At 43.4% G+C, this 288,358-nt stretch overlaps 1 protein-coding gene across 3 annotated transcripts; it reads left to right on the forward strand.

Moving 5' to 3' along the window:
* The first annotated feature begins 11,704 nt into the window (after positions 1–11,704).
* On the forward strand, positions 11,705–232,104 carry PREX1 (phosphatidylinositol-3,4,5-trisphosphate dependent Rac exchange factor 1). Of its 3 annotated transcripts, none has more exons than XM_034786896.1 (40): positions 11,705–12,117; positions 99,601–99,672; positions 105,199–105,321; positions 116,285–116,389; positions 120,912–121,013; positions 135,247–135,408; positions 140,716–140,849; positions 144,595–144,710; positions 146,226–146,375; positions 150,609–150,756; positions 157,698–157,798; positions 161,952–162,055; positions 163,173–163,222; positions 167,117–167,192; positions 174,994–175,066; positions 178,174–178,316; positions 185,604–185,696; positions 192,796–192,944; positions 195,656–195,741; positions 199,775–199,911; positions 200,607–200,778; positions 203,469–203,635; positions 204,498–204,659; positions 205,279–205,489; positions 206,815–207,091; positions 208,819–209,019; positions 213,894–213,982; positions 214,482–214,564; positions 215,290–215,380; positions 217,116–217,244; positions 218,660–218,701; positions 221,260–221,477; positions 222,302–222,401; positions 223,602–223,745; positions 224,513–224,627; positions 225,168–225,234; positions 225,897–226,084; positions 226,671–226,773; positions 227,439–227,506; positions 229,797–232,104. In XM_034786896.1, the coding sequence occupies exons 1-40, from the start codon at positions 11,965–11,967 to the stop codon at positions 229,837–229,839; spliced, it is 4,947 nt and encodes a 1,648-aa protein (XP_034642787.1). In that variant the 5' UTR covers positions 11,705–11,964; the 3' UTR covers positions 229,840–232,104. The 3 variants fall into 3 exon arrangements, with proteins under 3 accessions (XP_034642787.1, XP_034642788.1, XP_034642786.1); XM_034786897.1 differs by having other exon boundaries at positions 146,229–146,375; positions 206,812–207,091; XM_034786895.1 differs by having other exon boundaries at positions 11,706–12,117; positions 206,812–207,091.
* The last annotated feature ends 56,254 nt before the right edge of the window (positions 232,105–288,358 follow it).

Here is a 288,358-nt window from a genome sequence, read left to right on the forward strand (position 1 = left end):
GTGCCACTCTGGAAGGCATCCAGCATCATCATCATCTGAACTAGACAGAGAGGAAAGAAAGAGGCAGAAGAGAGGGGTAGAGAGAAGAGAAAGATGGAGGGTGTATGTTTTATTTGTCTACTAAAACAGTGTTTGTCTGATCTCTAATTCTCTATTCTATCGGCGAGAATTGGTTTTTCTGGTTCTATTTAAAGAAACCACAGAGTTTAGAAGTAGCTGCATAATTATATATACACAACATCTTCATAGGTCATGCTGACACCAAGGAAAGGGGTTTCTAGTAAAATGAATCGACCAGTGGAAAAAACACTCAAGACACATGCAGCTACAAGGGAGCTATTTACAAACAAAAATAACCACAATCGCTACTGCTCATTATTGCTTCATTTACTTAAAAGTGAAAACATGCAAGAGTGGCCTTTTGCTTAGTTGTTTTACAGGTCTGTACTTGGAAAAGGACCCCTTTTAATGAGAGCATTTCATGAGAATGGGACCAATTTCAAATCTGCAATGAGTAGGGTGACCAGATGTCCCGTTTTTATAGGGACGTTCCCGTTTTTTGGGACTTTTTCTTATATAGGTGCCTATTACCCTCCCACCCCCATCCTGTTTTTTTCACGATTGCTATCTGGTTACCCTAGCAATGAGATACAAAAATCCTCCTGTTTCAAGCATCTTGAATGTTGTTTCCTCAGCTCTCATTATTATGCTTCAGATAGTAATGATCTGACCCTGATGTTATTCAAACCAAAGGGGGTTTTGACCATTGCCTTTAACAAGAGAAGGATCAAGTCCAACACATGGTATCATATAATGCTACATAAATTAAGGCAGGGATAAAATCTGCGGTTTCTTTTATGTGAAAGTGCTTTTTGCACTAAACAGGTTTAAAAAACACAACACATTGAACTGAGCAAGGCCTTTTGATTAAACCCAAAATCTCTGAGTTCAAGAGCCCAAGGAGAGCTCTTAATCACATCATCAAAACTATTATGCCAGGAAAGAGCATCATAAAAATCCAATCATGCCCTTTTTGGAACGTGATGAGTTTTACATAAGAAGCTGTTAATTAGGGAAGAGCAAAAGAAGGGGAACATGCAACAAATGGGCTGAATCTGGTGCAAGAAGGACAAGACATGGCAGAGAAGTATATAATGAGAGATTACAAAGCCAAGAAACATATTTTTAGGAACTAGATTCTAGAAACTAGAAATTTTTAATCACGCCTGCAGCTGCACTTGCCCATGTTCCAGTCTCTGCTTCCAGTCCTTGCTCCTTTTCTGTTCCAATCCCTGCCCCAGCCTGCTTCCAGTCACTGCTCCTGCTCTGCTCCAGGGTTTGTTCCCCTCTGGCTTTTGACCTCTGGCTTCTGTTCCTCCAGTACTGACTCGTTCCTGGACTCTGCCCATCCCTTGTTCCAGTCCCTGCTCTTGTTCTATTCCAGCCATGCTTCTGCTCTGGTCCAGTCCCTGCTCCTGCTCTGCCCAGAGCCCTGTTACCCTCCAGCTTCTGAGTTCTGGCTTCGATCCCCATCTGTCTCAGGCTTATGATGGTGGTTGACCCTCTGGCTTTGGCATTTGGTTTCTGTCCCTCCAGTACTGACCCTCCTGGACTCTGCCCACCCTGGACCTCTTACCGGTAGGACATACTCTTGTTTCAACCAGTAGGCCTGACCACCTACAGCCCGGTCAGCTACACCCACATGCAGATGCACAGTCTGGGTGCATCAGTCCTTTGCTAAACCAACTTGTAATGTAGCATTTTACATAATGTCCTGTACAGCAGAGAGACACATTGAAATGCTACTTATCTCAGATCCTGAAGTGCTGAAGCCCCTATGACATAAGGTTGTGTTGACACTAGGACTTTTCCCCTAATGCACTGGTGGTAGCACCAGTTGGAGCGTTAGCATAGTTTGGGCACCAAGCAGCAGTCAGTGTTTTAATCACCGTGTCATTATCATGCTCAGAAAGTCTGGACGTCAGGATAGTTAAAATACCAGTAGCACCTGGAACCCTGTCTACGTAAGTGTTACCACCAATTGAGTTGAACAGGAGGTGGGCACAATGTGAAGCTCTTTGACAACAGATCCTCTTTTGAGTGTTGGTTAAAGGAGGGGACTGAGGGTCAGTACTCAAGAATTCTACTCTTGACTTATTGTGTGACCTTGGACAAGTCACTTCATCTCTCTGTGCCATAGTTCCCCCATCTTTAAAAATGGGCATGATAAAACTTATCTCCCTTGCAGAAGTGTTGTGGGTCTATATTAATTAAGTGCTTTATGTCCTCATGTGAAAGGTGCAAGTTATTTTTATTCTAGACGGAGAGATTTTTTTTACCCAGTCCTAACCAGCAAGTCTGGTTTTTTGCACTCTATATTTGTTCACATTCATTTTGCAGTCTAGGAACTCGAAAACTTTTTCTTTGTAAAGAATGTTTTATGCTGATGCTGAAAAAGGAAATGCAAATGCTCTGTTGTCAGCTATGGTTCCTGGAGAGTGAGAACTTGAGAAATGATTTCTGCACAGCTCATTGAAAACTAACACAATTTATCTTGGTTGCAGAGAATTCATTTGTAGGACACCAAGGCCTGTGAAGGGCCTGATTATGAGCTGCTTACCAGGGAATAAATCAGGAGTGACGCCACTGAAGTCAATGAATTGGAGTGAATTACACAGGGGTAAATTTAAGAAGATTTATGTCAACTATATGTGGGCCAGATTCTGATCTCTGTTATACTGGTGAAAATCTGGAGTAACTCCATTATCTTCAGTGGACTTACTCTGAATTTACACCAATGTAATGAAGATCAGAAACGGGGCATCTTTGACTCAGTGAATTTGCCCACTCTACCTACCAGCTCGCCTTTTATCAGACATCTTATGCCCTGAAAATCCTAAAATGTAATGATCTATTAGGAGCAAAGTGTTATTTTTAGGTAAGTAAAGAAAAAGTATATTAGGTGAATTCTTTTCTCACTTATACAGGTATAAATCCACTAACTTCAAAGGAGTTATTCTGGATTTAGAACACACTTGGTTACTGAATTTGGCCGTATATGTGAGAAATCTGTTTTCATTTCCTATTTCTTTTAAGTGGTGTGCACTGTATTGGGGTGCATGTGTAGGGAGCCAGGGTGGCTTCCCTCCGAACCTGAGGGTAAAGTGCCTTTCCCTCAGCCTGAGTGGGCGGGGCCAGCCCAAGCTCGCTCCACCCCCCCGGAAGGGGAGGGGTGGAACAGGAAGTATAAAGGGCGGGGCCCTTAGCTCAGTTAGAGCAGCACCAGGGAGGGAGCCAGACACAGACTGTGGGCTGCTCCCTTCAGAGCCTGCTGCCACACCAGGGGAGGCCCTGGACCTGTGGAAACCTCACCTGGAGGACGGACTGGGGCTGCCAGGACTGCCCGCTGCCGAGTACCCAGAGGAACTGGAGGAGTCGGAGGGGGAGCGGGAGCTGCCAGCAGCCGAGTATCCAGAGGAACTGGAGGAGCCTGAGCCTGAGGGGGAGCCGGAGCTGCCAGCAGCAGACTACCCCGACGCACTCACGGGACCAGAGGGATTCGGGCGAGCAATCGGGTAGGAAGTAGCCCAGGGACAGAGCTGCACAGCGGTGAGTCTATGTAGCGGGACGACCCCGCTGACCCAGTGGTGGGACCCTCGTTCTGCCACTGTCAGGGCCCTGGGCTGGAGCGCAGTGGTGTAGGGTGGGCCTGCGCTCCCCTACCCGGCAGAGCCACGCCGGGACCTTTGCCGGCGCTCCCCTGCCTGAGGGGCGCGCTACTGACCTTTGCCGGCGCTCCCCTGCCTGAGGGGCGCGCTACAGACTCTGGCTGGCGGCCGCCCCGCCGCTAATTCCCCGCTGACGGAGGCGTGACCCAGGCCGGCCAGTGACCTCATAGCTCCCCACCGCCCCCTAGCGGGTAGGTGGGCCAACGCCGATCACAGCATGTTATACCAAAGTGCAGGGAAGATGGTATAATTATGCCTGCTCCATTAGGTCAGTAATACCATTATTAAAGTTGCACAAGGGCATCCGTTACCAACCCTGGTTTTAACATCTCATCTGTTTCCAGTCTCACTAGGAAGAAACCTTGTACACAAATTGTCAATCAGTTGAGGTTTTTGTTAAGGATCAATGTAGATTGTTCATGCCTCTTAAAATATATAGTGCCTTGCTGTGCCATGCCCCAATATAAAAAAATACATATTTTTAAAGGTTACATAATTTAGAAGCTTTTCTGATCAATTCAATCTAAAAAAAAGTTTAATTTTAAAAAGTATTTGCTATTCAGGCAACATGTGCCATATTGTCAGATGCCAACAGGAAGACGTTGAAGAAAAGAAAGAAGATTGAAATTAGCCAAAATATTTAAGTTAAGAAAATAATATCACCAGATGAGACCAACAAGGGGAACAATTACAATGTATATTATGGAAGTGAAAGAATTTCAGCAGAATTCAGTATAAAACAAAATGATGGCAACACAATTTCTCCTGGGGTAAAAAGGAAAACAAATAAATAAACGGAGGAAATGAAAGACCAAAAAACTAGGTTACAGTTGGTATGGTGATGCCTTAAACCCAAAGGAGCAAGTGAATTTAGTTTGAAGACCTCACTCTGCCTAGCTAGTGAAGCACCTTGAACATGGCTCTCCTGCTGCTTATCTTTGAAATTTTTACATATACAAATATATATATTTTTACATGTTGCCGTACCTAAGCCCAAGAGAAATGTTTAAAGGGTGTGTGACTGCCCAAATTATAACATTATTTGACTGAGATATGCTACTTATCTAATATTCTTTGTACAGTATGCTATTGTAACATGACTCAGAATTCATAAACATTTGCAACATTCCACCAGACAAAAGCCTCTGGCTGGATTCTCATCTCACTTTTGGTGGTTTTAGACTAGTGTAATTCCATTAACTTCAGTGGGTTTACTCTTGATCTATATCAGTGTGGGGGTCAGATTCTAGCCCTCTATTTCTCTTATTTTACCATCAGAGTGAAGCCTCATCTGGCTAGAACCATCAACTATGTCTTTGTTAAAAGGTTTCTAACAGCAGATAATACCAGCAAAGTAACTTATAGTCTGTATGGGTCAATTGGTGCTGCTGAAAACTGCTAAGGAGGTAATCCCTAGTCAGGGACCTGGCACTATTGAACATCATCTGTGGAGTGGTCCCCACTGGAATATATGGACTCTTGAAGCTCTGTCAATGGGTAGCAGCAGAATCTGCTGGTCCAATATGTAAGTATTGTGCACCTCAATTCAAGAATGAGTGGCATTGTCACATAGGCTGGCTTTAGGCAAATGCATGTTAAAGTCAACAGTGTCCAGATGAAGACTTCCTGTGGCCTATATTCACAATGAGAAGCTACAAAGCCATCTTATATAGTAAAATACAGGTAGACACTATTTAGCTGCTTTTCTGACACAGCCACACACACACAAAAAAGCACCAGTCATGACACAGGGGAGAAACTCACTCCCCCCATCCCCCCACATCCCCATTGCAAAGGAATGCAGAGTTATATTGCTCCTATACTCATGCTGTCTCCTACACTTTCTTTGCTTGTCCGGATACTTTAAATCACAAAGAGATTCAATAAACTGCAAAACTGTGGTGCAGTAAATTCCACTGAAAAGCTGTATCAACATTTTCATAAATCAAGGCATGTGAGGCTGGTGTTTATTTGGCACCACAATAAATAAATAAATAGATAAATAAATGTAGGGGATTGCTTCATATAAATCACATATGCAATGTGTGAACGGATTACGGGTCATGACAGATTGGTAATGTGGTGAACATCTGCCCTCATCCCCAAACCACCACCAAACTAGACCCAAGTGGTGAATTTTTGCTCAGCCAGGAATAGGGGCCTGATCCAAAGTCCACTGAAGTCAATGGAAAGAATCCCATTGGCTTCTATGGACTTTAGGTTGTTCCCTAGAACAGCAGGCAATACTATAGAATAGTGTGCTTTTGGGAAGACCTTCAAGGAATCACTCTGATTCTGCTGAACAGACATTCTCCCAAAATTGGATAATCCAAGTCTGTTAAACAGAGAGAAAGAAGCAGAGAGAGGCAGGTAGACAGCTTGTGGGCTCTGGTTGTCTCTTGAAGTACCTACTTCCTTCATAAGTCTAAAGGATGAGTCTATTATGAATAAACACAACAAGTTCCCCACATATCACCTAATGCTTATTCCTCAGCATCTAGATGCCAATCCAAACCTCATTGAAGTCTGTGGGAGGCTTTCTATTGACTACAAGATGCGCTGGATGAAACCCTTACTGCATAACATTCTACAACAATAGAACTTTACCCTGGTCGTAGACTAGGGTCAATAAGGACATAGACATGCAATGGATTATTACTATTATTTGTCATTCATACTGTGGTAGCACCTAGGGCCCTTAACTCCATTGTGCCATTATGGTAGGCAAACAGCTTACAATCTAATGTAAATTAATAGCATCTTTATGAAAGACAGGGAATTTCATGGCATCTAATACTTTGACCCAGTGATAATCCTTAACATGGTGGATGTTTTGCAAAGTGGCCAGTTGCATTTTCTTTCAGGTTGTCTTGTCAATCTTTGGTTGGAAAAACATGTTGGCAACAAAATTGTCTTTTAAAATTAAACAGCAATTGTGTCAAGCTACAAAATTTTCATCTTTGAAATATACAAAGGGGAAAACAAAGAAACAGAAAACAGGACAGAAACAACTCAATTTTTAGTTGAGATACTATCCTGGTAACACACAGTGTCCCTTTAAATATGAAAATTCCTTCTGACAAACTACAAATTTTCCCTTTTAAAATGAAATTCCATGCTGGCAAGCTATAAAATTTCCAGTCTAAAGCAAGGATCATGGGGATTCTAAAGTAAATGCACTGTTTTAAGAGCAAAGGAAGACACTTTTTATAAAGGAATATTGATTTGCTAGGAGAAAATAGGAATTAAAAAAACCTTCACCCTACCAAAATTAAAGTTCTGTACAAAGACTAATGAAAATCTTTTTAGAAAGTATAAAAAAAATGATCCCCAATGTTTTGAAGATGTAAAAACTTTTTATTTTGAAAAGAAAGTTATCAAAAAGACATCTTACTTTTTCTTCTCAGATCCCAATTCAGCAAAGCACCTAAGGGTGTGATTTAGTTTTAAGTACCTGTGGAAGACAATAGGACTACTCACTATTTGAAGTTAAGCATATGCTTAAGTGCTTTGCTAAGCAGTAATGGGATTACTGGGCCTCAGTCATTGTCTCTTCCATATTTGGGGTGATTTACTAGAAATCCTTTTATCTGTTCTCTTCTGGGTCTATATGGCTTCTTGGGGTGCTGCGACTCAGATGAGCAGTTAGGATGAAGAAGACATCCAATAAGCCAGACTTGTGTAAAGAGCCCATGTCCATAGACAAACAGACACTAAAATTACCAGTCAGTAAAAAGCCCTGGATCTTCAACTCAAAAATCACCAGCCTATCTATGCTACTTGCATGAAAGGACTAACTCAGGCCTTCTCTACTTTAAATACATCAATTGCTTATGTTCCTCTGTTGATTAAGATGCACCTTAACATACGTCCGTTGACTAATAGGGAAGCCAGGATGGAGTTGAAGTACCCGATAACTTGTAGAGATAATTGATGGAAGCTCAATAGACAGAACACGCTGACACAATCTGTTCAGTGAACTCCGACAATTGTCATCTGCTTGATACCAGTGGTCGCAGCAGTGTACATATCTTCATGACATAGCAGTAAAAACACCTGGGCCATGGCTACACTAGCACTTTCACCATTCCTGTCAGTTGCACCCAGTGGTGAAAAAAGGGCACCAAATTTGCTAGCATAGAGTGTGTCAGTAAGTCAGTGGCAGAACCTGGAACACAATCCGGGTCTCCTGAATCCCAATTCCTGGTTCTAACGACTAGATCATATTCCTTCCCTGTGAGCCATTCAGTCCCTACAGCGCAGCTGACCATATGAAATGTAACTCTCTCCCAAAACTTTAACATGAACATCTCAAAAAAATACTCTAGAAGTGACTAAAAATTCCAGAATGAAAGCATTTTATTAGCACTTTGAGTTTTTCGGACACAGGTAACATCCCTTTAGCAACTGTAATAGCTTTGTAAGGACACAGTCACAGCACTGCTCCCCATGTTAGCATCGAAATCAGGAAAGTCTTTGAAGCTGGGTAGTTCATCAGCAGCATCAACAAAAAAGGGTAGCCACATTAAATAGTAGTTTAAATATTGCACAGATAGCATTGCATCGATAGCGTGATTTTCTCCTGCATCAGCATTTGCTAAAGGGAAATGAAATTCACTTTTGAGGTGAACACAGGAGACAAAGTTGGCAAACTACCAACTTTCAAGTTACCAACTTTCTGGTTCAGCCACAGGGTGGGGGCGCAGCTTTGGGGATTTTAGCTCCCAGGCAGAGGAAGCAGAGGGAAGCATTGTGATTGTAATTATGTGTGGAATAGGAGGCTGGGTCCTGGCATTTGCCTGGAACAGAAAAAGTATCTGAGGGTATTTAATTTATGGCAACAGGAAAATAAATAAATAAATGTAGCAGTGACTTTGAGACAGAAACATAAGGTTAAATTAAATCAAACTTGAAGGAAAGAGCAATTAACTTGAGGGTCTTATCAGATCCGTTCTACGGTGCTTGCTCTACACCTCCACATTCAGGCCTGCAGTGCAGCTGTTCTCCCATCTCCCACTGTGCTCTTCTTGACAATGGCTCAGACCTGCATTGCAGTGTTACAGTACTTCCGTTGCTCTCCCATCTCCCCTACTGCTCTTCTCTCAGACCGCCTGCCTATAGAGTTATAGGAGCTCTACATCTTTCTTCCCACACTGAGCACTGACACTTGGGGGCGATGCACTTCAGAAAAGCCTGGTCTCTTAATATTACAATTATGGAGGCAGATTGTGGTGTCGCAGTGTATCAAGACATAAAACGTGTCTGTCTGTCTGCCTGCCTATAGACATTCTAAAGCAGGTTGGCAAAATCCTGACAAAACATTTTTGGTAGAAAATGTTTTGTGGAAACAGTTCTTTTTCAGTGGTCTTCTGGTGGACGCCAGTCAGAGTTCCGTAGAACCTGACTGGTTTCTTGCCAGCTTGCCTACCTGGTTTCTTGGCAGCCCGCTGAGCCAGGAACCTTTCATTTGGGAGCTGGCACTTCCAAGGCTTTCACCGCTGCCAAACACTTAAGAGCAGTCATGAAACTGACCAGATTGTTGTTAACTTGATAATGAGAGTCTCCACAGTTTCATGGCTGCTATTCAGTGGTGGGCTGTGGTGAAAACATCAAGGGTCATGTCAGTTCCAGTCAGTAGCTGCCACAGCTTCCAGGGTCCCTGGCTCCACTGCAGGCCACCAGGAGGGCAGCTGAGGGGTCCAAGGGAGCTCAAAATCCCCAAAGCTGCACCCCTACCCTGCTGCTGTTCAGAAACTGCATGTCCAAAATGAAATATTGTAGGATTTCAGTGTTGCAAACATTTTTGAGTTTTTGGCCTTTTGTTAGGATTCAGGATGAAAAATATGTCTGAATACGTGAATATTTTCACAGAATTAAAATTCAGTTTTCTGGCTAACTCTAATGCACACTCTGGGCTCCATTTTCTGTTGCACCAGAGCACTGCTCGTACACCTGAGGAAGAGCATGGGACACTCATAACTTTTTGCCACTTTTCTGCCTCCCCCAATCCCAGGACAGCCATGTGTCAGATTGGCTGCTGGAACAAGTTGCAGGGCTGCTCCAACTTACACCAGGAATAAAGGCCCCTGTAGGAGCCATTACACGTGCCCAGGATTACCAAAGTACAGAAGGACTCTAGACAAACCTCCTCCACCTTCTGGGACAGCCCCTATGGTGGTGGACTATGAGCAGGTGGTGTAGTCCTCAGGGCTCACTTTACTTTGCTTGGGGATTTGCTTTGCTGTTAGCGCAGCCTTAAATCCACTTGTGGCACCATGATGGCACAAGGGGGCTTACAGCATTTAAGGATCTGGCCTTCTGTTGCGTGCACTTGTGCATGTGTGTGTTTGATATTAAACTAAAACAAATGTTTTCATACTGTGCAGGCAACCTCTCAAACCAACATATCCCCCCTATTCCCCCTGAACAATCCCTACCTCCTTAAAATGGACATTGTCATCCAGCTAGGAATGAAAACATCCTAGATCTCTCAGTTATACCAGAAATCTGCAGCCAACTTCAACTGTGTCTTTATTGAATAGATTTGTTTATTTCATGTAATATGATATGGACCCTAAAGCAACCTCAGGATGACAAGGTGTATCTTTCATTGGCATCATTTTTTTGCTTCTAAACAGAAAATGTTCCTAAAGGTTTGACTAAAGGAGCTCTAGAAAGAACAAAAGCTTACTGTTAAAATTAAGAAGGTAATGACCATTTTGGTTGGCTTGTAGATAAGCTAGATGGATCCTAAATATGTATCTAATAAGTTTTCCTCCATTCTTCTGGTGGTAATATAAATAAAATCATAAATAATAAGTCATAATTAATTATTAATAGCTCACATTAACATTTCTTCATTCTTTCATAATTTTTCCCTGGAGATGTTAAAATATTTTTAAAAGGGAAATAAATATGTATTAACACTGGCAGCCTGGAGACTGCAGGGCTGTTACGCTGCTTTGTTATGGTTCAATAGCCATTTGAGACATTGAATCAACACAACTCCCTTAAAGTCAATGGGAACGATGCCAATTTGCACCCGCTCAGGGTCTGTCCCATTTGTGTGTGCTATGACTTGAGTCACCTGCCCAGTTCCACTCTGCACATACACTTACCTGACCAACTGTTTTTTCTAAAGCGTCACGTTTTGTTTGGTTCACATTAAGAAAGTATTTTCCCTGTGTACTGTGCTCTGCGATGGGAAAAGTGTGTGACCAAACCACAAACACGTCAAACGTCACAATTTTAAATGGATCATCTCTCCATGTGTGTATGTTTGTATATATGTGTATCTGTTTGCATATAGATATGGGAACGGGGTAGTTGTGTCTATCAGTGTGTCAGCTCAGCGTCATCTCTTTTCAAGCATGTGTATGTGGCCGTGTACGCCAAGTGCTGCCTTTTGTATTTATGTGTTTGTGTATGTGTGTATTTGCTTGTCTGTGTGTATTTTTGTTGTAATCTGTGTGTATGCATATATTTATCCCTTTCTTCATATTTGTGTGCCTCTCGGTGTGTATATTTCTTTGTGTGTGTTTTTATCTCGGTGTGTGTTTGTCTGTACAGATTTCTTTGTGTGTGTGTAGCGTGTGTGTATATTTTTCTGAGTGCGCACACATTCCTTTACCTATGTGTATTTCTCTGTGTAGCTGCGTGTGTGTGTCCGTGTATTTGTGTGTATTTCTCTGTTTGCGTGTTTATTTCGCTGTAGGTCTCTGTGGATATACTGGCTAGTCTGTGTGTGTGTTTCGCTCCATGTGTATCTATGGGGACACTGACTGTCTGTGGCTCTAGTTGTGTGTATTTCAGTCTCTCTGTGTGTGTCTGTCTCCCTCTCCCTGCACTTGTACCACTGGCTGCGCCTTGCCCTCTCTCTCCCCCCTCCTGCTTGCAGCCCTCGCCTCGGGAGCCGGGCTCAGGCCCCCTCCCTCTCCCCCGCCCGCCTCCTTCCCTCCCTCCCTCGGCGCTGGGGCTTCCCTTTCCCCGCTCCATTCAGTGCTGGCCGCGCCGCGCGCTGCTGCCGCTGTCCCCGCCATGTCCCGGAGCCGAGCTCCCCCGGGCAGCCGGACTTTGTAGCCGGACGGAGCGCTCCCTTCCCGGGGCGGCTCCACTGGAGGCTCCGTGCCCAGCAGCGCCAGGCACCGCACGGGGATGGAGGGAGCCTGAGCCGGCCACGGAGCAGGAAGAGCAGGCGGCACCAGCGCTCGCAGCCGGCTAGGGAAGCGACAGCACCATGGAAGCGCAGCCAGCGCGGGGCCCCACGGCCCCGGACCCCTCCGGCTGCCCTAAGGACTCGGACCGCCAGCTGCGCCTCCGCCTCTGCGTCCTCGTAGAGATCCTGAGCACGGAGCGGGACTATGTGGGCACCCTGCGCTTCCTGCAGTCGGTGAGTGCTGGGGTGCAGGGCGCGGGGGGGGGGCGGTCTCCAATGGGCACCGGCGGGGGGTAGCTGGAGCGCACGGCGCGTCCAGCCTGGGGGTCCCCAAGGCACCGGCGCGGGGCAGCTGGGAGGACACAGTAAGTTTCAAGCTGGGGTCTGCCATGGGGCACGTGGGTGGGCGCCTCCTATGCAGCCCTGCTGTGCGGTGCCCACGAGGTAGGCGCTCTCCCCCGGGGGGCAGCGAGTGGGTCCCAGGGACAGGGGGGCACTTGGCGCAAGTGCGCCCAGTGGTCGCTGCAGCTTTGCCGGTGTGGTTTTTACAGGATGCCTATCGTGATAGTTACGCAGAGGCGTGTTCACAATACTTGAGCGGGTTGTGCAGTTAAGTGTGTGTGTTGGGGCAGAGGTTTGGGGGGACACGAGTGTGTGTGTGTGTGTGGTTCATGTGCTTGTTGGGGGCGGCGAGGTGTGTGTGTGTGTGGTGGGGGCGTGTGTGTGTGGTGGGGGCGGCGGTGGGGGGGGGAGGAGTGTGTGTGGGGGTGGGGGGTGGGCGTGTGTGGTGGGGGGAAGGCATGCGAGCGCTTTGGAAAGAGCATTGCTAGTAGAAGCAGAATTTGATTTAAACTAAGAAAACCCTTTAATGCAAAGTGATCTAAATGCCTCCCTCTGTAGCCCCGAGTCACAGTCCCAGTGAACTCTGCTCTCCTGCCCGGAGTAGAGCGGGAAGGGGATTCATGTCTGGTGTCTTGTATGATAATGACGGGGACCTGTAAAAAAATGAGTCGCGTCCCTTTCTGGGGAGGTTCGCTTTTGCTTTAGTTTCGCTGTTGTTGAGAAGTGACTGTCTATTACACCCAGATAGAAACTCTCCCCCTCGTTGCCTGTTTTTGACTTTAACGCTAAACATAAGTATGGGATTGGGTCAGGGTGTGTCTGTCCATGCGGGGACAATTACACCATTCCCCTGAAATTATCCTCGGACAAGTTCAGAAGTAAAAACTCCCATTTCCTTCTTTCTGAGTGTAGAAGTGGACTTGGAATTCATCAGCATGCCACCACACTCCTGTGTAACTTTGTTAAAAGGCTTAATCGTTCATGTAAATAACCAGAGGAGCCTGCACTAAAAGTCACTAGATAACGGATGTAATTAAAAGAGAGAGAGAGAGAGAGACTAAATACACTGATTGCAGTAGCTCAAGATGCAAAGCTGGAGGAGGAATCCCTGAAGAGACCTCTAACAGATTGGAGAGGGCTGAAATTTTCTTTCTGGTGGATTGCTAGCCAGGTCTTCAATTCTGGACTCATCTAACTGGCTTATACCCTGAACCCTTTCTCAGTTGTCCTTTCTGGCAGGTTTGTCTGTTGGTTTTTTTTTTTTTTTTATTAGTTTGGCTGAAGGGTTTTTCAGCATCTCCTAAGTGGCAAATTGCCTAACATAAAAGATAAATGAAAAGACTGTGGTTGCTTTATGAGCTGGGACCTACTTAAATCCTCCTTTTCTCTCACAAATGGTTGAACACAGGAAGAGTCTGTACATTTTGAAAGCTCCCAAATACATTCAGTTTGATTAATTCAAAAACACAATTCTATTTCAGTTTGACAGGCTTCTCTAAAATGCTACAAGTTGCAAAACGGCCCCCAGCCCCAGACATAACAAAACAAAAAACTCAGAGGAAAAACTCCTCTGTCCTAAGTACTGAATTTGCAATTTTGTCATCTGCAGGCTGGAATGTCAGTCACTGGCAAGATCCCGCTGAGTGTATTTTAGCTTCAGCATCTACAGTTCAATGCCTGTTCAGTCTCATTAGTGGGATTTTCATTTATTTCAAAAAGTAGCAAATTTATTTATTGTCATTTGTTTTCAAGACAGCAGTAGCGATTACTATGCCTTATGTAATGGAAGGGGGAAAACATTGACAGAGGCATTTTATTCCATTTCCACATTTCAGAACAGAGCAGCAGGCAGTCTCTGTCTTTCACCATCATTCTGTGCTGCACTGGCTGCTGCTGGTTGTTGATTGGCTTGGGTATTATCTTGGGAGGTTTGGTTGTTACAATATAATCTTACCCCACTGAAAAGTTTGAGTTGCAGTAATGATATTTGAATCCAGGCCTGGAGGATGGATTAGATGACCTAACAGGTCTTTTCCACTTGTAGGTCCTGATTCAGGAAAGCACTTAAGCATGTGCTTAACTTTAAGCATGTGTTTAAGTGCTTAAGTTCTGTCCCTAATAAGAATGATTTTCTGAGTTATGGGCCTAGTTTTTATGGGTCAGATTCTGCCCTGGCTACTCCCTACGCAGCCCCCTACAAATATTTGAATGGCATGAGCACCTATAAGGGAGAAGAATTATGTAGTGTGGAGCATGAGGGTAAAACTAGGAGTAATGGGGTGAAACATTAAGATGATGATTAGGAATGAATATCCTATTAGCCTGTGGAATATCCTCTCCAGGGAAGTTGTAGAAGTTCCATGACTTGGTACTTTCAATACTTGACTGCACAAAGCACTAAAAAATGAGAGCTGTAATATTTTGGTCTAATTCTGGTTGTGGGGCTTGGAGTGGAGGTGAGTGGGCAGTGTTTAGTGGCCTGTGATATGCAAGAGGTCAGACTAGATGATCTGATGTTCCTTTCTGAGCTTAATCTCTGTGACTGTGACTCTAGTGCAGGGAACAATCTGCACTGGTTCCCAGGGGATGGAGGAGTGACCCATTTGGTCTTTTCCATCTTTAACATCTAGGATAATACGCTCTGTGGAGCCAATGGGATTGCATGGGGTTGTAGGGCAAGGATTTTGCCCTATGGCTCTATTAAAAACAAGAGATGACCCTGTGCTCCCAAGTACAAATGCCTTTATTCCTTTTTCCTTTTTTTTCTCTTGGTTCTTTGATAGTATTGCTTAAGAACTGCTACTTCCCACCTGTCGGTCTGATCCTCCACTGCCCGGCACTGTGTGTGACCAGTCATTTACCCCTGTGTAAAGTGAGCATAAACTGCTGCCATTCTGAGGGACATACCCAGTTAACATTCAAGTATTGTTGAGGAACATGTTAGGCTTCACTGGATGCTGTGAATTTTATTGTCATCAAGTGGATTTCTATATGCATTAGAAGTTATTGGCCCAATTGGAGCAAAAGTCTGTGCAGTATTCTCACTGTGCAAACCCACAGAAACTCATTTTCCTTGTCTGAGGCCAACTTGTTCCCGTCAGTGCTTAACAGGAGAGACACAAGGGCCGGGGGAGCACAGTTTTCTTGGTTACTATCATTAAATATGAATTTGATAAATACAAGAGGGCTAAATCCTGCCATCTTTATTCAGGCAAAATTATCAGTGGGAGTTTTTCCTAAATAAGGACAACACAGATGGGCCTAGAAGGAAGTTAGGCAGAGGGAGTCTGTGCCCCCTGTTAAACATTCACCATTCAAGCCCTAGTTCTCATTTAGTATTCTCTATAAACAATGTTTTAAAAAGCAAACAACACAATTCTATGGGTTTATTCACAGTGTTGACATAGCCATCTACCAGCAACCTCCTTGTCTTCCCTGGTAATGTAAAGGAATCTCATGGGTATTTGATGTTATGGATTTGCCAATAAATCAAAGTAACTAAGAGCATTTTTATCTCTTTTAGAAAGACTTGTATGTGGTCATGTAGCAGTAAGGGAAAGAATTTTTGGTTTTTTTGGTGCTTAGAGACCTTTCCCCCCTAAGCTAGGTGGGGGTCCCTATACACACAGAGGCCCAGCCTTTATTTGCTTTGTATAAAAGATTCTATGGCCATTATTTTGCTTCCATGGCTCAGTCAAGTGGATATCAAGGAAGTTATAGAATGGAGCGGCTTTTAGGTTCCCAACAAAAACGGTGACAGTCACCATGGAAAACTGTTGGATTTTTTTCTCCTGGGGAATAAGAAGATGTACTTGAAAGGGGCATTTGATCTAAGGTGTCAAGCCTCAACTATTTATGTATCTAAATAAAATATATTTCATTTTAAAAGTAACTAACCCAAAATAATCATATACGTGAAATGCCAATGTTCTGTGTTATTGATAATACTTTAGAATCTAAAATTATTCAATCTGGCAAGATATAAAATATTTAATGAATTTTTCACCAATTAGCCGTTGGTTAACTTTTTGCATTTCATTGAGTTTTGGACAATGAAAAGAGTCTCCAGCCAGTTTTGTCCCTGTCTTGTCTTGTTTCTGGAACTCCTGTAGAAGGTAGCATTATGTTATGTTTCAGAATCCTGGACGGGGAGATTTATATAAAACCAACAACTTATCATCACATTTTTTTCAAGTTCTCACAAAAATGCTCCTATTCACTTTAATTGCAGGAATTTTATTTTAACAAAATCTAGAATTTCAACCTATCCTAAATCAATAGCACCCCTTGAATGTCCTTTTAACTATCCTTCTGAGCCTGCAAAGCCTATAATTTCCTTAAACTTAGGGCTACCACCCTGAATAAAAAGTCAAAGTTTTCTTTTGGGCTGTCCCCCACCATTGAACTATGGCTACGGATTTGATCATGAATGTGGATGTGTATTGTACCACCTTTCTTATCTGCCTATCTGCTCCATACTCCTAAGCAGGCATGGTACTGCAATGTACAAGAATCCTGCTATGTAAGGCTACATCTGCACTACAAGCTAGAGGTGTGATTCCCAGTTCACCTAGACAGATTTGTGCTAGCGCTCACCAGGGCTAGCTAGCATACTGAAAGTAGTAGTGTAGCTGGATAGCCTGGGCAGTGGTAGCAGCAGCAACAATACACGCTGCATGCATACCCAAGGAGTTCAGGCAGGTTTGTACTCAGTAGAGCTAGTCCCATGCTGCTTCTGCTCATGCCAGTGCAGCTACAGTGCTATTTTTAGTGTGCTAGCTCCGAGTAGAGCTAGCATGATTATGTCTACATGAGCTGGGAATCACATTAGTTCATAGTGTAGACATAGCCATAGCGTAAAGCATTAGACGATCAGGACCCTACTCTGCAAATACCTACACACATGAGTAACTTAACTTTACTCACACTAGTATAAGTTTATTAAAGCCATTTGTGGTATAGATGGGACCAAAAGTTTCCATCAACAACTCTTTAAACCATCAGTGAGGCATTTGAGAGGGAGAAAGTGAAAATCTGAGGATGCCAATGTAGTTAAAGGAATATTGATCAAACAGGAGATAAAATGGAAAACATGTCAAAGGCTAATGGAACTTTACTGAAAGTTGCCGGTGGCATAAGATGGGCTTCAGAGAGAGAGTTTTATCCTTGGTGTCTGCTGAGATCGTAAACCATAAGAATTTTCAGAGTCTCCAGAACCTAAAAAGATTCAATTAATTCGTTCCCTCACTGCTGCCTGATTTAACTTTCTTCACTGTGATTTGGAAAGGCTTCTCTAGGTCCTGTGCTCTGTGTGACAAAATAAAAAGCTGTGATCAAAGGTTTATGTGAAAATCCAATGATAATCTCAATCCAGTGCCCAGCTGGGTACACTCCAAACCCACCTTCTCAGTTGGTACTATGGCAGGCTTGCTGGTATTCCCATCAGAGAGGCCAAGAATGGAATAGATCATTGAGACTGGGCTATTGTCTTTGAGGCTGAGGCATGTTGGCTGGGCACTGCTATTGCTCATAGAATCATGGGACTGGAAGGAACCTCGAGAGGTCATCTAGTCCAGTCCTCTGCACTCATGGGCAGGATTAAGTATTATCTAGACCATCCCTGACAAATGTTTGTCTAACCTGCTCTTAAAAATCTCCAATGATGGAGATTCCACAACCTCCCTAGGCAAGTTATTCCAGTGCTTAACCATCCTGACAGGAAGTTTTTCCTAATGTCCAACCTAAACCTCCCTTGCTGCAATTTAAGTCCCTTGCTTCTTGTCCTATCCTCAGAGGTTAAGAAGAACAATTTTTCTCCCTCCTCCTTGTAAAAACAACCTTTTATGTACTTGAAAACTGTGATCAGTCTTTTCTTTTCCAGACTAAATAAACCCATTTTTTTCAATCTTCCTTCATAGGTCATGTTTTCTAGCCCTTTAATAATGTTTGTTGCTCTTCTCTGGACGTTCTCCAATTTGTCCACATCTTTCCTGTAATGTGGCACCCAGAACTGGACACAATATTCCAGTTGAGACCTAAGCAGCACGAAATAGAGCAAAAGAATTACTTCTCATGTCTTGCTTACAACACTCCTGCTAATACATCCCAGAATGATGTTCACTTTTTTTGCAACAGTGTTACACTGTTGACTGATATGCAGCTTGTGATCCACTGTGATCCCCAGATCCCTTTCTGCTGTACTCCATCATAGGCAGTCATTTCCCATTTTGTATGTGTGCAACTGATTGTTCATGCTGTACCTAGTCTGTGCATAAAGAGAAGTCTTCATTCGCCAGCATTGTCCATCTTACAGCAGCACTAAAATTCACTACCAAATTCAAAGAAAACAAGAAAGCTGTGTTTGTTAGAGTTCTGTATATTCATTTCCAAAAATCCCTAATCAAAGCTGCAGCATTGCAATTATGAAGGGCCAGATATTTGGTAAGGGAGACCTGAAAGCCATCTTAGAAACACATTTGCAATTCCATCCATGCATGCTCATTTACTATGACTCCAAGAGCAAACCAAATATTGGTGCCCACAAATAGTTAGATAGAAATCGTTATTTACGTGTTCATTCGGCCAGTTTGCCAGTGTAAACATCTGATCTGCATGTGGAACTGTCGTAACTGCATGAACCCCATCTCCCACTGCAAATGTTATGTAGGTAACCTATTGTACTATACACATTTCTGTACACACCTTGGACTTCACTAAACATTGAGCCCTCACTTATGCTTGTAGCTAGCACAATTGTGCCTGAAATCAGGAAATTGCAAGGATATATGGCTAAGTTGTGCCCAGCTTGTATGAAAATCAGGCTCAAGATTTCACCTTTGTAAAGTCAAATCACTAACTTGTAACATTTGACAGAATATATTTTCTGGTCACTATGAGCAACTGTTGTGTGTATTGTGGTGGCATGAGAATAATTTTTAAGTTAGACTGTCCCTATCTAAGGCAGGTTTCATGTAGGGTAAGTATTTGCACCTGACCTATTTTTAGATCAAAGTATTATACAATCTTTTTTGATAGAATCTAGACGTCTTTCTCCATCTTATCATTTGTGTAAATGTGATATGTTAGGACACATGCCATCGCATAAATTAGCCCACATTCTACAGACTCAACATATTTTTGTTCTGTACCCTGTAGGATTTTCTGTTATTTGCTTTGCGTTGTAATCAATCTGGTATCTCTGAATTCTGCACTCCACCCATCTCAAGAGGTAACAGGCAGAGGTGTTTTTCATATTTTCACCAGCTTGTTTGCATTCAGGATCAGTGCTTTGGGGTTCAGAGTCAAGAAAACACATTTGTCTCAGAGGTGTGGTATGGTTTCCTGTCCTGCCCTGTTCTACGCCTGTTTCAGGTTCAGTAGATGCAGATAAGCTCTGCCTGCAGGAAGGCGTACCCTGTGGTTTAGGTAACTGTTGTTTCTTTGCTCTAAGGCAGCTGAAGGGAGTGGGGAAAGGAACTCACTGGGAAAAGATCTAAATTAGCATTGCTGTCCTCTGGTTTCTGGGGATCAGCGCCACGTGCCTATGTATTGCTACAGTGTATGTGAGAGGCACTCAGATTTATTTGTTTTCCTTTTGAAAATCATTACCATTCTCAATGTTGCTAACTCTTACAATTTTTTTTTTTTGAGTCTCATATTCAGCATTGTTTTTAAAGCTCCAGCTCATGGAGTTGTATAAATACATGGGAATCTCTGCTTTCATTTAAAAAAAAAAAAAAGTTTCTAGCCCTCCAGGTTCTGGAGAAGAGCTTGAAAATGTGAAGCAATAGCCCTCTTCCAGAAGGCAAAAGAAAAAACTCCCAATGTATTATTCTTTTTTAAATCCCATGATTTTTTTTAGGGGCCTGACTCATGGTGCTTGAACGTTTGGGGTTGGCAATACTTCATTCTGTTAGTTAAAGAGATTTCCCTTCTCAGAAGAGTCCTCCCTTCCAGTCTGGATAAGTTCCCAGCAAAACTGACTGTTAAGGACTAGGGCTTAAAATGCTACAGTGGTGCCACTGTAGTGGTTCAGTGTAGACACTGTAGACAGTATAATCCACTTTCCTGAAAGGCGGTAGCTAGGTTGATGGAAGAATTCTTCCATCGATTTAGCATTGTCTACACAAGAACTTAGGTCAGCTCAGTGATGCCACTTGGGGTGTGGATTTTTCACCCCCTCTGACTGATGCAGTTAAACCAACAGATAGAGAATGAGGGAGAGATTCAGGGCTGGTCTATACTGAAAACTTGGGGCGTGAGAAATCCACATCTTTGACAGGCATAGCTGTGTAGATCTAGCCCCCGGTGTAGACAATGCTAGTTACCACCTCTCGGGGAGGTGGATTAACTACAGCAATGGGAGAATCCCTCCTGTTGCTGTAGGTAGCACTGCAGCTGTGCTGCTGTAGTGTTTTTAGAGGTAAATCCTCAAATCACTCTGGGTACTGTAGGCAGTGGCTGAGCCATTGGAGGCCGTCTGTATTTTCCACTGCAGAAAGCAACCGGAATGTAGGGAATGAAACAAAAGCAATTAAAAACAGACAAGCCAACCCACCCCAGTGCCAACACCTGTTTCTTCTTCAGTCAGTATCTCAGCTGATATAAATCAGGGTCGCTCAGTTGAAGTCCGTGGAGCTCCACTAGTTTTCTCCTGCTGAGGCGCTGGCTCATAATGTCCTAGCAGCAATGAAAGGGTTATTAGGAAAAAAGGATAGGATAAAACATTCCCCTTACCTCTCCCTCTCCCCTCTCCTTCCTGCTGAATTGATGTACCAAGGATAAAAGAGGTGTACTTCTGAAGTGTGCACTAGCATGTCTGAAAGGGAGGAGAAAGAGAATGGAAGGGATTAGCTTTTTCCCATGGTATCTTCATGCCTTTCAGATGTTTCCAGTGCCTCCTATGGAACTCATCTTTTGTAGTTCAGAGCATGGTACTCCAGAGGCTGAATCATGTTGATGTTAATGACACTGAGGTCTCTATGTGTCATGGAGCTGAGAGATCCCTACAATTTTTACTTGTTTCGATGTGCCAATAAGTGGCTTCCTCTCACCCTCCTTCTATAGCATAGCTTGGAAGGCAACAGCGTATAGTCTAAAGGAGGGGTAGTCCTTTTTTTTTTTGTCAAGACTCAAATTTCTTGGTCAAGGTATAGACAAAGGGCAGACTCCAGAGAAACATTTTCCACACAGCAATAGCAATAATGATAATAGGTAAATAAGTAAAAAGATTTTGCGGTCCGTTCAAAAGCATCTGGGTCCAGATTTGGCCCGCAGTCTGCCTACTGAGTGCCCCTGGTCTAAAGGGTTAGAACAGGAGATTGTGAACCAGGAATCCAGGGTTCTTTTTTTGATTCTGCTAATGACTTGATCTGAGATCTTGGTAAGTGTTTCTCCGTCTGCAAAATGGGGTGAATAATACCTACCTTGCGGGGTGCTGTGAGACTTTGTTAATTAAGATGTGTAAAGGTGCTGCAGATGTCTTGGATGAAGGGAGTTGTGTAATTACTATGTATTATTATTGCTTTCTAATAAAGTCTCCTTTACGGCATAGACATGATGGATAGAATAGCAGAGCCCCGCCTACCGCAGAGCCTAGATTTGACTAGATACATCCTACCCTGTTTACTACAATCTGCCCAGAAGTGATCTCAGACTGCTCAGCTCATGACATTGGGGACTGCGGATTGGTCCAAAAGGAGCCAAAAAGTCAGCCAAAGGGACATTTAAACTGTGATTATATTTGTATGTGGGATGGGGGTTATTTCACAGAATGCAGCTTGGAAAACTCTCTTTTTTTTATTTGCTGTTATAAACAGTAGATGGCACATGGATGGAGCCCTAAAATCTCACTCAGGGTCTGATTTGTAGGAGCATTAAGCACCCAGAACTCCAGTTGAAGGCAAGATGAACTATAAGTGCTCAGGTTTCAGAGTAGCAGCCGTGTTAGTCTGTATCCGCAAAAAGAACAGGAGTACTTGTGGCACCTTAGAGACTTAACAAATTTATGCTCTAATAAATTTGTTAGTCTCTAAGGTGCCACAAGTACTCCTGTTCTTTTTATAGGTGCTCAGCACCTCTGAAGAGCAGGCCATCACCTCTTAATCTGAGTGACCAAACAGAGCAGACCCTGCCCTTGAGATGCCATCTCAAGTGTGATGTAAGGGGGTGTGCCCAGCTCACCCTGCCCTACCACACCTTCCTGCATGAACAGGACTCAAGGAAAGAGAACTGGAACCCCTAATTCTACTGAGCTGCATATAGCCCATGGGACCGTTGCATGCTAAAAACACCCCTGAACTAATTGTTGTGTACAGTCCATTTGTCACCAGTTCACTACCAGATATGCCAATTTGGTGGGGATTAACCTGTCATTTCTCTTGTTCTCCTTGGTTCATTCCAGCCCAATGCACTCCTGACCCTTGTTGTGGTTTATCTCAACCCCACTGTCCTTGTGCTCGCCACCTCCACAGATCAAGGTGTCTAAGCTGAATATAGTTCTGCTATGTGCCTGAAGACCATTATTTATCCCTCCCCTGAATTGCAGTAACCAGCAATCTGCCCTTTTGCCATTCAATCCTTCCCCTCACTACAAGGATGCCAGTGGTTTGATCATGTGTCATTATAAGGGGGCAGGGAGCAGAGAATAGTTCTATGGTTTCCCCGCCACTCTGGTGCCTGTGCAACTAATCTCCTTTGCAGAAGCAGCACAGCAGCTGGGTGAGTGCAAGTGTGGGGCAGAGACCCTGGGCTCTGACAGGAAAGGACATGTGGATAGAAAAATAAAACAAACCACTAATAGTGAAGATGCTTCTGGCTTCCTTCCCTGGCACATGATTTGAGTGAACACCTCTGCCTATATGGCTGAAGGCAGGGAACATCCAATTCCTGGCTTCGCATGATGGGAAACTGTTGTTATCCATTAAGAATATTTTGCTTTCTATAGATAACGAGAGGGATCACATTTTTCCTATGCTTTCAAATGGGCTTATTATTCTTCATCTCCTGCCCTAAACTGGTTACGGTTGCTGTGTTGCATGAGCAGAGGTGATGCATATTGGGTGGGCTATGTGATCCTGTAATTTTTATATATATCATAGCAAATCAGTCATGTTTTTAAAAGGCCTACTCTATTTTTGTGGGCACAGATTTTGCACCTACAATTTTAAGACAGTTTATTGCTTGTGCCAGTGCTAGCATTGTAGATGTGTGAGTGTCTGATTTGCAGCAGCATTCTAGTACTTAGACATACAGGGTGAGATTCTGTGTTGTGCTGCTAGGCACAACATAGATCTCACAGCCTAGGGGGAAGGGGATAAGGCAACTTTAAGCCACTTCTGTTCTCTCCTGATCCAGAGGCTGAAGGGACCCTGGTGTAACTTAGTCTGGGGGTTGTCCATATTACAGCAGCCTCCTGGGTCTGCCCTATGGGCTATCACCCAGTGCAGAATGTGTGCAGCACTATGGGGCTGTAGCCCCGCCCCAGCACACCTCCTGTACCAGGGCTTGCAGAGGGGTCGTCAGAGGAACCCACAGGGCCTGTGACGGAGGAATTGTCCCCTGACTTTTAAGGCCTTTTTCTGCTTCCATCTGGCATGAAGGGGCCAGAGTGGGGAGGAAGATTTCACCCTGAAATGGGAGAATTTGCAGCCACAGTTAAATGTAGTCAGAAAAGCACATCTGCAAAAGTTGGGTTCCCTTTTCAAGGTCGTCTCCTTAAACTGTACTTGTCTTTGTCTCACCTGCCCTCAGTACTATTTGCAAAACCTAATATTTGATGTTTTAAGGAGCAGAGTGCTCCCCAGTGAAGTGTGTCTGTACTCATCCAAATGAGTCTGGGTGACAGGTGAAACCTGTCAAAGTAGCAGCTAAAAAATAAATAATTTCTGGTGCCTGCCTGTTGTTTCCCTTCAGGCAATTGGAAGAAAATACAAGAAAACTAAAAACAAGGGTAGTTTCTGAAATTCCCTGTCCCTACTGACATCTTGGGTTTTTCTCTTCATCCTCGGAGCTAGGTTCTTTATCTGAGCTGGGTTTTTTGCTGGCAGGTGCCTCACAGCAGCCGTCACAACCATTTTTCAAATATGAGATATAACTGCTGTGGCTCTTGGAATCTGTTGTCCAGTGTCAGAAGGTCTATGTGGGTTGCCAGTGGAGAAATCAGCTGAAACGCATTGATGGCTCAGATATGTTCTGCTACTCTCCATAGCTTTGACCTCCATCAAGGACCATCACCACCTTCCCCATCACAAAAATTAAATCCAGTAACGGAGAAGAGCAGAAGTTTTGCAGAGACCTCATTTGACCTCTGAATTCTTGCCTGCGCCTTCTAGAGATTAGCAGATAAAACCACAGGTGCCGGCTTCCAACTTTCCCCGGGGGTGCTCAACCTCTGCTCAGTCCCAGGCCCTGCCCCCACTCCACCCTTTCCCCCAAACCCTCACCCCGCCATGCCTCTTCCCATCCAGTTCCGCCCCCCCCCCCCGAGCGCACCCCATTCCCGCTCCTCCTCCCTCTCAGCGTCTCCTGCATGCCGCGGAACAGCTGATCTGCGACGGGCAGGAGGCACTGGGGGGGGGGGAGGGGCGGGGAGAAATTGATCAGTGGTGCCGCCAGTGAGCGGGAGGTACAGGGAGGAGCTTGGCTGCCAGTGGGTCCCACACACGCTACTATTTTGGAGAGACTTTTGATTTGCTAGTAACAGTTTTCATGATAGCAAAAAAATCTGTCTTGTCAGTGAAATCTCTGTAATCGTCACAGACGGTTCTCTCTCTTCCCCCCTCTCTGGCTACATGACATGATGGTTCCTCCTCAGCCGACTTTCAGCTGTGAAAAAGCCAGAGCCTTTTGTTTTGTGCTTTGGATGACAGGAAAGAATGTGCAGTTCATTAGTGCTGCCCGCTTACTCCCAACCTCTTTGTATTGTGGTGGGACACTTAATCCGTGTTTACACAGCAGTATTTCTGTTAAATGCCCTGAATTGACAGAATTGTTAAATGCCTTCATTAATATAATCAGTTAGGTGGTGCTGTTTTAGGGCACATGAAGGCCAGTTGGATTAAAGAGCTAAAAAGCAGTGGCAGGGCACAGTCATCATCTTGGATTTTAACTGTTGTTTTCTTCCTTTGGGGCTGGGGTGGTTCCTGTCTATCCATTTCCAGTTTTTCCCTGTAATTTACTTTCTGTGCTCCAGCTCACACTAAAGCAACCATCCTTCTGTCCCCAGAGCATGGGCTAGGACTACAATTCCCTCCTGGAGCTCCCTTAGTATCACTCCTTATTTATTTGCAAGGGTTGCCTTTTAGTATCTGAAGTGTTCCTGGGGATGAGTGCAACATTCCCAGCCCCTACCAGTCAGAGACTGGGGCAGAGGATTGAAATGCCCAACAATGTCAGTTCTTAATCACCCACAAAGCAAGAAGCAGTGCTTTTATGTAGGGGCTGCGTTTGCTGCCTCTGCAGCTCTCCCATTCCGTTCTGGACCATAAATTGAGGCCTGGTCTCACGAGTGCATCCAACACTGTAGTTGTGACCTGAACAGAATCGTGAACTTTCATCTAGCTGCAGATCAAAGGCCTGACTGGGACCTCAGCCTTGCCTCCTGTGGATGTGAGTGAGTCAGGTTGCTAGGGAGAGTCAGACCTGGTGGCAGAACTGGATGGCGAAAGAACCCCCGGGAGATGTCATTGTCCAAAATGCCTTGCTGATGATCACTCCCTCCTTCCCCCACTGTAGAAGCCACTTTCTTGGTGAGGCCTCAGGAACCTTTTGAACTGCAGATGCCAACAAACCAGAGTGAGAGAAAACAGCCCTGTGGCTGTGCTCCTTCCCTCTTCCGCAGGGAAATGCAGAGCCCTCCTCATTAGGAGAATAACCCCCTGCTTACACAGCTGATAGCCAGATGTCAGGCCATAAGATAGTGATTGCCAGCGGCTGACTGGCAGCTCTGATAGGCCACTGGAAGTCTGATGACAGAAAGACAGGGTCTGACCCCTCTTCCCCAGCACCACTCTGCAGCTCAGGGACTTATGAACTGGTTGGCAGCCTGACTCTACAATGCAGAGAATAGCTCCAGCCCGCCACTTCCTTTATTGCTTTGATTGTGGAAAAGGCAGTCGATTTCTGCACCTCAGTCATTTTGGGGTTAGGCCGGGTTTCCCAAGGCGATGTTGGAGAGGGCGTGGAGTGTTGAGCTGTGGAATCATTTATGTTCATGTAAGCCTTTGGTTGCTTAGTGGACTGGAGCTTATCGACTTCCTGCAGCAGGTCATTACTGAGGGACCATATCAACTACACAGAGGAGCCTGATTCATCCTTGCTGTAACTCCATTGACTTCAGTGGCCCAGAGGGTGAAATTTCACCCTGTCTCAAGCTGGCCTCCATTTTTGCACTCCCAGTTTTGCACTTGCAGATCCCTGATCTTTGCAGACAAGTTGGATTGTGCTTCACAAAGTGTCTGGTTTGCCTATGTAAAATGGATGCACATCCACTTTTTCAGGCACCGTCATTTATCCCTGCAAAAACAGAGGCTAATTGCTGTTCAGCTGGCCCCAAAAGCTGAATTCGACAAAGAGAGGGCTATGCTTTACATCCAGACAATTGGAACTTTTTTTTCCCCTGTGAGTCATCAGTTGTTCAGTTGCCAGTGTTTAGGGACACATTTTCCAAGGCTCCATATAGCCCATGTTAGGTGCACAGTTAACTGATTTGGGCATGCAATTGGATGCATGTGTAAATGTTTTGCTTGCACTAATCAGAGTGCTGGAGGAAATGTGTGGTGTGGCATCCTGGGTGTGGTGTTCTGTCCCGTCTAGTGGCACCGAGACCACTTAGAGAGAGCGATAAAATGAGTCTGCTCTACAGCCTTAGCTAGTAAGCGGGTGGCTTTTAGCTCACGCAGTAGAGGCTCATGCACTAAGATCAAGAGGCCCCTGGTTCAATCCCACCTACTGGCGACCGGGGCCTGTTGGCATTACAGAAGCACTTGATATTGCAGGACTATATGGGTTGAGTGGCACAGGCCCACCTCCTTCCAGTTGCTATACCCTGCACACGTCTGCCATAAGTGCTACTACTGACAGCTCTGAGAGTGTTCTGCCAGTGTGCCTCAGGCCTGCCCAGGAGGGACGACTTCTACAGAGAAGACGATAGCTCGGTCTTTATGTCTGTTGATCCTCACTGCTGAGACTGCCAACATGATGTGGACATGAAACAGACTGAAACCAAACCCATTTTACATAGGGGCCACTGCATGGCCAACAGATGTTAACTATGGAACTGGGCTGGGTTTGAAGCAGGGCCCAGAGATAAACTCTAAATCCCCTGAGACATCAAGTTGTCCACGATAAATCATTCTAAGGCTAGCGCTGTCATCCTGGCCGTTTTGTGTGGCTGCTGTTAAAGGCCCACTAGCATTGCTTTAGGAAACTCTTGTGGTAACTCTTGGTGACCCCTGATAGGATAAAGGAGGGAAATGCTTGTCTGGAAAGACAGAGAGTGGCCAAGTTGTGCTGTGGCTTTTCCAGCAGCCTGGATAAGGTAACTCCAAGGGTCTCCAGAATGGGTTGTGAGGGTGAGGGGAGTGGATAATGATGGGAGTTCCCTGCTCTTGAGAGGGGACTCTAATTGATAGGGGCTCAAGTCCTAGGAATGGAGTGCTAATAAGGGGTCTGCACTTTACTGCGTTCTTATCTCAGCTAGGTGGGTGAGTTTCAGTGATGCCGCAAAGAGCCTCTGGCCCTATGGGATTCGCTGCCTAACCTGACTACTTTGAATTCATCACCTCACTGGAGCCATTTGCTCCGAGTGTTGTTTCTGGGTGGTGAGGGTAGCCCCTCTCCTTTCCTTTGAAGGGGCAGATACAGAAGGTTGTAAAACTTTTGATCTTGCAAAAATGCTGCGCTCTCCTCTCCGGTAGCTAGCAAAAATCTAGTCAAAGTTGTTGGTGGCATTCACGGAGCAGCTGCAGACAGTGGAGTGCTGCTTCTCGGACATCAGTTGGACATAATTTTGGAGTTGAAAAATCCACAGTGGGCCAGGCTGTCTTAACACAGGTGTGCAGGGCCATTAATTGTCTCCTGCCAGGCAGGACTGAGGTGGAGCGACTGTCTGCTGCGTTTTAAGCCAGGCACAAGGGCTATTAGAAGAGCTCAATATGGAGCTCTGCAGCCAGTGGCCACAGTAATGTGGTGTAGTGGGCTGTGCTCTTCCCGGACCTGAAGTTATGGAGCCTGCTAGGAATTGTGTGTTGGTTGTTTAGTTGCATGAAACAAGCATTGGGCAATGGCACTGAATGCTGGCACTGCTTTCCACAGGTTGTGGTGGTTTTGGCTGAAATCTCACTCTTGAGGGTAACAAAGGCACAGAGTGCACAGATGCTGCTGGCATCCGAAAGCCACCCAGGCCCGTATGCCACTAACCTGTTTACTGCAATGGTGCCTGCCAAAGTGATCCCATAGTGGCATGGGAAAGTGTCCAACCGCGGCGGAAAAAATAAGGCAGCCCTCCCCAGAAACCTTTGGCAGTGGATTGCAGAGTACTTCCATGAATGTTTCATCGAGATCTCTCAGGAGGATTCAAGGGACATCCCTGTGTACATAAACAAGATACACAGCATACCCCCCCGCCTAACTCTACACGGGAATGGAAAGCAGATAACGGCTCAACCTCACTTTGTTGTACGCCCTACCTCTTCTAGTACGAGTACATTACTGAAAAGTCAATAGAAAAAGGAAAGAACAACAGGGGAACATTTCCCAGGAAAGCTTCAGAGTTGCGTCCGCTGTAAGCTTGCAACTGACGGAGGCGTGATCCTTCAAGAGAAACAGAAAAGGGGTGGATCAGAAATCACAGAACTTGGCCCCTATGCTGCCTCCAGATATAAACAAGGCACTCACTGCATGTGCAAACATTCCTATAGTGCACACACAGCTCCCTGTCCGTGCCTGTGCATGGCTATTAGCCAAATGAAGCTGAGAGGCCAAGTGGCCCGAACAGTTGAACTGAGCTGAACAGAGCAAATCAGTGTTGCAGGCCATTTGGGCAGGAAGGTGCTCTCTTCTCTTGAACCTTTGCCTGGATGGTGAAATACACCGCAGGGCACAGGGTTTGTACAAAGTCCCTTTGGACCATTTAAGTCCTATTAAGCCCTTAATGTGGTTCTTCAGTGGTGCATAGAGCCTTGTGCAGGCCCTGTACACAGGGCTGAATTTCTGCCTTGGGGTACAGATTAAGCACAGATAACCTTTATATTTAGAATCTTCACAAGCTGTGTTCCGGGGGAAATAGCAGCAGGTGTCATCAGTCACTGCAGCCTGGAGGATGAGGTGAACTGTGCTGATACTGCACTGCAGGACACAAAACCAAATGCAGAATTTCATGTCACAGGCTCTGGTTTAAAATGCAGCTGGGCTTTTAACTGGGCCGGGCCTGCTGCTTTCTCTTTAGGCTGAGAATCTGAGCTTTCCAGTGCACCCAAACTCCAGACTTACCCTTGCCTGTCCAGTGGCCTGCAAAGCCTTTGCACAAGCTCTGAAGGAAGAAAGTCCGATCCCACACATTTTTTACATCTTCTCACATTCCTCCTTTTCTATGCTCGCCATCAGTACCGACACTATACGCAGGACATTCCGAAGTAACCATCATTCCGAGATAGAGGGCAGGGGAAGAGAGATTTTGAAAGAAAAATGAACCGATGAAGCTGCAACAGAGGAGAAAGCTCTTGTACTAAAAGTAACCAGAAAGGAGGTTGATTCTGGATGAATGGAAGGAGTAGGAAGGGAGAGAGGAGATCTGTGAGATTACTGGAGTAAGCAGATGGATGGCTATGGAAGCATTTAATAAAGCCTTTTGCTATTCACTAATTATTATGGTGCCCTATAAAAACTCAGCTGTGAGCAAGTCTAGGTATTACAATCTTAGAAGTTGCATATGGTTTTTCTATTCTATTACTTTATTTTTTGTACGTTTGCCAAGCAGGATATAGCTCTGTATAGTTTTACACAGTGAACAAAACATTCCCCGAAGAAAGACAATTTTTTTCAGCTGTCAAATATTTAAAGGAAGAAAATGTTAACATGATCAGCTGCAAGTTGATTCTGAGCTGGCGAGCAGCTCGGGTTGACAAAGCTTTGCCTTGTGGGACGGTCTGTGTTGGAATGAAGGGTCTCAGAAATCTACAGAAGCTACATTAAGAGCAGCAAAAAACAAACAAACAAAAAACCAAACAATGTTTTGGATAAAATCCATCTCTGAGACCAGCATGGTAGAACTTCCTTCCAATATTCTGGTCTCCCTATGGGCTCAATCCTGAGCAGTGTGAAAGCTAGTGTGAGTTGAGGGAGCTCAGCGCCTGGCAAGAGGTGCCTACCACCCTGCACGATCATGCGTGTAGATGGCAAGCACTGTAATCTGCAAGGCACATCAGACACTTTTGCTTTGAACTCTGTTTCCTTCCTCCATTTAAAAACAGCTTAATAAGTATTTTGACATAAAAGACAGCCAGAAGCAACAACTGTTTGTCTGACTGTGCCTGTTGTGTGTGTCATGGAGGGTTTCTTTTGCACAACACAGGAACACTACATCTTTCGTAAGCGATTGCACAAGAAAAAAGCCACAATATTTGGAAAGTAAAGTATGAATCAAATTTTTACTTCAGTACAGCCAGAGGAACTGAAATTTGCAACCGGGCAGCAAGAATTAAACTGCAGTGGCTATGTCCAAGTGGTGTGTGTTTGGAGGCAGTGCTTTATGACGTTGGTTCTCCTTTAATGTGGTTCTGGGTGTGCTGTCAGGCAGAGTGATACCAGGAAACAGTTTAGCCCAGTGGAAAAAAAATCCCAGAAAAGACACTTAGAGAAGAACATTTGGCTTTGAAGTACATTAAAGACAGAATATTGCTACTTTGCATTTACGCAGCACTTTTTCATCTGTACCCTCTCCATGTTGCAAAAGTATTGAGGAACAGATGGCAAGACTGAGGCCCAGACAGGTGAAGGGATTTGCCCAAGAGCCACGCAGGCAGGCAGTGGCAGAGTTGGGAAGAGAATCCAAGTCTCCTGGCCCCTTGTGCCTGGCTTTACAGGAAAGTAAGCAGAACAAACAGCAGAACACAAACATTTGCCCCATTAATTGAAAAAGGGTGAAGAAGGAACTTTAACTCACTCTTCTGACAATCATCTGACAACTCTGGAAACCCATGCAGAATGAGCTGGTGTTCCCAGAGGAAGTGTCTGCATCACAGTTGGCCTTAATTGTCCAGTTTATTGACATTCTCAGTAAAGACACCAATAATTGATGGGGCCAGAGAGATTAACTCCTTTCTCACTTTGAGGAATTGTCTGCCCTGGTAGAGTTAAGGCACCTTGCTAGGGTGAAGAAGTGGAAAGCTTACCCTGCTGCAACCCTATGGAGTACTCATTGGGTGGTTAAAGGAGGACTTCATTCTTCAGGGCTGTCAGTCGCTGCCGCCTTATTGCTCTTAAGTGAATAATAAAATAAAGTTATGTCTCACATTAGCAGAATTGCTTGATCACTGTTGTGTGAGCAATTGTTGTGATTAAACTGAAATCTCAGCAAATGCTCACACAACCAAGCAGTTGGACATCTGGGTTCTTTACCTGTTTGCGTATTCACACATGTTGCTGAAACAATCTCACCTCACTACTAGAGGGAATTGCTTATTCTTACTAAGAGGTGAGCACACTCCTGAAGTCTGTAACCAAGTCTGACTTGCACAATGCCAGTTGCAAACTGCACATGTCAGTGGCTTGCCTTGTCAGGAGATCTGACCAGGATGCCCTCTGTGTCCCCTGGGGATGGGCAGAGCTGTTCTAGTAAAATACGAGCTGACTTGGACCTGAACTGAGCCTTCTGTGAAAAAAATGTGGGGAGATTTAAACTTAAAAATAGAGAATGCTTCATTTGTGTGGCTTCCTCTGCACTTCCTGGTTTTGGTTAGTGATGTAAATGCTGAGATGCCGCAAAACAGAAGCCTCTTCTGAGGAGATTTTCAGCCTAGATGTACAGGCTTGGGAAGCTTGGATGAAGAATGGATAATTAGTTGAGCTTTTCAGAAACAAACACTGGACTCTGCTGTGAGTCTCTCATGTCCGGTGTGTTTATGAATTTCTCTCAACTTCTCTGTTCCTCACAAGGGTGCATCCTGTTCCTGTTCTCTTTTGCATTGTTCTAAGGGTATGTCTTCACTTCAGAGTTCATTCAAGCTCTGACTCAGGTGTTACCCCTAACCCACCTCCTGTCCACACACATACCTCTCTTAACCAAGTTTGTTGGCGTTTTCAACCTGTCTGACCTGGCTGGACTCAGGTCCACTTTCACTTGAGGCTGGTAACTCACTTTGCAGTGAAGGTGTACTCAAGTGTCGATAGTCCTCCAGTGCCATCCCACAATTCCCCTCATGTGCCCAGGACACACAAGTTCTCCCAGAATTCACTGTGAAAGAATCAGAGTGGCTCAGCTTACTGCGGCACATCGGCTATGCCTCCAGACTTGGGTGCTGGTCACCTGGGCTAACTCTGCAGTGCAGATGTACCCTGGTACAGTGCTTGCTTTCTGGGAGCCAAGCCCTTAGCTTTTTCTTTTTTCAAAGGTGAGTGCAGAAGATACTTGAGAGATGGCTTCAAAAGAAATAAATATGGGCGGGGGGGGGGAGGGAGGGAGAGAGAAATCTTGCTGCCTTCTTTTACTTCTGTTTTATGGGCTCATGATGACATTGGTTATGTTTGCTGTGTAAACAGCAGCTCCAGCTGAACTGATGAAATATGGTCAAATGGTTGAGACTTTAACAAGAAACAGGAACAAATGCCCCAGGGTTGTAAATGTGAAGCAGGATTTGGGGGTGGGCATATTCTCTCTCTGACCATAATGAGACTCAAATGTATACCAGCCCTAGCAGTGGTGAGACGGGGGTCTCTCGGTTTCTTCATTGCAAACCTTCTTCTTTAGGGATTGATAACCCAGCCATTTTCATAGGCGTTAATCTTAAATTGCACAAAGTGAATCATTTCCAACCTCCCTCCTCCTTGGACAAAGCTGTCTTTTGCTTTTATATTTTTTCAAAGGGGAAAGGTCTCCTGTGCATTGAAAGAGGCCTCTTTCCCCCAGCGTTTTACACATCAATCAATTGTCTTGAGCCTTTTACAGTTCTCCTAATCCTGTTATCTCCCTTGATGTTATCTTCCTCTCAACCTTTCCTGCCCCTCCCTGGATACATCTGAGGATGCCCTTTGAGACTGTTGGGTAGTTTGCATAATGACATCCATCAAGACCATCCCTAGGCCTAGAACCCATGGAGCCCTGATATTGTTATCAACTCACATCTCATTTGAAGTTCTAGGAGAGCTGCAAAGAATCTCGGGTGCATCCGTGCAAGAATGGCTGACTTTAGCATGGCAGGAAGAAAAAGGATTGAGACCCCCGATATACTGACTTGCCTAATATGGCTCCTTCTGAAGATGAGGCCTCTGTTTGTTTGGGCATGATGAATCAGTGCTGGTTCTTTACTCTCTTTGTCCTTGTTGATGGAGATTGATGGGTTTTTTTCTTTCTTTCTTTTAGAGCAGGGGAGAAGGAGAAGCTGTATATCAGTTTCAGGTTAGTTTTAAATGTGGACTCCAAGTTGTGACAAGGAGCGAAATCCTATAGCAAGGTCTCTCGCCACATCTTTCTTTAATCAGCACTGAAATGAGATCTACATTAGGTGTGCAACATTCTGCATACCATGGAAGAGGCTCTCATTGGTTTCAAGAAGAACATATTTCAGTCGAGAGACTGTGAAGCTGGAAAATGCCAGTTTCGCCACATGTTTTCATTTCTTGTTCTGGAAGAGTGTGGGGGTTTTAGTCTGAGACATTAAAACATGCAACTATTTCAGCTTATAAACTGACCCCTTTGTAGAGCAGACAAGTTTTCATAGGGTCAGAAATGGAAGCAAATAACTGTTTGAAGATCCACTGGTTTCATGGGGAACTCAAAAAAACAGCCCATTTGGAGGCAAATTCTGCTGATACATAAAATGGGAATTTTTCTGCCTCTGTGTTATTGTTTTTTCTTATTGCTAGAGATATCAGCATGAAAGCAGGTTCCTTATTCCTGACTTCATTTGCTTCTTCTGCTTATTCCCTAGCAGCAACCAGAATCCTGTATGTGTTGACACGTGTTTCGGAGGGGTGGATAGGGGAGCAGGTGATCTGGCAATCACTGTGGTGCCATGCAGGGTTTTAACCTCCGGGGAGGTAGACAGGAGAAGCAGATGAACTGCTAGGAAATAGAAGACCCCCCAACCCATGTAAACGTCCCCAGCGATACAAAAGAAAGTAAATACAGTAAATACTCTAGAAAATAAGGGACCTGGGGATAGAGTGGATTCTAAAACAAATAGGTTTCAGATGTTTTTATGTGGCTTCAGCTCCAGTTGGAGGATACATTTGTGTTCATATTAACCAAGGGATACAAAAGCAGGAGTGATACATTTCTAAAACGTTTCTCACATGGATTTTCTATGTAATATAGAGCATATGCAGATTACACAAGAGATATAAAAGGATTAGGGCTAAAATCTGACTCCGTCTGTGCACCAACACAGGGAAGGAAGACTGTCCCACAGACACCTGCCACTGGACTGCCTGGACTTTAGGTCCAGGCACAAAGATGTAAGGGGTGCTGCATGCCTGCTTACTCCTCTGTACCAGAGACAGGTGCATGGGGATGGGTGAGGAATGGGCAGAGCTGAGCCAGAGAGGATAGGGAGGTGTAATTTGCTCCTGGTATAGGGCAGCAACAAATGATCACCTTCATGAATAAGAGGGGAGCAGAGAAGAAATTGGGTGTAACATCTCATATGCATGCCACAAAAGCTTATGTAACACACCACACCAGCGTCTATTTCATAGTTTGTTATGTTTACTTGGTATTTCTAAATGCATTCTAATACATCAGTAACTTTGAATATTCTTTCTATCTATCTATCCTTACCTCCTCAACCATGACAGATGTATGGTATTCATCATCGTGCTGGACAGTGAATGCTCAGACATTACTGAAGATTAATGTGGAGCTCTGATGAGTTTACATAGCAGTCATAACTCCAAATGCATAATCTATTGATGTGTGGCACCAACTGTTAAAGCATGCGCCAGCTGCAAATCTAAGCAGAGTCTGGAATGAGTTATGAAGAGCATTCATGCATGGAGTGTGTGAAGTTAGTATTATATGCTGCTGCTCCTGCCCAGTGGTTCACATGGGCTTGCCAGGTCTCCAGCTGTTTGCTTGGGCAATGGCTGGTTTTTAAACAACACCACCACCACCAAATGCATTTTGATTCGTAATAGAATTTTGTTTCATTGATTAAGAAGTCAGAGGGAGATAAGTTACTGCTGTTTCCCTTCTCTATCCTCTAGGAGCTTGGATTAAGAATTAATTTTCTTATGGTCTCTTTAAAACGAACAATGAAGCAGTGATGGTGGAGCCTGGTTTGGATTTTATTAAGGAAAAATGAAAGATACAGATGCAATGGTGGAAACTGAGGCAATGATCTTGCAGAGGCACGAGTAATTACAACAGGGCAGCGTGCTCAGGCCTGGGGGAAGGACGAGGAAGCCCCTCCTCTCATGTCTGAGTGACCAGCACACATGTCCCTTGGCTGGAGAGCAGCTTGGCCTGAAGCACAGCCTACAGCAGGGAGAGTCAAGCACAGCAATGTCACTGGACTGCCTCGCCCCTGAAAGAAAGTGGGAAGAAAGGATTTACGGAAGAGAGAACAAAGAGTAAACGCTCCAATCCCAGGAACGGAGAATTGAGGGTTGGTTTTTTAAGGCAAGTAATCAAAGGGCTGAAGAAGAAATGTCAATTGGCCAACACATTTCCTGCTGCCCCATCCCATTGCTGCCCTGGTCCTGAACACTCACTTCAGCATGAAGCAAACTCAAGGCTCCCCATCTGGGCACCTAACTGGAACGCACCGATTCGGGGCTGTGCCTGCAGGTGAAAGCTGCTCTCTTTTTTGCTTGGAGAAGCATGAAAGGAGATGACCCCCACTGGGCACAGTGATCCCTTGAGTGAACAGGTGAATGGCTCTGTCTGGTTTTCATTTGGCTGGATCGGGGACAGAAGTAGTCAGTCACTATTTAAGGGTCTGGCTACGCTGCGATTAGACACTTGCGGCTGGCCTGTGCCCGCTGACTTTGGCTTGGGCTGTGGGCTGTTTTATTGCAGCATAGAGCTGCAGCCCCAACTCTGGGACCCTCCCCTCCTCACAGGGTCCTAAAGCCTGGGTCCATCTGAGCCCGAATGTCTACGCCACAACTAAACAGCCCCTTAGCCCGAGTCAGCTGGCACGGGCCAGCCATGGGTCTTTAATTGCAGTGTAGACATACCCTAAGAGGACAACACAGACAGAGCACGCTGCCGGGAGACAGACAGCACAAACGAGTGGAGAAAAGCCCTCTGGGTCATAAAGCAAGCAAGACTAATATATAAGACCTCTTATGAATTAATGGGACAGGCAGTGCCTGCTTATAAATCACACACCATTAATAAAACAAATTCCCTCATCTGTGTGCAGCTAATATGCTATTAAAAGTGAAAGAGTTTGAAAGTCTGACTTGCGTTTCTTCATTGAAGCTCTTAGTTTATAAACTTCACTCAGTATGGACAATGGAGCTAGATTCATCCGTTTCTCCATTCCTTCTAGGCAGCTTCCCTTTCTGGTTACCTGATCTGATCTGATCTTATCTTATCCCTGTAGTCTCACTGAATGTCAATGTCAGGGACTTAGGCTCCTGAAAATGGGACTTAGGTGCTTTCAGAAATTTTACCTTGTCTTTTCTAAATCAAAAAAGCCTATTTTAAAAAAATACCCAAATGTAGAAAGACTTGGCCTTTTGATGTTGGGAAATCTCAGGGTAAAGCAAGTGGAATGAAGGAAAGTTTTTAACTGGAAGTTTCCCTTAAGTTTGTGTCAGATGTTGGACTGCGGTTTTAAAAATACCACCGCTAGCCACAGGTGCAGAAACAATCTTGTGTGTCACATGCTGTGACACTAGAAGGATATTTCCACATCTTGAGGCGATTACCTGGGTAAATATTTTGCCCAAGTTTTCCTGGAGAGTGAGTGTTTTCTGCTAGGGAAATTCTTTTTTTCCAGAACTGATACCCACCTAGATAAATTGCAGGTATTTCCTGCAAATACTATGTCTTAATAATTCATTAGCAACCCCTATGTGAGTCTGTTGGGTTCAGGGAACCCTTGGCTCTTAGATACATTTCGTTGGCATTGGTTATTATTATGACACTTAGTTTTTAAAAATGTGAATGCCCCAGAAAATTCTCTCCCTTTCTATCTTGGTCATACTGACAGGGTGGACAACTTTAAACTGTCGTTGTCCCAAACACATCAGCATGAAAGATGTGTGCAGGGCAAGTATCAATATCACATGAGGAGCAGGTTTGGAGCTTAGATGCTTGGTTTACAGCATCACCAGATGTCTGCTTTTTATCAATGAATTTGTTGCTGTTGTTTGGGTGAGGCACGGGGAAAGCTTGCCCCCCACAGCTCTGCTAGTGCACTTTAATCTAGACCCTGCTGTTCTGTGTCTGGGATCCTCCACGTAGCTCTGCCAGTTCACGTCAGTTGAGTGCTACACTACAGCTGCCCCAGCTGTTCCAGCCTTCCTCGTAGCTCTGCCAATGCATTTAAACCCCAATCTCTAACTTGCTACTCCAGCCCTGGGCTTCTCTTCAGCAGAGACTGGGAGTGAATTTGCCATTTGTAACAAATTGTGCGGTGTTATTGTATAGTCTAGTTACTAGACAGCAAGTGCCTATATCACAATTAGCACTCCTTCCCCCTAGCATATTAGAGGTTTCCCATGTTGCAACTGCAAATGCTTTAGCTATTCTGTGCACAAACAGAGGAGTTGCCCTACCTCCAGCACCTTCAATGAGAACTAAGTTCACTTTGGGCCAGACTCTGCCGCTCTTATGCTGAGTAATTCCCCCTCCAAGTCGTCTCATTAAAGTGTAAGGTGCCGCTCGGTGCAGGGGTTCTGGCATTATGGGTGCTGGTGTGCAGCAGCATCCCCAGGCTTGAAGTAATAATAGCAACTGACTGCATGGCTACCATCATCTACAGGGCTTACAGTTTGGTTCAATGGCTTTCAGCACCCTCCACTGTAAAAATTTCCCAGCACCCTGACTAAATGTGAGTAAGGATGCCAGAATCAGGCCCTTAGAGAATATAAGTTATTTTAAAGAATGATCTGACAGTCCATGCCAGTGAACTTCTGGCTCTTGTTCCCTGGGATGGTTAAATGCCCATGTCTGTCTCCGACCCATTCATCCTCCCACCCATCCAGCTTCCTGAACACTTGTCATTCAGTTCCCTTTCACTTCTTTGCCTGGGAAAGATCATAGCAGAGAGAAAACTCTTTAGAAAAGTGTTCAGAACAGTTTCCTTAGGCTGTCAGATATTGTTTAAGGAAAAATTCAACGTGCTGCTGAAAGGTGACTCCACATTCGGAATCGATACTCCAGAGAGGTAGCTGCGGCACTGGTACCGGAGAGAATCAAACAGCAAGGGGACTATTGGAGGTCAAAGCCTGATATCATTCACTCAGGATCAGATGAGGTGAGATCAGAGAGGTGTCCTGGTATGACTGTCTATGATTCTAAAGAATTTCCAATGAAATTGGAAATGTCCTGGTATGACTGTCTATGATTCTAAAGAATTTCCAATGAAATTGGAAATGTCCTGGTATGACTGTCTATGATTCTAAAGAATTTCCAATGAAATTGGAAACGTGCTATAGATTATATATGCCTTGTGATAGGGATTTGCCACTTGGAGTGTTTTTGTACAGCATCTTGTACAGCCGTGATACTAAATACATTAATAATTACAAATCATTCATGGTAATCTTCAGGTTGGTTTGTGAAGATTTCCTTCCTTCCTGGAATTCTGTGAACCATTACTATGCTTGGAACATTTCCATGGGCCGTAATACCTCCCAAATTCAACATGGTTTCTGACTTGGATTTTCAAAATTGCGCATTCATCTAAACTGGTCATTGGCATGTGCAGGGATGGTAATTCCATGCACAAATTAGCCTTGAGGGTCTGAAAAGTTGGGCTCTGGTTTACAACGTTGTGCCCGTTTACTGAACTGTTCACAGTGTCTTTGGAATCAGTGTAATGGTTACTTAGTCTACAGTCAGTGGCCCAGCCTTTGTTAAAAGTCTGTTTGGGTCAGGGTGCCACCATGAATGATTTCTCCTTGGGGATAAAAGAATGATTCAGGCTGTTGCACATTGTGGTGCAAGGCTGGGGGTGATGTCATTGTGCTGGATCATGAAGAAGTTCAAGCACACTTTGGTGTGTAGCTGGCCTGGTTTAAAGGTTGTGGAAATGTCCCATCAGAACTGGGACAATCTTACAAAAGTTGGGACAGGTGGCAAAGTGACAGCCTGTGCTCAGTAAACAAATCAGTGAACGGCTCAGAGTTTTATTACATCAGGCAAAACTAAGCAATTTCCAGCCCTCTACATCTGCTAAACTGATGAGGCCAGAAACATACCGAAGTTAGACTGGAATCCTCTTTGACACTCACCCTGCAGCCATTTTTGCTAAGGCTGGGATCTAATTTAGAAAAGCATTACAAGCCCAACTCCTCATGGCAGAGCTGGACTCTTCTATTGTGCTCTCCCTACATGCTTGGCTCTCTGAGATCTGCACATGTAGGAGGAGCAGCAGATCAGAGTGGAGCTTTGCTGGGCAAATCCCAGAGAATTTTGCCCATAGTTTGTAAGTCACTTTGGATCCAGAACTTGGGTTTTGTCTTTGCTCAGTGTTCTTGGCATCCCTCTGCAGCATTTCCAGTATTCTTTATCCTGATCAGTATCACTACTCTTTGGAAGTGGCTTCCCCACTCAATGGTATAGTTGTATTTTTCACTCCTGTAGACAGTATTTTTTTCCCCTTAGTGCTCTTCCTCCTCAGCCGGGTATTCCCACACTTTATAAATACACTTGCAGAAGTGCCATAAGCCAACCCTCCTTATTTATGGACAGAGTTGCAAATTCAATCCAGATGGTGCTGTTTTCCAAAGTCTGCTTCTGAAATCTGTTTGCAAGATATGATCTGCACGAGCATATGCCCAATCGGCTGCTTTCAGGAGATCTCATTTCAGGTTTCATGGTTAATGGTACAGTATCAAAATCACCCTTCCATAAATGCCCAGAGTAGGTGGGATTGGATCCTTTTTGGTTGCCACAGCAGCTCAGTGTCTAAAAGTTGCTTAGACTCAATTGTTATTTTAAAAAGAGCTCTGGTGATGACGTACTCGACATAATCATTTCCAGGAAATTCTCGAGCCTTTTATCTTGATAAGAATAAAATGTTTTTAATGCTAAAACAGCAATTAATGACACCATTAATAATAATCATTAGCTTTGCATCAAGAAGCATATGATTCTAGTGCACGCTAGAGACACACAGGGGATGTGGTTTCTCAAAATGCCAGCCATAAAGAGACAGTCACATTTATTTAACAGTGCATGTTCTGGAGAGCTTGTGTTCATACTACTCACAGATTTCATGTTCTGGACTCAGTGCCTGCTATCAGTTCACAGCATATCCATTTCAGTTTCCCAGGCCGATCTCTCTTCATATTCATCTCCCTCTCTCATAAGAACATAAGAATGGCCATATTGTGTCAGACCAATGATCCACCTAGCCCAGTGTCCTGTCTTCCAACAGTGGCTAGAGACAGATGCTTCAGAGGGAGTGAACAGAACAGGGCAATTTATTGAGTGATACACTCATTGTCCAGTCCCAGCTCCTAGCAGTCACAGGTTTAGGGACACCCAAAGCATGGAGTTGCATCCCTGACCTTTTTGGCTAATAGCCATTAAGGGACCTATCCTCCATGAACTTATCTAATTCTTTTTTGAACCCAGTTATACTTTTGGCCTTTACAGCAATGAGTTCCACGGGTTAAGTGTTCATTGTGTAAAGATGTTCTTCCTTATGATTGTTTTAAACCTGCTGCTTATTAATTTCATTGTGTGACCCCTGGTTCCAGTTATATGAAGGAATAAATAAAACTTCCGTATTCACTTTTTCCACACTATTCATGATTTTATAGAATCTATCATATCTGCCCTCATTTGTCTCTTTTCCAAACTGAACAGTCAAAGTCTTTTAAATATCTCCTCATATGGAAGCTGTTCCTTACCCTTAATCATTTTTGTTGCCCTTCTCTGTACTTTTTCCAGTATCTTTTTTGACATGGGGCAACCAGAACTGCACGCAGTATTCAAAGTGAGGGCATGCAATGGATTTATATAGTGGCATGGTGCTATTTTCAATCTTATTATCTATCCCTTTTCTAATGGTTCCTAACATTCCGTGGGCTTTTTTGAGCTGCTGCACATATTGAGATATTTTCAGAGAACTATCCACGATGACTCCAAGATCTCTTTCTTGTTGGTAACAGCTAATTTAGACCCTATCATTTTGTATGTATAGTTGGGATTATGTGCATTACTTTGTGTTTATCAACATTGAATTTCATCTTGCCCAGTCATGCAGTTTTGTGAGATCCCTTTGTAACTCTTTGCAGTCTGCTTTGGATGGAACTATCTTGAGTAATTTAGTTCTGTCTGCAAACTTTGCCACCTCACAGTTTATCCCCTTTCCAAGACCATTTATGAATATGTTGAATAGCACTGGTCCCAGTACAGATCCACGGGGGGCCCTGCTATTTACCTCTCCCCACTGTGAAAACTGACAGTTTATTCCTTCCCTTTGTTTCCTATCTTTTAACCAGTTACTGATCCATGAGAGGACCTTCCCTCTTATTCCATTACTGCTGACTTTGCTTAAGAGCCTTTGGTGAGGGTCCTTATCAAAGGCTTGCTGAATGTCTCTTGACCACATATTTGTAGATTTGTGAAGCATGATTTTCCTTTACAAAAGTAGTGTTGACTCTTCTCTAACATATCGTGTTCATCTGTGTGACTGATAATTCAATTCTTTACTTAGTTTGAAGTATTTTGCCTAGTATTGAAGTTAAGCTTACCAGTCTGGAATTGACTGGATCACCTCTGAACCCCCTTTTAAAAATTGGTGTCACATTAGCTATCTGCTAGTCATCTGGTACAGAAGCTGATTTAAGTGGTAGGTTACATACCACAATTAGTAGTTCTGCTATTTCACATTTAAGTTCCTTCAGAACTCTTGGGTGAATACCATCTGCTCCTGGTGACTTATTACTGTTTAATCAATTTGTTCCAAAATCTTCTCTATTGACACCTCAGTCTGGGATAATTCCTCAGATTTTTCACCTAAAAAGAATGGCTTAGGTGGGAATCACCCTCACATCCTCTGCAGTGAAGACCAAAGCAAAGAATTCATTTAGCTTCTCTGCACTAGCCTTGCCTTCCTTGAGTGCTCCTGTAGCGCCATCATACAATAGCCACATTGATTGTTTGGCAGGCTTGCTGTTAGTTTTTGTGTCTTTTGCTAGTTGCTTTTCAAATTCTTTTTGGGCCTGCCAAGTTATACTTTTACACTTGACTTGCCATAATTTATGCGCCTTTCTATTTTCCGCAGTAGGATTTGACTTCCAATTTTTAAAAGATGTCTGTTTTGTCTCTAACCGTCTCTATTATTCTGTTGTTTAGCTATGGTGGCATTTTTTTGGTCCTCTTACTATTTTTTTTAATTTGAAGAATACATTTAGTTTGAGCCTCTTTATGGTATTTTAAAAACGTTTCCATGAAGGTCGCAGGCATTTCACAATTGTAACTGTGCCTTTTAATTTCCATTTAACTGGCCGCCTCATTTTTGTGTAGTTCCCCTTTTTGAAATTAAATGCTATTGTGGTGGCATTCTTTGGTATTCCCCCCCCCCCACGAGAATGTTACGTTTAATTACTTTATGGTCACTATTACTGACCAGTTCATCTATATTCACCTCTTGGACCAGATCTTATGCACCACTTAGGAGTAAATCAAGAATTGCCTTCTCCCTTGTGGGTTCCAGGACTAGCTAGTCCAAGAAGCAGTCATTAATAGTATCTAGAACTTTTATCTCTACATCCTGTCCTGAGGTGACATGTTCCCAGTCAATACTGAAATCCCCCATTATTATTGGGTTTTCTGTTTTTGTAGCCTCTCTAATATCCCTGAGCATCCATCTCTCTCTCCTTGCTCCGTCCCTCCTTCAGTCTCCAAACTAGATAAGCACCATCATCAGGAATTAGCAGTTTTTGCCAGGCCTGCAACCATGCCAGAGGACCTAAAGGGGTTCTTGAATGGTTTAAGTTTCAGAAAGTCATAATCTCCAGAAGGCATGGTCAGGAAAACGTACAGAGCAGCAGCACAGGTGTGTGGGTAAGTCTGCCGCAGCCCATGCTTCACAATATGATTCAGACAGGCTCGTGGGGATGAAGGTCTTAGTATCAGTGATGACAACTCTTGCAATTTTATGGTGCGTCTCACCATATTTGATGTTTTCCTTAAAGCCCCAGCTCACATGATTACAGGAAAATCTCAGCTTTCCTTTCTAGGCCTCATGCTACAGAGAAAAGCTTGAAAATGGCACTGGGATGCTTGAGATGTCCCAGTGCCATTAATGGTAGCTTGGGAGGCATTGCCTCTACAGCTGTAAACCTGAACTGAGGCCTTCCCAAAGGTCAAGGGACCCATAGCTCTGTCTTGTCCAGACGTGGGTGGCTGTGACTGGACAGCAAATAACTTGTGATCATTAGGAAAAATCTATGAGAAGCCTTCAAGCCTAGTGTTCATCTGGCACTGGCTACATTTCCAAAGCTCCGCAAAGGGCTGCAGAACTGCGATTTCCCTTTACACTTCTTGGTCCCCCACATTCAGGGTGGGAAACCTGGCAAAAGCTGGTTTTGACCATCGGTACCAAACTGATCGGAGTCTGACCTCAAAGTCTATGTTGGACAACAACCTCCCTAAAAATCCTGCTTTTTTTCAGGGAACTCCCAGTGGTTGCTATTTACATCTGCCGAACAAAAACATGCTTTGATGTGATGAACTATTGAGGTGATCTGGCTTCCCTGCTCCAGTACCTACAAAACCTTCATACTGCATTTAACAGGTGTGGGAAGAAAGAGAGTGGGCAGAGAGGTGTGTGAGCTGACTAACATAGGCAAAGAGCAGGAGAGATTCTACGGTCTTCTGCTAGTGCCACAGACTTTTGACAGTTCTAAGACATGTTTAACTTGCCCTTAGCCATTTGCTCCAAGCTGGAGATTTGCATAGATCTTCTCAGGCAACTAGGGAATAAGAGCAGCTTCTGAAAGAGGTGGTGGAATCAAAATTATTTGAAAGGTTTGAATCCCAGCTTGAGGGTCAATTACTGGAATTGGTGCAGGGCAATGACACGCAACCTTCAACAACGGCAAAAACTACCTGTGCCTCAAGAAGTCCCACAGTGAGTCACAGTCCCTACTCTGTCTGCAACAATGCACGTAACAAGCTGGTGAGAGTTCACTCATCAAAACTGCACAATAAAGGTCACAGAGTTATTTAGGGCTCAGGGAGAGATTTAGCATTCACAGCCTGTCATCAGAGGAGTTTGGCTTTCTCATTGTTATGACCCCATATATGTGTCTCTGTGTGTGCATCTCTGTGTCTGTCTGCCAGTCTCTGTGTTTTGGTTCTAAATAGCCATTGTGTGGACTGACTCAGCCCGGAGAATGGAGCCACATGCTGAGCTATGAAGGATCACATGCACCTCATGAGTATTCCCGGCCTAGAGATATGAAAGGGTTGTGGAAATAGCAGCAGGATAGACTGGATCTCCTCTTCTTTCTGCCTGCAGTTCTGCCTATGATCTGGAGGCTTTCTCCAAAAAAAAAAAAAAATGTGGAACTCTGAGGCGGGTAGGTCAGAATGTGGACTTGGGCTTCCTTTTGTGAGTCTGTGTCAATGTAAAACAAACAAATGGTGAGCACACAAATCTTTTCACTATTTGAAAAAATGCACATTTGTACAATGGCTTTGGGCCTTGCATTTCCATAAGAGGGAGAGTGAACTCACTCCATGGTAGCCGTGGCTTGTAAACAAAGAGATCCACCATGACAAAATATGGCAAGCTCTGTTTTCACACAATGGGTCATTCTGTGCCATGTTGACTATTGGACACATTTGAAAGGAGGAATTTTCTCCCGTTGCTTTTATTTTGCATAATCATAATGCAGCCAATAATTGAATACATAAAATGAATAAATTAAGAAAATTCTTTTTTTATGCCGTTTCCTGAATTCAGATGATTATCCAGGCAGTTAATGCTCACTGCCCCTAGCACTTTTTTTCTGCTGTCTTCCTGGAAGTCACCACGAGCTTCCAAATGTGAGGCCCCCTTTGCTGAATGAACCTTCCGGGGGGAAGGGCTGAGTTTGATTTAAACAGTGGGGTCTAGAAGATAGGAATCCAAAACAGGTGCATATTATTTAATCTGCTAATGCTTTGGCTGGTTTAATCGAGTAACCTAATTCCAGTAACATAAATTCTGTTGAAACCCCCATGCAGGTCCTGGACCAGATTGAAAGGAAATAGCATTGTATTTCTCCCCCCCCCCCCCTTTCTAATATACAGATTTGCCTTTTGGCAAAGATCTATCCGTCTATCTTACTAGGTGCTTATATTGGCATCTGTCAACAAGGTGTCTAAAATCAAGCATTGTCTCAAAGCTTGGTTGGAAAACCAAAATTTTTCCTGCAAAATATTTTGCAAGAAAAATCCCTTTTTTGAAATTTTTCAACCAAAACATTTGGGGAATTTTTGAAACAAAATGTGTTCCGTCTCAAAATGTTGATTCCAAGCAAAATCTTTTGTTTCAGACTTCCTAGTTGAAAAATCAAAACATTTTCATCAATATTGACATTTTCTGTGGAAAATTTCAGCTTTCCAACAGGACATTTTTTTTGGTCCAAACCTTTCAATCAGCTCTGTGTGATATGTCCTCTGTCAGGTGGCCACCTGTGACCCTGGCAGGGGGAGGGGTGAGTAGGTCCTTTTCCTCCCTAATTCTGTCATGGAGCAGACATTGGCTAGTGCAGGGGATTGGGATTCCAAAGACTGAAGGGGAAATCCTGGTCCCATTGAAGTTAATGGGAGTTTTTGCCATTGTCTTGAACAGGGCCAATATTTCACTGTAGGATTCTGTTCCCAGCGCTTGCAGGGACTTGGTGCATGACCTGGACAAGTCAGCTTACCTCTCTGTGCCTGTTTCTATAAAAAGGAGATAATTATAGCTAGCATACGCAAGGAATTTGGAGCTTAATTCATTAATGTCTGTAGAACGCTTTGATGCCATTGGAAGGTGCTGGAGGATGGTAAGTATTTATCTTAGTATTATCATCCTATAACAAATAACACAAGTTGTGAGCCAGGAACTCAGTGAGCAGAGATCATTGTGTTCAGCGTGCCTGCAGAATAGGGCAGTAACGATACATGGAGTCAGCCTTTTAGGTTTTTAAATATGAGTTTTGTTTGCACCATAAATTTGGCTATATGAGCCCAGCCGGTGGAATCATGACTACATGGATGACTGCAGACAGGGGAAGAGGAAGATCGATGTGAGGTTTTTGGTTAACATATGTCACAATTAGCTCTGGGATTCTATGCCCCAGGTGTCAGCCCCCCCTTCCGTGGGCTCAGGCTGCTGTTTCGCTGTGGCTTTTGGTTTTGGCACCAGCTCTTTACTTTTCCCTGTCTGAGACAGTAGCCGAAGTGTGCTGAGTCCAGCACACACTCCAGCTCCTTCCAGTCAGGCACCTGTTGCCCTGTTCATTCCTTTGGTTTACAGTGGAGACTCCACAAAGTCAGTTTGTCCCAGTGGGCGAGGGACCCTAAGTCAGATCCTCACCATGGTCGGTATCGTGAGCGTGACTGGAAACACTCAGTGCTGCTGGGGTTTTACACTTTAAATCTCTGTGGGTTGGTATGTAACTTGCCATATGTACGTATGTGGGTGAGTGCGTATTTGTCCTTTCAGGGTTTGGTCTATACTCAGGATGTAACCCCACCTCTGCAGATGGACATGCCTCTTGCTGACCTCAGTTGCTTGTCATCTAGCCATTCACATCTGTTAAACCAAAGTAGCTGATTTAGCATAAGTTAGACCAGTTTTTGTTTGGTTACAAACATTGATGCAGACTGGAAATTCCAGCAGAAATCTGGGAACAGGCAATTCAGGAGACAGGTGGTTGGCATTCTGAGAGTCCCATCCTCCCCCCACCTTCAGATTCAGCTTCCTTTTGAGCAGTGTGAATTAGACTTGTAGGGAGAGTCAGAGGAAGAAAGGGAGAACAGGGAAAGGATTGGGGGAGAGAGAAAGAATTGGAGAGGAGGGACAGACAAGGGGAAAAGTAAGCAGAGAAAGGGAAAGGAGACAGAAGAGAGGGAGGGAAGGAGAACAGAGAAAGAGCTGTTTCTTGTCTTTTTTTTTTTTTGAGGAAAGGGAGCCTTCAAATCAAGATGACTTCGTTCAGCTGTACAGGCCACTTAATACCCATGAACTTGCAATTAAAGGCGGAAGTGGCAGACAAGAGACGAGCTAAAAGAAGATATTGTTAAATGCTCAGCCGTGAAGGATGTAGGGAGAAACTCGGAAAACCCGACAGAGCCCAAGTCATGAATAAACACTCAGTTTCCTGGGATCTGCTGTGGGTGGGAGGGGTGCTGGAGGCCTCTGTCATTCAGAAACGCTGCAGTGGTAGAGGCCCTTTGTCCTTCTCTGCTGGACGCTGCCACAAAGGGAGGTTTTATTCAGTTTCACAGCGCTGAACCGCCAGGCCCCTTTCTAGCAGAAGGGATTCTTCCTTAGGCCAAGCTCTCAGAGAGCTTTGCAGAGAAGCTCTGTGAGCCTCGATTGATGTTTGCCTTGGAAATGCATTGTTTGCAGCTTGAATTTTTCTTGATCTTTTGCCCAGATAACCTCAACTGGTTCCTATTTTGCTATGGGAAATGACACATACCCAGTGAGGGTTTTTTTTTCTGGATTATTTTACAGAACGGAGACACCAGAAAGAATCAGGATCGTTACTTTGTGGGTTTGCCTCAGGGCTCCTGGAGTGCCCTTGTTTTTGTTCAGGTCAGAGGGTGAAAGCTCAGCTTCTCTCCTAGTGATAGTCTGCTCATAATTGTGTGTGTCCATAGTAACCTTTGCTGGCTGGTGAGAGAGAACACCCCCGCCCATTGCTCTAAGCCTGCTGCCCACCTCGCAGTCTCTAGCCGGACTGGATTCTCTCATAGTTTGGACATCAGTTAAAGTTTCTACTTTATCGTACTAGAATTCTTTGGAGTGAAAGATCCTGTATGTGTCTCAGATCATTCTCAGCAGAGTCCCATCTTTCCTGAAAACCTGGACTGATTATATACAACCTTGCGCCGCAGAGAGCCCTGGCATGTTTTACATGTGCCTTTCATAATTATGACCATTTGCAGTCACAGTTACCAGATTTGCATGTGAAGTTGTGGTAACTGCATTCACAAATTACATGCACAATCATGCATGAATTTTGCCCAGGCAATTATGCACCCAATTTTTATGAAAATCTGGGTCTAGAGAGGAGGTGTTTACTAGTGGCTAGAGTGGGGTCTAGGAGACAAGACTTCAGACTCCTATTCCCGACTTCACTATTTATTTTCAATACAACCTACAAGTCATTCTTCTTCTCTGTCCTTCAGTTTGTCCATCTGTAATGCTATAATTTTACCACTGTGAGAGCCTACTTCTGATGTCTCTACCAAGGCTCTCTACACACAAACATTACACTGGTATAGCATTTATTGGTATAGTGCAATTTAGGCTAGGTATTCCAGTATCGTTTTCACTGCTGCAGGCTCACTGTCTTGTTGGGAATGTTTGCAGTGTGTTATGGGGTACCTGCTGGCATTGTGGGAGCTGGGGGTCAAATGCCCAGATTTCTCTTTGATCTGTCCTAAAATCCATCACTCACCCACATGGCATTCCGAACTGCTTACCACCAACATGGATGAGGCATAGAGGAATGTAGCGCTCTTGTCCATCATTGGGACAGGGTGCACGATCCTAGAAAGGACCCTGTGGGCAGATGGACTCAACAAGATAACTCGCACATGAAGGCGGTGGATGCACTCCTGTTTGATCTGGTTGCGGAGCAACTGCACTCGATGCAGTGATGTTTAGGGTTGTGTCCAACAAGCACTGAGTAGTGGGACCTGATTGTTTTACAAACCCGGGAGGACAAGCATTCATTCTAGACCTTCAAGATGCAGACGGCCATGTTCCTGGAGCTGTGTGCTGAGCTAGCCTCTGCTCTGCCAGTGCAGAAACCACCAGGATGAGCAAGCTGCCTTTAATGTGGGGAAGAGAGTGATGATTCAATATAGAAGGTTGCACGCACAGATTGAGGAACCACTTCAGCATGGGAAAACTGATGGGCAGTTGTCATGGAGGCCTGCAAGGCAATAAAGCGTGTACTGCGGCACAGCGTGGTCAGGCTGGGCAATGTGCAGGAAATAACAGATGGGGGTCTAAGCAGTTAGCTGTATTCACTGTGATGGAGCTATAGATAGGATGAATATGCCAATTTTATGACCCCCTCCCCTAGACTTGGAGTAATTGAACTGAAAGGGGCATTTCTTGATGATTCTGCAGGCCTTTGTACATCACGAGGGACGCTGACCATAACAGTAAAAGCCCACGACAGCAGCATATACAGAAATTCAGGACCCTTTTGCAGGCTGAAAGCAGGACTTCTCCCCCAGACCATCCGTCCTCACTCTGGAAAAACTCACTGAAATCAGTGGAAATTTTGCTGGCATAAGAATTCAGCGGAAACTGACTAAGGTCTGCAGGACCTGGCTCTCTGACATTGATCTGTGAAAAGTTTTCTGAAATGCATGTGCGTTAAACTTGCCCAGTAAACTAGCTGTTTTTTATTACTCTGATTAGAGCTGGGGCTGGGTTCAGAGTAGGGCACATCTAGTTAAACTGAAGTGATTCCATTAATAAAGGGACTAAGATGTGCCCCTGCTTCTGCATCCAGGCTCCCCTGTGCTGTTACAACTCAGCACCAGGCTGCCTCCACATATGAACATTGGAGGGAATAGTGGAGGCTATTCCACTAGCCTCTTAGGCTGATACACTGATTTGATGCTCCCAATCTTCCTTAACCAACTTTATGATCCTGTTTCCTTTCCTAGTTTCTTCTTAAATGAAGCACTTTAGCAGCAGAGATTCAGACTAACACGACTACCCCTCTGATACTTGACACTTTAGCAGGTTACATTAGTTCTTCTGTATGTGTTTGCAGTTGTGTCTCAGGGGATGATCTGAGCTGGTGCTGTGTGGTGGCAGAGGTAACAAATGCCCCATCCTGCTATCATTGAGCAGGGAGGAGACCCAGAAAGCTGCTGCAAAGCCAAAGGTTTTTTGTTATTACAACCCTGTGTGAATTAGTCATCGTTTAAAGGAGACATTTGGCTGCCTGATAGCAATTGTCTGCAAATTATCTCCACAGTGTAAATGTAGATGTTAAATAACTCTCTGACATGCATTTGTAACTTTGAGCGGAGTCAGCTATACAAGCTCTGGGTAACTTACTTCTCTAGTCACCATCCAACCAAACATTCCTAATGATTAAAAAATATATAGGGGCAGGCTTTTAAATGGGTCTCTGACTAACACCCACAAACATCAGGCTAGTGCGCACCGTGTATGTGGACACGCTGGGAAACTATGCATGAATTTACCCACAATAACAGGTGCTGAGGTGCGCCCAGAAATTTTCCAGGTGCATTTTGGGGTGGTCTGGTGGAAATTTGACCTGCTGTGTCAACATAAGGCTCTGCTTTGATCACTGGCCTTGGAGTGGTTGGAGGTCTGGGGATCACACAGAGGCCAACGGGGTCTTTAATGAGTGGATTCCATGATGCAGAGTGTTTTCTGAGGAAAGCTTACTACAGTCTGCCACTTTCCCTGCCTCTGTGATTCGCCAGAATTGCCATCTCTCATGATTTTATCATGAGTCGAGCTGTGCGACATGTTTTTGGCAAATAGCAAATTTAACAAGGATGTTTTTGGGGTGGGGGCACCAAAACCATTCAATGAGAAAAACCTCCCCAAAAAATTAGTTTTGGTTTAAAATGAATTTCAGATTTTTTGATTCAGCTACTGAACTTAAAAATCAGTTATTTGCTCAGGTCTCAACATGAGTCTCGTGATACTTGGTGTTTCTTATAGCCCCAGCTCCTGGAGTCATGTGACTATGGGAGACTCAGCTTTCATTTTAAAATGTCCCTACATTTCTAGCCTTCATGGTTGCGGAGAAAAGCTTGAAAATGTGAACCCTAAAGGTTAAAAAGCCAATCAAACAGAAGGAAGCCAGAATGTGTTACTTTTAAGCCAATTTCATGATATTTTGGGACCTGAATCATGATTTTTGAACACTTGGGATTGGCAGTAGATAACTCAGAAGCATGGCACTGTATGCATCAGTGGATCTAGGTGGGAATCGGTGCTCTGGCCTTTGTAAATTGCAGCTCTGTGTTGGTTGGCCCACTTTGGAAGGGGCTCATTGAAGTTACCCCAGGGATGGATTTGGCCCACAGTCTGGTAGGTGCCAGGTATGTGGAGAGCTAGAGGGCCCAGTTCAAAGTGGAGCCCTGGTGACTAGACACTGCTTAAGGTTTTGTTTTAAAAGTCTTGGGTGACTTGGTTGTGCTCTACACTGCTTTGGAATATTAGGTCTTGGCAGTATAGCCCGTCACTTTTTCATGAATAAGAGCCACATCTTGTTCTACTTTGCCTGGGCGTGTGGAAAGGAAGGTGGCCAGAATGCTGCTTCTCTCACCCCAGCGAGTCTGTGCAGCAGATGGGTAGGATACCTACCTAGCACTCAAGAGAACACTCCTGGGGGGCAGTCATTGTGCCCTTTGGCACAGAACCTCTTCAGTGACTATGGTCTGCTGGTTAGCGGTGCATGAAGACACTCAGGCAACTGGATTGTGCAGCACGCAGAGCTGGGACTGTAGGATGTTTCTTTTAAAAGGAGCACTGTGCATCCTATCATGCAAGTCTCATTCACATCCTTGAGTCACCTTGCACAGATAGGATAGCTCCAGTGCCTTCCCAGCATAGCTTCTGCAGGTCAGGGCAGCATTCAGCCATGAATGGCTAAGATTTAGTGCTGGGTTACTGTCAGAAGGTTGCGAAGTTTCATTTGGTTGAGAGAAGAGCTATAAATGCTTCTCTGAACCCCCTGAAACGCTTCGGTCTGCAAAAAAACCCTGCCCTGGAAATCTGTTGAGAAGAGGATGGGTCAGAAATACCCCCCCACAAAGCTCTTCTTGGTGTATTTTGCTGCTTGTTGCCAGCACCAGGGAGCTCAGAGGGACTCAAAAGTTAAAAAAACAAACAAACAATCCTGAACTGCTTGTGAGTCTCCAAAAAGTTTCCATTTGTGTTTGAGCAAAGAGTTGTTGGGCATTTTACCTAAAGCAGCTCATCCCATTGCTGCTCCGGCCATTCCTCTGGCTGCTTCCGGCTGGTGTTTTGGCCTCAGGCAAAGCTTGCTGCTCAAAGGGAGGTTTTTCTCTGTTTATAATTTTTATTCCTTTCCTCCTTGTTTATGGGGACATGCTTTTCCTTCTGCATGAAAACAGTGTGGAAGAGGTTTGCTCTGTACAGCCATCTCCGGGCCTTAATCACAAAATAACGGGGGCTGTGTTGTGCTTTGCCTGGCTGAGCCTTTTATCTCGCAAGGCCTGCAGGTGGCTGCAGGAATTGTCTTTGCAGCCTAAAACAAACCTCTGGAGCAGATTATTACCCTGTGGCAGCCAGCCATTGGAGAGTTAGCTTTTTTTAAAGTACCCAATCCTAATGGCTGTGTGTTAAAAGTGTCACATAAACTCAGGGCTCCAGCACTGTCTTTCTATGGCTTTTGTAAGTGTAGGACAAGTCTGGTTCCCCTTTACTAAATGACCACAGTGCTAGTATGCTGCATAGCCATGCTTACAGCCAGACTAGGGCTGGCCCCTATGTGGTGGCATTAGGGGCAGGTGAGAGGGCACAAGGAGCCCCGCTCTTTGCAGTCCCTGTTCAGTTGCAGTTTCTATGCTCCCCTAAGTGCAAGCACAAGGTTAGCACCCTAACAGGAGCGAGGAGGAGGCAAGGCTAGGAAGTGGCTGACTGGCCATGGAAAGGAGCATCCACTGCACTCCTTTAAGAAGTGTGGCAGTGGGCACATCCCCCTGTGAGCTGCAGTGAGCGTTTTGCATCTTCGAGATCCTGTGTCTCGCAAAGTTCCTGCTGGGATGGGGTGGCTCGGTTCTGCACCCTCCCTCCCCAGTGTTTCATATACTGCGGGCTGGGTAACAACACAATGGTACTCCATGCTTATAATACTAAACTGGACCATTATTAAGAGAACTATTTACAGTGGTGCAGCCTGCAACTGTTGTTAGTATTCTAACCATGTGCCCACAGATTGACTTCATGATGCCTCCCCCAAACTCTTCCCTCCTGCAACCTGTGCTCCTTCATCCAAGTTCCACGCAGGTTGCTACACCCAATCGCAGCTGAGCCCACAATTGGAACTGGTACCAGGGATTAGAATCAGTGAAATCCACATAAGTGACTCTACACTGGAGATGTGGCATCCCAAGCTTGTGTAAGTAGTGTGTAGCCTATTCAGAGCTGTGAACTAGTGTTCCCAAGTATCCATTTTCCACTGGGCAGCCCCTTGTCACTTTATACTGTCTGCTTTTCTGCTTTTTGTGGCTGTTCCATGAATTGGTTTTATCTTACTCTAGGGCCATATCTTCAGGCAAAACTCCCATCAAACTCAGTGCATGAGGATGATGATGAGTGGTAGGTTGGTCCCTATTTATTGAACAGTTTACTTTACACTGTGCTAATGTTTAAAGTAAAATTGAATGTCTCACAGCTCATTGCCTCCTTCTCGGTTTCCAACTATCGAGATACCCCTTAGGTGTTTTTGCCAGGCTCTGAATTGGGCCTCTGGGGTGCCTAATTCAGGCCACACAGAGAAGCCATCCTCTCTCTCCGCAAGAGCAGAATGTCCTTCTGCAGAATTTTTACCTGTAATCCTTATGCCCAGCTTTGGAAAAGACGTCTATAAACCTGAGCTAAATTCAGCCCTGGTGGTGCTCCTTTGAATCTGACAGAGTTACACCAGGGATAGATTTGGCACGTTGCATCCAGACAGTGACAGGTGGCTGTGAAACCTCAGGAACAAAGATGCTATCATTTTACCTTCACTGGTGGTTTTCAGTTCAGAAACTGCTAATCAGACATCACATCACTCCGGTGTTGAATGGATTAGTGGTTTGTGCATATTGGTAGGGTTGGGGCAATTAGCAGAGTCTCCTGGATGCAATCACCATCCCTATTCAAGGGGCAATAGTCGCAGGTTGTTCCAAGCTGTCCTATGTGAGGTTAAGTTGCTGTCACAGAAGGCAGCGATCTCAGTGTTACCTCTACTGCCAAAGGCTGCTCTCAAGTGCTAATTACCTTGTTCAGCTTTTAGAAGCCACCGGAACAATTGTTGTTTATAAGACAAGTCCTCCTCAGAGGGTGGGGGGAAATGAGGGATTTCTATAATCTATTTCTTTGCAGATTAGAAAATGAAATAAATGAGATGAATGTTCAGTGACTTACCTCTGGGTATTGCCAATGCCCAGCGGGTGCCCTGTAGTGCTCTGCTTGGGCACAAACTGAGACCAATGGGGAGGGGTGCAGTTTATTGACATGGGGATGAGGCTTTAGATTCACATGGGAATCGAATAGGGGCAGGGGAAAAACAGATTGATTGCATGTTAACAGCTGGAATTGACATACATCAAAGGCCACCTTTATGGCTTTCCCACGCCAGCAGCCATATGGTGGTACCAAAGAGGAGTGACATGTCAGACACACTCCAGCTGGGCTCTCATCCTCTTCCCCCTTGTCCAACCAGATGCTCCTTTCCCCTCTTTTTCACATTTTATTCAGATTTTGAAATAAACAGTGGGGTGACCCCTCCTGGCTTGGGTAGATTCTTAGTTTCTTGTAGAACATGAAGGTGGTAGGGACTCAATGGGAATAAATAATTACACAATAACAATTTGTATATTAACAGCTCCTTGCCACTGGCTGTGGCTTGCACAAATGCAAACAACTACACCACCACAAAAACCTAATGCCCTCCTCCCATGCCACCATCACCACTGAAAATACCAATGCACCAAAACAAAGGAGGGGGCAATTTATAAAAGAAAGACCCAGGGTGGAAAGACAAACTGATTAATATGGCCCAACACCATGGAGAAAGTTAGGGGGAAGTGTTAAAGTTGGAAGGGATAAAATCAGCCGGTGTAAACTGTCATCGCTCTCTCTATTGGCTTCAATGGAGCCAACTGAGTGGCCCAGGGATTTCAGGAGGGAGCAAGTTCTGCACTGTGAGAACAAAGCATAGTCACCTGGTGGAAGCCATAAACAGCATGTGATATGTGAGTGGAGATACATGGCACTACAGGATCGGGTATCCAGGTTAGCCAGGGGCAATGATGTTGGAGGGAAGATGCTGTCTGCTCACTGAACATAGTGTAAGGGGCATGCTTGCCTCTTGGGTTGGGTATCTCAGAGCCTGTATAAGGCATGTATTGGGCTTTGCACTTTGCTCAGATGTGGATTTGTTGGGGGTGAGTGGAACCATGAGTCTGTGTGCATGTTATACATTTCGCGTGTTACTCATGTTTCATGTCCAGCAAGTTCTCCATACTTTTTCCTGGCATCCAGGGGTTTTGCATCCATTTGGGTTTATAAGGGAGATGAAGTACCAAATAGGGTACACTGATGAAAACTATCAGCCCAGGTCATTAGTGGTCGATAGCTGTTATCATCTGATACCTGCTCAAGCGGCCCATGTGTAGCATTGAGCTTAGTTGTTTTAGTCCAGTTCCCTGGGAAGAGGGAGCCATCTTATCAAACCTCTATCATAAATGGCCCTGACTGACTCCCTTGTTTGCAGTTGCACCAGAGAGGCCGGGCATGTTGTGGGCATGGAAACGAGTAGCCTCCCTTCATCCTGAAGTTCTGATCAGGGTTGCTGCAGATTGGCTGGGCAATCTGGGGGGTGCATGCCATGGGATGCTTGTAGCAATGCTACCCATGCTATATAGCCCCTGTTATATGGGCAGTTAGAAGACATAATCTCCAGAGTTGTGAATCCAGCTCCTTTCAGCAACACTAGAATTCACTCAAGAAAAAATAATTGGTGAAAACTGTCTGTGCAGCGGCTGACTTGACAACGTACAAAACAACAGAGCAGAGAGTGGACCATGAAAGCAGGTCCTGAAATCAGGGAAGTTACTCTGGACTTTTGCTGGGGTAGTGGGAGCAGAACTTGGCTCGGTGAATTAGCTCTGTTCCAGTCCTGTCTGAGCCATATGACATTCTTGGCTTTTATGACACATGCTTTTTTTTTAAAATGATCCGAGCCTTTCATGTCTAAATCTGTGTAGTTCTAATATCTCAAATCCACTTCTGAAAACTGAAGTAAGGGCTCACTTAGCCACTGTCAGATGGAGCTCCCCTGGCACCCACTGTCACTCATCTGTTATCAAATGTTATTCAGTGGCAGCGCAGGGAGATGCTTTCATAGAAATTTCCTGGAATAAAATGGGAGCAAATCTCCAGGAGAGAGTTCTGGCAGATAGTCAGTTCTCTCTACATGGACCAGGTGCACTGCAGAGCTGCTAAAAGGCTTGGACTCTCCTCAGGTTTCTTTTGTCACCATGCATTCAGGAACACACGGGGGGATTTTTTTGAGGAACTTGTTCTATAGCAGGCCTGAGCAACACACACAAAGCTGGAAGCTGTGTTGGCAAAGATATTATTGTTTATTATTATTATTATTACTATTACTGACTTCAATGGGAACAGTAACAAGTTTGAAGGTGATACATACAATGAAATCCTAGAATTGAAACCAGTCTATTTCTGTTGTCATTTATTTCTGTACTTATATATTTCCGTTTCTCTTTATTTTACACACACACACTCTGTCAATGTGCGTCAGGCTCCATGGCTTATTCAGTACTTAGCCGCTCTGAAGGAGCTTTGGTCACTATCAAAGTAGGCTTTGGTCCTTAATAGAAAAAGGAAGATTACAGCTGAGTGCACTGAGTGACCTAATCTAACACCCACTGAAATCAGTGGGAATCTTTCTATTACACTGAGTTGGGCCTGACCTTAAATATGTCCCAACTTCTCTTTAGACTGTGAGTTAGGGCAGGGAATGATGACGATGTAACTGGCAGATGGACACACAGAACTAACCTAACGTCATTGTCATTTGCTTACAAAACCTCTTTGATTTTTACACTTAAAAATTGCTTTCAGTGGGAGAAAAATGGGACAATCACATTTCCCTCCTCATTAACCCACCAGTTCACCGACTATCATGTCACTGTTTTACTAGGGTTAAATGAAATCCCTCATAAATGGGAGGTTGCCCATACATCCTAAAGAGCCCTCTTTCCCCCTTTTGCTCATCCTGTTGCTCATGTACATGGATGATGGATCCCATGTTTTCATGAGCAGTTTCAGCCTGACCAGTACAAAGAAGGTGTTTTGGATTCCAAGTAGCCGTGCTGCCTGCAGGATGAATTTGTAGATAGCCTCAATTCCAAGCGTGCTGACATTCAGCACTTCTCTGGCTAGTGTTTGTCGATGGTAGGAATGAATAATAAATATTCCTTGGTATCATGGAGCTGTACTGGCCAGGACACTGCGGGAGGGACAAGGTAACCTATTAGACCTTTCCCTTCTATAATCTCTATGATAAAGCCACTAGATAGTGAGAAAGGCGTGGGGGCTTTTGGCTAATTTAGTGAGGCTGGCAGCCCAAACTCCCTGGTTCTGTTCCCAACTCTGCCAGGGAATCACTAAAGACATCTTGAGGCCAGTTATGGCCCCTCACCATGCCTCGGTTTCCCCTTCTGTGTAGGGAGGACAATAATGCCCCCACCCACCGAAGGAGCATTTGAGAATTCATCAATCAGTGTGTCTAGAGGAAAGTGCTTTGAGCTCTCTATGAGGAAAAGCAAGCTAGATGTGCAAAGGATAATTTTACAGCCCTCGGTGTTTAACCCCTTTTGGTTAAACATTTATTTTCTCCTCTTTTGCCTCCTTATTGGAGCAGCCTGTCCATCCTGCTGAGGAGGTTTGGATATGGCTCCCTAAGAAGCCTGTAAATGGGGCTTAGAGCATTGAGCTGTCTAAGGCCCGTCTGGCACTCTCTTTCTCCACACTGTATTTTTCTCTCCCCCTCTCACCTCTGATGATGAACCTAGTGTCCCTGGAAAGGAGCTGCCAAAGGTATGCTGCTCCTCATTGGCATTGTAGATTTCCCACTGAGCCTCCTAGATCAGAGTTCACAAGGGGGTGGGGTAAGATACACATGGCCGCCATCAGATGGCTCAGCACCTTATCAAGCAGGCCAGAGTGGCCTGATTGCTGAAGCAGATGTGGTGGGTGGTGCTGTCCTCAAAGTGCCCATGCTTTAGACTCACATATGCATATTTAATGCCACATCACAAGCTGTGATAGAAATAGAAGGGGTTCTGGTGCCAGAGCATCCTAGGCAGCTAACCCTAAATTAGAGATGTGGTTCCTAAGGGCTGCAAAGCAGTTCCCATGGGGAGAGAGTGCAGGAGGGAAGCGGGGACATCAGCAGTGCTTACCCAACTGATTAACCCTGGACATGCTGGTGAAGTTTGTTTTGTTCGAGTAAATTAGGGACGGAAGGGATGCTTGTCAGCTTTACTTTTGAGGGGGGTTAAAAAGACATTGATGAGTGGCCTATAGGCCCTCGATATCAAACTCTTGTCTACATAAAACCCTTGAGAGAGAGGATCAGGGACAATCCTGAGCTAGTGCGGAGGGAGAAATCAGCAGGCCATACAACCTCTTCTCTCTATAGGATGGGAACCTTTGAAAGGTGTTCAGGGAATAAACTACTCTTTATGTTTTGGTTGTAGAGGCTAAATTTTAAAGAGTCAGATTTAGTTCTCAGTTGTAATTGGAATTACTCAGATTTACTCCAGCATAGGTGAGAGCAGAATCTGGCTCAAAACATGTAGCCCAACCAGCGTTTGTCCTTTTGTGTTTGGAAAACACATATTCCTTTCCCTCTCTGTATTTCTAATGGAGCAAAAGCTGATGTGGCTGCTTTATATTTACTGTTAGGTTGTCAGTGATCATGGTCTGCATGGGGAACAGACATGCAAGGCGTGACTGGTCACGGCATTACTCCAGTGCGACTCCCGTGGGGTCAGTAGACCCTGGTGTAAACTGGAGCAACCTGGTGAGGAATCAAGCTGACTGGATTTTTGAGTAGTACATGACAGTGGAGGTGATTTTTGACTTGCTTGGCTGCTGCAAAGCATGCTGAAAGCAGAGGTGAGACAAGGGGAGTTGTGTTGCAGTGTGTGCATGGTTGCTATTCACTCCGGCAATGTTTCTCCACTCCGTGCTGTCTGCTCCTGCACTTAGGGCTGTGACGCCCGGTGGGCTGAACGCCTGGCTTGGTTTTTACAGGTGTCACTAGAGTGACAGCTTTTCCAGAAGTGTTAAATTCCACAAAATATTGTAATTCTAGCTGGGCCTGGAAACTTACCTCTACAGCACCATTAAGGATCAGCATGAGCTTCCTTCCTTCTGTTTGCATATGGCTTGAAAGCAAACACATTGCTGAAATTGCAGTGGCATTAAGAGCTGTAGTATTAACTGCTGGAGTTAGGCAATTCTTTAATAACTCTCCAGGAGTGTGTCAGGCCCAGCTCAGAAAACATCTCCCAGAACAGACAGTTGTTGCTGCCTTCACCATTTAAGATCCCTGTATTCAGTGTGGGTGGGGGTGATGGATTGACAGCCTTGGAGATGGAGGTCCTCTATCCCCACACCAAGCACAGCAGAGACAGTTTAGCAGAACAAGCTTCCCCTCACCCTACCGGACCAATATACCCGAACTCTGACCTCCAGGGATGATCTCTAAGGATGACTCACTTTCCATGGCTCATCCAATCCTTGGTCTCTCTGCTGACACTACCAACACAGTTGCTAATTCGTGCCAACTGCAATGGTGGCTTTGGAGGAACTGGGTTGAGACCCACTACTCTCTTGTCACACAGGACACCAATCAGCTGTCAGATGATAATAAGTTTCGGGCACTACCAGTCTAAGCTGGATTCAAATGGGTGACCGGTTGTAGAGTTGTCTACCATCACCAGTCCCCTGAACCATCCAGGCCCCTCTTTCCTGTACTCTAATTGATTCACAGATGTAGCAACATACTTTGTATGAATGGTAAATAGCAGGATGTATCCACCTGTATCTGTTACGTGCATCATGTGTGTGGCCTCAGATGAGTATTATAACTGTCCTGCAGATAAGAATGAAACCTGACAGAAAATACACCAACCAACCCTTGTTTCAGAACAATGGATGCCTCAAAGAACAATATGTGAAGGTGAGACGCTATAAAACATCACTGAATGTTCAGCCAATCAGAGCAGTTCCAAACTGATCAGCTAGTCATTCTGATATGATACTCCTTGTCTTCGCCTGCGGAATGAGCCCTCTTTGGAGAGCTGAGCATTATCTGTGTCTCTGTCTGATCAGAAAGAGCTGCTCTTCACTCCACCTCCCGCTCATTCTGGTCTTGCTCTTGGTGAAATTCTAATCCAAAATGAGGCACCTGACATTGTCTCATTCCCTTATCTCCATGTAATGGGGCTCTCTCATGTGTTCTTAGAGCAACAGGAGCATGAAGCAAAGCTGGGCACTTTTGTGTGCAGATCCCTGTCAAGCATGCGATTATGTGTGATATCGCATGCGGGTAGATCCTTTCTGAGGACTGCATCTTAACCCGCAGTGGGTTTCAGATGCTTTCCGATTTCATCTGGAAATGAGTTCCCAGGAGTTGAGTCTGATTTTCCTAGAGCAGTGGGAATGTTCACAATAGACAGTGATTTGAATGAGACTGTTTGTATGGGTGCAACATGAACAAAGCAAAATGATAAAGTGACATGAGTACATCTGGCTTCTTCAAAGGATAATTCGCAATCTTAATTACTAACTGATTTGGAGGCTATATATATTGCCGCCAAGTTAAAGAAGTATGGGCTGGATGAATGGACTGTAAGGTGGATAGAAAGCTGGCTAGATCGTCGGGCTCAACGAGTAGTGATCAATGGCTCCATGTCTAGTTGGCAGCCGGTTTCAAGCAGAGTGCCCCAAGGGTCGGTCCTGGGGCCAGTTTTGTTTAATATCTTTATTAATGATCTGGAGGATGGTGTGGACTGCACTCTCAGCAAGTTTGCAGATGACACTAAACTAGGAGGCGTGGTAGATACACTAGAGGGTAGGGATCGGATACAGAGGGACCTAGACAAATTAGAGGATTGGGCCAAAAAAAACATGATGAGGTTCAACAAGGACAAGTGCAGAGTCCTGCACTTAGGACGGAAGAATCCTATGCACTGCTACAGACTAGGGACCAAATGGCTAGGTGGCAGTTCTGCAGAAAAGGACCTAGGGGTCACAGTGGACGAGAAGCTGGATATGAGTCAACAGTGTGCTCTTGTTGCCAAGAAGGCTAACAGCATTTTGGGCTGTATAAGTAGGGGCATTGCCAGCAGATCGAGGAACGTGATCATTCCCCTTTATTCAACATTGGTGAGGCCTCATCTGGAGTACTGTGTCCAGTTTGGGGCCCCACACTACAAGAAGGATGTGGAAATATTGGAAAGAGTCCAGCGGAGGGCAACAAAAATGATTAAGGGTCTGGAGCACAAGACTTATGAGGAGAGGCTGAGGGAACTGGGATTGTTTAGTCTCCAGAAGAGAAGAATGAGGGGGGATTTGATAGCTGGTTTCAACTACCTGAAGGGGGGTTCCAAAGACGATGGAGCTCGGCTGTTCTCAGTGGTGGCAGATGACAGAACAAGGAGCAGTGGTCTCAAGTTGCAGTGGGGGAGGTCTAGGTTGGATATTAGGAAACATTATTTCACTAGGAGGGTGGTGAAGCACTGGAATGCGTTACCTAGGGAGGTGGTGGTTACCTTCCGTGGAGGTTTTTAAGGCCCGGCTTGACAAAGCCCTGGCTGGGATGATTTAGTTGGGAATTGGTCCTGCTTTGAGCAGGGGGTTGGACTAGATGACCTCCTGAGGTCCCTTCCAACCCTGATATTCTATGATTCTATGATATGACATCGGTATTGTGTGTCCAGAAGCCCTTTCTGGCAAGTCACAAGAACAGAGCTTGGAAGAATACCATCACTCTTTTACTCTTATGTTCTGCCCTTGCTAGGCAGCGTATGAAAGGGATACTGCAGGTAAAAAATCCAGAACCTTATTCTGACCTCACCTACACTAGCATAAATCAGAAATATCTGCGGAAGTCAGTGGAGTTATACAATGTAAACCCAGTATAAGCGAGACCAGAATCAGGTCCCATGTTTAAAAAAACCCAGCCACGATTTAAATCCATATTTGGGTACCTGCCTGATCTTCAGAAGTGCCCAACACCCATCAGCTCCCATACTGAGTTGCTGGTTGCTCAGTACATTTGAAAATCAGGTAGGTGTTTAAATATGGTCTTAGCAACCTTAAGTTAGGCTTCTGTTTTTGAAAGTCTTCACACCACTTTCTATCCTATGTAATTATTATTTGCTTAATTGTTAATTAAATGTTGATTATTAAAACTTTAATACTATTAAAAATATAATGTACCTGTCACTATTTATACTTATTGTTTATTTTTAGCATTTCCCTGATCTTTGCAATAAGGTTAGCACATTGAAAATAACCTAGTCAGTTTTACTCTCTGGCTGTCATGCACTTGGAAAACAATTAATAAATAACAATAATGACAATAATAATAATAATAATAATAATAAATTGAACATTGGGATTGTATTGCTTTCCAGTCTGGTACAGACTTAAACTATTTTCAACTAAATAAAAAAAATATGGAAAAGTTTCTACTGGTCTTAGATTTAGTAAAAACTTGGGTTTTTCTCTTTAAAAAACCTACCTGTTTTGAGGCCTGACAATGGTTCTTTAAACATGGAAGTCTTCTCTTGCAGATATGTTGAGCATGCAATCATGCAGAGCACTACAAGGCAGCTGTCTTCCTCTGCTTGTTTTACAGAATTCAAGTTTCATTCCAGACTAACCTCATTAACCTCACTATACAAGCCTCTCCTCTCCCACAGAGACCTGTCGGCCATTGTCAAGGGCAGCTGCATTTGCTTATTACAAAAGCCTCAGTCATTAGTAACATCAATACAAAACTCTCAACAGAACCCCAGATTACAATTATAAATCAATCTAAATCTCTTTTCAAGCACAGTTACAATATATATTGCCAGTGATTATTCACCTGAAGGGCTGCTGCAAGTTCCAGTCAATGCATACATTTTTAACAGAGATATTTTTACCAACAGATCTCTTGGACACTAAACTCAATTGGTCTCCACCATTCGGTGGCAGGTTGAAGAATGGGCAGTATTTCATGTCTTGACAAACCCTGTATCCAACAGCCTTGCAGGTTTCCCTGAACGAATGAACAAATCTTAGAGCCACATCTCTTTATAGTCCACAAACGTGCAATAAAGTATTGTGATTGTGCAGACTGAGGGGCTTTCCCCTTCGGCGGGACATTCCGACAGTTCAAAATTTCCTTTTGTCCCAAACCAGAAAGAAATGTCAAAATGACCTTATCAAAACACGTCTTTCTGGTAAGGTTGATGTACTTTGTTTCTATATTATATTATATCAGAATAAGGTCAAAATGAAATACTTTGACTTTATTGAAACAATTCAATAAAGTTTCATCAAAAATGGTGACAAAATCAATATGTTCGCATGAAATGTTTTGATTTAGTTGAATCACCATTTTCTGATGAAAAAACTTTTTGTTGGAAAATTTCCAACCGGCTCTGCTTATGAGCCTGGAGAGATTTGGATTCTAACTACAATGGTGAGTCACAACTCCTTTTTGCTCAGTGTGGGGATAGTGTCCCTGACCTCAGGGCTCTGCGGGGGCAGGCATGGGACACAATGGCCTTTGCATCATAATTCTATGTCTGTTTTTAGGGCACAGTTCTGTTTTTATTTGTTTTTATTTTTCACAAAGCCAGATCTATTGCCCTAGATAACTGGTATGCAATATAAATATGTTTTGGGGCAGACGGAGTGACTACAACAGCTGAGTTTCAGAAACAAGCAGTGCAATATAGACAGTTGGCCTAACTCCTGGACTGTGAATTATCGTGCTAAGGGAAATATGTGGTTATTACACCATCAGTCTGGGCCGAAGGGGCTTAGCTTCTTGCCCATTGTGGCTAGCGGTGGCATGGTTTCTTCCACCCACATCCCTCAAGTCTTTCCATGGATTTATATTCCTAGCATTGTGATTGAATTTTCGATAGCCAAGCAAATCTCAATTCCCTGGAGATGGAGTCTCCCCCTCCCTCTCAGGACTGGTTACAAGCCTTCTAGGCAAGCTTCCAGTGCTTGAGAGTCCCTGAATGCTTTGGGAAGGATTCAGAGCTGACATCTCTCAGGGAGATGTTAATGAAAGGAAGCGGAGGAAGGGGTGGTTTCCTTAGGAACAAAGACCTTGATCACTGCAATTCTGAAATCTTTGCATCAGCTGCCTGTAACATTTCAGATTGATTTCAAGGTTTTTTTAATTACACCAGGCTGCAATGACTAAGAGCCTCATATGCATCTGACAAGCATTTTTTTTTAGCTGATGTACCTTCTTGTGCATTGTGATTAGAATCACCAGGTTGTTCTGTAGTAGGTTATAACCTTGGGACATTTTGTAACCATGCCTCTTGAGAGCAGAAATTCAGTTCCCAGTGACATCCGTGCTGTCCAACTTTTTGTCCCATTTAAAATGAAATTTAAATATACATAATACATTTGTTTCTGCTTTTAACTGCTCTGATCTGCTGCTAACTTTGCTTGTGTTTAATTGTCAGACATCCTGTGGTTTTTATGTCAGGGCTGATCTGTAAGTACATTTTGGTTGATATGCCTTTAAAAATAAAGAGAAGCATGCGAGCCGTCAAAATAAGTTTCCTTTGTGCAGATACGCTGCTAAGAATAACACCTGCACTAGGAGATTGGCCTGGCCGTTCTATAGTTACTGTAATGTAAAATTGATGCTTCTGGGTCAGTGAAAGCTAATGTTGCTGGAGGACACTTTGGTAATGGAGCTTTTCTTTCTTTGTGAAGGAGACTTACAACTGCTGGTGTTCCCTTCAGCTGGTGAATACTTCTCAGGAGGGCATTGGGGTACTAAGCTCTGATAGCATTGGTTAATGTGGCAGCTTCTTTAGAAGCGATAAGAAATCCCAGAGTACCAGTCTGATCTTGTCATTATTTCTCCATCTGCAGGAAGAGAGAGATACAATGTCTTTAAGAGCATCCAAACTGGCAAGGCCCCCTCTTAAAACAGATTTGGGGAGTTTGATTCCAGATACAAGCCCAAGGTCCAACCCTGTATCTCTGGCAATATTATTCTGCAAGTGAAATGAATGAGAACAAAGCTCTGGGTGCCCTATAGATTCCAGGATTGAGTCAAACTTGCACTTCATTGCTCACAAGAGGATGGATCCTGAGCTGGTGTAAGTGGAGCGACATCTGGCCCTAAATGAATAACAAAAGAGCACTGGGAAGAAAGGAGGAAACAGAACTGTATTTTTACTGAGAGGGTTTGTGGGTCGCGTCAATTAGGGTGCTGCTATTCAAGAGCAAGGACTTGTGTTGCTCTGCTACATTGACGTTGCTTTTGACACTGAAGCATTAAAATCACGTACCCTGGTGGTTTAAACTACCTTGCCAGATTTCACCCCATGCACAGAGCAAGCTAGTGTCTGAGTCAGTGCCCTTTAGGAGTCAGTGTCAATGCAATCAGTACCCGAGAATAGGTTAATGCAATCATTGAAAGGGGGCCTAAAGCAGGATCCCGAATCAAAAGAGCTGTAGGTAATGTTATGCTAATGTCAGAGAGTCTAACAAAGGTTCAAAGGAGCTGGCACTCTGACTGAGACTTGCAGCACAGATTGACAGGATGAGCTGGGGGCAGATCTAGGCTGGTTTTTTGCTCATTCCTATGACCGGGAAAGAAAATGGTATAAATTTCCCTCCTGAATTGTTTCCCTCTTCCCTATCTCACAGCCTCTGGGTCACTGTTGATTCCCTCTCTACCTCCTCACACATTCACAGAGTTGCACTGGTCTAACCGTAGGTGTGAATTTAACCAGAATCAGTTAAACTGGTGCAATCCCCTTTGTGGACATTCTGAGTGCAGGTCTACGCTAGAAGTGCTACAGCAGCGTGAAGACGCTCTATGCCGACAGGAGAGCGTCTCCTGCCAGCATAATCATTCCACCTCCGCAGGTGTCCCTTAGGTTAAACGGGTGCAACTTTCCTGGGTAGACCAGGCCTAACTAAAAAGTTAAAAAATCCACTTTAACTGTACTATAATTAAAACAGTACATAATAATATAGTTAAAGCAGGATAATCTCCTACAGTCAGGGTTTTAAGTCCAGAAGGGACCACCAGATCATCTAGGCTGACCTGTACGTGACAGGCCACTAAACCCAACCCAGTTACTCCTGTAACGCTTTTCTGGCTAGAAATTGTATGAAATCTGTTATTTCTTGTGGTATTGCCACATCCTTTCACTTCTGTTTGGAACCCCAAAGAGCAGAGATGCGTGAACATGAAAAATAATGAGAAAAAAATTAACTAAATGCAGTACAGAAGAAAGTTTCAGCTCAGGTTTTGGCCAAAGGATCAGGTTGTTGGTGGTGTGGTTTTATTTTTTCTAAGCCCTAGTTTCAGTGTTTCTCTGTTTTGCTCACTGACAAATTTGCACTGTAGCTGTAGCTAATACTTGGCAAAGAAGCAGTTATAAGCAAAGTTTGCTTTCCTGACATGCTGGTCTCTTCTTGGCATTATTAAAGTTAAATCAGACTCTTCTGAGATTATCAAATGGATTGTAAACCTTTAAATGCTTCTCACAAAGCTGTTCCAACAAGGCACTGGAGCCCTTTGTAAAGGCTGTAATTTTTTTTTTAAAGCAGCATCTTTTTGGAAAGTTTAATACTCTGGGACCTATTTATCCCTCAGACCACCCTGTAAAAGTGTTGGACTTGAAATCTACCCAGCAGGTAAATTACTCTCTGCATTTATCTTTGCAAAAGAATAACCAACAGCTTTCAGTAACTTTCACCTCTCCTATAAAACTTTTCCTTGGCAGTCTAAGCATCTGCTCGAGTATTATATGGGGACTAATTGGCTATGCAGCTGTTGGTTTTGGAAGATGGCAGTTGACTGCATTGTGTGAGTGTTCACTCCACAAATGAAACCAACAAAAATATTGAAGTTTCCACACACTCACACTCACACTTCTCCGTTACACTAAATAGTGAAGAGAAACGATTTAGAATTTGACTCTCTCCATCTTTCTACTGTTTTTCCACTTTTACAAATATCTAAGGAAGGATTTTGGTTTTGGTTTTTGTTTTAAAGGGAGAACTTGAGAACACTAAGTGAGGCAAAGGGATGGGAAGCTAGAATGTAAACATAAATGTCAGACCAACTTCCGAATAATTATCAAATCAGGAGTCTCCCAGCTTATTGAGAAGGAAGAGGCCTGTCTCTTTTAGAAAAAGCCCTTCACTGTCAGGCTGTGTCTTCATGAGGAATTAGGGGGGTAAATCCCAACTCGCATAGATGTACTGATGTTAGTTCTTGTCGAGCTAATGCGCTAAAAATAGTAGTGTAGCCAGGATAGCATGGGAAATGATGAGTGGCAGCACAGGCTACTGCTCTGAGACCAAACCCACCTGGACCCTGAGGCCGTGGCTACACTCGAAACTTCAAAGTGCTGCCGCAGGAGCGCTCCTGCGGCAGTGCTTTGAAGTGCGAGCGTGGTCGTGCGCCAGCACTGGGAGAGAGCTCTCCCAGCGCTGCAGGTACTGTACCTCCACGAGGGGATTAGCTTACAGCGCTGGGAGCATGGCTCCCCATGCTCCCAGCACTGGGGCACTGTTTACACTGGCGCTTTACAGCACTGTAATTTGCTGCGCGCAGGGGGGTGTTTTTTTCACACCTCTGAGCGAGAAAGTTGCAGCGCTGTAAAGCGCCAGGGTAGCCATAGCCTGAGGGTATGTACTTGAGGCAGCTAGCCCATGCCGCTACTCAATACTTCCCAGGCTGCTGTGGCTATCCTACTATTTTTACCGTTCTAGCTTGATAAGAACTAGTGAAAGTATGTCTAAGCAAGCGGGGAATCACAACCCTAACTTCAAGTGTAGACGTAGCCCCAGAGGAGTACGCTGTCTTTTAACCCATTCTCTCCCAAGATGTTAGTTTGCGGTGGAAATTCTCCGGCTGGAGAAAAGCATACAAATGTATCTGTTACAGACCTGATTTAGCTCACAATAACTTGCAACCACAGAGCCCTCTTGCAGAAAGAAAGGCATGTGGAATAACTCAGAATCAAACTGCAGAAGAGTTGATAACTGTTCTTTAGACCAGTGGTTCTCAACTAGGAGTCCGGGATTCCCCATGGGGGCCGCGAGCAGATTTCAGGGGGCCACCAAGCAGTGCTGGCATTAGACTTGCTGGGGCCCAGGGCAGAAAGCCAAAGCCCCACCACATAAGGCTGAAGCCCAGGGCCCTGAACTGCACCACCTGAAGCAGAAGCCTGAGCAACTTAGCTTTGTGGGGTCCTGTGTAGCAGGAGCCCAGGCAATTGCCTTGCTTGAAAAACAATTGTTGTGGCACAGGTGGGTAGTGGAGTTTTTATAGCTTGTTGCGGGGGGCTCAGAAAGAAAAAGGTTGAGAAGCCCTGCTTTCGACAGCACTAAGGTGCTTTCAACTGTGCAGGCCAAAAGGTTTGAGTCCAAGTTTTCTAAGATTTTTGTAATCATTAATATTATCAGCATTTTTCTGCACTGGGATCTGTTGATGTACCTGGAGAATATTGAAAGAGCATGTTAACAGGAGTCTTCCCTAATGGTGATATCAGGGGACAGAGAGATGAGACTCCTGGGTTCAATGTTTAGCTTTGTCACTGACTTGGTGTGTTGCTTTGGGCAAGTTGCTTAACTTTTCTGTACCTCATTTCAATAGTATCAGTTACCTATTATTGCTATTTATATTCTAGTAGCATCAGTCCTGGACCAGGTTTTCACTGTGCTGGGTGCTGTACAAACAGAGTTGGAGCTAAATCACAGAATGGTTGTGAGATTTAATTAAATGCTTGTGAGATGCTGTGATGAAAGGTGTAATATAAATGCCACTTTTTTTTTGTACTGCCATCAAATTTACAATCTCCTCTAGAAGTGTCAGCACAGGGTACAAAGGCCCAGTAGCTGGTATCACCTCTGAGTCATCATTCCTATCTTGTTCCCTCCACATCCACTTAGTCTGCAGTCAAGATATTTCCATCTTCATTACAGTGCAACAGGATGTGAACTAAGTTCAATAGGACATTCCCCTCCCACTGACAAACCTTTAGCAGAAGAAGACACAGTTGGCTCATCCTTTCAGTAGTCAATGAATTGAAGGTCATAGTATGAACAATGGGCCAGAGGGTGAATATGGAACCGGTGATTGTAATAGCTTTTGCTCGACATGGTGAGAGGAGCCATAAATCTCTACCATCTTTGATGACATTGTCTAATTATTTTTTTCTGTTCCTGGAATGCAACTTGCCAAGTCCCTGACAGCAGAGCCAGCTCAGAAGCATGGCAGCAGTTCTCAGTATTGGGGGTTAGTTCATGTGGGCCAACTGCTGAGCAGTTCCTATCAAAATGGTGAGAAAGATCAGCGGTTAGAGAATGGGGTCTGGGTAGAATATCAGGCTTCACATACACGCAGCAAGACACCCAGAGCCTCTTTTTTAGAACCTCTTTTAATCAGGACAGAACATTTTGAGATGGCTGAAGATTCATGCAATGAGAGTCTGAGTGCTTAGCAGGCCACTGGCATGACTGGTTGGCATTGCCTGGCATAAACATGTTCATGATTAGCGGTCAACTGGCCTTGGGACACAGGGTACCTCTCTTATTACCTTGGTTGGGATTACACCCTAGAACTCCAGAATAAACTTAAGTCCTTCCTCCTGTCAAGACAGATATCCATGCTGTTTACTCCATGGGGGTGGAATGGGATTGCGGCAAAACGTTCCCTCAGTGAAGGGGTTTGCCTTTAGTGTCCTTGGACAAAATTTCCACATGTGTTAGTGGTGGATCATCAGCCTTCCATTGGTTGGCTGCTGCCTCCTGCCCTAAAAGTAGCTGCATAAACAGCCCTCTATGTATACGGCGTGTGAGGTTGGTTCAGGTTTTAAGGCATAAAGGAAATTCAAATGATTATTTATTACGAATTCTTAGTCCCCTCACTTTACTGAGAACCACATTCACGGGTGAAAAAGAAGGAAAGGAGCAAAGAGCTGTTTCAAGTTCAATCCAGAGCAAAACCTGCTCCTCATGCCATGAGTAAGCAGCTTTCTCCAAAGACATCTGTTTTCGGAAGGGCTAGTCATGCTTCTCAGTTAAAAGTATGTAGTAAATCCCAAGAATGGAAGGATCCTCATGCCCAAGCATTTGTATCTCCACCAGCAGTCAGCTGGCAATTGAGGGATGTATCTGTCTATTTCTAGGGATCTCTGAGTTAAAAGGACTTGTGCTCCCCCCTAGCACTTTGCCTTGATTCAGTGCCCATTTGATAACATTTGCAACACGTTTCTCTCATCTTTAGCAGGTAACAGTAGGTACGATAGCCTCTGTTTACATATGACAGCCCCATTTTCTCTCATCCCAGATACTTCCTTTACTTTCCCCATACGGAGTTCCCTTTCATGCCAGCAGAAATGAGTTATTGAATATACAGGATTTGTAGTTTTAGTTTATTGCCAAAGCAAAACCCTTCACCATCCAGTCTCTCAAGAATACAAGCCATTAGAGCAGGGAGGGCGACCTAGTGATTGGAGCAGGCTTCTAATTAGAACTCGCAGGTTCTTATCCTGGCTCTGGCGCTGGCTTGTTGTTTGACTTTGGACACGTTAAATGGGCCCACATTTACAAAAGTGGCCTTTACGTTTGGGTGCCTCCATTTTTAGTTGTCCAACGTTAGATAAACAGGACTTGATTTTCAGAGATGATGAGTCTCTGTTGCTTCAGTTCAAGTCAATCTGAATTTTGCCCAAGGAAGGACTGCAGGATTGGGCCCACCCTTGGTCTGCTCAGCATATGCTGTCAGTCAGAATGTAAAAGCAACATTGTTTGAGGATATTTTCTGCTTAGGATTCATTTTTGGCATACCATGCTCTCTCCAGCTTTGAAGGCCTCAGATGGCTCACATACTGTTACATTAATTATATTAGTCTGTTTGACCAGTAATGTAAACGACCCCACCCTCAAAGCTGTCTGAAATGTAAACATTTCTCAACTTACATCCAAATATTTATATATCATTTTAAAATTCATAAAATGCATCTAATGTGGATACTCAATGTGCTTGTGTAGTAGGTGGAAAAACTACTAAAAATTTGATATGTTCACTAGAAAGAAAAAGGCATTGAAACAAAGTGGAAAAATCAATCGGTGTTATAGTCAATTGCACAAAGGGGGCATGGTCAGACCTTGGGCTACCTGTTTAATGCTCAATAACACTGAAGTGGTGAAATCTTGGCCCCATCTAAGTCAATGGCAAAACTCCCACTCACTTCAGTGGAGCCAGGATTTCACCCAGAACTTTGCTCTCAAAATCAACTAATGCATCTTCACAGTGAAGACACTATTGTTCCCATTTTACAGACGGAGAAGTAAAGACTGAGAAGTTATGTGACTTGCTCCAGATTACTGATAATGTCTTTATAAGGATAGAATTAGATCTCAGGAGTTTCTGGCTCTTCATCCTGGGTTTAAGGCAAGCAAAAATAAAATAGATTTTGACTGGAGAACAATGAAAGCTAATCCTTGACATAAAAAAAGAATGATTTCTAATCAAACCAAAAATACTTCTCCCTAAACAATTCTTTGTGCCCTGACCCAGAGTGAGTAATTGCCATGGTGGGCTGGGTGTGTTATTTTATGTAGCTGTAGGAGACGGTCTCTGGAAACAATATACAAAAGAGACAGAGTGTAAAAATAAGCAGGGTTCTCTAGAGAGAGGCAGGGGAGAGAAAAGTCTCCTGACATTTCCTGTGCAATTCTTTTCCCAAAGCAAAACAGTTGTATTGGGTTGGACAACTGAAGAGAGGGGAAGCCTGGGTGGATTATTGTGTATAGTGTACGTGTGTGTGTGTGTGTGCGCACACACGAGCAGATGTGGGTGATTAAGGTACATAACAAGTAACAATCCAGAAGACCCTTCCTTATCAGCCATAGGACATCTTTACTTAGATGAACAATGTTCCCTGCCAGCCTTTTGGGTTGCTATTGATTGACATATCTGACCTACCTGTGCTGTTTCCAAATACATTGGCTTCAACCTGTAGTTAACTAAAAAAAACCCTCAGCTGATCCAAGCCAAGCTTGGCTGTGACCGTTTCTTAGGAAGCCATGTGACCACTGATCACATGGGTCAATGCTGGATCATTCCAGGAGCTTCACTGATGGCCTCTAGAGTGAGCTACATCCAGCCTCCCTTGCTAATGGGGAGCCCATGTAATGTGGGCCTTTGGAGAAGAAAGTATCAAGGGGGAAGCTGGGAGGCTCCTCCAAGCTCTGGATGGTCATCAAAGAACCTATGGGTGTTGGGGAGAAGGGAAAGTGCAAGGGGATCCTGCCAAAATTTGAACCTGTGGCTCCAGAGAATCTAGTATTATTATAGTAGACAGAAAAGGCACCTGAAGTGTCAAATACTAGAAACACAGGCATCTCAGTAATGCGGACATTCAAATTCCGATCCTGAAGGACTTCTGAGGCAAGGATGTGCCTGGGAGCAATGCAAAGCAAAGGGGTACAGCAGTCAAATGCCTGAGCTGCCTGCAGAGACCTCCCTGAACTGACTGTGTGGAAATGGTCTGGGGTGCTCTCTGTGTGAGGCCTGTGGAGAGATTCCCAGCAGGAAAGCAATTTGCTCCTGACTTCCCAGTGCCTTGTTAACACTACCAGATCCAGGAGCCGTATATGCCGGCTTCTCCCCACCATACAGCAGGGGGCTAAGATCATACCACACAGTCGGAATATAAAAGTGATACCTTTCAGAACTGGGACAATCAAAGAGAGAGATGATGACGATGAAATACAGAAATCTTGGCAAAGATGTGCAATTGTGTATTCCACACAGTACAGTCCGTATTGCTGTAGTACCTTTCAGACCATGACCAAGTTATCACTTAGCCCGGATTTAGGAAAACGTCCCTCTACAGGACAGTACTTAAACATATACTTAACTTTAAGCAACTGCTTAACTACTATTGAAGTTAATGAGCTTTATGCTTAAAGTTATGCATGTGCTTTAGTGCCTTTCTGAACCTGGGCCTACATAATATTGGAAGCCATTCCTCCTTCTTCCCCTACCTTGTCCTCCTACCCCTTCTGCTATTCCTGGAGGAGGCAGAGGAATGTCACAATAGATCTTATATCACCTTGCTTGGCTGTTGACAGACCATTTTGAAAAGTTGGGTTGTCTCCAGAGTAAGCCATTTAAGTGGGAACATTTAGGTAGGATATGATCAGACCAATTTTTGGTGGGGGGTGGGTAATGGGCTACAGCCTCCCTTACAGTCCTCTCCCTTTGTTCTGCCAACTATCTGTACAGTGATCTGTAACTTAGTTTGCTAACAATGTATGGATGCATTGCAATAGATTTTCTGATCAAAGTCACACTTCAAAATTGAACTAACTGCAGACCTGTTTAATATGAACCATAATGGTAAACATTTGGTTTACAATGGGGCTTGGAAATATTCTAGCATTATTTAGATAGGTTGCTCAAGCCAATCAAACCCCTTCACATCTAGCAGGATTGGAGACATTTTTCCCTCCTATGTTGCAGAATTATTAAGGGTTATTTATGAAAGGTTTGCAAGAAAAATAACAAACCCAAGAAGCACTAGAGACTGGTTTTCCCCAAATCACAATGTGGTTATTTCTGTAGCTTCAGTGTTGAGATCTCAAAAATGAATTGGCCAAACAAAATGAAAACGATTATTATATAAAGTACAATAATGAAATCTTTAATCATTTCCCATGGAGGAAGAAGGATCTTTCTTTGAAGGAGCCGATTAATTAATGCCATATGGTAAGAAAAATTGTGGTCTATTTTCTTTTAATTAAAAAAACAAAGCAAAAAAACTTAGCCCCTTTTTAAAACAAGTGAATATAGTGATAATGGGAAGAGATTCTAGGTACACACAGTGTAATTAATTACCCAGGCTGAAATTTGGCTAGACAGCAGGATTAGCACACAGACTCTTGCAGAATGTGCTAGGGGATCTGTAAGTAATAACAACAAATAATCAGGACCGTGAATTCTGTCTCATCAGATTTCTGACATTCCTCGCTTCCTGGTGTATGCCTTTAAGAATTCTGCCCTAAAGAAGTTTGGTTCGTGACAATCCCTGTGTAATTAGAAGCATTGCTGACAGCTCCAGCATAAGGGATACAATGAAGGAGAGGTACCAGTCTGTCTGAACGTTCAATAATTGACAGGGCATCAGAAGCAGCATGATTAACACTGTGTAAATTAACACTATGATAATGAGCCTCTGACACTGTCAAAGGCAATGGAGCTGTCACCTTAGGGATGGAGAGCTGCATTTTTTAAATCTTTAAAATTATCCCAGTTCAATCAACATGCACATTTCAAATAAAGATCGATCATCTACTGTATAAAGTATGGAGTCAAGGAGGGGAAAAACAGCAGATAGCAGGTCTAGTGTAATTAATGTAGGTTAGGGTGATTAGCTGGGATTGTACTGCTGGTTTGTTACTGTCCCTGATATGTTAACTCAGCCCAAACTACCTGGCTTTTACAGATAAATAATATTTTAGATTTCTGTGACACCCCTTCTCTCTAAAGGGGCCCCACAAATATGTGTGTGCGCCACTGACATGCAGAAACACCTGAGGAAGGAGAACATCAGTGAGGTTGACAGTTAGCACCCCGCACATCTCACATCCGGTAGAGAAGGGAAACGCTGGCTGGGGAATCTGGGAGAAGAGCCTGCTCTGATGAAAGGTGCAAAGGGATCTCTGTCATCCATACATCACAGACAGGACCTCATTTTTTTACATTATCTGAAAGACACGCCCAAGCAGTAAGCAATGCAGAACTCCCGTTTATCTATCTCTAAATGCTGAAGGGCTAAGAAACCTTGGTGAGATTAGAAACTGGGAGTTTGCAGATTCTACACCTCAGAAAATATCGATCAGGTGTCCTCATGTTCCTCCAAAGAGTTCTCCTGCTCTGATGGATTTCAACAAAGTTAAAAGGTGTGTCCCTATTTTTCTCCCCTGGTCTCCTTATTTATTACTTCCAGATGTTGGTAGGATAGACTAAGCTCTCCCCTTCAGGTCATCCACTGCAGGTCCCTAATGGGAGCCAGTCCACCCGCACTGACCTTTAAAGCATTTCATAGCTTAGCAGACTCAAGGTTTTTTAATAAATAAAGAGGTACTGTAGAGTGTACCTGCATCTGGCAAACAGTAGCAAAATGCGTTGCCTTTTCAAGTGTTCTTTCTGCTCCAGTTGCTAAAATTCATACAGTGAGAGGTTTCACAGGGACTTCTCCTATGCGCTATTGCTTTTTTCCTACATCTTGCTTTTAAACACAGCAAAGCTGACCAGCAAGCCTTTTGGATTCCTTGGTGGAAAAGACCCAAGATCCATTGGTAAATCGGTAGAGCAGTCATTAGCCATTATCTGTGGAGTGCCTTTTAGCAGGTTAGTGCCTAGTATGGTATTGTAGGATGCCAACGCTGATCAGTCCATCATCTTCTGCTCCTCCCAGCCCTCTTTCTCTATTGAAGTATCTGGTCCCAGAGCTATTTCTCTGGACACCCCCAATCCATTCCTCCTCCAGCATACCAACTGTCAGGCCTGTCTCCCTGGAGTCTTGCTCCTTTATCCAGGCCCATCAGAGGGATTCACACTCTTCTCCTGTAACCCTTCTAAGTCTTTCCTGCTCTTGCCAGACCTCCCTTCCCAGGAGAGGATCCCCAAGGCCTGTTCCCCCCCCACACACACCTCCTTCACACCCCTGAGCAAGAAAGTTGCAGTGCTATAAATTGCCAGTGTAGACAAGCCCTTATGCACACTTGCCATTCAGTTAACACTTTTTCCCTGCAGACACCAGCAGTGGTGTTAGCCGCAGGATGTCACAGTAAAACCATTAAGCCTCTGCATTTATATTACAGTCTAAAGGCTGGTCTACACCACAGTAAACAAGTGTAGACAAACCATGAGGCCATATCTATATGGGTCGGTCAAATCATTTTACCTTATCCAGACTAGGATTTAAAGGTGTGATGTTATCTAATTACCACCTTCTAAGCTCTAGTCAAGACAAAAACAACGAGGAGTCCTTGTGGCACCTCAGAGACTAACAAATTCTAAACTCCTCCCTGCCCTTTAAATTTGAATAGTTTAATATATTCTAAAGTAGAATTACTTTGTATTAACTTGTGTTTTAGAAGGTGTTAGAATAACTAATTCAATCTACTGTCACTCTTTTAATCCTAATCTAGACAAGGCTTTAGAACTGTATTTAGTTGCAGCAGTTGTAAAAGCAGGTTGAAACAGAAGTAGGTTTCTCACCACATCAGACAAGTGGGGAAGGAGTTGGAGGGAAGCACTGCTTCTCCATGCAAGAGAGAGGAAGAGAAATGTCCCTCAGCTTTTAGCATAGGAGGGGGAGCTCTGGGCACACCCCACATTTGTTTTCTTTATTCTCTACCTGCCATGATGTGAAAATTGTATTTACACATGATTTCTTACCTTGGTACCTGGCTCAGTGTAGAAAGGGCCTTAAGTTTAAAAGTTCTGGACACCTTGTGCAGGTAGAAGAAATTAGAATAGTTTATATGAGGCTAATGTCAGAAAGAAAATCTTCCCAAACACCTACAACACTGATCTGGAAGCAACCTTCGGTTTCCCATTCATCACAGTGCAGAACAAGTCCCCTCAATCTTACTATCTGGATTCCAAGCAGAACTCAGAGGGTATGAACCACACAAGGTAAAATTCTCTTATCCAGTAGTCTATGAGTACAGGGAAACCCAAGGTCTAGGCTGAGTGAAATCTAATTAGAAACTGGCTGCTGGGCAAGATGCTGCCCTGCCCCTAAACTCTTGGGTGAATTGGCTGAGTGGTGCGTCCCACCTAAGGCTGAAAATGAGAAATGGCATCCTGCCTTTGTTTCCTTGTGAGCACCACTGAAGGATTCCAGAAATGGATCGTTTTCCCTCCTGGCCCAAGATGTTTCTAAACCCTTCCATTTGCTCAGTCAGCTGCATCTCAGGTTGAGAGGAGAGTGGACATTATTAATTATGCTGGCTACAAAAAAAGTGGGGACAACCATGTATTCTTATTAGACAAAGGAATTTGAGGTCTAGGTTGCTCTTGGACAGGTGACCTTGAAAAATATTTTCCTAGCCTGATTTTATTATTTATTGCAGTAGCCCCTCAGGACCCCAGTCGTAGATCTGGGTGCCATTGTGTTAGCTGCTGCACAAACACAGAACAAAAAAGCAGCCCCTGCCCCGACAAGCTTACAGTGTATGTGGCATGGTATGAAGCTCTGCAAACTGAAACAAACCAAGAAAGCTAGCATGAACCCCTTTGAAGCAAACTTGCCAGACTTTACATGGCTCCAGCACCTTATCTGAGCTTAATTGTCAAAACTTCCTCCAGTAATGATGCCATCTGCATTCCAGTTAATCCTATCCTTATGGAAAAGTCCTATTGGATTTTAATAAAGGGTAACTTTTATATAAGTATTTTTACTAGCCTATACAATGCCCAGAATTCTATGCCTGTTATCTATTTGTATAGGATGGTTTAAAATCCCCACACACAATTGAAAAGAACTTACTCTATTCATTCTATAGACTTTTAGAGTAATTTGTATAAACCCATATTAAATGTCTATAAACCCTATTGCTTTAATCTCTGTCGTGTTCTATAGGACTTTCCCATGGAAATAGAACAGTTAGGGCAAGGTTTACAAAACCAGAGGCCCAAGGTCTGCATGCATTTCTGAGGGCACATTTTTGCCCTTAAATTGGCTTGCATGATAATTGTGGTTGGACAGGCAAATTGGGGGTGTGCACAAACAACTAGCTAGTCTGCACCCAATAGCAGAATCTATTTCTTACAAACCAGGACCTCACACTTAACGGCCAGTCTAATTTATTTTATTGTATTGTATTTTTTAAAGTAAAATTGGCTACTGTTTCAATTCGAAATGCTGACTTAAAAAAGGAGAATTAATTAAACTCGCAGGACTTGAAAGTCCAGATTTATATAGGGAATTCTGAGCATCTCAGCAGATGCACCACAAGTCACTGGCAATCTCTGAGTGTTGCTTTTATTAAATTCTGGGGTATTTTTTCCACTCTCAATATTTTATTGCAAATAAAGTCTCTGCTCTGTGTGAGCCCTCAGTGACTGGCACTCAGCTGAATTCACAGATGCGGTTAGGACTCTTGCAAAGACTAAATTCAATCCAGTGTGTAAACTTGGTGGGTGAAGTGTTAAATGAGCTATTTGCCTTGGCCCAGGACACTGTGATAGGAGACCTGGGCTTTGGCAGCACATTCACGAGTTTGTTCTGTGGGCCGGTAGGGAAGGAGCATGTGGGGAATGCAGTGCAGGCAGCCTTTGGGGTGGCTGAGGATGCTGATAGTCTTGGATGGAGAGCTCCCACACTGACAGAGAGGATGAATGGCAGGGGTGTCAGCTCCAAAGGGAACTCCTTGTGTGCATTTCTTGGCCAGAAATTAGGTGCTACTATTCAGCAGCTAATGAAAGGGCAGCTGAGGGGGGAAAATGGCAGCCTGAATGAATGGGCTGCTTAGTACAGCCAGTCAGTGCATTGGCACATAGGCTGAATGGTCAATGTGCCTTTCTTAGCAGGGGCCATTCTTAAGGCTTCATGTTTTGGGGTGCCAAAGCCCTGGATAATCCTAGTTTCAAATCTAGGGTTGTCAAATAGCCTGTTTTCATAGTGGCTGTCCCAATTTCCAGAGGCCCGTCCTGGCAATAGGTGCCTTGAACTGCTGCTGAGCTATTTCTACCAGCAACGCGGCTAGTACAGAGGAGGATAAAGCCTGCACCGCTGCTGGGAAGAGCACTGGCTGCAGAAATGCTAGCCCAGGGAGGAATCTCAGGCCCTGATTCTCACCTGACACTGGTGAAACTCAGTTGCCATCACATGAAGGAAAGATAACCTGGTGTGACTGAGATCAGAATCTGCCCCTGGGGCTTTACTGAAATATTTTGTGAGTAGCATGCAATGTAATATAAATATAGAAAATGAGGTTCTAGGGAAGGGGGGGAAAGAAGTCACTCTGGAATGGAGGAGGGCCTGGAGATAATAGGGAAACCCCTCTTCCCCCATCCCTCCTGGGACCTGATCATATTCTGATTCACATCAGAGCATAGCCCCCATGCCAAGAACAGTGGAGGAAAATGCCCATGATGGGGCACTAAACAGAAAAGGCCCTTAATCACCCTGACTGAACAATAAATAACCACCATCAGAGCCAGCTAAATTTGCTTCATAGAGCTGGTTGAAAACTGAAAACTGCCAATTATTTTGCACAGGACATACTTTAAAAACATTTCCCCCCCAAAATATCCTGTGAAAATTTGTTAGTTTGCCAATGAAAGACTAAAATTGAAAACCGAAAATATTTCACTTTTCAAAAATGATTTTGGTTTCTTCTGTTCAGAATATTTTGACACAAATAAAAATGTTCTGGGAAAATTTTCATTTTTGGTCAAAAAGCCATTTTTTGTCAATCAAATTTGACCAGCTCTTTTTATATATCTATTAATAAGAACATAAGAACAGCCGTATCGGGTCAGACCAAAGGTCCATTTAGCCCAGTATCCTGTCTACTGACAGTGGCCAATGCCAGGTGCCCCAGAAGGAGTGGACCTAACAGGCAATGATCAAGTGATCTCTCTCCTGCCATCCATCTCCATCCTTTGACAAACAGAGGCTAGGGACACCATTCCTTACTCATCCTGGTTAATAGCCATTAATGGACTTAACCACCATGAATTCATCCAGTTCTCTTTTAAATGCTGTTATAGTCCTAGCCTTCACAACCTCCTCAGGTAAGGAGTTCCACAAGTTGACTGTGCTCTGCGTGAAGAAGAACTTCCTTGTATTTGTTTTAAACCTGCTGCCTATTAATTTCATTTGGTGACCCCTAGTTCTTGTATTATGGGAATAAGTAAATAACTTTTCCTTATCCACTTTCTCCACATCACTCATGATTTTATATACCTCTATCGTATCCCCCCTTAGTCTCCTCTTTTCCAAGCTGAAGAGTCTTTAATCTCTCCTCATATGGGACCCGTTCCAAACCCCTAATCATTTTAGTTGCCCTTTTCTGAACCTTTTCTAGTGCCAGTATATCTTTTTTGAGATGAGGAGACCACATCTGTACACAGTATTCGAGATGTGGGCGTACCATCGATTTATATAAGGGCAATAATATATTCTCTTTCTATATTGATCTCTTTCTATTCCCAATACAGAAAATACATACAAATACCTCGGGGGCATGGTTGGAGCTGCATTTGAGGGTGCATTTACTGCAGTGGCAAGCTGCATGTGTAGCATGTTCTTATAAATTAGGCACATAAATGCTTGCACATTTTTAACACATGCCTATGCATACACAGCACAAGGCCTTTAAGCCCTGGGTTCTAGACTGCTTGTGGTGAGGGTGACCTCTTCATACCATCTGTGTAATGGCAGATGGAACCCCAAACATCCTAAGGGATACCAAGGGTGGAACTAATATGCCCTACTAAATGTTTGAATGCAGTCTGAGGTGATGGGAATGCTGGGGAGGGTAGCTGACTTGCTGGAGCATTTCAGGTGGTGGTGTGCATTGCATGCATTGAATGCCCATGCAAGCCCTGAATATGACTTCCTGACTGGCTGTGCCTTCAGGACAATTCTGTCTGGTTCCCAAATGCACATGTAGAACAGCATGCCTTATTACAAGTGTCCCGGCCCGCCACTGCTTTCAGGTCAGGTTACGCTAGCAGGCTTCTCGACTTCCCCATTATGTTTAAAACATAATGGTGTGATTCTTTGCCCTGATTCAGAGGAAGCGGGTATTGGAGGCTGTGTGTGATACGATTGTGTTCTGCAAGAACATGTGTGCAGGGAAGAAATGCTGCAGTGAGACGGAGTCATCAAGACAAAACAAATGTATGTAAAGGGGAACTATGAAACCTAGCTTTTTGTGTGTTTGGGGGAATGGGGCAGTAGATATATTTAGATTGTGCTCTTGTCTAGCTCTCTGATCAGGCAAAATGATGCATCATTTCCTGTTTGTTTTGGGAGGCACGGGACAGCTTTCTGAATTTGGGTCTTGGTAAGCACCCCAAATTGTAGATGCTTCTCTGAACAATCCAGACTTCTTAAATCTGTAAAACTGGGCAGGAAATCTCACAGGAACAAGCTTTCTTGTGAGATATTCTGGTGTGTTCTGGGAGCTGGAGAACCCTGTAGATGAGCTTGTCTCACAGCATTTTGATGCTTGCTCTTTTATATGGAATTTAAGGATGCAAAAGCAGCTGTGAAAAGAGGAAAAAACAATCTGCCCAATTCACCCCCAGGAAGATTTTTGGATTGGTTCAGAATTTGGGGCCACATTTCACAGCGTTGTGAGGATTTTATGCTGCCTGTTTGTCCAACTCTGCATTATTTTCATTGACCACATTATCCTTGTGGAAGTGCAGGCTGCTGACGTGCACAGGCATCTTCCAGTCTGTGGTGCAGGGACCTTGTGCCAAGAGGTAAATAAAGGGCTGACTTTTGTGATAGTGATTTCCACATTACTGTGCCCCATGGCACTCAAATGGCTAACTGTTCCCCGGGAGGTGAGAGCCTAGACACCGCTGTGCTGGGCTTAATAAAGAATGCAGCTCAGTTCAGTGACTGCACTAGCATCAAGCAGTTTTTCATTAGTGAACTGTTTATTCCTGCTAATGACATCAAATGTGGCTATGTGGCTTGCTCGGCTTGCTCTTTTAATTCCTTTTTTTAAAACCTGCATATAAAAGAAACTTATTTGCTGGAAAACTAAACCACTTCCAGGCCAGATTTTGAGAGGTGCAATTTTGTGTGTGGCCTGAGTCGCATGCATGCAAGCCCCAGGATCTGCATACACAACCCTCAACTTGGGTGCGAGTTTCGGAAGTTATGAGCATGCAAAGCTGAGCCTTTCAAAATCTGGCCCTTTATTTTCTAACTCTGAAACTATAAAGAGATTATGTTTCTTCTGACGATGATTTGCATTAACAGCTTTATTGACAATTGAGTTTTAGTTAAACACAGACTTCCTGTCTTCATTCTCTAGAAATGGAAGTACCAGTCCTGAACCCTGCCTCCGTTGCAATCAATGGCAAAACTCCCAATTGACTTCAGAGGAGCCAGGATTTCACTGAGAGTGTGTTGGAATAGTGAGTGGAGTGAGGAGGCATCGGTGTTTGAAGAAGGGAAAGGGCTTGTTTAACTCTACCTAGGTTTTTACCTTATTTAGAGACAAAGATGTGATTTGATGGTCTTATCACAAGCCTGGGAATCAGAAACTTCCTATCTCTGGTACTGACTCCATGTGTGGCCTTGAGCAAGTCTATTAAGCTCTCTTCTGCTTTCCTCGTCTGCAAAAACGGAGATTATTACTACTTGCCTCACAGGGGTGTTGTAGGGCTTACTGAAGTCAATATTTGTAAAGCGCTCCATTATGTATATCTGTCCTTGGCTTTTACAAGCTTTGATTATTTGTCAATGGCCTACCTATCACAGCTTGTAATTCAGGGTTGATCTTCCCTAGAGGAAAAGAAACAATCCCCCATAAATATATCGATAATTTCAGGTAAACACACATACCATAATGTGCACAAGCAAGGCTGGACATTTCTATGACAGGATATACTATATGCTATTTCTAGACGTAGCTTAGAAATCAGTTCTATATTGACTGGTGACATCTGATCACAGAAATGGATGGGTGAGACCCTGTGCTGTTTGTGAGCACCTCCTGCTGGTTAGATGTTGGGACAAGAACAACAAATGAGTGCTGTCCTTAGTCTCCAAGCCTCAGTGCCAGGCCCAGGAGGAATGGCGGGGAACTTCAGCTGAAGTTTGCCGCAGTAATTGCCATGAAAGTGAGCAAATCTGTGTTGGGATTGAGAACCGAGAACCCTGCCACAGGGACCAGTGGTTTGCAAAATAAATATGAAAAAGCAAATAAAACAGAAATATTTCACTGTACATTGAAATCTTTCAGACTAGCTGTTTGACTTGGCCAAAGTTGCTCCTTAAGGGAAAAAAAAATACATGGTTAACTCTTTCTGTCCTCGTTTCCTGCCAAATAAAGGGAGGGGGAAGCAGGAACTTGGAGACAAATTGTTGCATTTGTAAGCAAGCTGTAAAAGGGAGTATTAATTTAAATTCAGACACTCCTCCCTCCCTGAAAAGCCAAACTAGGGATCCAATGTTGGGTTCACCGAGTTCAGTGGGAGCAGGATCAGCCCCTATATTCTTAGCTCTTGGGGGGATTTTGATACGTGTCTTCCTCTGGATTCAGTTTCTTTTCCATATATCCTGAGCAGGTTAGCTGACAGACACACATGCTCTAACTGCTTGTTTTATGAGGCGGAAGAATCCACAGCAGGGAAAGCTCAACATGCATTTTGCTTTTTGAAAGCAGCCCAAAGTGTATTAACTGAACACTCTCCGGGGCATAGCAGGGGAGAGGGGAGAGTTTATCTCCCAGATGCCAGGGGAGGCAGCCTATCCTGCCTTCCATATAGATAGTTTGGGACTGTTCTAATCCCACCACACCTCCTGGGACTCTGTGGCATCAATCCCGCATTTGCCCTTTCACCAGATCACAGATTTTTCCATGTGTCTGCACTTCTTGGAAATTGCTCACAGGCCGCAGAGAAACAGCCTCTCGTGTTAGGCTCTGATGGTGAGAATCCCAGCCTGTCATAGCCCTTTGTGGGGTTTGTGCTGCCTCCACAGAAAGCTGAGCTCCCCGTTGTCACATCACAGCCGCTTAGCACACTTCTTCCGGCGGGATATTTGAAGCGCCAAAGACCAGAAGTTATAACATGTGTGTTCAGTACTGGAGCTCCAGTTGCCAGCTTTGAAGGGACTTTTCAAATACACCGGAAGTCTTTATAACCCTTGGTACTGAACTGACAGATGCTGTGCCACGCTGACATGATTCTGAGGAGAACTAACTAGAGGGGCCGCTGTTACTGAAGAGATTTATGTTAGGATGGTCTAGTTCAGAAATATTAACTCCACCAATGTAAGTCCCATAGGTACATTCCTGCACCACTGTTCAGAATGTATAAGGGGAGCAGAGGGTTGTTGACTGCAGTCATTAACACTTGCTATATTAACTCTGGTGCCCCATATACCTTCACTGGAATTCAGCAAATTGTTTAAAGTGGATTCATGGCAACTGTTGCCAAATTCTAAGACCAGCTCTCTGGATGTGAAGGGCACGTACAGACTCTGAGGTTATCCTCTCTATATCAACACTAAAGTTTGGCTAACAAGAACCCCTTGCATGGGTAATTGTGTCCTGGGGAAAATCCCTCCAGATGGGAATGTCTGCCCCAGTTTAAAATTTTACTTGGTTCCTTTTTTAGCTTTGTAATACAGCAGCTCAAAAAATACAACAGAAACACCACCCTGTGTTCCATCATTTTATCTTCCTAGGTCCTTTTAAAAATCTAGTACAAAGATCAAAGTACAGAATTGGTGGCCTGATTTTTCTGTACCATAAAGGTGACCTTAGAACAGTACAGTAGTTGCACATGCAAAGTAGATGCACAGATGCAGACTTATAAATGTTACCTTTTGGGCTTGCAAATGATACAGCACACAAAACTGTGAATGCAGCTCATTACACATTTGCATACTCACAAATAGAGACCAGGATGAGGCCTCCTTGAAAATATGGTTCATAGAGAGTATGCCCCACAGCAACATCTCAATATTAAGGTCCAGTTTGGAACCTAAGCTACTTCAAGGACCCTCTAACCATATGACAATTAGATCTGAGCAAAATGTTCCTAATGAAATACAAAACCAGGTGAATGTGCTCCGTTTAGGATTTTGTTACATGGTTAAAACATAGACCTGGTTTGTGGGTCTCCCAGGTTTATGAGACTCTGAAGCAAGCCTCGATTGAACAATGACTGTGCATGGAAATTGTGTAAACTTGGTGGTAAAACTGGTGGAAACGTGCTGAATCTCACCTGTTTCAACTAACTCTGAGCTTTCCTCTATACTTGAAAATCAAAGTGAAACTCGGTGTGAGAATCTGAAGACAGAAGGCTAGAGTCTCAGCTGTGTAATTTGGTTTTGCTGACGTGGGGCTACAGTTAATTCCCTCAGCTGAGCATCTGGCCCTTATGTTTGCATGAACCCCTGAAAAGAGAAATTGCTAACTTCTCTTCAGCTTTGAAATGATCATAGAGTGCTTCTTGGAGCCAGAGCACAATGTCTGCAAGGATAGGCTGGGCTCTTTCACGGATTTCTGCATGTTTTCATCTGGCCCATTGGTTTATTTCTGTTCAGCTTGTGGGAAGACCCAGGAGGGTGAAATCCTGGCCCTACTGAAATCAGTGTGAAAACCCCATTGACTTCAATGAGATAGGATTTTTACCCTAAAAAAATTTCAGACTTCCCTGTGAAGTATTTGATATTCTGTCCAAGAAAAAATCACTAGGAAGAGAAAGAGCAGAGGGCGAGAGAGAAAGAGAGAGAGATGTTGGAGACAGTCATCTCCCCATCATCTCAGTTCTTTAGTTAGGTCAGAAGTCAGCAACATCTTTGCAATCAGAACATAAACTCAAAGGGTCCAACAGTTTGGTATGCGTCAGTTTAACATCTGGACACTGGTGTGTGTGTGTGTGTCCTCCTCCAAACCTGATTTTGGCATCTTTTGATGTTTGTAGACACTCTGATGCTTGAACCTCCCCCGGAGAATGGAGTAATGTAACATATACTGGAAAATGGTTCAAAATGTCTTGGTACCGATGGGTTCTGTTTAACTGAACAAACTTCATTGGGCTAGAATTGGCTTTAGTCTGCAGTCCTCTTTCAGGTATGGGTTCAGTGAGAGTTTAGGTAATATGGGTCACCTCCTGAGATCTTTATGCGGTGTTTACTCAGCGCTTACTCCTCAGGCAAACTCCCACTGAAGTCAGAGTAAAGGCTGAATAAACACAGAGTAAGGCCCTCAGGATTTGGCCCTATTGTTTCATAAACCACCTAAAAGAGGGGTAGAATACAATGCATCTTTCATGTAAACTGCACCCTAAAGCACTTTGCAGAGTTAAGTGGTTCAGCAAAAAGATCAAAATAAACCAATGATAGAAGCATAGAGAGAGAGAAATTAAGAGGCCTTGGAAAGGGACAGCAGTTGTATGGAATTTTCAAAGGAGCCTAGGGATGTTAGGCACACAGCCTCCTTTGAAAATACCAGCTGGCATGTTTTGATGTGAGTTCAGAAATGAGCTGGAGTAGCAATGAGATGGAGATATCTAACCCAGATGGCAGGAGAAGGAGAAGACTCTTTCCCCAAAGTGCCGAGATTGGGGTTTGAGTGAGTGATGTTAGATTGGTGGGGAGGGGAGGGTTATGAGGTATGCTGGAGCATGCCCATGAAGGTGACAATTTTCAAAATGAATGGAAAACCCTTAGTGCTGCCTGAGGATGGGATCGCTCTGGCCTTGCTTCCTTGTACTTTGAAGAATGTGGGCAGCAGCAGCATTCTACAGACACTGCAGCTTGTGGAGCTGGGACTTGGAGAAGCCAGGTGAAAGCTGCAGTGCAAAGGCAGGAGGTGGTGACAGCCAGGAGGAGGATTTCAGTAGAGGTCACGACAAAGGTACAGAAGTGGCAATAGGCGGGTTTGCAGCAACAACTGTCTGTCACTTCAAGAAGTAGTCTTTATCATTTAAATGAAAACAAACTCTCCATAAGAAAGGAATCTCTCCCTCGCTGCAGTGTCAGACAGGCCACATGTTGCTCTCACTCCCCATTGGTCTCACCTTTCTTTGCTATCAAGCCATGAATGGCTTTTGTTCTCTTTTTGCAGATTTCAGGTGTAAACAGTATAATGGAAATGTAGACACAAGCTGGGTCCTTTCCAAACCTGCTCTGTAAATGATTTTCCCCAGGAAGCTATGCTAGGTGAGGTCACAAAATTCACATGTCCTGGATCCAGAGCAGGGCTCTACTGAGAATGTCCATGCATATGCATATTCATGTTGCAGGCATCACACTCCCAGTTGCTGCTTGCAGAGCCACAGTGCTGTCACCCATACATGCTGAGAGACACTGTCACTGGCTCATGGGTTGAGCTGATTCTCTTACATTTCACTAGTTGCCCTGGAATTTTGTACTTGCACAAACTGTGAGATTGGTACCATCCAGGCAAGCCAGCATTGGTACATAATGACTTGCTGACACAATCCAGACACGTCAGCTGAGATTTACAATTGAGCCTAAGGGAGTAAAATAGGATTTGAGTGCCTAAGTCCCTTGGGCTCCACTGAAAATCCCAGCCCTATGCAATACCTATATTTTGCAATCCTTTTTATTACCTTCTGTGTTATACAGCATGATACCCACTTACAGGACGGCCGTTAGACACGTCAGTCGTGCGTTTTAATGTACGGGTGGTCCTTTTGATGCAGGATTAGTTAAGGGAAAGGATAAATGCCATGCTATCAAGGATTTGGCTTGTGTAAGCAGCAGCCACTTCTCACTTCCAAAATATAAAGAAATAATCCTTCAGTTTATTCATACACTTCTGGATTTTAAACAGCTGTTCTTTTCCACAGTGCACTCAGCCCTCATTGGGATTCCCCATATATTGTGTTAAAAAGTGGAAGCAAAAGGTTTTTTGTAGCCAGTGTCTGGGCTTAATTCATATTTATCAGATTGCTGGTACCAGTGTGTGTTTTGTAATACATATAGACATAATTATTATTTACCTATCTGAGGAGGTAAAAAATAATCTCTTGAATGTGGTATCTGTAAGCCTGGCTTGACGGGTCTCCGGGGAACCCTAGCAGTATTCACTGTGCTTCTCCCTGTGTTTGTTTGGAGAGGCAGCTGTTGCCTCTGGATTTTGCAACTGAAGTGGTGTTTGTTTTCTAGTGGCCTATCCAGTTCCACTGAGGGCTACCTTTTAAAAATGTTCACACAGCCTTTCATAGGAGCAGATGATTTGTTCCTTATGTTGCTTTTAGGGTTGCCAACTTTCTACTCAACACAAAACCGAACACCCTTGCCCTGCCCCCTCCCCGCCTCTTCTCCAAGGCCCCGCCCTCTGCCCTGCCCCTTCTCTGAGGCCCTGCCATTACTCACTCCATCCCCCTTCCCTCTTGCTCGCTCTCCCCACCCTCACTCGCTCATTTTCACTGGGCTGGCTCAGGGGGTTGGGATGCAGTAGGTGGTGAGGGCTCCAGCTGGGGGTGCAGACTCTGGGGTGGGGCCAGAAATGAGAAGTTCAGGTTGCGGGAAGGGGCTGTGGGCTGAGGCAGTGGTTTGGGATGTGGGAGGGACTACGGGCTCTGGGCTGGGGGTGTGGGCTCTGGTGTGAGGCTGGGGATGAGGGATTTGAAGTGCAGGAGGGGGCTCTGGGCTGGGGCCGAGAGGTTCAGAGTGCAGGAGGGGGCTCCGGGCTGGGGCAGGGGGTTGGGATGCGGGGGGAAGGTGATGACTCCAGATGGGGGTGCAGACTCTGGGATGGGGCTGGGGATGAGAGGTTTGGGGTGCAGGAGGGTGCTCTGGGCTGGGATCAAGAGGGTGGGAGGGGGATCAGGGCTGGGGCAGGGGGTTGGGGCACAGGAGGGGGTCAGAGGTGCAGACTCTGGGTGACGCTTACCTCAAGCAGCTCCCTAAAGCAGCGGCATGTCCCCCCTCCAGCTCCTACGTGAAGGCGCAGCCAGGCGGCACCACTAGCTGCCCCATCCGCAGGTACTGCCCCTGCAGCTCCCATTGACCACGGTATAGAAGTCAGAGGGGAGACATGCCGCTGCTTCCGGGAACCGCGCGGAGCCATGGCAGGCAGGGAGCCTGCCTTAGCCCCGCTGCGCCACCGACCAGACTTTTAACTGCTGACCAGAGCTGCCAGGGTCTCTTTTCGACCGGACACCTGGTAACCCTATTTGCTGTAACATCCATGTTCTTAAAATGTGCAATAGGTTCATAATCCTTAAGAATGAGGACATGGAATGAAAAAAAAATAGTTTCTTAGAGGAGACAAAGAGTGTATGTTAGCAAGAAAGAGACAATGTCCGTCTGGGTAGAATTCTGCACAAATCACAGAGATCTTCATACATGCCTGCAAAGGATGGTGAAATGTACAGCACAAATGATTATTACTATTAATCCACCTCGTCACATGTCTAACATAGCCCAGTGTTATGTAGGTGCTTTTACATTTGAAGAAAAGTGCCCATTTGAAAACACTGTATAGAAAGGCTGATTTGATATTCTGCTGAGAAAAAAGCAGTAATACATCATACAGGTCTTCAGTTCAGAGATCCAGGCACTGACTGGGCTATTGCAGGTTTTTTTGTTTGTTTGTTTGTTTTTTGTTGACTCTCCAGTGTATAGTACATAGCTTTCATTCTACTTCTTCTTCTTGATCATTTCCAGGTCATTAGCATTTCAGTTCCTCTTCAGAGATTAGGTCAAAATATAAATATGTGCCGGTGAGCTTTGAGACTCTGAAGCCTACGTAATACACAGGAAGCACAAAATTAGGGCAATAAAGAACACTGTGATGCTATTTCCTGCCACTAAACACCTCTGCCTATGAGGCAAGTCCCTGTTCAGCTGTTTGCAGATGAATTAATTAGATCTGAACCCTTTCTTAAAGCTTCATTCTTCCTCTCAGCTGTGACTCTTCATTGTTTCAAAAAGAGATGGAAAATGCTCTTTGTATGGCAAATATTGCACATAAGTATTTCTGGACAATTTGCTTGTATGATGGGACTTAAGTTCTTTTCTACCTTTACCAGAAATTGCTCATTTTAAATTTCTCATGATGAGAGCCTACATATCAGCAGTCAGTAATTCTGCAATTAACACAATAAATCGCTGCAGTATAATCTGCAATATAAGAGGCATAATAGCAAATTATAATAATAAATAGTTTTGATCTCACACCAGTTTTACATTGGTGTAATTTCGTTGACACCAGTTGCTCCTGATTTACACTGGTGTAAATGGAGTTGCACCCATGTAAAACCTGTATATGTGAAAATTGAATCAAGCCCAGTATCTGGCTTTCATCCTGAAGTAGCCCAAATAGTTTTACAAACCATACCGTCTATATATAGACAGGAATCACTTCATTCATTACTAAATTCCAGCTTCCTCTGCGGTGGAACTCAGTAGCTTTTTAACAGCACACAACACTACGGAACAGGTTAGAAGTGACGAAGAGGAGAACAATTCCATCTCCAATTGAAATTACTTGATTCCTGATTGAATACAGGGCCGCCCAGAGGATTCGGGGGACCTGGGGTCTTCAGCGGCGGGGGTCCTTCCGCTCTGGGTCTTCGGGGCACTTCAGCGGCGGGTTCCGGAGTGAGTGAAGGATCCGCCGCCGAAGACCCGGAGCGGAAGAAGCCCTTGCCGCCGAATTGCTGCCGAAGACCCGGAGCGGAAGAAGCTCCGGGTCTTCGGCAGCGGGTCCTTCACTCATTCCAGGTGTGTTCAGCAGCACTGAAGGACCTGCTGCTGAAGACCCAGCGAAAACTCTCGTGGGGGCCCCTGCGGGGCCTGGGGCAAATTGCCTCACTTACCCCCCACCCCCACCCTCTGGGTGGCCCTGATTGAATATGACTGGGAACTGTAGCAGAGTTTCATAACAGTTCTTCGTTTAGGTGGTTTTCAATTTGCTTAGAAAGAAGTACCCAAAGACATGGTTTTCCTCAGACCTATATATTTAGTTTGAATGTGTTAATACGAAAATATGTCCCATATCAGATTGAAGTGTTTGGAAATAGCCCCAGCGCTGTCATTGTTTAAATTATCCTGAGATTATTTACTATGTTGTGGTTGAGACTTAAGCGCAGATCTGTAGCTCAGAGAGTGTTTGTCACATGGAGGATGAAGGATGTTCATGTTTCCTGTAATTTCTGCAAGGTGATTGGTTATGATTTGTGCATCTACTCCACACTAGAAGAACATGAGCACTCTGCTGAGGCTGAGGGCTAGCAGTTAAGCAACTTGAACTAGGATGCACCTGCATTCAAAACCCAGATTTCACCAAATGTTCATTTGAAACCGTCCCAATATTTTAATATATCCATGTTCCCAACAGGGCTGGCTCCAGGGTTTTTGCCGCGCCAAGCAGCAAAAAAAGTCGCGATCTGCGGCACTTTGGCAGCAGTAACTTCATTCTTCGGTGGCAATTCGGTGGCTTTGCTCCGAGAGGGACTGAGGGACCCGCCGCCGAATTGCCACCGAAGAGCCGGACGTGCCACCCCTCTCTGTTGGCTGCCCCAAGCACCTGCTTGCTGAGCTGGTGCCTGGAGCCGGCCCTGGTTCCCAAAGAGGTTGTGAGCAACTGCATTGAAAACAATTGAGTTATACCAGTGTCAATTTGGTGTCCCAATTGATCCGAAGCGCAGACCCAAAGGCAGTGGCAGTGCTCACCGAAGCAATGAGAAGAGAAAGGGGGTGTTGTACATTCAAATGCAGGGTTTTTATGGGAATGAGGAGTTATTCCCAGCATTGCCAGGGCCAGATTAAGGTATAGAAACTGCAGGTCTGTGATGAGGGCCCCACTTTCTCAAGGCACATGATGAGATCAGAATCTCAGCTTTCATTTGAAAAATGTGTTTCTGTTTCCTCATAGAGGCAAAGAAAAGCTTGAAATATGACCTGCGCCAGAGGGGATACGTGGAGGGGAGGGGCAGGCAGGGTCACGCCCCCCCCCTTCTGATTTGCTGCTTCACTTGTAATGAGCATGCTCACACAGACTGAGCATGCTCAGTAACACTGCTGAAGCCGGCTGCCCTCACTCCGTTCCACCCCTCCCCCACTATCGGCAGGGCACGGGTTGCCCCTGCCTGAGTGTAACTGATGCAGTCTGAGTTTGCAGAAGGCTTGAAACAATAGCTCCAGGAAGGGTGAACTAGCTCCTTTATCTTAACTCTGAAATTTGCTCATCTCCCCCGACCTAGCTGGAGTGGGGCCATGAGGGGGCATAAGGAGTTGGCTAGGGTGCTGGGTTGCTTTAATTCAAACCTGAGTATTACCAAAGTTAAAAAATAGTCTGTCAAATATCAATCAAAGCCAATACATGGCATTAGCTACCTGTCTAGGGAACAAGCTTCATAATACTGCACTTTGAGATACTGTTTATTGCTGATTTGGTAGTGGGCTGTCCCATGCTGTTTGGCTGTTTCTGTTCCCTTTTTCATTTCTCCCTGAGTTATGCACAGCTTCTCTTCCTTGTATTTACTTGGAAATCTCTTTCTATTCCTGAACATTTGAGGAAGTATGCTTTGTATTTTGGGTAGGGAAGTTGAGCATGAGTCTCGTTGCAATCTCTGCTCTGTTGTTTTGGTTACAGAGCCATTCCCACTTTGTTTTCTACTGTGTCATCCACTCCTTGTTTTTATTGCTAGTTTGCGATCTCTGATTTTAGAGTTGGTGAGAGCCTGTCCTTGCTTTGTATATTTCATGTGGTCATGTAACGCTTGTTGTCACTGCATTATTAGCTAGAGCTATAACTCAAGTTTGGCCTCTAACCTGACTCCCATCCACACACACAAATCTGTAGGGTCATGATTACACTACAGAGCCTATGTCGGCATAGCTGTGTAGTTGTGTCTACCCTAGGGATTCTGCCGGCATAACTATGTCTCCTGTGGGGGTGTGAATTTTTTACCTCCCTAGCCAACATAGCTATGCTGGCAGAACTTTGTAGTGTAGACCAGTCCTAGCTCGAGGGAAGTGGTGCTTTAAACTGGAGCTAGTTGGCCCATCAGGTGCGGAGGAGGGGTTGACATTCGAGTGCAGCGGACACTTGAGCTGCTAATGCAAAGGATGCAGCTACTGCTAATCCAGGCACTCTGCTAACCCAAACACCAGTGCTGTTCTTTTTAGGGATAGGGCTAGTTTCTTAAGTGTTACTCAGTTTTGAATGTGGTTGCAATGATCATGTGTCTGGAAGTTAGTATTGTTGAGGGCTGGGAGTGAAAAGTTCTTGGAGTGTGGTTTTAACAAGCCTTCTTAGTGGTTTGTGGATGGGGAGCTAGGAAGATAGCTGAGTATAAGGGCATGTTTATACTAGGAAAATAAGCGTCCTTTTACCACGTTAGCTAACACCTTGTAACTAAACACTAAGGTATGTTTAACTTGACCTACTAATACACGTTAAAACTACAACAGCCTTGTCCACACTAAAATTTTACCATGTGTTAGTTAACACATTCGCTAACAAGTGGTAAAAACACACCTTGTTTCCTCGTGGAGACAAAGCCTAAGTATTTGAGATGCAACAAGAACCCCTCAGAACCCATTTCAGAGGGAATCCAATGTGATTATCCATCTGTGAAAGACTCCTTCTGCAAATCATGCCTTAAACTGAATGCCACATGCAGTGGAGGTTCTGAGTTGCACAATTCAAACTAAATGACTTGCAGTTGTGATAGTGGACTGCCAGTGTAATAGACTGAATGGCATAAGACTTGCATGCAAAGGGAGGCATTAAAAAAATCTGGCCTGACGAAAAGAAAATATCCGTGTAACTATTGTTTGCATATTCCAAGAGTGTGTGTGCGTTTCCCTGTGAGTCTGTGTAAGGATGGAGATGATTTTATTTTTCCTATCCTTATAAAGATGCATGATGCAGCTTGCCCTGCGGCGTGGTACAGAAAGGAAACATTTCACGTCATAGTCTCTTCTGCTTAATATAGGTTTGCTTGAATCCTGCGAGGCATTTGCACCTTGAGTAAACATGCGTGATATGTGGTGAATCAGACATGGCCTACTGTGTTTGGAAAGCCAGCAGACCTTTAAGGCAACGAGTCACAGACTCACAGTGCACAAATAAATATTGTGTTGATGCAGCAGCAGAGTTTTAAACAAAAACAAATCCTCCAGGGGCTGTTTTTCTGCAATGGACTGCTTTCCGAGCGATTAGCACGCACACAGGGAAGAAGGAACCTTGAGCTTCAAGAAAAGTAGGAGGGGAAGGAAAATCTGCCCTACTGATCTGGCTTGTGGCATTGACTCGAGTGATTCCCCATTTGCTTCTAGACGTTGTGTAGTCCTAGTACTCTGAGCTAGGCTCTGCCTCTCTGTGCTGGTGTGCTACTATTTCCTCCCTCTTTTCTGTTGTGCATGCAGTAATCCGCCACTGAGTTTAAGCTGCAGTAAAACCCAGCCTAATGACTGACTGCACAAGACTAAGGTATATTTAGGTAGATAGAATAGGAAAAGTATCTATCTACTGTCTGTCCATCCATCCATCCCAGGCTCACTGCCATGGTACCTCAGCGCCTTCAGAGTTTAACTTTTGATTATACCTAGGGTCGCAGATTTGTCACAGAATTGTTTAATCAAAAATCACAGAGCAGTCATGGGAAATTTAGTAGAAGTGATTTTTGATTTAAAAAATGCCATAACAAATGAGAAGGAGGGGCCTGGGTCAGGGGAGGGCTGGATAATGTTCTCACCCTACATGTAGGATGACCAGATAGCAAGTGTGAAAAATCGGGATGGGGGTGAGGGGTAATAGGAGCCCATATAATAAAAAGCCCCAAATATCGGGACTGTCCCTATAAAATCGGGACATCTGGTCACCCTACCTACATGCAACCTGCAGTGATTGTTCCTGCAGCTCCTGTCCTGGAGGGTTGGGCCCAGATCCCCACTCTAGGTGTTGCAACCTGGCACATGGGGTCACAGTGCCGCTCAGATTTGGCCTAGCCAACCCTCCCTCATGACAGTGGAGAGGCAGCCAGGCCAAACCTGAGCAGCACTGTGACCTCACACACCAGTGGCAATGCCCAGAGCAGGGAGTCAAGGCCATGGGACAAAAACCACAAGAGCTGTTGCTGCAGGGTGAGTTTATTAAAATCACAGACGCAAAGATGAGTCATGGACGAATGAGAAAATCACATTATCTGTTACATGTTTCCCACCATGACAAATCTGCAGTCCTACTTATAACTTTCTTATACTGTATGTCTTACGCTGATCTCCCTTCCCCCACTATCCCATAGTTTTCTTTATAATTTGGGGAAGGCTAAAACAAGTCAAATAAGTGAGTTTTGCCTTTGATTCTGAAGGGGTGAGTTTCCTGGCCATCCTGGTGTGAATGAATTCCATCACCATGGAAAGCTCAGTTCCCTATGTTTATGAGTCTCACCCTTGTGATTGATGGTTCTGTTATCCCAGAGAATCACAGCTATTATAGATGAACATGACTGTGCAGAGGGAGACAGTTCCTCTGACAACCTGACTAAGGCATCAGGACCAAACCCTTGAATTCACGGTATAGCCAGTGAAGAGTGCGGAGCCGGGACTCTTTGCAGCCTTGGATTCTGAGTAACCAGTGGCTGACTTCAGAACCAACTGAAGCTTTTTTAATTAAGTGAAGGGATCCCTAATGTATGGCTTTGTGGCCAAATCAGAGTTGGATGGGATACAGACTTCTGGACAGTCAGAGATGGAAGAGGCCATTTTTTGCATCCCCAGATCTTTAGGTATCTAGAAGATATCACAGCAGAAGTCTGTTTGAATGCTAAGAGAGCTGATGCCCTTAATGGAGGGTGAGGTTATGGACATGGCAGGTTGTTCAAAGTGCTCCCTTCTTCCCACCAGCATCACCTTTGTCATTCCGGGGCTCAACTTCAGCCAGTTATTCTTCATCTCCAGGTACCAGGGTGATGGTACTGTTGATGATGTTGGATGGTAAAGAAGATATGTATTGTGGGCACTTGAGCCTATGCCAACTGCTGAATGAGAGACGATGCTGGTGCAGATGTGATCTAAGCCAGGTAGAGTTACCTGCAAAGGATGGGATGCGTTGACTCAAAGCATTTAACAAAATGTCTCTAGAGAAGGACTTATTTTCCCAAGCATATTTGGGAGCAGGTTGGAAGGAAGGCAGCATTGTCATGTGAACACAGCATGATATGTTAGCTGTGGGCTGTTCTTTAACCACTTGAATCGTTTTCTTTAGTGACTTGAGTGACTGTTGCAAAAGACTTTGATTTCAGAAGAAAAGGGATTTAAAACCAGGGAACAGATAGTTTTGTGTCCAGTAAGTCCAGTTTTTTATGGTTACATTTTGAAAAGTTGGCTATTAGGTTTCTAGGACAAAAAACAACAACAACAATCTCATTTAACAACTGTCTTGTTTCAGTGACACTGGAGAGATTGTTGTTTATACACATCAAGATGATCAGAAGGTTGGAACAGACTAGACAGTCTGTCTACAAAGCTGATTCTCTCTCTTCCCCCTGGCATGTCTTTCCCTCTTTCTTTTCTCTCTCTCTCTCCTTCTGCGTCTCGCTATTTTTTCATCTCACTTTCTCTGTGTGTGCCCCTCGCTCTCTCAGTCTCACACACATATTAAATGATCTTTTCAGACAGGCGTCACAGAAAAGCTGTTTTTTAAATTAACACAGGCGCTCTGCTTTTTATTGACTAGACCGTAACAGCTAATGTGATTTGCACCTTCTTCTTACCAGCTTTCTATTATTAGAAATAAACATTGCTGGGACTTAGATGCTGGTAAATATTAGTCACCAGTGGAGCTCGCTAATTGTGTAGATTAATTAATTATTCCAATTGGATTTGTTATTTCCAAACAGCGAGAGGAACCTGTATTAAAGCAAGCCAAGAGTCCCTGCTTGGTTTATCGTTTTAGAATTAGGGAAACAGCTTTTCTGTCTCATATAAATCTGGCTCCTATTAATTAGTGCACAGCTATCACACCCAGTGCTGGAGCTGGGGGGGGGAGGGGCATCATATTCTCCCCCTCCCCACATACTTCCTGTCTATCCTGGTGCCATTGCTCATCATGTTAAACAGTTCATCTCAAACAATCCCAGTGGCTTCCCCAGTTGCTGCCAGGACATTTGGAAGCACATGAACATTGTGGGTGACTTCGGCAAACTTACTGGTTAAGGTTATTGGCTGAGTTCTTATAAACTGGCTCCTGGGTCATCAGAAAAATGTTCTGTCCCCTAAAAATAGTGGTTCTCAAACTTTTCCATCCTGGGACTCTGCTCCCAACTCCCCATAGCTAGCTGGGATCTAGTCAGGATCCTCTTCCCATATAGCCATATGGGAAAAGCAAGGTGGTTGTGACCCCAGATGTTTGTGAACCCTAGGTTGAGAATCCATACTCTGGAAATTATATATATACACGACGGGTCTAATCTGTCTCTCCATCCATCCAGCTGTCAACTGTGTACTGGCATCCATCCCTGTAGTGTCTGAACACCTTCTGATTCTCTTCTCCCTTCTGGTCCAATAGTAACAAATGAGAGAGGGCCAGGGCTGACCAGGAATATAGTGGTGCCCATGCAGTACTGAAGGGCAAATAAATGGCTCATGCTTACACTCTTCAAGCCAAGAAACTAGAGGCAGAGACAGTCACAGGCCACAGGTTTGATTCAGCAACACAGCTCCCTGTGGTGTTATGGGCAGTTGCCCAGCTCCACATGAAGCCGAATCAAAAATTAGCTGGATCTGCGTCAGCTGACATAGACACTGCTCAGAAAGAGTCCAGCTTTTAAAGGGTTTTTATTATCGTTCAGTAACAGGACAGCTTTGTAGCATACATACAAAGGAATGACACAAATCCCCCTCTGTCTCAGGTGGGTAAGAAAAGCCCCTTCTTGCCCTGCTTGCAACACTCCCCAGGGCTCAGCCCTTTGCGTAGGAGGTGCGTATAGAAACCACTAACAAGGACAGACAGGAAAAACTCTCTCCCCTTTTATGTTGGTACCACTTTAATTGATCCCAGCAGATTCCCTCCTCTGGGTTCCCACTCAGTCAGCCTCCCCTTCAAGTGTTTGTCTGTGTCTGCCAAGATGCCTTGGAGGGGAAGGGTAAAATTCTCTTCTCCTCATCTCAAGGGAGGCTTTTAACCCCATCACTGCATCGCCAATGTCCTCTGCTAAATCCTTACAACTGGATCAAACATGTTGTGGTCGGATATATTCAGTGTAAATGCAGACAGTCCCTCACTAGCAGTAACCTGAACAGAAATCTAAAGATGGGTATTGGAATCACTGTCCATTTGTATCAGGACCTGAGCTTTTTATTGGATTGACTTTCACAACCAGAGATGTATTGAATGAGGGAGCCTGGGCAGGGGTGAAAAGTTCTGACATTGTTTTGACTGCACCTTTAAACTAGTCCAAGTAAAATGAAATGGAAATGAAAATGCAACCCAGGCATCATTTGCAGGTTTCCATTTCCCTTCCCCAAATTCTGGGTATACTGAGATTGTCTATAGCCCCAGTTCCTAGCTCTGACATGCCCTCAGCTTCTGCAACATGAACATCCTTTGTTGTTCCTTGCAGTCCTTTTCCTTGACATATATCTTGATGGGAGACAGGCATTTTGCCTCCCAAAGTCAAGTCAGAGGAGAGAGAGGAAGCCTTCAAGAGAATAAACAAACAGTTCCTCACATTGGTCTGCCGGTGCTAACAGATATTTAAGTCAAAAAGAGTCAGTGGAGCTTCTGAGGAAAGACATTTGTAACAAGGCAAAAACCAAACATCTTTAAGGAAATGCCTTTTATGTACCTGGAATGCTAAGCTCAGTCTAACAGTCCTAGTAATGACATGAGGTAGGTTTAGAATCAAGTCTCAGAAATGATCGGTCCGTTGTGTTATAACGTCGTACTTGTGTGGCTGGATGCTAGGGAAAAGCCAGAAGGCACAAGCAGTGAACTCAAGCAGTATTAAGCCATTTGAAAATAATCCCTTTTTCTCTTCCTTCAGGCATTTCTGCACAGAATCAGACAGAATGCTGTGGACAAAGCCGAGAAATACATAACAGAGGAGAATATCAAGGTACTTCTTCCAGCTTTCTCATTTTATTTGCAGTTTTATTAGTTTATGTGAAGAACTCATAATTAGTGGCACAGAATCCTGGGGGAAATTATTCATGAATATTTCAGTGAATGAGAAATCAAACACCCATAGGTCATATTCACACTTGTTTTTCATTTGTTCTTCATGAACACGTTGCGAATGACATTTGTCTTGTAGGAATTCTAGTTAAAAACAATTTTTGGGACCTGTAGCCAAGTGAAATTTGTGGCAGGAAGAAATGGAAGTTCTAGAGCTTCAGCCATTAATTTAAGGCTTATAAGCTGAACTGGGGCTTGCTCCTGTAGCAATGACATCAACGGAAGCTTTGCCATGAGCTTTAATGAGCAGAGGATCTGACAGTAATAGACCAAGGTGACAGCAGCAGCATCCTCATCATGACATGAACAAGGAGGTTAACACCCCTTGTTTTCCCCAGAGTTGGTTCCTCCCTTTCATATGTTAGTATTACTGTAATGTCTAGAGATCCTAATCAATTATTAGGACCCTGTTGTGCTATTCGGTGTGCGGTCAGTAACAGTAGGCCTTGCTGCAGACAACTCACTAACTACATGTCAGACAGGACAGACGGGTGGCACAAACCAAGCCAGACGATGTGGGGGTGGGTTGGCAAGATGAGATAACAATAAAATGAACAGAGTTTAGCCAAAAAGTAGAAGTCACAGCTCACCACTTAGTCTACCTGTGCCACATGGGAATGATTGGGAGGCAACAGGATGGGTTAGAAGGAGGGATTTTAAAGAAAAAGGGTACAGATTTTACCAGGGAGTTTTTCCTGTGCATGGGGAAGGGGGAGTTGGGAAAAGCATGGAGAGGCTTGAGACAGAAGTGGACAGGTGGGCAACTGAGGCTGCCACGGTTGGCAGAGTGAAGGCAAGAGTCCCTAAGCATTCCTTGTGCAGTCTAGCCTGGCCTGTTAGCAAGGCAGAAGTGTTACCCATCAGCAGAGAGCATGTGTTCAGGGGAATAACACATGCAGTGACTAGTGACTACAGATCCTGCGTGCTGCAAAATATGTAAAAAATAAACTAATAAACCCACACACCAATTTGCAGATCTGACGAATGAACAAAGGTGTTGCTGAATGTTATTCTTGCTGCTATTATTCATTTGGTATTAAAACATGTGCTAATTATGACTGTTTCATAGTCAAATGCAACAACCACCAGCCCATCCAGAAAACTCCTCATTTTCTCTGATGATTAAATGGATTTGTGCTTGAAGTTCCATTGCACCTCTCTGGGGATGCACCATTATATTTTCGGTTTATTCTTTCGCTAGGTGCCCAGAGGACTTTCATGATGAAGTCTTTAAAGGCTCTTTCTTATTAATGGTTATTATCTTAACCAGCTTGCAGGAACAGAGCTTCCCTTTGGAAATGAAGGGCCTGTTTACATTACAGTGGAGGCGGGTTCATAGCAGCACAGTATGAACGTTATTTCCTCCTTTCTGTTCCCACCAGAAGCAGTTTCAGTGTCTTTCCTGCAGCCAGGAGCTTTTTCTTCTTGTCCTCCCCATGGTGTTCCTCACTGGTGCCCTGTGGAGACAGGTGCCCACTTGTGCTCTGTGTCTCTGGTTACCAGGGAGCTGTGAGATAGCTAGCACCTTGGCTGGCTGGTGGCACATACTGTGGAGAGTGTATAAATGGCTTGGAAGCCTGTTTAAAGATGAATCTCTCTCCTCCTCTCCCTCTTCCTGCAGTTCGAATGTCTGGAGGGAAGTTTAGAGTATTTTGACTGTTATTCACTGCAAAGCAAAGGAAGAAAATGTCTTTTAGGACCAGCTGGGATAACACTGTCAGTACTAGCACTGTAGATTTCTCTTACAGCTGACATTTTAGGTGGTTGGAGAGTTGAACCTTGAACACCAGTTGTGTCACCTCTAAAATGACCAGTCCCAGGCCTGGTCTACACACAGTTTTTGTACCAATATAACTAGTTTGGTTTGAGGGGTGATGTTTTACTGAAATAATTATATTGATACAAGCCCTAGTCTGGATGCAGTTATAGCACCATAAAGGTGCCTCACATACATATAGCTTGTCACCTTTCCATATGGGAATAGCTATCCCAGTATAAAGCACTGGGTATATGGCTATAATGCAGCCACACTATGAGAGTTGTCCCACTTTTACTGTACCGGTATAACTAAAGCGACACAACCGTTGTGGGTAGGCAAGTCCCCAGCTGCAGATCCCTGACATAGTGCTGGGACATAGAAACTTCATATCAAACAAACAGACTTTTTAGCAAAGTTAGGGAAGGCCCCTCTGCCCCTTTTAGCCTCAGATGACCTTTGTTACCCAAGGAGCCTGGATTCCATTGGCCATCACAGGACACAGTATATTACACAGCAGATATTCCTTGGATCATAAAATACCCCCTTGAAGACTGCTCCTTGTAGGGTAAAGTCATGCCTGACAGATGTTTTCCTCTTCCTTGCTAATCTCCTTCTGGCACAGCTTTTCTCCTGGCCATGCAACAGAGGCTAACATATCATAACATCAGTTGCAGCTGAGCTGGAGAGCTGTGGTATGTTCTGCTAGGATTTGCACTGGGAATTTTCTGGAAGCAAACAAACAGTCCCTCTGTGGAGAGAGAAGCTTGTGTTCCTCTCCTCCTTCCTCTGCTTTCTTTGGTTGAGCACAGCGAGCTGTTCAAAGGCCAATAGTGCCAATTCGCCATGTTGGAATGCTTGATTCTTTTTGAGCCAAATGGTGGCTTTAAGACACAAGCCTGCATTGGGGATGGTGCAGGGCTACAGTGTTCTAAGTCAGTGGTCCTCAACCGGGAGTCCGGGGGTCCCTCGGGGGCCGTGAGCAGGTTTCAGGGGGTCCGCCAAGCAGGGCCAGGGCTAGACTTCCTGGGGCAGAGGGCAGAAAGCCGAAGCCTCTCCACATGGGGCTGAAGCTCGGGGCCTTGAGACCCACCACCCGGGGCTGAAGATGAAGCCTGAAAAATGTAGCTTCCCCGGGCAATTGTCCTGCTTACTACCCCCTAACATTGGCACTGGCTTTTATATGCAGTAAACCAGTTGTTGTGGCACAAGTGGGCCATGGTGTTTTTATAGCATGTTGGGAGGGGCTCAGAAAGAAAAAGATTGAGAGCCCCTGTTCTAAGTCAAGCTCTGAGCCTCCTGCAGTGAAAGGGGAGAGCAAGTACAATGCAGTTCCATTAGGAGGATGCAGCATGCTCTCCTTTGCACATCCAGCCAACAAGTGTGGAGCGACAGAGGACTATGGCACTGCCCCCTTGAGAACCTTACAGCAGTGGTGGGCAACCTGCAGCCCGCAGGCTGCATGCAGCCCATCAGGCTAATCTGCTGGTGGGCCGTGAGACAGTTTGTTTACATTGACCGTCCACAGGCACGGCCGCCTGCAGCTCCCAGTGGCTGCGATTCGTCGTTCCCAGCCAATGGGAGTTGCGGGAAGGGTGGCCAGCACATCCCTGGAACGGCGAACTGCGGACAGTGGGAGCTGCAGGTGGCCGTGCCTGTGGCTGCTCAATGTAAACAAACTGTCTCGCGGCCCGCCAGTGGATTACCCTGATGGGCCGCAGGTTGCCCACCACTGCCTTAGGGGGCACAGTTGTGTCTATCCTTAATGTAGAGTGGAAGGCTCTTTGAATCCTCAATCTTGCACATGCTGGTAGGGACCAGATACAAACTGGCCATAGGAGGAAATGGACTTCATACCTGTCTTGGGGAGAGTTAGTACTTGAGCTCAAGGTGGTTCCTCCCGTGAGTGGCTAATATCACATTAACTCAGGCTGAAGCATGTGATATCATAGCCAATGGGTAAATTCCAATGCACAATATTGCAACCTGAGAGCATGCCCGATAGCTAAAATGTGGGGTGGGAAGTGCTGGAAGCTTCTGAGTCTCCTGCACTTCACCCAGTGAATGTTTGGACACTGGAAGCCATTTCTCTTTGGTATTGTTTACATCACAAGAGTGTCACTTATTGATGAAGCCGGAGCTAGGCTGTTTGCAGTGTGAGAAATGGCTTGACTTCACCGCATTCCTTCCCTTTGACACAGGCCTGGTTAGAAGAAAGGATTGGAAAATATAGTGTAACACATATATCCCAGATGAGGCTCTAGTATACAGCCTGCCTGCTAAGCCTGTCCTCTAGAGACTGCCAATGCTTATAACCTAGCTGGGCCACTCGTTTGTCGGGACTCCTCTCTCTTTATGGCAGCATTCCAGCCCCTGCACTTCCACTTCCACTCATGGTTTCTTTTCCTGTTTCATATGGTGATAACTAAATATTATACAGCTTGCATGTTTGTAGCACCTTTCACCCAGAGAACTCTGTCAGCATGCTACGCCCCAGGGGCTTTTTTCAGACGTGAACTGAGTGTGTGTGTTTGCACATCAGCAGTTGTGCATACTCACTACCATAGATACTCACACAAAGTCAGAAATCATGTTCACCCATGGCTAGCAAGATACTTATCTAGTAAAAGGATGCACAAATGCCCAGCTTGCGCCGACACGCAATAGTGCATATCCAAATTAAGGACCTAATTCTCCATTACCCTGCAGCTTGTGTGGCCATTTCCATCTGTGCAAAGTGGGAGTACAATGCTAGTATTCTGATTTGGTAGCATTGTTATATTGATTTTGCTCTAGTATAAATAGCAACACAAGGAGCAAGGTAATAGAGAATTGAGGCCCTTATCTACATGTGCACGTGTGTGTGTGCGCAAGCTGGGAATCAGGCCCTTAATGTGCAGTTATGACTATGTAAATACATGCCTAATTTTGGTCTGAAAAAGTAGGTCCTGTGTTTGAAGGAAATGCTTTGTCCACTAGTCAAATACACGAAAGGTGTGGAACATGGCTGCTGTTTCACAGCACACAGCAACACTGCATTGCAGGGTCAGACGAAATGGCGTATATAAGTGAATAGTATCATAATTATTTAAAGGATAGGAATAATAACTCCTTCCAGTTTGCCTAGAAAATCATTGCTAGCCCCTCATGTTGTGCAAAAAGTACCACAGGATCCTTAGTGACCACAAGTGCTGACGTGTTCAAATGATCTCTTATGTCTGTTTCCTCTGAAAGTTGATTTGTCATGAGTGGGAGGGGAAGGCAGAAGACTTTTTTTGCCCGTCTCCTTAAATGTGAGTTTGGCCTTTGTGAGCCCACATGGTATTTCCCATTTACCTTCTTGAGAGTTTGTGAGAAACATTCTATAGAACTGACAAAGGCCGATGATGATTATCAGGCCTTGGAAAGTTCATCTTTATTTACATAGGTCAATGGCACAAGCAAAACTAAGATCCTCCCTGGGGGAAGGCTGAGAATGTGAAAGGCACATAATCATCCGTACCCCAGAGACATTTTAAAATGCAGCCACTCCTATTGATTTTGATTGCTTCCTGGCAGCAGTAGATAGGCACCGTATTTAGGCACTTCTACTTTAATAAGACACCCCAACCTTCATCAACAGTTAACACTGGATTTCTCTTGGTATTTCAGATCCTGTTTTCCAACATCGAAGACATTCTTGACGTTCACAAGGAGTTCTTGGCTGCCCTGGAATTTTGTTTACAACCAGAACCTCAATCTCAGCATGAACTGGGAAATGTTTTCTTAAAATTTGTGAGTACAATGACTTAATGCTATCTGTAAATGCAGTTTCCTGTCACATGCTCCCATGTCCCTTAGCTAGCCCTAATCTCTTAGTTTTGGTAACTGTACCATGACAATGTGTATCTTTTATGAACGTACTATATAGGGTGGGAAAAACCTTTGTGAATGAGACTGGAACAATGGCAACCAGATCAAACCCAGCAAAACAAGGAGGTATTTTTAGAAATTCTTCCTCTTCCCCTTGCATAGAATTTCTTTTTTCTTTTCTTCTAATCTAGCTGATCACATTTTACTAAGAGTTAATTTTCTTTGGTTCTAAAAGTTTTAAAAGAGCATCTCCATTCTAAATAGAATCAATGCAAAAATCTCTATGTTTTAATACAAAATAAGATTGGGATTTTAAACCCAAAAAAGACAGAAAATTCAAAACTAAGACTCCTACTGTAGCAATTCTCCTTAATATTTTGGTTACATAATGAAGGCCCGATTTAGGTGCGCAATCCCAAGACTAATTTTTGTATAAAATACACTAATTGTGTATGCAAGACAAGTAATTATGAATGTGTACAATTTGATTGGCATCTCACTCACATGCTATTTGCATGCAAAGTTACCTGATTTGCATACAATAACACACAGTTGCATGGACATTTTTTATGTGCGACTGCACTCCCAAGGCGTTTGAAAATCAGAAACCTCCCACATAACATCTTTGCTGAGAACTCTAATAACTTTATTCAACAGCAGCAACTCTCCATTCAAATCTATTCCATCATGCTTCAATAATCTGGGATGATCCAGACTTTATAGTGTACCTGGTCTGTTTGAGTGCACAGAATTTATACAGTCATTCATTACATTCATAAAACCACAGCACCTGCTCCCTTTGCATACATTTGTTTATTTGTGATGTGACAATCATGTAAATATTATTACTAGAAGTAGAATGTATTATTTATATTGTAGTAGTGCCCAGAGGCTGTAGTGAAGAGTGGGGCCACACCATGTTAAGGCTATGCAAACACACAGGAGAACAACAAATCATAGAAATGTAGAGCTGGACCAGACTTCAAGGGGTCATCTAATCCACCCCCCCCCCCCGCCCCCCGTGCAGAGGCAGGATTAAGTCCATTTAGACCGTCCCTGACAGGTGTTTGCCTAACCTGTTCTTATGGTCCATATATTGAACACCTACTAGTATCACTGCCTGACAATGGGACATACTAATGATCAGATGTTTATTTTACAATTATGTGGAGATGTTTATTTTACAGTTATTAACTGGAGATACTAAAACAGGATGTTCCCTTGGGGGTGCTGGAAAACTGCAGGGTTTCTTATAAAATAGCATTGATTCCACGGAAATGTTAGTATATAGTCATTCGCCCAAATTCAGCCCAGGTGTATAACCCCATTAACCTCACTGACTATAGTTTCTTGTATAAATGTTGTATTGTATAGAGTCACAAGGTGGATGAGGTAGTATCTTTCACTGGGCCAAATTCCGTTGGTAAGAGAGACAAGCTTTCGAGCCACACAGAGCTCTTCTTCCAGACCTCACCCACTTTGTGTCTCTCTAATATCCTGGGACCGACACGGCTACAACTACACGTCAAGTAATATTGTATAACAGTAGTTTTCAACCTGCGGTCTGCAGACTAAGGGTATGTCTACACTACGGGATTAATCCGAATTTATATAATTCGAATTTTGGAAACGGATTGTATAAAGTCGAATGTATGCGGACACACTAAGCACATTAATTCGGTGGTGTGCGTCCATGTACCGGGGCTAGCGTCGATTTCTGGAGCACCTGCACAGTGGGTAGCTATCCCATAGCTATCCCATAGTTCCCGCAGTCTCCTCCACCCATTGGAATTCTGGGTTGAGATCCCAATGCCTGATGGGGCCAAAAACATTGTCGCGGGTGGTTCTGGGTATATGCTCCCCCCTCTCCAGGGAAGCAACGGCAGACAACCGTTTTGCACCTTTTTCCTGGGTGAATAGTGCAGATGCCATACCACGGCAAGCATGGAGCCCGCTCAGCTCAAGACAGCAGTCATGAACATTGTAAACACCTCGCGTGTTATCGTGCAGTTTATGCTGAACCAGAACCTGCAAAACCAGGCGGCGCGGAGTAGGCTACGGCAGCGCAGCGGTGAGAGTGATGAGGATATGGACATGGAATTCTATCAAACCACGGGACTCGGTGCTTTGGAGATCATGCTGTTAATGGGGCAGGTTATAGCCGTGGAACGCCAATTCTGGGCCCGGGAAACAAGCACAGACTGGTGGGACTGCATAGTGTTGCAGATGTGGGATGACTCCCAGTGGCTGCGAAACTTTCGCATGCGTAAGGGCACTTTCTTGGAACTTTGTGACTTTCTTTCCCCTGCCCTGAAGCGCCAGAATACCAAGATGAGAGCAGCCCTCACAGTTGAGAAGCAAGTGGCGATAGCCCCGTGGAAGCTTGCAACGCCAGACAGCTACTGGTCAGTCGGGAATCAATTTGGAGTGGGCAAATCTACTGTGGGGGCTGCTGTGATGCAAGTAGCCAAAGCAATCACTCAGGTGCTGCTACGAAAGGTAGTGACTCTGGGAAATGTGCAGGTCATAGTGGATGGCTTTGCTGCAATGGGATTCCCTAACTGTGGTGGGGCGATAGATGGAACTCATATCCCTATCTTGGCACCGGAGCACCAGGGTACCCAGTACATAAACCGCAAGGGGTACTTTTCAATGGTGCTGCAAGCACTTGTGGATCACAAGGGATGTTTCACCAACATCAACGTGGGCTGGCCGGGAAGGGTTCATGACGCTCACGTCTTCAGGAACACTACTCTGTTTAAACGGCTGCAGCAAGGGACTTACTTCCCGGACCAGAAAATAACCGATGGGGATGTTGAAATGCCTATAGTTATCCTTGGGGACCCAGCTTACCCCTTAATGCCATGGCTCATGAAGCCATACACAGGCAGCCTGGACAGTAGTCAGGAGCTGTTCAACTACAGGCTGAGCAAGTGCAGAATGGTGGTAGAATGTGCATTTGGCCATTTAAAAGGTCGCTGGCGATCGTTACTGACTCGCTCAGACCTCAGCCAAACCAATATCCCCATTGTTATTTCTGCTTGCTGTGTGCTCCACAATCTCTGTGAAAGTAAGGGGGAGACCTTTATGGCAGGGTGGGAGGCTGAGGCAAATCGCCTGGCTGCTGATTACGCGCAGCCAGACACCAGGGGGATTAGAAGAGCACACCAGGAAGCGCTGTGCATCAAAGAAGTTTTGAAAACCAGTTTCATGACTAGCCAGGCTACAGTGTGAAATTTCTGTTTGTTTCTCCTTCATGAAAACCCGCCCCCTTTATTGACTCATTCTCTGTAAGGAACCCACCCTCCCCCTTCCCCCAGCTTGCTTTCAAAGGAAATAAAGTCACTATCATTTAAAAATCATGTATTCTTTATTAATTGATTATAAACATAGGGAGAGAACCGACAAGGCAATCTGGGTGAGGTTTGGGAGGAGGAGAAGAGGGAAGTAAAAGGCCACTGAAAAAATTCAATATAATGACAGCCTTTTGGTTGGGTTGTCCACTGGGGTGTAGTGGGAGGGTGCACGGAGCCTCTGCCCCCCCGCATTCTTACATGTCTGGGTGAGGAGGATATGGAACATGGTGAGGGGGGAGGGAGGTTATACAGCGGCTGCAGCGGCAGTCTGTTATTCTGCTGCCGTTCCTGAAGCTCCACCAGACGCCGGAGCATGTCTGTTTGATCACGCAGCAGCCCCAGCGTTGCAGCCTGCCACCTCTCATCTCGAGCGTCCCTCAGGACCTCGCGTTCACTGGCATCTTTCCTAAATTTAGATACCGTGTCCTTCCACTCATTCAAATGAGCTCTTTCATTGCGGGTGCATTCCATTATTTCCGTGAACATCTCGTCTTGCGTCCTCTTTCTCCGCCACCTTATCTGAGATAGCCTTCGGGACGGAGGAGGGAGGCTTAAAAAATTTGCAGCTTCTGGAGGGAGGGTTGAAAAAAAAGGAGAGAAGTTTTTAAAATGATACATTTTACAGAACAATGCTTATACTCTTTCACGGTGAACTACACTTTTCACATTACATAGCATATGTGATTTCAGTACAAGGTCGCATTTTCCATCTTAATATTGAGTGCCTGTGGCTTTGCTGTTAGAGATCACAGACGCAGGTCCGGGCAACAGAATTCAGCTTGCATGCGGCCATGATAAGCCATTGTCTTTCGGCTTCTGCGCCCTCCTTTCCCACATACCAAGCAAAGCCTGCTGACTGCTGCGGTTTTCCTGTTAACCTTCAGCAGCAGAAAACAAACTAACCCCCCCCATCCAATTCTCTGGGATGATCGCTTTATCCCTCCCCCCACCGCATGGCTGGTATCAGGGAAGATCCCTGCAGAAACCAAACTAACCCTCCCGCCCCTCCCGCCATGAATTTTCTGGGATGATCGCTGTATCCCTCTCCCCACCGCGTGGCTGGTAACAGGGAAGATCCCTGCTAGCCAAATGCGAAAAGCTCAGGGCCAATTCCCCCCCCCACACCCCGCTGCGCTTGGCTAACTGCAGGGAAGGATTTCTTTTCAGCCACAGGCAAACAGCCCAGTAGGAACGGCCACCTCTGTCCCCTTAATTAAATTCCCGTATTTCAACCAGGTTACCATGAGCGATATCACTCTCCTGAGGATTACACAGCGAGATAAAGAACGGATGTTGCTTGAATGCCAGCAAACACCGGGACCATACGCTGCCAGGCTTTGTCAGGCAATGATACCAGATTACTTGCTGCAAGCATGGCGTGGTCAAGTGTCCTACCATGGTGAGAGGTGGGGTAGTGGTGGCGGCCCCCCCCCAGAACTGCATGCAGCTCGGTGTAGAAGCAGCATGTCCGCGGCTCTGACCCGGAGCGACCGTTTGCCTCCTTTGTTTTTTGATAGGCTTGTCTGAGCTCCTTGACTTTTAAGGCTGCACTGCCCAGAAACCTTGTGGCAAGGCTTTTGGAGTACTTCCAGGAGAGCTTCATGGAGATGTCCCTGGAGGATTTCCGCTCCATCCCCAGACACGTTAACAGACTTTTCCAGTAGATGTACTGGCCACGAATGCATCCCAAGTCCGTAGGGCAAAGTAATCATTAAAAAACGCTTGCTTATAAAACAAGTTTTATATTTTAAAAGGTAAACTCACCTGAGGTCCCTTCCATGGGGTCATGGTCTTGGATACTGGCTTGGGAGGGTTGGGAGGGTACTTCAGTCAGGCTGAGAAAAAGATCCTGGCTGTTGGGGAGAACGGAGTGCTGGGTGCTCTCTGCAAGCTCGTCCTCCTCCTCCTCCTCCTCTTCCCTGTCCGCAGAATCCTCAGGTGTAGCTGATGAGATTATCCCCGCCTCGGAATCCACGGTGAGAGGTGGGGTAGTGGTGGCGGCCCCCCCCCAGAACTGCATGCAGCTCGGTGTAGAAGCAGCATGTCCGCGGCTCTGACCCGGAGCGACCGTTTGCCTCCTTTGTTTTTTGATAGGCTTGTCTGAGCTCCTTGACTTTCACGCGGCACTGATCTGAGTCCCTATTGTGGCCTCTCTCCATCATGCCCTTGGGGATTTTTTCAAAAGTTTTGGCATTTCGTCTTTTCGAAAGAAGTTCTGCTAGCACTGAATCCTCTCCCCATATAGTGATCAGATCTAGTACCTCCCGTACGGTCCATGCTGGTGCTCTTTTTCGATTATCGGCCTGTATGGTTATCTATGCTGATGAGCTGAGCTATCTGTGGTCACCTGTGCTCTCCACGCTGGGCAAACAGGAAATGAAATTCAAATGTTCGCAGGGCTTTTCCTGTCTACCTGGCCAGTGCATCTGAGTTCAGATTACTGTCCCGAGCGGTCACAATAGTGCACTGTGGGACAGCTCCCGGAGGCCAATACTATCGAATTGCGGCCACACTAACCCTAATTCGAAATGACAATATCGATTTTGGCGCTACTCCGCTCGTCAGGGTGCAGTACAGAAATCGATTTTAAGATCCCTTTATTTCGAAATAAATGGCTTCATTGTGAGGACGGGTGCAGGGTTAATTCGATTTAACGCTGCTAAATCCGAATTAAAGTCATAGTATAGACCAGGCCTAAGATTTCCAAAGAGGTCTACACCTCCATTTGAAATTTTTTAGGGGTCCGCAAATGAAAAAAGGTTGAAAACCACTCATATATAACTTTGTTATTGAAATGTTTAGTAATTCATTCTTAATCGAATACCCCTTATTAATGAAATATACATAAATGTGTAATAGAGAAATAATTAGACTGGGGTTCTCAACCATTTTCTTTCTGAGCTCCCCTTCCCCTCCTATAAAAACTCCAGGGCCCAGTGTGCCACAACAACTGTTTTTCTGCATATAAAAGCCAGGGCCGGCGTTAAAGGGTAGCAAGCAGAGCAATTGCCCAGGGCCACACACCATGGGGCACCACGAAGCTAAGTTCTTCAGGCTTTGGCTTCAGCCCTGAATGGTGGGGCTTGGTGCCCCGGGCTGCAGTCCCGTGCGGCGGGACTTTGGCTTTCTGCTCTGGGCCCTAGCGAGTCTAACACTGGCCATGCTTGGCGGATCCCTGAAACCTGCTCGCGGCCTCCCAAGAGGCCCCGGACCCCTGGTTGAGAACCACTGATTAGACAATAATGCTAGATGGATGAGTGCTACTGCAAATTTCGCTTGTATTGGAGTCTAATGGACTGGCACATTCTGCATCAATTTGCACTGAAGCCCGTACAATGCATTGTTCATAATGTCTACACGATCCTGTCCCACAGTTCCCAAGAGAGAAAGGCTTGCAGTCCATACATTGCAGTGAGTCAAACTCCTTCCAGTTCAGAAGATACAGTCAAGACTGGTCATAACCATAATTGCTATGTGTGTCCACCTAGGGCTCCAGTTCTAAGGAGATGCAGATGGAGATGCTGGGAGGTACTATCACCACTTAGTTCCAGGCAAGCAATGACCAAGAGAAGGTTAGCAAAGGGGGAGAAAGCAATCTCTTAGTATGTGGGGTCCTGCTGGAGCTCAGAAGATAATATACAGCCTGAAGTGCAGCAATGTGGAAGACAGAAAGGGCTAATTCTCAGGGGCCAGTGTCTTGCCACAATGCAGATTTAAATAATGATACCCTGGCAACTGGCAGTGAGATTTCTAATGCAGTGGCCTGGGTTTAAAGCAGATCTCCAGTTCCCCTCTTTGCTTAGGGTACCAGTGCCCCATGTCTGTAATTGGTACTATTCTAGTGAAGTCGTGGCACGTGTGAGCAAGCTGTACTATGGAGGTACCGTTCTTCTCAGCAGTTTTCCATGGAGTCATTGCATAGTTTCAGCGAAATGGTGGGCAGTATTTTGTCACAAGGAGAATAAAGGATGGAACACTCTGGGCTTTGAAGGGAAAAAGCCAACAATGATCCCCAAGAGATGCAGTTCTGGGACATAGCTGTAGAGCTGACACTTTTTCTGTAGCACATGTTGTTAGCCAGTTTGACAAGTGAGCAACCTAGATGCAGAAGGGAAAAAACCTTGAGATAACAAATATTCTAAAAATAAATCTTGTAAGTCTCTGGGTCCCCCTAGCAAATAGAGTAGAATGAATAGATGGATTTCCCACCCTGAATTGCATATGAAAATCACTAAAGGTTTTGTGAATCCAAACATCACTCTCGCCACATTGTTTTTCATTATGGTCAAGTCACAGCATAACCCAAAGGGGGTTAGTGGTGAGGAAGTTAGATAAAGCCTGTGACCTGAATGTGCCCGTGTATCTTCATGATCACCTGACTTAATAGCAAGTTCATCATTGTTCCCGATTACAAGTGCCACTTCCGTGTCACCTGCCAGATGTTAGCACAGATGTTCCCCTGCAGCAGATAGCTGTTTTTAAAAAAATGCTAAATTCAGCAAATAGAGTGAGAATCCCAGGACTCAAGTGCCCACAGGCTAATGGTGTCTCTTTCTGACATTTCCCTTGAATTTCTAAGCTCTAAACGTTTTCCCTGAGTTTCCTTGTCATAAAGACTCTTTTATGCAGACCATGGAAACATCAGGCTGTCTGCGGACCAGAAATGCACAGAGCTGGCGAGAGCTTGGTCTCTCTGTTATTGCCAGAGCTGATTCATGTCGGGTGGAAGCAGTACAGGAAGTCTGTGTGCAGATTCCTGGATCACAGTGAACTACCTGCTGACAGTGATATAACCTCAGAGGCCAAGCAGCATCTGCCTCCATATAACTTATGGTCTGAACAAAGCACAGAATTCCCCTTCCCCCACAAAAAACCCTCACAACACACAAGCGCTTTCATGGGACTTTGAGTTCTCTGTTATTTTTACATGACTGCTCCCTGCTGGAACAATGGGGCTTCCCATCAATGTCACAACAGTTAGGCACAAGTCAGCCAAGCAACATCTATTGATGTATATCTATGGCAACTGACCTGCACTGTAGGCCAGCCTTAGCCTTCATTCCGCCTTGGATCAGCAGTAGGGTGACCGGCTAGCAAGTGTGAAAAATCGGGACAGGGAGGAAGGGGTAAAAGGAGCCCATATTAAAAAAAGCCCCAAATATCAGGACTGTCCCTATAAAATGGGACATCTGGTCACCCTAATCAGCAGTGATGAAGACAAGACAGGTTGCTGACTAACCGAGCCACTAGGTCTAGGTAGGAGCCTTACTGGCTGATGGAAAGGAAGAGTATCAAAAATAGGGTGTAGATGCACCACTTGTAGGTCCAACCTCCAGTTCAGCAGTGCTGGTTTATTTGATTCCATCAGATTTCTGAGCTGCTATTAATTTGAATTAGATACATCTGCTGTTTGCCTGGTGCTGTGTGAATATGATCAGACAATGCTGTCTCAAGGATGAGGCAAGTTAATGCAGCATCCCCTAAGTACACTGGAATCAAGCAATCTCGAAGCATTTAAGAATGTGCTTAAGTTCCTGAATAAGGATGGAAAGGACCGCATGGTTAAAATTAAATGTGTGCTTAAATGCTTTGATGAATCGGGGCCCAAAAGCTGAGGGGCTCCTTTGAGGGGAACTTTTTTCTCTCCCCACTCCAAGGACTCCATGCAAGGCTCAGAGAGAATATGGGGGAACAAAGCTTTTAGGAATATTCCAATTTAGAGCAGTAAAAATTTATTTTTGTCAGTACAGCATCTCTGGGTCTGGATGCACATGGGGAGCAGATCTGCTGAGTAAGAAGGTGTCATTTTTACACAGTCCCTTGTCTGACCATAATTGCACTTTAAGGTAGTGGTAACTGTAGGTTCAGCATTCCAGGGGATAACATCTCTAATTATGGAACTGATCATTTCTTCATTGATGGGAAGGAGGGAAACCTCAGTGTCACCCAGAGAGGAAATTAAATACTTCAGACACTGAGTAATTTAAAGAATAGCTCTCATACTTGTGGGTCTTATGCATGAAAGGCAGCTGGAAAGGACTTGATGAAAGCACTCTGCTGTGTGTATAATTATTATATTGAGTCAAGTTTAGCAGGGTGATTTTGTCATGATACAAATATAAGCTCTCAGAATGTGGAACGCATGATGCTGCAGTCAGTAACCTGAGCAATGACATTTGCTCCTGTTGCATTGATACAAGCTCGCCTCCTGATCTGAAACAGATGCTGTCATGAGAATGGAGGCTATTTCTAGGAAACTAGTTTTCAAGCGTTCTGCTCCTGTGCGTCTGGAGCTGCATGAGGGAGTCAAGAAGAGCAAATATTGGAGGAACTCACCTGCCCAGCTTCTCCTTCTTTAACTTGCTCTTTTAAAGACACAATCAGCATGATTCCCAGTTCCCTCCATCCATGTGTGTCATGCATCCAGCCTGCCTTTTCCTGTGTCTGGTGGTCTGGAGCCTCCCTTTCTATCAAACTCCCCAGGATTAAAGCCATATACTGATGTGAGCCATGCAGCTGAGAGATAAAGGTCCAGAGCATCTGCTTGCCCACGTCTCACTCCAATTTCTTTGTGGCTGCTGCTTTGTTTGCCCTATGCCATTGGTATTATTGTGTTTGGGGAGAAATCAATTTAGTCTTAGCTCTGCACCCATCAATAAAAGGAGAAACAAATGCCCCATCAGATCAGTGATCCTTTGGTATAAAAACAAGCAGCACTTTACTCAGTTCATGAGCACGTGTCCAGCCCTGAAGCAGTTGACCTGAATGCTGAGTTAGCCTCCTGTATCAGTGTGTAAACACAGTTTCTCTTCCATGAGGTCATAGGGAATGCAGCTAATATTTCTCCGGATCCATGTGGCTTAACTGTTTCAAACAGCCATAGTTTTTGCATGGATCTGTGCATATCAACATAAATAAAGCTGTTAAAGTCTGCAAGTATCTAATCTGCAGCTTGCGGAGGAAGATCTATGTGGACCAATACCTGCAAGATACTGCTTCTAAAAGTGCCCATCTCATAGTTTGGGACAGATTGTGTCTGGTCCCTGGATATGGAAGGGTGCATGGAGCTTTCATCCCCTAGGGCACAAGAGCCTTTAAACTGCAAGGTGCTGGAAATGGTTTTTATTGCTTTTCTGTAAAATATTCCATGTTGTTCTCCAAATAAGTTATGTTTGCGGTGTGCTCAGCATCTCTAATCTATTACACTGGAAAAAATTCTACTGTCACTCTCACCCTGTGGTTTAAATAAAGTAGAACATGGTATTACCAGCTGCTTCTTGTACTTTAACAAGGAGATTTTCTTTCAGTTTGTGGGCGTGACATCATGTGTATGGCCAGAAGGATCATGTATATTTACAGCACGGTAGTTAAGGAATTAGAGGAGCACCTCCATTTATTGTTAATGTTGTGCCTAAATTCAGACTCCTTTGTAAAATATTTAATTTGTATTATTCTGAGAGAAAATACGCAAACCAGTTCTGTCCATACAATCATACTCTGAGTCAACATGTGTTACTTTTTTCTTGCAGAAAGACAAGTTCTTTGTATACGAGGAATATTGCAGCAACCATGAGAAAGCACTCAGGCTCCTAATGGAACTGAACAAGATTCCAGCAGTGAGAGCATTCCTCCTGGTGAGCATCTTCTCTAGCATTTTGCACTTAACAATCCAACTTTGTATTGTACTTACAAGGAACCTTTCATGTCCCAGGGGCTCAAAGCACTTTACAGACATGAACTATTCAAGCCTTACAGCTGCTGGGAGGGTAGATATTAATATGTCCATTGTTTTGATTGGCAAACTGAGTCACAGAACTAAATTCAGCCCTGGAACGAGCAATTTCAATAGGAGGTTGTTCCCATTTAGCCCAGAGATGAGTTGTCCCACAGATGATTAAATGAGTTGCCCAACAAGTCAATGGCAGAATTAGGACTAGAACCCCAGTGAATCTGGTTTCCCACTCCATGCTCTAGCCAATAGACAGAACTCCCTCCCAAAAAGTGAACTGCACTTCTTGATTATTTTCTGTTTCTTTGGTGGCATTTCCTCCCTCCAACATCCTCCTCCCATCTTCCTTGATTCCAGGTCATCTCTCCCTTGTTCCCAACCATGGGCAAAGGTATTGGGAGTGAGAGTTGCCACCAGCTGATAGCCTAACATCCTGAATCACCCTAAGTTCTTACTGCATGCCTTGAGGTAGAAAGGAGGCTGCCATTTTGAAAATGTGGTCCTTCATATGAGGGCTTCATTCCCTTCCACTCCTAACTTGTCTCCCACCTGCCAAAGGCCTAGTCCTTCCGGATTAAATAGAGAAGCAGAAGCCCCTTCTGAATGAATATCCCTTCCAGGTAGGCCCTCATCCTCTGGGCACTTTTCAGCCACAATTCCTAGACCTAACAGGAAGCATGGAGAACAAGAGTTCATTCCCTTAAGTATTTAGGCCCTCTTCACTCTTGTGAGTTTGAGTTAGTCCCATGATGTCACTGTGTTTTTGAAGCACTGAAGTGTCTCCTTCTAGCCTGTTGGCTCCTCTGTGTGTCACTGCAAAGGAAAAATTATTTGGGAGAAGGTCTAGACCAGGGGTCGGCAACCTTCAGCACGTGGCCCGTCAGGATAATCTGCTGGCGGGCCATGAGACATTTTGTTTACATTGACTGTCTTCAGGCACAGCCCCCTGCAGCTCCCAGTGGCCATGGTTTGCCGTTCCCAGCCAATGGGAGCTGCGGGAAGTGGCGCGGGCTTCAGGGACATGCTGGCCGCTGCTTCCCACAGCTCACATTGGCCGGGAACAGCAAACCATGGCCACTGGGAGCTGTGGGGGGCCGCACCTGTGGATGGTCAATGTAAACAAAATGTCTCGCGGCCTGCCAGCGGATTACCCTGATGGGCTGCGTGCCGAAGGTTGCCCCTGGTCTAGAGAGAAAAGTGCATATGACCATTGTTTCAGAGTGTTCTCTGCACCTACTAATTGGGCCAACAGAGACAAAAAGCATTAGCTATGTTGTTGGCCTCAACTGGCAAACTGGGCAGGAGGCCCAGAGTAAGAGATGATGTGCTGCCAACTGTCGTTTTCTGTAGCACCTGGATTCAAAAGATTCTTAAAATAGCTGTAAATATGGGGAAAACACTAAAGCCTGTGCTTTGCTGTGGCTGCTATAATTTCTTCCACCCCCAATCTCCCATGAAAGCCCACGTTATAATGTCACCCTGCAACGAGGGCTACATTAGAATACAAAGCATTGCTTGTGTGAATGGATTTGGCCTGGGTGCCCTCTCACAGCTGGTGAAATATAGAGTCCAGCTTCAGAAAATCTGGGAATATATCTGAAAACTTAGTAAGATTTAAATGGCAATTTTGATCCGGTGTTGGAGTGATGGGCGGAGAAGAGGCCTGGGAAGGACTGAATCACACGAGACTCTTGGAAAATTGAACTGAGAGCTTTGTGAGCTGGTAGCAAGCACCACAGATCTAGAATAGCCTGGAGCGTGGTTATTGTGCAGGAGATTGTATGAAAAAATATCATTCGGGGCTGTTGATAAATGGTGTCTGTGAGGGCTGTCTGAAAGTAGAGAGATGATTAAACCTACAGCCAAAAAAGCACCAATGCTCAGAGTGCTTCTGGGCCACTATAATGAATGATGCACTAGGAAAATGTTCTTAATGAACAAAGCAGGTGAAGCTTGGCTTGTTTGAGGCGTCATTACAAACATAAAACTTAACTTTGGTTGACTGGAAGGTTTTGTGAGTCTTTCAAATACACTTTGAATGAGTTATGGAACAACTCTGACCCTTTTACCTGGACTTGGTTGGGTTTGGATTTACTTTTCTTACTTCTTGTATCAGCAATAACTATACTGAGTGTATAGTTTGTGGAGAGTTTATATTGTCCCTTTCATTAACTACGTCTAACCAAAACTGGATGGGTTTGCCCTATCCTGGGTACAGACATGCCCATTTACCCTTTTCTGTCTGGAAACTGCAGGCTAAAATAAGATGCACTCATTAGGAACAGTATAATAAAGTTATGGCCAAAGTTTGAGCTGCAGGAAATCAAAGTCCACTGCATCCCATAGACAGTCTCACAGCCTAATCATATGTCACATAGGGTAAACAAAACATACCCTGGAACCAAACGGTGGGTTCAGACATGATGATTAGGCAGTGAGACTGTCTATGGGATGCAATGGACTTTGATTTCCTGCAGCTCAAACTTTGGCCATAACTTTAATGAGTGCATCTTCTTTTAGCCTTTTGGGTTCGATATCCTTGGGGCCCAATGGTGTAAGCCTTATATAGGTGAGCACTAACTCACATGAGAGGTCACATTAAGTTCAGCGGGACTATCGAGTAATGACATTAGTTGGGTTCCTTTTGCTGATTGCACATTTCCCCCTTCACATTGTTTGACATGTTCTGAACCTCAGTCAGTATAATGTTTATCTTTGGATTAAGAACTCCACACTACCATCTTTACCCAGAATGGCTCATCTCCTATTGATGCCTAGAGAGCTTTGAGCATCTAACTCCCTCCTTTGTGTCATCAGCACTTGCACACATAAATCTCCCGCCACAGTTAGTAGCATCTTCATGAAGCATTTCCCATCCTTTCACATTCTATCCACTGAGTTTCAGCATGACTTGCATGTCGGTGTTTTGTCAGGTGTTGTCAGTGCTCCAACTGAGCAGGTAGTTTTAGGAAGTGAAGACCAATTCTTGTTTTCCAGAAGGAGCTGGGCTCCAACACCAAAAAGGAAAATACTGGATAAAGCAGGGGTGGGCAAACTTTTTGGCCCGAGGGCCACATTGGGGGTCCGAAACTGTATGGAGGGCCAGTGTAGTGTATTAAATTGCTCCCCATGAGAATGTGCTACTTACGGTTGCCAGTCCTGGTGCTCTGAGCACCATGGTAAGGAGGCGGGGAGTGGGGGGATTGGATAAGGGGCAGAGGGTTCTGGGGGGCAGTCAGGGGACAGGGAGCAGGGGGCGGTTGGATAGGCATGGGAGTCCCAGGAGGCTTGTCAGGTGGTGGGGGTGTGGATAAGGGTTGGGGCAGTCACGAAACAGGGAGCGGGGGGGTTGGATAGGGGGTGGGGTCCCGGGGAGCGGTTAGGGGAGGGGGGTCCTGGGAGGGGGCAGTCGGGGACAAGGAGCAGGGGGCGTTGGATGGGTTGTGGGTTCTGAGGGGGCAGTCAGGGGATGGGAAGTGGGAGGGGACGGGGGCCAGACTGTTTGGGGAGGCACAGCCTTCCCTACCTGGGTGTAGAGCATTAAATTGCTCCTCGTAGGAATGTGCTACCTATAGTGTTCTACTTACAGCTGCCAGTCCTGGTGCTCCGTAAGTAGCACATTCCTACAGAGAGCAATTTAATACACTACACCTGGTGGCTCTCACCGCCGCGCTGCCTGGCAGGAGCTCACAGCCCCGCCGCCCAGAGTGCTGGCGGCACGGCGAGCTGAGGCTGCGGGGGCAGGGCCGGGGGCTAGCCTCCCCAGCCGGGAGCTCAAGGGCTGGGCAGGACCGTCATGCGGGCCGGATGTGGCCTGTGGGCCGTAGTTTGCCCACCTCTGGAATAAAGGATATAAAATGAGGAAGAAAAAAAATAAAAAGAACATCATTGCAGAGGGCTGATGGGACCTGTTATGCAGGATTCACTCCCACTCAGTTGCTATTAGTATTATTGTTTCTTTTGGGTCAGGAACAATTTTTCATTGTGTGTTTGTAGAGCACTTAGCACAGTGGGGTCCTAGTCCGTGACTGGGGTGCTTAGGCACTACCACAATTCAATTTACAATCGACTGGCCCCCAGCTCTGACTTGTCCTGAAAATTTATCAGAATTCCTCCAGCAACTCTTGACCACGGTTTGGGAATGACATTGCGTCTCCCTGGCTTTGTGCATGCAGTGTTCATAGAGTGCAGCATTCTTCTTCATTTCTTGTTCTGAAATGCTCTAGAGTGTTAACAGCAGCAGAAAAACAGTTGCTGCCTTTCAGGGAGTGGCTGCTTTTCAATGGTGATGAAGTGATTCTCTTTCCTGTACAATATGGTTTGGGATCCGAATGCGTGAACAGTGCTATGGAACTATAAAGTCATTATCCAAGAGAGTATGGGAGCTTTGTATCAATGATGATGTTTCTTTTCCTTTCTGTTTACAGAGCTGCATGCTTTTGGGAGGCAGAAAGACGACAGACATTCCACTAGAGGGTTATCTGCTGACACCAATTCAGAGAATTTGCAAATATCCACTTCTCCTAAAGGTACCATTTAGAATAGAATTTCCCCGGCTGGCTGCTTTGTTCCTGGGTTGCTTCCAGCCCTGGCTCTCGCGCTCTCACTTCTGCCCTCCGAGTTTGCATATCTAAAAGTTAACTTCCACCCTATGTGCATGAATGACTTCTGTAGGTGTAGTCAAAGGCTGGCTCTAGTCTAACAGATGGGTGATTACTGCAGTGGTTTGGGTAGATGAGAAAAGGAGATGTACTGACTCTGTAATGCTGTTCTGCTTGAGAGTCCCTTATGCTTACTCAGAAGAGTCAGTGCTAAGGTGCCACAAGGACTCCTCGTTGTTTTTGCTGATACAGACTAACACGGCTACCACTCTTGAGTGCTATTTTAGCCACTTCCTGAAAAGCTGTGTTCAAACAGAAGTTATATCATTATTCTGGGGGTGTTGGATGGCTCAGGGGATGAGAAATGGGCTATCAAGCCTTTCATCTCTAGGTCACTTGTTTGAATCTACCTGTGTCTAGAGGGATTACAACCTCTTGTTGTTTGGCAGCTTGTCTGAAATGTGTTCCGGTGTCTCAGCTCAGTTCCCAATTGACAGGTAACATTGCAAAAACCATCCTTCCCATTAGCACTAATTGGCTTCCTTGTTGGCAATCTCAGCAGATGAGCCAAAGAACCAATGGGCAATGAGGACTGACCTTACTTCTTATCCCTAGCAGTGGCCCCTCTGGGTCAGGACTGAGGCACATAGGCAAAGGCGGCCAGCATGGGAGAACTTGCACTGCCCATGCTGTACCTGTTTTGTGGTTAAAACAGAAGTCGTCAGTCTCCTGGGCTGCCAGTCTCATGCCTTCTACTAGAATCACATTCATTTATTAATACAAAAAAATAAAAGAAGCAACTGCCTTCCATCTCTAAAGAAAGGTCCCTTTGTGGGGAGTGAAGTAAGAAAATATATGTTCCAATCAGGGCTGGGGAAGCTGCCTTTGCCAGGCATAATGTTGTAGCGCCACTGTATGTCACAGAATGCCACTGTACTACTGTGTCCATTAGTCCCAAATGCATGAAAACTATCACTATCTAGGTGTGGACTCCTTGCCTTTTTCCTCCTTTTATTAAACCACTGCTTGTTTATTTGATCCTATTGTATTTTCTCTAATTCGCCGCCACTCCCCCAGACACTTGATTGGAGTTTTCAGTGTCAAATGTTTCCATTTGTGCTTGTGCAACTTTGCACACGCCCAATCACATGTACCTGCTGGTTTTCACACACTATCATTTGTGGGCACAACTGTTAGGATTTACACACACTGAAACTGTTTTGTGTGCAAACCAAATGCAGGCTGAGTTCACATTGGGTTTGCATACACAAAAGAGTGTGAGCATAAATGCAGAAATGGAGGACAATGGAGACTGCTATGAACATTTCTTCCTTACTAAAACAACAAGGAGTCCAGACTCCTCATTGTTTTTGTGGATACAGACTAACACGGCTACCCATCTGATACTTTTTTCCTTACTGTTGCCAATAGTTGGGAGATGACAATAGCCTTTGTCCTACAGTGCCACCAGCTCTGGTGTATCTTTGGACATAAGACTGGTCACATCTAGACCTTGTGAAGCCTGGTTTGAATGGTGTCTCAGCTCCTGCAATATATACATTTGTTTATGTGGGATAGTTTGGGGAGGGCTGGGTGTCTGTTCAGTCTTTGAATTTACACTGGGACTGTGAGCAACATTACTGTGCATAGAAAGACGGCTGCGGTGGTATCTGATAGGGTAAACAGGCCAGAGGAAGTGGGGATCTAAAAATGCGGTTGCTTTGCATTCCTGATCAAGGACCTTAGTAATATTTATGCTTCCTTGTTTCCACATTGTGGCTGGTTGCTTTATTGGCTCCCAGCTGTGTTTATCAGAGTGGTGGAGCCTGAAAATCTGAGGTTCCTTAGATTCTCTGGAGTTTCCAAAGGATTCAGAACACTGGCCACACACAGGAGAGTAGTGACCGGATTCTTGTTCCTGTTCCACTCTCTTTGCACTGTTCAGGAAAGTTCCTGCAGGTTGCCTGTATGGGGGAGTCCCCAGTGGGTGCAGAGCTTGTGGAGCTGGCTCCTACACCTGCCTTTGCATAGCCTGGTGGGCATGTTGGGGACATGCTGGATGTGGATGGCCAAAGTGGCTAGTGGATGATATCCTCTAACTATCCCCAACTGGGGAATGGTCTCTGGGCTGTTTTCACCTGTGACCAGGGTGGGTCAGAGAATCAGGGATCTCCTCTCCTGCACCTAGTGGAAGCTGGGCATAGCAGAGAATCGAGCCCTAAAAGAGAATGAAAGATATTGCTTCTGGAAGGCCATTGGTTTTCTATGCCTAGATTTCTCCTGCTGCCTTCCCCCCGCCCCTTGACCTTTTCTTTCACTCAGACCACATGCTTGGAGTTTCTTTCAGACAGTTTAGTGCCTTCTGCTTTTCCATCCATGTCCGGTAAGTCTCGCCTGCTGAGTCAGCCTGTGCTGAGTGGGGGTTGGTGAATTCCTAAGTCTTTGGAAAATATGATACTTTAAAGTGGATTTCTACCAGTCTGTGTTGATCTATGCAGCTACTTACCCATTGGCTGCAAGTTAATGACATGCAAATAGAAGTCTGTGTTCTATTTTAAAAGCCCATCAATATATTAGAACAGCATATTCTGCAAATATTAAAGCGACTCCTGAAACCTCAGTGCCTTCATTCAAAGACAGATGGGATATGTGCCACTATTTAAATACCATGGACATAGTTGCTATGGAAACATCTCAGATAGAGACAGACATTTTTGATTGTCAGATAGCAGTTCTAGTGATATGATGGAATTTTGGCACCATCTGACTAGGGTGACCAGATAGCAACTGTGAAAAAACGGGTCAGGAGGTGGGGGGTAATAGGCGCCTATATAAGAAAAAGTCCCCCAAAACGGGACTGTCCCTATAAAAATGGGACATCTGGGCACCCTACCTCTGACTTCTGTTTCTCTTCTCTTCCGTAGCTTTTGGTGCAAGGCATTGAGTGCTAGTGATGGGTTCTATGCCAAGAGATGGCAGTGCCTATGAATGGAATTTCCATAGGGCCAGTTTCTCCTGCTTTGCTTTAATAAAGAATGTGTTGCTTTATACATGGAGAAAAGGGAAAAGACGTTTGAATAAATGCCTCTGAGCCAGAGGTTCAAATCTAACCCAGCTCAGCTGCAACCCAAGTCATTATTATCTGATGACGATTTATTGGTGTCAAGTATCAGAGAGGTAGCTGTGTTAGTCTGGATCTGTAAAAAGCGACAGAGTCCTGTGGCACCTTCTAGACTAACAGATGTATTGGAACATAAGCTTTCGTGGGTGAATACCCACTTTGTCAGATGCACGTGGGTATTCACCCATGAAAGCTTATGCTCCAATACGTCTGTTAGTCTAGAAGTTGCCACAGAACATTTATTGGCCTTTTTTGAAATGGTCTGGTGGTTTCAATTCCCTCCCACATACTCAGGTGATAAAAATTCTAATTGGCACTAATCTCCATTCTCTGAAGCCAGACTAAATACTGACTAGGCCTGGAGACTGAAATAGCCTCTCCTACCTAGAAATGGTCCCTCCAGGTCAGTATGAAAGCACGCTGGAAGAATAGGGTTAAGCGTGCACTGTTGATGCCCCTGCTGTGCCTGACTTCTGGATAGAGGACACCAGTGTTGCCAATGTAGAACTCTTCACCAGTATTAAATCTACTTATGAAACAGTAGTAGAGTGCACTGTAAGGCATTATTGGGAAAGATGTTCTGGGTGGAAATTCTTATTTTGTTGCATGTTATTACTATATGGGGTTCCTTTCACATCCCAGTTAAATCACTGTTCATTTCTTAAAGTTTCATGGACATGAAATAGATCTACTGGAAAATGCTGAAGGGAATTCAGCTTCTGTCCACGCAACACATCAGCCTCATCAAGAGAGTATATGTCATTAGTGGAAATGTCTTTCAGCTCAGAAAATGTCCTTAATCTTCAGAAGCTACATGTGTTGATAGTTTCTCAGGGGGATGAGTTCATGATGGATATATTTTGTACCTTCCAAATCTCAGTTAATGCTACTGAGAAAAAATAAAATAAAATAAAAATGGAAAGTTTTAATACCAGTTTCTCAGAAGTAGACATGAGTGTTTCAAACTTGGAAAGAACTGGGAAAGAACTTTGAGTGATTATAAAAAAGCTGACTGAGTGAAACCAACTCTCCAAACCCAGAAATAAAGTTGGTGTTAAAACAATGCAACTTCCAAATAAAATGAAAGCTACTGAACTGCAGTGACTGCGGATTGGGCTCTGTTTTCTCTTACTCCGAGGGCATTCTGACACAAATATATTCCTGCTGATTAGCAAAATCATAGGCCAGGAGTTAGTCCTCCTTTCTCTTTTACTTTGTCTTTAACAAGAGCTTATGAATTTCAGGATTTTCAGATAACCTAGACATGATCTTGGTATGGTCAAGTTTTACCCAATATTCTGTCCTCTCATTAGTCTGAGAGGCATTTTTGTCTTCTGCTTAGATTTACAAACTGGGAGTCAGGACTTCTGGGTTCTCTTTTCAGTTCTATCATCAGGAGAATCATCTTTATCATTGGGGATGCTGTGAAGTCAATAAATTATTTGCAAATTGCTTTAAGCTCCTTAGGTGTAAGGTGCTGTAAATGTTTTTGTAAGAACAGGAGAATAAAACCACTGAAGATGCTGAGCATCTCCTGAGGTACTTGGCTATAGGTAAGTAGTTAGTGTTGATAAGATGCTATGGAAATAAGTAAGCAGGTATCGCCAATATTTTCTATGATTCCCTGTGTGTAGTATGATATCTAGTGGTGGATCTTCCTATAGTTTCTCATCTGATGAGGCCAGTTGATGTCTGAACCAATGCATGAGGGAAATGGAGATGGAAAAATGAATTCAAATGTTGATGGTTGTTGCTATTTTAATGATAATTTACATTTTCCTAGTTTGTCCATCAATTGCAGCAGCTCTGACTAGTGTGAGCAGTTTTTTAATGTTTGTGTTGCTTTTCTTTTGAACTCTTCCCAATTTCCCTGTCCCAGGTGTGGAATGGGGCTCAAACCTCAACACTGTTTTCCAGAACAATTCTGATACTACTATTAATGGCCCCCTTCCTCCCAGTACTGCTTTTGCCTAGCATCTCTAGCGTATAAGGGAGTAAGCACAGAATTTGTTGGCTTGCACATTAATGATCCTCAATATGAAGTCTTTCTAATCTTACTTTCTATTCTTCTCTTTCTTGTTGGTGCTGCATTTTGGCAAAGGATTTAGAGTCTGTATTTGGGAGGTTGGCATTCAGAATATCCCACTATTCATCTGTCTGTTGACAATGAGTTTCATCATGTACACGAAATAACAGGCATCACCTTTTAAGCATGGGATTGGGCTCAGTGAAGGCTTAAATTAGACAGGGAGAAATGTGCTGTCTATGGCAAGCGTTCTGATCCTTTAAGAGGAGAAGAAACAAAGACCACACCACAGACCTTGGTAGCGTACACTCTACCAATGAGGTAGAGTCCAGCATTGATCTGTCAGCTGGAAATCTCACTGAGTAAATATTAGTAGAAGATCTGTATTAAAGCAGCACTCTGTCTGGCTGATAACAATCCTCTGACTCTACATTAATTAGTGGGAACTACCGCACTCCTTAGGAGTAGAAGCAGCTCTTGTGCTAGCTAATCCCAGCACAAAAATAGCCATTCCCCCCTAAGAAAGTGCATTTATATCAATGAAAAGAGAACCTGGGGAAGTAGTGACCATGAGGAAATCACAGCCTTAGGGGGTGGGATTAGAGGCATTCACCCCCCTCTCCCCTACTTCATACCATATCAGGAATGAATAGCCCATGATAACCACACCCCTGGAATCATCTGATCTCCAAAGGCATTTCACAGAGGTTATGAATGTTTCCTGTTTTATGCATATTCAGCTTAGGAGTTACTAAGTACCCAGCCAGACATTTACACTCAAGTTCCAGTCTATTTTTTCCCCATAATATGCATCACTATACAGAAAATCCAAGGTAGTTATTATGTGTTGCCTCATGTGATGGGAGAGTCCTAGGTCCTGAGAGGGAAAGAAGGACCTGGAGGCAAAAGCTGAGCTGCCAGATTCAGAATCCATTTGAAAGATAAAGCAGAACAATGAGGCATATGTAAACCCTAATGAATATGGTGCCTGAATTTTGAAATAGAGAATAATGAGGCCAATCATGCAGATATAGAGTGGGATGGAAAACTGCTAACTTCCCCTCTATTCCCCTCAGAGTTGTTTAAAAGACAGGACACCTCTAATTAGCCAGCATTTAATGTGTTACCATCTAACTTTCCCACTTCGGAGAAACAATGGGGTTGTATTTGGGTTCATAACATTGCATCAAATGTTTAAATTAATTCCCCTGTCCAGAATGAATTGAAATTTTAAAAACGTGTTCATAAATGAATGATATACTGCTGTGCAGGGATGCCGCTTCAATTTAAGAATCCCACCTATGCATGAAATAATTTTTATCTGCTATTTTCACAAGTGATAGCTAAGATTCCTATCAATGAAAAAGAGAAAAATTACTTCTCATGGTTAATGATTGTTCACTTTGTGGATTTTACAGCATTTGTGTATAATCAGTGGTATCGTTTCTCCCACCGTTTATGAGAGTCTTTCACAGAGCAGAAGGGGGGAAAATACATTTAAAAGTAGGATTATAAAATCACACAAATTAGCAGGCAGACTCAGGGACAGAAATACAACCTGAAGTGATTTTTAACTTTAAAAAAAAAGGACTAAATTTCAAGTTGACAGAGTGCAATATTATTATTATTATTCCAGTTACTTTAAGGAAAATAATACAGAATCACACAAACATTAAAATCATGGAATCATTTCTATTCATATTAGGTTTTGTTTCAGAAATACAGTTTGGAGCTGAACTATTTATTAATGATCCTTTCCAAGTAGATTAGAATAGGAAATCTGGTGTCTTTGTTATCTTTATCTGTTGCCCTAACCTTTTCAATATGTAGCCCACAGGATTCCCACCTAAAGCTATATTTTACATGTGCACTAGTTTGTTGTGCAAATCTAGGCACCCCGGCAGGCCACGATTTGCATCTGCAATGAATGTGCAGTGTGAACATTCCAGTGTGGAAAATGTAGTGTATGGTCATAAATTTGTGTGTTCTAGAACGTATGGAGGAGGAAGCCTGGAAGTATTTTTATGTGGATGCTTGTAATTTTCAATTGCAAAGTATGCGCTCGGCTATCGGTTTACAGTATACAACTAGAGAGTATCATTTTGAGGGTGGTGGGGAAAAGGCTGGCAGAGTCTTTTTAAAAAAAAAAAAAAAAAAAAAAAGAACAGTTTAATCGAATAACATCCTTTGTGCTCGGAAGTGTTACAGCTGGGTTTGTATTTGAAAAACCTCTTACTTCCTCTGTCTAAATAATCTGCATTGTTCTTCCCTTTGGTGTTTGTACCTTCCTTTAAAACGCACATTACACTGAATCCTCTCCACCCTGTTTTAGTTTTAAGTTTATGGGGCATGCACAATTAGCAGCACATACTTTTTTTCTGCTCCGTGATGTTATGTTTTTCATCCCAAGTGATTCCGTTTTTACACTTGGATTCTATCAGATGTTTGCAAATCTTTTAGCTTTGCGCTATGTGACCTGCATTCATGACTGAAATACTTGACTTGGGTTGGAAATCCTTTTGCTGTGTTGCATGATCTATGATTGGCATCTCTGCTTGTCGGGCATAGAGCTCTCTTTTTTCTGTGGCAAAATGCTGCACTGAGCATCTGAAAAATATTCAGAGAGTACAATTTCATGGAAAGAATGTACAGTTCAAAAGAAAATGTGTGTTGGGCAGCATGGGCTTTTCCTGTGTGCACATTTCTTAGGCTTAGGGTTGCCAACTTTCTACTTGCACAAAACCTGAACACCCTTGCCCCGACCCCTGCCCCACCCATTCTCTGAGGCCCCGCCCCATCTCACTCCATCCCCCCCCCCGTTGCTTGCTCTCCCCACCCTCACTCACTCGCTCGTTTTCACCGGGCTGGGTCAGGGGGTTGTGGTGTGTGTGTGTGGGGGGGGGCGGGGGTGAGGGCTCCGGCTGGGGGTATGGGCTCTGGTGTGGGGCCGGGGATGAGTGATTTGGGGTGCAGGAGGGGGCTTTGGGCTGGAGCTGAGGGGTTCAGAGTGCATGAGGGGGCTCTGGGCTGGGGCAGGAGGTTGGGATGCGGGGGGTGTGAGGGCTCTGGCTGGGGTTACAGGCTCTGGTGTGAGACCGGGGATGAGGGGTTTGGGGGTAGGAGGGTGCTCCGGGCTGAGACCGAGGGGTTCGGAGGGCAGGAGGGAGATCAAGGCTGGGGCAGGGGGCTGGGGTGCACGGGGTGAGGGCTCTGGCTGGGGGTGCAAGCTCTCTCTGGGGTGGGGCTGGGGATGAAGGGTTTGGGGTGCAGGAGGGTGTGCCGGGCTGGGATCAAGGGATTTGGAGGGCAGGAGGGGGATCAGGGCTTGGGCAGGGGTTTGGGGCGCAGGAGAGGGGGTCAGGGGTGCAGGTTCCAGGCGGCACTTACCTCAAGCAGCTCCCGGAAGCAGTGGCATACCCAACCTCTGGCTCCTATGCAGTTCCTGGCCAATGGGAGCTACAGAGCCGGTGCCCGGGACGGGGGCAGCGTGCAGAGTATGGGAGCCAGAGGGGGGACATGCCACTGCTTCTGGGAGCTGCAGGGAGCCTGCTTTAGCCCCGCTGTGCCTCCAACTGGATTTTTAATGGCCTTTTGCCAGACTCCTGGCAACCCTACTTTAGCTCTGATATGTTTGCATGGAAATCACAAGCACAAATAAGCTTTTAGAATCCAAATACAGAAGCTGCAGATGCACCTGTTGACATGGCGCTTTTATGTTGTTTCTTCCAAAAATAAGCACACAGATTGCCATTTCCAAATGAAGTGGTGCATGTGTGCAGCAAAGTAGGTTTGATTTCAGTTACATTGGGATCCAGTCCTGCTTGCATTGAATTCATGGAAGTTGTTAAACAGATTACTGATCAGACCTTAACTCTTTTGGAGAGGTGGTTTTCAAGCATGGTGTGTGGAGGAATGAGATTATACCCATGCACCACAAGCAAAATTCATTGCTTTGTTTATTTAGATATCTAACATTTGTTGCATGTACTAGCGCACACTTACAGTTCAGTAAATGCATGGAGTGGCCCATCATCATTTCCTCACTGAGTTTTAAAGCACACTTCTGTCTCCACTGCCATGTAGTCAGAACATGGTGGGCTGCTATGGGTGGCATGTCTGTAGAGCTGTGCAACTGTGAAAGTGATGTTGGAGTACAATGGAGGAGTGTCAGAGAGGGCCTGTCCTGACGGACCCAAGGGAGACAGTCCCCTCTGTCATCTCAATTCCCTCAAAGAGGGGAGGGGATCTTTTCTTAATTTAAATTAAAAGAATGGATTTGAAATGATAATTACTTTTCAAATGGAAGACAGAAACCCAAAATTTGTTATTCAGACAACGGTGGCTGTTGGAAAAGCTCAGGCTTTTCAGTTCCCCAATGAAGGCATGTTTGGGGGAAAGTTAGTGTATTTTGTGAATTTGTTTAAGGTCTCCTATGTGGCTGCATGCTTATTGCAAGCAGCAGCCTTACTTTCCCAATGCAAGGCCTGTAGTGCATAAATGATAATACACAGGGCATTTGGCAATCCTGACTTAGGCCAGGCAAAACATATATGGAGGGTAGGACAGTCCTACCCGTGGTCAGACATCTGGTCACTGTCTCTTGAGTGCTTTTCAACATGCTGGCAAACACTCTCAGCGTTTACTTCACGCATTCATAAATCTGTTGCTAAAATAAAGAAGCACCTCGCTGCTTTTCAGAAGTCCTGGGCACTGCCCTTCCAGGGGAGAGGTATCTCAGAGCACAGGCTTATGAGGCTCTTCAGCTCTGGGCCAAGCTTGAGCGGGAGTTGCCTTTCTGTCAGTCTGTGGCAAGCCATTCCTTTTTACCCATATGGCTGTGGAGATTGATCTAGCGCCCAGACAGGCGTTCTATTGGAAGAAGATGAATTCCTGTTTCTGTTTAGTGTGGTGGGAGTGGAGGGCCATTTTCTCCACCTCTCAATGGTATTTCGGAAGGGCTAGCTATAGCACTAATATATACATATACATTTCCAAAGCAGCACCTGTGACTTAGAGCTGCAGAAAACCCTTTATTGATTTTAATGGGAGTCATGCAGCAAAAATGTCATGTGCCCCTTTGAATATGTGAGGCTGAGACAGATGACTGTAATGTATGCCCATATTATCCTCTCCTTTCTTTTTGAACACTCATCTCCTGCCTTACCCGGAGCCCATAGGGAGTAAGAACAGCCCTCCCATGGGATCTCCTTCTGTGATTTTTGATTGACAGTTATAGGGCAGGGTGAAAGCTGGGGACCCAGCTCGTTTCCCTGTTGCATATGTTACCCAGTCTGGAAATCACCCTAGAGCCTAGGATAATTAACTCTGCTCCCCTAATGGGACTCCTGGTTGTCAGCACAATACGCTTCTGCTCCATCACCCACCTGACAACAGCCATTATCAATCACCACTTATAATTTTCAGGAAGGAAAATTTGTAGCTAAGTGCAAGTTCCCAAAATAGCTCGTTCCATACATGATGCAAAAAGGGGCTCTGGTAAAAGGGCAATACAGGGTTTGATAAACTGAAAAAAATAATCCAAGGGAATGAAATTTTGGACTTTGTTCTTTAAAACTATCGGTTTTGAATTTGATGGTTAATTATTATTGCAAATCTGTATAGCCCTGTAAATTTACCTTCTACTGTACGAAGGTGAACAGTCTCATTATACAGCACCCAACATGTGAGAGTGAGAGAGAGCCCAGAAAATGCAATACCAATGCATCATGATTCTCCTGAGAGCAGTAGCTTAGCCTCAAGATGTGGATTTCATTTGAAAAGGTTACACAAAACTGATTAGTTAGTAAATAAGTAATGACAGTACTTTCGCACTTGTATAGCATTGGCTCTTAAACAGTTTCACAGAAATCAATGCATTAAGCCTCTCAGCACCCCATGTAAGGTAGATACTATTATCTTCATTTTGCAGCAGGGGAAAACGGGGCACATGGCTTAAGTAATTTGGGGCAAAGACAGAAATGGGAAGCCAGCCTTCCCGAATCCCAGCCTCCTTCTTTATAATATTGTTATTAAATCCTTAAACAGTTTTTGAGAATCTTTTTTTTAATCTTGACATTATGCCCCTTCTTTTATTCTTTTCTTTCATGCGCAGTTGTCCAAATCTTTTAAACATCTCCAAATGTTGACTCATGAACTTCCATATTCTCTCTGGTCCCCTCTACCGTGTATCCATATGCCTCATACTCTTTAATACATTTTTCCTCACAACAGCCCTGTGGAGTAGAGTGCTGTTTTCCCCATCTGTAAAATGGGGATCTTAGGCACAGAAAAAACCCCAACAGACAAACCAACCAGCCCTCCTGGGGCTTTTGCTACAGGGCTAAAAAAAGCAGTGTAGAGGCTCCTGCTTGGGCTGGTGCCAGGGCTCTGAGACCCAGCTCCCAGAGCCTGGAAGGGAACATCAACATTACTGTTTTTAGCCCAACAGCATGAGCTCTGTGAGCCCGAGTCAGTTGACCTGGGCTCTGAGACTCACTGCTGTGTTTTTTGCAGTGTAGACGTACCTTACGTGACTTGCCCTAGGTCAGACAAGAAATCTGTGAAGAAGCAGGGAATTGAACCCAGGGAAGACTATCAGTCTGGGTGTTGTAGTCCTGAAGTGACAGTTCTTAGCTCTGTTTGCAGCCCGCCCTGCTGCACATAAGCTCACTCCAGCTCCCTTTCTGGAAATGTGGAATGAGGCAGCTCAGCAGCAGTTTGCCATTCAGTCACAGAACTTAAAAACAGCCAACGTCATGTTGAAAAGAAAAAGAATATTGAGAGAACGTGAAATATTCCAGCTGGGCTAAAAATGTGGCTCTTAAACACCATATTATGTATCAAGAGGAAACCGTGAATCTCACTAAGGTTTTTTTAATGGCTCTTTTATCCAATTGAGGCTGGCAATACAATAATATTGGTCTGAAAAATGATGAATTATGAGTTGATGGTGGTTACATTCTTTGCCAAACCCTCATCGTTGGTGATTATCGTCAGGTTCCAAAGCGTTCCCATGGCTCTGCCCCAGCAGACAGTGGCTAGTTGGGCTATTCTGATCTGAACCATGTGAATTGGAGTCTCTTAGGAATCCTTCACAGGTGACAGTTTGTTCATATTTATGTTAATAAGTCCAGACAACACACGTCCATCGACTACACTTCATCCAGAGAAGAACTGCTGAGCTCTTGCTTTTATCTGGGCCTCTTCCCTTCCCACGCTAGATTGTTTGGTAGCATTTTCCTTTCTGGGACCTGTCTGTGATCACTGTGTGCTTGTCCGGGGGCCACTAAGGCCTTTGGCTCATCAGGGATTATCTAGGGGTTATAGCAATGTTGTGAGAGTCAGGACTTTTTGGTTGTGCCACTGGCTGGCTCTGTGACCATCGGTCAAGTCACTTAATTTTCGGTGCCCTGAATTCCCCTATGGTATAATGAGCACCTGCCACCCAGAAATGTTGGAAAAATTAATTAAAGCTGTGTTCTTGTACAATGCCTTTCAACCCAGGATTTCCGAAGTGTTACTATCATTGTTATTTAGAGTATTGCACATGGGGATACCCCTGTTAGCGACACGTACAGGGCTAGCTTTTCAAAAGAATGCAGCTTCTATAGGCTGCTGAGGGCTGAGCTGTTTTGAAGATTTGGACTGTAGGTCCTTATCTTACACCACAGAAGGTGCACCACTGACTTCAGTGGGAACAGGATTAAGCCCATAGAAAGGACTGTCGTTAGAACATATCTATTTGCATATGTGCAGCAGGAAATAATTTATTTTTTATGTAATTATTTAATGCAATTGAGCGTGGTTCTTGTTAGCACCAAACCCGTGACACAGCACAACACGCTTTGTATGTCTTTCCTCTTTTGACATATGTGATAAATGAAGGGATGGGGGGGGGGAGAGCTCCCTTTTATGGATCCAGCCAGCCAGTTAGCTATAAAATCCCTCTTAGTAGCTGTTCTCTACTTGCTTTACCTGTAAAGGTTAAAAGTCACTGCAATGCGTAGGTAAAAGGAAGTGAGTGGGCACCTGGCCAAAAGAGCCAATGGGAAGGCTAGAACTTTTTAAAATTAAAACAAGACTCCCCTTTTGTCTGTCTGTTGTTGTTCTCGGGAAGAAGCAGAGACAGGGCTAAAACTATGCTGTAAGAAGCTTGGGGCCAAGTATGAAAATTTATCTGAATCCTACCTAGAAACTACTCACTTGAAACCCCCAGATATGTAAGTAGATCAGGAAATGTCTAGAAAGACACAATTCGGTTTATTTCTTTTTATTTCTTTATGGCTCGTGGACTCCTCTGTGGTAACCCCAAATGCTTTTGTTTCATTTGTAACCTTTAAGCTGGACCTCAAGCAGGTTATTCTTGATGCTTAATTCTTGTAAGTGGGTTTTTTAAATCTAGCAATAGCCTGAGTTTTCAAATATATTTTCTTTCTTGTTGTTTTTAATAAAATTTACCTTTTTTATGAACAGGATTGGATTTTGTGTCCTAAGAGGTTTGTGCACATGTTGTTTAATTAGCTGGTGGCAACAGCTGATTTTCTTTGTTTTCTTTCTCAGCTCTTTCCCGTAGGGGGGGTGAAAGGGCTTGAGGGTACCCCACAGGAGGAATTCCCAAGTACGCCTTCCTGGGCTCTCAAAGGGGTTCTGCACTTGGGTGGTGGCAGCATCTACCTATCCAAGGTCAGAGAAAAACTGTAACCTTGGGAGTTTAATATAAGCCTGGAGTGGCCAGTATTACTTTTTAGAATCCTTGCGAGCCCTCACCTTCTGCACTCAAAGTGCCAGAGTGGGGAATCAGCCTTGACAACATATTTATCAGCCTGCACTTATTTAGCAACATAGCAATATAACAGTACCCCTGCACTGACCAACAGCCTTTCCTAGACCAGCATCTACAGCAACACACATACAATTTTGTTTAATTGAACAAGCTCCTGAGTGCTTTCCTTACGCAATTGCACACGAATCCCTTGCTAGTGACTGTTCACATGTTTACAATTTTCCTTTTTTAGGAACTAGCTAAGAGGACACCTTCTAGGCATCCCGATCACCAAGCGGTCCAGAATGCATTGCAGGCGATGAAGACTGTCTGCACCAATATCAATGAAACCAAGAGGCAGATGGAGAAGCTGGAAGCCCTTGAGCAGCTGCAGTCCCACATTGAAGGATGGGAGGTATGGTGGCAGATCAGTGGGGCTGCTAAACCCCCCGTAGGCAGTTAATTACACTGCATAACACAAAGAACTGGAGCGCAATGATTCACATTGTATACAGGGATCTCTGTATGTCTTCTGTGGTATATAAATGCACTTAAAGGAGTGGGTGGCACTTTGATGAATTGAGAATTCAGTGGTTTTTTTATGGGAGTGTGAGCTGTGCCTACATGGTAGCATGAAAGAAGGAAATTGCAAGGGATTTAAATTTGAAATTGGTAGATCTTATTTGAGGAACATGGAAATCTAGAGGATGAAATCAAAGATGTTCTAAATTCCTCTTCCTACAAGTCTTGACTTTTCCCAGGAGCTTTCAAAGTTAACCTACCCGTGTTAATAAAAATTTTCTGTCTCCTCTGCCCTCTCCCCCCAAAACAACGATGAGCTAGGGCTGCTATGTCTATATTTGCTGCTGTTAGGTAACTCAGGGAAGGGATTCTAGTGAAGTATTTATTAGTTGATGCTGGGGAAGAGAACGGAGAAAGAAAGATTGAGAGAGAGAGAGAATGAGAATTTGGGAGAAAAGGCAGTCTGGAAAGGAGCCATCCAGTGGTAGATTCTGGCAGTAGATTTAATGCAAAAAAGTTTGTCAGTTTTGTAATTTGATGTCTTTAGCGGAGGCCATGGGATTAGCAGTGCTGCAATCCCAAGGGAGATGTACAGTTCATTTTTACTCCACCATAGGGAGTTAGTGGTGTGAAACGGCTTCATGGAGAGATTGGCGTCAGGAGTTTCATGTGCCTGACATTTAAAATATCCAGGCTGAGTGCTGCCAGCTAAGGATTCCTTCTCTGATGACATCTTTCCAGAGGTCATGTAAACTTCCTCGTGTTCGGACTTTTGGGTGTGCTCCAGGACTGCTTTTTTGTTTGTTTGTTTTAAACCTTGCTCATTTTCCCCCTGAAGGATGTTCTTGGCATCCAGCTGAAGACATGAGAGCAACACAGATATCCAGCTGTGTGGTTTTTGGATAGCAAGCTCAGCAAACAAAGCCAGATAAAGTTTAGTACAGCAAGACTCCCAGAAGCAGTTGAAACCTTTACAGCATTGATGTGATTTGGGGGTCAGTTAGGCAAGAGGCATGTCTTGAACTCTGAAGCCTCAGTGGTGACTCTGCGAGTGTCCATGATGTCATATGTAAAACAAGATCCAAACTGCGCATGTTTTCTTAGGGTTTAAATAATCCACAGCAACATTGTGGGGAGGAGAACAGTTTGAGATCTGTTTATCTTCCCTGTTTTACAGGAATGCTATCTAGGTCACTCAGCCCATCAGTTTGAAAGTTCAGAAGTATTTTTCACTAGCAATAAGCTATGAAATACATGTCTGAGGCTCCTACCGGTGGTTTGAAGGTTGTGGTACCTTCACATATTGTAGAAAGAGATCATATTGACCATGTCATTTCTTCTGATGTACATTTAAGCAAGTTAGAAACTGGTTTGTAGTCCCTTACCCTGGGCTTCCACACTGCCAGGGTCTCACAAAATGATGTCACGTTTGAGCAACGTAGCCATCCCTAGAAGTGATAGGGACTCAGATACCATTTGCAGTTCAGAACCATGTCTTGAGTTACATTTCACAGTTTATTCCCAGTGAGAAGGGCTCTCAACCTGTGCTAAATCATGGGCAGTATAATTTATGCATTAGAACATCATCAAATAGGCTGTTTTCTCCACTTGATTCGTGGTGAATTCCTTTCAGAATTCTGTGGATTTGTTAAAAAAAGGGGAGCTGAGAGAGAATGCTATAAAAGGAGAATCCTTTACATGGGGCTTTTTGTTTAGCACAGAACCAGTTTATACACTGTTTCAATTTACTATATACTGACAGTTCTGTAGGGGAGAGATGAAGTGGTTGAGGTAATATCTTTTATTGGACCCACCTTGTCTCTCTAATATCCTAGCACCAATGTGGCTGCAACAACACTGCAAACAGCAATGGAAGATATTCGATAGTAATCAGTTAGGGACACCCCAGATAGACTGTGTTCCCTGTGTAATCACTACATGCTGATACCCTGGATTCCCCAAATCTGATATGTGCAGAGAAGCAAAATTCCCATCTTAAAAGAACAGCAAAAATCGTAAGAGATGTGTTAATGCTAAGGCAGATCAATCATTTTATAATTGGCTCTAATTTGCAGTTCCACTTGGTGTAACCTATTTTACCTGCAGCCCAGTCCCACTCAGAAAGGCAAGAAATCCTTCCCCATCCGTGTCAACATCATAGAAATCATTCCTACTATGTTCCTTACAACCAAAAGACTCGCTAATTGGTATGAGCAAGGAGCAAACGTGTCAGCACCAGATAGGAAATGCATCAAACTCTTTCAGTGGTGGGCCCAATATAAGTAGAAAAATTAATAGATTTTAAGGCCAGAAGGGACCGTTATGATCATCTAGTCTGACTTTCTGCATAACACAGGCCATAGAACTTCAGCCAGTGATTCCTGCATCAAAACCCCAGTAACAGACAGGCCACTTATTGGTAATTTCACTGTGGTCATTGCTTTTTTCTGACCTTCTCCATCACTTTCAGTTCCCTTGCACAAATTAAAAGACATCAATGCCTGCATCTGCCCCATTGACTGATATGGGAGCAGGGATGCTCATCCCCCGTTAGCCTAGGGTTCCAAGTGGACCAGAGCATTTATTCAGCTATTTGTACAACAGTACATAGGGATTAGGGGGTCACACATTCTGGAACTCGGAGATCTCTACTGTCTGGTCCAGTTGGCCACTTCGCTTTGTCAACAGTTTATCTTCAAAATAAAATAAAGAGCGCCTCATTTCTGGGCATGTCTGAGCATGTCCCATATGATGTTTAAGAAAATAAAGCATGTTAGGACAGGAAATGGAAATATTGTAACCAGTTAATTCTTGTTAAATGTTAAAAACAAATATACAGAGACACAGATGTATAACACCTGCACGCACACGCATGTTGACTCGCATACACAGCAGCCTTTGAATAGTAGCTGCTTCCTTTACTAAGCTTGAAAAATGCAGCACAATTGGAAAGAGCTGGTTTGGAAACCAGTGAATCCAAGAACAGCTCACACCTCTAGAACAACCAAGGCTGCACTGCATTTAGAAAGTCTGAACTCTATTCAGTGATGTCTCTCAAATAGTTTGATAGCATCACATAGCAGATTGAGACCTTATAAAAATCATCATGGGGGCACTTCACCCCGTATGCCATCTAATTCCCATTTAAAACATTCTGGAGAAGACCATCTGCACAGGGGTAAATTTCATCCTTTGTGCCTAGAGCTATCTGCGGTCTCACTCAGTGGGTCTAAAAGTTGCTTAACAGCATTGTTGCAGGGATTTGTGAAAACGGTGTTAATAAATTCTTTGCAAATTAAGCAGTTTAGCTGATATACGTTTTATAATCCAAAGTTAGTTCTCTTTTCCAGTAAGACTCAAATCAGCAGGTCAAATTATATAATATACTTCCTATTCTGCCCTGCTGACCAGACTAAAGAAGTCACAGCTACACTAAGAAGTTATTCTTCCTAACTAAATTACAAATGCAAAAAGTGTTAGTCAGTCAATAAGTGTTACAGAAATGAATGTTAAGTGCTACCAATGCCTCAGTGTGTTTGTAGTAAATGGATACTTGTTAATACAGAGTCAATTGAATCCCTACACCTAAGCTTAGCAGAATTCAGTGGGTTTTTCATATTTTTGACAGATAATGTCAATGTTTATTTTTAAGCATTTTCTTCTATTTTTATCATTTTAAATATTCACAGTTGCAGGAAATTATGGGGGGCAGGGTTACACAATGGGAGGGTCAGACATTTCATGACAGTAGGCATTGAGATTCAAAAAAGTTAAAGATTTACAACTGTTAAAACACAAATTGCCAACATCACATGTCAGAATATACCAAGTAAATAACCTTAAATCAAACTAATAAATTCTCAAGCAGCATTTTTCTTACTTTGCTTATCTGTGAATTTCAATTATCTATAGAAATATTTTTCATCAGTTTGGGTGTGTATGGTGAAATCAATGTTTACCGACATCTTACTGATAAAAATAAAATACTTCCAAACCTATTGGTGCCTGTGAAATAATGCTAAACATAGGAACATAGGGCTAGACCCTAGGGAGTGACCAAACTGCACTTGGTGCAGGCTTAGGGGGAAGAAGAGGGGGTTATACCCGCTAATCATGGAGTTGGCTGGAACTGGTTCAGCCCCCAGTGCAACTTAGAACATTCCTACCACTTAATTTGTGCCCAAATGCAGTGGCCCACAAGGGTCTGTTTCACCAGCTGGGAATCAACCAAGTACAATCATACTCCAGCTATACTCTGTACAATGGTACAAGGAGAGGATGGCCAGGAACCAGCTACAGCGGCCCTGTGTCTCCTAGGGACTCCCCTGTGCTGGGGAATCCTTGAGCAGCTATCTCAGCCAGCTTTGCAATTGCTTTTTGTACACGTGGACTGTCGCAGAGCATGATCTGGCCCATAGAAGACACAACCTAATGATTTTCATGGGTTTGTTTCTAACTTGGACATGTTTATTGAGAACTTGAGGAAGGAGAGCAGCTGTCTATGTTACTGACAGCAGGACCGAGGAGATGGATCTCTGGTATGTTCATCTGCTAAAAAGATGGTTAACAGAGAACATGACAAAGCTGCAATATCAGGGAGGCTCCATTGCCCATTCTTAAGGCTACAACTTGTATTATTTGCAATGCTGGGCACAGAGTCTGACTCATGTTCTAGAGAGAGTACACAAGTGGCAATACAACATTCTTGAGACTCGAAGCGATTTCTTATGAAGAAAGGATCATTGATTTGAACAGGGAAATCTTATGGTATATAGGATTTTCACTAAGGACATGTCCAGGGAGAGGACAGTACATATAGTCACATTCCAAAATTAAGAAAGAGGAGATTTACCATCTCACTTCTGATAAGTTCACCATTCAGTAGTTGTGATTAGAGCTGAGTAAATAATTGATTTTTCAGTTCAGTGGCAAAACCAAATATCACAGAGCTGTATGCGTTACTCTCCCTTCTTTCGTTCTTTCTTTCTTTGCCAAAGCTATTCGCCAAATCTGACTCTGATTCACAAATAGTTTCAGTCAACCCGAAACTGCATTTTTTGGGCAATAAACTGTCTGAAAAATGTTGCCCAGCTCTAGTTGTAACAGATGTGATAAGCAAATGCATAGATTAGTAGTAACAATGTTTGAACCCTCGGAAAAGAAAAGGTAAAATAAATAAAATTGTCTCTCTCTGCTCTAGGGGTCCAATCTGACTGATATCTGCACACAACTTCTGCTCCAAGGGACTTTGTTGAAAATCTCAGCAGGAAACATCCAGGAGAGAACATTTTTTCTGTTCGATAATCTTCTGGTCTACTGCAAGCGGAAATCCAGGTGAGCCCCAGAGGCATTAATAGGCTTATCATGGGACAATTCTTAAATGTACATCTTCCACCAGGGGAAAAACAGCAACAGCTGACCATCTACGCTATCTCCCATCAGCCTCTAGGACGGAGTCACAGGTTTATTATCTATTCCTTTCATCTGCTTTTACTACTGTTGTTCATTCAGTCTGGTGGACATAGAATGTGCTGTACACCAGGATAAGTGTGCAGACCAGTAACAGAGTCCCCGCCCTGAAAAATGTACAGTCTAAAGACATGAGTTGATACAGCACAGAAGAAACAGAGTAAGGTGTGGCCCTTACAGCTGAAAAGTTTCCCAGAGCAGGTGAGTCTTCAGGAATGCTGTGAAGAAGGGCAGTTTGCCACTATTCATTGGCAGGTTGTTCCAAGCATAAGAGGGTTAGGTGAAAGAAGATGTGAAATCAGGAGAGGGCAGAGGAGACAAGAGGAGTCCAGAGAGAATGGAAGGCGAAGACAGGCCACAGGAGTAACTGGTCAGGAAATTTCTGATGGAACAGGGTTTTTTGACGGAAAATGCAGATTCATTGAAACTGAAATATTCTCTAGAAATGTGTCGGTTTTGATGAATTTCCGCTCAAACATAGGCTTCGTGTCCATGGAACCCTGCCTGGTGGGTTGTTGGGGAACATGGGCCTCAGATTTAGGGACCCCAGGGCTTCCATGGCCTATGGCTGTGGGGCAGCACCCCTATGAGGACTGCCCCAGGGTCTGGGATCCCAGGGTTTCCAGGCTCCCAGCCACAGAACTGTATGCATTATTTCCCCTTCTTGTCCTGGTAACACTAACTCTCCCCTCTTGCCACCTTATAGCCCTATTAGTATTAACTATTATTACTAATGTAGCATTGATAGTATGCAAGGCTCTTCACAGACATAGCTACTACAGCAATTATTCCATATTTTATTGACTTAATTCTCCTTTCAACTTTTATTTCTTCCTTCATGGCTCAAATCTCATCCCCACACCTTCCCCTTTCCCTACTTTTCCCTTCATTTTTCGTTCCTTGCTTCCTATTATATCCCCTCTCATAACCCTCACCAATTTCCTCTCCTCTCTGCTAAATGTGCTCCTTTCCCCCCTTTACAAATCATTCCTGAAGGAAGCCTCACACTCAAAATGTTGAATCTGACCTTTTACTGCTCAGTTTCGGCCTGTCTAAGAGCTTTCTCGCTCTCTGGTTCTCTTTGTAGTTTAGGTTGGTACAACCCCTCCCCTTATGCACTTTTCCTGGAACACTAAGTTTTAGGAAACAAAATGTTCCACTGCCTTTTAAGCAAGTGTCTGTGTTTTTGCACAGCAGACATTACTGAGCTACTCTGTACTCTGGCTTGGGATCGGACCAGGCTGCTCTAACGCTTTGCGTTCCCCCCAAGGATCAGTGTTATTTCTCTTTCTTCAATAACGTAACATGGACTGTCCAAATCTCCAGAATATGATTTCCATTAAAAAGCAGAGTATTCAAAGAAGCCTTCGGGCATTGCATCATATGAAAGATATATTTAGGGACTAAAAGGCTACTTTAATTTTGGATATTTTCCTTGTCTAGCTGCTATTTATAATTTGGTCCTGAGTGGAAATGAAAGTCTATGCACATGTGATAGCATTGTCTGTCAGCCAGCTGCATGAAAAACAACTGACACGTTAATGGGATGCAGATTTTTTGAAAGTTAACACTGTCTACAGTGGTGCCTGGCTTAAAGCCTAATCACCTGATTCTGATCTCACTTATGCTGATTTTAACTGGTCTAACTCCACTGGCACTACTCCTGATTTACTCCAGTGTAACTGAGATCAGAATCAGGCCCACAGCTTTCAGTAAAATGTCAACAATAAGACAAAATGCTGCTGCTCTGTTTTGGGGGGAGGGATAACTCAGTGGTTTGAGCATTGACCTGCTAAACCCAGGGTTGTGAGTTCAATCCTTGAGGGGGATCTGGGACAAAAATCTGTCTGGGGATTGGTCCTGCTTTGAGCAGGGGGTTGGACTAGATGACCTCCTGAGGTCCCTTCCAACCCTGGTATTCTATGATTCTATGGAAAATATGGTATCTCACTCTGGTGTAAATCAGAAGTAGATTTGTTGAGCTCAGTGGAGTTACACTGTAAAATGGGTTTGGGATCAGAGTCCGGACCCAGATTTTGAAGTGCAGGTTTGCTGTTTGATCTTTTACAGAGGCCTAGCAAAGTCTGACAAACTGATGACACAGATTTTGAGGGCTGAGTATTGTTTTGTTATGTTAGAAGCAGCTTCTATTGCTGTTCAAATTGCGTCCTGATGTCAGGAACAATATGCCTCCTTTGAGGAAATTGGCTGTCCATCCAAAGGTCTTCATCAGAGCTGTCTGAAGAGCTTCTCTTTTAAATCAACTCAGTTCTCTTGAGGAAATGATCTAATGACTCTAAGATTTTAACCCTTGTCAATCTGATTGCATGTAAATATCTGGTCATCACCAAGTTGTATTTATCACCAGTGCTAGTTGGAAAACAAAATATAATGTTCACAAAAAAGTTTTTTGATTCTCTACTCCCCCCACCTCTGACACCTGTTTTTCATTTCAACAGAAATTCTCTGACTAGCTCTTTTTATCGCAACATGATTTATGTCCCTTGGACTCCTGGCAAGTCACGACGGCTGCCCCTTAACGTCACAGAGTTTGAACACCTGCCATCTTAAACAACGCTCATTTGGCCAGTTTTGGGGTGGTTCCTATAGTGGGGTTGTTTTTAAATATTAGAGCCAATTAAAGCACAGCAGGTGTCAGCTGGATCATTTTAAACATCGTCTATGCAGAAAGGCGCAGAACATAACAGTGAGAAGGCCTTTCCTGGAGGCCTCCCATAACAGAGACTCTTCTGTCAATTGAATGATAAGGGTACAAACCCTGACGCAAAGGTTGCATCAATGGGGCTGTTATGCCAAACAATGTTGGTATGAATGTAATATGCAGAGACTTTCCAAATGCTTACAGCACACCATGTAACACTAGCCTCTATGTGTTTCACTGCCAACTAGGAACTCGAAATGGAGGTTCTGAACGTTTCCAAAAACTGTCAACCAAACAGAGGCCAAATTTAACATTTGACATCAAAATCATGAGGTTTCATCAAAAACCATGCGGAATTCAGCTGTGTCTACAGAAATCTGTGCTGACATTTCTGGTTGGTTCAAACCCACAACAAAGCAAAACTCAGAGAGGTCAAAATGCTCATTAAACCTTGCAAAATGCAGCTGTTGAACAGCTCTGTTTGCTACACTGACAACATGGCATGGTTATCATTGACATGTTGTGCAATAGAATAATTGAATTAATATGTTTAGTGGTCAGATCCCCATGAAAAGCAAAATTGGAATAATGTGGATGTAGTTGGCATGGTGGTTTTTTTTAGTCTTAATATATCTCAAACGGAGTGGAACTGTTGTTTCTAGTGTTCATTAGATTTAAAACAAGATATTTGTTATCAGCTACACTTGTTTATTCACATGTAGAATTGTAACAATATAAATCCATCAGCCCCAGGTTTTCATTACATTTCATATATTATTTTTACTGCCTTGTCAATAGTTACTTTCCTAGCTCCTAATAAAATAAATTGAAAACAGGATTACTACAAATTATTTTAAAAGAAAGCCATCACATTTACAAACGCCAGTCTCTTCCTCTGGGCAAAGATAAAGGACAGCTATTAACTGCATTTCTGATTCCTAATTGCAGAGTTGCTGGGAAAAAGGCATCTAAACGTACCAAGTCAATCAACGGATCACTCTATATCTTCAGGGGCCGAATAAACACCGAGGTCATGGAAGTGGAGAATGTGGAAGATGGGACAGGTAAGGAATCAGTTTTCTCCCTCTAAGGACAGAGCAGGTCCATATCCTCCCTTGGTAAACCGCAAAGTACAAAAGTACTGCATCTGGTTGCAGTTTGGGTCCTTCCCTGGGACTTCGGCTCAGGCCCTATGTGAGCAGCAAAAAGTATTATATACCTTTGTCATTTGAAATATTGCCAACCGTTATCCTGAGAATCAAGCCATTTATAAAGGATTTGCTGCCATGAATGAAATATGATTAGATATTACTGTCCTTGTGACCTACTGACACTGGAATCTGGCTTTGATAGAAGAGAACTAGTGCATTTCAGTTCAGATCTTCAGTTGCCACCTATTGCTGTTGCACTGGGTCATGGGGTTTGTATTCTGTCCTTGAGGCCAGGGGCAGGCTAAGGGGACAATGCAAGAGTCCCTATGTTCTTAATGCAAAAATCCTCCCAATGTAAGTTGTGGAGGAGCTAGTGAATTCCCAGGAGGCTCAGAATGGAGAAACTTGACAAAGAGCAGATTCTTTTTCACTCAACATTTTAGATCCAGATATTTTCTTTAAAGGATTTTCATTTGAAAGCTTCTAGTGTGATGAGGCCCAGCTATAAAGCATCATTAATTAGGTCCCTTTTGGGGCTGAGGCCATGGACATGGAGCATGGAGACTGAAAGGGAGGGATTCACACTAGAAGAGGTTGCTGTAGGTCTGGGTTATAGCAGAGAAACCAGGGGGTGGTTCATAGATTTCTGGGTTATAGCGGAGAAACCAGGGGATGGTTCATAGATTCATAGCTTTCAAGGCCAGAAGGGACCACTGTGATCAGGTCGTCAGCCCTCCTATATAACACAGGCCATAAGGAGTGCCCTGAATGAATCCCTGTTTGAACTAGAGGTGATCTCTTGGGAAAACACGGTGTGTCCATGTGTGAGGGAGTGCGTGTCACTTCCAGATGTGCACTGCCACTGCCTGCCATGTGTCACTTGTGCAGGGGTGATGAGAGAATTTCAGTCTCTAGGGCTGTACTTTGACACTTTTCACTTTCCTCGGCAGGACTTTGCACTACGGGATTTGTCCAATACAGAATAGAAATATATCAGTATAATTTCACTGGAACTCAAGCCGTCGGTGAGCCCACTGCAGACTTCCCCTGTTAACATGGCTCTTGGGAATGAGACTGGCCCAGACTCTTGCTGACTGAGGGGACTGCTGCTCAGACATGGAACTCCCATTGCCACCAGTGGAATTTCTGATTGTTGAGCAGTCGCAGTTTCAGGCCCATAATGTACAAGAACCCAAGTTTTCAAACTTGGCGCACTAAAGATAGGTAGCTGCATGAGTATTAGATTGTCAGAGGAGCTAAGCACCCCCAGCTTCCATTGACTTCCATAAGAATTGCAAGTGTCCAGCACCTGTGAAATTCAGGGCATTTCAATGTGGAAATTGTGGCCAAAGCATCCAAATTAAATTGTTTTCATTAAAGGGCCAGGCCTTCCATTCACTGTCTGGGCTGTGCATTGTGTTTTTGCAGCAGATTATCACAGCAACGGCTACACGGTGACTAATGGCTGGAAGATACACAACACTGCCAAAAACAAATGGTTTGTTTGCATGGCCAAGACTCCAGAGGACAAACAGAAATGGCTGGATGCTATAATCAAGGAAAGGGAACAGAGAGAGAGTAAGTGAATGGCATATCTTCTAACAGCACTGAGTGACTCACACAGGAGAGACACTGTGTGTGTGAACACGTGTGTGTGTGTGTATGTGCGCATACATGGATGTGTGCGTACATGTTTGCATGACTATGAATGTGTCAGAGGGAGAGAGAAGCTGTTCTAGTTTCTTAAAGTTTTCCTCTATGTGACAGTGGCTTTTAATGGCCAACTTTAATGACAAGAGAATCAAGTGACTGGAAGCATCTACTTCTTAATTTACCCCTGGGCATTTTAATGCCCCAGGCATCATATTTACAGGAATCAAATTATCAGTTTCTTTTATGCACTGAAGCACTTTGAAACATTGTCTTTACTTTAAGTTTTATTTGTAAATAGAGTCTGCAAGGTGGAAAAAAACAGCCTTTTGCCAGGCGGTGCTACAAACTCATCCTCACAAGGAGTCAACCTAAATGTTTCTGGGCAGTGCATTGAAATAAAACAATTCAGGGAGAACATTTTTGGGACTGTTTGGGCTTCGCAGACTAGGAATGCTGACAAATCTGTGCAAATGTTTGTGTCGCTTTTATCTTTCTGGAACTGAATGAAAAACATGATTGTCTGTGGAACTGTTCTGTAAGAGAGGTAAGGTCTATGGAGCCTAAACACAGGACGGGGAGCCAGGAATCCTTGAGTGAAACGTTTCTGACACCGACTTCCTCTGTAGCCTCAGACAAGTTATTTGACTACTCAGCCTGTTTCCCTATCTTCAGAATGAGAACAATAACTCATTGGCAGAGGTGTTGCCAGTTAACCTTTCTAAAGCACTTTGGAGATTAGGAGCCTGACCTATAGAAGTGTCCTCCCATTTTGCAGGCACTGTTTTGTGGGTACAGTTGGCCTCATTTGCAGCTGTAACTACCTAATTCTACCAGCATGAACTGAGGTCAGTCTGAGACCCCTTTTGTACCTAAGCCCTATAAATGTTAAGTGATCCTGGTTTTCACTAGGAATTTCAAAGGATTTTAAGGGAGATGGACACCAAAATCCCACTGAAATTTAATTGGAGTTAGGTGCCTAAATTCCTCAGGCTGCTTTGGAAATCCTAGCTCTAATTATTATAATACAATACTTTACTGCGTGATAAATACAAATTAGTACAATACAAATTACAATGTGGGTTGTTATCTTGGAATACAAGAATCATTGATAATGTGCCTTGTCATATCTGAATGCCAAGGTACCTGCCAATAATAGCAGGGAAAACAGCTTCAGCATACTGTCCAGCCATAGCATAAATGAAAGTGAATTTCTAACCTCAGGCCAAAACCAGTAAGAGAAGGAATATCCCTGAAGACCAGTGAGAGAGTTTTAACTTTTTAAAGAGTGTTTCTAACCATTGGAGGCTGGGAGGTCTGTGCTCGCTAATCAATTCTGCATCACATTCTAACAGAGGGATCCTTCTGTGCTACTTTAGCATTTTTCATTAAAATGGAGTTCCTAGCTCCCAGGCCTGCGTTCAGAACACTAGCCCACATCACTCCAAATCTTCATTGCAGATTAAATTCTTGTTTTATGGCAGCTTGATGTTTTGTGAAAATTCCTGTGCAATCAGATTAAAAATAAAAAAGAGGAGACAGGTTTAATAAGAAACAAAAGAGAGAGGGTGAGACAAACAGAACCACCGTTAAGTGAACAGTTGGGTAGGGGAGAGAGGAGCCACCCATCAGGATGGTTGGGGACAAAGCAGAACCACAAGAACAGTTAAAAATTAGAGTATTCTAATGATACGGGTTCTTTGCTGGTATACGTAAGCATGGGAACTAGGGGTGCAGAGGGTGCTGCAGCACCCCTGGGCTCCCGGCTGCCACCCCGCACCCAAGGTCTCGGTTGCCACCCCGCACCCAAGGTCTTGGTTGCCACCCCATGCGCCCGGGGCTTTGCTACTGACCCACGCTCCTAGGGTCCCAGCTGCCAGCCGGTGCGCCTGGGGTCTGGCTGCTGGCCTCAGCTCTGGGGCGGGGGTGGACAGCGGTAACGGGGCTGGCTTTCAGCACCCCCACTATTAAAAATGTTCCAGCACCAGTGCTGGCATATGTGAGATGTCTGCAGAGCTGAGCTGTTTTTACCCACACTCACGCACGCAGGCATTATATAATGTCATATTATAATATGTTACATAATTTGACTGCCCTTATACAGGTGGCAGTAGATATTAGAAACCCACAGTAGAGAAAGCATGCAATGTACACTTTGTTTCCACTTTTCTTTAAGAACTGCTGATGCCTCATAGCAAACTTAAAAAACCCCATTCTGCTTAGACACAGACTCCAATTCTATAGCCTTGATCCAAAATTGTTGGTTACTTTTTGATAATTATGACCTCATCCACTGTGTACTGTCGTGTGCCTCTGTAAAGCAGGGGAAACAATACTTTCCTACTTTGGGGCCATTGCATGAAATGTAATATTTGTAGAATGCTTTTAGATCCACAGGTGGAAATATCAACTCTTAAACAACAACACACAACAAAATCCTTAGGAAAAAAATACAGAAAATCTTGGTGAAGGAAGCAGAATTATTTTTTAATGGAAAGTTTCTCAAAATTTTCTGTGCAGCATCAGCTACTCTGTCTTTTTTTTCCTCGGCTGCTTTTCATCATCCTAGTTTATGATGTGGCAGTCGATGACAGGAACTCCGGATAAACACGACTATCGTGGCAGACATTCCAGACCTTATTGGAAAGCTTCGTTTGACTCAGTACTTGCAAGGTCACAGAGCTATCAGTGTTTGGATTAGAAACCTTGGTGAGCTTCCCTATTCTGTGTGATCCTGGAATGAGCTGTGCAGAATGTGCATTCTAGTCTGCTGTTTACATCAGAGCTTGGGGAATTCGGTCATGTCAGACCAGAATGAAACATGTGTACTATTACACTGGCTGTTTTCTATCACAAGTTCACATTGCAAATTAGCTTTGGCTACACATAACAGCATGCATATTTGAATCAGATCATAGGATGGGGGAGGTGATACTAAGTCAGGAGGTCTGCAGAACCAAAACCTTTAGGCAGATATTGGATACATGAAACAAATGCTACCTTTGCAGAATGAAATATTGCATAAGACTCTCACTTCTTAAGCACATGTACCAAAACTCTGAAACAAATGCAATAACCATTTGAAAAAAACTCGAAGGCAGTGCGGTGAATAATTGATGGCCATCAGGGCTGTTAATTTTTGTTCAACTTTAGTTCTTCAAGCATAAAATAAGGCTAGAAGGGGTAAACTGGGCATCTTTTAGAGATAATTATGTATCTCTCTATCTATCTAGCCTTTCAGGCTGTTGCTTTAGTGTATAAAGTGAATGTATTGCTGGTGAAAGGTGCAAGAATAAAATAACTGGAAAACCAAGTCCTCTGTTCATTTACCAGACAGGTACAGCACAGACAACAGCAGTGCGTGCTCCCTCCATGCTCTGTCCCACCCAACTGCCTTAACCCTCAACACCAGGGGCAAAAAATTAAGACAGTTTTCATGGTCTTTAATAAGATAAGAAAGGCCAGCTGTAATGTGGATGCATGTTCACTAGGAGCTGGAGTCAGACCAATAGGCTCATTTCAGACCAGCCATCTGATTTTTGCAACTTTCAGTCATGATTAAATTGGGCCACATGCAAACTGACAGCTGAAAGGTGACACCCTTCATATATCCCATCACCACTCGCTGAAGTCATCCAGTATCTCTCCAGCTGACTGCTTGATATGGTAGCCACAGTGTATCATCTAGCACAGCTTATTTACTGGTGATAAGCCGAGGAATCAGCGTTCATATCTAGATTGGGTTTAAGTCAGGGTCTGGATTTAGTGTCAACAGAATTTTGGTCCCAATGATGGAAGTCTCTCAAAATCATCTGTTCTGACAAGATTTCTGTCATCTTGAACTAATTCTTGGGAGGGTTACAGCTGCACCAGGAATGAATTGGGAATGAGTTGTTTGTTTGTTCCAACTTGCGCATGTTCTCGGTGCATGTTCCTGAGAACATTCCACTATGTGGGATGTGACGGAGGCCTCCCATCAATTTTGCATCCAGATTGTGAAGGGGCCCATTTTTCCAATGCTTGTAAAATAAGGCACTGCCATAAACTCTTATCGTCCCAAGTGGCTGCTGCTGCTCGGTGTATGTGGCTGGCCTCAACTTTTGGCTTTGAGTGAACACTTCGATGGCCAGAATCTGAGGGAACCCCTGCTTTGTATTCCAGGTCTGAAACTGGGAATGGAGAGGGATGCGTACGTCATGATTGCGGAGAAAGGAGAGAAGCTGTATCACATGATGATGACCAAGAAAGTGAACCTTATCAAAGACAGGAGGAGAAAATTAAGCACTGTTCCCAAGTGCTTTCTTGGCAAGTAAGTGGTGTTTGGATTGAAAAGGCCCTTTCATGCCAATTAACCGAAGGGACTGTGGGTTTTCTGTGGATGGTATTGTGAGGGCAGATCAGCTGTGCTTTGCCGGGGCTTAATTGGAAAAGCCATAACCCCCATTACAGCTGCAGTTTATTAAAATTAATCATTAGTTTCTATGTAGTGCTCTGCACAGTCTGTACAATAGCAGCATATTCCACTGTGGAATATTTCACAACAATTATTTCAGATCGGCAGCAGGAGTAAGAAAAAGAGCCTAACCCCCAGATAGCCCTGGGTCCCCTTTTGTTCAGAAGGGGATGTTTTATGAGCAACGTTTGAACCCAGTAGAGCTACGCCAGCCTCAGTATCAAATCTAGAGTGTGCTCATTTAGTTATTGCTACACCAGAGACAATGTAAATTGAACAGGAGACCTCATGTCTTGTAGAAGTAAGGGATAAAAAGGACTTTTCTATGGGAGAAAACTCTCTCAGTCAGACTAGACATTAGGAAATAATTCTTAACCATCACGGAGATTATGTCTTTGAAGAGACACTGCGGAGGTGCCAGAGCACCATTACAGGAGGCGGTCAAGGAGAGATTAGATAAGGCACTAGTGGGACTATTGTAGGGAAATGTCCTGCACAGCTCACAGGGAGTCAGAGTTGGTGACCTGAGAAGACTTTTCCGACTCGGCTGCCTGTAGTTGAAATTATCAGCTGGGAAAAAATAATTTTGAGAGACAGCTTATCCAGATACTTCCCCTCCCTCCTGTTCCCAATCACTGTAATGAGGCGGTTTGCATGCAGCAGCCCTTGGGTGTATGTGAAGTGGAAGTGATGCAGTGTCTTTATGCCTGACAGACAGCAGTCTTGATTGACAGACTGGTATTCCTGGTAGAGTGAAAGTGCTTGGCTCCTTTTTATTTTTCCTCGTTTCACATGGAAAGTTTGGGCTCTGGATGTGAGGCGAGTTCTAGTATTTCCCAGTTTATGCACAGCCAGAAGTGCCAGACCAAAAGGTTGTGTTCTCACAATACTGGGTCCTTTGCTGAGTCCCCATATTTTATCTAGTTCCAAAAGTCATACATGGAATTTCCTGAGCAAGCCCTTTCTCTTTAAACATACTCCTTTATGTATTGTAAATGCTTCACACTTTCTTCTGCTCAATGCCCTCAGTCCAGCCTGGCAACAACCCTGATATTCCAGTCTTGGAAACGTGATGCAGCTCTGGCAATGCCCCACAATCCTGACCCCTCCTAGGACCCCACGACCTACCAATGCACCTCAATCCTGAACTATTGTGTCTCTGCTATTTCATTCAGAATGCCCCTCTTCTCCATAAAAAGTAACTTTGCCAGTGCACGTCAGCCTTTACCTAAAGCAACTTTTCTATTCTAGTCCTGGGCCCCCAGTACAGCTCAGCTAATGCATTTCAATCCTAACCTTTTTGCAAACTCGCCGTTCCATTGCTGGGCTTGCCCTGAACAATTCATTTCAATGGTGACCTGCACATTTGCCGGCCATTCCAGCCCAGGATCTCAAAGAAGAAGTTACTGTTGTGTTGAATTGTGCTTGTGTATTTGGTGGTTTTGAGGTGCAGGCAGGTATCAGCTGAGAATAAGACTGAGGCTGCTAAACTCATTTCACTCCTGTCCTTTGGCCATCTCACAGCATCCTACTGCACTAGAGCAATAGCACTAAATGATTCAAGGGAGAAACTGTGGATGTGGAGGGAAAAGCTGATACTGATGTGCTGTGGACTAGCCATAACTGCCTCCAACACCTTGGTGTTATGAGTTATAGAAATATCAAGTGTATTTATTTATAGGACTCTCTCTGGAATTTGATAGCAAGGTGGATTTACTCTCTCATAAATCATTCCGTGCAAAGTTCTCTTCAGGTGCACCGGCAGACCATCCAGGCATGCAAATAATCATACTCTGTGAAAGGGATGCTTTAGTGCCAGGAATGCATTTGCCACAACGGTTGCTTTTTGTACTTTTTTCCCAGAGCACCCAATTGCTCAAATGACCTTGAACTTTATTGAGTTTTGCAATGTAGAGGGGTTAGCAACCCTAGAAGGTTTCAAATCTGTGTGGGCAGATTGGAGCAACCTAAATGGCTTGGAAAGATTTTTCTGTGTATTTCTTGAGGAGCAGAAAGCCAGTAACCTCAGGGGTGGGGAGAGGTGATGTGGCTGTCAGAATTTAGAATTAAGACTACTCTAAATTATGCTGGGGACAAACCAGGGATCCGACAAGTGCCAAGGGGGCTTATGGCAAGCTTTACCCCACCTCCCACTCCCCACTTCCCAACCCCACCTGAGCTGAGCTGAGCAGAGCTGAGTATTTGCCCTGGTCTCTATTTAAGCCGAGGCAAAAGTGTCTAAGCACCCTCTTGCCCCAGGACCTAAGATAGCTGTCTATACCACTTTTCACCTATTGAAGTGACAAGTGAAATGAATGATCATATATTTAGGGCTTTAAAGTGCATTTTACTGAAATAGAAAAGGCAGGATTATAGGCAATTCCAAGGGCTAAATTCTGCCCTCACCCAGGTGCATACAGCTAACACTGAAGTCATGTATGTAGTAGAATGTGACCCTACAGACATTCCCAAATATCACCAAATTAATTAACATATTTGTGGTAGGCACTGGTTGCCAACTTTCTAATTGCAGAAAACCGAACAACCCTTCCCCAAGGCCCCGTCGTGTTCTGCCCCTTCTCTGAGGCCCCGCCACCACTCATTCCATCCCCCTCCCTCCATCGCTCACTCTCCCCCATCCTCACTCACTCACTCATTTTTACCAGGCTGGAGCAGGAGGTTGGGGTGTGGGAGGTGGTGAGGGCTCTGGCTGGGGGGGGCGGGCTCTGGGGTAGGGCCAGGGATGAGTGTTTTGGGGTGCAGGAGAGGGCTCCAGGCTGGGGCCGAGGGGTTCGGAGTGCTGGGAGGGAGTTTGAGTGTGGGAGGGGGAGCAGGGTGTGGGCTCTGGGAGGGAGTTTGGGTGCAAGGGGGGCTCAGGATTGGGTTGGGGTGCAGGAGTGGTTGTGGGGTGAGGGCTCCAGGAGGGGGCTCAGGGATGGGGCAGTGGTTGGGGTGTGGGAGGAGGTGCGGAGTGCGTGCTCCGGGAGAGGGCTCAGGGCTGGAGCAGGGGTTGGGGTGCGGGATGCGAGCTCTGAGCGGCGCTTACCTCGGGTGGCTCCCAGAAGTGGCCGGTATGTCCCTGCAGCCTCTAGGCACAGGGGTGGCCAGGGGGCTCTGCACGCTGCCTGCACCCGCAGGTGCCACCCCCACAGCTCCTATTGGCTGCGGTTCCTGGCCAATGGGAGCTGCGGAGACGGCACTTGGGGCGGGGGCAGCATGCATAGCCTCCCTGGCTGCCCCTGTGCCTAAGGCTGCAGGGACATACCAGCCACTTCTGGGAGTCGCGCAGAGCCAGAGCAGGCAAGGAGCCTGCCTTAGCCCCGCTGCACCACCGACCAGACTTTTAATGGCCTGGTCAGCAGTGCTGACCAGAGCCACCAGGGTCCCTTTTCGACCGGGCGTTCTGGTTGAAAACCGGACACCTGGCAACCCTAACTTGAGGGTAGATTAGGGTGACCAGATGACAAAGATGAAATATTTTGGGGGGGGGGGGGGGGAGGGAGGTGTGCCATCGGAGGAAAAAAAAAAAAAGCCAGTGGCGGAGCAGCCCCATCTCCACCCGACTCTATGGTGGCCGCAACAGCTGAGCGCGCCCCGGCCCGGAGCTGCCAAGCCCACGTGCTGCGCTAGATCCCCGAGACAGCCTGGCTCGCTTCCTGGCCACCCTCCCCGCCATGGGCGCGGCGCAGAAGGCCCAGGCCTGCCTTGCCTTCTACCCGGGGCTTGGGCAGAGGGAGCCGCTGCGGGATCTCTGCTGGGCTGTGCTCACCTTCCTGGAGAAGCTGGACTGGAGCAGTTTGCAGGGTGAGTGCTGGGGGCCACCCCCGCCCTCCAGGCTTGCGCCGCCATACAGCTGATCAGTGCAAGCCTGGGAGGGAGGAGGAATGCGGCATGCTTGGGGAAGAGGCGGGGCCAGGGCAGGAATTTGGGGAGGGATCCAATGGGGCAGTGGGGGGGGCGGGGTTGGGGGCGGGACCAGGGCGGGGATTTGGGGAGGGATCCAATGGGGGAAGGAGGGGCAAAATTGCTTGTTTGTTCCGTGTCCCAACCGAACATCGGTCGGGACGCGGGACAAATAAGCAAATATTGGGACAGTCCCAATAAAATCGGGACATCTGGTCACCCTAGGGTAGATTTTGCTGGGTGCTGGGCCTCTGGCTAAACTCTAGAGTGGTGTGCCCCATTCCAGACATACAGACCTGGGAGTGAAACCATGTGTAGACAGCAGGGGGCAGACCCTCAGTTGGTACAAATTGTTCACTGATTTGCGCTATGACAATTTATACCCTATGAGGCTCCCCCCCCCCCCCAGATCTGAGAGGGCTTCTGCTTTTTTTGTGTAGAACTAGATCCCTGGAGTTTGAGGGACTCCCCAGTATAAAACAGTTCTCTTTAAGTATAAAACTAAGAGCTGATGGGAAAAAATAACTGAATGCTGCTCCGAAGACCCTGAAGCCTTTAGCAAAGTGAGATGGTTTTCTTAAGTGCTACTTTAAGATTTCTATGGATTTTGGTTCTCAAGCAAAATTAGTGTTTGCTCTGTAGGCTTAACAAACTCAGAGAAGTATGTGACCCAGAAATATTGGCAGCTGCTGGACTGTTGCCAAAAAAAATCTGTTTGAAGCCAAAGAAGGACAATCAAGGAGTTTACAGGATGATGGAATTTTAACCTCATGCACTTATTAGGCAGGAGAGGGCGGGGTCGCATGGATTCTGTTAGTGCAGATGCATATGGAGATAAGGGAACTGCATGTGCAAATGGCCAGGTAGACAACTGAGAGACCATTTGCACACACGGTTACTTGATTTCCATGACTTCCATGTTGCAGGTAACTTCGCCTACAATTTAATTGCATGTTAATTTGTGCACTAAATGTGTTTGAACATCAGAGTGTCTAATTCGGTCTCCCCTGGGTCCCTGGGGCTTAGTTCCTCATTTCATTTGCTAATGACCCCTTCCGGCAGACAAGGAGCAGCATTGACTGGCTCAAAGAAAAGACACATCCCACCCTTCTTCACCTTTAATCCATGGGGGAAGCAAAGGATCCTCTGGGCTCCAAGAGGAGTTCATAGTGTTTGTCTCTCCATACAGGAGTTATTTCACATACTCTTTCCCTAAAGTGTTAGGTGCCAGTCTTCCAACCCTCAGCTTTTATTTGCGCACACACAAAATCATGCATTGGCAAGTATGCACCTGGACTTTGCAGCTGCAAACACCTCTGCACATTTTAATGTTTGTACATGCCCTTTAAATAACCTAACTCCTGTTAGCACACAAGTGTATCATTTGCACCTGCAAAGCCTATTGGGAGCTATGTCAGAAGGATACAATGGCACATGCATGCAATTTTGCAGGCACATAATTAGGTAGCACAACTCCTATTTCCAGGAATGGGAGTGAAGCATCTGATTCCCACCCATCTCACTGATAGTTTATTTTCTTATTCAGAATCACTGGGAGACCAAGATGTTGGGCCTGATACATCATTGTTTTACTCTGGTCTTTTTACAAACTGTTGGTTTCCATGAGATTATGCTGGTGTAACGAAGCAGTTTTGTTGCTTTCTTTTTGCCATTACAATTACATGGTAGTCCCTCAACAAGCTGAAGCTGTTTTTTATTGTTGTTGTTCTAAAAGCAAAACAGTTACACTACCTAGGCTGGGATGAGTCAGCCCGTGATAAACACAGAAAGACTAAAAATGCTGCAGTAAAAGCCCATAATTGGAGGCACGGATGCTGGTTTTGATAAGCAACAGCCCTACACAAATTGGCAGGCACCCAACTGGTTTACTGAACTCAGAGTTCCCATATGTTGCTCTGCTTTCAAATATTCCTTTTGTTCTTTTTGATTAATTTTACACATTCTGGTGTAGTCCCTGATTAAACTGACAAACTTGCTAGGTCGCTCAATGGCACTGCCAGTGTCCCATTCATCAGGTTGGCAAAGTTTATATTCTCTATACACACTGCCACTCTAGTTGAGTTACACACAACATAGCTAGCTGTATTCAGAAGTTTTCCTCTGCCCATGTTTGCAGCTCTGCCTTCATCATAGAAACAAGCTATGTGTCAAAGCACTGTGATTCACCTGCTCATTCAGCATTAGTATCCCTCATACCACCAACTTTTAGTAGGGTAGGAGAGATTGATAATCATTTAATTATAAGACAGGCCCCAGCTTTAATGCAGTGACCTTAAATTAGCCTATCAACAGGACTTGAACTCAGTCTGAGTCTACTCTCATTTGTAACGATGTAACTGTATTGAAGGTAATGGAGTTACACCAGTGCAAAACAAGTGAGGGAGGCGAATCAGACCCAATGAAGTAAGATGAATATCTCTTTCAATTCAAGCCATGGACGTTGCTTTGATGGATACCAGGGTAAAAATATCATTTTCCTGTCTGTGATTTATTGTTTTTTAAGGGCATCAATATATTTTCCTTTCCTGCTCTCATTTGGGAGTCTGGAGCGCTCATTAAAATAAGTCCCTGTTGTAGCCCTTTTTGAACCAATTGGATCTTCTTTCCCTCCAAGTCTGCTAGTTATGGAGAATTAAGGGAAATGTTTCCCACAGGAAATGCAGAGCATTTCCCACAGAAATGTAGGCAATCTAGCTGTCTAGAAGAGGCGCCGTCATTCCCTTCTGTGTACTGTAGCCGAAATGTCACGTAGATGTTAATGCGGTGCTTCAAGAAGAGAGTACCAGTGGTTGGTTAATGCCTGGCAGAGACATGTTTGCTTGCCCTTAGGGAGAGAGAGCTAATTGCTTTTGCTATTCTACTTCCCCTTGCAGTGAGTTTGTATCCTGGCTCATGGAGATTGGGGAGATAAGCAAGCCGGAGGAAGGGGTCAACCTGGGACAAGCCCTGTTGGAAAATGGCATCATTCATCATGGTGAGTGCTCTGTGTCATAGCAAGGTGCCAGATCTTAGTAAGACACTGGAGACATTGGTGTAAAGGTACTTGCAGTTGTTCACATGACATTCAAGCAGCTTCTCTCAATGTTTGCATTAAATCCTCATTGTCCCACTGTGAGAGGGCATTTAACTCCTACTAGTATTAATGGGAGTTATACACATGAGGGGGCCACCTTTGTGGTAGTTGTGTCATAACATAATGACTCAGCATCCATCCTAAGGCAAGGCTGCATCTCTCCAATGACAGGCTGTGTGACAGTCTTGTGAAAATCAAGGCCGTCTCTGAATCTGGGATTGGGTAACAACCCTAAGTGGCATATGGAGGAAAAGTGACCCTTCAGTTTGAGACCAATGCATTACAGAGTAAGTGGATCCTTTCTCCATGCCTCTCAGCTGTTTTACTGAGCAAAGGAGTAGAAGGACAGTATTCCAGGTGCAGTGCCCTCATCTATGACAATCCAAGCACTTGTGTTCCTTTGAGTAAGTGCACTCTGAGGGCCAGATTTTCAGATTTTGGATAAACAAACACATCTAGTCGGCCATTTATGTCTGTAATTACTTGACTTGCATGTACCAGCTCAGTAGTTGCGTGCGCACACACTCACACTCACACACACACACACACCTAAAAATTGTGTGTTCATTTGCACTTAGTATTTTTAAAAATCCGGCCTTGAGCAACAAGTCCATTCTCGATGTCTGCTATGGAAAGCGAGAGAGGAGGGCCAAGTTGTGCAACTCAGGAAAAGACCAGAGACTTGAGTAACAAGGTGGGGTCTGTGGCTGACTGAGTGTAGAGACATTGGACAATTTCCCTTGAAAAATGAGGCTCAGTCTCAGGAGCTGCAGAAGTTCGGAGTGTTTTCTCATAGACACACAGTATTCTCCTTATGCCGGGAGATTCCTAGCCAGAGAGTGAGGTAGTAATGGGGGCGGGGGAGTATTTGTCCTTTCCAGCTCACTTTCCAAGAGCATATCTTTTTAAAAGTGTCATGTGACTTTGTTGATGAAGCCCAGGAAATGTTCCTTCTACATGAAATCCTAGGGCAGATGTTTAAGGTTCCGAGGGCTCTTTGTATGAGCAGTTGTGTGAGCGTTTGCACACCTGACTTGTTTGAAAATCTGACCCACTCCCTGTATTTCTAGTAAAGCATGATTTTTCTCCTGCTTTGTGTGCCCTTCAAAACCCACATTTCTCCTGTTCTTTCCCATTCTTTTTCCATTTCAGAAAGCAGAATAACTCAGTCATGTACAATTTAAACAGCAGGTGCCCCATTTCTAGCCATTAGGTGTATGTGGCTGGAAAATGCTCCTCAAGGGAATAAGGATTTTATTCCTTAAGGTCCTAAATTTCCGTGCAATCTCTAATCCAGTTTAAATAGGGGAGCTATTTAATGAGACTAGTATTGCTTTAGCACTAATCTGTTGGCATTACAGGTCCACTAGGGCTTCTTCCGGGTGATTATAACAGTGTTAAGAAATGATGTCTGTTGTCTTCTCTTAATCAAAACACAGGGAAACCTTTCTTTGCTGTGTGCTAATACCAGCAGCCCGAGATTTCCCCATGCACACGCACTTCCACCGCCCATGTGCAGACACCTTCATTCGTTTGCACTCGCGATGAGCCCCTCTTTCACAAATGCTCAACTCCCATTTAGGCAACAAAATAAGTGGCCAGATTTTCAAAAGTGCTCAGTACCCCGGAGCTCCCATTGTGACACTGATGTCTTATTTACGTGCCTAAATAGAAACGGAGCCCTAATTGTGGGTTCTGAGTCCTTGAAACTATGACCCCATGTGCATATGCACACAGATATCCCCTTGCATGCATACCCATACTCTACACACACACTCAATCGCTTGCACAGCACAAGAAACTCTTCTGAGGATGCATGATCCAGTATTGATATTTTATTACAGCTATTCAAGCTACTATAGCTGACCACCCTGGCATTGGTCTGAGGTTCTTAGATATGATTTAACAACTGTCCCAACAAAATCTTCCAGCACAGAGAAATTAAAATAGTTAAATATTACACTCCTCCAGAGGCCCCTGACAAAGAGCAGATCCCTATGACTGTTTAAAATATTGCCTGTATCTAGAGCTCCTATTGTCACTGTCTCCTGGTGACAATTGGTATACTTTAGAAGGCACCTTCAACCCTATTTTTAGCTGAGGAAACTTCCCTTGTAATTAGGTTTTGAGTTTTACTGACATGAAAAGAGTCACAATATTCATCTCCTTATCTTGAACACTGCAATGTAGCCCCACATTAGGCAACAACGTGTCTTATCTTTTGTTTTTCCTTGGTATAATGTGACTGTTGGGAGAAAACTGCTGATTCTCCTAGCCTGCCTGACCTCCTCTGGGAGCAGGACTCTGTGCAAGGCAGAACAGACCCATAGCAGATCACAGACTTGCAGGAGTGCTGAGCTTTGTGCATTTTATCACTTTGCTTCCTCCTCATCTCCTTTAATCCTGGCTCCTTTATCTGAGGCTGCTGATGTGTAAGTGACAGCCTGGTACACATAGCAGCGACCTAAAGGAGTTTCATCAGAACTTTGTCCTAACCTGTGCCGGGCACAAAGGATCAAAGAGATCTCCCCGCAGGACCCATTCTCAGGTCAGATTCAGAAGTATCAGACCCAGAGCATGCAGACTCTCAATGAGGGAAGAGTCAGCAGCCATCACAGAGGGCATCAAAAATTCCCCATGTATGAAAGGACTTGAGAAGCTTATGAACATGATTATATGATGGGGTTGCCTTCAGTACCAGGAGACTGGACTTGATGAGCCTACAAGTCTCTTCCAATCCTATGTCCTGTGTTCCTATGTCAAAACGGTGACTGGATTCTGCAACATGGAACCAGCGTCCCCCTTTGAAATTTTATACAATCTTTAACGCCCTGCCAAAGAGAGCAAGCAGCATTATCGACACCCGCAGAACAGGAGGTAGATTATAGGTAGTTCTTCCCCATCCCCAAATATCCACAAAAGAACAATCTTTGTCTTCTAAGGGTGGGGCCCGTCCACTATGCAGCTCAGACAAAAACCCGGGACTAAACTGGCTCAGACTAACTCAGTTTAAACAGCTTTGGCCAGCCAGTGAATCCCCATTCTCATAGGTTGGCCAAACTGCATCTAAATCGAGCTAGTCTCAAATAGTTTTAAACCACATTTTAAGTCAATTCATCAAGCACGGTTCCCAGCCCAGAATATAGGGCTTCAGAAAAAGGCCTGGGGCTACCAGCTAGTTTTGGTCGGTCATATGACTCATTCGAGATAACAAGGATGACTGGAACTGCTCACTCCTCTCCTTCATCTCTACCTGCTGCTTTGGTTGCTCTGTTCCCTTCTCCTTCCTCTGTATTTGCTTTCAGTTTTGGACTCATCTTTCCATTTGGGACGTGTCCCTATCCCCAATGAATCATATTCTGCTTCCTATGCTCACCTCAAGTCACCATTATAATACAGCATGGACCAATAAGATCTCAGCTGCACCATTGCAGAATGGCCATTTTAGCAAAGTAGTGTCTGGAGAGCACCATTTAATTACATCAGTGAGCCCATTAACACCTTATTTAAAAACCAGTGCTCTGGTGGAAGAATCCGTCCAACATCTGTATTTCATCTCACCAGTATGCTCTCTCCTTTAGGAATTGCAGCAGATCCCTATGTCAGAGCCTTGGGCAGCTGCAAAAATCATTTCATTCATGTTAAAATGACTGTTGTAGGGTTACAGAATCTGCAAGGCCCTGATTCAAAGCTGATTGAAGTAAGTGGAAAGACTCCCATTGACTTCAATGGAGCTGGTTCCAAAGCTGTAAACAACTGAAACAGGTTTGATGGAAGAGAACAGCATTTTGCAGGGTATTTCACTTGACTGAAATTGCAACATTTTGGAGAACCATCCCTTTGAGGCCAGACAGTCAGAAATGTATCTGTGCAAGGTATGCACAACAGCAGGACTGGTAATTGTGTGTGTGCAAACCTGACAATGTGAGCCTTCGTCATTAGAGGGACTGTAGAAAATGGTAGATTCTTTACGTGCAGAAATACTGTGCTGTCATAATGCATGGCATGGGAGGAGGCATAGACTGATTATTAATTACTGCTCTGGTGGTTTCAGTTTCAGATAAGCATCACTTTAAGAATGAGCAGGTGATGTACAGGTTTCGGTATGATGATGGAACGTATAAACCAAGAAGCGAATTGGAAGATATCATGTCCAAGGTACTTGATCTCCCTTGTAGGTTGGAGCCTGATAATAACTCTGAATAATAGTTATAAAAAGTGTCTTTTTTCCATCTGTTTGGCCATGACCAGCACTATAGCACACTGTCCAAAGCTAGTAAAACCACTAATTTCTATCATTCTGCCACCATGGTAGTGTAGGAGACATTCTCCCTCTGGTTCCCCATCTTGCCCACTTTCCATGCCATTTTGGATTATTCTATTGATTAGGAGAGAAAGCCAGGCCTAGTGATAAATTATTATTATTATTTACATACATCATGGTTGCACCCAAAGCCCCCAGTCAGGATGAGGGTGTGAATTCTGTAAAAACACAATAGGCTAATTTATACTAGCCGAAGCCTCCTTCCAGTTTAAGAAGAGAGGTGATGTAGCAATGGTGTGTAGATATTTAGGGTTTTTTTAATGATACTTACATATATGTAAGGTGAATTCCAGTGTGATCCCCATCTGCCCCTCTACCTGTTATTAATTGGCTGATTTCTTATGGCCATCACTTCAGAGGTGGTTCTTGAGGAAAGATCAGGAGGAGAAGAGGGGTAATTCCATGGGTAAGCAGCAGCATAGAATAAGCTGAGCTATTTGTGTGAGAAGCTGATGTACAAGGCTGCCATTGCTGGCAGAGCAAAGGAGGTGGGGTGACACAGTAAGAGACAAGTGTGGAAAAGCTGGGAGAGAGGTGAGAAGGTACTTGGAGGTGAAGACAAGAAGCTCATACTTGGTAAAATGGGGAGCCACTAGGGGAGCCAGTGAAGGGGGACTCAAACGGGTGTGATTCAATCAGAGTGATCTTAGCAGCTGCAGTTTGCATGGGCTGGAATGGGGGTGAGTGCTGGAAAGGAGGACGTTAGCGGTAGAGAGCAGAAGTGAAACCTCAGTGCCACGGATGGAAGAGAGATGGTTGGAAGTGGAAGGGGAAAGAGAGGAGAAGGAGAAGAGTTTCTAGAAACATTTGATCAGTCTAACTCCTGATGAGAAGATGTTGTCCAGGGCCATACTACTGTAGTTCCAGAGCTGCTATAGCTATTCAATATGGTTTTTAAAAAACACTGGATCTGGTGCATAATTATAAAGCCACATTTGTTTTGTTCCTTAGGGTGTGAGGCTCTATTGCCGACTGCATAGTCTTTACACTCCGGTGATAAAGTAAGTTCTGCTTGTCTGTTGTGTCTGTCTTTCTTAAGGGGATAACATGCTGCCATTTGAAATCTTCTCTCTTTCTCCCTATAACCTGGAATGAAACAGTTTGCTCAGTTTATCCGGGCTCCTTTGCTACCATCCCATCTCCACAGCTGGGATTAGCAGAGGTGCTTCTGCTGAAGGACCGTAGAACTGAATTCAGGAGGGCTGGTCTCAGGGCCATTCTGGAGTCTGCTCTCTACCCATTCATCACAACCCTTAGCTTTAGAGCATTTATTTACCCCAGGTATATTCCTGAGTTTGGGGTTAGAGTGGGCATATTAATAAGTGATGCCTGAATCAGGAGAGATCATGGAGGTGCATTTGTTGCTGTTGCTTGTTGCAGGCAGTATTGTTTGTTTTGTTAAGTTATGTAAACTTACTCAGAGGCTGAAGCAAAGGTCTCATAAAAAACCACGAAGGGATAAATCCTGACCTTGGCAAAAAACTCTTACTGACTTCGGCAGGAGGATAGCCCGGATAGGGGCTTTGAAATTTGACCTTGTGTAACAAATATTAGCCCAAGGCATAGAACTAATCGAGGTGCACTAGTTAACCTGCTTCCAAGACATGGGATTTTTAAACCTTAATGCCTTAATGGAATGTCCAGATCCGCAATTACTGAAGTCTGTGTCATGAGCCTATTTGAGGTTCAGAATGAAGTGTTTGGATGTCCTGTTCCGCTGCCCATGGTTGAGAATGGGACATTTTCACTCAGAGGAACTTTCTGTTTTAAGGTTCTTACAATTTTGATGACAAAGAATAACCCCTGCAAAAAACAAATATAGGGTATGGTTGGAGTTCCAATTTGATCAGAGTTGACTTCCTGTCCCTGAGTTGCTCAGGAGATGTTCCACGGTGAAAGATACTTTTGGCATGACAATGCTCTATCTGCAGAATGAATACACTTAATCATAATTCTGCCTAACTGAAAAGGCAATTACCCTGGAGGGTGATGCAGCCGTGAGTAGGCAAAGTGGCAATGTGTGTGTGTGTGTGTTTTGTGTGTGTGCCTCATCCATTAAGAAATTCATATGTAAAGCGGAAAAAGCTAATAGTAATGTGAGCCAAGAAAAAATGTCCCTGACCTCAGGGTCCCTACAACATCAGATGGATTGTGCTGGATGCAGCAGTCTCATGAGATAGTGATCGGCAAGGAAGAAATACCACCACGGGTCCATCTTGTGGCATTTTAACAATGCACCATTTTTGCTACCAGGAGATTCTCTAGCCATCCTTTTATTTCAAGATTAATCCAAGTTTATGATGGGATGGAATTAAATGGAGTATGACCTGGCACTGTGAAAAATTACAGCCACTGAAAACTTTGGGCTCCTCAGGGATAGACTTACACCTTCAACACTCTCAGACTCTTCTTTGAAGCCCACCGTCCTTCAAACAAACTCTTCTTACCATCTGCCCAGGGTGGACTGATGTCTTCCACTCCTGAATCTCTGATCCTCTTGCTTAATGACAAGTCTGAGCCTGTCCCAGCAGGCAGCAGCCTGGCACCATTCAGCTGTTCGTTGCCCCAATACCCACCTGTTCTGCCTTTCGATCACTGCTCTGTCTGGCATCTTCTGATCCTACTGTTCCTGCTGTCATAAGCTCCTGGTTGAGGAAGCTCACTTTTCAGAGCATGCTTAACATTCTAACAAGCTGGGAAACCTGCTGAAATTGGAATATCTGGGTGTAAATGCCAAGAAGTATTGGGTCGGAAACAAGAAGTCCCTGATTTTATGACTCTGTGGATATTGCCTCTGTCACAACCCTAATCCGTTCCCTTTACTGAAAACACAGTGGCCTCGACACAGCATCTGCCTTTGCAGTTTGTTCCCACCCACCGATGGTTTTACAAAGCTTTGGGGCAAAATATAATGGTGCCCCACTGGCAGCAGAGCATGTCTTACTTTGGAGGGCGTTGCCTCAACAGCAAAGTATGTGAGGAGGGTGTCTAAAGAGAAAATGGTTAGATTTGTGGAAGACCGGCAATAGATGATTGACCAGCTAATGACGGTAAGGGTCATAGCAGGAGTATTTGTTTATTCCCCTGGCACTAGTGTGTGAGTGGTAGACAACACTTCCCTGTGTTATGGGGGCAGTAGGTATCAAGCTACTTTAATTTGTCTGAGGCAGGGCGACTGGCTGCGATTCAGGCGTTCACACAGATATGTTTCCATATTGTGGCCACTCATGTAGTGGCATCACCTGCAGCTGATGTGTCAGTGAGTTTAGGTCCAGACATCCTTCCTGAGAAGCATTTAACTGGCAGCAGTGAGCAACTGGGCCTTGGACCAAGAGCCCAAAGCTAATGAAATGTTAGCCCTTTCATCCCAACGTCAAAGCTTTCCCTGTACACTGCTGTCCAACATTAAAATGCGAGGAGCCACCTCTCACAATCTGGAAAACCCTATTCATTAGAGCGCAATATTTTCATGCTCTGCTTTCTTATTCTGACATTTCCAAAGCACATTTGCTCATGATAAGTGTGCGAGAGGGGGAAGGTGCCCACATAACTCCCACAGCTTGGGCTGGACTTAGTGCATTACTGGAAGCCAGGCCAAAAAATGTGTGTAAACACTATGGGGAAAGCTTTTGTTCTGAGGACACACATTTCTGGAAATGTCATGCTGTTTTTTCAAGTTCTGGAAGTGCTACTTCCCCTTCTAATTTCTTACTTTCTGGGTTATGCAAACATGCAGGTTGGAGTTATTTAAAACAACCAGACACAGCACAGTTGCATCTGTAGGTGACCAGTAAAGGAAAAATGTGGGTAGGGTGAATTTTAATTTTAGATTTTTCTTCTTTGTCTTAAAAAATCTTTTGTATAGTTTGGTGCTAATGAAAGGGGCTGAGTTGATAGCACCAGAAAGTAAAATCTTCTCTTGAGCTATAGAACAGGTACATCCTGGAAGTAGCTGTGAAATTTTCTCCCACAAAACTGTGCCAATGGACCTCAAACCTGAATTGGAAGGACCACCTCTGGGTTGAGAGGGGAATTCATCCTCCATGGCCCATTCAGCAGTTGGCCTCTCTGCTGAGACTGCCAACAAGAGCAAGCCAATTAATGCAAATTAATTGCAGTAATGGCTTTTGCAATGTGGGACTAGGAATTGGATCAAGTTCACCAAACTCATTTCACCCAGGCCAGTGAACAGCCATAAAATGGAAACAGCTTTCATTCACTACTGCCCTGGGGTGTATTCGATCCAGTGACCTAAAGGTAAAAGCCATTATATCCCAATGTCCTGAGCCACCTAATCCCCCTTGCTTTAGAGACTTGAGACAAATTTATTTTCATAAAGACCCAAAGCATCAATTATTTCCATGATCTTGGAACTGGAATGGACAAAACCTCTAAGGAGCAGTGAGTTATAAATGTATCTTTTCTTTGTCTCAGGAATGGTGCTGCTCTAGATGAGAGCAGGAGTGTAGAGGTGCTGGTCGATATTAGAAGTCCTAAGTACTGGCAATTATAAAAAACACTGTATTTGACCTCTTCTCCCTGGATATGGTGGGAAATAAAATTTAAATGCCAAGTTTCAGAAAAATGTGGATCTGAAGCTGGACATGTTGTTGATCTGGAATATGTTTCTCATCCAGGCTGTGAGATCTTCCCTAGTTTAAATCTCAGTCCTTTCTTCTAGAAGAGCAGAGTAGCTTCTACTTTTTTTTAAATTTTATTTAATTTAGTTACGATGCTACACAAAACAGGGACGGTCTAGTTGACCTCGTAGGTCTTTCCCATCCATAATTCCTTTTCCTGCAGAAAATACAGATTGTAATAATTTACTCATTTATCCAGCCTAATTGAAATGTGTACATTTTTATACTGATGTTTCTTATTTTCTTTGACCTAAGAGATCGAGACTACCACTTGAAGACCTACAAATCAGTCATCCCTGCCAGTAAACTAGTGGATTGGCTGATTGCACAGGTAGGAAAATGTAGATAAATAGTACTTACATATATTGCTGTCATGCTATCATTGACAGCTTCTGAGTCGCAAATGCCTGTTCTCACTTCCTGGTGACATTGTAAATAAGAAGAGGGCAGCACTATCTCCTGTAAGTGTAAACAAACTTGTTTGTCATAGTGATTGGCTGAACAAGAAGTAGGACTGAGTGGACTTGTAAGCTCTGAAGTTTTACATTGTTACATAACTGCACTCAAAAACAATACAAAGAAAAATCTACATTTGTAAATTGCACTTTCACGACAAAGAGATTGCACTACAGTACTTGTATGAGGTGAATTGAAATATACTATTTCTTTTGTTTATCATTTTAACAGTCAAATATTTATAATCAAAAATAATATACACTTTGATTTCAGTTACAACACAGAATACAATGTGTATGAAAATGTACAAAAACATCCAAAATATTTAATACATTTCAATTGTTATTCTATTGTTTAACAGGGTCATTAAAACTGCGATTAATCATGATTAATTTTTTTAATCGTGATTAATTTTTGTCAGTTAATCGCGTGAGTTAACTGTGATTAATTGACAGCCCTAGAACCTGACTCTCCCTTACATAAAGACCCCTTTATTTTAAGTTCTCATTGATGAAAAGCACTAGATAAGAGCTAGGTATTATTATATTGCCGAAGTGACATAAAAGGGCCTTTGTGTAGTAAGCATCGGGCCTGGAATGTTCTTCTTCGGAAAGGTTCTCTCCAATTGCATTTGACATCTTTTTACATTAAGGAAACAAACGTGATTGAAGACACACTGTGGGACCCCATTTATCAAATGAAACAGCTGAAGGGGGGCTACCTATTCCTGCCTAGCAAAGGCAGAAGGAAAGCAGACAGATTAGAGCTCAGGTTGTTGAATCTGTTCCATGTGGCTTAACAGGGTCCATGGAGAATGTGGGGAAAAGAAGCTGCTCTGGCCAAAGGGGAGCAATTTAATCAATCTAATGTGGCCATGATTGTAGTTAATCACAGTTCTGTAGTCAAGAGGATGACTCAGAGGTCAAAATAAAAGATCAGTCTTAGGTCTGGAGAAAGTCAACTCATTTTTTCCCCTCCTTTTCCTCATTCTATTCGGTTAATCCAGCCTGCAGGTTTGCTGTTCACTGAATTTTCCTTTACACTTCATGCATTAGGCTTAAATCATCTGTGTATAGAGGCTAAATTGATGTGTATGTGTGACATGAGAAAAATGTCTGGGGTATTCATTTAGTTAATAGGAACATTGTCAACATTTAACTTCTGCATCTTGGCCTAGGCCCAATTCCCATTCATGTCATTGGGGACATTCCTTTGATTCTAATGGGAGTTGGATTGAGTCCCAAATTTGCTAAATTAAAAATCAAAAATATGATTTTTTTTCTAACTGGTGGCACTACAAATTCTTCCATGGATATAAAAATCCAGCCTGATTCTTCCTGCTTCTTATGTCATTCCTTCCTTTATGAATAGGTTCTATGGAACTTAGTGGTAAATTTTTACTTTTCTATCGTTTTTTTTTTAACTATCCCATAGAATTTAATAGAAAATTGCTTCCATGCTATGGAAACCTATAGGATGGTACAGAAACATATAGAAAGATGATTATTTTCTATTAAATTCTTCAGGTATTTGAGTAATTTCTCTAGAACCCTAATGCACTTCTGTAGAATTCTATTAGGACTTTTCTATAAGAGCAGTAATAAAGATTGTGTAATTAGAATTTAGCTGGTGGCCTTGTTGATGTGCATTAAACAGAATAGACTCCCAATTGCTCTTCCATAGCTGTGATGGCTCTACAGGAATGGAAAGGTGTTTGTATCAGTAAAGCAGATGCAACTGCCAGGCATTGAGGGGAGCATATGCAGCATGTTCAATATGGGGATGATGCCACTTTTATGTGGCCACTTTTCTGACTATAGCTACACTGTAAGTGCCCTGCATTTATGATAACAACAATCAGATTTCCAGTCAGATAGACCTACAAAGAGCAGCCTTCCTATGCACTTGCTTGGAATCCTCACCCCCAGATTGAACTGTTATCTTACAACTGGTCACTCTTTGGATCTTCTACCTAAATATTTAACAGCTGATTTCAATGGGAGCCGCTGGGTGCTCAGCCCTTTGGAAAATCAGTTCATCTTTTAGTCACCCAAATATGGCCTTAGGAATTTAAATTTAGGCACCCATTTTTGAAAATCTTGGTTGTGGTGTCTAATGTGATTTCATAATTAAACACATCACAGAAAAGGGATCTTGGAAAAAATGCACTTTCTGGTTCTGACAAACCCTCTATAGTCAGGATTTTAAGTAGAAAATCGTGGTTTGATTTAGAAATGTACAAAAATAGTGAAGACCATTGTTTCCTTTAGATTCAATGACTCAACATAGTACTTGAAGGATGGAATCTGCCTTCTGTTTGTCATTTGGACTGGAAAAGTCAGGGGGATCTTTCACTAACAGAAGAGGCTGTTTTTCATTTCCTTGGCCCTCACAAATATTCAAAAGATTCAGCAACACAAAGGAGTAAGAGCTTTTTGCCTATAAAATAAATGATATTTTAGCCATCATTTGAGATCCTAAACCCTGCCTCCTACTTGGAGAATATTATATTTTCTTGCATCTGTCAACAGTCAAGCTGAATTTAGTCTTGAGCGACACTTAACTATGTGTACATTTAACCTGTTGCCATTTAAATTTGATACATGCAACAATCCTTTGTGTATCACATGCTCTCAGAATCTGGGCCAACATAGACACTAATTGCCTGATTATCAGAGATGCTGAGCACTAGTAGGTACTCAGCACCTCTCACTATCAGGCCTATTAAATTGTGCAACTTGGAATACTAGTAATGCATATTCAATACCAGAGAGTCTTTGTGTGAGAGAGGGACGCTGCGGGATTTCCATAAGCCTGGAGATTTAATACAGAGCTTGCTTGACTTTTCTGTTAGTTATTTCCTGCTCACAATGGCTGGATTTGGTCTCAGTCATCTCCCATTCTGTGTCTAAGGTGTGTTCTGTATTCAACACTAGAACACAGTATTAGCCATGGCATTGGAGGCAAAAACATGGCCGATGGAAGATGGGGTATTTATGTCTCATCCCATGGCATGGGGTTAAGTCCTGGAAAATGAAGACTTGTAAGAAAGCCTGTGTTGGGTATTTCTCCGGTGACCCTCTGACCATTGTCGGGAGAGGGCTTCAGTGGTCATAGCCTGAAAGGAGAAATACCTGCTCCAGCATCTGTGATTGCGTGGAAATTTATAGATAATCCACTAAGCATTCATGCAGGTGAATGGCTGGATCCTATCCCCTTCATGTTCCAACCTCATCTACCTCCCACTGACAGCTGGCTGAAAAAAGATGAATATGGGCCCTTCCCATAAGAATGAGGGCTGTTGTAGTTGATGGAAGCTTAATAGCTGTAGCTGTGAGGAAAAGGCTCCAACAATCATTCTTGTGCTTTCTTCTGTACCACTATGAACTGGTCTGTAAAGGCCACTTCCCTGAACTGATCTGTAAAGGCCACTTCCTTCTCCTCCTTCAAATCCCTGCTCAAGATCTGGTTCTATCTTGATGCAAGAAATTACCCAACTAACAATAGCTTGGTATTGAGTGGCAGTTAAGGAAGGGTGAATGAGGCTCTCATCCATCTTTATAATCCCCAATCCTGGGCCAAGCCAAGGGCCAGTTTAGGCTCCAGAGAAACTCACAGCAGCTTCAGGACTGCTCTAAGTCTCTCCAGCTGAAACAGCCCCCAGGAGGCCATTCTAACAGCAAGAGATCACCATAATGCAAGGGCCATGTCCTTTTCTCTTGGTCATTCCCCTTAACTTGGGAGTGGGGGAGGGCTACAAAATAGGTGGTGTAGGCTAGCTATGGTGACCCTGTGCCACATAGGGATTCTCCCATCTGAGGAGGATGTTCAGATGGTTGGTTTTACATCCCCTTTGCCTCACCAAAGGCGTGCGAAGAGGCTGTAATGGGGGCCACAGGCTGAGCCTTGTAATTGTAGATTCTAGACCTATCCTCCCTCCTTTGTATGTTGCTTTTCTTCTTAGATTGTAAGCAGGGCAGGAACTGTCTCCTTATGTGTGCAGACAGCACCTAGCACATTGTGGGTTCTACTGTAATGTAAATAATCATCACAATCCCGAGACAGAGCACCGACGAGAGCATCCCAAAGAGAGTGCTGCTGGGATGCTAAAGGACAGCTCCTTTTGCTCACTGGTAGAACTTTCATCATGGAGGTGTGTTTGTGTGCATCTCTGGGCATTTCCTTCTTCAGTGTGGGCGTGATTCTCAGCTAGTGTAAACTGGCATAGCTCTATTGACTTCTTTGGAATGACGCTGACTTGCACTAGCTGAAGCAAAGATTTTCTTAGGCATCATTGTAGTGGACAAACCATCCCTTCCTGTTAATTCCTCCATTCTCTCCTTCATACCATCCTTTCCTCTGTCTTATCCAAAGCCTTCCTCTATAATTTAGCTCCCATAAGCAACATACTATCTGCTTGTACATGTAACAGAGGGAAATAAGCATCTTCTAGGCACAGAATTTCCTTAAGGTTACTGAGGAGGTGCTGCTAAGTCAGCTCAGGCCATCAGAAGACCACATCTGCAGCGGCAACTGAGCTGGCAGCAAGTAATTTGAGGATCTGGGCACCCTGGAACTGAAGTGTGTGCCCTCTTAAAGTGGGAGCATTACTTCCCAAGGCATCCCAGCCTAGATAAGGGTCTGAATTGTAATGGAGCTCTTGCAGCTCCCATTGACCTGAATTTGACTTCAGTGTGAGCTGCAAGTGCCCTGAAAATAACAAAAGAATATGCAGAGCTGGGAGCATTCCTGATCAGTCTGCAAAACTGTGCAGAACTGCACCTTGATTTTATAAGAATACAAGCATCTGCTGGAGACTATATTGGTACTGACAAAAATCAATTCACTTGTGACCTGTGTCAGAATTTGAATTCAGAGCCCCAGAGATGACAGAGGCTAATCCACCAATAGTTGGTCCACACTCCACCCAGAAAACATTAAGTGGTAATTCTAGGAAAGGAGGTGTGAAAGTAAAAGGAAGAATGTAAAGCAGAATGCTGTTACAAAGATCATTCTTCTAGCCCATTGCTTTGACCATGTCACCCCTCTTTGAATCCCTCCACTGGCTCCCCCTTCTCTATTGCATCAAACATAATCTACTTGTCTTCACTTTCAAAGCCCTCCATGGCCTATCCCCACCCTACCTTTCATCTTTTACTCACTATTGAGATGTAGACTCCCACCTCTGATCATAGGTGCTGGAACTAGCGGTGTGGGGTGGGGGGTTTACAGTTTGGTTCAATGGCTCTCAGCACCCCCACTCTAAAAATTGTTCCAACACACTGCCTCCGATTGGCTCATGATGCCACCCTCCATCACCTCCTTGTTACATTTCCAAACAGGTGCCTTTGTGCTCTCTCCCATGATGCCCCTTCTGCTTGGGAGGAGCTCCCTGTAAACATCCCCAAAACTATCTCATCCTCCTCCTTCAAAACCCTCCTGAAAACTCTCCTTTACAGTGATGTCTACAAAAAAAACGTAGCCACGGTTTGGCCACCCGTGTATTGAGAACACTGCCTACCATGCTGGCCAATAGTGTCTCCTTGTACTCCTGTCTGTCTGTCTGTTTGTCTATCTGTCTCCATCTGTCGTCTCTTGATTCATACTTAGATTGCAAGGTCTTTGGAAAGTCTTTTTGCTCTGTGTTTGTATAGTGCCTAGCACAGTGGGATCCTGTTCCATGACGGGGCTCCTAGGTGCTACTGCAATACAAATAATAATAAAGGGATATTGGGCCTTATTCACCACAATGTTAGCTCATTGTTTCCCAGGGTGTAGCTCCATTGAGTGCAATCCATTGATTACACTGGCATAAAACCAGAGTAACATGGTGGTGTGTTGATTTCATGTGCAGTTTCTGCAAGAGACACATCTAAAATTATATGTAGAATGTTAAATGATGTCTCTCTTTACAGTTTTTTTTATTACTGCTCTTATTGCAGTTGGAGGGATTGCCAAATACTATTTGGAAATATGCACCGAGGATCTGAAACGCTCTATTTTTAGTTACCTCCTAAATTTAAAAGGTGCTGGTTTTCAAGGGATGTGATCTGAGGCCACGCTAATGTCATAGGAGTAGCCAAGTTTGCTTTAGAATCCCCGCACTTGCAGATTTTAATGTGCAGTTGCCTGGAAGAGAACCAGATCCCAAAGGCTAATTTAAAGAATGGTGTCAGAAGGCATTTCCCCTTCAATTTATTCACAATTACAGAATTAAATTAGATTTTAAATCCCAGCCTCTATGCAGAACGAACTATCCATTTAGCCTAAAAAATAAGGCATAGTGATAGCTGGGAATTGTCACATGGCAGGATGTTGAAACTGAGAAGAGACTTGTAAAGCCTTGAAATTAGTTTACAGTCAAAAATTGAGTTTACGGGTTATTAATGCCTACTGCTTGTGTATCCTTGGGAGATTATGAAGTAGACTCAGGCAACCCCTGGAGCAGTCGCACTGTATCCTGGCAGGGATACAGCCATTGCTTTTTATTTTGCAGATCTCATGGGTTTTGTCTTGCTGTCAGATAGTGGCAGTCACACCATCTCACAGTGAGCAGCATATGCAGAGGATCAGGCAGTAGAAGGGAGGGAACCTAAATGCAAACAAGTCAGGGTAATAGGAATCTACCCTAAGCATGTCAGTCATTCTTAACCAACTTCAGGGTGTGGGCTTGGGGAGTATGGGACCTGTGCTCAAACTGTGTGCTTAATTTGAGTGTTAAATCCCAGGCTGCATGGGTAAGGTCTGCAGGGTGGAGCCTCGTCATTCTTCATACATTTTTTATTTTTTGTTTCTTTGTATTTTTCTCTTGAGAACAACCTCTAATGGCTGCAGTTGTGGCCTTTATTTTAGAAATAAAGGCACCTCAATAGGGCCTGATCCTGAGAGATGCTGAGCACCCAGAACTCAGTGGGATGTCACTCGGAGCTGTGAACCATACTCAGCACTGCAGGGGCTGGCAGCGAGCAAGAGAGGGTACAAGAGGCACACCTGCAAAAATCTTCCCGTGTGCATGCCAAATAAACTATTACATATGCAGAATTTGGGCATTTATTGCAAATAAACCAATTTTCTGCATGCAAATTACTTTTTAATGATTTGTAACAGGCACATTTGCAGGTGTACCTCTTGCACCCTACTTTGAAATGTTGGCTCGAGGGCTTCAAATAATATTTAACTGAGTGAGTCCTTTTTTGTAGATTTGGCTGTATGAGAAAACAGAGTACCATAGAAGTTTAATTAAATGCAAACTTTGGTTGTTCACTTGAACTGATTATGCATAGAGAGTTTTCCCTCTCGGTTTAGATATAGATAAAAATCTCTCTCTCCTTCTAAGAATGAGTGGTATTGTCTGTGGTTAATGGGTACTGAACTCAATCTTTATTGTGATTGCCAGTAATAAAGAAAAAAAGTCTCCACACTGAGGTAATATTATTCGTCTGTGCTGGTAAAATAGCTGCTTTCCAGAGGCTTGGTCTTTTGTCCTCCCAATTCCTGTGGGAGGGAAGGGGTGCTATATATAGGAATGAATGGGATTTGGGCAAAGGGAGGCCTGTTTTAATTGTTTGCTATTGTTCTCTACCAGTCTACTAATTTCAGAGCTGCAAGCACAGGGCAGGGAAATTGTTTAGATTAGGAAGTAGTCTGAGGTGTAACATTTATCCTCCTGTTTCTAGGGAGACTGTCAGACTCGGGAGGAAGCTGTTGCACTGGGTGTTGGACTCTGCAATAATGGCTTCATGCATCACGGTAATGTATCAATAACCCATCTCATAGCCAATTAACAGAGCTCTCACTTCAGTCTCATTAACCGGGGATATCTGCAAATCCCTCTCCTATAGGCTGTGCCACACATGCTGATATACAAATAGCTGCAGAGGTCCCAGCAGGATCCATCTGAAATGCAGCTATGGGGAATACTGCAGGCATTGAGCCTATACAGGATGTCTAGGGTAATAGCTCCCCCATAGGGTCCCTGCGTTGATGATACAACAAGGAGTCCGGTGGCACCTTAAAGACTAACAGATTTATTTGGGCAATAATCTGTTAGTCTTTAAGGTGCCACCTGACTCTTTGTTGTTTTTGTGGATACAGACTAACATGGCTACCCCCCGATACTTGACACGTTGATGATGTTCATGGTAAGCACTGCAGCACTTAGCCAGTGTAGAGGGGAGCTATTTTTCTCACCATGTGTTTCAGTGCCATGTCTGGGCCATCGGAAATGCCGCACATGCTAAGTGCCGTCCTGAAATGTACTTCAGTGGGTCTCCGGAGTGACATGACATGCCCTGGTCTAACCTGTGCTGAATCTCCAAACACTAGGCTGAGCTATTCTAAAGGAATTGCCAAATTGCTCCTTCCAGTTCCTGCCTCTTGGAGCTGCCTTGGCCGCCCTCAGAGCTGAGCTGCTGGAGCTGCCAGATTCTCAAGCTCAGCCCTGTGTTTTGAGGTCTGCCCTGCTCTTTAATTTCTCGTGGCTATTTTAGATGGTTTTTGCACCCCCCCCCCCCAGCAGTAAAGATTTGCTCTAAAATAAAAGCACCGGCTGTTTACTGACCCCACATTCTGCCATCTCCCATGTCCTCATAGTAATCACAATGCGGCATGTGGGAAACCCAGCTGAAATATCCAAAAACCCTAGTGCAATATAGGAGTAGCAATTAGTGAGGGAATGTAAAAGAGCATCACTATAATTCCTGCCCCAAAATGAAAAGGGACCACCTCGCCGATGGGCATTTTAGATGGGCAAAGCCAATGGAAATTCACATCGGAGGTAAAAACATGGATTCTGAGAATTTGTAGCCATTTGGGGCTTTAGAGTTTGAATTAAATTCTCTGCCCTCATTGCCTATCCCTGAGAAGACACTGTAGCAAGCACAGCCCGTTCCCGGAGTCTAACTGCTAATCTCAGTTTATGGAACTGGGGGAACTCACCATGTGGAAACTCACTAGCATGTTCGCTCTCTTTCAGTTCAGCCAGCAGCTCTGGCCCCACTCAGGAAACCTGGAGGAAGAGGGACGGGAGGGTCAGATTGTGATACCCTTATTCACATTGCGTAGTCCCTTACTTCTCAAAGAGCCCCAATGATCCTTTCAGAGCAAGGTACTACTCAACATGAGCAAGTGTCTCAGAATATGGCCCATCATGAAAAGGAGACAAGGGATGAGCAATCCCCAGGGAAGCCGAGGGTCCAAACTTTCATCCCTCCAGCCTGGTGATTGGGTGCATGGAGACCTGAGCTCAGAGCTGGAAAATGTACGTTGTAGAACCCCCATCTCTGGCAGACCCTCAGGGAGCGCCCTAGCCATCACCTGGATTTTAGGAAACATTGCCTTGTGACAACTGCAGGCTTTTAAATATAGATCTATTATATACATATATAAATGAAAGGGCTGCAAACATTGTCATGAAATGTTCCTGGAAAAGGTGAGTCAGGGACTGGAGAGAAGGAGGAGTGTGGAGAGCACCCAGTATTGCTGCCCTGGGCCAGATCAGAGGCTGTCTGTAGGTTTCTCTGCAGTGTTTACCCATAGGCTTTAATCAGAACCACCCTTGACATGGCCCCAGAAGAGGAAACAGATATTAGGAAACAGACACCACGGCCAAACTGGTTCTGCAAATCCCTGCCAGACAAGTGATTAAAAAAGCTGCTGAAGGAAAGAGACTCTGTTGAGAAGTTAATTTACTCCTGAGGCCATTTTTTGTTGTGTGGAGCTGACTGGCCTTTGGAAGCCTCACAATGGGCTTGTGTTTACAGATGGGAATTTCTCCAGCTAGTGGCTGACAAAGCAGCCACTGCATCCTCCCTTGAGTATTTCAGATTCTGCACCAATAGCGTGAAAAGGTGCCCCATATCTGACTGCAGGGAGAGGCACGTTGAATATGAATAAGCAGGAGCCCTGGGGATTGGGCATGGTCTTAAAGCTGTAGGGATAGGGATCATGGGGCCCAGCATGGAACTCTTTGGGCACTACCCACCCAGATTTACTCTGGTTTATAAAGCTATTGTTACACATATACAACAGCCTTTCTCTCTCAGAGCCATATGGTGGAACTCCACTCCCATTTTCAGCTCTCCTATCCATTCTTAATACCTTCGTTCCACATACACTCTGAACCATTATGTGTGGACTCCCTTGCTATCCCTCTAACAAGCTGTTCAAGAGCAATATTGTTCCCAAAGCTGTGAACCTGCCCATTGTCTTCCTCCATGATGCTGATGCCAAGACAGGGAAGTAAACAAATCACATCAATATGTGTTTCAGCTCCATTAGACAAACGGCCAAAGATAAATCAGCATTTGACCAATGAAGAAATGCTAATTCAGTGGGGAAGTAATATTTACTTTCTAGGTTCCAAGTGGTGTTTCCAGAGATGAGACCTATATGAACCAACCATAATACATAGTTGTCTAATGCTTGATAATATACTACATAGCACCTTTCTTCTAAGAGGACCTGATGGGCATTACACATGCATCAGAAGCTTGGGTGTAGTTTGGGGGTGTCAGAGAGGGCATTGCCCTCCCAAACTGCAAGCCTCAGGCAGGCGTGGAATTTGCCCTTGCCCCCCACACGCAGCCACATTGGCCTGACTGGAGCTGACCCCCAAATATAGAAGTCAAATTATGCCTATGATCAGAAGAACTGAAGATCAGACCAAGATCCACCATGCATCTTGGAGAGGTGTGCCCAAAGTGTGCTAAATAAATGATTGGCTAGAATTGGTGGTCAGGATTTTGTTTGGTCTTTGGTTTTCTAAAGGTTGGGGAAATATTTTTAGACTTCCTTCTAACTTGCTCTCTCTCTGTCCACGTGTGTGTGTGTGTGTGTCTTCCACCTTTGGTTTTCAGTCCTGGAGAAGAGCGAATTCAAGGATGAATCCCAATATTTCCGTTTTTATGCTGATGAGGAGATGGAGGGTACAAGTTTCAAGAGCAAGCAGCTGCGTAATGACTTCAAGCTCATTGAAAACATCCTAGCAAAGCGCCTGCTGGTAAGACAGAACTGGTCTGGTGTTTGTTTCACAAAAGGCATTGTGATCTTTAGCTTTCTAAGAGACTAAATTTATACCACAGTAGAGTAGAAAAAAAACAGGGTGGGAAATTACAGACAGTAGCCAGATACTGCAGCTGACTGATTCATTGTGAGGCTTCTTTTTCTTGAGAGACAAGCTGGGGGAGGTAGATTCAAAAGGAGGCCTTGCGTCAAATGGGCTGAAGTTAAACACTGAGTGACATAAATAGCATGGTAGATGTACTTAGGTAAAAGTCGGGTAATTCTCCAAGATTCATGTGTTTTTAGGCATCACTATCAGAGTGATTCCAAATAGCTTCAGATAGGCTGGATTCCTATACAGAACACATCCAGTTCAAGTCTCAGTTCCAATATCATGGCTGGGATCCAAGAAAACCATTTTCCAGGCAATAATATTGTTCTCCATGTTGACTGCCCTTCAAATAGTTATTTCCCATAATTCCCAGTCTGTTAAATACCATCACACTCTTGACTGCATGTGGACTGCTTTACCCTTGTTTGGACTTGGATGTCATTTGTCCAGAAAACCTCATTTACTGCCAGTGGCCCAGAGCCCACCCTCCTCTCCTGTTGAGCACTGGCAGAATGCAGGAGCAGAAAGAAAGCCCAGGTCAGTAACAACAAAAACAGCTTTGCTGGAAAGGATCCTGAGGCCCATTAAAGGAGGGAGGAGTTTTCCTGGGGGATGGCCAAAATTGCACCCTCCTGCTGCTATTCTACCTGCAGGGAGATCATTCAATGTTTGTCTTAATGGCTAATTGTGATATTTAAAGCACTATACAGTGATGTCCCTCCCTCCTTCTCCCTAAAAATCGTTCACCTGCGCAGCCAGTGCTAGTGAGCTGTGTGTCTGTATTCATCCTCCTATAAAGTCATTTGATACAAAGAAGCTGCTAAAGGAATAATTTGCTTAACTTGCCAAGAACTTACATTCTGGGCTTGAGTCCTGCATTTTGCAAAGCACTCAGAGATCATTTTCATATTCACTCATAGGGAATTGTCATCACTCAAGTGGCTTTGATTTTCTTCCCTGTGGACAGAGGTCCCTTTTTGGGGGAAACAGATTAACCAGCATACATCTTCCACTTTTCTTCCCCCTTATTTAAAAGTTCAAGTGTCTAACAACAGCATTATTTCTACCCCTGAAATAAGGGAGCCTTTTAAAGATCAGCAGTAGACCTGGTTGATCCTACTTTCTGCTAATGTGTTGGGTGTTTTTTAACATTCACCAGAGAGTTTATGTGAATAAATTTCAACCTCTTGGGCTGTTCACTTTGTCTGTTTCCTATCGATTACAAGTAGTGTATGACTGAGCACCTAAGTGACATCTACTCCCTGACTGGGTAACTGAAAGATTTAAAACAGGAGAAATACTTATTACATTACTGTTACTGTAGTTCCTAAACAAGTGTCATTGTGTTAGGCACAACACAATCCCCTCCCAAAGAGCTAACAGTCGAAAATGAATAATGAATGATTCATAGCAAATAAACAGCACACTTCTTGGTACAGATTTTCAAATTAATAATTATTTGTGCTAAAATTCTGCGCTTCATTGCTATTTACACAAACAAACCAAGAGCTGCCTGAATGCTTGTGAAGTAGAAGATCCCACGGATACAAGCACTGGAAATGCATCACATTTATTCATGATAACATTCATGCCTCCCTTTTTTGGTTAGCAATAAGGAGCTGCTGGAATCCTTGTGCTTCCCTGTCTGCAGAACATCTCCGCCTTGCTCCTTAGGGCTCCCTGTAAGCCACTTTGTAGTTAGGGTAACACAACCTCCGCTCTGCTGGATTTTGTACTGTATCTCTGCAGTGTAACCTGTGTTGCCTGAGGGGAACAAACTCAACTCACTTACCAACTGGTGCTAGGTTTTTCCCCCTTTCCCTATCTTGGACAACCTTGCACTGTAAGGAGAGAAACAACAAGAGCTTTCTGGCCAATGAAAATCACAAATGCCAAAGGAAAGTGATTCCAGGCTGGAAAAAAATGCACTTCAAACAAAGTTTGATATTCATTTATTTATGCAGTTGTTTTTGATTTATGGACATAAATCATGACATGCTGAAAAAATACACAAAATTCTTTGCATAGTTCAGAAAGCATTAAGGCTTCTGACTGCCTCCAGTTACAGGGATTGTATCCATGTTGCAGCATTCCCCTGTTAACTTTTGATCTACACTTCAGCTCATCAGGCCCAGCACTTAAAGAATCAAATCTCAGACAGACAAATGTGCTTGTGGAGATGGACATCCATGAAGGATCCACCAGAAGTTTCACACTCACAGTCCAGTCTATCAGTAGGGTACAACAACCGAGTCAGGATCATTTGTCTGATCTTAAATGAAAGGTGTCAGAGCGTTTCCCATCACTCTAGAAATACTGCCTGCAAACATCATAGGGAACAGCTTCTAAAGCACCTAAGGAGTGCGGTAAGAGCCTAAATCCCATTTTTCAAAAGGACCTACGTTGTTCAGGAGCCTAGCCACCATTGAAAGTCAATACCAACATTACTGCCTTCTGGCATTGTAGGTGTTTTGGAGAAAGGTGGCATCTAGTGGTCTCAGCACAAGAATGAGGAATACACCTGTGTCCTAATCTAGTTTCTGACATGAGCTCACTGTATAGCTTTAAGCAAGTAACTTAAACATGCTGTGCCTTAATTTTCCCATCTGCAAAATGAGGATAATACTTACCTGCTATCTCGGTCATATTTAGAAGAGGCTTTGAAAACAAAAGGCACTAAATCAAATAATAATTAATAATAATAGCACTTTGAATTTACTCTGTATAGTGTAGCACCCTCCCATCCCAGGGTCTCAAGTGTGTAGGTACTAGGTTGCATTATAACTCATTCATGTTTCTCACTTCAATTTTAAAAGAGCCATTTCAATGAACAAGGCAACCCCCTTAAATGTGCTGATAAAACTATGGAATAGCAAAACACATTTCTCTTATTCAGAGATTAAATAGTGACTTGCATTGTTAAAATAAAGTCCTGCTCACTCCCTAATAAAATCTCTTCACTGTTTACTCATTCCAGGGGAATTATTCTTAAGTCTTGTGCTAATATAAAATGACCTCATTCTGCACAGCTTCTGCAAGAGAGAGGCTGCCTCATTACCTTTCATTGGTCTAGCCTCCCAAAGTCTATTCAGGCTTGAGAATTCAAAATCATTGATTAAAAACACCCTCAGGAACAGAGTCACTAATGAGAGTCTGTCCCAGAGGGATCTCTGAACTCCCAAGGAGTTGGGCTGGCAAGTCAATAACAAGAGGCATCTGTCATCCAGGTGTAGCCAGAGGCCATGATAAGGGTATTTTTGAGTGGATTTGGCCACTAAAAACGCCAGCAAACACTAAAGTGAAAATAAGTCTCTCTTATACTGTAAATCTTCCATTCTTAAGTTATTCAGAATGTTCAGTTCACGGTGGAGGTCATGGATCAAAAGGATCTTGGTTTTTGTTGTGTTTTATTTTTTGTGTTTAGTGATTGGCGAAATGTAACACCAAAGACTTTAGTGGCTCAAAGGCTTCCTTGGCAAGGCTTATAGCAGAGCTGGGTTTATGCTGCAAATGTTTTCCCCACTAGTGTATGTCTGAAGTTTTCAATTAATTCACTTCAACCATGTTCACACTCTCGGTTGAGTTGGATTTCCGCAATCATGCAATCAAGTTTTACTCATGTGTATCCTGAGAGGAATTGGATTTAAGATCACACACTTAGGTCAGTATGCATGCAAGGAGCACAAGGAATACATCTGAGGAATACCTAAAAATACAGTTATTGGGCCAGATTCTGAAAACTGGAACAAAGTCTCAGTAAAAGGGATTTGCCTCGAGGAAACTGAGCTGAAGCGAAAACACAGCAAATGCAAGCGGAGAAATCTTCAGCCTTTTGCGTGCTTCCAGGCCTTCTGACTACATAGCCACCCTCAACCGGCCACTGGAAAGTATGTGAGGGGAGTACCAGATATAACCTTTGCTTCCCTCCCAAAACTGGTTTAGCCCATGTGCATTTGTGTACAGAAGATGGCTGAAACAGAGGTTAACCTGGAATAAAGGAAGCCACAAGCTATCCATTTGGTGTTACTGTTTATTCAGACAGACCATATTGCAATCTGATGTCCTGGCCACTGACAATGGTTTAACATGTGTTTTCCATGTTGGGGGAAAGTCCCCTACCAGATGATTAGGCACTTTCATAGTGCAGTAGGGGTATAGTTCCATGTTCACTGAATCATCTCTTTGTTGTCACCATTTTTTAATGTTGGCTTGTGGCCAAGTTCTGCTGGTCCATCGGGGCACACAGACCCCTTTGATTTCAGTGAGGAGCTGTCCATGGAAATTTGAGGGCAGAAAGTGATCATTAATGACTTAGATTCTCCTTAGCTTAAAGCTTATACTTTCTCTGCCATATCCCAAATAGCCATCTTTGCTTCTGCCAAGAGCCATCCATTAAATAGCGTGGCTCTGTCTGGGAAGATCAGCCCTTAAAGATACAGTCCCCTGTACATATCTATTACAATGATTACATTAAGTAGAGGATCTACAATTTTTTCAGAGCCTGGACCATCTTTTAGTAGACATTGTATCATGGACATCGCTCCACCATTCACAGTTATATGACTTCCCTGTGGCACTACAACTATAGCTTATGTGGGAAAGTGTCATACAAGAAATATTTAATTCAGTATTTTTAGCTGCCGTTTAATGGGATTTAGCAGCTAGGAATGAAAGAGGAGCCAGCATCATGTGACCAGCCTGCTTTGCATGGACTACTCTGCAGACCATAGTTGGAAACCTGTGTACTAGAGTGACTAGCAAAACAAAGAACTATATAATTGTTATGATGGACACTGTAGTGGTAACAAGCTGTTATTGGGAAAGAGTGCAGTCACTAATAAACGGTGATACATGTGCTGGAACTCGTCTCTCACTTGTTGCAAAGAAAGCAGATGTGATAGAAACAAATATAATGGGCTATTTTTAGGATATTTCTTCTCCCTGTGTTCTGGCCAAATTCTATTTGAGGATGTTCTGCCTGTCTAAACTTCCCCTGCAATTTCAATTGAATATTCTTCTTTACATCCTGGACTGTATAATTGTGTGATGCTGCTGTTCAGTATTAAGCAGCTGCCGTTTTATACTCCCAAAGTGGCTGCATTTCAGGGGTGACAGAAGTGATTCCTGTATATGGAAAGTCTCTTCATTGCTTTGGGATCCTTTGGGATGAAAGGCTGTACTGTACCGAAATGCAAGGTATTACTATTTCATTATGTGGAAAACACATCACAGCTTTCTTAAAGTGTTGCATAGCAGCAGATGAAGTGAACACTGACTATAGTTTGCATAAATATTTATAAAAGGGCTTTGGGATTCTTTGGCTTGAAAAGTGGCATAGAAATGTAGGACTATTAGTTTCATCACCATCACTTTCATTGAAAACAATCCACATTAAAAATTTTACAAACAATTCCGTTTGCCCTCAGTTTTAGAACTGAGAAGGGCAGGAAGGTCATTAGAAAATGACAGGACATGAAAGAGATTTCCATGTGCAATCAGGGTATTTGCACACAAACTAGACATTCAATGGTGTGTAGCCCTTGGCTTCTCAGGTTTTGCAAATCAAGACCTCTATGTACATCTACACAGTGAGCAGCTGCCCACAGCAGTGAGTCTCAGAGCTTGGGCTACAGCGCAAAAAATAGCCGTGTAGACATTATAGCTTGGGCTGTGAAACCTACACCTCTCCCTAGGCTATAGAGCCCAAACTCCAGCCTAAGCGGCAATATCTACACAGCTATTTTTAGCACCGTGGTGCAAGCTCCATGAGCCCGAGTCTGTTGATCTGGGTTTGACATGTGCGGCCGCAGGCTGCTGCTCGCTGTGTAGATGTGCCTTGAGTGTTTAAGATACAGGGTCATTTTGTTTCACTATCCGCCTCTGTGAGAAAGCTGAATATGGTCTTGTCATGCCACATGTGAATGTTCAGAAGCACCCAAGTTTTGTTCAGAGTAGTGGTCATGGGTCATATAGAGTGGCAACTTTACCATGTTATCAGGGAATACAAGGACGGTGAGTTAGTGTTGTTTCCAATAGAGCTATCTGAAATTACCACTATTCCCCAACAACCTGCCTCAGCGCTGTTGGTTGATTTTTCTCCCAAAAGGTTAACACTGCATTTGGCTTTAGCTACGTGACTCCCATTCAAATAAATGGGAATTTTAAGGCTAACTCCCCAGTTGGTGCTTTGAAAATGTAGCCCTGAGCATGCTTCTCCAACAGGAGAGAAACTGCACAGCCTCTTTGCATGGAAAATGACAAGTTGAATGGGAGAGCTGCCCAAGTAGTTTTCAATTGAATCCCAAACTTGAGGCAATAATATACACATTGTGTTGGGCTGAAACTCATGCCACTTGTAACAGTGCAAGGTCAAAACCTAACTAGCACTGTGCTCATTTTCTAATGAACTCTTTGTACCGAGTATGCTTGAGTAGCATTGTTCTCAAAGCGTTTTGTTAGAAGGAACCACTGCACATTTTCCACTGAATCTTCCCCCCCTTGGTGCTTCCCTTTTTATCTGAACATCTCCTGAACAGGTGGTGCTTGTTTTTTTTTCTTGCAGGTGTCCTAGAGTAGTGAGTTATTTTGCACCTGGAGATTTTTGGCTCTTTAGGGAAGGACGGTTCTATTTTCATAATCTTCTGCTGTGATGAACCACTAACAGGAGGAAATTGATAAGTTTTAGTTAATGGCATTGACTGTAATAGAAAAAGACCAGTGCTTTTCAGCAGTGTAGAAGTCGGAAGGATCAAGGGAGTAATCTTCTATAATTTTCTTCTCATAGTGGCACGTGTTAGATTATAGGCAGCTTTTATTTTCATCTGATTTATTAGATTTATTTCTCTGATTTATTAGATGTGTATTAAATGTGTTAAGTTCACTAAAATGCATGAGGCTTATCTGATGGAACTCAGTACAGAGACTGAAATCACAAGTTATTAAGTTCAATACACTACAGGAGAGGAGTAACTGATACAGTTTTAGGCTCTGTGTTATGCAGGAGATTACATTAGATGATCTAGTGGTCCCTTCTGACTTTCAGATCCATGAATCTATGACAACAGTGACTTAAGAAGTGAAAAGCCCAGCTCTGTCTCCTTTCAGCTCGCCAGTTCCTCCAAAACACACGTCCATATCTGTAAAACATTACCCGGTGCTCTTTTTGTTTTTAAGATCTTACCTGGAGAGGATGACTACGGGTTTGACATTGAAGAAAAGAATAAAGCAATCGTGGTTAAGTCTGTTGAGCGAGGATCTCATGCAGAGGTGAGACCTTCTGACAATTATAAACATTTCCCTTTTGGCAGTGGGAAGAAGCTTCTTCTTTGAAAAGGCACAGCAATATCCTTTATGAGCCTGTTTCATGTTAGTGGCAGCTAATAGGAAATTGGGGATTGTCTGCAGTTCCTCTGGTCATAAACTGCCTCTGTGCATTGATACGTGTTTGGCTGCTTTGCGTAAAACATTCTTGCTGAAACATTTTTATTAAGTGAGAAGACAACAGACAGCTCCTTTCTGTGAGGATCGCAAAGCTTGGGCAGTGTCAGGAGATGCAAAGCTGAGAGCAGGGAGACAGTAGTTGGATTTACAGAGTGGGCATACACTGTATTTGAATACTGTTTTTTTCAACCATGTATAAACTGGTGATTCTGGTGTTTTCTAAAAGCCCTAATCAGCTTGATTGGATTCTCACATATAGTAATGTATCTATCTGAGGTAGTTATATGCCCTCCGTTACCACAGTATCGGAGCACCTCACAACCTTTTGATGTATTTATCCTTACAACCCCCTCTCCTCCCCCCCCCCGCAAAGGTAGGGAAGTGCTATTATCCCCATTTTGCGGAACGGAAGCGTGGAGAGACTTGCCCAATGTCACACAGGAAGCTTGTGGGAGAGCAGGGTCTGGAACGCTAATCTCCCAAGTCCAAGCCTAGCACCTCTTGTCTGTGGGCTCTCTTTCCTGGCGATCCTGCAGATTGCTTGGATGTGGCTGCCTCTGCTTCCTTAATGATCTAAGGCGAGGAAGCAACCAGATTGATTTCGACATGTTGAGAGAATCCCAAATAGCAACTTTAAGATGCAGTTTAATATTAGAATTAAATGATCTTATTCTCCTTTGTTTTGTAGCCATCAGCAAAGCTGTGCCCATGCCTCAGCACATACTCAAATTAACAGAAATTGGCCAAATATTTTATTAATGCAAACCTCTAGGGTAAACCATTGCCTGACAGATAATCCCTCGGTCATTTCTTTGGCCAGCTGCCTGTAGAACATTCTGCATTGAAAATTTGTTTGTGTTTTGAGACAACAGAAGCACACAGTTTTCTATGGCATCTTTTTCTTGACTGTCCAAGACAAACAAGCTGTGACCATCTGCCCATCTTTTCAGCTTGACTTTAAAATCTTGAAGGAACCAAATCAAGATCTCACTGAACTGGAAAGCTGTCAACTCAGTTCACCAAGATTTGAAGCCTAGCAGTAATGCGTTTCATTACATTCTTGGGCTCTTTAATTGCTTTTTGATACTACAAAGCAATCTAGCATATGGTTCAGTGCCAACTCAGCCGCTTTAGGCCATTTTGGAAATCTTCTGCCTGTTTTAACACTCCAGGGACAAAACCAGGGCAAGGAGCTTCACTTCATTGTGTCCAACCACAGTTCATTGGATTTTATTACCGATCTTTAGGCCAGGTTAGGATTTCAGATATACTAGTGTGAATCTGGAACAACTCCATCAACTTCAGTGGGGAATTACTCCAGATTAAAGGGGGCAGGGGACAAAAGCCCACAGCTAGGTATAAAAAAAGGTGCCCTTAACATAGGGCTAGGTGTTGGGGGGGGAGGGGAGAATGGAAAATTACAGTAGGGTCATAGGAGCAATAAGAAGGAGAATAATGGGTGGCTCTACTCAGCATCTTAGATATCTGTATACAAATGCAAGGCATATTGGGAATAAAAATGAAGAACTGGAAGCATTAGTACATAAACTAAATTATTACTTAATTGGCATCACAGAAACACAGTGGGATAAATTCATGACTGGACTATTTCTGTAGAGGGGTATAGCTTGTTCAGGAAGACAGGCAGGGAAAAAAGGGAGGTGGTGTTGCATTATACATCAAGAATATATACACTTGTTCTGAGGTCCAGAAGGAGATGAGAGATAGACCAGTTGACAGTCGGTTGGTGAAGATGTCACGGTAGGGGACTACTGTAGACCCCCAAATCAGGAGGAGGAGGTGGATGAGGCATTTCTAGAACAAACATCAGAAATATCCAAAACACAAGACCTGGTAAAACTGGGACTTTTAACTACCCAGTCATCCACTGGAAAAATAATACAGCAAAACACAAAATGTCCAGTGAGTTCTTGAAATGTACTTGGGACATTCCTTGTTTCAGAAGGTGGAGGAAGTAACTGAGGAAGTAACTTGATTCTAACTAACAGAGAGGAATCTGTTGTGAATCTGAAGGCAATTTGGGTGCAAGTGATCATGAAATGATAGATTTCATTATTCTAAAGAAAAAGAAGGAGTGAGAGCAGCAGAATAAGGCCAGTTTGATGTAAAAAAAACAGACCTTCACAAACTCACAGAATTGGTAGGTAAAATCCCACAGAAAGAAAATCTAAGGGAAAAGGGAGTTCAGGAGAGGTGGAAGTTTCTCAAAGAGACAATATTAAAGGCATAACTATCCTGATGTAAAGGAAAGATAGGAAGAATAGTAAGAGGCCAACATGGATCCATCAGGAGCGCTCTGATGATTTGAAAATCAAAAAGGAATCCTACAAAAAGTGGAAACATGGACAAATTGCTAATAATGAGTACTCAAGAATAGTACAATCATGTAGAGACAAAATCAGAAAGGCTAAGGCACAAAATGCGTTACGCCTAAGCTAATGATATAAAAGGCAATCAGAAGAGGTTCAATAAATATATTAGTAGCAAGAGAAAGATGAAGGAAAGTGTAGGTCCTTCACTTAGTGGGGAGGGAGAGCTAATAACTGATGACATCAAGAAGGCTGAGGTGTTTAATGCCTATTTTGCTTCAGTCTTCACTAAAAAGGACCAGATATTTAAAACAATTAGTATTAACAACATGGAGGAAAGAACACAAGCTGAAATAGGGAAAGAACAGGTTAAAGAACATTTAGATAAGTCTGATGTATTCAAGTCAGCAGGGCCTGATCAAATGCACCCTAGGATGCTTAAGGAGCTAGCTGAAGCAATCTTGGAACCATTAGTGATTATATTTGAGAATGCATGGAGAGGGGGTGAGATCCCAGAGGCCCGGAGAAGGGCAAACACAGTATTTATCTTTAAAGGGGAATAAAGAGAATCTGGGGAATTATAAACCAGTCAGCCTAACACTGCACACAATCAGTTTGTAAGCACCTAGAGGATAATAGGGTAATAGCCAACCTGGATTTGTCAAGAACAAATCATGCCAAACCACCTAATTTCCTTCTTTGACAGGGTTATTGGCCTAGTGGATGTGGGGAAGCTTAGATGTGATATATCTTAATTTTAGTAATGCACGGTCCCATCTGACATTCTCATAAGCAAACTAGGGAAATGGGGTCTAGACTGAATTACTGTACAGTGGGTGCAAAACTGCTAGAAAGAGCATACTTAAAGAGTTGCTATCAATGGTTCCGTCAAATTGGGAGGACGGATCTAATCGGGGTCCCACAAGGATCAGCTCTGGGTCAATGTTTTCATTGATGACTTGGATAATGGAGTGGAGAGTATGCTTATAAAATGTGCAGGTGACACTGACCTGGGAGGGGGTGCAAGCACTTGGAGGAGAGGATTAGAAATAAAAATGACAAATTGGAGAATCTATCTAAAATAAACAAGATGAAATTCAATAAAAGACAAGTGCAAAATACTAAACTTAGGAAGAAAATATCAAATGCACAGCTGCAAAATCAGGAATAACTGGCTAGATGATTAAAAGGAACTTGGGAGTATAATGGATCACAAATTGAATATGAGTCAATAATGTGATGCAATTGTGAAAAAGCTAATATCCTGCTGGGTTGTATTAACAGGAGCGTCATATGTAAGACACGGGAAGTAATTGTCCTGCTTTGCTGGGCACTGGTGAGGCCTCCGTCGGAGTTCTGTGTCCAGTTCTAGGTGCCACGTTTTAGGAAAGACAAGGACAAATTGGAGAGACTCCAGAGGAGAACAACAAAAATGATAAAATGGTTAAAAAAACTGGGCATGTTTCATCTTGATAAAAGAAGGTTGAGGGGAAACTTGATAAACAGTTTTCAAATATGTTACTGGCTGTTCTCTAAAGGACAGTGATCAATTGTTTTCCATGTCCACTGAAGGTAGGACAAGAATTAATGGGCATAATTTACGGCAAGGGAAATTTATGTTAGATATTAGGAAAACCTTTCTAACTTAAGAATAGTTAACCTGGAACAGGCTTCCAAGGCAGGTTGTGGAATCCCCATCACTGGAGGTTTCTAAGAACAGGTTAGGCTAACATCTGTCAGGGAGAGTCTAGGTTTACTTGGTCCTGCCTCAGCACTAGGGGCTGGACTAAATGACCGCTTGAGGTCCCTTCCAGCCTTCTGTATGTATCTCCGGTATGCCTCATTCAACGCATTCCAGGTTTAGTATATTACCAGCAACACTTGTTTCCACATGTTTTGATCCTGGAGCTTGTTTGTACAGTACTCTCAGACACCTAGGAAGGAAACAGCAGTGAAAAAATTACCCCATTGAGAGTTATGCTTGCTATCTGACTTTGAACATCCAACTGACAAGCAGAAGTATTGTATTTGCACAAACCATGTCCAACATACAACCTTTTGGCCAAAGGCCATCTGACGGATAGCAACCAGTGGGCTGCTCGCTCTTCAAAAAAGCCAGAGGCCCATAGCCAGACAACTGTACTGAGTTATCATAAGGAACGTCCATGATTCAGGAAATGCAAGAGCCATTACAATGTAGAATTTTGCTCTTAAAGAAACACAACTCCAAATTTTAATCTGCTTGAATTGTTATAATCCATGGAAGAAAATATATTTTCCAAGGTTGTTCAAATTGGCATGAAACTTTGCACCTAATTTGTACATGGATTTACTGTACCATGATTGTTTGTCTAAATTGGTCTGTAGTGGGTATAAATAGACAATTAGAAATTTAAAGTAGTCGTTTGCACATAGACTTAGTGCAGTTATGCATGAATTTGAAGTAACTCTGCACAAATTAAATGCATAGGCATAATTCTGAAAATCTGAATTTATTTTTCTAACTCCTCCATATCCTGTTGCAAACTTGTCAGTATAAATAGCTACTAATGACACAAACTTTTCCATTTAACTATAAATCAAAATATTAAAAAATCTATCCTCCTCACTTTGTTCACAGAACTCTCATAGTTGATGATGATGCACCAGGTCAAAAGAGTCATGTTCATTTCAGCTGTGTTAGAAACTGGGGGGCAGGTGGAGGATTAGGCTGAATTAAAATTTGCCAGATGGAAAGATAAAAGAGGAGAGGGATGTTCTCTAAAGGGATGTTATGAACAGAAAGTGCAAGTAATATAGAGAGCATTTGATGGCTTCTCCCTTTAATAATTTGGCTGAGAAAATATATAGTTTAGTAGGCAATAGGGTGCAGCAGCTCCTGTTGTCTCTGTGATGAAATGAACAAAACCAAGCACTTGTATTTCCTAAATTCTAATTAAAAAAAATCAATGAACCCTAGACTATAAACTGAGCTCTAATTTCCAAGATCGCAGTGCTAATTTAAGATGAGCGAAACCATTCATAGGCTAAGACAAATCTGGGCTTCCAGCTTCTCTCATGCCACAGGTTAAGTTTCAGATCTGGAAGTGGATTTGCGAAGTAATGTGTATACCTCCTTTATTGTAAGTCAGTGAAACTGTCTGTAGATTTCAAATGCAACATCGAAGGGCTCGTGATCAGGGCAGCATAGCCAAGGTCTTGTAGAGCCCAATTTCTGGAATTAAAATTTGCCAGCTGGAAGGATACAAGAGGGAAGGGGAATGAAATACCATTTACAGGTTTCTAAAGGGATTTTATGAACAGAAAGTGCAAGTAATATAGAGAGCAATACACTTACACTGAGAACGGCAACCCAGTACAATCCCGAAGAGATTTTGCCTAAGAGAGTAAAACCATCTTCAGGTGTTGGACATTTTTAACTGGCTGAGTTCAAAAGCATTGAACCTCACCAGCTTCAATTATATTTTCAGGCAGAGAAGATATGGAACAAGACAGATCTTAAAATCAGTGGGAGTTACTCAGAACCTGTGGGCTGAGTGGTAAATTGGGCCCATAGCATTTTGTTTTTCTTTAACTTCATTAAGGGGATTCTGGATTTTGTGATTCTCAGTCTAGGTGCTGGTATCTCATTTAAAACGAGCTGATATGTGGATGGATTAGTAAGTGAATTGTTAAGGGTTATTATCTAATAGTTAGAGCAGGGGGTTCTGCATTCTGTTCTTTGTTCTGCCTTGGACTTACTGTGTGACCTAGGCCAAGTCACTAAGGACAAAAGTTTCAAACTCGGGGGACTAAAGTTTGGCACCTGAATAAAAATGGCCTGATTTTCAGAGATGTTGAGCAACCAAATCTCCTTTTGAAATCCATGGCAGGCTTTCCACACTACTTAAAATCAGGCCACATTTATTTAGGTGGGTAACTATAGATTATGTGCTTAAATTCAGTCATTCAAGTTTGAAAATGTTGGTCTCTGTGCCTCAGTTTCCCCACCTGTCAGCTATGGATAGCAATACTTCCCTATCTCACAGGGGTTAGTGAGGCTCAATCTGTGATCCTCCAACAAAAAGTGCAGTAGAAATGCAAAATATTAGGAAGTAAATGTATTCTTGGTATTCCCTATTACTTCATGTTACTGTTGTTGGATAGAGATTCTTTTATTAGTTGTGGACAGTCGTAGGGTCTCTAAATGTAACTGACAAATGATTTGGTGACCTGGGGAAGGAAAAAAAAAACTTTGTGTATATCTTCTGGACATTAATAATCCTAGTGGCTTGCAAACCAAGGAGTAGTCGAAGCTATCAATCTACACCTGTGAATTACAATGTTTAGTGTAGACAGCACCGCCAGCAAGAGGTGGCACTATATCCGTATCTTACTGTTAAGTTGTTGTCTTGTATGTTGTTGTGTTGTTGATCTGACCTGCGGTGTTGGCAGGACATTCAGTTCTGTCTGTGTGTACTGGAGTTGATACTTGCAGTGTCCCCATAAATCTCTAACAGTAAGTATTACAGTAGCCAACCTTTCCTGCATCCTGAACTATTAAAGACCTTTCAAATGACCTAAAGCTTTGTGTGGTATTTATGTTTCATTTGCAGATGGCCAGCCTGCAGGTTGGAAGGAAGATCTACTCCATTAATGAGGACCTGGTATTCCTGCGTCCGTTTCAAGAAGTGGAGACCATCTTAAACCAATCTTTCTGCTCTCGGAGGCCACTTAGACTTCTGGTGGCCACCAAGTCTAAAGAGTAAGTGCCCAGAGAGACAGACATAGAAGGTTATCCAGAGACATTAACTTTTTTTAATACCTGTTATTAAGGTAACTACATAAACATGTTACCCATCAGAAGTTCCAGTTCTGTTAAAGGAGGTAGAAGTTGTGAATCGTGCTTGTTAGTGATCCTTACATCTCTTAAAGCAGCTGTGGAATATCCTTTGTGCATCAGAATTAACTCTTGGCCTTCATGTGCACAAATGAAATTGAGTTACAAGGAATATAACTTCGTCAGCAGCAGAAAGCGTCTCAGCAGTAGGTCTTTGCTTGAGAGAAAGCACCTCAGTCTACTGTATCACATTGCTTGTTGTTGGACTGGTCTTTCCATCTCAGTTCATACAGTTTTCTGCTCCATAATGAGTGCGTAGGCCAGAAAGGATTGACACCACGCCCAGACTGTTGGATCAGGCCCTTCTTCTCAGGGCTTCAACTTTATTTCTTCTACACAAAAGACGAGTAACTCAAATTCCTTCCCCCGCAATCCAAGGTCTTCTGCAGGACTGATCTCTTCCCTGCAGGTTCCCCTCTATATCCAGCTGCCTGCAAATCATCCACAACATGTGCCTTTTCCCCTTGTGACCCAGGGGCTTCCTGTCAGAGCCCCCTGCTCTTTGCAGCTCTTTTTCAATCCTCCTTTAAGCGATTTGCCTAGGAGTTGAGGGCCTCCCTCTGGAGCAAATCCAATTCCTATAGCTCTGCCCCTAGGGTTCCCTGCAGGAACCTGCCTACTCCCTGCAGCTTTCCAGCTTAGCCGAACTACTAGCTCGTTGTATATTTACCCGACTCCTAGCTAATCAATCTCAGCTAAGAGATAGCTAATAAGTCACTGCTGGGCCCCAACTCCCCTTAAAGGGTCAGATACCCTGTGAAAGAGGGCCCATAGTGAATCAAGGTCCCATGTATTATTGGATTACATAGCCACAGACTTTGCCATGTAATCTACCCCTTGATGTGGAATTATGGTCCAGAATCTAAGCTTTCATTTAAAACAATTGGCCAGAACCTCAGCTGATGTAAATCAGAACAGCTGCATTGAAGTCATCCTGGAAATGGAATTTAACATAAAAATAAATAACATGGAGGTTTCCGTACTGACTGTATCATTCACTTTCAAGCTTAATACATTAAACACACCAATTTTTAATTAGCAAGTCACAATTTCTCATCTCCCAGACCAGATGCTACAGAACCCAGACTGGGTTTTGGTCCAGCCCAGGTAGTTGCGGGGTACATGTTGATAATGCCATCTCTCTTTGTTTGCTGGGGTATACAACCTTCAATTTCATTCTGAGCAACAGGGATGTGAGCCAACAAGACCTGTGAGTATCTGGCTCCTAGGAAAACCTCAGCAGAATTCATTTCTTTGAATTGAGAATAATAAGGGTTATGTCCTGTGTGCTCCCCCTGCACGCTATGCTTAGCTGTAGCCTTCATTAGACCTGGATTTGAGTCTGTCTCCAGGCAGGGGGGCTGACCCACCATATGTTCAGCTTTCCTATGCTCTGCATTCAGACATGTGCAGCAGCTGTCTTTAGTTTTCAATTTGCATAGACTGTGATGACATTCCAGACAGAAACACAATCTGCAAAACTACTTAGTGACAAGTCACTTCTGTGCTCATGAGAGCTTAACTACTGTGGTTTATTGTTTGTTTCTTCTTCACTTTTACTGTCACTTTAATACATGGCATGTCCATACGGAGAGTTAATGAACAGCAAGCTGGGAAGTAAATCCACATTGCTGTAGCATACCATGCACTAATTGGCCATGTGGGCCCCACTACTGCACATTAAAAGTTCCATAGTGCACTTTGACCTACTGCTGTTTGAAACAGTTAGTGCTGAGCATGCGAGGATGCTGTAGGTTTACATTCCAGCTTGCCATGCACTGGCTCTCTGCATGGACCAGCCTAACAAAAAACTCAGACTAGAGTAAGTTATATTGTATTCCATTCAGGTCCTATAAAGCACACGCTCCTAGAATTAGCCTAATCAGTTGCAAAATAACATTGTCCTGCATATGAGGATTAGATGGTTCATCACAGGCCTCATTATTGCATACAGTACATATTACCACAAGACCATTGAGTCAAATCCAGTTAAAGGTCAAAAGTTACTACCATCAGAGACTGTTTGGTGGCTTCCTATGTGAGTGTGGTGGGTCTCAATCCAGTTCCAAGAGGACAGATATTCACAGCATAAAATCCACTACCTCCGTTGGCACTAATGGCGACCTCTGTTGTCAAGTGATTGGGCTTGCCAGCTAATCTATCCCCTCAGCTCTAGAGAAGTTTCCTTCCAAGTCGGGCAGCCTGGAGGAAGCTTGCACTGGTGCTGCCTAGACTGTACTAGTTCTGTGGGTACTGGGAAGACATCTTCATTCTCTAGGGTTGTCAATCCGACCATAATCCACATTAAAGTATAATAAAGGTCAAAATATTATCTGGCAGAAAGGCAGCTGAGGTGTAAAATAAGTTACTGCTATGTGACAAGAGCTATTGCATGGGGTTAACTCATCTCTTATTAAACTTTTAGGGTATATTTAAAGCTGTTTGCAAACAGTCTAGGAATTTTATTGAGCCCCGAACACACAGAGGTATGATCTTACACAAAAATTGAGAGCAGTACACATGGGTCTAGCAGTCTAATCTGACATGCTGCTTTCTTTCTTTCATGTTTTCTGCAGAATTATAAAAATCCCAGATTGTCACGAAGCTCTGTGCTTTCAGATACGGGGAACAGCGCCACCCTACGTCCGTGCTGTGGGCAGAGGTAAGCAAGGGGTGTGTGATGTAGCTATGGATTGAAATATTGAAATACAGCCAGCCAGATACATCCCTCTGACAGAACAAGAGCCACATTATGTTGTCCCAAGGTCCTAAAAAACTCGGTAGAAGTCTCTAAGTGTCTCAGTCACAGAGCAGGACCTCTGGTGCTAGGTGCTATACAAACACAGAGCAAAAAGACACTCCCTTTCCCAAAGAGTTTACAATCTGAGTTCAGAGTAGCAGCCGTGTTAGTCTGTATCCGCAAAAAGAAGAACAGGAGTACTTGTGGCACCTTAGAGACTTCTTCGGATGCATATAGAATGGAACATATATTGAGGAGATATATATACACACATACAGAGAGCATAAACAGGTGGGAGTTGTCTTACCAACTCTGAGAGGCCAATTAATTAAGAGAAAAAAAACTTTTGAAGTGATAATCAAGCTAGCTTATGCTCTAATAAATTTGTTAATCTGAGTTCAGTCTACGTATTGCTTTACTATTAGAGCTGGGTGTTGGGTGGCTGTTCCCACCTACAGGAAGCAAAAAGTGACTTGGCTCAATGCCAGGAGAAATGTGGTGTTAGACTATGGAAGGGATGTTGAGGAGGCATCATCACTTGAGCCATTGCAGGCTGGATAAAACACTTGAGACTGCACAGTAGGAATCACTCCCATGCTCTCAGGTGGATGGATCATCTTTTCAATGTTCATGAACTTTGCAATGCATTATATCAGATTTGGGGACTGCTTCTACCTTCACACCAATTTGTACTGCTGTAACTCCATTGGCTTTAATGGAGTTATTCCTAATTTACACTAGTATGAGTGAGAGGAGAATTGGGTCCGTCAGTTCTTTTAAAAAGAGAAAGCATAGGGCATGACACAGAGCTATTCATTAGTGCTGTGACTGCAATGTGACGTATTCCTGGGGGAATTCTGCGCCACGGCGCATGCGCAGAATTTATGTCCCCCACAGATTTCTTTGCTTCCCTGCAGAAAAATGACTTTCTGACAGGGAAGCAAAGGGAAGCCACAAGAGCAGTCATGCAACCCTCCTCAGCGGTATGTTTTGGGGGCCCAGAGAATCCGGAAGAGAGGTAAATCACTGTGGGGCATGCGGCAGGACTGGGGAAGACCTGGCTGGTGGCTCCTAACCTGCGCCAGGCTAAGCTGCTAGTCCTGGGTGGGCTGGGGAGGATGGGACTTCCTCTTCCCTTGCACGGCATCCAGGGCTGGGCTGGGTCAGACCCACCCCCAGATTTCTCCCCTGGCTGAAGGAAGCTTTGCAAACTCCCCCTCCCCCACTTCCTGCACCCATCACTCCTCAGCTGCATGAGGAGGATCCCTGTACAAAGAGCTGATCCCCCATCCACCCAACCCCCATGCATTCAGACCCCTCATACCCAAACCCTCTCACCGAACCTCACCCCCGCCCCATACTCAGACCACCCCCCATGAGCCCTACTCCCCCTGGACCACCCTGATGAACCACCTGCACCCAGATCCCCACCCCACCGAGCCCCAACCAGTTGCACCCCCCACTGAGTCCCCCACACCCATACCCCCTTGCCGAGCTCTATCCTCTCCACATCCAGACCCACCACTGCTAAGTCCCAGCCACCTTCACCTGGACCCTTCTGCAGAGTCCCATTACCATGGCACCCAGAACCCCTCAACAAGCTCCTGTGCATCCAGATCCCACACTGAGCCGCCCGCACCCAGATTGCCCCACCCAGAACCCTCTCAACCCATACCTGGATCCCCCCACCCCACTATGTCCCTCCACACTTGGATCCTGCCTTGCTGAGCCTGCCTGCCCACACCTGGTGCACCTGGCACAGAGGGGCAGGGTCCTGGGGTGTTTCTGGGGCAGGCCCAGTCCTTGCGCTGTGTCAGGGTTGGGTGCAGCCTCGCCGCTGAATCCATGTCCCGGGGTGGGAGCTGCACCACAATCTCCCACCTCTGTGCAGCTAGAGGCCTGTGCTCCCCAATGCCATGCTGGAGCCTCCACATTTATTTGACAAATAAAATTTGCAGAATTTTTATTTTTTGGCACAGAATTTTTAATTTTTTGGTGCAGAATGCCCTTAGGAGTAAATGTGAAATGAGCCACAAATGAAGCACAGCCCCTCCCTTTATCTTTGGCAGGTACAGAGAGCAAGACCTTTAAACTGTATACGGCTTCCTTCCTTCAGTAGGATTGTGTGTATGTAAAAATATATAATGTCAGCATTTAGAGACAATGCAAAGACTTATCATCCCATATATAGGCAACAGTACCCTGCTTCAAAGCACCTTTTCATTACATACCTTCAAACAAGCACAAAATATAATTTTTAAGCCAAAGTGCTAAAGCATTTCCTTAATATACTAGCTAGAAAGATTTCATTTCTGAAGCCGTTACGAGAAAAGGGACTAATTACACTGACTAAAATTGTTTGCATCTTAGATAACTGAGCTTAAAAAGTAATTATGGCTTTAATGTAGACTCGTAGGGGCTAAATTCTGATCTGAATTTCAATGGTGTAAATCTATTCAAGTTGGTTAAATTACTCTGGATTTACTCTGGTGTAACTGACATTAGAATCTTGTTCCCAGACTCTGGCAAATTGCCTAATGAGGAAATATTCAGCTTCTTTCAATTAGCATGTGACAGGCTGCAAACTGTATAGTTATGCAAATTTAAACAACATCTTAGCCAATTAAGACTAGAAAGAAAAGATCGTCAAAGATTCCCAAAAGATAAGTTTCCCCCCTAAGAATTTCATTATCTTTCTGCAGTGACTGTATCCAGGTTTATATAAGAACATGCATACTGGGTCAAACCAATTGTCCACCTAGCCCAGTATCCTCTCTTCTGACAGTGGCCAGTGCCAGATGCTTCAGAGGGAATGAACAGACCTGGGCAATTATCAAGTGATCCATCCCCTGTCGTCCAGACCCAGCTTCTGGAAGCTGGAGGTTTAGGGACACCCTGACCATCTTGGCTAATAGCCATTGATGTACACCTCTACTCCGATATAACGCGACCTGATATAACACGAATTCTGATATAACGCGGTAAAGCAGCGCTCCGGGGGGGCGGGGCTGCACACTCCGGCGGATCAAAGAAAGTTCGATATAATGCGGTTTCACCTATAACACAGTAAGATTTTTAGGCTCCTGAGGACAGCGTTATATTGAGGTAGAGGTGTACCATGAATTTGTCTAATTCTTTTTTGAACCAAGTTATACTTTTGGCCTTCACAACATCCCCTGGCAATGAGTTTCACAGGTTGACTGTGCGTTGTGTAAAGAGGTACTTCCTTTTGTTTGTTTTAAATCTGCTGGCTATTAATTTCATTGGGTGAACCCCTAGTTTTTGTGTTATGTGAAGGGGTAAACCTTAAATTCATGTTGATTTAAAAGTGATCCTTAAAAAAAAAAGATATTTGTCTTTCAGTCAAAGAGAGAAGGACTCTACATTATTAAATGGGCCAGATTCCCCTCTCTGGGCTGAATGTGTGAATGAGGGCAGGGGACTCTAACCTATTTTTTTGTTCTCCTGATCCTGGGCCAGCCCGTGCTTGATAAGTTTACGAATGGTATTAGATGATGTGAGTGCCTGTGATAGCAGGGGACTGAACTCAATGACTCAGTAGGTCCCTTCCAGTCCTCAATTCTTAGTATCCACATATGCATGTGCACTGGTGTAACTGACTAGACAAAGTGCAAAGTACTAGAGAATCAGACAGATACACAGCAATTTACCAGAGTGTAATTTACAACCCCATCTTGCACATCACCTACGATGTAATAACATGTGCACCGAGGGCCCAAAAGAAAGGCTCTGTTTGAAGGTTATATACATTTGCCTCATATGACAAAGCTCTTCCAGAGCTCTTTCACCAAACCCAGCAAAACCACAAGATAGCTCCCAAATATCCTGACTCCCCAGCATCTTAGCCAGAAATGCTTTTCACTCCCTCTGTTCTCTTAGTCTCCTCCATAGTTGGGCTGCTGAGCTGTTTGAACTCCCCTCTGGTCTGTTTCAGGCTCCAAGGCTGCAGCTGTGGGACTCCATTCAGGGCAGTGCATTTTGAAAGTTAATGGGAATAATATGATGAATGAAAATTACACGGAAGTTCTGGAGCACTTTACAGCATACAGGAACAGGCAGCAGGAATTGCTGGTGAGTACACAGATGTGAGACCTGGATGGAACTTAACATAATGTTTTGAGAGGAAAAAATAATATAATGGTCTTATACAAACGTGCTCCTCAAATATTTAAAAGCAATCTCAAAAAGTATGTTTTAACTTATCCGCCTGCGCCCATGGGACCCTACTGTAATTAATGGAGATACTTGGGGTGAAACCCTGAATAGAATTTACACCTTAGTTGTAAAATGTGTATGAATCACAAGTATTCCAGTCCATAGACTTCTAAAGATTGCTTTCCAGTTAATAGCAGAGGTAGGTTTGAGCTACAAAATTTATACCCAGATTCATATTTCATACACGTAAATTTCAGGGTGGATCGGATCTGGATTCTACTCCAGCCCACTTTGGAAATAGGGATCAGCTGCAAAATTCACAGATACATCCAGTTTTATTCTCCAAACCTACATTCCCTTCCTCAAAATGTTCAGGTGTTTGTATCTAGGTTATTAATTGTTAGGTTATGGTCGCAACAAGGTTCCAGTTGCCAGTAGACTAAACTCAGCCCTTACTTACATGACACACAAACCCAGACTGCTAGAGGACAAAAACTTTTCACAGCCATCATCAAAAGGCTTAAAATCCATGCGAGAAGAGAGTGTGAAATCCAGGTATATCCCTGATGAAGTTGAGGCAGCTCTTTGTAACGTTCCTGTTCTTTTGAAAGGGATTGTACCAGTGGGTGTACCGAACACACGAAGATGCTGAAGAGGATAGAGCTCAGCAGCCAACATTTAATGCGTACCTGAATGGCAGCCATCTTGAGTCAAGCGAAGGACAGCTCTCAGGGGAAGGAAGTGGAGAACTGGATCCCCTTTATAAAAGCCAACAGGAAGCAGGTAAAGGAAAGCCCACCCAATTTCATGAAGGAAGGAAATGTAGGCGGGCAAGTCAGGCACTTTCTGATTACTTGGGAGAAAAGGGGTGGTGGAACTGTGAAATGTAAGTATTGCTGTAGAAAATATCTCATTCTAGCAAAATGTGCAACAAACTGCAGCTTCCCAGGTGAAATACTGTCATGCTCCAGTTTATTTGGGTGGAACATGAAATTGGGATGTAATATGGAAATCTCGCTGTTGTGGCTCTCAACAGAGAGGAATGTCCTCTGCTCTGAACAGAAGAGACAGCATTAATTAATGGTGGGGTTTTAGATGCCTGATTCTTGCTGGCGCCTTCGGGAATCTCTATAAGTACCAATGTCACAAAGCTAGGTAGGCAGAAAAAAGCCCTCTTTTTAGTACATCTGCTTTGTATTGTCTCTTGCATGCCATGCCCTACAGTAAATGACTGGGGCCCCACATGCTGAGAGAGTATGTACTAATTGGAGTTGTATAGTTGGTAGCTGTGATGTCAAGCCACAACCCAACATAATTATACGGTGTCTGAGTTTTGGGTCAAGATGCATCACACTGGAAAACACTTTTCATGGAGTGAGTCCCTCCCCTGTGCCACGTGTAGCTCAACTTCTTTGGATAGTTCTCCTGGCTCTTGCTCAGTAGAAAGCAGGAACTGATTCACTCTTGGAATATGGGCTACTCAGCAAGCCCTGCCAGGGGTCTCAACTAGAGTAAGGGACCCTGGGATTTGGTTAACTGGCCACCATAGGGTGAGCTAAAGCTGAGAGCTCAAAATGAAAGGCTAAAATGACAGGAGAGGAGGTTCTTCCTCTGAGACATCTGGCCTCCATTTGGCATTTTGGCCATGTGGCTCCCATCATGGGCGTTAGATTATGACTAAAACAAATATGGTATTTATACTTAACAGAAAACTTAAGCCAAATGTAACAAAGCCCTGGGCATGATTCTTTGGCATGACACAATCTAACCTTTAGGGCAGATTCTGATAGCCCCACTCACATTGAGTAGCCATCTATGCCATATTAGCTTCAGAGATACTTCTGACATGCATACAGTGAAGGACGTGCACAAAGCATTTGCAAGACTAGGGCCTAAGCAAGACTCAGGCCCACTGTGTTTATTTCTTCCACATATTGTCTGTGTTTCTTAGCCTGCTGTGCCAAATGAAACCAGATTGCAATATCCCCCATCTTACTCCTACAGGACAGTTGCTCATTATTAAAGTTTCTGGAGTGAGCACGTCTGATAGCTGTGTGGTATCATCTCCCACAAAGGAAGGGCTGGGCAATGGCAGCAGCAGGGGGAGGGAGGAGTGTTCCACGGAGTTGTGTGGATGACATGGCTGCAAATTAAAGGTCTGCAAATAACTCCAGCTAGAATAAAATCTTTTTTTTTTTTTTTTTTTTTTTTTTTTTTATTTAAGTGACTTTGTTATTCCGGACCAAATTTTCAGAGGGCGAGCTAATTGCGTCAGCAACATTTCTGTGCACATTGCTTTCTACAGGCAACCCTCCCCTTAGCTTGAAACAGTCTAAGTATAAGTAAAAAGACTGACTTACTTCATATTAAGATACTGATGGAGAAAATTAATTGATGTGGGAGGACATTCCCAAAGAACACTCAAACAGGACTCACTCCAAGGGATATACCAGTTGAATCCAGACTCGCTGGACCCCTATTAACAATAGATCTGGGATCAGGTGCACAGCAATGCAAGTTGCATGCAGACCCTAATGCACCAGGGGATCTGAAGCCATACACTATATCTCCTAAACAGGGGCATGTGCAAGGGGGGCAACGGGGCACCCCCTCAATAATTGTCGGGGGCACAGAACTTCTCCGTCCCCGGGGCTGCGGAAGCAGGGAAGATCGAGCTCCTGCTGGTGGCCTGGTGGGGAGGGGGGACAGCAAGTTCATCCTGGGGCTGGGTGTGGAGGGGAGCAGCGAGCTCCTCCCGGAGGTTGAGGGGGCAGCGAGCTCAGGCTGCAAGGGTGGGGGGGAGCAAGCTCCTCCCAGGGAGGAGGAGCTGCAAGTTCTTCCTGGGGCAGGGGAGAGAGGGGAGGCAGCGAGCTCCGGCTCAGGGGGTAGAGGGGACAGCGAGCTCCTCCCGGAGCCAGGTGGGGAGGCAGGGCAGCAAGCGCCTCCTGGGGCCAGCGAGGAGTGGGGAGAGCAAACTTCTGTGCCCCCCGAGAAGGGGTCAAATTTCAATTCCTGCGCATACCCCGGGTCCAGAAAAAGCCAGAGATAGGCCACTGCAAGATGCACTTCAGCACCTCTGGACTGCCTCTGCTGGTGAAGTTCATATTGAGTGGCCTTGACAGCTGCCTTGGAGAGGAGGTGGTGATAGCACTGGCTGCCCTCCCCTCCCTCTGGCACAGCTGCATGTGCAGTGCACTCACCAGGGTGAACCTGCAGCACTAACTGCAATTTGGAATACAGTGGTGACAGGGAGTCAGTTAGGAACAGTAAACTGCTTCGTGTTTCATCAAGGACATGGAGAGGTAATGTAATTTACCTCCCATTTGAGAGCCCTTGCCAGGTACCCTGATCTGTGTCATAAATGTATGCTGGGCATACATGTCTCCTGAGTGTGTGTGCGCACATGCACACCTGTGTTTTGCACCTGTGTGTTACGAAGTGTTGGTTCCCTAACGACTTGCCTTTGGTTCCAGTCTCTCCGTTGATCATGAGTGAAGACATGCCTCTCATTAGCTTGACTGTGGACAATGTCCATCTGGAACACGCGGTGGTGTATGAATACGTCAGCACTGCTGGGATCAAGTGTTACGTCTTGGAGAAAACCGTAGAGCCAAAGGGTTGTTTCAATCTAACTGCAAAGGTACCCACCACCATACATTGCCAGCTTCCTTCCCAAGCACAATAAGGGAAACCAATGGCCCAGGCTTACCCGCTTTGTCTGTTTGGTGACATGGCATGTTATGCTATTGGCCCTGCCTGGAGCTTAGGCTAGTTCATTAGAATGCACCAGTATAGAGTAACTAACTCCTGTTTGGTACAGGCAAGTTCCACTGACCCTGCCTTCATTTCAACTCTTGAGGACTTGAGTCAAGACACTCTTGCAGGAGGGTCCTCAGCTGGGAAACTCTCCCAGTAAAACTCTCCCTTTGTCGTCTGTCCGCTAGAGCAGGAGTTTGCTGCTCCTCAGGGCAAATGGGAGGTTCATCCTTTCAGGCAAGCATTTGCTGCACCTTGGGGTAAGACTATGGAGGTTTTCCCCATCAGATGGGTTGGGTTGGTTGATACGAAGTATGGGTCTGATTGCTGCCCAGTGTGGACAGGAATGATTGGTATTATGTTTTGGTGTGCACTACAATGGACAAATAATAAATGTCTGCATCAAGTAATAATGAAGTTATTGGCATGTCCATGATAGGACAAAGCAGAAATAACAAGAGAGGGCAAATGTGCCAGAGAATGAACATTCCCTGTGGCAAAATGACTGTTTTGAGCACATCCAATATATTTTAAAAACTTCTGGCTGAAGTTTTGAAGTGTTGAGATTAGGCATGACAATGATTCAGAAGGGCTAATTAGGGAAGAAAGAGGGCTGGATTTGTGCTGAATGCCACTTTCCTCAAACATGCCAAAATGTGTTGTGTACACTGTTTATTCAGTGGAAGGATATTGCGGTATTCCTGGCTCTCAGCCCTGTACCATTGGAATTTTGTTTCCTTTTTCAGATTTTAGAAGCCTTTGCTGTAGATGACAGTCTCTTTGTGAAGAACTGCAAGAAGCTCATCTCCCAAAGCAGAGCTATGGAGACCATGCCCGAGTATGATTTTCGGCAAACCTGTGACACTAAACTGGAGAGTATCTGCAAAAGGCTCACCAACTACCACAAGGTGCAGCGCTAGTAGATCTCAGTGGCGTATCTAGACAATCTTATACTGCCAAGATAGTGGGGTCTGAGTATTCTTTGCTGTGTTTTCCCCATTAATTGCTTTAGAAAGACGTGTTCTACTGGTCTGAGCACAGAACTAGAAGTTATGTAGATTGCAAGCTCTAGGGGGTAAGGACCTGTCTCTAGAGCATCTACACACTGTTGTCACTATGGGTTGGAATGCATTCCTGGACTCCTCTGCTGACGGATCCATCCTGCCCATCCAAATGAGGAGCCCAACCCCCCGCCCCCCATCAATGACAAGAGCTGTCATGTCTGTGTTGTGCACACAAGTTACTATGATTGCATGAGCACATTGTATAACTGTATGAACAAACTAAGTATGCTTTTGGTACAGTTATCTGACATGTTTGAAATCTGGCCCTCAGAAAAACTTTTAAACAATTCTCAAGGAAATTAAAATGTCATTTTTTCCATGATATTTTTGGAACAGTACCCTTCAGGATAGCAGAGATGAGATGGCGGTGGGGATGGGAGGCTGGCAGGGAAAAATAAGGATCTTCTGTGTTGCATCATCATTTTTGGCAAATTAAATCTCACAAACTTGCTTTATCCCCCAGTTTGCAGATGAGCTCAAAATGAAGGTGAGCCCAGCCTTCAAACAAGCCACAACAGAGCCTCACCCCCTCAACAGCATGGATTTCTGCCCCACCAACTGCCACATTAACCTCATGGAAGTGTCCTACCCCAAAACCACTACCTCAACAGGAAGGTCATTCAGCATTCGCATTGGACGGAAGCCATCTATAATTGGTCTTGATCCAGAACAAGGTGCTCATGAATGCTTCAGTGACATTATCTTAGTAAAAAGATTAGTTGTATTTCCGGCGGGTCAGTGAGTTCAAGACAAATCCAAAGAACTGTTGCCTTGACAATATACTTTTTTTTTTCTTAAAATGCTCATAGTAAGATGGCAGGCAGTATGCAGTTACTGTAAAATAACTCAATGCCTCAGGCACAGAGTATGGCCTCAAGTCAAACATCTTTAACAGCAAAGCAATGTGGTTTTCTCATCACAACTAAAATGCCCTGGGGTGTTTTTTCCACTTAGAAGAGTTGACTTATTGAGTGGAAGAAAAAAGTGATGGGGCTAAGTGGTTCCATAATGTGAAGTTGTATTATAATCACAAGGGTGAGAAACCTCAAATAGCCAATCAGATGGTAGTACTCTTCCCTCTGAACCATTACTAAACTAATCCCCCACATTGGCACTAGGAGGTTCTGTAATGTTGGAGGTGCTATCGTTCAGCTGTATGGCTGCTACTTAGGATTTCCCTGCCAGGCAAATACTTGTGTTGCAATGTTTCACTGTTGGACCTCTCAGAATAACTTCTGACTCATTCAGTGTCCAACAAGGTGAGTGTGCAAGAGGGCTTGCGACAGCCCCATGGAAGTCTGGACTGTCCCACATATTGAAGAATGTTTGGAGACCCTGTTCAAATTAGGCCAACAAGAGAAGCCCTGCCCACTTGTACTTCTTAAAGATCCCATGGCACTTTTCTTGGGAGTAGGAGGGGTTAGTCACAGTATCACAGTCACGTTCCAGCTGTGCTGCAGATATTCTCCTTGCCACCATTTGTAAATGAATTAATTATTCTTTACTTTTCCTAACAATGATAGTTATTCTTCCAGGGGTCAGTTTTCCCATCTGTAAAGCTGGGATAATACTGACCTAACAGGTTTGTTTCAATCTTAAATTCGTTAGCATTTTAAAAATGCTTTTAGCTCCTCAGAGGGTCAGTGCTGTGAATGGGCAATGTACTACTATTAGTTATATGACTTATCGTGATCCTGAACTACAGTAATGTCAAAAAGCTGAGTTTGCATGCCATGGAGAAGTCCTGTAGAATAAACAGAAAATTATATTTTTGCCACAATGTTTTAAAGAAGGTTCAAAATTCCTATAGGGAAGCACACATTCTCTATTAAACACTGTAGGATTTTAGAGCAATTTCTATAGACTAACCCGTTTAAATTTCTGTATGAGCCTGTTGGTTTAATTCCTATTAAATTCTATAGAAACCTGCTCTAAATATTGAGAGGCGGTGCATACAGTCACGAGAGCCATACTAACTACTTCCTTTCATGTTTAGTAGGTACTCTGAATCCAGTCTCATACACTCAGCATTGTATCACCAGCATGGCTGCACCATCATGGAGGTGCCTAACCCCAGAAGATGGAGAACTCAACCCACATGAACAATACGAGGGTAGCTTTGACCAACAGAATGGGGGAACAAACCAGGAGGAAAGGGGACTCACCTTTTTGCTGAAAGAAGAAGACCGGGAGATACAGGACTCATACCTTCAACTTTTTAATAAACTAGATATTGCAGTGAAGGAAATGAAGCTATACGTCATTCAGATAAATAAGTGAGTAAAGAGACCCCTGTGTGTTTTGTGTCTGCGCTGCTGAGGGCACTTCCTAAATAAAGGGACACACTATCTGAGAAAATGGAAATATGCAACCACAGAAATATGTTCTGTGTCCATCAGCATGAATTATAATATGTTAGTATGTGTGTGCGTGCCCTCCCCCATGCCACCACCTTTTCCTGGATGGAGGCAGCCTGACTTGCTCATATGCAGATCCATCTACCTATGTGTCATTTCCACTTACATAATGAGCTAGTGTAGCTGCTCTTTGCACTCGCTGGCTTGAAGTCTATGTTAGAACTAAAGGTTGTCCATTCTGGTTTTAATTCCTATTATTTGTTAAACTCTAAGAATGGGCTAAGTGCTGTACTAGACACAGACACTGGGAAAATCCCTGCCCTGAAGAGTTCATCTATAAGACTGACATAAAAATACACTGGGCGGCCCAGATGAAGGAGCTATTTTAGATCAGAAGTCAGTAGTCAAAAGGGATTTGAATAAAGAAGGCCTGGCAGACTAGGACTGAGAGTTCATTCCATGGAGAGGGGCAGCATGGGAGAAGGCACAGAGATGGGAACAGGAGAAGAAAGGAACAATGAGGCTGACATTGTTATTGGAATGAAGAAGGAAGGTGGGATATGGCAGGAGTTTGAATCAATTACAGAGGCCAGTGCTTATTCCCCATGTGTGTGCATTTTAGCTTGTGACCATGGTGTGTGTGTGTGTGTGTGTGTTATGATACATGCCCTACTTGGGTTGTGGGGGATAATGTTTTCTTATTCTCAGATGAACAGCAGAAGGGGCTCAGTCTTTGCCTTCTATCCTTCTTTTTCTGGGCTTTGACCACGGGAGTCAGCTTAATAGGGCAAGTTAAAAAGGACTCTCTTTATAAATGTGATTACAGTTTGGCAGACTCAGCACGCAGGAAAATCTGCAAGGCTTTGGGCCAGTCTCAGCAGGATGAGATCTCCTGAAAGAGTTAGCACATACTGACTAGAGTTCTTCCTCCACTGGCCAGTAAAAGGCAGATTTATGATGTATACTCTGTGGTTTTTGGAGTGCCAGTTAGTGTCTAGAGAAAAATCCAGCAGGAAAAAGAAGGCAAACGAGGGGACATTTCATCACTCTTGATGGAAGTGAGATTATTTGTGCAGAATAATTTATTTTAGCAAATAATTACACTTTAAAATGTGCCTAAGAGTCTCACAGTATTTTGCAGAAAACTGGGTAGATGACTATTCCTAGCATGCTGCCACAGTTCTGTGTTGCTGTCTTTTTTTTATTCCAAACATTGTGTTATGGGGAGGGGATCATCTAGACCTGTGCAAAACTCTCATAACCAAAACTCACCTGGTTTTGAGAGTTGTTACAGGGCATGTTTGCTTAGGTTTTTGAATCTGGGTTGGTATTTTTGTATAAGCTATCTGAAGTGCTTTTGACCTTAAACTAGTCAGAACTTGGCAAGTTTCATGTTGCACTTTAGGTTTTGAATTAATGCAAAATTCACCTATTGTGAGTACACATGAACTAAAACCAAAGAGATTTGCATGAACCCCTGTGAATCAAACTGAGTGAGTTTCGTGTAGCTCCTGTCTATACATAGCTCAAGTAATAGAAATGTTGCTTTTGATTTCAAGTGCACTTGAGTTCAGAGCACAGTCGTGAATGCATAACTCACAAGATTACACACCAGTCACTGAGAGCAATGTGTTTTTCCTTTGTAGGCTTTTGTCCACCATAACAGAACCCACTGGCACATGTGAACCTCTGTCCACTGAGGAGACATCCCCACCTTCCTTGGGGGCTGAAGAGAGCGACACTGACAAAGCTGAGCATGGTGGGAGTAAGAAGGTTTGTTTCAAAGTTTCTGAGGAGGACCAGGAAGACTCAGGACATGACACAATGAGTTTCAGAGATTCCTACAGGTGTGTTCAAAGATATACATGGCTCTCCATTCTGGTTGGCAGAGTACTTTGAGGCTATTTAATCTTAATATTACAGTGCTGGATGGCAGCTAGACAGATCAAGACAGATTAATAATCAGAAAGTCAGGTAACTGAGACAGGATAATGCTGTTGAAATTCATAATTGTGGATATCAAAGCATTATACCACTACTAATACGTGGTAGTTATACACAATGCTTCCACTTTAAAAGTGCCGTACACACAGTAGAGTATATCCTGAAACCCTTACTGCTTACTTAGCAAAACTCTCCTTGACGTAACTTCAAGTTTTATTATTGAGTAAATGCTTCAGTGTGTTCCCCATTACCGAATAAATGGGCCTATAGGTCTGGACACTTAGGACTTGATTCCATTCCCACAGAAGCCTGTGGCAAGACTCCCATCGGTATCAGGGAGTGTAAGAATGGGCCCCACTCCCTGCTCATATGGTATGCATTTAAGTGTATCCAGTACAGGATTCACAACATCTCATCCATTTGACATGGTTCACATGTCACATGGGCTACCACAGGATCCATTTACTTCAGGGTCAAAAGATCAGATAATCATGTAAGGTCAAGAAAGAAGGCAGTTCTCCAATGAAGTGCAGCAGCTGCAGGAGGGAATTCTCCAGGGCTTTCAGGAAGAGTAGCCCATTGCTTTAAGATCTGCTCAGCAGCTTCTGTATCTGATCCTGATGGTTTAGTGCCGCATGTGTACAAACACATTGTCCACAGAAAATGCAGACTAATTAGACTTTGGGAGTGATTATGCTGATGGTTGTATCTTGGCCCCAATGTAGCACCAGTTGTCAGGAGAGCTCACCAGCAGAATTGTAATGATGCTGTATTGGTCTTTGTGATTTTAGGTCTTAAGCGGAACAGTTTCTAGACAATACATTGCATGATAAGGAAGCAGAGGAAAAGCGTGTACTGGACTGTAGTTCCTGATATTAATATGGGTGTGGTGATCTGCTACAAGGATAATCGCTCTTAGTATAGTTACGGACTGTGGGCTGACAAACTGCCATGTGATTCCCCTGGCAAACACAGACATCCAGATTTATCCCTGGTCATGTTTGTAGAATTACACCAGGGATGATTCTATTCTTGGGAGTTATAAAACCAGTGTAGCATGTAAAGTGGAATGTGTATTGGAATATCCCCCATCAAATTACTCCATTTAGGATCCTTTATAATTTTGCCTGCCTCAGGTTCCCAAATACACAGGTTCATTCTACAGTTTATAATCTATTAGGACAAAGCAATAAGACCTACCATGGGCACCAGAAGATCCTGTAGGGGTACTCATTTCAAGCAGATCTTAAAGTAGTGTGTTTCTCATGGTCTTTCAGTAGGTGCAAGGGCTCCCATATGATTTCTTGCAGGATGTCCTGTGAAGCCTCTGGCCAGCTCTTGGGAGTCGCCCTTCAGGTTTTCAGGATAGAATGAAGAGAGACAGGGTTTTTCTCTGGTGTCAGCACTCTGAACCAGCTTCTGGTCTCAAGTGCACAGCCCAGCATAATTACCAGTGCCCAGCCAATGCCCCTAAAGAGACAGCAATGCCCACTATTGCTAGGATTTTGAAAGGTGCCTAGAAAAATTAGTCACCCACCTCCCTTAGGATCTTTGAAAATCCCAGTCCATGTGTTTTGGGATTAGAACCCAGCTGTGCAGCTCAAGGTTAGAACTAGCTTCTCTGAGGCTTATTTCGCTTAGGAAATAACAGCATTGTTTTCAAGTCAGTGCTTTATTTTGTAGTCAGTTGTATATTATTAAGCTCAAGTTATCTCACTGCACTTATCATGCAGATAAACATAGCAAACACTCCTTCCCTCATCCCCCACTCACAACCCCTCAAAACCAAGGCTTTTAAAAAATTTAATTATCTTGGAACATCAAAAAGTCTAATGTGACTTTTTCCCTCCTATACTATATAACCACAGAAGCTCGACAGAGTTTGTAGACTGCTTGATCTTATCATAGATGCTATTGTAAGAGGGTTTTTTTTCATTCAAGTCTATGAACAATTTTCCCAGCAGCCTAAAACATCATGGACATCCCGCCTTTCTTAAAAAAATGGGTCTTTGAAACCACAAACCCAAATATTTACTCAGGTGTCTCAAAATCTGTTTTTTGAGACAAGATTGACTTGCTGCTTCTCCTGGAATATTTGCTGCTGAGGGAAATCTCAGACACTCCACAAGAGCCGTCTTTCTTGGGAAAGTACGTTTTTAAAGGCAGGACTTCAGAAGAGAGTAAACAAGTTGCCTTTTTCATTTTCTAATGGAGAAGGATGTGCATGTTATAGGTCAAAGAGAGTTATAAAAATCAGAATAATTCAATCTAATCACGCATCACTGAAGCTTGTGCAGTATGGACCTGTTCTCTTTGTTGCTATTTACATTGATGCAAATGAGGTGTAAAATGCTACTGTAGCAGAATGGTAGCATATTATCCTCATTGTGCACTGATGTAAGTGGCAACACAAGATGGAGAGCAGTGAAAAATCAGAACCCTTGCTTTAACTGTTTATCCCAATCTAGCACAGTAAACAGATGCCAAAAGGTTAAACTCTTGGAGATCGTGATTTGACTATGGGTGACCCCAAATGAGAGTTAGCACATGTTTGGTTGCTCCTGGGCCTGAAGGATGCAGAGGTCCAAATTCTAATCTCTGTTACACCAGCTAAGTCTGTCAGTGAAGACAATAGTTATTCCAGATTTACACCAGTGTTTCTGAACAGAGCATCCAGTCTACAAAAACTGTATTTGCCATTGTACCTTTTTTGCATTAGATGATGCTGGCACCTGGAATTCTTCACAACAGTACATATGATCTCTTCTTCCTCTGTGTAGATGGCTTTTAGATAGGCTCAGTTTGTCTGCTGCATTATTGGCCATGGAAATGTGGCTAGATAAGGCTTTGCATGAGTCTGATAGCAGCAATGACTACTGAACACTAAAAGGTACTAAGAAACAGCCCTGCACTGGCTAGTGTTCATGCTAATTTGTGTGAAAGGCATTTTGGAATCTACAAAGTAAGGAAAAAATAGGCTATGACAGTTTTATTAGAAGTGCTATTTCTTTTTCTTTCTTGTTTTAAAACAGTGATAGCATGAGCTGTAGAGTCTCATTCATAGGAATTAACATTTATTTCCTCTACAAGTGGAGCTTTTTTACAAGTAGAAAAATGCATTTTCTTAGTTCAAACCCTGGTCTAGGTACCAAGTAGGGTGACTTTGGTGGGTTCAAACTTGATCCTAGTAGATATTTGCCTACACCAAAATGAAAACCTGCTTATGTGCTTTAAAGGCCTTCTAATGAAATACAAAGAATTGTCTCCCTCTTTTAATAGGAAGCCCATTTCTGAATCCTGTTTTACTTACACAGATTCGACAATTGAGCCTAATCTATTATGGGTAACACAGTGAGATCAAAGACAGAGTCTCTGTGGGGCTGTCACTTGCTTCAGAATTTTACACATAAATGTAAGATAGGAAAGATTATTCTGTCTTATCTTTATTAGATAGAGGCAAACAATTAGGTACATGTAACAGATATGATAGTTACTCAAGGGGGAATCAAATGTATTTTGATAGTTTTTGATCCAGAAAATGGATACTGAGAAGCTACAAAAATGAGCAAATTACAGATAAGAATATGCCTTGTTTGCATTAACCACGCTCCTTTCTCATTGACTGTTGGGAAAACTAATTCAGTGTTTCTCTGAAAAGGGCTTGTACTTCAGTTCAGCAGTATTGGTTATCTCCCTTTAAACTTCTCCAGAAAGAAGAGAAAACAGACCTGACTGATAATAGCTCTTACAAGGGCAAACAAAACCCAGTTCAGGGAGATAGGACTCTGTAGGTTCTTTTTATTAATGAGTTAGGAGGGAAATTACTCTCATTCTTACAATAGCAAAGTTCAGAGCCCTTCTGGTTTAGGTTTACATTTTTTAAAATCAGTGCTGGTAAGTTTCCAAAGCTAAGGTTTGAAAAATTCTAAGCCAAGGCTAGATAAAAACTGTGAACTGGATTCTCCAGTCCATCCGGTTCTCTTTGCACCAGGGGTGTGGGGCACAGTGAACTTGAATCAGGAGGAGACTTGTGCTGGAGAATTCCCCCTGTGTACAAGGAATCTCCTCTGGGGTAAAGCTGGTTGAAGTGACCCTACTGCCTCCTGTGCCAGCTCTGCCTCCCAACTCCACTGCCTCCCGTGTCAGCACCAATCCCCTCCCAGTACAAGGGGAGAGAGGCTGGCAGGGGCAGGGAGGGGAGGGAGTGTGGTAAGGGAAGAGAAGGGAGTGGGCATGACAGTGCAAGGCTCCACTATGCCCATTTCTCCACTGGCATAAGGTTACGGTTCCCTTCCCTTTCAGCTCTGCCCCTGCAGCTTTAACATATGCTGGAGTTAGATGGCTGAGAATACATGGCCAGGCCCCTGTGCTTGAGCTCAGTGGAGAATCCAGCCCACAGAGTTTAATTTTGTATTGGTCACTCCCTCTGGGTGTTCCTGGAGCATCTTTAATGAACTCTCTATGCCCTGATAGTGATGAGATGCTCACTGGGAAATCAGCATTCATCCTTTATACGAGACATGCTCACAATCATGCTTCAGTTGTCCCGGGAACTGAAGGTATGTCTACATTGCAATTAAAACCCACGGTTGGCCTGTGCCAGCTGACTTGGGCTCCCAGTGCTTGGGCTTAGGGGCTGTTTAACTGTGGTGTAGACCAAGCTCTGGGACCCTCTCACCTCGCAGGGACAATAGTGTTGAATATAAACCGAGTGGTAACTGAGTCAAGGCCCTGGATAAGGAAACATTTTCAACATCTTCCTTTCTTCTCCTTCCAGTGAGTGCAACAGTAACCGGGACTCCGTGCTCTCCTATACCAGTGTACGAAGTAATAGCTCTTACCTGGGTAGCGACGAGATGGGATCAGGTGAGTGAGTGCCTGGCTATCAACCAGGTGTAATAAAAGAGGGTCTCCAACATCAGATGGGATGGCAGGCTAAACATCTACAGCTTTGCTGGTTGTTATTACCAGGGTGTTTAGTTGCAAAGGTGGTTCATTCGAAGGAACACAGACCAAACGAGTCACATGATAATTAAGGAGTTGGAGGTCTGCTCTTTCCTCAGTGGACCATTGTACTCATGGTGTGTGGAGGAGAAATTAGGCCAGATTAGAGCCCTTTGTTGCGGATTTGCTTACAGAGGGTATTTGCATCGTCTGAAAAATGTTTTGATCTGTGGATTGGGGAAGGAGAACTCGCAACCCACCCAGTTTGTCTTTACTGATCTCTTCAAGGTCATTGTATTGCAATAATATTCTTCATCGTTAAAAGCACGGTCACAGTGCTGTTTGGGTTGGGCCGTAACCACATCACAAGATGTGAGAGACCCAAAGTGATTAGAAAAAAAAATCTTTTTTCCTTTATTAGGTGACGAACTTCCCAGTGACATGAGGATTCCTTCGGACAAACAAGACAAACTCCACGGCTGTCTTGAGCATCTTTTTAACCAGGTACAGAACACGAGCGCAGTTACGGGAAGCAGCGTATGCTGCATCTCAGAACAAGGTGTCAGAAATACCAGAGTCTGCATTACCGCATCATATCTCAGCGGGGATCCAGCTCGCAAGGGTTTGGAGTCAGATGCGAGGAAGTGGATGTGAGATAGTTTGAGGAAAAAGTTTTGTCTCCAACAACATTCAAGTCACTCTGTGTGGTTAGGACAAGGGTGACCTGCAGCTTTGGATTCATGACAAAGAGCTTTGAAAACAGAGGTGTGAAAACCGACAGTGAGTGAAATCTTCCTGTTATGAGTGATCGGAATAGATCTCATGGACAGAAGTTTTGGAAAAACTGTCCCCTATTAGAGGAAAAGAATGCAACCAAAGGATGTTTTTACACATTTATAACCTCAGCTAAATTGTTCTTCTCTATCCCCCTTGTTCACCAGAGCCCAGATCATGACTCTCATGCCCACACTGCATACACAAATTCATACTAGGCTCCTGGGGAGAGATGAGGGTTGGAATGGTTTAATTATGTTTGCTAAGGATGAGATTTCCATCAAAATTAATAGATCTAGACTGTGGTGTGGAGGCATCCAGCTTAGCTTAAGTGAATGTGTTAGCGCCAACATACAGCAAATGCAGCTTTTTTTGCACTTTTCCTCAATGAGTGGCCTCTTCAAAAATTCTCCTGGAGTTTTACTAAGAGTGACCTAATCTAATTCCTGCTCCAGGTGGATGCTATCAATGCGCTCCTCAAAGGATCAGTCATAACCAAGGCCTTTGAAGAAACTAAGCACTTTCCAATGGACCACAGTTTGCAAGGTAAAAGAAAAACAGTTTGGTTGTATTAAATAATGTAATTTCCCAGAATACAACAAGCCCTTAACATTAAGAACTAGAGGTTCAGAAGTCAGTACACCCAAGTTCATGTACAAAATTGTGCACACATAATTTGCACACACAGTTACAACAGTTATGTATGCAGTCACAATAACTGGACATATAAATGACCAGTGACATGTTGACTATTGGTATTCTGTACTGTTCAGTGGGATCTCTACACATCCTGGAGGACTCACCTCTGTAGCACAACCCTAACAAGCTGCAGCTCTGTGGCACCCAAAAGTTCTGCATAAATTTGCTTAAGGAACTACTCCACTTCTTTTTGGGGATGGATAATCGCCAGAGTAACACCACACACATAACACCAACACACATTCTGGAAATCAACCCATTCCCAGAGAGAGCACAAATGATACTGTGTTTCTTTTCCTCAAAGAGGATGATGGGAATTTGGCCTCATGAGTTTGGTGACCAGAATGTGGTTTTTTTTCTCTCTGAAAAAGATTGGTGTTTATTTCTTAAACATTTGCTGCATTTCCTTTTCCTCTTGGAACCTAAACTCTTCTGTTCTCTTGGCTGATCTTCAGGTGTTCTGGTCAAGGGCTCTCTCTCTTTCTTTTACCCCTGGTTTTTAGCTACCTGGGCAACTTGCGTAGTCACTCTTCTTCAGAGTTAGGAGAGGTTCCTGTGAACTCTGTGGAAATGTTTTGAAAAGCCATGTTCCTGTGACATTTAAACAGCTGTAGAGTACCTATCCCTGCCCTTACGCTCTTTGAATGCAGAAGGAAATAGCAGTCACCCTGCATATATTTTCTTCAAGCTTTATTTTGTTTGTTTTGCTTAAACACAGACTTGTCTATTCAAACTGGATCAATTGCACTGAAAGAGCCTTTCAGTTCATTGCAGCTTCAGGATGGTCCCATATTAATCACTGGGAATCACACTACAGGAATAGACAAGCCCTGATTATAGTCAGCGGGAATCTTTGCCCAAATTACCTTCTTAATGCAGTCCCGAGTTGCAAATAAGCATGAAAAGGAGAGCTTATCATGGTCACATCTCAGTGATGGGTGAGAATTTGCAAATCATCCTGTCTCTTTTTGGAGACAGTAATTTGGCATGCAGGGTCACTCACACCAGAGTGTTTGGTTAAATCGCATAACTACATCATAAGGAATAGAATTTACCCTCTTCAGTTCAAAATACATAGGTTTCTACCTGGTGAAGCAAAGCAGAATATTAACTAGCTTATACGTTCCCAGCAGCTGCGGCCTTAAGTAGGTGTTGGTCTGATTTCCCCCAGGAGGTGACACAGACACACTTGGCTATGCATTAGAAGAAGCAGAGAGAACCAGAGGGGAATGCTGAGCTTAGTTCTGCAGCCATGGTGCTCAGGGATATATTTGTAATATATTGCAAAAGAAGTTAATCACACAATTCCAGTGCATTGTGCATGTGAGTCGCATGCCTAATTTTTGTGTATGATGCTGAAAATATAACAAGCGAGGACTCGGTTTTTTACAAGACTATAGGAAATAGCAATCTTTTTTTCTATCTGCATCAGATCCATTTAAGAAATTCCCTCACTGGTGATGGTTGCTGTAGGTGGTGTATTCATTGGTTAGACCTATATGCAAATTATATAGCTAATGAGCTACCCTGAGTTATGTGGCATCTCTCCACTGCCTGGACTAATTTCTCTCTTTTGCTGCAGAATTTAAACAGAAGGAAGAAACCACAATAAGATGCCAGAATAATATTAAATTCAGTGTCCAAGAAGATCCCTGGAACCTTCCACTGCGTATCAAGAACCTTGTTGAAACTATTCAAAAACACGTGGAAGGTCTGTGAATGCAGGATGGTCATTTATCAGTTTCAGTGTTAAAGGAATGTTTTGTTTCTAGAGATGAGCACAAGCTGTAAAGCTCATGGAAGTGAATAAAAAGGGGGAGGGGCCTGATCCGAGCTTTTTGTTGAGATCATTAGGGAGCTAAAAACCAGCTGCAGAGTTTGGAGCCAAACATCTCCACTGTTTGGGGTTGTTCTGACGTTTGGTTTTGGCCCATACCTGATTGTTAAGATAAAAATTGTATCTATGGAAAAATCTTCCTTCCCTAAGTTCCCAGTAACTTTGCAAAATATTAAAATGGAATGGGTTTGAAATATCCAATTCTTGCTTTATTTTTGCCCTCATGCTACAGAGCATAAGCCAATGTCTTAACTATCAGGGTCAGGAGGAAACATTCTTAAGGGGCAGGTTATTCTGTAACTGCCTATTGCAGAGTTTTGTTCAGTGTTTAATTTGTATGAAAGAGGTGCCAGGGCTCAAGCAATTAGGTGCTGGGGCTCAAAAAAATGTTGACTTTCATAATTGACGGGCAAGCCCAGAGGTGCCCGGGCTATGAACTGTCAAGCCCAGAGGTGCCCGGGCTATGAACTGTCAAGCCTAGAGATGCTCAGCCCCGGCAAGCCCTGGCACAAATTAAGCACTGTTTTTGTTTCACCTTCCTTGGAAGCTGCTGCTATGGGCCACCGTCAGAGACAAGATGCTGTATTAGGTAGACTTCTGGTCACCCAGTCTGGCAGTTAATTTTGTCCCCTAAGTTTAATATGGTAATTGAAATATAGGTTATAAATAGGCCTGGATTTTAGAGGGAAGTGGGAAGAGTGGGTTATTGTTCTTCCCAGTGATGATGTATTACAGCACCACAACTGTGGATTGAATGATCATGAGGAACTTTTTTCTAATTCTCTTAGTCTACTTCCAAAGTCTATAGGGACTGAATTGGGTGAGAGTGATTTGCTAGTGCAATTTTAAAAAACACTTAAAGAAAATGAAATAGAAAAAAGACTAAGCAGATTCTGAAAGGAGATGAGCGAAGGAGATGGATGTAATCAGTCCCTGTAACTCCCTGAACCATTACATTTACAAAACGCCTTGCTTAAAAAGCACCAGTAGGATTCAAGTAGGATGACTGAGTCTGGTGATGTCTACTCTCAAGTGCAAGGCCCAGCACTGAGATCACCTCTGTAGGGATTCCTCCACATGTGCAATTTGTTCCCAATAATTCATGGTAGTCGATGGAGCATTTAATCTATCAAGGTGCCTGATTTATGCCTCACTCCCTGTTTAATCAAACGTTTTTAGCGAGGAATAAGTCTAGACTAAATAGAAATGGAGAGAGGTGTCTGCAGGGTACAATCAAATCCACCTTTGCATCATGTTTATCAGGTCCTTCCTTCTCTTTACTCTTCTAGATGGGAAGAATCAACTGCTTCTGGCCTTGCTAAAATGCACAGGTAAGGGCTTCTGGCTTGGGATATTGGTGGAAAACTTTGCCATGCTGGCAGATGTCCTAAAGTGTGTAGTTTGGCCAGCATGTGTACATGCATGCGTATGTTTGAATCGCTCTCTCCAGTTACAGAGATCACAATACCTTATCCAACTAGTGGTGTGCTTGCAAATCTGGTTCAGCCGCGCTACTGACGACATTATGCCATTCCTTGTGCTCATGCTGGGCAGCTCTTTCCTACTTCCTTTTTGCTCAGTCTTGCTTAGTCTTGGGGTTGCTCACTTTATGCTCCTGTATCACCAGGCTTGTTGTAAATGTCATCAAGCACCATATCCCTTTGCCCTTTCTTCATCTTCTTCTCCTTGTGTAAGCCTCATTCCCAGTTGGCCTCCACTGTTTCTTGATGTGGTGGAGCCATGCAGCAAAAAAATGAGAAGCTATTGCACAGTTCATTATGAGGTTGTGGCCTGTCATTCTTTTCAAGCAGGCTACCCAGATAAGGAGTTTGGGTTTTGCCCTTTGTATAATTTTAGGATGTGAATTTCCCCTTTAACCAGTTCATTATTTCCTCAGCGCACCTATATAAGCCCCTTTAGTGTTAACAAGAGCCAAACTTACATAGCAAAGTCCTAAGGGCTTGATCCTGCCTTATTGAAGCCAATGGGAGTTTTGTTATTGATTTTAATAGGAGCAGGCTAAGACCCTAAGGCTATGTCTGCACAGCAGTGTAAGCCCAGGGTTAAAAGACGTTCAGGTAGCAAACCCTGGGTTTGTTAACCTAGCGCTTGAGTGTCTACACTCATTTGTAACCTAGGTTAGGACCCGTTGAAACGTGGGGCCCCAGCATCTACACTGCATTATACAGTCCTGAGTTCAACCACCCATATCCCAGACTTCTTGCGCCCTCCCAAAATGGGACCACTCTAGCTCTTTGTTTATGGGGTAGTGTGGGAAAACTTGATTGTCCACCAACCTTGACTGTCCAGAGGACAAAATAGTCAGCCCTTGGGACTGGGGGACACTTTTGGTAGATTCCCAGAACACACGTCCAGTGGGGGCTGTGTATACACTGCAAAGCATTTGGGCTTGAACTCTGGGACCTGACTTGACTCAGGCTTGGACCCTCCCCACCCATAGTGTCCTGGGACCCTGGCCTGAGCTCTTGGTTAGTGCAATTTGTGAGTAGATGGAAGGCGCGGGGGGAGGAGGGGATGTTAGGCTTTGAGTCTGACTCTGAAGTCTGGACTTACATTGCAGTGTAGACGTACCCTAAATTTGTACCAGCATACATTGCAGGCATCATCATTACAAGGGGAAAAAACACACACTGGCAAATCAGATAACTCCCTCTCCCTATTTGTACAGTTACTTCATTTGCACATTTAAATAGCCATATTTTGTATCTGTAAAAAAAGACAATACATAATAACAAATAATACGCCCTCATCATTTGCTGGATCATTTTTAAAGATGGCTGAAAATCTGGGGCTTGCTTCTCAGCTGCACCAAGTGAGGGTGGGAGGCAAAGGTGGCTCTAAGCCACCTTTTTGCTTCCCTCCATCCTGGGGCTGGCTGGGGTCCAAACCGACCCCTGGTGTAAATAGAGCTGTCATAGTTTTGGCTCCGCCCCATCCTATCCCTCCTCCTCAGCCCTTTATGGAACACCCCACAGAGAGGGTGTGGAGCTGGCTGTGCCACCTTTACATCATCTAGGGATTCCGTTGTAGATAGAGCAGCTTTGAGCCCTCTTTGCCTCACCTCCAGTGAGGCAAAGGAGACTTGCCCTGTGCTGAGGATCTGGCCCTTGGTCTTGATTGTCTTAGTTCTTTCATTGTTGCATTCAGTGCTTTATAAAAATAATCTGTACCTTCAAAGCCTCCATGTGATGTATTCAGCTTCGTTCTGCAGAAACCACTCTCTTGGGAACAAGAGAGGCTGCTCTAACCTACCTACTGCATATCAGGAGAAACCCAAGGTGCCTAGCAAGCCGCTCTTCATTTATTCATGTGCTTCCCTTTCCTGCCCTTTGCATGTTCTTTGTACAATCTGCAATCCCCTGAAGTGTGACACAGTTTATCTGTCCAGCATAAGACTGACTGGCAAACTCAGTGGAAGCACAGTTAACACTGTGGAGATTCCCCCAGGCAAACATGAACCAAGTGGTACCATTAATGGACGTCATGTATGGGAAACCTTCATAACGAGGGAGGTAGGGGAAGTGGCATCACTAATAGTGGAGACCCTGTTTCATGAATACAATTGTCAATGAAGGGATCAAGCCAGGTCTGGCATTGATGACACAGGGGAGCCTCATCTAATCCTTGGCATCCAGACAAATGGACAACTTAGGCACAGGGCACCTGTATGGGGGAAAACAAAAGGAAGACTGGGCTGGAAAATCCTCTCTCTTTCTCACACCCCCACCCATTCCCAGTAGGGGACAGATAACAGGACCCAGTGCAAGGTGACAGCTCAAATCAAAGGTCATACAGAGATAGCCGTCCATTCCATCTCAGACAAACTCCCTCTGACTCCTTTGTGACTCTCTTCCCTTCTCTCTGGCAGATACTGAGCTGCAGTTGAGACGAGATGTCATTTTCTGCCAGTCCCTCGTGGCTGCTATTTGCACTTTCTCGGAGCAGTTGCTGGCTGCTCTCAACTACAGATACAACAACAACGGGGAGTATGAAGAGAGCAGCAGGGATGCCAGTAGGAAATGGCTGGAGCAGATAGCGGCCACTGGGGTTTTACTTCACTACCAGTCCCTGCTGTCCCCCAGTGTGGTAAGAGAGATGCTAAAGAATGGGTTTCACAGCTCCACAGTAAATGCTGACCTCTTCAAGGTCACCCAGACACTTTCCTCCTACTTACCTCCTGGCCAGAGCCTCTGACTTTATCTGTATGGAAACTCCTACTCCCTCAAGGAACCCACTGTTATTCTCATCCTAATAGCCTATCCATCACATACTGATCCCCACAAATGCTAAACTACTGGCCTGGGCCAGGTGAACACATTTCACTATTGAAAGATAATAGACAGCCTGCCCCATTAGGAAGGGTCAGGTTGGTATTTTGCCAGAGAGGTTTCCTTTTCTGGAGTAATGCTGCCTTCTTTACTGTGGACTAATTTCACAGTTGCTAGGAAAGTGTGTGTGACCTGACCTCTGCTGGTGAGAAAATGAATTTCAACAAGCAGACAAAAATGGTTCTTGCTGTTCCCGGAGCTAAGAGCAAACTGCAAATCTGGTCCTTTCTCCATGTGCTGACTGAAGTCACTACTCAGGTTCAACACAGGCAGTGGTATTAAAAGCTTTCTCTCATGCTGCCCTAATTGTGTGTCCAAGCCTGACCTCGAGGCACCACATCTAGTATGAGAAGGGCAGGACTCGTAAAATCCACTGGCTTGTGTTGAGTAGGAAGCTCTCAGGCAAATGCCACCAACTTCTGCAGGATCTAAGCTAAAATAATAATTTTAGAAGGAAAATGAGTGTGAAGCTATGAAGGAAAATCAGGTCTGACAACAACAAGAGCTGTGGAGTGAGACACATTTATGCCCACTGTCCCTTTGGATAGATTACCCATTCGTGTTTGTTTCTGTCCACCGCAGAAGGAAGAGCGCATCATGTTAGAAGACATCCCAGTCACGCTGTCTGAGCTGGACAAGGTTGCCTTTTATTTCAAGCAGCTGGACGAAAGTCTCGTAGCAAGTGAGATTTTTGAGGTTTTTCTATGAACTCTTCTTTCTTGCTTGTATTCCTGGTTAATTTACTCCATGATATTAAATCCTGCAGAAGTGCTCAATCCTGAAAGGTGCTGAGCATCTCTTGTGAAGTGCTGCATTCCCACAACTTCCACAGAATGTAATGGGAGTTAAAGCCACACAGCACCACACCCAAGGGTACATTGTGTGGTTGGGCCCTAAAATGATAACTCGCATCAGCTCTCCCTGTTTTCTGGACCAGGTAGGAAAGGATCATAGCCAATCAGCTTTCTGCATAGCCAGGACTACTGCTAGGACTTGCCTCATATGAGCAAGGAGGAGAGACTTAGTGAGATGAGTATCCCTTGCTATCTTTTATCAGACTGACTATCCATTTTGGAATATCTGCTTAGCCCCTTATCCTTCTAAGTCTGTCGTTTGGAATAGTAAGTATTTGTCTCTTTGTGAACTGTAGTGGCTAAAGTGTAACAGAAATTATAATAATAACTGCAGGTAATTGCTGAGGACCTTGCCTCCAGATCTGTTAATGGACTGCACGATAGAGGCTAGTAGTGTCAGCCTCACTGCTAACATTCATCTAATGATGCCACTTGTAAAATCTCTACAGTTGGGAACCACTGGGCCCTGCCTGTGTTTCTTGCCCAGCACGTGCAGAGACATGACAGCTGGGGTGAGCAGCTCCAGACAGATGTTTATTATTCACCAGCCTTTCGGCAAGTGAAAGGACGTGCACTCCTGCCATGTTTATCCAGTACAAGCTCACATGACAGGATGCTATTATTATTATTATTATTATTATTATTATTATTAACCATGTTTACTGCAGTAGTGCCTAGGAACAAGCTAAGAACAGGGCCCCATTGTGCTAGGTGCTGTACAAATACACAGTAGTAGACTCCCTGCTTCAAAGTCTTTAAAAATCTGATAGAAAAGAAAGACACACTGTGGGGGAAAGGGATCTTACGTACAAGCAAAGCAATCAGCATGATGGTATCAAACATCAGATTAATTGCTGGCATATCTTGTAAACAACATGCTTCTTCTGAGCACAGCGTTTCCCTCACTTGCTGCCACTTCTAACTTTTCAGTAACGAGATGTTATTAAATGGACTGACATGCGCAGACATTGCTAGTCTCTCACTGCTGTTTCAGAAAAACACAAATGTCTTTATCTTTGTTTCCCCAGATACTCACGTCTTCTACCACATTGAAGGAAGTCGGCAGGCCTTGAAGATTATCTTTCACCTTGACAGCTACTACTTCTCCAAACTGCCGTCTCGCCTTCAGAACGGGGGAAGCTTGAAGCTGCACACAGTGCTCTTTACAAAAGGTGCCCACAAAATTCTTGACCAAGAAAAACAAGTGATGTGACTCTAATTAGTTGCTAAACATTTTAAGGGTCATTATTAAGGAATGACCATACATTTGTTATTGAAACAAAACTGACAACTCCATTGAAAATATTTTAAGAGGCAAAAATTGACTTCTCCCCAGAATGATAATCTGATATACTGGGTTGCGAGGTTAATATGCTGTAAAACGGTTAGGTTGAGATGTTCATGAGCAGATTATCCCCAGAGCTGCCTGCTGTGGGGTTTCTTGCACCTTCCTCTGAAGCATCTAATCAGAGACAGGATATTGGACTAGACAGACCATGGGTCTGATCAAGCCTGAAAATGTCCATGTTCCTATGCCACAGACTGGGATTTCTAAAGGACGCATTTTCTGTGCACACGTGTGTATTCCTAGAATCATCTGGGCTGAACGTCAAGTGACCTTGTGTGGACCAGCTAAACCACTGTCCTGCATTGCGGCATATGGCATAGGATACTTCCTTCAGTGCAATAACACTATGACCATAATTCCAGTGATCTGGTACCATAGTAGCCCTTGCCCTTTGAGGTGTCATAATGAAAACTGTGGTTCACAGAAGACATCCCCATTGAGGGAAATACATTCACTTCATCTTATTTTTCACATGGTTGGTCTTTGACATGGTTTGGCAGCTACCTAGTAGGGGGATGAACTAGAGAGACAATCAAATGAAAAAATGATAGCCAGAGTAATATAGTTATTAAAAATCTTGTCTCCTTCCAGCTCTTGAAAGCCCAGATAGCCAGCCCCAGCCAGGTGACTCATCTCTAGAAGAACTCCCGCAACAGATTAATGGAGTCTCCCTTGAAAAAGTGCAGCAATATTACCGTAAACTCAGGTAATGTGCCTCTCCTCCCATCTCCCAATAAAAAAAGAAAAGGGTGATGTTTGTTCAGGACCCTTCATAGACAGATTTTTCTTTCCTGGTGATTTCATGTCTTGTACACAATGATTCTTTGGAGAAGCCAGTGATATGGAAAGGAGATCTCTAGGAAAAAATATATTCCATTTAAGTTTCACATGCTGTTTTTTAATCAGAAGTTTGGGTTTTTTTTAAATCTTTGGTGTATTGAAAACCTCTTAAATTATTTAGCAAAAAATAGCCTTAATTATAAACTCCTCCTGGAATATAGGAATGTGTCAGAAGCAATTTCCATTTAAATTGGACTTCAGATTTTTGACTGGAGCTAAAGTTAAACTAAAAAGACTTTTTGTTAGTCTTCAATCACTATAGAAAGAAACAATTCAAGTGCTTCAGTAAGAAAATACACCATCTTGGACCACAGGACTTTCCTTTCATATCCATCTGAGATGTTATGCAGTAGTTAGTGAAGTGAGATGCTCACCAACTAATCCAATTCTTAATGGCTAATTGCAGGACATTTTACCTTGAGAGATCCAACTTGCCTACTGATTCCAATACAACAGCAGTGAAGATTGACCAGGTATTATTAATTATTATTATTATTTATATTGTGGTAGCACCTTACAGCCCTAGTCATGGCCCAGGACTCTCTAGCACCAGGTTTGATACAAACACAGAACAAACACACAGTCCCTGCCTCAAGGTCTTGAATCAGCCTGTCTGTGGCTCAGTTAGAGTTCTGTCACCCAGAAATGTGATGCCTGCAATCAATTTAGAAATGATCACTTGTCTATTTTTTTGAGAATTTTGTTCACAACTTACAGTACAATAAAAGCAACATCTCCCAGGGGCTCACCTAAAGCTCAATTCAGTATTAAACACAGTCTGTACTTGGGTCAGATGCTTCGTGTGAATGTTTGTGCATGCTATAGAAGCATACAGAGATTCAAGTGTTTTTATTATAGTGGAAACAATTCAGGGACTCCCATCAGTGCAGTTATTAACATGCAGGAACGTAGATTGATACAATTTGTGTTCACTTGCAACAGATTGTCTCAAACCCTTGTCAAGTCCTCACTTTTTGTGCTGAAAATCATATCTACTGTGAATAGTTGTTACTTTAGATCTACCGAGGAGCTGTTAACATAGAGTATTAGACATAGGAAAAAAGTTCTTGTAAGAGTCTATATAAATGAAGGAGTAAATATGCCACTGATGCATGTGTTCACTATTCCTGTGTAGCTTATTCGCCCCATTAATGCAATGGATGAGCTGTGCAGACTGATGAAGTCCTTTATTAATACAAAACCCACCCAGTCGGGATACTCTAGTAGTAACACACCAGGAGCTGGGCTGCTGCCTATATCCTCAGAGCTCTGTTACCGCCTCGGAGCCTGTCAGATTGCCATGTGTGGCACTGGGATGCAGAGGTGAGATTTAAGAAACCTTCCATGGTACTGTTGTAATACTAACTTTTCTTCTGTATAAGAATCTAAAAAAAACTTTTGTAGTGATAATTCTCACACAGTGATAGTATCCTCACACCTCTTGTCAACTGTCTGAAATGGACCATTGATTATCACTACAAAAGTTTTTTTCCTCCTGCTGATAATAGCTCATCTTAATTAATTAGCCTCTTAGAGTTGATATGGCTACTTCCACCTTTTCATGTTCTGTATGTATGTATATATATATATATATATATATATATATCTCCTTACTATATGTTCCATTCTATGCATCTGATGAAGTGGACTGTAGCCCACAAAAGCTTATGCTCAAATAAATCTGTTACTCTCTAAGGTGCCACAGGTACTCCTGTTCTTATAACTGGTTATATATTTTTAGATAGGAAACCAGAAAGTAAACATAAACTTGGTGTAGTGGCCAAGTTAATTTGCAGTTACAAGCTAAGTAGCTTTGTTAAAAGTCGTAACTCAAGACTTGGTTAAAAGTCATAAGTAATTTAAAAAAACGTTTTGTGGATTTATCATTCCCTTATGTACCCATGTCCAGAAGTACATTGAGTGTGTCCCTGGAACAAGCAGCCATACTGGCTCGAAGTCATGGACTTTTACCCAAATGTATCATGCAGGCTACAGACATCATGAGAAAGCAAGTGAGTATTTAGGTTCTTTCTATTACTACTTCCTTAGCTGGATCACCTGCATGCCACTATCTTAATCCCTGGGACCTCTTTGTGGATATACCAGTTAATTTCTCTGTGGAGATATGTGTTGTGCATATACACACCCACATCCACATCCAGACACTGTAAAATTTGTACAACTGCATGCATACCTTGCAGGAGCAAATTCTAACATTTGCATGTGTGGACATTAGCCTATTTAAGGTGCATACATAGGGTTACATTGTTTAAAGTGTGTGCACAGATGTTTGAAAAATGTACAGAATGTGCAGGCTTATGCCCTTGTAAAATATGTGTACAAACATGTACAAAAGAAAAGGAGGCTGGTCTTTGAAAATGTAGGTCATATAGTATACTTGTATACATCCTGTAGATTCCATAACATGTTCTCATGCATACAACATTATATGGTGGCAATCTCCTAGTGTTAGACAGCAGTGCTTGTAAAGTGCTTTGGGACTTCTGTCATCTTAAGTAAACGCAGATGGCTGATGTACCTACCCAGTGGATTCCAGAGCTACTAAAAGTAGTTAATGGATTGTCAGATAGAAATCAGACTCCTGTTACAATATTTTCCCTTAAGGGTCAGATGTTTTATTGATATTATCAATGCCATAAGTTCTGTGTTTCCTTAGGGACCAAGGGTTGAAATCTCTGCTAAAAATCTCAAAGTGATGGATCAGATGCCGCAGTCTGCACCCCGGTAGGTTATGTACAGTATGTGTTTTCTGAGTATTTATGTTGCATCTTTGCACCCAGCTGTGACATTTCCTTCTCAAATTGACAAGCTCTTCAGCAGCAATACACAGAACTATCCCAACCATCACTATACTAAACCAAGTGCACCAGTATTTAAAAAAGCTTTGTTTCAAATCCCCTGTCACTCACCATTAACTTGTAGGCCTCCTGTGTTGTCTAAATAAAACATCACTGCTGATTTTTTTGACAATGGCAATGAATTGCTAAAGCTCAGTGCCTGTCAGTTATCTGTGGAATGCTGAGGAGCAGAAATTCTTGAATGGCAGATCCGACTGCAACTATGCAAAGATAATTCATGAGCTAATACTTTGGCCAGAGCCCCATGAAGTGTCTGGAATAGCCCGAGTGTCTCATGATTTACTGCAGAGTGGGTTTAAGAGCAAGCAGCTCAGAGCAGAGTAAATTTATGGTGATGCAATTCCTAGAAGAATCAATTGCCCGAAGTTATAGCCATTCTGTTGTCTGAGGGTCAAATCTTGAGGTGCTATACACCTGCAAATCCCACTGACTCCAATAGGAGCTGAAGATACTCATTGTGTCTCCTCGAAGGACATAATTTCAGGTGGTTTTTACTATCTTTATTTCTGAGAGAGATTTTTTAACCTATCTCCCCTCTCTCTGTCCTCTCCACCTGCCTCCCAAACAGACTCAGAAGAGAGAAGAGGTTCTATTATAACTTCATTGAACATTTATAGAATGCTAGGGCCAAATCCTGCTCAGCTATGCAAGTAGCCCATGGAAGTCATCTGCTCCTATGGAAGTTAATGGGATTCATTTGAGTAAGGCAAGTCAGCTCTGGCCCTTAAAATGAGCAGTGGAAAAGATTATTTAGGTATACAGCATCTCTCCTGGATAGTGCAGGTTTATTCTATTATAGTGTTTTATCTGATCCACTTTTGAAAGCCCTATGAGATGGGACTTAAACCATAGTATATTTCAGAGTCAGTTTTTCCTTTTCATCCAGTTTCTCTTAGCTATACCGCATTGGACCACCCTAAATAATTCCCCACCTTCAGTGGCAATTGCACCCTTTAGGTGCTTGTAGAAAGTTATTTCAAGCATGTGGTATGAAAACAGTAGTTGGTGGATGAGGTGAAGTTGTCTGTAACACAGTTTGGCCTGGTTTTGCTTTCTCGGAGACCTTTCACAGGGAACAATATTTTGGTTCTATTACATTCACCCCCTCTCGGATTCCGAGTGCCAGCTCAATAAGGGATGAATGTGCACTGTCTACATGTGACTCTGTGCCATATCCCAAATGTCAAGCATAATAATTCCAGCAGCAGTGACATTTCCCCATTTTAATGAATATTCATTACCTAAGATCCATTTTTATGATCCTAAAGGTGTAATGTGTTTGAAGTAATTCAGGATAAATAACACTGGAGCTGTAGTTGTGATTTACAAAGTAGAGTAAAGTAGAGAAAACCTCATATTTGATTTTAGGGTTTTAAAGAGCCTTTCATTTTAGGAAACTTATATTGGAAAAGCCTAGAGACACAGGTTCCTATTTGGTTTCATCAATGTGATGTGCATAAGACTAAATGGAATGAAAATGAGCAAAAGTAAATTAATTTCAGGTAAACTGAATTTGGGCTAAGTATCAGGAAACATTTCCTAGCAGTGAGATCTGTTAGACTGTGGAATAATCTTGGAAGGGAAGTTATGGAAGGCCCCATCATTTGAGTTATTTAAACTTAAACTGGCCAAAGCCCTGGAAAATATACTACAGAGAACCATCATGCAATTGGGAGATGGAAAAAACCCCACTTTCAGCATCTTGTCTATCTCCAATTTCTGGGTTTTTTAAATGTCTCTGTAAACAAGGGTAAATCAACCATATTGACAAGTACATTGATTGGCATCACAGTGGAACGAGACTTGTCTCAGTTAAAAATGTCCAGGCCATATAATAAAAAACTTAGTAAAAATCATAAATTATGGCTTGCCAACTGCTAAAGGCCTAAATCTGACTTGAGTTGTACAGGGGTGGAGTAAGGTCTCAAAAATAAAAGTCATTTTTTAAAATAACACCTCTGTGTTTTAATTAGCAATTCTCTAATGGCACATTTAGTTTGCAAAATGATTAATAATTACAACTAGCTGAATCTTTCCTGTCAGACTATCAGTGAGTGCTTTTTAGAGTGATAAAAAGCTGAATGTCATATGCTAATTCTAACAGCTTTTTATGATCATTATACCATGTAACACCAACTTTTAATCCTCCCTTATAGACTCTACAGGCTGTGTCAGCCACCTTTAGATGGGGACTTATAAAAATGAAAGAGACACCCATGTTATGGAGTCTATTGTGTTCAGCTGAGAGCAACCATGCCCGAGGACCCATGTCAACTGACACTGGTGGTTGTTAAATGGAGACGGAAGGATATGGTGCTGGGTGTCTCGTGTTCAGTAAGAGAGATGAATCTGCGACGCCCACCTGCTGAGAACTCCTACAGTATATGGGCAACGATTCTTATGGTTCCTTAGCTTATTGGAGAAGTTCTCTAACCATAAACACCCTTGAGCGGAGACAAACAAACTGCCTTCTGCCAGAATGCCCAGAAGGAATAGCAATTCCATGTCAAGAAACTGCAGCTTTACTAATGACTCAGCTGCGCTACTGGCTGAAAGTTGTGGCCTTCAAGTTATGGATCCGTAAAGCAAAAGCAAGATGAAGCACATCTACTCTCCCAATAGTGTATCTGGCATCCATTTAATTGCCAGCCTAATTTTGGTCAGTGGTCTTGAGTAACAGCATCAGAAATACCACTGATTTAACATACTGACCTGCACTTTTGAACAATGAGTAGCTCAAGTTTCTGGTTTATTTCCATATGAATATAAAGTATTTCTTTTACAGTCATTTTCCTCTTCAGCCCAGTGAGAACCAATCTCTGTATGCTGCAGAGTATACGTTCCATAATACTTACCATTACTTCCTCTTACTTACTGTAGCGTTCAGGTTTGGGATTAACATTTTTTACTAATTGTCTATTATGTATTCTGGAAATACAATAATATTTTACAGGAGAGTTTGGCAATGAAGGATTTTTTAGGAGAAATTACAAAGAAAATAAATTGCAGTCCTATACTCTGATTATTTGAACAGATGTAGTTTTTAAAACCAGGTCAGAAGAACTATAGTTATTTATGTGGAGTGGAGTATCTGTTTTGGATCATGTTATTATATATACAAGATTTAAATAAAAATTATATTGTTTAAAATGGGACCAATATGCTGGCAATTACACAGCTAATCCCAGTTTACTGGAAACAATTCTACATTATTTAAAATCTTTTGGTATTTAAGTAGTCTTTAATACAGTTATTAAAATGTATTAGGAAGGCTTTTAAGTTAAAAGAAAAAGGAATCATGTATATAATGTACTTTATTTTTTTCCTATTTCAAAATTGTTCCCCATTCTATCAGTATTAGCATTAGTGCAGTAATTTTCTCCAAATTACTGGCTGATACTCATTGAGAATGTCAGCAGTCTCAGGCCAGAAATAATGTTCTTTTGGAGTGAGTGCCTTAATAATGATTCACTTATATCTAACAACATTCCACAGCAATGGGAGAACCTAACATTATTCTCTTTCACCATAGAAAAGCCATAGTCTCTTTTAAAACAATTCATTGTTGGGAGACTCCAGGAACTGTTTGGAATGATGGACGTTCTAGAGAATGAAGGCTTTCTTTTGTTGGTTTTTTTTTTGGGGGGGGGGGGTGTTTTGTTTTTTGGCTGAGCAGGGCATTAATGAACTCCAGTTTTATTTGGTCAACAATCCAGTCCATCCCAAATATTAAGTTAAAAATCATCTCTTCCCACTTGGCTGTGAAGGTTTTTTTTTAATTTGATTTCTTCAACTAGCACAAAATAACTTACTACAAGTTTTGAGGGGTTGTGTTGGCTTCCTGAATTATTAAATGTTTTTAACATTTTTGTTTCTTTCATTCTCAGACTGATTTTTTGGGGAGGGGAGAACACACTTTTGTTTGTTTTATTTACTTTTCAGTATTCCTTCTGACCCGCCTCAGTCCACAGCTGAGGCGTATGTGAGTCAGTCTCCTGTTACATCTCAGACACAGGCGTCAGTTACTGTAGAATCCATTGCACTGCAGTCAGATCAGCAGAACATTGTTTCAAAGCAGTTTGTGCTTCTTCATAATCTTGGAAGACTTAATCTTGCCATTTGCTGTTGAACAGAATGATATTTCTTGAAAAATCCCCTAACTTAAAATTAACTGTAATGATATGTAAAGAAAAACTATTGAAACACCCAAGAAATAAAAACATCGGGGCCAGTATCCTCTCCTGGGGTAAATCAGCATAGTTTTGTTGACTTCAGTGAATCTGATTTACCCTGCCAGATGAGGATCCTGACCTACATTTATGCAGTTCGTACAGACATTGAAGGCGCGTAGAAGATGATCTAAGGGCATTTACACTGTGCACTGTTTTACATTAAAATGTATGTGTTATTCTCATTAAATACATGCTAGAACATTTTATTATTAAAAGTTGGTTTATATTACAATGAAAGAGGATATGATTTTATTTATATAAGTTACCCCTTTAGTTCTTTGTTGTTAAACAGAATTTAGGACTTTGCAGAGCTATGAAAGGTCGAAAGTTGAAGGTGTTTGAAAAAGTTGTTTTTTGATATCTGATCAAACTCCCGCTGCAGTGCCGAGCTCTTCCTGTTTGTGCAGTACCACCCACAGATGCGGTTTCACTTCAGAATTCTTATTAAAAATAGGACAGAGCAGTTCTGAGACTGTAGAATTGCAAAGTTTGAGCCCAGGCCTGAAAAAGTGAGCAGAGTTGGAGTAAGAAGGCTGTGCTCATGCTAAACTATAAGTGAAGTCAGCAGAGCAGGCTCAGGCTATAGAATCTTCAAGACTAAAAACAAAGTCAGAGTTAGACTCCGTATCCCTGCAACTGCTCCAGGAATACGGAGTCTGTTCTGGCTGGCTCTGACGAGCAAATAGTTGAAGTCGTCTCCTGCTTTGTCCCTGAGGTTTTGCATTGTGTGTGCAAGCATTGGCCAAGCAGCCTCCCTTTCCATGATGCATCATAGAGGGCCACTTTACAGTATCAGTGTGTGTGAAGGGGTGGAGCAGGGTCCCCCTAAATGGACTCTTCTCTGTTTGGAACTAAAGAAACAAAGCGTTACTGCTCATTTGATCCTAAATCTCCTGAATAAGCAGGCTAGGGATCTGGATTTTAGAGTTGGTGGGATCCATCCTGTAGCCTTTCAGCAGGTATAACTCCCACTGAAGTCAGTGGCAGTTCTGCATGTGAATAGACTGTGAGATCCAGATTAAATACTTCATGGGTCCAATTTTAAGGTAAGTCTCAACCTAGCTTTTCATTCTGTAGGCAAAATTCCACACTTGCAATTTAGCATTCACAACAAACTACCGGCACAATAGGCAACACTTGGACATCTTTTGCTTTGTGCCTGTAAACAAGCCATTCAATGTCCAATTAGCCAATATCACTGCATGAACAAAATTGTGAGTGCAAGTATTTATGGACACAGAGTTGCAACCACAAAATTAGAGGCCACTTCTGAAAATCTGGGCCTGGATAGTAGCAGCATTATCCATTTCCATATGATTAATCTGCAGACACAAATATTCAGATTCTCACAAGAATTCATAGATTTGGTCAAGGACACATCTGAATTAAGCTTTATGTGTAAAAATGTCATAGTTCCTCTTTCCCCCTCTTTCTCTAGGTGAAATTAAAAAATTGTTTCCTCAACAAGAGTGTATTTTGTCTGCAAAATATTATTTTTAAAAAGTATGGCCACGGAAAACAGTATTTTTCTCCTGCATCTATCTGCAAAAAAATGATATCACAACAGGACATTGACATATCATGCCCTTCCTCCTCCTCCTCCAGAAATACAAAAAGTCCCCAAAGAGAAGAGGACAAAATCCCAGTGGCGACAGAACATTTGAAAAATGGCCGGTACAGTTATGTTTCTGGTTAGTAGGAAATATTCCTCTCTTGTGTCAAATGCTTAAGACAGTCATGAGCTAGTGACCTGATCATAGCATAGGGAGATTCGAAGTTCCAAGTTCTAGTCCTGCTGTGACACTGACACCTTCTCTGGACTTTGTCAAGTCCCATAACCAATCTGTCCCAGTTCCCCATCAGTATGAAGGGATAGTCATAATAATGCTCGCTCGTCTACCTCTCTGGGGAGTTGTGAGGATTTATTAAGTCATGTTTGTAAAATGACTTGAAGGTATAAAACAACTAACTATCACAGTTTCGCTGTACGGAATGCACCATTTGAAATATACTTGCTTCCAAGATAACTATGGTAAATAGTTAGGCAATGTCTGGCACAGTAAATCATACTAAATGGTATCTGAGGCAATGAATGGGCTTCTAGACACCTGGCCATTATTCACTGATAAAAGACAATATCAGCCAATCAAAAGCAGCTTACTCACAAAAGTGGAGGTTGTAGTTTTGTAAATAAGATACTTTGACTAATCCAAGTACCCCCAGTACAACTCTTCTCTAAACTAAATATCGGTGTAGCGCCTAAATATTTGAATGAGACTGTCATTCTGTCACACATCAGATACATCAGTGAGATCTACAGTAGTAGTACAACCTAAGAGTCGCTGTAGTAGAGCAAGGTCATAGGAGCCGTATTTCCTGCTTTGGATAAAATTGGTTTGGCTTTGCCCAGCCTCAGGAGGCCATTATCCTATGATCAAATGCTGTCCCATTGATACACTTTTATAAAATAACACAGAACTGTTCATTGCTTAAGTAGGGTTGCCCTGAACATGTTTAACCCAAACCACCCCAAAAAGTCCGTCTGTTTCCTTCAAACTGTAATTGCATGTCAGTTAATCATTTGGACCATCACTATCACTGCATCACTACAGTCCAACCTAGCACTGCTTTCCTGTTTAATATGAAGATGAAAACAGAAGCCAGCACCAGTGTATGGACCCCAGGTTTGGGAGCCATGAATTCTTGAGTTCTAAATCCAGCTCTGACTGGATTTACTGCCATTTCCTGTCTGTAAAATGGGAATAATAGTACTACCTACCTCTTGTGAGGCTTCGTTAGCTATTGTTTGTGAACTGCTTTGAAGCTTGAAAGTGGCTTGAGAGGAGGCATTTTGTTCCCCACTCAGCTGAGAGAGAGTGAGCTGGGTACGAGGGAGACAACAATTACAAAAGAACTGCACTTATTTCCCATAACTAGATAGCTGGCAGCAGCCGGCTTAAGGAAAGTCGACCAAAGTACATTTTACATGCATCTTACCTGCTTTATTGTGTCACTCACTTCTCACTGCAGGAATCAGTGTTATTGGATATTGCAGTGCCTCCCAATCTGGGAAACCAATGTATTTACAGCTCTCTTCACTAGGGAAAGAAACCACTTCATTATATAGCGCTTCATCAGTCTTGCTCATCTGGAATAGTACCCTACACCCTGATTTCAAGAGTATCAGAATCCAGCCTACAGTAATTGGAAGTTAGATGACTAATCGCTTTAAAACATTGTCTTGGAGAGAGGGCATTAATTTTAGATTCAGGACATCCCTTTTGAGGCCTAAGTCTCCTTTCAGTCGAGTTTGAGACCTGTGTAAATCTACTTCAGGGGTAGGCAACCTATGGCACGCGTGCCAAAGATGGCACGGGAGCTGATTTTCTGTGGCACTCACACTGCCCGGGTCCTGGGACTCTGCATTTTAATTTAATTTTAAATGAAGCTTCTTAAACATTTAAAAAAATTTATTTACTTTACATACAACAATAGTTTAGTTATATATTATAGACTTATAGAAAGAGACCTTCTAAAAACGTTAAAATGTATTTCTGGCACGCAAATCCTTAAATTAGAGTGAATAAATGAAGACTCAGCACACCACTTCTGAAAGGTTGCCGACCCCTGATCTACTTATTTATGATCCTTTTTGATTCACACCAGTGTAAGTGAGAGGCGAATTAGAACCTGTATCAGAGGAGAATTAGAACCTGTACATTTGCTACCTAGATGCAAAGCAAAGGTGTCCCAATGTAACAGAAGAAAAATCTACCATGATCTATGCCATTTGGCTGGGTCACTTGTAGGGGTGCTGGACCCTGTAATGTCAACAGGCTGCATTTGTGAACGGAAAGTGAAGGACCTGATTCTCCATTGCGCCACACCAGCTTTATGCTAGGGTAACTCCACTGCTGATTTAAGAGGGTGGCAGCATCTGCTCCATTTTATACAGTGTGTCCTTTGGGTTCTGGCAAATTAATGTGTGGCCCTGAATTTGAGAGTCCCATTGCGTTGCATTGAAAATCATCTATTCAGACCTCAAATACCGCTGCTGTGCTACTGCTGCATTTCAAGATCATTTTGTACCTAAGACCAATTGCCTTCCCTGGGGACAAGGCTGAATGATACAAGAGGTAGAATATGTTTTTGCATGCAACAGAACTTCTCATGTTTTAGGAAAAAGTTCCAGAAATGATATTTTATAGAAATGTACAGAATTCACATTTGAAAATGTGTTGTTAAAAATGTACATAATTTAAGTTTTTTTTCCAGTTAAGTTTTTTTGGGGGGAGGGGTAGTGGGGAGGAGAGGGAGTAATTTGTACCAGTAGTGCTATATTTTCCTTACTGTTCTTGTTTTGAATTGAGCACGTGTGTCCTGCATTAGGATAAAAGTTTTAATATACTTTGCAGCTGTTCAACTGAATGCATTGCCGTGATGCCTAATCCATGTGGTCATTTGGGGGATTGTTAATACTGTATGGACAGTAAACTATATTTAAACTCCACATCAGAATCATTCCCAAGAGGTCAAAATGATGGATCCTGTACTATCCAACGGGATTCAGATTGTTTCTCTAAGGTTTAAGGGGACAGGGAAATGGGAATGGTGGGAATACTTACACTAGGTTAATAAAACCACTGGGACCAGACCCTGATGTTCTTGCTCAAGCAGAACACCCTTGGGCTTCCAGGGGAGTTTTCCTGCAGGAGGACTAAGGAACTACTTATCATTTGGTGCTCATGTCCCTTCTGGTTTATGGGGATGATAAGCGGAGAATCTGCTTTCCCTCTACTTTGCCAGGCCCATTAGAGCCTCTTTTACTACTGAAAAATTATTGTTGTGGGGATGGAAAATCCCAGGAAACCCATACAGAGCCTCCAAACACAGGAACTTAGAAAGGAGATGGAGGAAGAGTCCCTGCAACTGAAGCCAAGCTTGATGCATTAAAAAACAAGCAAAGCTCCCTTAGCCCACTCACTGCTCTTTAAATCTTGTGTGTATTGTGCATATATTATGCTTTCTGTTTTATTTATGATTAAGGGATTCCTTTCCCCTGCATACAAAGTGCAGCCTCTCCACAGTGCACAGCTGATGGACTGAAGAACCAGATTACACACACACACACACACACCTCCAACAAAAGTGTGGGGATGACAGAACTACTGCCTTTCAAGCCTGAATTAACATCTATAACTTCCTTTGGTTCCTTTAACCCTGGAACTCTGGTAGGTGCTAGACATACCCTCAAACTAGCCTACATGTTTTAATTTAACTATTTATCCTTCAGTTCATCCCAAATCCCTAAAGAAATGACAGCACTCATCACTTCCCAAGGCATCACCTGATCTACTGCAGTCTAGTGGTTAGAGCAGTGGAAGTACAGACTGACTGGAGTCCCTATAGTTTACTCCCATCTGTCACTGATTTTATGCATCACTTAACCTCTCTGTGCTTCATTTTAGACATCTGTAAAATGGGAAATGTAATATTTCCCTATCTCCCAGGGGGCTTGGGAAGCTTACTTACAGTACCGAATGTTTGCCTGGCACTTTGAGATCATCCAGTGAAAGCCCCTATAGCAGTGTTAATTATTAGCAGCCTACACTTGCACATCTGAAGAAACTTCTGCAGGCTCCCAGTAAGGGGAAGCAGACTGAGATGGAATCAGCCCTTGTAATAATCATCTCCTGTATGCCTCTGGCCAGGAGCTAACAGTTTGGTTCCCTGATATTCATAGGAGCAGGAAGAAATGTTGCCCAATGGGAAGGGCAGGTCTCAAGAGGGATCCTTTGTGATGATGGGCAATAAAACACAGTTCTGTTCCATTACTGCATGACAGAGTAGGGCAGGAGTCTAGCTTTACTCAAATCAAGCCGGCCAAGTGGCATAGGTCTGAAATTGTAATTGCCGGCAAATTGTGAGATTTTAATGTTGGTATGATTTTACCATTCCCCACTCCATTTGCAGTGAATTTAAATGTGCACATAAAGAGCCTCTCATTATGCTGCCAAGTCGTGAGCTCCATAAAGAACAATGCTTGGGCTCCTTCTGCTGAAGCACCTGAACAAAGGACCTGTTTTAGCCTGCTAAAAAGTGGTCTAAGGGGTTGTTCCAGTAAATGTATCACACAACAGAGTACAACAAGGCTGCATCTGCCTGGGTCTATCTACCACTAAAATTCCATAGGTTGCATTCATGAATAATGGACTAATCTCCAGACAGTATTGTTTGCTGTGGTATATGAATAGAAATTAACCTAACAGAGGTTGATGAAGATAACACACTCCTCCTCTTCCCTGCTAACATACTAGGTGGAGCTGTGCAATTGTTTCATCCTACATTACAAACTACACTACATTAAAAATTATCCTCAAATAATAGGGCAAGCCTGTATAGAAAGAAGGAAAAAGGAAGAGAGAATGAAAAACAACGGCTAACAGGAGTTGGGCATTTGGGCTAAGCAACAGAAAATTCAGTCAGCAAATTTTCCCTTCTCAGGGCTTTGTTCTCAAGGATTTATAATAGGTAGGTAACAAGGAGGACACAAAAATAGGCTAATATAATTCAGATCCACAAACAACCCTCCTCCCTCTTGAGGTACAGCTTAGCCCTGTAGCACCTAGATGGGGAACCCTGCCTTATCATAGAATATCAGGGTTGGAAGGGATCTCAGGAGGTCATCTAGTCCAACCCCCTGCTCAAAGCAGGACCAATTCCCAACTAAATCATCCCAGCCAGGGCTTTGTCAAGCCAGGCCTTAAAAACCTCCAAGGAAGGAGACTCCACCACCTCCCTAGGTAACGCATTCCAGTGCTTCACCACCCTCCTAGTGAAATAAAATGCCTTAATAGAAGCATTTCCCATTTGCTGCCTCAGCAGTTGTTTTTATAGAGTTCCCTGCCTTTCCTGATTGGGCCCTTTTGCCCCAGCCCTGCTTCATTACTCCTGATCACCTGAGTAGAGAGCTAGTAATTGAGCAGAGAGTTAACTCCTTGCTTGTTAGAAATCAGGTAAGGTCCTGCAGCTTTTCACAGTGTTCTCCAAAAGAGACAGACTTTACTGAGCTAGTTCTACACCTTAGGCCTTCCAAAGCAAAGGGCCAATGTGACAATGGTATTTCTAAATAGAGAGTGGTATCAGAAGGGAAGACTGAGGTCCTCAAAGATATTTAGGAGCCTAATTCCCATTGATTTCAACAGGAATTTAAGTACCTAAAACAAATGAAGCTCTGGGATGAGGAGTTTATACCAATAGTCTACCAATACTGCCCACAATTTCAGACTGGAATAAATGAATGTGATGTAGATTAATATCCTGTCTTCTCAGAGCAGCAACAGGAAACTAGCAACTGTTTCCATTGTATGTTGGTAATAGTCAGACTCTTACAAAATGCTGGAATTCTCACAAGTCTGCCACCATTACAAGAAATTAGGAAACAGCAACACATAGCAATGTTATTTCTTCCCCCTTAGTTGGAAAATTAGCAAAAGAACTTAAGTTCCTCTGCATGTTTGTTTCAGCTTGCCCTAGATACAACAAGGCAGAAAAAAAGAGTTCTGTGTAGCAGGTGTATTAGTGTATAGACACCCCCCCATCCACCCTTCTGTCTTTCTGTGTGCGGTACAAACCAGTGTATAATGGCTTCATCTCAGTCCCCAGAGAGACGTATATTCCTTCCTGATGATTCTCACGTTTCTTTCAGGGTCCCTTGGGTGGCTTCCAATCCCCTTCTCAGGGACAGCTCTTCCAGCATGTCAGTTATTAGGCTATTTATTCCAGGAGACTTCCCCTTGTTTGATTATATTCTGTTGTATCATCTTTGATGTCTGTGTCTGAAATATCAACGGCACTTACATCACCCTGACTAAATGTGCCTTTTGGCAGCTCTTTTGCGCTCTCTCGTTGCATTCCAGACCTCCCTTTGTCTTGTGCATCAGCTGTGCGGCCCAGTGCACCATCAGTGCATTTCTCATTAGCCCTTTCCATTAGCTCTCTCTTCTGTTTATTATGTTTATAATGTTATCAGTGATTTCTAATTATTTAGGCCCAGATGTTCCTCTGTTCTGTACAGTGTGAAGAGGACCAAACTCATTGAAATTGGCCAGCCTGCAGAGAAAGTCGATGACATCATAGCATCTTGCTTTGAGGCCCAGTGTGCTGAATTTGCCCATAGGAAACTCCACCATAAATCGGTGATTGAAGTGTGCCAGGAAGAAGTAGGGGCCAGCCATGCTAGGATGATTATTCCCTGCTCCAAAACGCAGAAGGAAAAACCAAATCCAGTTCAGAGCAATATAGATCCCTCTTCACAGGGAGCAGTGGGCCAGACAGGAGCCATGCTGCTACGGCTGCTAGAGCTCCCAGATCTTGGGTCGATCAGGTTTTGGATGCTGCACTTCCTGCCCACTCCTCAGTCCCACTTTGACTACAGCAGGGGGCCAAGTTGGCACATGGCCACCTTCTTCCCCACACTCCTACCTCTCAGTAGTGCAATGCTCTCTTTTGCCATAGCCAAGAAGAGGGTCTTAACTTTCAGTTTCTTTTCCCTTTCTGAGTTGCCCTTGTGCTCCCTCAAATACTGGCAATCCCCTTGAGTCAGTTAATTCTCTTTTCTTATGACTAAACTAAACGGCTGTCTGTTTTGTGCAGGTCGCTCTGTTTTACACTGCCCATTCAGTTAACACTTTGGGTTTTTTCTTTCTGAACGGTTAGCTTCTAATTACTGTAGAGACCTGGCCGGGTTGCACTGATGTCTACACAGTCTCAATAAAATCATGTCATGTGGTGCCATCTCTTGTTACATTTATGCCCAGAATGGCTATGTGTGACCAGTCAGATTGATATAGTTGAATTATCAGTTTCTATTTTTTGTACATGTTCCTTGTCCCAGGGTTTGATGAAGGACAGAGAGCACTTTGGGTCAATAGAAAACAGGTTTTCCCAAAGCAAAATGGGAAAATGCAGCTTTTCGGCTGGTTTTCTATAATTCAAATAATTCCTTTTGGAAGGTGCAGTTTCTCTAGTATCCACCATAAGACGCTTGACTCACGTCTATCTCTGCTTATCATGAGTTCTATGGGAACAGAAAGGGAGAGGAAAGGAGATGAAATTCACAAGTGGAAAAATTTAAATTCAATGTCAAGAAAAATTGGCTAATGGTGAGATCTAATAACTTTAGTCTCTTAGTCTTCCCAAGGGAAGTGGTGGAAGCCCATATCACTTGGTACTTATAGCACTACATAGAGTGTACAAATACAGTTAGGGGTGATCTACTTTAACCACGTTAGTTGAATTAGATGCAGGAATCACTGGGAAAAATTTATGGTTTGTGTAATGCATGTAATCAGACTAGATTGTCATAATTCGATTTTTATTTTTTTATAATTTCAGCTGATAATATTGATCATTTAAAAACTTTTTTAGATTTTTATTTATTTAAATGTTTACAGTTGTGTGAAAGTATGAAGGGATGGTCAGACAATAATTATTTATCACTGGCATTACAACACGTTTTATACACATTCAGATGGGACTCTGATAAAGTCTCAAGCAGCATTTTTCTTACTTTGCCTATCTATAAATTCCTGGAAACATTTTTGTCAGTTTGGGTGTATATGGTGAAATTGATGTTTACTGACATTTACCAATAAAAACTGAATCCTCTCAAGCCTAACCATCATGGTCCTTGTGGCGTTAAAATCTAAGAATCTATTACTACAAATAATAAGTCATAATAATTAATAGTATCATAGTGCCTAGGAGCCACTGTCATGGAGCAGAATCCCACTATGCTAGGCGCTGTACTGTCACAGAACAAAAAGAGAGTCCCTGCCCCCAAGATCTTACAATCTAAGTATAAGACAAGAGACCACAGATGGAGACCGGGAGACAGACAGGGGAACGCAAGGAAACTGTGAGACAATATTGGTCAGCATGATCGGCAGTGGTCTCAGCACATCGGCAGCCTAACCACTGACAAGTTTTTTTTTAGGTATCGGGGCAAAGGAGAGTTTTGAGAAGGGATTTGATTGAAGGAGGATAATGAGGGAGCTTTGAGAATGTTTACAGGAGCTCGTCCCAAGCGGCGGCAGCAGCATGGGAGAAAAGCACAAAGGTGCTTGTTTGAAAAGTTAGTAAGTGGTCAATGGAAGCTGGCATCACGGGTTGATTGGAGGTGAGAGATAGTGAACAATAGGTAATGTGGGCCTTGAAAAGTGATGACAAGTAGCTTATATTTGATGCGCAGGAGAAGGGGGAACAAGTGGAGTGATGCAAAGAGAAGGGTGACAGGTCAAAGTGTTGGGCTAGGAAAATGCTCTTCCCAGCAGCATTCTGACTGGATATGAACATAAGAATGGCCATACTGCGTCAGACCAAGGGTCCATCCCAGCCCAGTATCCTGTCTGCTGACAGTAACCAATGCCAGGTGCCCCAGAGGGAGTGAACCTAACAGGTAATGATCAAGTGATCTCTCTCCTGACATCCATCTCCATCCTCTGACAAACAGAGGCTAGGGACACCATTCCTTACCCATCCTGGATAATAGCCATTAATGGACTTAACCTCCGTGAATTTATCTAGTTCTCTTTTAAACCCTGCTATAGTCCTAGCCTTCACAACCTCCTCAGGCAAGGAGTTCCACAGGTTGACTGTGAGCTGTGTGAAGAACTGCCTTTTATTTGTTTTAAATCTGCTGCCCATTCATTTCATTTGGTGGCCCCTAGTTCTTATATTATGGGAACAAGTAAATAACTTTTCCTTATTCACTTTCTCCATACCACTCATGATTTTATATACCTCTATCATATCCCCCCTTAGTCTCCTCTTTTCCAAGCTGAAAAGTCCTAGCCTCTTTAGTCTCTCCTCATATGGGACCCGTTCCAAACCCCTTCTCTGAACTTTTTCTAATGCCAGTATATCTTTTTTGAGATGAGGAGACCACATCTGTACGCAGTATTCAAGATGTGGGCGTACCATGGATTTATATAAGGGCAATAAGATATTCTCCGTCTTATTCTCTATCCCTTTTTTAATGATTCCTAACATCCTGTTCACTTTTTGACTGCCACTGCACACTGCGTGGACGTCTTCAGAGAATTATCCACAATGACTCCAAGATCTCTTTCCTGATTAGTTGTAGCTAAATTAGCCCTCATCATATGGTATGTATAGTTGGGGTTATTTTTTCCAATGTGCATTACTTGACATTTATCCACATTAAATTTCATTTGCCATTTTGTTGCCCAATCACTTAGTCTTGTGAGATCTTTTTGAAGTTCTTCACAGTCTGCTTTGGTCTTAACTATCTTGAGCAGTTTAGTATCATCTGCAAACTTCGCCACCTCACTGTTTACCCCTTTCTCCAGATCATTTATGAATAAATTGAATAGGATTGGTCCTAGGACTGACCCTTGGGGAACACCACTAGTTACCCCTCTCCAGTCTGAAAATTTACCATTTATTCCTACCCTTTGTTCCCTGTCTTTTAACCAGTTCTCAGTCCATGAAAGGATCTTCCCTCTTATCCCATGACAACTCAATTTATGTAAGAGCCTTTGGTGAGGGACCTTGTCAAAGGCTTTCTGGAAATCTAAGTTATTCTATGTCCACTGGATCCCCCTTGTCCACATGTTTGTTGACCCCTTCAAAGAACTCTAATAGATTAGTAAGACATGATTTCCCTTTACAGAAACCATGTTGACTTTTGCCCAACAATTTATGTTCTTCTATGTGTCTGACAATTTTATTCTTTACTATTGTTTCAACTAATTTGCCCAGTACTGATGTTAGATTTACAGGTCTATAATTGCTGGGATCACCTCTAGAGCCCTTTTAAAATATTGGTGTTACATTAGCTATCTTCCAGTCATTGGTACAGAAGCTGATTTAAAGGACAGGTTACAAACCATAGTTAATAGTTCCACAGTTTCACATTTGAGTTCTTTCAGAACTCGAGTGAATGCAGGGCCGGTGCAAGGAAGTTTCGCGCCCTAGCGAAACTTTCACCTTGCCCCCCGCCCCCAGCCCTGCGGCAGCTCCCTGCCCCCCCCACCCTGAGATGCCCCCCCACGACAGTTCCCCCCTCCGGGGAGCCGTGCGGCAGCTCCCCACCCCAGCTCACCTCTGCTCCACCTCCTCCCCAAGCACGCTGCCCCCGCTGTAATTCTCCTCCCCTCCCAGGCTTGCGGCGCCAAACAGCTGATTTGCACTGCAAGCCTGGGAGGCGGGAGAAGTGGAGCGGCGATGGCACGCTCGGGGAGAGTGCGTAGGAATGCTGTAAAAAAAAATTGGGGGCACTGCTTTTTGGCACCCCCAAATCTTGGTGCCCTAGGCAACCGCCTAGTTTGCCTTAATGGTAGCACCGGCCCTGGGTGAATGCCATCTGGTCCCGGTGACTTGTTACTGTTAATTTATCAATTAATTCCAAAACCTCCTCTAATGACACTTCAATCTGTGACAATTCCTCAAATTTGTCACCTATAAAGGATGGCTCAGGTTTGGGAATCTCCCTAACATCCTCAGCTGTGAAGACTGAAGCAAAGAATTCATTTAGTTTCTCTGCAATGACTTTATCGTCTTTACGTGCTCCTTTTGTATCTCGATCGTCCAGGGGCCACACTGGTTGTTTAGCAGGCTTCCTGCTTCTGATGTACTTAAAAAACATTTTGTTATTACCTTTTGAGTTTTTGGCTAGCTGTTCTTCAATCTCCTTTTTGGCTTTTCTTATTACATTTTTATACTTAATTTGGCAGTGCTTATGCTCCTTTCTATTTACCTCACTAGGATTTGACTTCCACTTTTTAAAAGATGCTTTTTTATCTCTCACTGCTTCTTTTACATGTTTGTTAAGCCACAGTGGCTCTTTTTTAGTTCTTTTACTGTGTTTTTTAATCTGGGGTATACATTTAAGTTGGGCCTCTATTATGGTGTCCCTGAAAAGTGTCCATGCAGTTTGCAGGGATTTCACTCTAGTCACTGTACCTTTTAATTTATGTTTAACTAACCTCCTCATTTTTTCATAGTTCCTCTTTCTGAAACTAAATGCCACAGTGTTGGGCTGCTGAGGTGTTCTTCCCACCACAGGCATGTTAAATGTTATTATATTATGGTCACTATTTCCAAGCAGTCCTGTTATAGTTACCTCTTGGACCAGATTCTGCGCTCCACTAAGGACTAAATGGAGAATTGCCTCTCCCATTGTGTTCCTGTACCAGCTGCTCCAAGAAGCGGTCATTTAAAGTATCAAGAAATTTTGTCTCTGCATTTCGTCCTGAGGTGACATGTACCCAGTCAATATGGGGATAATTGAAATCCCCCACTATTATTGAGTTCTTTATTTTGATAGCCTCTCTAATTTCCCTTAGCATTTCATCACACTATCACTGTCCTGGTCAGGTGGTCAGTAATAGATCCCTACTGTTATGTTCTTATTAGAGCCTGGAATTACTATCCATAGAGATTCTATGGAACATGTGGATTCATTTAAGATTTTTACTTCATTTGATTCTATATTTTCTTTCATATATAGTGCACATATAGTGCACAGCAAGATTCCATTTGCCAAGGCCAGAGAGAAGGTTGTTGCGGTAATCGAGACATGTAAAGAGCCTGGATGAGAGTTCAAGCTGTATGGATGGATCGGAATGGCTGTATCCTGGAGATGTTATGCAGAAAGAATGGACAAGATTTAGACAGAGCCCAGATGTGAGGATCGAGAGAGAAGTCTGAGTTGAAGATGATGCCCAGGTCATGGGCCCAAGTGACAGACAGGCTGGTGGTGAGAAAGTCGATAATTAGACTCATAGACTCAAGGTCAGAAGGGACCATTATGATCTTCTAGTCTGACCTCCTGCACAACGCAGGCCACAGAATCTCACACACCCACTCCTGTAACAAACCCCTGACCTATGTCTGAGCTATTGAAGTCCTCAACTTGTGGTTTAAAGACTTCAAGGTGCAGAGAATCCTCCAGCAAGTGACCCATGCCCCATGATTAGACTAGATCAAAACCCATAAAATATATCACAAGGACCAATCCTTCACTAGTAAGGCAAGATAGCGTATGTCCAAATCCTGAAATCCTTACTCGGTTCTAATTCCCATTTCAGGTGATGGCAAAGATGGAAGTAGAAAGACTCCTGACTCCCACCTGCATACTCTCTCTTTCTCTAGGATGGGCTTGTTTGCTCCAGAATAATAAAAAAAAAAGATTCACTTTAAGAAATGATGATTAATGACCCGCAGACTCTGCAGGGGGGAAATAGATCCGTTTTTTAATGAATTAGGATTAAAATTAGTAATTAATGTTTGAATCAAGTCATTATTTTCTTGATCCTTCTTAAAATTAAATTTGGTTAAAAGCACTTTGAGGGCAATGAGCAGAGAATCATTATTATTTAATCAGCTTTAAATTACGTACATAATTAGTTACACAAGTGAGGCATTTTTGTCTTCAGATAATTAAAAACAATTAGCACGGTTTTATCGCAGTTTTAATGCGTAAAAATCAAATTCATATTGTTAGCAGAGCTTGAAAACTTGCTTTTTTGGGGTTGAGAATTCCTTTTCAAATTATTGCATGAGAGTTAATGAAGCCACCACACGAACACAGTGCTTGGAAATGAAGGATTTGCAAAGGATGCATCATTTATCTCTGATCCCACATGAACTCGGCCCTCTTTTATTTTTTCAATTTGTTTTTATTATAGTTTTGTGAAATAATAATCAACTTTATAGCCATACAAGCCCTAATGTATCTTGCTTCAAGGGATAATACACACATTGGGTCTTATTTCCTTTCACTTATAGATTCATAGAATAGATTCCACAGCCAAAAGGGACCACTGTGATCATCTAGTCTGACTTCTTGTATAACACAGGCCAGAGAGCTTCCCCCAAATAATTTCTAGAGCAGATCTTTTAGAAGAACATCCAGTGTTGATTTTTAAATTGTCAGTGATGAAGAATCCCCCACAACTCTTGGTAAATTGTTCTAATGGTTAATTATTCTCACTGTTGAAAATTTACGCCTCATTTCCCGTCTGAATTAGTGTAGCTTCAACTTCCAGCCATTGGATCATGTTATATCTTTCTCTGCTAGCTTGAATAACCAATTATTAAATATTTGTTCCCCACCTGGGAGGTACTTATAGACCAGGGGTGGGCAACCTACCGCCTGGGGGCCTCATCCGGCCCTTCAGATGTTTTAATCCGGCCCTCTAGTTTCCACCAGGGAGTGGGGTCCAGGGCTTGTGCTACTCTGGTGCTCCAGCTGTGGAGTGGGGTCGGGGGCTTGCCCTGCTCCACACGTGCCATGGCTCTGCACGACTCACGGAAGCAATGGCATGTCCCTCCTCTGGCTCCTATGCGTAGGGGCAGCCAGGGGGCTCCACACACTGCCCCCGCTCCAAGTGGTGACCCCACAGCTCCCATTGGCCGGGAACTGTGGCCACATAGGAGCCAGAGGGGGGGCATGCTGCTGCTTCCGGGAGCTGCGGGGGGTGGTGCTTGCGGATGGGGCAGCATGCAGCTGCCTGGCCGCGCCGCCACGTAGCAGCCGGAGGGGGGACATGCCGCTGCTTCTGGGAGCTGCTTGAGGTAAGCACCGCCTGGAGCCTGCACCCCTGAGTCCCGTCCCGTCCCCCATTCCCCATGCCCCAGTCCTGATCCCCATCCCGCTCTCCGAACCCCTAGGACCCAGCCCCACCCCAGAGCCCTCTCCCCCTTTACCACAACCCCCTCTCCCAGCCCGGAGCCCCGTCCTGCACCTTGAACTCCTAATTTCTGGCCTCACTCCAGAGCCTTCACCCTCAGCCCTCACCCTCACCCCCTCGCGCAACCCAACCCCAATTTTGTGAGCATTCATGGCCCACCATACAATTTCCATACCCAGATGTGGCCTGGGGCCAAAACATTTGCCCACCGCTGTTATAGACTGTAATCAAGTAACCCCTTAACATTCTCTTTGTTAAGAGGAACAAATTTAGCTCCTTGATTCTATTACTATAAGGCAGGTTTTCTAATCCTGTAAGCATTCTTGTGGCTCTCTCTGAATTCTCTCCAATTTATCAACATCCTTCATGAAATTGTGAACACAGAACTGGACACAGTATTCCAGCAGTGGTCGCCCCAGTGCCAAATACAGAGATTACCTTAGAATAAATCAGGTGTTGCTCCAATTAATTCAATGGGGTTACAATAGTATGAACAGTGTCTATCTCAAGCCCAGCAAGAATAGAGCAGTGGTTCTCAAAATTCTAAACAGTGTGGATTGCACTTTAATAGTCCAATGGAGCACTTGCCCTTCTATTTTCAATTACACTAATTCCCTGCCTTCCCATTCATAACAAGATAACATCATCCCAGATCAATTGCTTACACAGAATGGTAAGATTAGGAAAGTATTTAATGTATCTTCATCTGCCTTTTAAAGCAATTTAACAGCTGAAAATAAGGATGAGGAGCCAGCACCATATGACCAGCCAATTCTTCACAGATCAACAGAATGTACACATTTATCTAAGTTTTGGATTAAAGATTGACTCAGTCTATAAATCTCAGATCTGGAGCTTGAGGTGTGATTCGTATTCATGGTTTTGGTTAGGACCATTACAATGTTGTCTAGCCCATTTCACTTTACAATCTGTTTCTTATCCAACACCAGTCCACCCTCTGGGCTTAACAGTCAGTGAACTTCTCACCTAAATCTTTTGCCACTGGCCAATCAACACAGGGCAGACTCAAGTCTCCATATCATCTCGTGATCTCAGATCACTGGTTTCAGGTGGGCTTGTACTCGGCATGCATGGCTCTGCTGTGCCTCCACAGTTGCTACCAGAGCTACTGTGGCTATATTGCTACTTATACTCATAGTAGCTTGATAAGAGCTAGTGTGAGTATGTGTATACAAGCAGGGGAATAACATCACTAGCTCACAGTGTAGACAGCCTATGTCCATTTGAGGATCTGGGCATAAGTGACTTGCCCAAGGTTTCACAGCAAGTTTGTGGTGGAGCAGAGACTTGAACCCAGCTATTCTAAGTCCTAGGCTGCTACTAACCACCAAGTCATCCTTTCTCTCAAATCTAATGAACCTGACGCTGCTGCCCTTCCTGAAACACATGCTTCTCATGGTCAGCTCTGAGCACCTCCTCTCATCTAGTATGTTTTCTTTGCCTTCACCCATTAAGAATCCTCCGAAATATTGGTCAGAATCAGATTTTATTATCAGTAGTTTCAGAGCCACATAAAGCCTTCATAGCAGGCTAATACTTTTTCGTTTTACTCCTCATAACCAGAGAGTTTTAGTTGTGGCCACTAGTAAAACTGTAAAATACATTAAAGAAATCTATGGAATTACCTGTATTTCGCAGCAGTAGGTAAAAACCCTGTTGGTTTCAAGTGATTTTCCAGATACTAAAGTAAATAATTGGAAAGACTTCAATAAGTTGATACCTCTTGCACAAGAGCAATCCCATTTTTTTATGCCCCTTCTCAATGAAGATTCTGGAAACACACTGGCTACACTTCCCAGTAACCGCGGCACAGCTGTAATTTCATTAGAACTCTCTATTAATAATCCTTAGCAACCACATAGTGCTTTGCATCTGCAGGTTGCTAAACAGTGCAGAGAAGGTAAGTGATTTGTGTATGTCAATGGCAGAGGTTGGAACATACCCCATATTTCCTCCTAGCATGGTGCTCTGTCCCCTCGCTCCCGCCGTATAGATCCCATTAAAACCCATATCTTTCATCACACAGTTCATGTGGCGGGTGCTTTGTCTCCATAGTGCTGTGCACTTGAATATTATCTGATATTCATATTTTTCTACTTATTCCTTACTGTTAAAGGTATACTGCTGGACTCATCTTCAAGGAAGGGTTGATTTAAAGTGATAATAGGGTGCGTACATTGATCCCAAACCACACATTCTCGGCTCGTCCAAACAGAGTGGAGGGGGGGGGGCCCTGAACCTAAATAATTGTTCAGCAAACACTTCCCAGTTATCTCCTGAAAAATATGCATGTATATAGCTTTACAATAATGGTGCCCAGGCATAACACAATGATGGGTGCATTAGCAATTCTGCCTTAGATTTGACTATGGAGATGGATCCCCAATTCTTATTGATTTTAATGGGCCTCAGCAATAAAGTAAATATTGGGCCAACTCTTCAGTGGGTATAAATCAGCTCTTGATTTCAATGTACCCCTGCTCCATTATATACGTAAAATCGTCCATATACATACACATCCAGAGTTATAAAATGGTGAACTTCCTCAACCGAACACATATAGCACCAAAACCTCTTCCTAGCAAAGTAGAATGAGACCCTGCAGGCATTTTAATACCAAAGCAGGTGAGTTAGTTGCAGCTACCTTAAACTGGTTCTCCCACAAGCTGTTACATTCTTTACCTGTAGATAAATGACATTCAAACTGGTCTGAAATTATTTATCTTTGAAAGTCAAAGAAAATTCAAGGGATCACTTCCAGTCTGCTCCTTCTAATTGAGTACCCCAGTTTTAATATGAGCAGGGAGCAAAATATCAGCACTCCTCAGGACTGGCTTTTGGAAAGCAATTTTTGATCAATACAGCTGAATGATCCGTATTAAAGATGATTATTAAAAACTAATTTCACTGTATATATCTTTCTGCACATGAGGTCATTCATGTGATTTGTTGTATAATACCATTATGGTAATATTACTTTTGTTCCACTCTTGCTCATCTGAGGGAACCACAGCTGATGGACTACTCTTGCAACTCAGTGTAACTAGTTTCAAAGATGTTCAGCCTCGTTAGTTTTAGGCAGACTGTAGTCCATAAAAATTTTCAGACATGCTGAGAGGTTCCATATGTGCAGGAAAGTGCATTCTTCACAAAACCACAAAAAATCACTCAAAACAGATTTAAAATACATAGCACAAACCCCCAATCCTGCTCCTTTCACATTATTGCAACAACCCTGGCTTGTGTGTATTTAGAGCAGTGTCACCAGTAATGGAAGTTGATGCTAGTAGGCTCTGGAATGTAATATCTTTTCCATACACTCCAATTAAATTAAGATGGCTGAGGTCTTGGATAGTCAGATTGTTCAATTATTGATTGGCTTCTCAATAGACCATATTTGCTTTTCACGTTTCTAATTTTAACTCTCTGTTCCATTAAATTCACCGAGAATAAATTGCATCTTGGAAGATTAACCAAGTCAGATGGTAAAGCTAAGTGCACAATCCATCCTCCCTCTTACCAATCACTAACAGCTCGTCATTGCTTGTAATAAAAAATGAGAATGTTAAAAGCCTCAGCAAGAACAGAGTCTAAAGGCCACGCTATGTTTTAATCACCTTGATTTCTTTTTCTTTACTGTGGTTGCACATAGTGCAGAGTTTGGAATAGTTAGAGTGAAGCTTGAGCAGCTCTTTCGTTTCCTGTTTGAAACCACAACAAGAGGTGATTGCTTTATCTGTTTCTCTCTGGATGTCCTCTTTGCCTCTCTAACCAAATGTTCTCATAGAAGGAATCACCACTTGACACAAACAGAGCTGGGCAACATTTTTTGGCTGAAACTTTTTTCATCAAAATATGTATTCAGGTCAACTGAAATGTTTTGCAAATTGAAAGTCAAATATGAGTTAGATGCCTAACTCACTTAGGTGCTTTTGAAAATTCCCTAGGCTACTTTTGTAAATCTGGTCCTATATAGTTTGGAATTACACCTAGAGAGCCCACCTGTTATCAACTCATGGATGCTAGTCTTAGATTTTGCCCATCTCAGTTCTTTTGGCTAAAACCCCTGAGAAGGACTTGTTGTAAGGATGATAACAAAAATGCTATATTTCAGCCGAAAGGCATCTTCTTGAGTCCTGTTGTAGACATGATGACTCCCAGCATGGTTAGAGATTCAAATAAATATAACATTGACAACAGCTCTGAACAGAGAGAGAATCATGCTGTTTTCATTGGCTTCATCCATTGGCTAACAGAAGCAGGGTACTTTTGAATGGAGTAAGCCAAACGACTAGAATAATCCTTCACTGCTTCCCACCCGACAGAGGTCAACAACTCGTTTTGTGAAGAGAGATGGAAGGTGAACTACAAAGCTAAAATGAAACCTTAAGAAACTCTCTGAGTTTCAATTGTGGTGTCACATAATAATGCGTTCTTGGATGTCTTCAGGGAACCAGGAAGTAGCAAATGGATTTCACAGAGGGCGGTAAATAATCACTTAAGAAGAAAGCTTATTTTTGAGCTGAGTGCCTACCCAGGCCTGTGGAGCACAGATGTTCAGTACATAAACGCATGTTTAACTCCACTGCCTTTTCTGCTTTGCTGTTTACCTTTAGCAGGCTTTGTTCCTAAGAAGGATCAAAACTCTAAACTGGGTTCATCTTGTCTATAGAAGGTCAAGAGGTAAAATGGCATGAAGGCCCATCTAATACAAAGTACAAAGAACCCCCAGTAATTACTTACTGCTTGTTAAGTGGTAGGAAAATGAAAAAAATATTAAAGTCCTAGCTCAGTGCACAGCATGGTGCAAAGGACTGTTGCACTTCAGTGCAAATTTACACAGAGACTACATATAAGCATGAGTAAGATTAAGCACTAGGTTTAATCCTGTGTGCTGAGCAGAACTCTCAGAATCCTGAATGACCACTACTACTTGCATGTGGGGTGGATCAAGAAAGAGGTGAGATCTGGGCACAGAATTGATGCATCTATAGAGGACATGGATTTAAGCATGATCCTCATTAAGCTAACAAGGTGCTAGCTATATTCTTCCCTCTCTGGACTCACTCCTGTAATGAGATACGAGTCACACTCTCATAACGCAGAATTGGTGTCCCCTGCATTCTCCTTCCTGTCCATTACTCTGTTCCATGCACTTAGATATGCAACATTCCACACCTGCACTGTAGACAATCAACCATTTTTTATTTGAATTATTATTGCAACATTTTTCAGTGGATTGAAAGTACTAGCCCCAGGGTTTTGGTTAAATTCCACTTGGGGTAAAGACATCCACATTCCCTAAATTCCCCCTGCAATTTCAATTAGATACTGAATTCTTCATTGCATTGGCCTAAATATTTTTTCAGCAATGCTGTGTGCTGTTGAAAAACTGGCACCCCAGAGGTGGCCGCATTTAAGCAGTAGTTGAAATAATTGCTGTATAGGAGCTTTGAGAACACAGTGAATGAAAGATGTTGAAGGGTTAAGATATATGATAGCTCATTTTTTTGAAAATAAACTTTTGTGAAAAAAATTCAAACATATTTGGAAACAAATTATTTCAGCTGGCCTTGGGCAAGCCAAATCATTCAGATAAAGAACAATCACAGCAGAACTAATGTTACCAGAGATCATACTCTTGAGGGACACATAAATACTTTATGGAAATGATCATATCCTATAAATCAAAGGCCATCTCTTTGTCCCCTTTCACATATAGTAGCGGGGATGTTACTTAAGCAATAATGACAGTACAAGGCATTTACGGGCAATAAACGACTAGCTGAAAAGGGCTGACGACCCTCAGCTGTTCCTCCAGCCATTAACCCTAGCTGCTCTCTGAGCTCCAGGATGTTGTGTGCAGAAGCTGTGATTGGAGGGATGAGCTGCACATGAAAAGACAGATTTTGTAAAGGGGGTGATGCAGTTGCAATTAGTCTGTAAGGACCCTTTCAATCTATCTATTTTAGACATGTAATAATGATTAGCTCCTACATAGTATTTTCCATCCAGAGATCTCAATATACAATACAAAGGTGCACAGGTATTGTCATCTCTATTTTATAGAAGGAGAAGCGGAGGCAAAGAGAGGGCGAATGACTTGCCCACAGTCACACACTGAGCCAATGACAGAGCCAGATATAGCACTCAGATTTCTAGTCTGGGGCCCTATCTGCTGGACCATGCTATCTCCCCCCTGTAAAGTGAATATCACCTTGGTATCCAAGTGTCAAGGTGAATAGCCTATACTACAGCTACTCACATGCTTGAACTGCCTGCACTGTGACAAGGAGGAACAATGCTGAAGTGTGCTTCCTTCCATGGGAGGGAAGGTTGTTGGCTATAATGAATGAATGGATATTTTTTTCATAAGGCCAGTAGATGGTGCTAATTCTCTTTGCATGTGAAAGTTTCTTGAAATAATGGCCATCAGTATGGTATCAAGCCATTTTAGTTGTGCAGTGTATTATAGCCACTTAAAGGGTATGTCTACACTACGGGATTACTCCGAATTTACAGAATTCGATTTTTGGCAACAGATTGTATAAAGTCGAGTGCATGCGGCCACATTAATTCGGCGGTGTGCGTCCATGTACTGAGGCTAGCGTCGACTTCCGGAGCGTTGCACTGTGGGTAGCTATTCCATTGCTATCCCATAGTTCCCACAGTCTCCCCCACCCATTGGAATTCTGGGTTGAGATCCCAATGCTTGATGGGGCCAAAAATTTGTTGTGCGTGGTTATGGGTAAATGTCATCAGTCAATCCTCCCTCCGTGAAAGCAACGGCAGACAATCATTTCGCGCCCTTTTCTCTGGATTGCCCGGGCAGACGCCATAGCATGGCAACCATGGAGCCCATTCTGCCTTTTTCCACTGTCACCGTATGTCTACTGGATGCTGCTGACAGACGCAGTACTGCAGCACTACACAGCAGCATCCCCTTGCCTTTGCAAGTTGGCAAAGACGGTTACCAGTCATACTGTACCGTCTGCTGCTGTCATGGGTGCTCCTGGCCGGCCTCGGTGAGGTCCATCGGGGGCGCCTGGAAAAAAATGGGAATGATTCCCCAGGTCATTCTTTTCTTTAAGTTTTGTCTAATGGAGAGTCAGTCCTACCTAGAATATCAGGCAAGCCTACTAAAGAACCAGAGAGGCAAATGGCCACTCCGGGTCAGAGCCCCAGACATCCCGCAGAAATGATGAGCTGCATGCCATTCTAGGGGGTGCCCCTACAACAACCCCACCCGTTGATTCCCTCCTCCCCCACCCCTCCCGGGCTACCTTGGCAGTTATCCCCCCATTTGTGTGATGAAGTAATAAAGAACGCATGAATTTGAAACAACACTGACTTTATTGCCTCTGCAAGCAGAGATCAAAGGGGGGAGGAGAGGGCGGTTGGCTTACAGCAAAGTCGAATGAACCACCATTCTGCACTTGCTCAGCCTATAGCTGAAAATGGGAATCTGTGATAAGCACTAGGATAGAAGCACAGGCAGGACTGAATCTCCATTTGTGTGTGGGCCTTCGGTTGACACTGGTAAAATACAAAATGTCCCAGGATATGTATGTTGAAGGACAGTTCTAAACAGCAGCTTTATTTTTTTATTTGCAGCAAAATGTAGAGGTCTACGTATCTGATTGTGAGCGATGGGAGCAAGGGGTAGGCTGGGGTAGGTGCAACCACGCGGTGCTGCCGACTGGGAGAGCAGCCTGAGGCAGAAGCCTCCAGCTGGCATGATATTCCAGGCAGGACTGAATCTCCATTACACAAAACTTAAAGAAGAGAATGACCTGGAGTCATTCCCTTTTTTGTCCAGGCGCCCCCGACCGACCTCACCAAGGCCAGCCAGGAGCACCCATGTCTGCCCAGGCGCCCCCGACCGACCAGGAGCACCCACGGGACGACGATGACGGTTACCAGTCATACTGCACCGTCTGCCGTCCGCAAGGCAAGGCAAGGGGATGCTGCTGTGTAGCGCTGCAGCACCGCGTCTGCCAGCAGCATCCAGTAGTCATACGGTGACAGTGAAAAAAGGCGAGAAACAATTTATTTCCCTTTGCTTTCACAAAGGGGTGTGAGGGGGAGCTGACAATATATACCCTGAACCACCCGCAACAATGTTTTTGACCATTCAGGCATTGGGAGCTCAACCCAGAATTCAAATGGTTTTCGGAGAGTGCGGGAACTGTGGGATAGCTACAGTCGTCAGTCGCCCCTCCCTCCGTGAGCATCCATTTGATTCTTTGGCTTTCTGGTACGCTTGTCTCAGCTCCTTAAGTTTCACGCAGCACAGTGTTGAGTCCCTGTTGTGGCCTCTGTCCATCATGGCCTTGGACATTTTTTCAAATGTTTTGTCATTTCGTCTTTTGGAACGGAGTTCTGATAGAACAGATTCATCTCCCCGTACAGAGCTCAGATTCAGTATCTCCCGTACGGTCCATGCTGGAGCTCTTTTTTGATTCTGGCTGTGCTGATGAGCTCTGCATGGTCTCCTGTGCTGATCAGCGCTCCACACTGGGCAAACAGGAAATGAAATTCAAATGTTCGCGGGGCTTTTCCTGTCTACCTGGCCAGTGCATCCGAGTTCAGATTGCTGTCCAGAGCAGTCACAATGGTGCACCGTGGGATAGCTCCCGGAGGCCAATACCATCGAATTGCGGCCACACTAACCCTAATTCGAAATGGCAATGTTGATTTCGGCGCTACTCCCCTCATCTGGGAGGAGTACAGAAATCGATTTTAAGAGCCCTTTATGTCAAAGTAAATGGCTTCGTTGTGTGGATGGGTGCAGGGTTAATTCAATTTAACCCTGCTAAATTTGAACTAAACTCATAGTGTAGACCAGGCCTAAGAGAATTAAATTCCATGCAAGGAATATAGCTATACTCTTTTTCTTGGTGTTCTTTTACTTTCTCTTTGTGTCTAGGAAAGAGACAAATTGGTGGATAGATACAGGATTGCCAGGGCTGTCAAGTCAGGATTTCTCATGAGCAGTACAGAAAGAACAATGGCTTTCATGTTGTGGCTGTAGTGCTTTCACAGTAATATAGCATGTATGGATATATGCTATACAGCATAGTGAGGGCCCTGGGCCTAGTTACTAATCCATTGGGTTGTACAGCCATCACAATCCCTCCCCATAAGCAGATTTACCTCAGTAACTGAAACTTATTTAATCCTGTTATATGCAGCGCAGTTGTAGTCGTGTCAGTCCCAGGATATTAGAGAGGCAAGGTGGGTCCAGTAAAAGATATTACCTCACCCACCTTGTCTCAAAGTCATTTGACTTAATACAAGTAGCTGAGTTCTTTAATTAAACATGAATTTATTTTTCCTAGCTGGATTTTTCAGTGGTCGCCTTTTCTCATTTACCTGGAATAGACAGGGTCAATTATTGTGTGATCCTCATGTGTGAGCCTGTGATAGGCTGTCTTATCTCTACCACAGAGTTACCCATCCCTTTGGCCTTCTTGGATCCCTCCTGAACTTATTATCTTCTAAAAGAACCAGTAGGAGTATTGGGCCCAATCCACTAGCCCTTATGCCCTGAGCACATGCTGCAACTACTGTATATATATTTGTGTGTGTGTGTGTATGTACACACACACACACACACACACACACACACACACACACGTTCTTTTGAATTTCTGTGTTTACCCACCTCCCCCGTTTTTTGTTCCATTTCCACAATAGTCTAGTGAAGGAGTAACCAGGCAGGGCTGTTCATAGAAACAACGAATACTCTGTGAATATTAGAGCGTATTCACAGAAAGCATATTTCAAATTCGTATTTGTGTCAGAAATGTAAGGAGTACAAATTCGTTCAGTCACAGGGACAGAGCCTCAGCTGGTGTAAATTGTCATCGTTCATGGACCTCAGGCCAGTAGAGCTATGCCGATTTACACTGGCTGAGAATCTGACCCAGGAGTGGAAATCGCCAGGGAGTGGACATCAGGAGTTGCCTGTATAGCTGTGGCCCTTGGAGTTGTACAGTGGTTGGCCACACCTGAGCCATGAAGGTACAACCTACAGAGACAACAAGTCTCAGCAACCAATGTGCCCCCTTCCTTTCAGCAGGCTGAGCAGCTCAGTTTTAAGGCCACAATCCAGCTCCCATTAAAGTAAATGGGGGAAGCGGGGACTCCCATTGACTCCAAGGGGAATTAGATTAGGCTTTAAGAACACAATTGTGTGACCCCTGCAGTAGTGAGCATGTGAGTAATCCCAATGACTTCAATGTGTCTATGCTTGCGGGTAAGTGTTGAACAGTTTAGTACTAACGATGAGGGCAGCTACAGCTTGCTATGCAAATTAGGTGCAGCCGCTAGTCCCCTGGCAAGTTGAAAATGAACTCCTGGGTTGGGCACTTTAGCATGTGTCATCTGACTTCAAACATATGCTGCCATGATCTTAATGAAAACAGCATGAATGGAGCCCACATTAGCTCTCTGCTGGATTTATAGCCTCCTGTCTCATTAGAATTCAGTGAGAGAAATGCCAGAGTTTGCATTAATATTTAACTGGTTTATGGTGTATTCTATGCACCTTAAAAAGTGTTATTGTACATTATTTGGTGAATATACAGTGCTCATATTTTTTCCCATTAGCCTGTATTCGCCTATGCTGCCTGTTTTCAGGGAGTTTTTTTTAAATAGCTTTTACAATCTTTTTGTATATGTTTAATACTGCTCCTTGCTTATTTTCTTCCTCCCACTGGGCTTTTGTTGTCATTTTTGACAGTTTAATTTTGTTTGAATGAATACAGGTTTTTCTTCTCTTTAGTTCTTCTTTTAAAGCTGGCTCCATCCTCACAGCAAAGAATGTGGGATGGGAAAACAAAGGAGCTGGTAAACTGGTGAAAACTTATTTACATTAGTGAACCATGGCTGCTATTTTCATCATGGCTTTATAGTAAAAAGAATGTTGATAGCAGGTGCTTCTACGATCTCACAAAAGGAAATGCTATTATAACTAACAGGTGAGTGCGTGTTACAGATCCACTTCTATACCCAACCCACCAGAGGATGTGAGCCTCTTACAGCCCCATCTAGAAAAATTAGCTCAAGATTTTAGTTCTGGAGGACCCTGAAGTTTCAGCCAAGATATTGGCCATCACACCAGGACTCAAGTGGTTGCCTTGTCCAGCAGACAAGTTTATGGCCCTGCAAAGCACCTGCACTGCACTGAAGTCAAAGGGTGATGTGGAAATCCAGGGGTTACCTGATTGGGGCCCAGCTGTGAGATAGTGCTGCTGGGACTCACTTTGTTCACAGCTATAGGGGATCCTGCACATCCTTGTATGGGTGCCCAGCAGGGAATGTAAAGCTGTTGTGCTCCAGCGTAAGGCTGAGTGGATACTGCAAGTGGGAGCAGGCAAGGTTAAACATTGTGCATTAGGTGGATGAGGAGAGGTAAGTCCCAAGACCCATGTGCACCTGCTCCCTTCTTCTCAGGAATGTAAGGTATAAAAGGGATGGAGCATGGGTAGAGAATGGACATTTCTGAAGAGTGAAGACATAGAGACGTCAGTGTGCTACTGGTTTTGCAGATGAGAGGAGAGAAGTCAGAGAGGGAAGTGTGTAGTTATCACCAGTGTTTGTGCCTGCACTTGTTTAGGATAATTGAAGATGAAAAAAGACCCACATGGGTCATGGAGTCCTTTTCCAGTCAAGAGTAGGACAGAGAGCCCTGAAAGAGAATGTATTGTCCTTTGAATGATGCTCAGCTCATAGGCTACAATAAAAGTAAAATGAAATAACATGGTCCTCCTGTGTTTGTAAATCAGAGGCAGACTCTGATTCAATACCAATTTCCTTTTGTTCTAACTGCTGACTGACTCAATTCGAATCTGATTATTTCAGTAAGCAGATGCCTCCCTTCACCTATCTATTGAAATTTTTTCCAAAGGGCCTCTGATTTCATTGGCTGCTGAGAACGCAGGATAAGGAAATCTGTCAATAAATATATCCTCTGCTTCCTAAATCCCTCCATAATTCTCATTCCAGTCAATGTCAGAGTAATTGCACTCTCCTATGATCAATGGTCTAACCCTGGTACAGTCCTCTATCTGCATAAATATTTCCTGATCTGTCTTCTCACCTTGCCCTGGGAGATCAGTAATTGTTTTCTATTATAATTGTTTTACCACGTCAGTGTTTAGCCTTGAGCTCAAGGTGCCTCAGATTTACCATCCAGTGTGAATGTTATTTCTTTCTTCAAACATCATGTCTCTCTTTGTTTATATTATCACATCTCCTCCTGCCCCTCTCCTTGAACTTAGCCTGTCTGTGCACTGTGAATCTTGGTAATGTAATATTACAGCCTCTTTCCTGATTCAGCCACATTTCAGCTACTCCAATTACACCAGATTTGTCCTTAAACAGCAGGTGCCCTCACTTTTGCAATCTTGTTTTCTGGGGTTTTTTTCGTCTTCCCTGTCCTGTCATGCCCAGCCTGCGCTCAAATTTTTCACCTTCTGGGCAATGACAGCAGTTAGTCTGCCTTATTCAGAGATTCTCCATACCCCTCTAGAAACAGAAGTTTTGAGTGTGATTATTATTACCTCAATGTTTGTTCCTCCTTGAACTAAAACTATGTGGACCTATCTCAACCAGATATTAGCCCAACTTCAGCAATCAGTGGCCAGTGGCGCTGGAACAGCTTTAATAGTGGGGGAGCTGAAAGCCAAACTCCTTACCCCTGTCCATCCCCCACCCCGAGCAGGGGCCAAGAGCAGGAATGTGCCTCCGGGAGGGGGGACCTGGACAGAAGTAATGGGGCTGAGGCTGGGGCCACAGCTGGGGGCGGGTACAGGTCCAGGAGCAGAGCCCCAGGGCGCAGGCCAGCAGCCGGGACACGGGGACGGCAGCCAGGACCCCAGGTGCGGGGCTGGGAGCAGAGCCCTGTAGCAGGGCCAGCAGCCAGGACCCTGTGTGGGGGGCCAGAAGCAGAACCCAACATAAAACCTGGGGGTGCTGCAGCACCCCCCACACCCATAGTTCCCGTCAGTGGCCAGCAATTGTCATAGCTGCCCAGTGCAAACCCCTAGTATAGACAAGAAAAGCCAGAATTTGCACCAGAAGAGTTTCCCCCTGCTTGAGATCAAGGTAAACTCCACTAGTGCAAATTGCAAGTTTTCTTATCTACACTATGGAATCGCACCAGGGTAACTACACTGGTGGCTGGCCACCACTAGCTGAAATAGGGGCTAAACCCCAGCACAGACAGTGCCTCAGAGTACTCATATAGGACACGATCCAAAACCCACTGAAGTCAATGGAAAGATTCCCAAGGACTTCAGTGGGCTCTGGATTAGACCCATAATGATATGCCTGCCCACATAAGGTTGCCTTTGCTTTGAATGGGCACATTTGCAACTGCATGAAGACCACTGTGTGCACTCCCCTGGCCCTGTGACAGCTATAGCCTATTTGCCACTTAGCCCTTTACCCGCGAAGGAGGAATTGTACAATTCATCTCACATTTTCTGTTTTGCATCTCCCAGAACAACAAACATAAGGTCCTTGTGCCCTGCAACCCTAGGTGCCCCAGGGCTCCTCGCCCAGCTCTAGGGGAATGCTGCTTTATGCACAAGCTCATCAACCTTAGCAATAAAAATGACATAAGTGTTTTTAATGCACATTTAATTTCATTTTATTTCCACTGAATACATACATTACTTATGCATTAAACAGGCTGTGCCAGGAGCTTCATTCCAGAAGCATATTCAACCCGACAGCCTATTCAAGCAGAACAGCAGTGGCACTCATTAAACAGAGGATTAAAAGTTCCTTCCTCAGAGTGGAGACTTTCATTCCTAGTTTTACCCCTATCAAGGGCAAGAGGATTTGCTTTTCTCCCTGCCTAACTCTCTGTTTACTCTGCCTCAATCCTGAGTAATAAACTGCAGTCTTAGACTCCAAACTAAAAGAGACAGTATCCTGCTCCCAGATTTTCCCAGCCAGAGTATGCATTTCCTCCTCAGATAAAGCACCATTCTGATCCTCAGGACATATTAAAAGAAGTAAAATCACAATCAAGTGCACACAAAGGTCAATGAAAGAAAAAGTAAATTCTCTGTGCATGTTTGAATTTCACCATGTCAATTACTATGGATCAAATACATCCCTGATGTAACTTCACTGAAATCATAAAGCAACACCAGAGATTAATTCAGCCTTCTGTATCTTCTTAACAATGGTGAATCCATGTTTGCTCCCTTTTTCTGAACTTACAAAATTCAGGACAGTCTGTATTTAAAATGCCAATATATTAGTTAATAGGATACTGAGAGCAATATATGTTATAAACATGAGAAAATACAGAAAACACTCTGCAACTGAAAATCATAAAGCAACAGAACCGTGAGATAAACATCAAAGTAACACCAGAGGCTTTTCACTGTGGCATTTCTGTGGGAACAACAAAATATCTTGGAGCTCTTGAAGAGCATAAATGTAACCACTTAGAAACTGGTATTCAAAATAAAAACATTAAAGAAGATTTATTATGACAAAGATTTTACTCAAACATTTTTTTTTGTAAAGGCTAAGTGCTATCTGCTCCAGAGAAGTCTCATCAATTTATGGGCTTGGAGAGAAGTTTATGGGTCCAATGTGTGCCTCATTCATTATAATATTTGGCTCTTCTTTACTGTACTAAGAGTACCTAACTGACTCTCACAGCAATCCTGGGAAGTAGTACTAGCCCCATTTTACAAATGGTGAAATGGAGGCCAAGAGGCCCAGATCCTCAAAGGTGTTCAGATGCCTAAGTCCCGTAGATATGAACCTTTGAGGATCTGGGCCAGAGAAACTAAGGCCAATATTTTCAAAGGTGTTCATCAATTTAGAATATCCACCGTGACACACTCAGGGCCAGAGGCACTGAGAATTCACAAGTATCATTAGTGGGGGAGGAGTTTCAGTACATTCAGAATAATGATCCATTCCATGGAGTTTAACGATCATTACCAGAACCATTGCCAAGCTATTTTTTGTAATACAAGGTACCCAATTCATCCCTGGTGTGATGCCACTGAGATCAGTGGAATTGCATTGGGGATGAATTGGTCTCAGCATCTGCAAAGCGTATTATGAAACCCATAATGCAAAAACAAAAATATTATACATTCTTGTTCTTGTTGGTCAATCAGCAGCTATCTCCTGAGCATAGGGGAGTCAAATTCAAAAAGTGTAGTTTACTATGATTGCACTCTCCAATTACCATTATTAATGGAGCAGGCAAAGGTGAGCAGTTTAATTCTGGAGAACAGTATACCCATGCCCTGCCATTCCCTTTGACTGTTCCCAATGCCCTATCATAACTGTGTGCACACAGTGTCTAGCACAATGAGGCCCTGAGGTGTTGGGGCCTCTAGGTCTCTGTAATATGATCCTCCCCTTCACTGTAAGGCATTACAGAATATCTCTTCATGAACATGAGTGCCACCCCCACACCAGCTAGCTTCAACCTAGATGCTTTCGTCAGTTCTCAATTGACCCAGCTTTCTTCACCTGGGCCTGACCCATGTCTATTTATGTTCAGAGAAATATTCCTATCAACTGCAGGGTGCCTGGATCAGACCCTATGTAAAGAGTTTCCTGGCAAAACCGAGCACTCGGACATGCTTTCCTTAGTTCTAGCAAAACCTGCCTAATGTTGATCTGCACGGTTACATTTCCAGCAGTAACAGAGGAACTATTACTGCTGTACTCCTCTCCCATCATTACTGTGGCAACAAAACACTCCCAGAACCAGCAGGCTATTAAGAACTATGCAAGGCCCACCTGAGCCAAATGAGACTCTCCAGTGTCATTTTATATTTATTCTGTAAATCCTAGAGCCAGACCTGGAAAACAAACTATTTCCAGCAGAAACTGGTACTGTCCTTCTAGCTGATTTCACTACTCTGCTGGGGAGAGGGAGGGGGGGGGGGCACCACCAGCTGCCCAGGAGGTCAGACATGATAAAGGAGCATTTTGAATCACCTATACACAAAGTACATTCACTATCAACAACCTCAACAAAAAATGCTAATAGAAAGGATTAGCCAGCCTGTCCTAAGGGTAATGATGGCCATCTTCAATCTTAATTGACCAGAAAATGCATGGCAAGTATCATTTTTATCTCGCGTCCCAGAAATAATTTGTGTTGCTACCCAGAAGATGCGCTTACTCTCCTAAGAATAGATGGTTTCCTTGGTTTCCTGGCAAGAAGTGCATATATGTATAATGCAAAGATTACACTGCTCTACAGCCAAAATGTTTCTGAAATAAACGTAGTCAAACTTTACTAATTCTGGGTCACTGAGAACGAAAATGATGCTTAAAATTGTTGATGGGCTCTAGTTTTCAAGATATGCTATTGGGTCAGTATATACGACCTTTGACTTGGGAATGGCGGAGGATAAGTGAGTTATAAAGGGAAGGGATCTCAATTTAAACCAGAAATGACTAAAATACATCTTTGACTGGATCTATGAATAAATCTATGACTGGGTTTGGACAGTACTTGCTTTTTAGGCAAAACAATGAATGATGCAATCTGAAGCTGGTATTGCATCATACATGATATGAATTGCATCATGTTATTCCTAGAAGTCATGGATGATGCAATCATAACGAAGCTTACATCACTCTGCTGAACAAATTGCCCTATATCAGCTCTAGATATCATACAGTGTCGTGCTCTCTTATTTGTCAGTGTTTGATTTTGCAAAGGGACACATTTCTGTTTAGCCAAAGTGAGCAGAGATGCCCCGTACTTGTGTGAACAGTGCAGATAACTTCTGCTATGTTTGTAGTGAAGTGACTTTTGCATCACAAAAGCGCAGTATAACCATTATGGTTAAGAAAGCCTATCACCTTTATTTTGGCTGCAAAATTGGAGATCAGGACAAGAGGTGGGCCCCACACATATGCTGCATCACTTGTGCAACAAATCTTTGCCAGTGGTTGAACAGGAAAAGGAAATCTATGCCTTTTGCAGTGCCAATGATTTGGAGAGAGCCAACAGATCATATCAGCAATTGTTACTTCTGCATGGTGCCTCCAGTTGGGAAAGGTGTGTCAAAGAAGAAAAAGTGGACTGTGCATTATCCAAACATTCCATCAGCTATACGCCCAGTACCCCACGGAGAAGGACTGCTGGTTCCTGATGCACCAGAATCATTCTCACTTGAGTCAGATGAGGAAGAGGATGAAACTGGTCCTGAACCATCAATGTCACAGGACCCACATTTTCTCCCATCCTCCTCCTCTGAACCACACCTCATAACACAAGGTGAACTGAATGACCTTGTCAGGGATTTGGAACTACCCAAGAGTAAGGCAGAGCTGTTGGGCTCCAGATTACAGCAGTGGAATCTCCTGGCAGGTGATGTTAGGGTTTCCATGTTCCGTGACCATCAAAAGGATCTTGTCCCATTCTTCTTCATGGAAGATGATCTTGTAGCCTGCAACAACATCGATGGTGTGATGGCAGCCCTCAACATCGTTCACGATCCAAATGAGTGGAGACTGTTCATTGATTCATCGAAGACGAGTCTTAAAGCTGTTTTACTGCACAATGGCAATGTTTTGCCATCAATTCCAGTTGGTCATGCAATCCATATGAAGGAAACCTATGACAACATGAAACAACTTTTGAGGTGCATAAACTATGACCAACATCAGTGGCAGCTTTGTGGCGATTTGAAGGTTGTTGCTCTCTTGCTTGGTCTGCAGAGTGGATACACAAAGTACTGCTGTTTTCTCTGTGAATGGGATAGTCGTGCAAGAGATTCCCACTACCTCAAGAAAGATTGGCCACTCCGACAGTCATTGGAGCCTGGGAGGAAAAGTGTTCAGCATCCACCACTTATTGAATCAAGGAAGATTTTGTTACCATCCTTACACATCAAGCTGGGTCTGATGAAGAACTTTGTCAAAGCCATTGACAAAACACAAGCAGCTTTCAAGTACCTCCATGGAAAATTTCCAGAGTTAAGTGAAGCTAAGATAAAGGAAGGTGTCTTTGTTGGTCCTCAGATTCGTGAACTTCTTTGAGATGATGCATTTGACCATGCACTGCGTGGCAAGGAAAAAACGGCATGGAAAGCCTTCCAGTTAGTGGCAATAAATTTTCTCTGAAACAACAAGGCAGACAACTACAGGTTGTTGGTAGAAAACCTCCTCAAGGCATACAAAAGCCTTGGTTACAACATGTCACTAAAGATACATTTTTTGCACTCTCATCTAGATTTTTTTCCACCGAACTGCGGAGCAGTGAGCAACGAGCACGGCGAGCTATTTCACCAGGACATTGCAACAATGGAGAAACGCTATCAGGGCAAATGGAGCCCATCAATGCTTGCAGACTATTGCTGGACAGTGTCAAGAGATGCTCCATTTAATGAATACAAGAGACAAGCCAAGAAGTGTTGCATAAACAGGACAGGTGAAATATTATCATGTAAAGCAACCATAAACACATGAAAAGACCTAGGTTTACAATTTTTGATTAAAACTCTACTATCTACACAACATACATAGACGTAAAATGTAAAAACTTAAATATCTTAGAAACAGTAGCCAATCAGTTGTTTTAATTGTCATATTTGAATTCAGCACATCAAAATACATAATAAATAGCACATTTTATTTCTGAAGCAGACGACTTCTCAAAAACTGTAGACCAGTGTTATTAGTCAGGTTTATGTTGCCAAACATTTATGTCCTAGAAATGCTGCTCTTTTCAATTAGTGATTATTCCAACTATGTGTAATGCTATATGGCCTTAATAACACACCTGTCACTTTTAAGAGAATAATTACTTCAGTTTTGGCAGGATTCATCTGCAATATATGTTGTCTCTTTAGATGACATCATAATGGTGCAATGCAAAAGTGATCCACATCTCTGTGAGTTGGGAAAGTCACTAGCAGCGCAAGATGCTGGGCTGTGATTCAAGTCAAGGGCAAGGATGTTTTTCTGAGAAAAAATAACCAATTGTTTTCTCTAGTGGTATCTGGGGCTGGGAACTGTTAGTGAAAGAAAGAAAGAAGACTATTCATTACATACAACATCTCAAATCCTTTGGGGTTAGCTTCAGAATTTCAATACTGAATATGTCAGAAAATATACTGATTATTATACTGATTATTCCTGGATTGCCCCAAATAGCTGAAAATGTAATCACCCAATATGAAAAAGTTACTCTTATAGACTCATAGACTTTCAGGTCAGAAGGGACCATTATGATCATCTAGTCTGACCCCCTGCATGATGCAGGCCACAAAAGCTGACCCAACCCCTTTCCCTTGACTCTGCTGTTGAAGTCCCCAAATTATGTGATTTAAAGACTTCAAGTCGCAGAGAATCCTCCAGCTAGCGACCCCCGCCCCATGCTGCGGAGGAAGGCGAAAAACCTCCAGGGCCTCTGCCAATCTACCCTGGAAGAAAATTCCTTCCCGACCCCAAATATGGCGATCAGTAGAACCCTGAGCATATAGGCAAGATTCTCCAGCCAGACCCTCATTGGCCATTGATACTATTTACCAGAGATGGCACGCTGTTGTTTTGACTAAAATCACGTTATCCCATTAAACCATTCCCTCCATAAACTTATCTAGCTTAATCTTAAAGCCAGACAGGTCCTTCGCCCCCACTGTTTCCCTCGGAAGGCTGTTCCAATATTTCACCCCTCTGATGGTTAGAAACCTTCATCTAATTTCAAGCCTAAACTTCCCCACAGCCAGTTTATATCCATTCGTTCTCGTGTCCACATTAGTACTGAGCTGAAATAATTCCTCTCCTTTCTGGTTATGACTACAGTCTTAGATCAATGCACCAGTTAAGGAAACATATGGCCACCAGTATTTTTAACTGGTGCACTGATTTCAAACGATGTACCAATCTGATTCTGCAGGGCATATGAGAAAGATGCCTGAGTTTCTCTATAAGACTCAGAGATGCTCCTGCACTGAACCACTTCATAAAGTATGGAGACAGTAGTTCACGCATGACTAACCACATCTATCACAAACGACATATGATCTGATTGGTCTCATGACTCATGTAGTAAAATGATGTCTGCCACTATTTTAATTACTTGCAAGCCTGAAAGTGCAAACAGAAGAAGTCAAAGCCTTTAAGCTTTTCACAAAGAACAAGTGAAATTAACATACTGAAAATAATGCACTGAATGCTCACTTCACCCTGTGCTCACTTTGGCTCCAATCCTACAAAGACTTATACATGTACTTAGCTTTACGACTGTGAGTACTGCCACTGATTTCAATGGAAGTCAAGTTAAGCATGTGAGTAAGGCTTTACACAGGATTAGGAGCAGAAGGAGTCAGGCATGTAGAATAACAGAAGGGAGGGAGATGTTTGGGGGCTTAATCTTATCCTCCTTATGAAATCAGCTATTAGGCATGCAGTGGAACACCTGTATCAGCTGTGACCCTGATATAACTCATTATTAATTATTATTATTAGAGAATGCACAAGTAGTGCAATAAAGATGGGGAAAAGTTCAAAACACAAAATATAAAGTAGCGAAATAAAACAGGAGTGAAAAAGTCAAAAGTGTCAAAGGGAGGAAAGGAGCAAAAAAGTCAGAAGTGTCAAAGGGCGGTCAACAGTGTGGAGTCTGGAAAGTTGTCCTGATAGACTAGCATGAAATGAGCAGCCATTCAGTTGGTGCGTAGACTCCTCAGCCACATAGAGAGCTGTTCCTGAGTCCCCAGGTGTGGTCATTTGCAGCACACCTCACATCCCCAGATCTGAAATGATTGAGCTTGCTCCAGAGATGGCATGGCAGATTGAAGCCAGGTGGTTGCTCATCAGGCTGAGTGATGAGGAAGGAGTTCCTTACAGAGGGAGCAGCTCGTTCCCATACTGCTCACCACAATATGGCATCATCCGCCATAGAGGTGGACAGTAACATAATACAAATTGATCTTCTACTGATGAGTCAGTGACAAGGTGCTTCCTACATATCTTTGAAAAGTGACAGTTGTGGCATCTCCCAGAATTTCTCAAGGAGGCTCTTTGCTGCAATACAGCATCTGATGTTAGGAGATGGGATATTAGAAAGGACTGGTACCCATTTGATGTTTGTCAGTCTCATGGTCCCTGTTATTATTCTCTTCATTTGATTACCTTTTATAGGAATTAGCTTTATGTGGAAAGAGTTTAACCACACAGGAGCACAGCATTCTTCACCTAAGTAGTAGAGATCTAGTGCTGAGCTGTGCAGTGTTTGTCCCCAAGTTGAGCCTACATGCTTATTTAAAAAGCCATTTCTGCTTGTAAGCGCCTGAGCTACACTGGTGAGGTGGTTTTTGTAGGTAAGCGTGTGAGCTAGAATTACTCCTAGATACACTGGCTTTGGGTTATGTGCCAGACATTCTTCGTTCAAGAACATATTGAGTTCTCATGAAGTACTGGCATGATTGAAATGGAAACATGTCACTACTGTCTTTGACACACTGGGCTTAAGTCTCCACTTCTTGAAATAGCCACTGATAGCTGCCATGTCTTGGTTCAGGCTTTTCTCAATTTTTGTTGAAGTCTGTCTCTTGAAGCTCAGCCAATATCTTCTGCATACTTGATTGGTCTTGAAATGTTGGAGACAGATCATTCATAAATACGTCGGAATAAGTTGGAGCACAAACAGCTCCCTGAGAGTGTTTGTTCTTCTGGATCCTCCACGTGCTCAGTTTATTGCCTAGCATCACTTGGGAGTGTCTGTTTCAAAGTATCATTTCCATAGCCATAATAACCCATCAAGGTAACATCTTTGACATCTTGACCAGCAGACCAGTGTGTCATACAGTATCATATGCTGCTGTCAAGTCAAGAAACACAGCCCCCACCTTCTTCTGTTGAAAACAATTTTCTGTAAAGGGGATAAGAGCAAGAACTTGGTCACAAGTGTTCCTATTAGGAAGCCTCCCTGGGCAACACTCAGAGCCTGCTTTACTGTAGGCATGATTCATTGTGGAATTAGTCACTCCAGAAGTTTGTAAGCACAGCTCAGAAGCGATATTGGACAGTAGCTAGCTGGAAGGGTGTAATTTTTTCATGGTTTTGGTATAGCTACCACTCTGGCTTTCCACCATATCTTAGGCATCTTGTTCTCTTGAATGACCTGGGATATACAAATTGACAGCCATTTTATGATCTCCGTACCAAGGTGTAGTAGCATTTCTGGCGAAATCTTGGTAAAGTTGCCCGCTTTCACGTGACTGAGTACTCTCTCCATGTCCTCACTGAAGAAAGGCTAGAAGATGTCTTCTTCACTCCAAGGTGGGCCCAGTCTATAATCTGCACCATTCCCTGTATACTGATGCCTCAAAAAGCTTGTCCTTGTTGACTTTTGCCATGTTAGCTGTGTGGCGATGCTTTTTGGTGACACTTTAAACTGATGTATAGGTGCTGACTTCTGTGCTGCTCCCATCTTCCTTATAAGTGACCATGCTTCCTTTCTAGATCTTGTCATGTCCATATTTGATGTAACTTCTCCCCAACATTCCCTGCAATAGGCATTGAGGTGCTTTGCTATCTCTGAGTCACCAAATTCATCGCACTGCTTCAAAAGTTCTGCATATTCCTCCTCTAAACAGGGTATGTAAGCCTTTTGTTAGTCATGTGGGATGGATTTAGTGGCTGCTTTGAAGATTGCTTTGGAGAAGCAAGTGGAAGCATTTTCTATAGCGGTATTATGTGTCATGCACACTATATACACGTTGGTCAGCTTCAGTGTTTCTCCCAGTCTGCTCTTTTATAGTTCTAACGCAATTTAGGAATAGTGGTTATTTTGGGGATCATCACTCCAATCCAAGTAAGAATGTGGTGGTGCTTTCTTTACAACAAGTTTTCAAGAACTACTCCCCGGTCATATTGAATTGATGGGTACAGAGAGCAAGATCAAAGCCCTATCCTGGTGAAGGACCTAGAGGCTTTAATTTCCCAACCCAAAAGGTTAAATCCTGCTGACTTTCCCCACACCCAGGCTACTCAGTCATGACCTATGGACCCAATACCTCCATGTACCTGAGCTCTTGCATCAATAGCCATGTATTTGATATCTATACCCTTGACCCACACAGCCAGCACCCACATCTAGTTCATTCACATTGACTGTGCCCAGAGCACACACAGCAATCATTGGTATGGAACTCTTCCGTGTTGTGGGAAAGCTTTTGTTTTCTTCCATATTTCTGTAGCTATTGTTTTGAGTGTATCTGGATGGCTCTCTGTGGAATATCCCACTGATGTCACTGAAAGTTCCACACAGACATCAGTGTGCCCCTAACAATTGCACTCGTATCAGTGTATCTGCATGGCTGACTCATTGAGACAGATCAGACACACAGCTGAAATAAGAGTGACTTGAAGAGTACACAACACATAGTGCCATTGACGTCAATGGCAAAACTCACACTGACTTCAACAGGACCAGGATTTAGCCCTCTATGGAGTCATGCCTATCTGCCTGGATGAATGGGTTCTAGAGTAACAGTATCATGCAAGTGACCGTAGTTTCTTCACATCAGATTGTGAAATCAGTAAGCTTTTTTTTAAAAAAAAACTCAAACAAAGACGAGTCTTTGCTGGCTAATGGTAAGATTAGGGCTGGTTAAAATTATTCTGCTGAAAAGTGTTTTTGACAAAAAATAGAGTTTCGCTGAAAATATATTTTTTTTTCACAAAAAATAAAAAATGTTATGACAGTTTGGCCTTCAATAAATTTCACTGACAAATTTCAAAATGGTTTTGAATTTTCCATTTCAAATGAATGGGGAAATTCCCACTCTTAGGTTTTTAAACATCCACCCTTTTTTCCCCACTGGGGGTGGGAGATAAAAATATTAGAGAAAGTGAAGGAAAAAAGCTACTTTTTCTTTTCCTTGTTGACTTTTTCCCACTAGGAAGGATGGAAAAAGTAAACGTTGGAAATGAATTGGAAAAAAACCATTTTCTCTCATTTTTATTTTATTCTTGTCCCCTTTTCTCTACTGGAAAAATGTGAAAGCAGTTTTTTGTAATAGTAAGAGAAAGCAACTCTTTTGCTCCCTTTTTTCAAATTTATTCACACTTTTCCATCAGAAAAAATAAGAAGTGAGAGAAAGGAGAAAAATCCTTGACATTTTAAAAAGAAATATTTCAAAATGAAATAAATTTTTTCTAAAAAATAAAAAAAAAAGTTACATTTTGAAAATTTTCATTTTGACTTTTTGTTGTTGAAAAATGAATTAAAAGTGAAACATTTTGAGCTAAACAAAAACTTTGGTTTTTTTTTTAAATCACAAAAACCACCCCAAATATTGGGGTAGCTCAACTTATGATCCATATAAAACAGGCCAGGAAAGTCAAAATCCCATCTCCTCCTCCATTAGTCAGTTGGACACGTATGTAGCAGACACATGAATCAGGAGGTCATTACTCTGCACAGACACAACTCACAATATCTTTGAGTGGCTGGGAAAGGTGATCTATTATTCAACAGTTTTCTGGTGTTTCTAACAACACAAGCCATCTTGGATTTTAAAGAGCTGCATGGAGAAGGGAGGATACAACTTTCCATGACCTTTTTTCCCCTCCCGCTACAGAACAAGAAAAGATAAAAGCTTGATAAGTTTATGGAGGGGATGGTATAATGGGATAGCCTAATTTTGGCAAATAATTGATCTTTGATTATTAGCAGGTAAATATGCCCAATCGTCTGTGAAGGGATGTTAGATGGGGAGGGATCTGAGTTACTACAGAGAATTCTTTCCTGGGTGCTGGCTGGTGAGTCTTGCCCACATGCTCAGGGTTTAACTGATCGCCATATTTGGGGTCGGGAAGGAATTTTCCTGCAGGGCACATTGGAAGGCGAAAAACCTGGAGGTTTTTCGCCTTCCTCTGCAGTGTGGGTCACAGGTCACTTGCTGGAAGATTCTCTGCACCTTGAGGTCTTTAAACCATGATTTGAGGACTTCAATAACTCAGGCATAGGTTAGGGGTTTGTTAACAAGAGTGGGTGGGTGAGATTCTGTGGCCTGCGTTGTGTAGGAGGTCAGACTAGATGATCATAATGGGCCCTTCTGACCTTAAAGTCTATGAGTAAGTACAATTTCACAGGCTTAGTCTGCTTTTGTGAAAGATACCAGCTTACTTCAAGGCCCTGCTGGGATTGCCCACTTGCACCATTATCATCATGAGGCACTGGTACGTGATGTTCCATCGTCACTATCTGCCATATATTTCACTGTAAGTGCAGTGGATATTGAGATCCTGTTAGTGTATTCTATAGTTCTCAAAGCAGTGCTCTTATTCCTGATACTAGCATTAAGAAATAAGGGGTTTTTTAATAGAACAGAATGATTTATTACTTTTGCGATAGTCTACAGGCTGGTAAAATAAAGGCAAATGGTGTTTTGGTAGAAAAATACCAACCCCAGGTGGGAGCAAGGCAACAAAATAAAACATCATTTAAGAATCTGAAATCAATGAAAGTTAAAATGACCAATTCCCGTCATATAAAAATAAGCTTTTCTATGTACAGTATGTATTATAACATACTGTACCCGTAGATAGATAGAGAGCAATAGAGGGCCTGAGTCTGTTTGCTGTCAAAACTCCTATTGACTTAATTGGAAACCAAATCAGGACCAGATGAAGGGCTAATGGAGGTTCTCCCCTAGTTCAACTGATAGGGGCTTGTGCTCTTGGTGCAGAAGAATAAGAATTCGGTCCCTTCTGCCAATGTGAAGGTCAGTCTGTCCCAGGTGACTACAGATTTATTACAACGTGGTTGATAAGATATTTCAATCTGGTTTCCATCTCATAGAAGCACTAGACTGCACCAAACACTAGAAAACACATTGTAGGTAAGAGACTGGGTAATACAATAGGTCTTTGTTAAGGCTCTTTCCCCACTCTTTTTATATTTCTAACATCTATAGGGGTTATCTGTGATCAGAACTGTTCTGTCTCTACTGCATGTGGATAAACTATGGCAATGGCAGGTTTCAATGTACATGTAACACTCTGGGCGATAAAGCTGCACTGCTAGGAATCTGCTGCTGCTGAAGAAATTGAGAGGAAAGAACCTGCAAGAGGTTATTTTCTGGTAACCTAGAGTTTAATAGTTCTGACTAGGTCTAGTCGTTTGGGGATGAAACACATTCCAGATGTTGCCAACAAAACAGTTCTTCCAATTGAGCCACTTGCCTAGAGCTCATTTCATGAAGGCTGGAGGGGACCATCATGTGCCAAGAGGAAAAGGCACAATGAAATTTCATTTTCTATTTTTCATAGATTCATAGATTCTAGGACTGGAAGGGACCTCGAGAGATCATCGAGTCCAGTCCCCTGCCCGCATGGCAGGACCAAATACTGTCTAGACCATCCCTGATAGACATTTATCTAACCTACTCTTAAATATCTCCAGAGATGGAGATTCCACAACCTCCCTAGGCAATTTATTCCAGTGTTTAACCACCCTGACAGTTAGGAACTTTTTCCTAATGTCCAACCTAGACCTCCCTTGCTGCAGTTTAAACCCATTGCTTCTTGTTTTATCCTTAGAGGCTAAGGTGAACAAGTTTTCTCCCTCCTCCTTATGACACCCTTTTAAATACCTGAAAACTGCTATCATGTCCCCTCACAGTCTTCTCTTTTCCAAACTAAACAAACCCAATTCTTTCAGCCTTCCTTCATAGGTCATGTTCTCAAGACCTTTAATTATTCTTGTTGCTCTTCTCTGGACCCTTTCCAATTTCTCCACATCTTTTTTAAAATGCAGTGCCCAGAACTGGACACAATACTCCAGCTGAGGCCTAACCAGAGCAGAGTAGAGCAGAAGAATGACTTCTCGTGTCTTGCTCACAACACACCTGTTAATACATCCCAGAATCATGTTTGCTTTTTTTGCAACAGCATCACACTGTTGACTCATTTAGCTTGTGGTCCACTAGAACCCCTAGATCCCTTTCTGCCGTACTCCTTCCTAGACAGTCTCTTCCCATTCTGTATGTGTGAAACTGATTTTTTCTTCCTAAGTGGAGCACTTTGCATTTGTCTTTGTTAAACTTCATCCTGTTTACCTCAGACCATTTCTCCAATTTGTCCAGATCATTTTGAATTATGACCCTGTCCTCCAAAGCAGTTGCAATCCCTCCCAGTTTGGTATCATCCGCAAACTTAATAAGCGTACTTTCTATGCCAATATCTAAGTCGTTGATGAAGATATTGAACAGAGCCGGTCCCAAAACAGACCCCGGCGGTACCCCACTCGTTATGCCTTTCCAGCAGGATTGGGAACCATTAATAACAACTCTCTGAGTACGGTTATCCAGCCAGTTATGCACCTACCTTATAGTAGCCCCATCTAAATTGTATTTGCCTAGTTTATCGATAAGAATATCATGCGAGACCGTATCAAATGCCTTACTAAAGTCTAGGTATACCACATCCACAGCTTCACCCTTATCCACAAGGCTTGTTATCCTATCAAAGAAAGCTATCAGATTGGTTTGACATGATTTGTTCTTCACAAATCCATGCTGGCTGTTCCCTATCACCTTACCACCTTCCAAGTGTTTGCAGATGATTTCCTTAATTACTTGCTCCATTATCTTCCCTGGCACAGAAGTTAAACTAACTGGTCTGTAGTTTCCTGGGTTGTTTTTATTTCCCTTTTTATAGATGGGCACTATATTTGCCCTTTTCCAGTCTTCTGGAATCTCTCCCGTCTCCCATGATTTTCCAAAGATAATAGCTATTTGCTGCACTGTTCACAGCCACAGAAGATGGCAGCAAGTGATTAATGATGTAAAGTTTGCTTCAGAAAGAGTTCTTGCTAATGCAAAAATGCAATGGGGCAAGGTAGGAAAAGATTAGTATAGGTTTTTTTTCAGTTCACTTCATAAAGTTGTCCATCTTCTGACATTGCAACCCCAAAAAGGAAGCTGCTGTCCTTAGATCTTTGATAACACTTTAATAAAAAAATAAACTTGCAAAATAACATTTCTTACAGAACAAATCTGGAGATATTGTCAGTACTCCATAAAGTTTCATGGACAACTTTTTTAAAGTTAGGTACACCGAATAAATGCATCCCCATCAAACTCACCTTTCTTGTGCTAAAGACAGTCATTCTGATTGGCTGAATCCCCTCCTACCTGACTCTCTATGGAGGTCAGAGATAGAAAAGACTTACTGGATCATCTACTTAAGTGGGCACATCTGCACACATATTTAACACACTTGTGTGGTGCAACTTCCCACCTCACCCTTTTGTTTTTTAAATGTGACTTCTACGTACTTCCCAATATCAAGGTACTACAAAAATTTAAACACTCCTGCGTGGGAGACCAGACTGTGTAGGTGTCCCTTGTCTCTCCAATTCTACTGCCCCATTACTTGAAATTTCTTAAATCACAAACATATAGGCATTAAGTTCTTTTACGAGTCATGAGTAGCCTTCCCGCAGACTGAAATAATCAGGAGAGTTGTCTGTTTCAAGGCTGCTATTAATCAGTAATAACAGTGTAGTAGGTGAACCTAGTGACTGGTAGAGGAGTGTAGTGCCTAGATGCATGGTAAAGGTAATAATATTTACATTTATTGGCCCAAACATTTTCCACAGCCTGCAATATATACCTATAATTTCCCAAGATAGACCTGCCATCACACACACTATCACAGTGGGTGCAGTTATCAGAGAGATTTAGCGGCACATCCATAAAAGACTTGATGAAGAACAAACAAATGCTGCCTTTAGAGAAATTAAAATTTATGTCATTGGCATAGCTGCCATATTTTCACCAAGTCAGTTTGGATTGAGACCAAATGTAAGACATTTTAAAATCAAGTAAAGGCTCACCAAAAGGTCAAAATGGGGAAGGGGACCTAAAGAACTTGTAGGCAGCTTGGTGGCTGAGTAAGATGGGTACATGGTAAGGGATGGAAAGGCAGAAAAATATACTTAAAGATTACCAGCATTATTAAGGCCCCATGTGTTTTGCAAAATATCTTAGGGCATCAGTAGTGCGTATCCCTGACCACGATGATCATTCATAATATCAGCTTAGAGTAACCCTAAGCAGAGTCAATCTGTCTTGGCATGCAAGATCCTCAAATATTATTTCCCGCCAACCATGCAGGTTTCCACTGTTGATGTATAAATGGCTCACAAAGGACAGGCTGGCTTGGTGGCACCGAGTTTGGCCTTTAATTCAGCTGTCTAACAAGCATAGGAACAAGAACATTATTTTTAGTGGGCTTTCAGGTTGGTCTTTGCAAGCTCATTCTCCAACCAAATGATAAAATAACATAATCTATAGGATACTGCTCCCAATAGGAGCCCATCTACCCAAAAGGAAAGGAGGCGCATCCAGGTGTTCTAATGAACCCATCTACAATACACTCAGAACAATACAACCCTTCAGATTCCGGATCAATGCATTGTGTCCTTCAGTTTTAAATTTCTAATGCCCCTCAAGTTATTTGTGTGCGAAAACACAGACATAGTTTCTACAGCTGGAAAATTGACTTTCATCAGAGCATTTTGTGAAGCAAAACTGGTTGCTTCCCACAGTAGCAGCATGGAATGGGTGCAATTCAACTTAAAAAAATCCCAACTCTCTTCATGGGTATCTGTAAATCCATGTCCTTTAGATCAAAACCTTTGTGTGTCCCAGCTTGCTAAGCCCTACTGATTTAATGCCACACATTTATTTTGAAATACTGTAGCAGAACAGCTTCAAAAGAATTACTGTGGAGTTAATACACACTAAGAAACTATGGTGGTTTGGGGGTCTTCTGGCCTAATTAAATTCCATTTTGTTCAATCATCCTCAAATGAAACTTCCATTTTCAAAGGGTTTTGTGAGCAGTGCACTAATGAAAGAGAATTTATAGTATTTATGGGGCAACAGTATAAATGGAATTTAATAGCCAAGTGTCAGCAGGGAACTGTCTAATCTTTATCAAGTACTGATTAGTGATCAAGGATTTCTGGTGGGATAATGAGCCCCAGACTGGCTCCTTTCCAGTTTTTGACACTGGCACTGATGTACATCTGTTAATTGCTAGAGGAATACATACGTTAACTGAACTTCAGTTAATTAGTCGAGATTTAAATGAGTCACTGAAGTTTATGTTTTTGAAATTTACAAAAATATCAAAAGTCAGGTGATCTCTGCAGGCACTTAAGGTGCACCGTAGCTTTTCCCATGCAAATAAATGAAGAACTGTATTGCTGAACCAGATTCAAGAGCAATCCTCAAGAGACTTAGCATAGAAATGTACAGACATTGCACTGACTTTGATGGAGCCAGGCCTAGGAAAGAGAAATGGACCCAAGCAAGAACCTCAGATCTGATCTACCCCAATGTGAATGTCACATCTGAAATTTACAACCACACCCTGCCACTATAGTGTTTCAAGCCAACCATCCCTGAACTATGGGATTTTAAATCCAGATCCACATTTTTGCCATCTTAGTTAAACACTTTACATGCATAGTTAGGCACCTAAATAAAAGCAGCCCCATTTTCAGAGGCAATGAAAACCCACAGTTCCCAATTAATTCATTTTTGGGTGACCTCCATTTTCAAGCCCTGAAGTAAGTGGAAACTGCTAACATTCAGCACCCATAAAAAAATTCCACTTAAATATAGGTGCCTACATTTAGCTAGCCACTCAGGTGTGAAAGTGATCACCCTACAGTCTCTGTTTAGGTTTGCCCAAAGCTCTTGAATGAATCCGGCACCCCATATTACATAGCTTTACAATGAAACAGACTGAGATAACCAAAACCCTCTGTGTAAGCTAGTATAGCCCTTCAGAAGTTTCAGGAATTCCTACACCTTTTATGTCTAGGTGTTATTGTAGGAGACATGATTCCTGTAGGGCAACATCCTTATAGTGTCTTTCAAACTCTGTCCCCCTGCAGCACTTTTCATAAAAAGATAAAAGACTTTGAATTTTTTCCTTTATGAAAAAAAAAGGTACCATATATTTCTGCTGGGAATCGCAGTATTTAAAGACTCTCCCAGCTGGTCATTAATCCGCAAGGAAGATCCTTGCCTTAATTGTTATTGTTCCCATAACTACTTATCTGTTCCACACCAGACAGGTCTTCAGTATGAAAGTAGGAAGTGTGTCAGACAGAGACATAGCATGACTTGCAGTAAGTACTTATGTTTATTAAAAGGAGCAGGAAACCTTAGCTGAGAGGAGAGAAATCATTTACAGCTGTCGCTGGTACGAGCATTCACCTGTGTGCAAAAATCAGATGGGATTTTATTTCAGGGATGGTCATAGTTTGGCCCAGAAACTATTTTTCTTGGGGAGCTATACAGTGCAGCCTGCAGCTACTTTCATCCCTCAAATCAATTTGTGTCCCCTGAAGACTTCAGTGACCAGCATGCAATTCTCCATCTTGTTCCAGTAGCCAGGTCAAATTGCATGATGAGACCTATAGTCTTGATGGACCTCAATGACAAGCCAGACACCATAAAGGAATTAAGTTACTTAGGAGAACTGGGATCTCTTAACTTTAGAGTGGATTGTTTTTTTTTCCTCCGGGGAAAATGGTATTTGAAAATTATTATATCCTTCTATCAACTCCTGGCTGTTCGCAAGATTTCCCCCCCATTCTCTTCCTACTTAGATAATAAGGAAAGGCTATTGAAATTAGGAAGGATGTTCCTCTCTGGAAGAATCCTTGGAATTTGGAAGAAGTGAAAACAGGTAGAATAAATGTGTTCAAAGTAAAGTGTGTTTAGCATCCTATAATCTGGGCAAAGTAGGAAGATACACATTATGGATCCCTGGTATGCCTATCCTAATATTCTTTGTTTCTAAGACTCTTTTTCTTCAGGTAACCAGGCGCGGTGGCCCATACCATTGTGGAATTGTTAATGGATTAAAGTGGTTTCGATTACTACTTTGTTTGCCAAATGGTTTCTTGCTCCCCTGCCCTCCCCCTTCTACTAATTTCAATCTGCTGCTTCCCTTTACAGTCCATATACATATGCAACAATCTGTCTGTTTTCTCTTTGAAATGCAGCAGTCACATCTGTGCTATTGTAGAGACCGCTGGGAGATCCAAAACCATCCTGGGAATGAGAGATTGACAGGCAGCACCTTTTTAGTTTCAGCAGGCATGTCACTCATTGAGAGGAAAAACGTATCTATTATGTTCTTCTACTCCAAGCACATACACAATTGCAGTATCCTGCATGTCAGCTGCTCTGCAGAGGATTGCTTTGGGAATCATTTGATGTTAGCTAGAAATGGCCAATTATTTATGATGTCCAGAAATAATTTATTTCCCTGGCTCACACTAGAATTTCTCTCTTAAATGCAGATTCCTGAAACCTAGTTCATGCCTGGAGAGTTCAGAAGATGTCCACATAAGTCTTTTCCTTTTTATAATTCAGTAATGTACAATACAAATTCTATGCTTGTGTGAATATTCATTGGTAGCACTGTGCATCTCTTGCAAACTGTTTTTAATTAATCAAGCCATGTACGGGTATGGCTAGGAACAGAAGGTAACAATAATAGGTTGCTTCATTGGGTTTGGAGTTTGTTTTTGATTATCTGATCATTGTGTCTCTAGTGAGAAAGCATTTCTGGGGAGAAAGCATGAAAAGGGACATACATGTGAGACACTCTGCTGTGCAACCTTTGATCCTTGCATGAAAGCAGAAAGCTGGAACAGATCTTGATTGCACAAAGAACTGGAAAGTCCCTATTACCATCATACTGCTCCTGTTCAGACCCTGAGTGGTATTTTCTTTCAGATTCTGTTTGGCAGATTCAAACATTAACATAATGCCACTGCTATGTTCAATCTGTAATCCCAGGCATGTTAAACAAGACTGAAAAAGCATTAAATTTAAAAAAGTTTTCTAATAAAATAAATTTAATTTAGCATAATATAAGGGCTAGAATCTGACTCAGAACACCCTTACAGCTTTGTGTGATCTACCCTGACCATGGGTCCAGCCGTTAGGTAGTAAATCAGCAATCCAGGCCCGCTAGTCTGTGCCTTGCCCAGAACAGGCGGGAGTGGTCAGGCAGGAGCAGGGAGTGGGCAGAGCCTTTTCTTCTGCAACTTGCAAGCCAACACAGCTGAGTCAGCACGGGTGGTGTCACATATGATATAGGCCAGCTACATCTTACGGCCACCAGAGCAAAAGGGAAACGGGGAGGGAACTGTGACTCAGTTTCCCCAGCAGCTCGGCCACCACCTCTTGCTCACAGTTGTGCTTCAATGCACATTTGAGCCTGAACAGAATATGGACCTGATTTTACTCTCACTTACACCAGAGTAAATTAGAATTAGATTTACTAAAATTAATGAAATTGCAATAAAGTAAAGCTGGTATTTTGGGGAGAAGAATCAGGAGATGTCTTGACTGTAAGGCCTAGATTTTTACATTGCAAACAAAATTACGATTATTGTATATACAACTTATATATGAAAATACATGGAGTTTTGTGCCCAAATTCCTTAAAATCATGGTTTAGAATTAAAACAGTAATAATTGTATTTTCATTAGACACACACATTTAATTAATTGCACAAAATTAGAGGTGGGTCCCAACAAGTTCTGAACTTTTCTCTCCTTTGGGGGCATTTGGATCTGGGATTCTGGTTTAACCTACTTTGGAGATAGAGATCGTCCAAAGTTTAATATAGAAACTTTCTCAAAGTCCATGGATGTCTGGATCCACAGTTTTGAGTTAGACCCCTCCTTTTCTGAACAGGACATTTGAAAACCATTTCCGCCTACAGTTAGCTGTTACAGTTACAGAATTGAGTTAAGGGACTGTGGTTTCCCAAGCAAAAAACTGATATTGTAAACACATCACACAAATTGAAGAAGTGCAGGAAAGGGCTCTTTTTCATGTGCTTCGGGGCCTTCTTATTATTAATAAGCTAGCTAATAAATCAGAGCTTTTGCCTGATTGTTAGAAACCTATGGAAAACATATACCAATACCAATGAGGAAAGCACAGATGATCATATAATACTATCTGCTGCCAATAGACATTTTTTGTAAAATACTCCCAGAGACTGAAAGCAACAGAGCCCATAACTGATGAAAAGCATAACACACCACGGCCATCTCAGCATGCAAAACGATTCAAGACAAGGAGACCCCAAACATACAATCACTGGAGCCGAATTTTGACTTTGCTTAGCTTAATAAATAACTTGATTATACTTCTAAACTGCAGAGTGTGCAGACCCATTAGGTGCCTGAAACAGTTGGCCTGCAATGAAATACACCCTTTGGCACCTAACATTGGCACCAACAGTTGTTGGTCACAAGCCACAGCCTGCCTATGCTTTACTCTGAAAGCAGATGAAGGCTATTCCTGGCTTGAATCACACATTGGGGTATATTGCATTGCACCTAATTAAGACAACCTGAAACCTCATGACTAGATTGCTTTTCATCAGTGCTGTGTGACATACATGTGCCAGAGATGTGGGAAAATGTGGCCAATACGCTGAAGCAAATGGTGCAGGGTCATTTTAAGGTGAACTTGGGGGTAATGAACCTGGGGGACGTAGCTGTGTCCTTAAGAGCCACTCAGTGCCACCTGACAGAGGGCCCAACATATTGTAACTCATATTAGGCTTGACACACTCATTAGCCTCAACACACTGTTGTCATAATACGTATCTTAAAGGTGTCCTGTAAGGTATCATATGTCAACTGGCAATACACTGGTCCCAAAAAATCATTAATGTATGTATAGGTTGAGTACAACAAGTTATATATGTGGGCTGGAAATATGTTAAATGTGCTTGCAAGGCCATGCATAAACCCAGCCTGCCCTAGGCAAAGGAATATGTATTTACCTGTCTGACCAGCTTGATTATTGGCAGAGGACAAGGCAAGTACATTTACACATATGGTAAATAAAGCTATCAAGTTAAGAAGCAGCAGTTTAGCGAGCACACTGGGGGTCAGAGTCTGGAGGTCAGGAATCCTTCCAGGGTCTTGAGGCAGACACAATGGACTTCGAGTAATATAAGGGGAGCAGAGAGACATTATTTTTATCCATCACTTAGCAAACAAAGGGCCCAGCACCCTTTAATTCCGTAAACATTGGGTCTCCTGGATTAGAGATGCTGGTAACGATGTACAAAAACTGCTTGGGCAAAGACTGTAACTTGCTAAGATTAAGTTTCAGAAACCATGTTTTATTTTGTTTGTAACCATAACACTTTCTTTTTCTCTTGCTTAGTATCACTTAACTCTCTGTTCTTTGTTAATAAACTTATTCGTCCATTACAAAACCATTTCAGTACTGTGTAGTTTTCAGTGTGAGTCTTCAGCTAACCTAACAGGCTTATGTGCCTTTTGTGAATTTGGAGGCAGCAAACCTCATAATTTCTCTTGGTGTCCAGTAAGAGGGACTGGACACTGCAAGGAGATATCTCTGGGGAACTCAGGAACTGGGGTTCACTGGTTGTTATCTGCAAGGCAAAGTTTAGACTGTCAGAGTCTTAACAAGGCAGACAGGCTGGAGTGTCAGAGAACATTCGCTCTCACTCTTGTTAAGGCAGAGGGGTAACAGAACGTCTCCTGGTTCTGAGCGGGATGTCACACCATCGGTGGGGGAAATGCATTATCTTCAGAATTAGGACTTTTAGACTTTTGCTCTGGCACCTCATTTTCCAAACTAGTTGGAGACTGCCACAAAGTCAGGCGTGATATGAAAGAAAGAAAAACGATTGCAGTATTGAGAATGTACAGGGTGGACATAATAGGGTCTGTAGGCTTTGCTGGAGCTCTAGGCATGGCTAAAGAATATGAACCAAAGGCTGTGTATTAGGGTAGGCCTTGTTAGAATAGTAATGCTGGATGTCAGCTAACCAAGTAAGCACATTCCTGACCTGAGAGGATGGTGCAGAGATACTCAGAGCTCTCAGATAACTACGTAAACACATTCTCAAGAGATGATATAAGAACACACTGACCCCTTGTAATGATAAAGAGAGGAATGACAGGATAATGGATGAGGATGTTTTGTTCAAACTACCAGGCACAAGGATAAGGGTGGTAACTAACAACATCTGGAATGTAATACATAATTTGTTTGTATTAATATATAAAAGGAGAAATCATAGGCCGGGCACCTTTTTTCTAGTCTGGGGACAGCATCCTAGTATGCTGAACTAACTGGTACCTTGTTGCAGGCATACATGTGTTAGTGTACCTGCAGCTCCTATGGGGCAATACTACAGTGCTATGTCAACAATAAACCTGGCCGAGCGCCTTTGCCACTGAATCAAGCCTGGGGCCTTTCTTTATGATTAACATTGAGGTCTGTTGAATCAACATGCTGCACTCACTGCTAGTTCAGCTAACACTGGAGCGCCAAGAAAAACTGCACTAGCAACATAAACAACTATGAAGCACTAGCAACACCCTGCAGGGTCTGCTATAGTCAGATCAGTGTATAGAAGCTTCTTAAAATATAATTTGGGGGATTTGGAATGTGTGCACCATACTCAAGCTAAAACTCTTCTTAGATTACTGGGTTTTGAAAGCTGTGTTATATGGCATTAAATGAGTGTTTCCCCCTTAATTGCAACACTGTTTCAGATTTTGCATATAGGAACCCAGTGTCATAATCAATTGACCATTCTGAGGTCATCCTGCAATGTTCCCAAACTATTAGAAGCTGAATGGTATATATGCTAAAAAGATTATTTCCTTAAGATTTGCCATATAGTCTCAGCTTCAGCCTCTCAGCTCAATGACACAACAATCTGGATAGTCTAAACATACCCACTTATGTAATGGGTCCACCTATATCAGAGTATAAATCTTATAGCTGAGATCATAGTTAATCAGTGTGGAATGAATGGGCCAGCCTTGCACACCAAATTTATTTCTTACTGTGAGTTTGGGTCAGCAATCCTCAGATGCTCATCTGGGTCACACTTAAAAAGTTGGTTCTGTCTTTAGAGATATTTCTGGTTTCAACACATTCCCTGTGTTAAGTATAGGACATGTTCCTCAAATGTGTAGAATCTTTCAAAACTTTTTCAGTGTGATGTTTGTAAATAGATTTGGTCCCCTTCTGACAAATTAGTTTTATAAGATGCAGAGTTTGTAATTTTGAAAAGATGACATTTATATATACAAATACTCAAATGTGTGATATCATGTACGCTGACATGAATTCTTGAAAATGACTCAGGTGCCTCTTTGGAGACCCTTTGGAAATGTATTCCTTTATAGTAAGAAGGCCATCTTGCCCAGATATTTGTTGAGAAAACAAACAACAAATGTAATCCAGAAGTATAGAATTCACTATAAAAACAGAACAAATGAATATAACTCTATTCTATTCTCCTTCTTATACCATGCCCATCTCCATGGTATCTAAGCACTTTCCAAAAATGCATTAAGCAATTTGACTAGCATTTCTCACATCTGATTCTCTCTTTCTACCTTCTTTTCTCTAGAGGGAAAATTATGTGAGAATTTTTGTAATGTTTATTTATTTTAGGCAAGGTGGAAGAAATTAATCTGGCACTTCGATGGACAGAAAAAGGGGTATCCAATGAAAATGAGAGGTGACAAATTCAGTGATGAGAGCAACTACCTTTTTACATTATGTGTAATTAGACAGTGGAACTCATTGTCACAGGATATTGCTGAGGCCAAGAACTTAGCAAGATTCAAGATTCTATATACATATGGAAAACTAGAATATGCAGCATTATAAATAGTTAATGCTAAAATTTTTAGAAGGGATATAAAACCTCATGTTTCTAAGTTTATGCTAATTTCTAATTATTAGGGATCCGGATGACCTTTCGGGGCAGATTATCCCACATCTGATTGTTTCACAGTTTCTTGCACTGTCCCCTGTAGCTGGCAACTGTTGGAGACAGGATTCTGAACTAAATGGACTATGAGTCTGATCTAGTCTGGTAATTGCTATGGTTTCATGTTCCTATGTTTGAGGTTGTAATAAGATGGTAATGAGGACTTGAAACATTAACTGCAAGACATAAAAACATAGAAACACATCAAAACACATCAAAAAAATGAAAACTGGGATTCAGATGATATTAAAGAAACAGGTAGTTTTTGGAGATTGGGTTGTGACTTTTGTTTATTCCATTATTTTAACTCCATGTTACTCGTTAGTCAAAAATCACCTCCTGTTTTCATTGCAAAAATACGAGGAAGGCACAGTTTAAGATGATGTATACTGGCCCAGTTTAGCTTTGAAGAACTGTGTTGTTGTCTCTATGGTTTTCTTTGTAGTGTATGTTCATCAATTGCTTTCCCCCAGTCCTTTCTGCAGCCGCTATTGAGAGCAATGACATTACAAGCTCTACTCTCACAACATCAATATTCTTTTTATACCCTTTCCTATTCTTGTTAAATCTTTGCCATCAAAATGGAGAAACTGTCAAAACAATGGATTTCTCTGCAGTGTTTTTTGTTTTTGTTATAATGCATTTTTATAACACTGATTATTTCATGAGTGTGTAATCACAGGTATCGTCTTGTTCCCAAAGTATATTATTATGACAACAGCAGAAAAATAGCATCAATAACATTCTGTTTCACTGGCATACTGAAAACTATACAGGAACAGAAAATGGAACAAACTGAACACAGACTGTTTTAAAAGTTGGCTGTCACAACCCTCCAGAGATGGCATAGCCTTTTATCCTTTGCCATAAGTTCCAACTTTCACGGCTGGTTGGACAAATGCTTTTTTAAAAGTGGAAAATAAATTTGCTCTTAGTGGTGCAGTTCAGTCTTTCAGAGGCTCTCCATTTATTCACCTCCTGCTCTTTCTTTCATTTCTTTTTCATGGTGGGGTGTAATATGTATCAACTCGGCCAAGTTGACACAGGATGGAATATCCAAAATGCTCCTAAATCACGTAGGTGCTTTGAAAATCCCACCCAGACCCTTTCAAATTATGATTTTATTAATTGATTATGACTTGGGTCTCCTACATATTCATCTTAATTCCACACTTGAAATTTACCAATATCTTCTGAAATTCAGTGGTTAAAAAGTTACTAGGTTTTTGGACCTTAACTACACTGTTTTATTTTTAAGCAGCAGGCTTATTGCTCCAGTCCAAACTATTTTGGTTACCTGTAGTTCAGGCACCTCATTCAAAGTTATTTATAGCTGACAATTTCCCGCATCATTAAAATGTCGTCATCTGAAAGAAGACTGACAAGGCTCAGTCGGTCTCTCACATGTACATGCAGCACATATATAAACAATGAAATCTCATAATTGGCCCAGGGTATACATGCTTTAGAGTTGTAATTTTGTTACCCTATCAACGTTTATCTCACAATACATTTTGTATTTTGTTTTAGTGGCTTGCTTGGCTTCCTTACATTTGCCTGGAAGCCCTGGGCAAAATCCATAATAGCTACTAGTGGGCAAACCTCAAATGTTAGACTATGCCCCTTAAAAATGAGGATGTTTATTGGACCTCTTCTTTTCTGCACTTCTCATTCTTTCAATTCCCCTCTCCAGTTACAGGGATCTGATTTTGAAAATGTTACAAACGCAGGGCTGCACACAATTACGGCAATGGCATACCCAAATAGGGTGTTGATTTGTGCGCACTAAGTGGCCAATTGAATGTCCAGTTGCATGTGTAACTGCCCAGTTTGCTCATATGGGTGCAGTAACTGTGTTTGCAAATTAAGCACACAATTGCATGCAGCCATTGGCATGTGATGTGATGAAAATCAAGGCCTTTGATTTTAAATTCAAGTTTCTATCTGAGCTCTTTGCTGTGGTTTATTCCCTCTGGCAAAGTATCTTTGGCCAGAAAAGCATATTATGTATTATATTTTTAGTAGGTCTAGCATGTAATACAGGGAACCCATTTTTCTTGTGTTGTTAATTTAAAAACTAATAAGTCATTGCTCTTTCAAATAAGCCACTGGTTTCTCATAGTCTGTACCCATATATCATTTGGTCAGCAGTAATTTATTATTTCTATAGAGCCATCCATGTTCATAGCAACTTACAATCACCAATTATATGACAGAAGAAAGATTTCAGTCAATCACAGCCCAGAACAAAAATGCCATTGCGCCAACAAAAGTGGATATATTTATTAGCATTGGGCTGAATTTGTTCCTGGCATAACTACTGTCACACTATCTAGAGTGGTTCATGACGGTGAGTGCCAACCTCAGAACAGACTGTCAAAAAGCAGGGCAGACACACCAAACTGGTTGTACGTTCTATCATTAAATTTCACCAACCCAGTAACAAAGTACTACAGTAGTCTTATAATGGCGTCACAAACCGTCCTCTTGGACATTCCAGTCTATCTTGCTACCCAGGCAAGCTGGACTTAGTCATAAATGGTCATTTACACCAAAAATCACAAAATATTGAGATTGCTCCCAGTCCCAAGAGACTAGTTGCTTACCCCAGATCAATTCGTACCTTAGATCTCGCACCAAAGACAACACTGGTAGCCAACCCTACAGTAAACTAATTAAGAATTTAATAACTAGGTAATATAAATGAAAGGTATTTACAGGTTAAAGCAGGCAACATATATACTACACAATACCTCATTTGCCTTCAGTGGGCCAGCTTGAGTACTTTACCTTAACTAATGCTTCTTTTTCTATTTGGTGAGTTACACAATTACAGAGGTTTACGATGCAAACACTCAATATAACTTTATATTTTGGGCTAT

This window comes from Trachemys scripta, chromosome 12 (assembly GCF_013100865.1).
Source record: "Trachemys scripta elegans isolate TJP31775 chromosome 12, CAS_Tse_1.0, whole genome shotgun sequence".
Classification (NCBI taxonomy): Eukaryota; Metazoa; Chordata; order Testudines; family Emydidae; genus Trachemys; species Trachemys scripta.

Bases quoted from the DNA above. Each gene is read 5' to 3' on its own strand.
- PREX1 (XM_034786895.1), top strand. From the start codon at position 11,965: ATGGAAGCGCAGCCAGCGCGGGGCCCCACGGCCCCGGACCCCTCCGGC. The intron at 224,628-225,167 runs GTAATGTGCCTC...GGCTAATTGCAG, and splicing joins CAATATTACCGTAAACTCAG to GACATTTTACCTTGAGAGAT. The intron at 225,235-225,896 runs GTATTATTAATT...ATTCCTGTGTAG, and splicing joins CAGCAGTGAAGATTGACCAG to CTTATTCGCCCCATTAATGC.